The sequence below is a fragment of the Drosophila suzukii genome, unplaced genomic scaffold (assembly GCF_043229965.1).
Source record: "Drosophila suzukii unplaced genomic scaffold, CBGP_Dsuzu_IsoJpt1.0 scf_9, whole genome shotgun sequence".
Classification (NCBI taxonomy): domain Eukaryota; kingdom Metazoa; phylum Arthropoda; class Insecta; order Diptera; family Drosophilidae; genus Drosophila; species Drosophila suzukii.
In genome coordinates, this window is record NW_027255941.1 from 753,246 (window position 1) to 1,041,603 (window position 288,358).

The 288,358-nt window shown below is 40.5% G+C and overlaps 3 protein-coding genes and 5 long non-coding RNA genes across 19 annotated transcripts; 2 read left to right on the plus strand and 6 right to left on the minus strand.

Moving 5' to 3' along the window:
* Positions 1–21,868: 21,868 nt before the first annotated feature.
* LOC139355110 (uncharacterized) lies at positions 21,869–27,698 on the plus strand. Of its 4 annotated transcripts, none has more exons than XR_011605844.1 (3): positions 21,869–21,884; positions 24,531–27,151; positions 27,403–27,694. It is a non-coding gene; the product is annotated as an uncharacterized lncRNA (long non-coding RNA). The 4 variants fall into 4 exon arrangements; XR_011605842.1 differs by lacking the exon at positions 21,869–21,884 and adding an exon at positions 22,929–22,993; XR_011605841.1 differs by lacking the exon at positions 21,869–21,884 and adding an exon at positions 23,330–24,050 and having other exon boundaries at positions 24,135–27,151; positions 27,403–27,698.
* A 16,234-nt stretch (positions 27,699–43,932) lies between these two features.
* LOC139355105 (phosphoribosylformylglycinamidine synthase) lies at positions 43,933–217,031 on the minus strand. Of its 6 annotated transcripts, none has more exons than XM_070999425.1 (5): positions 216,889–217,031; positions 215,483–216,581; positions 205,074–207,344; positions 169,050–169,223; positions 136,409–137,231 (listed from the first exon to the last, which is right to left on the minus strand). In XM_070999425.1, exons 2-5 carry the CDS (start codon positions 216,570–216,572, stop codon positions 136,534–136,536), a joined length of 4,233 nt encoding a protein of 1,410 aa, XP_070855526.1. In that variant the 5' UTR covers positions 216,573–216,581; positions 216,889–217,031; the 3' UTR covers positions 136,409–136,533. The 6 variants fall into 6 exon arrangements, 5 of the variants coding, with proteins under 5 accessions (XP_070855528.1, XP_070855526.1, XP_070855527.1 ...); XR_011605836.1 differs by lacking the exons at positions 136,409–137,231; positions 169,050–169,223 and adding exons at positions 198,840–199,016; positions 199,068–199,315; XM_070999427.1 differs by lacking the exons at positions 136,409–137,231; positions 169,050–169,223 and adding an exon at positions 43,933–44,755.
* LOC139355111 (uncharacterized) lies at positions 69,796–70,943 on the minus strand. Its single transcript, XR_011605845.1, has 4 exons — positions 70,575–70,943; positions 70,168–70,338; positions 70,022–70,101; positions 69,796–69,967 (listed from the first exon to the last, which is right to left on the minus strand). It is a non-coding gene; the product is annotated as an uncharacterized lncRNA (long non-coding RNA).
* On the minus strand, positions 109,904–135,248 carry LOC139355106 (phosphoribosylformylglycinamidine synthase-like). 4 transcript variants are annotated; one of them, XM_070999431.1, is made up of 3 exons: positions 134,695–135,226; positions 133,642–134,214; positions 109,904–110,726 (listed from the first exon to the last, which is right to left on the minus strand). In XM_070999431.1, exons 2-3 carry the CDS (start codon positions 133,727–133,729, stop codon positions 110,038–110,040), a joined length of 777 nt encoding a protein of 258 aa, XP_070855532.1. In that variant the 5' UTR covers positions 133,730–134,214; positions 134,695–135,226; the 3' UTR covers positions 109,904–110,037. The 4 variants fall into 4 exon arrangements, with proteins under 4 accessions (XP_070855532.1, XP_070855531.1, XP_070855533.1 ...); XM_070999430.1 differs by having other exon boundaries at positions 133,642–134,610; XM_070999433.1 differs by adding an exon at positions 117,131–117,218 and having other exon boundaries at positions 110,597–110,726; positions 133,642–135,248.
* Positions 207,395–215,161, minus strand: LOC139355107 (uncharacterized). The gene is made up of 4 exons (XR_011605837.1): positions 212,645–215,161; positions 212,499–212,578; positions 208,493–212,445; positions 207,395–208,433 (listed from the first exon to the last, which is right to left on the minus strand). It is a non-coding gene; the product is annotated as an uncharacterized lncRNA (long non-coding RNA).
* A 9,367-nt stretch (positions 217,032–226,398) lies between the features above and the next one.
* On the plus strand, positions 226,399–227,364 carry LOC139355100 (uncharacterized). The gene has a single exon (XM_070999422.1). It carries the CDS (start codon positions 226,537–226,539, stop codon positions 227,056–227,058), a length of 522 nt encoding a protein of 173 aa, XP_070855523.1. The 5' UTR covers positions 226,399–226,536; the 3' UTR covers positions 227,059–227,364.
* Positions 227,365–243,236: 15,872 nt separating this feature from the next.
* LOC139355153 (uncharacterized) lies at positions 243,237–245,962 on the minus strand. Its single transcript, XR_011605874.1, has 3 exons — positions 245,845–245,962; positions 243,711–243,834; positions 243,237–243,603 (listed from the first exon to the last, which is right to left on the minus strand). It is a non-coding gene; the product is annotated as an uncharacterized lncRNA (long non-coding RNA).
* Positions 245,963–260,440: 14,478 nt separating this feature from the next.
* Positions 260,441–263,158, minus strand: LOC139355152 (uncharacterized). Its single transcript, XR_011605873.1, has 3 exons — positions 263,041–263,158; positions 260,915–261,038; positions 260,441–260,807 (listed from the first exon to the last, which is right to left on the minus strand). It is a non-coding gene; the product is annotated as an uncharacterized lncRNA (long non-coding RNA).
* Positions 263,159–288,358: the final 25,200 nt, after the last annotated feature.

A 288,358-nucleotide genomic window follows, 5' to 3' on the forward strand; every position in this document is an offset into this window, starting at 1 on the left:
AATGATGTACGTTATGATAAAGTCGAGCATTTTCCAATGTTTTTATCACGCGCTGACAAAAAAACCTGTAAGCTTCCTGGTTGTACATCGGAAACTCAAATTGTCTGCCGAAAATGTAATATAAACCTGTGCTTTTCCCAGAAAAAAGACTGTTTCTATGATTTTCATCACAAATAAGTAATGAAATTTTTTGTACCCAATTATTCGAAGCTTTGTGAATTTAAGTAACTTTAGTTTTAATTGTTGTTTTATTTGTTTTTGGAGCCTTTTGTTACGTGGGCATATTAGTGCCCGAGTCCTGACAAGGACTTGGGCCGAGGGAGAGGCGTCCGATGTTCAGGCACCATTTGCCGGCATAAGCTACGTCGTATTTGGGTCGTGGGATCTTGGTAAGCCTCTCTCCTCTCCAACATAACGAGAATAAATATTAAAAGTGCCTGGAAAAATAATAATAGTCATCAAGTCGTCAGTCATCAGTCCACACTGCCCAACAAGCTTAACTGTCGCTTGATCGCAATACGATCGGGCTGTGTTTTGGCCATATTCCCTCCCCTTCACACATTCGTGTGCCAATGGATCGTCGCGGGCCTCGCAATACGATCCCCTATTGTCAAGGTTGTCCGTCGAAAGTTATGTCATTGTTCTTGACCTACTTCACTCCTCGCGTCAGCACACCCCCTTTGTTAGAGTTCTAGCACACCATGGTTTTGAATTCTTTTTCACATTATAAATTTATTAAATAATGTTTATGTCGGCGTGTGCCGGTGTTGAATAACATAATATTGGTTAATTCATATAGGTTTTAAATTAATTGACAATTATTGTATTAGCGGAGGGTATCGATTTGACCACCTGTGAAGGTGCACACATCAGCAAAATGCTGACTATTCACGACTGCAAACGTCGCTCAGAGGGCTCTTGCAATTGTCATACAATTACAAGGCTGATACTGGCCGCTGAAAAATTAACATTTAATTATTATGTATAAAAAAGGTATAAAAAGAAAAAAATATATCTAAATGATTATATATATGAAACAATTATTATATGTGGATATTATATATTATTACATGTATTCCTAACAGATTAATTCTTTGTCTTAACTAGGAAAGTATTAACATTGCCCAAAAACAAATTCTTATCCAGACGGGAGAGAACAATGACCGTTGGAACGGTGGAGATAATGATAGCCTTTTCGGTCTTATTACAGTGGGCAAGTGGAGAAAAATCTAGACGGAAGGTCTCAATATATAAGTATTCCAATTCATTCACTGTTATTGGTAGGGTCGCTTTTGATAACAAGTATAAAATTCTTACGTTAAATTGTGGATCAGTGTCTATTGTTTTTGCTAAAGCTTCTGATGTAATCATGGTGCACGGATATATATATATATATATATGTATGTATGAGAAAAGGAACCGTGTTCCGACAAACTTACCCTCTTTTTAATCCTGGGCGATGAGATCTCGACGCTCCGGATCCTGGGCTTTGGGAGATTTTATAATTGGTTTATATACATATATACGTGCAAGACTTGAAGGCGGTTTACAAAAACAAAACACAAAAATTATGTTACACAAAAAAAATAACACTATCGCTGTATAGATATGTATGTATGTATGCATCGTATGCGAGTTCCACTGAGGCACACGTCAGTTCCAATGCTCGGGCTGGGCTGGTCGGTGCAGCTCCAATTTCTTGTTCAGCGTATGTAATTGGGGGTTCTGTTTACACTTGCATTCATAAATGCATGTACTCGCAAATTGTTTTTGATTGTTTTGGCGATTCACTTTTTTGTTTATAATATTGGAGTGCAATTTATTTATTATTATTTGTATTGTTTCTATTGTCTTTTTGCTGCTTTTATTGTCTTTTTGGTGGTTTCACTTCACTGTATCGGCTCGGCTTATGCTCCAATGTGGGTCACCACTTTCTCCAGGGTGTGATGTTGGTCGCGGCGTCTCTGAACAGAGCGCTTGTACATCCTGACCACTTTAAGGATCACTATAACCAGTAGTAGTCCAGCTATGAGCTTCAGGGTCCTGTTGACATCTTGAATATCGTCCCTGTGGTCAACGATCTCTACGTGATTAATCACATTGGCGGTGCTGTCGGCCACTTTGGAAGTTTCGCCGCCCATCTTGGGGTCTTTAGGCCATTCACTTGGTTCACTAGTTATTTTCGTCCTTCGGGATTTTGCTGGTTGACTTCCTCCAGATTGTGGTCGATCGCAGGACCGGTTATCGGGACTTTCTCCTGGGTGAAGTTGATCCTAGGGAAACGTCAAGACATCTTTCTGGACACCAGCCTTCTTCTAGTCGTGGTCTGTGTTGACGGGAGTTGCACTTCTAGACCACCGTCATGGAGAGATCAGAACAATTTCTGTCTTTCTCCATTTGGCTGGGGTCTTTTATACCGGACTAGAGCTTTCGCTAGCCCCCATATTGGATGAATTAACTAGGTGTTCCCACCTAGGGGTACTGTTTCTCCATTTCCCCTATTTTAGGAGTCAATGGCCGGCTGGTGCACTTTGCCACCTTACTGGATTACGGTTACGAGCAGGTCGATCGTGGTCGTTGTTCTGGCCACGCGACACCCATGAGTTGTCGAATTGTTTTTGCTGTTTTGCTTTTATCAATCGCAGTGTGGTTAGTCATTACGGCCCCTACCCTCAACTAATGGCAGTGGTTTTGCCGGGGTTAATCTTGGTATGGGGAAGGGCGTACGTAACAGGCTCGAAGTGATCGATGCGGCTTCGCATGGAATGACTTCGCAAAAGAAATCCTCGTACGGCCATCTCTTTAGATCTCCTTCTTCTCCTTTTTTCTTTTCTTAGGCGCCCATTTACGTGTGGTTTCGACCCACTACATCAACCCAGTCTCAGATGAGCTAGTCGGGCTTATTACTTTATTGTTTTAATATTGTACTTTATTATTATATATGCTGAAAAAGAAAAGCTTTCCGGCCTCGCACGGAAACATACATACATACATATTTATACCTGTAAATAAAAATATGGCTCATAATAAAATATATAATATAGTTTTAATGAAAAATAATATATAAATATATATATAAAAATCAGATGTGGGTAACAGCTAAAAAGTTGAGAATAAAATTGCTGAGTGTGCCATAACCATGGTTTTTGACCAGGGGCTGCCCAGCTGAAAAGTAAAAACTTGAATAAAAAGGTTTCCCATTTCCCGAAGAAAAATATATTAAAAAGTATAAGAATTGTTTTTTTTTTTTTTTGTATTATTTTTATTTTTATATGCTTAACATTTTATATTAATTACAATGTTTTAATCTAAGTTTAGCGGCTCTTTCAGGATGGCTGCTACTTCTCGCCTCGCCTGGATACCAAGTTGAGGGCTTCGAATGTAAATTCTCCTGACCGCGCGGTTCATGCGCCGTCTCGTTCTCCATGTTTCCCGTTGTATCCGGGCGATGTGTGCTTGTTTCCTTTGTAGTTGCTCCTGGACTCGGAGCAACTGATTCTGGTCCTCTTCCTGATCTCGGCTCCGGTGCCGGATCTCTTGTTCGATTTCGGATGCCAGTTCTTCATCTTCTGACTGGTATCGGCGTATCCAGCATTGCTGGATATGATCCTCGTTCAAGTGGATGGCATGGCAAAGCCCGTTCATCCACTCGACGAGGAGCGCCAGATATGATGCCTGGTCCCCATACCTAGCCTGTAGCCGACGAAGCCGGCGGGCAGCTCGGATGGCTTGGTTATAGCTGTTGGAGGACTGCATCATGTCTGGTGACTGGTCGGTCCCTGGTTGTGGCTTTTATAGCAGAACTGGGGCAGTTCTGATGACTGTTCTACCCATCATGTGATCGGGAGCTTCTATCAAGTAGTGCAATCTCGCAGTTCTGAGTTTGTCGCCTTTTGGAGTCGTCGGATTACGTTCAGAGGTTTAGGCGACATACAGGTCTTTAGCATGGAATACCCCGACACTTTTCCCTACTGCATTGCCCAGCTCATATAGCGCTTTGCCCTTACGCTGGAGTACAACACAGCGAATTCGATTCGGGCCCAGTTTGGCATTATATCCGTCAGCTTTGTTACTCTGCTTGTAGTTTTTCCTATAGACAACTTGTCCTACGGAAAACTCTACGAGCTTGCTACGGGTGTTATATGCCTTTTCTGCGCGTTCATGAGTTCGGTTTAATCCATGGGTCACTTTTTGTCGGATAAGTTCCATTTTGTCTGGGAGACTTATCTGTGGATCTCCTGCTTGTATTCCCCCTAGTTTCCGTAGGATCGGGTAGGCTGTTCCATGGGTAACCATCCGCGTGCCGAACATTGCGTAATATGGTTCCATGCCTATTGATTCGTGTAGGCCATTCCTAAGGGCACACTCTATTCGACTTAGTTGGGTATCCCAATTTCGCTGATCGGTGGCAATTGTCGCTCGCAAAATTTGGAGTACCGATCGGTTTACCCTCTCAGCCGCGTTCGCTTGCGGGGAGTAAAGTCCAGTCTTTACGTGTCGAATACCGTAGCGGGTCATTAGCTCGCCAAAAATTTGAGACACAAACTGTTTGCCGTTGTCTGAGTGTACAAACTCGGGGACTCCAAATTGGTGGAAAATTTTGGTCTCAAGGAATTTGATGACTTCTGCAGCTACTGCATGTCTCATCGGCTGTAGCCAGACAAATTTGGAGAAATGGTCTAGGCATACGAAAATCACCGAGTTCCCAGCTTTGGTCCTCGGGTATGGTCCCATAAAGTCGATGAACAACCTTTGGCCAGCCCGCTCCGTAACCCGCTGTTCTCCCATGGGTGGTCGGTCATTTTTGTTGGCGGTCTTGGTGATCTTACAGACCTCGCATTCCTTCACTACTTTTTGGACGTCTACAGCCATGCCTGGCCAATAGTAAAACTGTCTCAATTTGGCTAGTGATTTGTGCAACCCCCCATGCCCTGCGGTTATGGCATGATGTGCTCTCCAGACTAAATCAGGACGCAGCTCGGCGGGAACCCAGAGCTTCCATGCTCGGGCTTCATCCACAGCGTCGTTTAGGCAGAATCCCATCCGTTTATATACATAGCCTTCTGATGTTTGAAGGTCTGGACTTTTACCTAAATTTTCGTCCACCGCCTGCACTAGGTTGACATAATCCGCTGACTGGAACGCTGTCGATTCGAGGTTGATGTGTATGTCCAGTTCTTCCGCACCGGCCTTCTGTAGCTCGTCCATATGAACTCGTGAGAGAGCATCTGGGACTACATTTAGTGATCCTTTCCTGTGTTCTATGGTGAAGTCGAACGCTTGTAGCTTCAGACTCCATCGCGCAAGCCTGCCTGATAAGTCTTTCTGACTCATCAGCCATTTTAGACTAGCGTGGTCAGTGATCACTTTGAAGGGCATCCCATCTACGTAGGCACGGAATTTGGTAATGCTGAGGATAGCGGCGTAGCACTCCAACTCGGTTATGCTGTAATTCCGCTGTGCTTTGTTCAATTTGGCTGACATATAGGCGATTGGATGTTCTCCGCCCTCGTCATCTGTTTGGAACAAAACTCCCCCCACTCCAGTGGTCGAGGCATCACATTGGATGGTAAATGGTTTCTTAAAATCCGGTGTGACGAGTACCGGTGCTGTTGCCATGCTGGTTTTCAAAAGTTCAAACGCCTTAATTGCCTCTTCTGACAAATCAAATTTCTTTATGCGGTCTTTCTTCAAGCAGTCGTGAAGCGGTGCCGCTGTCTAAGCGTAATTTTGGATGAACCTCCTGTACCAGCCTGTCATTCCCAGGAACCTCCGCATTTGTTTGGCGGAGCTAGGCTGGGGAAATTCCTGTATCGATTGTATTTTCGTGTCATCCGTTCGGATGCATCCTCCCCCAACTACATATCCTAAATATCTTGCCTGGCTGTAGCAAAACTTGCTTTTGTCTACATTTATCGTTAGCTCTGCCCGCTGTAAGCAGGCACTGACCTGGCTCAACATATCCATGTGGGCTTCAAATGTAGGTGAACAGACCAGTAAGTCATCCAGATACACAAATACATTCTCGCGTAGCGCCGCTGGTATAACTTTATCCATTAGTCGGCACATTCGCTGCGCGGCATTGCACAAGTCGAACGGCATGACTGTAAACTGATACAGTGGCCTGCCGGGCACTGTAAACGCGGTTTTCTCTCTGCTTTTGGTTTCGAGAGGTATTTGCCAAAAGGCGTCTTTTAAATCAATTGCGGAAATGTAATACGTTTCCTGTAGTCGACTCAACAGACCCTCGATATGTGGTAGTGGATACGCATCTTTAATCGTCCGGGAATCGTACTTTACGCGCATCGAGGCAGAGGCGATTTTTCGGCCCTTTTTGCACCAGTGTTACCGGTGAACTCCAGCTACTATTGCTTTCTTCGATCACGCCTAGACCTAACATGCGATCTAGCTCGGCGTACACCAGCTTCTGTTTGGCTGGGGATATCGGGTAATGTCGCTGCTTGATTGGTAAGTCCTCGTTGGTTACTTCAATTATATGTTGCTCTAAACTGGTCTTTCCTAATCCTTTTTCTAGACAAGACGGGTATGTGTCTATCACTTGCTGCAGCTTACAATGTTGTTCTGGGGTAAGCTGATGTGGGGTATAGGCGGTCTCGGGCTTGAGCGTATTGTTCATGTCTAGGTCGCCGGTCATAAGGTCGAAATCCGGAGATGTTTCGACGGCGGCAACCTCGCGTCTACCTTTACCGAGGAATGTGAGGCCGAACGTATCCCAAAAATTAATTCCGAAATAGAATCGTTGTGTCAGACCTGGCACTATCAAAAACTCTAGGTCCTTGGTTTCTCCTTCCCATTCCACGGGTAACGTTATGGCTCCGGTTACTTGGGTCTCACCACCGCTTGCTGTGCGTACGCATTCTTCGCTTAACTTCCTTATCGGCCACGTCCGGTTTTCCAAGAAAGCGTGTGCTCCTCTGCCAATACAGTTCGCACTGGCGCCTGTGTCCAGTAATGCGAGTATCTCTTCTCCATCGACCTTCGTTTTAGCAAAGAAACGGTTGTCATTTTGCACGCTCACTACTGTGTCCACCACCTTTTGCTTGAGCCGGCGGTAGTCTGCTCGGGCATCATATAATCTTAGTAGTTTTCGCGTTGTCCGTGTCTTGCTGTCTGCATCTTCCGAGTCATTGAAGATACGTTCACGAGCATGTTCGTACTCCCTCTCTCGTTGTTCTAGGCTCTTATGAGGGGAGATTTGGTTGGGCTTCCGTGTGTTTACCGGAAAGGGTTGGTCCTGGTCCGCCCGGCTGTCCCGGTCTTGCCTGACGGACTCCGCGCAAAAGCCGCTGGGTTAGCATCTGCATCCGTCCCGACTTTCTCGCAGAACCTGCAGGTGGCATCGTGGAATTTGATAGGGCAGGATTCTTCCTTCGAAGGATGCTTCCTGTAGAAGTCTGCTCCTTTGCCACACTTATAACACACCAGCGCGTGTAATGGGCCTCGGCATCCTTGTCCATCCTCGTAACGCCCTCGCGCATCTTTCCGCTGCCGGTTGAATTCTTCCACCGTGACCGCGTCCGGCAAGTCCTCCAGTGTCTGGAATTCCTCTATTTCGTTAATTGCAGCTCGGCTGCGCATGTTCCTTCCTGTGTTTCTCAGCCAGCGATCAACTCTGAGACCCTCTCGTTTGAGCTCCGCTAATGAGGTGATTGGGGATGTTAGTAGTAATCCCCCCATCTGGGAGTTCATGTTATCCTTTAAGAGCTCCACGAATTCATCTTCAGCGATTTTGTGCTTGAGCTTGAAATGCAGGTTATGCATATCCGAGACATAATCGCTAAAGGTTTCGTGTGGCCCTTGCTTACGTTCCATCAATTCTTTGACTTTCATAAGGTCACTTCCGGTAGTGGAAAATGCCCGTCTCATTTCTTGGGTCAATGAGTAGTAGTCAAAGTCGTAATCCTCTGCCTTGTCTTCCATAAGCTGCCAATACCATTTCGTGGCTGCACCTGCCAGCAGAAGATGGAATTCACGAAAGACTTGTTGACGGCTGAGGTCATACAATTCTTGTAGTCGGTCCACGCGGAATAGGAAACTCTCAACTGTCATGCCGCGTCCGCTTCCATCGAACTTTAGGTTCCATCTGTCCAATCTGACATCTTTTGGTCGCGGTCCTTGGAATGATGAGTTCCGATCGATCTCTGGATGAAGTTGGTGACTCGACTCCCTCTCGTTTGTTCTGAACTGCCTGTGTGATGGGGTGTCCATCCGCCTGGGTGTTCTTAGCCGGTGCATCTGGCTATTGAGCATGTCCTGTGTTACCGGTTCCAGAGGCGGGGTCTCTTGGTATCTCAAAAAACTGTCCGTTGGATTCGGGACAGTACGAGGCGGCGAAGGCAGTCCCTTCTGTTCGGGTCTCCTGTCTGTCGGAGACTGCATTTCTGTTATCTGGGCTTTCAGCGCTTCTATCTGGGCACTCATTCCACGCTGCATTTCATTGCTTTGCCTCAAGAGCTCCATCAATCTTTGTTCACGTCGCTCGGCAGCCTCTAAGTTGTCCTCCTCGTGCCTCTGAAATTGAGGAAGCATACTTGATCTTCCTTTCGGTGGTCCTAGGGGTAGATTCTCCCCTCCGGCGGCTCCTTCCATTTCAGAATATTGGTCCAGGTTGTTTTCTTCAGACAGGGTATCTACCTGTCCTGGCTGATTCTGTGCGCGCTCCCACGGCTCTCTTTCAGGTGAATCTCCTAGCCTTGGCGCGCTTGCACTGCGGGGTTGGTGGTTTTCACGGCGCGTTGTTGCCCGGGTCACTCTTCCGGTGCTGGGTTGAAATAAGACCTTCTTCTTGGCCCCCTTCATTTATATGATTGGTATACAAGCTTTACGTGATTCTTTTCAAAATACCCGGTCAGCGACGTAAACGCTGAATAAGTCGACAATAAGAATGTTTATCAACTGGGGGTGCTTCCCTCTGCTTCTCAAGTTTCTCTTCGGTCAAGAACCGTCCGATATTTAAGCCCCAAACAAAAACAAATAAATTTCCCTAACTAGGGGTGTTAGCCGCTTCTACACAACGCGGTTCCGCTAAGCTAACATGCCCTTACTTTCCCTTTTTCTAGACATCCCAAATGTTCCAAACGGAATGGCTGTGTCTAGATAAGGAATCTGTCCAAAAACCCCCTCCCGCCAGTCGTCGGAAAACAAGTTGTTTGACCGATCATTCTCGGGCTCCACAACCGTCTCCTATTTCTCTGGACTCGAACCAAGCAAACGACCTGACCAACTAGCCTAATACGTTGTGGGGCGTCGGCCAGAGAAACTAAAAATCGTCCACCGCCCAAATATGTCAAGGGAAACAGCAAAGACTCGAACCAAGCAAACGACCGGACCAATGCCTAGTACGTTGTAGGGCGTCGGCTTTGCGTTTCCTGTCAGTTCCCCCACCCCCATTCTGTCCTGGATCGACAAACGAACAGTAGACCCGCACCGCAACTGCTAAATGCGTTACCGTAATGCTTGCGCTCCTGCTCTTTCTGGACTCGAACCAATTCAAACGACCGGGCAAATGCGTAGTACGTCGTGTGGCGTCGGCCAGAAAGCACCTATAAATTGTATTTACGTTAATTTTAGCAAGTAGTCGTCGACACTTAGTTGTAGGTATAGTATTATAAAAAGGATAACTCATAGTTCTTGTTTTAAGGAAACTCTGGTAAATTTGTCCATGAACAAAACAGGGAATTTCTAAGGTTACACATCATTTCAAAGTCAGGCCTCTATTCTGCGACAAAGTTCTGATTGAGTGGCCACTCAACACTGACAGTCACAGAAGTTGGGGACTTTACGGTTATTAATTTAAAGACAAAAACAAATAAGTAGGTGCACATTTAAAATTATTTAAGTTCCCTGCTCTATAAAACAGTCAAGTTACTCATGGCAAACAAAGATGAAAGCTTTGCCATCCCTAGGTACATCCACTCCGATACCGCAGGCATCGAGATTGTGGACCCTGGTAAAATTCCTTAAGGAATATGAAATGTCCTAGCGTTGGGCGCCAATTCTGTTACGTGGGCATATTAGTGCCCGAGTCCTGACAAGGACTTGGGCCGAGGGAGAGGCGTCCGATGTTCAGGCACCATTTGCCGGCATAAGCTACGTCGTATTTGGGTCGTGGGATCTTGGTAAGCCTCTCTCCTCTCCAACATAACGAGAATAAATATTAAAAGTGCCTGGAAAAATAATAATAGTCATCAAGTCGTCAGTCATCAGTCCACACTGCCCAACAAGCTTAACTGTCGCTTGATCGCAATACGATCGGGCTGTGTTTTGGCCATATTCCCTCCCCTTCACACATTCGTGTGCCAATGGATCGTCGCGGGCCTCGCAATACGATCCCCTATTGTCAAGGTTGTCCGTCGAAAGTTATGTCATTGTTCTTGACCTACTTCACTCCTCGCGTCAGCACACCCCCTTTGTTAGAGTTCTAGCACACCATGGTTTTGAATTCTTTTTCACATTATAAATTTATTAAATAATGTTTATGTCGGCGTGTGCCGGTGTTGAATAACATAATATTGGTTAATTCATATAGGTATTAAATTAATTGACAATTATTGTATTAGCGGAGGGTATCGATTTGACCACCTGTGAAGGTGCACACATCAGCAAAATGCTGACTATTCACGACTGCAAACGTCGCTCAGAGGGCTCTTGCAATTGTCATACAATTACAAGGCTGATACTGGCCGCTGAAAAATTAACACTTAATTATTATGTATAAAAAAGGTATAAAAAGAAAAAAATATATCTAAATGATTATATATATGAAACAATTATTATATGTGGATATTATATATTATTACATGTATTCCTAACAGATTAATTCTTTGTCTTAACTAGGAAAGTATTAACATTGCCCAAAAGCAAATTCTTATCCAGACGGGAGAGAACAATGACCGTTGGAACGGTGGAGATAATGATAGCCTTTTCGGTCTTATTACAGTGGGCAAGTGGAGAAAAATCTAGACGGAAGGTCTCAATATATAAGTATTCCAATTCATTCACTGTTATTGGTAGGGTCGCTTTTGATAACAAGTATAAAATTCTTACGTTAAATTGTGGATCAGTGTCTATTGTTTTTGCTAAAGCTTCTGATGTAATCATGGTGCACGGATATATATATATATATATGTATGTATGAGAAAAGGAACCGTGTTCCGACAAACTTACCCTCTTTTTAATCCTGGGCGATGAGATCTCGACGCTCCGGATCCTGGGCTTTGGGAGATTTTATAATTGGTTTATATACATATATACGTGCAAGACTTGAAGGCGGTTTACAAAAACAAAACACAAAAATTATGTTACACAAAAAAAATAACACTATCGCTGTATAGATATGTATGTATGTATGCATCGTATGCGAGTTCCACTGAGGCACACGTCAGTTCCAATGCTCGGGCTGGGCTGGTCGGTGCAGCTCCAATTTCTTGTTCAGCGTATGTAATTGGGGGTTCTGTTTACACTTGCATTCATAAATGCATGTACTCGCAAATTGTTTTTGATTGTTTTGGCGATTCACTTTTTTGTTTATAATATTGGAGTGCAATTTATTTATTATTATTTGTATTGTTTCTATTGTCTTTTTGCTGCTTTTATTGTCTTTTTGGTGGTTTCACTTCACTGTATCGGCTCGGCTTATGCTCCAATGTGGGTCACCACTTTCTCCAGGGTGTGATGTTGGTCGCGGCGTCTCTGAACAGAGCGCTTGTACATCCTGACCACTTTAAGGATCACTATAACCAGTAGTAGTCCAGCTATGAGCTTCAGGGTCCTGTTGACATCTTGAATATCGTCCCTGTGGTCAACGATCTCTACGTGATTAATCACATTGGCGGTGCTGTCGGCCACTTTGGAAGTTTCGCCGCCCTTCTTGGGGTCTTTAGGCCATTCACTTGGTTCACTAGTTATTTTCGTCCTTCGGGATTTTGCTGGTTGACTTCCTCCAGATTGTGGTCGATCGCAGGACCGGTTATCGGGACTTTCTCCTGGGTGAAGTTGATCCTAGGGAAACGTCAAGACATCCTTCTGGACACCAGCCTTCTTCTAGTCGTGGTCTGTGTTGACGGGAGTTGCACTTCTAGACCACCGTCATGGAGAGATCAGAACAATTTCTGTCTTTCTCCATTTGGCTGGGGTCTTTTATACCGGACTAGAGCTTTCGCTAGCCCCCATATTGGATGAATTAACTAGGTGTTCCCACCTAGGGGTACTGTTTCTCCATTTCCCCTATTTTAGGAGTCAATGGCCGGCTGGTGCACTTTGTCACCTTACTGGATTACGGTTACGAGCAGGTCGATCGTGGTCGTTGTTCTGGCCACGCGACACCCATGAGTTGTCGAATTGTTTTTGCTGTTTTGCTTTTATCAATCGCAGTGTGGTTAGTCATTACGGCCCCTACCCTCAACTAATGGCAGTTGTTTTGCCGGGGTTAATCTTGGTATGGGGAAGGGCGTACGTAACACTTTCTTTAAGTAACTTATAATAAAACGTGTAAACAAAAGAATTGATTACCTAATTTTTTGTTGGTGTCCTTCCCAAAGCCGCCTCTAGGCGGTCCAAGGATATAGTCCTATAAAACTGGATCCATGCAAAGTAAAAGTTTTTCTAAAACAAACATTCACTTTTGATACATAATGAATTCAAAAATAATTTTTTTTTGGAAAAGAAAATTTGGGCACTAGAGGGTTAAACCTAAATTGAAATTTGTAACAAGAATTTTGTGATCCCTACGTGATCGGCTAGCTCAGGGAAGAGAAAAGGGGGTCGATTACTTCCTAAACAGCACCATCGCAACACAATAAAACTTGTAGACAGAGTTAGGGAGGCTTACGGAATGAGACAGTCAATTCGAATTAACACCGGTTTATTTCAGATGTCCATTATATCGCTCCTTACTTCATGTTAGTTAATGGCAAACTTCATAAAAATTCAAACTTCAAATAAACTCAAACTTCATCGATATGTGTAACGGCGCCTCTAGTGACTAACAAAAAGCTCAGCCTCAAAGTATGCACTGGAAAGCAGCATCATCAGCTGCTTAGTATTTCCGGAAAAATACCGACGCAGTGCAACCCTGAATCAGCTGTTTGACCTACGGCAACCAAAATTAAGGCTGGGTGGCAAGGCTTGGTTCATCACGTTAAACGTAGCATACTTTGAGGCTGAGCGTTCTGTTAGTCACTACAGGCGCCGTTACACAAATTGTAAGTGCGCGTGTACCAGTAATGTATCTGGGTTTCGGATAGCCTGGACCAGCACCTATGGTTGCTTAGCAACAATGTTTTTGCGGATGCTTAGCAACATGTCTCTTAAGAACATCTGGGAGAAACAAGGCAACATGCTGCGCTCCTAGTAGGTCCGGAAAAACTGTGGCTGTGTGGGTTGCTAGGAGAGACTGATCGAGAATAAGGAGAAAAAGATTTTCGCGCCTCTCTGTGGGCAAACGGCGGAGAGGTGGAATCGCGGTTTGGTGGCGTCTTGCAGGGGGTATAAAAGGCGGCCCGCTGGCGTCAGCCGCTCATAGCAAGTGAGACTCTAAGTGCAATTTCAAGTGGGTGAAAGTGAAAAGTTGTGGTTTTTCAAATGCTAATTTGCACCTTTTGCAGCTTAGACACTTCGAACTTAATCCCGTGAGGAGTGATTCAAGCCCCTTGCAACAGCAGTGGCTCAAAGGGTGAGTTAGGCATTTCCTCCCAGTTTGGGGTTAACTTTGACTTTGTGGCGCAGCGGCAAGCGACAGCGACGCGGAAGAGCGATCTCGGAGCACCACGACGAGTATTGCCAAAGAGGGTAGCTCTACCGCGGCGGCGAGCCTGGATTGTGGCAACCACACCCAAGAGTTGGCGCAAGCAAACCACGGCGCTTCTAAGCGCCAATCAACAAAGAGAATTGCACAGGCGCATTTGTTTGTTTAGCGCAAGCGTTTTTTTTTTTGGATCAGCCGCCAGCGGCAAGGCCGTATCGAGGATTTCCCTCGAACGCGGCGTCCCACAGGGCAGCACACTGTGCTTTTCCTTAATGTGATGAAATCACTGAAATCCACCAATTAATATTCCTGACCACCTGAATAAGGTCAACATGATTAGTTAAATGCACTTTGTTTTTATTGTCATTATTTTCATTTAAACCTAAGTCCAATAACTCCAAGAAACACAAAAGAACAGTCGGTCATATAGACGAACAAAACGAACATAAAGATTAGGTAACAACAAAGATTATGCGCGAGGATTGTTAGGAGGGCGATATTTTCCAATATATTTACAGATGCGGCAACCTCTTTGGAAGCGCTTTCATCGGAGGATGCGGCACAACTTTACGTGAGTTAAACTTTCATTTAATTTAAACACCTAAACGCGAACGGCGAAATATTCGCAAAAAAACACCGCAGGGCAAACTAGAGCGCACCGTCGCAAAGAAACGCGAGAAGTAAATGAAAAGAAGATAAGAACGTAGTCGCCCGCTAGCATCCCTCCCTTTCTCCCTTACCGCCACTTGGGCGCACAAGCAGCGGCGTCAGAGCTCGCTAGCAGTCGCGCATGCGCGCCTGGTATCGCATCCCGGCCATTGCCGAGGGATTTTTATGTTTGTAGTTTTGGTTCTATCAGATCCACAAATGCTTTTGTTGTTTTGATTTAATTTGCTTTGATATATTCTGCGTGTAGTTTCTTTTGGCAGCGCTGACTGCAGTCGCTGCGCGACAAATTTTTGAGATTACGATTTGCGAATGCAATCCAGGGCTCAATTAAAGTTTTAAGATATTGTTTAATTAAATGTTATTTTTTTGTATTTTTTTTATTTAACGTCCCGTTTATGTTTTAAGATTTATTTGTTCATCTATGCTAATGTTTATATGTTTAATGTTTCACTTTACAGTTAGGCAATAAATTATAATGATTTTCTAAGAGATTTGTAGTTGAACTCGGGCTGGGGCAGCACCGGTAGGAATGTGGAAGGGGCCGTGGGAAGAGGTCTCCCCAGGATGTAACGGCCATAGGTAGGGTGGGCATTGACCACAACAACATCAGTGGTCATGTTTGAATGTGTGTGTGCATATGAGGTGTCAGTTCGTAGTTTCGTTATCTCCGGTTGTAGTTGTGTCTTACAGTGCATGTCTATGTGTATCTGTGGGGCATATTTTGTCGCAGCACGCTAATTTTAAGATAAGTTGACAACATTAAGGCATTTTTCGGTGCAACACTATACCATCCCCTCAAGCCGACGAGCGCAGCCGAAACATAAGAGCGTGCGTTGCATCGAAAGTTTTTCCAGCTGCCATTGTAAACGTTGTTCATTACAGATGTATAGTTGTTAGCTTATTTTTGGCGCCCAACGTTAAGGCCCTATTTATTAATTAACTTAATAGACGAGACTCACTAACAAAATTACGAACTGTTCTTTCTTCAACCATTTCTTTTTCAAGAGTGATTAAAGACCTATTGGAATTCAGTACATGAAATTCTCGAATTTTGTACTTGACCATAAGCATCTTTAGGTCCAATATTTAAATTGCCTGGAATTTCTGTCGGAGACTCCCGAGCTTTTCACAGTACCTAGCAAATTCAACTGCAAGATATGATTCGTGGAATTTGATCCTATGTTCCAGAACTGGGATTAACCACTAAAATCGGGTAGAGTGCAATGTTTGACGGAAACAGTATCTGTGATAGATGACTGGCCTCAAGCACACAGCTTTACTTGACTACATTTTCCCTTCGTAAATTTGTCACACACATTCAAGACACACATTTTTCCGGTAGCTAAGCTAGGCTACGAGTTCAACTTTATGTTTTTGATTGTCGATTTTAAAAGTTTTTGTGAGATTTCTTATGTTTTATGTTTATTTATCAAATTTAAATCTATTTACCCATTAATTACAATACTATTTGCCCAATTTATACTTTTTATATTATTATCTTTTAAAAACACATATATTTAGAAATTGTCTTCATTAATTTTTTTTTAACCCTTATATATCCATCATATTATAATTATTTAGTATCATTATATTTTCAAAATGGGATTAGAACGGGATGATAACCCACCTCCAGGGCCAGGAAAAGGCAACTGCCCCTTGTGTAATAGTTCTATAAAATCAGAAGAGGAATCCTATAAAACCCCATGCAAACACACTTTTCACAAAAATTGCATTAGAACTCATTTTGCGGCCAATCCCAGATGCCCCATTTGCAACTTTGTCTGCGTCACCAAAGTGCTTCCAAAGACTCCAGGTCAGATGGACGGAAACGGTTTGTCGACAGCAGATAGGGAAACTCCAGGATGCTCAAACGCATCTCAAGCCAGTACAAACCAGCCCACAATTCAAGGTCAGCTGCAAGTCATGCAAAACAACATTCTCTCAGCACTGACTGAAAAACTTAATCAGTTAATTGAGGCCAATGTAGAAAATTGCTTGCGACGCTTTAACTCGGCACCCGCCAGCCACAATTCCAATCCCGACAATAGAGTGAGACAACCCGATACCGAGACATGGCAGGGTAATCATTCCAATAATTCTTCCTTTGAGAGAAATTCAGGAAGTCTATCTTCGGAACTCTCAAGGCGGCCGGATAAGGTTGGTCCGATTATGAACGGTTGCAAATTAAAATTTTCGGGTACGGGTTTGTCAGTAGATAATTTCATTTATCAGGTGGATGCCATGACAAATGAAACCCTAGACGGAAATTTTGAGCTAATGTGCAAGAATGTCTCTTCACTTTTTGAAGGGAAGGCGAAGGATTTCTTTTGGAGACACCACAAAACGGTTAGGCAAATCAATTGGGAATCTTTATGTTCAGCTTTGCGTAAGCAGTATAAGGATGACAGGGATGACGGAGACATTGAAGAGTTAATAAGGCAAAGGAAGCAGGAAAACAATGAATCTTTTGATAGTTTCTTCAATGCCATCAATGTCTTTCTCGATGAAATGGAAAGGCCCTTGTCAAATAGCAAGTTGGTGAGGATTTTGAGGAATAATTTGAGACCAGAAATTCGCCATGAAATCCTAAATGTTGACATGTCCTGTGTATCACACCTGCGTGAAGTATGTCGCAAAAGGGAATCATTTTTAGAAGATGTCAAGCGATCTCATGGATACGCTAAGAGGGTCCCGTTCAAGAAAGATGTGGCAGAATTAGATGAGGATTTTGGCACAGAAGAAGTCAGTGAAGTAGAAATTAATGGAGAAATAGAGGCGCTGAACGTGGTCTGCTGGAATTGCCATAAAGAAGGGCATATTTAAAAAAATTGCTTAGTCGAAAAACAACGACTGTTTTGCTTTGGATGCGGTTTGGCGAACACTCTTAGGCCTAAATGTGCAAGGCGCTTGTCAAAAAAACCGCTCAGGGAGCACGCAGATGCAGCCACACAAACAGAAGCCTTTGCGTGCTCAGCAGCAGCCACCATCCCCAAACCGTCCCCAATCTCCAGCTTAGATTCCGGCGAAAGCGAAAACGTTGGGAGTCCTACAGAGGCGCAATACGATTCTAGCTCAGGACAATCAGATGAGGAATTTGACTCATCTCAGTCCGAAGGCAATGAATTCGAAGAAGATGGATTTGAAAATGATGAAGCAGATTTCGATGAGGCTACAAAAACTAAGTCCCGTAGCGCTCAACGAATGCAAGGCTTTTGGAATGAGATAAGGCAATTGAGAGGGCATATTCGGGAAATAAACTCTATACAAGATTGTTCCCAGGATCCGCGTCCATTTGTGGCAGTGCTGTTACTTCAGCGTCTCGTAAAAGGGCTTTTGGATTCGGGAGCGGCTGTTAGCTGCTTAGGAGGCAGCTTAGCTCAGCAGTTTTTAGAAGAGGGCATACCATTCAAAAAAATACATTCCAAAGTGAGCACTGCTGACGGAAATATGCAAGAAATTGTGGGAAAAGTTTGTCTTCCAGTGGTCTACGACCGAAGGACTGAAGATATAGATATATACATTGTCCCCACGCTAAAACAAGATTTATATTTAGGGATCGATTTTTGGCGCAAATTTGACTTGCTGCCGAATTTACCAAATGTGTCCGAATTAAATGTGAAAGCTATAGAGCATGACTTATCGGAGGCAGAGAAAAAGCAGCTATCAAACGTGGTAAATTTGTTTCCGTCGTTTGCTTACGAAGGGCTGGGTAAGACCAACTTAATTTCCCATTCGATTGATGTAGGTCCGGCTAAACCTGTGAAGCAGAGGCATTATCCTGTGTCTCCCGCGATGGAAAAGTTAATTTATGCGGAAATAGACCGAATGATTGAGTTGGGAGTGATAGAAGAATCTGATAGTTCGTGGTCTTCGCCCTTAGTCATAGTGCAGAAGCCAGGAAAATTTCGTCTCTGTCTGGATAGCAGGAAGGTAAATGCACTTACTGAAAAGGATGCCTATCCACTTCCACAGATTAGCGGGATACTTAGTCGATTGCCGAAAGCCGAATTTATAACCAGCCTCGATTTTAAAGACGCTTATTGGCAGGTTCCCTTGGAGGTAGATTCGAGGGTCAAGACAGCTTTTACGGTGCCAGGACGGTCGCTTTACCATTTTAAAGTTATGCCATTTGGGCTTTTTAACGCCACGCAAACCATGTCCAGACTAATGGACAAAGTCATACCTCCTCAGCTGCGTAACGAAGTATTTGTCTACTTAGATGATTTGCTAATTGTCTCAGACTCTTTGGAAAGGCATCTCGAGGTTTTACGTGAGGTAGCGTTTCACATAAAGCGAGCTGGACTTACGATTAACATCGGAAAAAGCAAGTTTTGCTCCAAAAGGGTGAAATACCTGGGGCATATAGTGGGAGATGGCGGAATCCGAATGGATCCAGAGAAGATAGCCGCCATTACTGAGTTTCCCGTGCCCAAGACTCTCAGGTCTTTGAGGAGCTTCTTAGGACTATGCGGATGGTATCGGAAGTTTATAGGCAACTTTGCGGCATTGACGGCTCCGCTGACGGATCTGCTTACTCCAAAGCGAAAATTCGCATTTACGGAACAAGCTTTAAAGGCGTTTGAGGACTTGAAGACAAGGTTAACCGAAGCCCCTATTCTTAAAAGTGCTGATTTTTCAAAACCTTTTTTTATACATTGCGATGCCAGCAAAACAGGTTCAGCTTTCTGATGAAGGAGATGAATGTCCCATCGCTTTTATTTCCAAGAAATTAAACAAGGCCCAACAAAATTACTCGGTAACGGAACAGGAGTGTTTAGCAGCTATTGTTTGTTTAAAAAATTTTCGGGCATATGTCGAAGGACACGATTTTACCATAATCACGGACCATGCTTCGTTGAAATGGTAAATGTCTCAGGCAGATTTAAGCTCAAGGTTGGCAAGATGGGCGTTGAAGTTGCAGAGCTACTCTTTCAAGATTGAACACAGGCGTGGAAAGTTGAATGTCGTCCCGGATGTCCTTTCTAGGGTACACGAGGAAGAAGTAGACGAGCTAAACTGCTTGGACGAAAGGCTAGTTGATGTGGAGTCTAGGCATTTTAACTCTCCCGAATATTTGGACTTGATTGCACGAATTGAAGACTGCAAGGATCGGCTTCCGGATGTAAAAGTCCAGGATGGTAGGGTCTTTAGACGAGCCGAGCACGCAGTGGGCGAGCCGGTCCACGACAAGTATAATTGGAAGCTGTGGATTCCGAAAGAGGCAGTGGCTGAGATCCTTAAAAAAGAGCATGATGACCCTTTAGCAGCTCATGGGGGAATTCACAAAACTATTGAGCGAATTCGGCAGTTCTATTTCTGGCCAGGTCTAGTTCCGGATGTTAAGAAATATGTGAACTCGTGTGAGACATGTAAGGCTTCTAAAGCACCCAATTATCCGCTACGTCCCCCACTAGCCAAACCGTCAGAATCAGAACGATTTTTCCAGAAGCTCTATATAGATTTTCTGGGACCTTACCCTAGATCTCGAAATGGAAACATTGGCATATTTATAGTCCTTGATCATTTGTCCAAATTTGTGTTTTTGCAACCTGTGAAGAAGATTACTGCGGACGTGGTTGTGAAATATCTGGAGACAGAGTTGTTTCACGTTTTTGGCGTTCCGGAGGTTATAATCTCGGACAATGGCTCTCAGTTTCGGTCACAGACATTCAAGAAACTTTTAGATGAATATAATGTCTCGCACTCTTTTACGGCAGTGCATGCTCCGCAAGGGAATGCTGCAGAACGAGTAAATCGTTCGGTGGTTGCGGCTATTCGCTCGTATGTCAAGGGAGACCAGAAGGATTGGGACAAGTATTTGTCACATATATGCTGCGCTTTGAGATCAGCAGTACATTCCAGTGTAGGGTCCAGTCCGTACTATATGGCGTTTGGTCAGCAAATGATTACCTCGGGAACCTCTTACACGCTTCTACGGAAGTGGAATTTATTAGAAGATCGCTCTTTGAACCTGATTCAAAAGGACTCTCTTGAAGTAGTTCGCAGTCGAGCCGGGGAAATTATGCAACAACAGTACGAGAATAATGAGCGGCAATATAATCTAAGGGCTAGAGTAGTGAACTTTGTCGAAGGTCAAGAAGTTTTCCGCAGGAATTTTAAGCAAATTTTGCCGAGGGCTACAACGCCAAGCTTGCCCCAAGATTTCTAAAAGCCCGAGTAAGGAAAAAGTTGGGAGACACTTACTATGGTCTGGAAGACATGCAGGGAAAATTTTTGGGCAAATATCATGCCAAAGACATACGGCAATAACTGGCTACACGCGGGATCAGTCCTGGTTACTCTGTGATCCCCAGTCTGATTTTGGCAGGGGGTATTTGTAAGTGCGCGTGTACCAGTAATGTATCTGGGTTTCGGATAGCCTGGACCAGCACCTATGGTTGCTTAGCAACAATGTTTTTGCGAATGCTTAGCAACATGTCTCTTAAGAACATCTGGGAGAAACAAGGCAACATGCTGCGCTCCTAGTAGGTCCGGAAAAACTGTGGCTGTGTGGGTTGCTAGGAGAGACTGATCGAGAATAAGGAGAAAAAGATTTTCGCGCCTCTCTGTGGGCAAACGGCGGAGTGGTGGAATCGCGGTTTGGTGGCGTCTTGCAGGGGGTATAAAAGGCGGTCCGCTGGCGTCAGCCGCTCATAGCAAGTGAGACTCTAAGTGCAATTTCAAGTGGGTGAAAGTGAAAAGTTGTGGTTTTTCAAATGCTAATTTGCACCTTTTGCAGCTTAGACACTTCGAACTTAATCCCGTGAGGAGTGATTCAAGCCCCTTGCAACAGCAGTGGCTCAAAGGGTGAGTTAGGCATTTCCTCCCAGTTTGGGTTTAACTTTGACTTTGTGGCGCAGCGGCAAGCGACAGCGACGCGGAAGAGCGATCTCGGAGCACCACGACGAGTATTGCCAAAGAGGGTAGCTCTACCACGGCGGCGAGCCAGGATTGTGGCAACCACACCCAAGAGTTGGCGCAAGCAAACCACGGCGCTTCTAAGCGCCAATCAACAAAGAGAATTGCACAGGCGCATTTGTTTGTTTAGCGCAAGCGTTTTTTTTTTTGGATCAGCCGCCAGCGGCAAGGCCGTATCGAGGATTTCCCTCGATCGCGGCGTCCCACAGGGCAGCACACTGTGCTTTTCCTTAATGTGATGAAAACACTGAAATCCACCAATTAATATTCCTGACCACCTGAAGAAGGTCAACATGATTAGTTAAATGCACTTTGTTTTTATTGTCATTATTTTCATTTAAACCTAAGTCCAATAACTCCAAGAAACACAAAAGAACAGTCGGTCATATAGACGAACAAAACGAACATAAAGATTAGGTAACAACAAAGATTATGCGCGAGGTTTGTTAGGAGGGCGATATTTTCCAATATATTTACAGATGCGGCAACCTCTTTGGAAGCGCTTTCATCGGAGGATGCGGCACAACTTTACGTGAGTTAAACTTTCATTTAATTTAAACACCTAAACGCGAACGGCGAAATATTCGCAAAAAAACCCCGACGGGCAAACTAGAGCGCACCGTCGCAAAGAAACGCGAGAAGTAAATGAAAAGAAGATAAGAACGTAGTCGCCCGCTAGCATCCCTCCCTTTCTCCCTTACCGCCACTTGGGCGCACAAGCAGCGGCGTCAGAGCTCGCTAGCAGTCGCGCATGCGCGCCTGGTATCGCACCCCGGCCATTGCCGAGGGATTTTTATGTTTGTAGTTTTGGTTCTATCAGATCCACAAATGCTTTTGTTGTTTTGATTTAATTTGCTTTGATATATTCTGCGTGTAGTTTCTTTTGGCAGCGCTGACTGCAGTCGCTGCGCGACAAATTTTTGAGATTACGATTTGCGAATGCAATCCAGGGCTCAATTAAAGTTTTAAGATATTGTTTAATTAAATGTTATTTTTTTGTATTTTTTTTATTTAACGTCCCGTTTATGTTTTAAGATTTATTTGTTCATCTATGCTAATGTTTATATGTTTAATGTTTCACTTTACAGTTAGGCAATAAATTATAATGATTTTCTAAGAGATTTGTAGTTGAACTCGGGCTGGGGCAGCACCGGTAGGAATGTGGAAGGGGCCGTGGGAAGAGGTCTCCCCAGGATGTAACGGCCATAGGTAGGGTGGGCATTGACCACAACAACATCAGTGGTCATGTTTGAATGTGTGTGTGCATATGAGGTGTCAGTTCGTAGTTTCGTTATCTCCGGTTGTAGTTGTGTCTTACAGTACATGTCTATGTGTATCTGTGGGGCATATTTTGTCGCAGCACGCTAATTTTAAGATAAGTTGACAACATTAAGGCATTTTTCGGTGCAACACTATACCATCCCCTCAAGCCGACGAGCGCAGCCGAAACATAAGAGCGTGCGTTGCATCGAAAGTTTTTCCAGCTGCCATTGTAAACGTTGTTTATTACAATATCGATGAAGTTTGAGTTTATTTGAAGTTTGAATTTTTATGAAGTTTGCCACACTGCACGTTCTTCTTTGAATAACCTTCGAGTGTTCACTGAATCACTAAGTCGTTCGTGGAATCGTGAGTCAAACAGTAAGACTTTCCCACATCTTCGTCAAACTAGTTTTCGCTCAGCGCTTGAGTCGCGGCAATTTTTCAAAGTTTGGCCCGGCAGCACTTGCCAAAAGGAGCACTTTCAACAGCATCCCGATCGGAGTCGCAGCCACGCTTCACCAAGGATCGCAGCAGTTTCTCGCCATTTTGTTCAACGGCCCGCGGCTCGAGGAGCACCCCACGGCCAGAAGTCCAAAGGCGACTGCCCCGGAGAGCACCCTCGACAGAAGATCAACTCGCACCTCAGTCGTCGCCCCTAGGATCACTCCTCACTGAAATCTTAAGGCTTCTGCCCAAGGAGCATGTATATGTATGTTGAAAATTGTCCGTTGCGTCTGTTCGGAGCAGATCGACAGCTCCTAGTCATGCGCGCATAGGTGTACGACGACACCTGCAGCGCTCTCTGCTTATCTTTGTCGCCTTCTTTCTTATACCACTAAAGCTGTCGCTTATCTATTCAGCAACTACTTTGTAAGCCTGTAAATGTCTATATGAAGTTCTTGGAGCCGAGCTTTTACACAGTCCGTCTGCCGCTCCGAATAACGCTATACATTTTAATATAACCTATTCGTGCGTTATTAATTATAAATATATGGGTGGCATATTTGTTGTCTTCCCCATAAACATTTGGTGACCCCTACGTGATATAGTTTTTATCGGAGTCTGCATCTCGGCCTCGCGATTGTTTAATCGTTATCGTGCATTCGGTCACAAACACACGAACATACATACATGTGTGCATATAAAAGTGCACTGCCGCCCGTTTGATTTTTTGTACATTTTGCCCTTTGTAAAAACACCAAAACTGTGTTGTGCAAATAATTCTTAACAAAGTGAATCGCATTTAATCTTTGTTAATAGCGCATATTACATATATGTATATATGTACATATAGCCATACATATATTCGTTTGCCAATTACATATATCCGCTGTTGCTAGGCAGGAAATTTATCGGCAAGAACAACAACAACGGAGTTAAAGGTTCCGTTGCATCTCGGCGACGCTTGTTAACCTCCACATTTTCGCGGTAAAAGGTATACGGTATTTCGTGCCTCTAACGCGGTCGGACATTTTATTTTCTTTCATTCTTTTTCTCGTGATTGAAAAATGTCTGATAGGGAAAACTCGGTTCGGGCTCAAAATGAATCCACAAGTGACGTCGACTACTACCGAGTCAAAGCCCAATCTATTTTGCGGCAAATGAGCTCGATGAAATGTTATTTAAACGCGGATGCGGTTAATCAGTTTGACGAAGCTGATTTGCTTGCGCGAATGGAATGGATCAATTCCTTAAACCAGGCATTTGATTCTGCGCAGACATCGTTGGAAAGACTGGATTTTGCAGAGATCTCGAGCGACCATCGGATTGAATTTGCCGAGGTTTTCATGGATGTGAAGGCGAAACTAAGCCGAGGCTTGACTGCTCATCGAAAGTCACAATTGCCGGCTTCAACCGCTGCAAATTCAACATCTATTGACATCACTAATAATGCGGATCTTTCTTTTCGATCTAGGAAGCCTCGGTTGCCAAATTTGGAAATTGCTCGTTTTTATGGATCCTACTCTGAGTGGCCGGATTTCCTTGCGACTTTCACTACGGTCATCGGAAATGATGATGAGCTAAGCGACATTGAAAAATTACAATATTTGCGTTCGAGTTTGGGCGGCGTGGCTCTGGAAACCATACGCTCGCTTGAACCCTCGAATGCTAATTATAAAAGGCTATGAATTTGCTGGTTAATCGATTTTATAATAATGTTTTACACTTTCAGGCACACGTTCAGGCAATATTCGGTTTAAAGGGTGTCGAAAAGGGATCTTCGAAGGGTCTTCGGGAGCTGAGTGTTTGCATGAATTCGCATCTGCGAGCAATTCGAACCCTGGCCAATACGCAACAAATTTTGGATGGACTTTTAATTCACATCGTCACTCGGTAACTGGATCAGAGGACGGGGGAAATATGGAAAGAGGATTTGTCAATCACTGAGCTGTCTACCTGATGTGCTATGGAGTCGTTTTTGGAAAAGAGGTGCAGGATGATGGAAAACTTGGATCAAACCTTGGTAACTCAAACACCAGGCCAGCAGGTGGGGAAAAAACTTACACAAATATAACCAAAACACACTTTTTGCTTCTGCTACTAACTCAAATCATTTGATATGTTTATTTTGCGATGCACGGGATCATTATTTGTCAAAGTGTTCTCGATTTTTAAATTTGAGTCCGAATCTTCGAACCATGACCTATCCGCAACATCCACCTCATTTTCATTTCCATCATGCGATCCATTGTAGTATGCACTTATATCGAATATCTACTGTACCAAGAGTACTTGAATCAAACACACTGTAACACTTTGTTGCAGTGTTTATATAAACAAAGGTTCGGTCAAAAACCTAAGTGGCCGAAACATGAGTCGTTCGGTGCGCTCACAGAAAGTGCAAGTGTCACCATTCTGTTGCACACGCCGGCCGCTCAGCCAAACTCAAGTACATACATATACCCTCGCGCTCCAGCTAAAGAGAGCATAGTTAAATACACTAATATACATAAGATATACATAGCCGTCTCTCTGCCGCCCAACTGTAGGCAGCGCAGCTACAAGACTTTGGCTTACTTAGATCCTAAGGCAAATTGTAAAATCAGAAACAACATGACGTTGGAAGCGGCATTAAAGCTGCTCCTAAATACAAATACAAAATACAAAATAAAGCATATTAAAACAAGGAAGATACCTGTTACTCAGATAAGATAAGTTAGCCGCGCACTTTGTTCTCTCTCCCTTGCTCTCATTTCTCGGCTCTGCTTTTGTTTCACCCAGCGCCAAGAATGAGAAAGCAACACATAAAATAGACAAATAACATTTATATTTATGTATGCTTGCTAAACATACACAATTTTAAGGCACATTCTGTACTTCAAAATATTTGGTTGAATAGCTTTGTTTGAAAGAATTCTATTTGCCGCGGATATTAGATTGCAATTTTTTACACCCACACACATGCATGTATACATATGTATGTATGTATGTCGTTTTCTGGCTCTAGTGTCAAGGCTTGTCCTAACTACTTTGGTTTGAGAGCATTGGACTGAAAACGGAAAAGTTTTTTTGGGACAATCTATAGGTATTTATTAAGCTAATACATATTCATTGAAAGAGATAAAAAAAGATGTACAGATCTTTAAAGGTTTTTGCCCGTCAATGGGACAAATGGATAAAGGGTTCATTATTCAATAGAATAAGTTAGCCGCGCACTTTGCTCTCTCTGAGCGCCGGCAGGGCTTTTTTCTTTGCCGCTAAGTTCGGCCGGCAACTACTTACATACACACACATACACGCGTAAAAACATTTCGCATTGTCTGGCTCTGACGTCATAGCTTTTTTCTTGGGAGGTTTGTGGGCGTTAGAGTGGGCGTAGCAAAATCAATAGGTATTGACAAGACTAATACATTTCAGTTAAAATCGATAGGTATTGACAAGACTAATACATTTCAGTTAAAATTTTCTATCTACCATCAAAACTTAGGAGCCACAGTTTTGGGCGGTTTGTGGGCGTTAGAGTGGGCGTGGCACTCTACTGAAACAAATTTTGCGCTGCGTAAGAAGCTCAGGAATCTGCACGCCAAATCTCAATAGCCTAGCTCTTATAGTTTCCGAGATCTCAGCGTTCATCCGAACGGACAGACAGACGGACAGACGGACAGACGGACATGGCTAGATCGACTCGGCTAGTGATCCTGATCAAGAATATATATACTTTATGGGGTCGAAAACGCTTCCTTCTGCCTGTTACATACTTTCCAACGAATCTAGTATACCCTTTTACTCTACAAGTAACGGGTATAACTACCAAAAGATGCGTTCTCACTATATGAATAAAGAATATTAAAACTACCAATACAAGGCGTTTCACACAACATGGCGACCGTGACTTTGGTCCAAAAAAATCTGGACCTGGATCTGGACTTCAAAAAATAAGAAGACAGCAACAAAGGCGACAACAGCAACAAAGGCAACAACAGCAACAACAAAGGCAACAACAGCAACAACAGCAACAACAAAGGCAACAACAGTAACAACAGCAAAAACGGCAACAACAACAGCTTACACTACAAGAACAAGAGAAGAAACGCAGTGAGTAGAGTGTGATGTGTGCCAAAAGAAGTGGCGTGGTAAAAGAATGAAAGCCAGAAAGGCTCAACTACTGAAGCTGCTCAACAGCGGCGAAGCAATAAAGTGGGCCGACTCGGTAAAAATACATGCCGAAGTTGAATACTTAAAAAATTTGCTATCAGTACGTTAGAATCAGACCACAGCCACAGACACATCCACCTACCTTGTAATCCCAAATATTGCCAAAAATAAAAACACATTGCCTCCTCCAGAAAAAGTTGCCATCCCAAAGCTGAAGAAGACGCGCTCGGATGACTGCGAGGGACCACTGTACTCCCCCTTCTGCGAGTACACCTGTGTAGCCAGCACCGGTGACCCACCATGAAGTACACCTGTGCAGCCAGCACCGGTACCAAGGAAGAGTGAACCGACAGCGCTACCAAGAGCGCATAATTTTTTTTTCTTTGCACTGCGTTGCAAAAATTTTTTTAATTGCACTGCGATGCATATTTTTTCATTTATTTTATAAAAACAAATGTAAAAATTGAGCGACATAAAAGTTGCCCGATTAGAGTTTGGCCTGAAAACCATACACAAAATAGGCAGGAAATTATATGTCAAATATAATAATAATTGGTCAAAAACAAAAAAAAAAAAATCAAATCAAAATTAATCATATCAAACTAGTTGTTTATGAATAACATTAACAAGATTTACGAATCAATTCAAAAATCTAAAGTATTTGACAGACCAAGATACACTGCGCGTCATCAGATTAGCGCCCCCCTTTCGTTTTACTTTATTGCATCTATCTCTGTTTCTATTGCACGCAACTTCAAAATTTTTGTTGTTGCTCTTAAAATGCACAAATTGTCGCTCTCTGAGAGAAATACCGTTAGGTGAGAGATTCCGTTATCTATTTTTTCTTTATTTTGTTTTACTTTCGCTGCAAAAGCTTGCACTGATTTTGAGTCATCAGATTAGCGCCTGTAAATTCAAATTTAGTTATCTCGCGTAATTTTTGGCGTACAGTTGTGAAATTTTTTGTGCTGTGACAATTATTCAATTATTGTTTATAAACTGAGAATCAAAATGGGTAAAGGAACTGTCCTATCTTTAGAAGAAAAACCTAAGATCGAAGCCTTTAGTGAAAGTGGCTTATCTTTACAAAAATTGCTGAAAAAATGGGAAGGCATCGAAAAACTATAGCCAATTTTCTTAAAAATAAACAAGGCTATGGTAAAAATATGAAAGGCGGTAACAACAGAGTTCTTTCCGAAGCAGACATTCAGTCTATAGTTAGACATGTGTCTAATTCACACGACTCTTTTACCAAAATTAAAGAAAAAAGCGGTGTGGAAGCTAGCAAGTCCACGGTATTACGAGTCATAAAAAAAGCAGAACACTTGAAAAGACTAAAACTAAAAAAAAACCACAACTAAATAAGTTACGAAAGGAAATGCGCCTAAATTTTGCTCGCTCGCATATGACATGGTCGAAGGAGTGGCGCTTTGTAGTCTTTTCCGATGAAAAAAAATTTAATTTAGAAGGCCCTGACGGCTATAATTATTATTTCCATGACATGCGTAAAGAAGAGCATATTTTAGATCGTTTACATAGCCGGGTAGGTGGCGTAATGGTATGGGGAGCCATATCCTATTATGGCACCTATGAGTTACAATTTCTCACCTCGAAAATGAATAATCTTTTGGAAATCTTAAATGGCGTTTTCAACACGACAACGCTCCAATCCACACTGCCCGATCTGTAAAGTCGTGGATACAGGGCCAAAACGTTGATGTCCTGGAGTGGCCGCCGTACTCTCCGGACTTAAATATAAAAGAGAACGTGTGGGGATGGCTCTCGTGAAAAGTATACGAGTCTGGAAAGCAGTATAGTACAAAATTGGAGTTCATCGACGGGATTAAAGAAGCTTGGTCTTCAATATCATTACAATACATTGAGAAATTGTACGAGTCACTTCCCAGCAGGATCTGTGAGGTCCTGGAAAATGGGGGCGGGACCACCCACTATTAATTTGATTAGAAAATAAGTAAATAATAAGATAAAACATAAAACACTACTAGTTGTTAAGCATTAAGTGAAAATTCATTAAATTTAAGCAGGGGGCGCTAATCTGATGACGCAAAATTAAATTCATATTTTTGGTATACATTTTCTTTTGAAATAAATAAAATATTATTGTTATACTTATCATTATGTACCTTATCTTATTTTGAAGAATATTATTAAAAGTATCGTCAAAAAAATTTTTATGGCTTAAGCCTTGATAGATTGGATAATATTGGACATTATACGAGAATGCTCAGGGGGCGCTAATCTGATGACGCGCAGTGTATATATTAAGAATACCAACCCCAAATATGGGTTTAATAGATACAAAAACAGTGGATTCCACTGCAAATGTTATTAATATGGTAGAGTCAAACACCATTGACTGAAAACTGTTTCTATGAACTTTATAAATTGCATAACAAATGTCTTAAGAAAATATATATGAGCCAGGCAAATGATCTGGACAAAATTTAAAAATTTTGGCACAAACAACATTAATATAAAACAAGGAAGAACGCTATAGTCGAGTACCTCGACTATCAGATACCCGTTACTCAAAGGGAAATGGAGATATGCAAGCAGCAAAGCGAGATTAAAATGCGCCACCTACCGGCGGTAGACAGATTTAAGCGTTAAGGGCGTTAGAGTGGGCGTGGAAAATTTATTTTTGGATCAATCGATAGGTATTGACGACACCAATACATTTCAGTTAAAATTTTTTATCTAGCATGCAAATTGTGGGCGTCACAGGTTTTCGCGGTTTGTGGGCGTTTAAGTGGGCGTGGCAAACTTTTTTTAGGTCAATCTATAGGTATTGATGAGAACAATACATTTCAGTTAAAATTTTATATCTAGCGTCAAAACTGAAGGAGTTACAGTTTTGGGCGGTTTGTGGGCGTTAGAGTGGGCGTGGCAGTCTACTGAAACAAACTTGCGCTGCGTAAGAAGCTCAGGAATCTGTAGGCAAAATCTCAATAGCCTAGCTCTCATAGTTTCCGAGATCTCAGCGTTCATCCGGACAGACAGACGGACAGACGGACAGACGGACATGGCTAGATCGACTCGGCTAGTGATCCTGATCAAGAATATATATACTTTATGGGGTCGGAAACGCTTCCTTCTGCCTGCTACATACTTTCCGACGAATCTAGTATACCCTTTTACTCTACGAGTAACGGGTATAAATATTGCTGTATTGAAATTTTAAAAATTAAAGAAAATGGAATAAAATAAAAATAAATAAATAAAAATAAATTAATTAAAAATGGCTACTCTAAAAGCAATTAGAGACACATATGATAGGGACATTCATTTTAAAGAAAGAATTCTGCAATTAGTTGCACCAACTTCAGTAAGCATTTATGAATTAGAAAATTTATATATTGAAACATTTAATTTAGATGCCTCTCCACTAATTTATTGCACAAGCACCCTACACACACCCTACACCTGCACACATCCTATCCACCATCCCAGGGGTACAGGTTAGATCAGTAGTAGACGAACACCCAATACTAGGTAGAACAATAGTAATGATGGTCTTTAAGAAATAATTCATCTCCACAATATAATGGAATGAAATGAATTATATAAGCAGATAAATAACATAAAAGTTGACTTTGACAAATCATATAATTCACTTACTCAAAACAGGCCAATTCAAAAAAATAAAATTAAAAAACGTGTGGAAATTCTAGTAAAATGCTTTAATGAAGCACGAATACTAATATATGGCCAGAGGGAAAAATTAAATCAAGATCATTGGTCCCAAGTATCAAATTTTTGATCAGACTACGATCTAATTTAATATCAATTAAACAAAAGTTTAAGTTGGACATTTCAGTACCGACTATACTTAACACTTCCCTAGCAGTTGAAACTGGTGATGAATCGGAATCAACAAAACAAACTGACATTGACCAAATAGAATCAGAAGACCTTACAGAAACAAATCCTAAAATAGAAGAGCAAGATTTAAATAATCTTACTATTCCAGCTGTTTTAATGTCAGATCTGGATAATTCTACAGATTCTGAATATAGTTCAAGCATAATAGAAAATAAAATAAAAAACAATATCACAATGGCACAATCTAATATTGATTTCATTAATACAGCATCCAAGCTTATACCAGTTTTCGATGGTAAAGCTGAAAACTTAACAAGTTTTATGGATGCATTAGAAATAATAGAATCAATAAAAGGCGAACACGAACAATTAGCAGTTTCCATTATAAAAACAAAGCTAAAAGGTTTCGCCAGAAATTTAATCGGAAATAAAACAACAATAGCTGAAGTCATTTCCAGATTAAAAAACAACGTCAAAGGCGAAACTGTGGAAGTGTTGTCAGCAAAATGAGCAGATGACGAAATCCTAAGAAGGTGCATTTAAAACAGATGGCTTATCCCTAGAGTTAGCCAGATGTTATTCCACTCGGCATGCAGTGAAAGCAATGACTAAAAATTGCACAATCGATAAGGTAAAAACTATCATGCAAGCTGGTACCTTCAATACAATGAATGAGGCCATATCCAAATTTGTAAACAGTTGCACAGAAGCAACCGGACAGCCAAACACTGTCCTATATTACAAAAATTACCCGCAGCGCGGTGGAAATCGCGGACGAGGTAATAATCGAGGTAATTATAACAATACCAGATATTATCAGAATAACGGATATAATCAAAACAATGGTTATAACAGAAATAACAATAACCAAAATAACAATTATTACAGAAACAACAACCGTGGTGGAAACACCAGCGGTGGAAACAGCCGTGGGGGAAACAACAACAACCACAATAACAATGTTAGAGTAGCACAAACAAATTCGGGAAACTCCCAACCACCTTTAGATACACGACAGTAAACAGCATCAAAATTCACACTCTAAATCTCAGTCAAAATACATTTGTCACTTTAATGAACGTAGCAACAGGAAAAGAATTAGTTCTCTTACTAGACACAGGTGCGGAAATATCCTTATTGAAGGAAAATTCTGATAATTTTCAAAACATTCAAGATAATCACATCATAAACATACAGGGTATAAGTCAGGAAGTTACCAAATCAAAAGGTTTAACTTCTATTGAAATTCAAACTTCTAAGTTCAACATGATTTCCATATCGTAAATATGCAATTCGCTATTCCATGTGATGGAATACTAGGAATCGATTTTATCAAAAGATACAAATGTCAATTAGACTTCAAGCCGTCTGAAGACTGGCTTATAATAAGACCAAATAACCTAAAACATCCAATTTATGTTCCTAATTCTGCCAGCAATATCCCAAGTCGTCCGAAAAATCGAAATAAATTCAGAAGAAGACAGTGTATTAATTCCGAATCAAGAAATTCAGCATGGTATCTATATCGCAAATACCATACCAACAGTCCAAAATGAATATATAAGATTACTAAATACTACAAACACAGATCAAGTAGTCTATATCAAAAACATTCATCATGAACCACTTTCAAACTACGAAATAGTAAAAATGGACTTAGAAGACAGACAAAGAATTGTATTATCCCAACTTGCAAAAAACTTCCCGCCTCAATTCAATGAACAACTTACAGCATTTTGCACCCAGTATAGTGATGTGTTCGGACTAGAAACCGAATCGATCACTACCAATAATTTTTATAAACAAAAGCTGAGATTAATTGATGATGAACCCGTATATATAAAAAATTATAGAAATCCTCATAGTCAACAAGACGAAATTCAAAAATAAGTCCAAAAACTCATCAATGATGAAATAGTGGAACCCTCTGTATCACCTTATAATAGCCCACTTTTGTTAGTACCAAAAAAGTCACTTCCAAATTCGGAAAATAAAAAAATGGCGATTAGTAATTGACTATCGTCAAATTAATAAAAAACTCTTGTCTGATAAATTTCCACTCCCTAGAATCGATGATATTTTAGATCAACTAGGTAGAGCAAAATATTTCTCATGCCTTGACTTAATGTCAGGTTTTCATCAAATTGAACTGGAAAAAAGTTCACGGGATATAACATCTTTTTCAACAAACAATGATTCGTACCGCTTCACGCGATTACCATTCGGTTCAAAAATAGCGCCAAACTCTTTTCAGAGAATGATGACTATAGCTTTCTCTGGATTAGAACCTTCGCAAGCATTTCTATATATGGATGACTTACTAGTCATAGGTTGTTCCGAAAAACATATGATCAAGAACTTAACTGATGTTTTCGAGAAATGTAGGAGACACAACTTGAAGTTACATCCTGAAAAATGTTCATTTTTCATGCATGAAGTCACTTTCTTAGGACATAAATGCACAGATAAAGGAATCTTGCCCGACGACAAAAAATACGACGTAATTCAAAATTATCCAGTCCCACATGATGCGGACAGCGCTAGAAGATTCATTGCATTTTGCAATTCTTACCGACGTTTTATAAAGAATTTGGCTGAATACTCCCGTCACATAACAAGATTATGTAAGAAAGATGTAAAATTCGAATGGACAACACAATGTCAAAACGCCTTCGAACATCTTAAATCAGCATTAATAAATCCCACTCTGTTGCAATACCCAGATTTTAGCAAAGAATTTTGCATAATCACAGATGCTAGCAAATACGCTTGTGGAGCAGTCCTAACTCAAAACAAAAATGGACTACAGATTCCAGTGGCATACGCATCAAGATCCTTTACGAAAGGTGAAAGCAACAAGAGCACTACAGAACAAGAATTAGCATTCATTGGGCAATAACACACTTCAGACCATATATTTATGGTAGACACTTCACTGTCAAAACAGACCATAGAGCACTTACATACTTATTTTCAATGGTAAATCCCAGTTCCAAACTAACACGAATGAGACTTGAATTGGAGGAATATAATTTTACGGTAGAGTATCTAAAGGGTAAAGATAACCGTGTAGCCGATGCGCTCTCTAGAATAACCATCACAAACTTAAAAAATATACAAACAAGCAATACAATTCTGAAAGTCACTACCAGAAACCAAAGTAGACAAAAATCCTGCGCAGGAAAAGATCAAATAGAAGTGCATAAGCAATCTATAGAAAAAGCTTCAAAGCCCAACGTATATGAAGTCATTAATAATGATGAAGTACGTAAAGTAGTGACCGTGCATGTAAATAATAAAATGTGTTTATTTAAGCACGAAAAGAAAACAAGGAAGAACGCTAGAGTCGAGTACCTCGACTATCAGATACCCGTTACTCAAAGGGAAATGGAGATATGCAAGCAGCAAAGCGAAATTAAAATGCGCCACCTACCGGCGGTAGACAGATTTAAGCGTTATGGGCGTTAGAGTGGGCGTGGCAAAATTATTTTTGGATCAATCGATAGGTATTGACGACACCAATACATTTCAGTTAAAATTTTTTATCTAGCATGCAAATTGTGGGCGTCACAGGTTTTCGCGGTTTGTGGGCGTGGCAAACTTTTTTTTAGGTCAATCGATAGGTATTGATGAGAACAATACATTTCAGTTAAAATTTTCTATCTAGCATCAAAACTGTAGGAGTTACAGTTTTGGGCGGTTTGTGGGCGTTAGAGTGGGCGTGGCAGTCTACTGAAACAAACTTGCGCTGCGTAAGAAGCTCAGGAATCTGTACGCCAAATCTCAATAGCCTAGCTCTCATAGTTTCCGAGATCTCAGCGTTCATCCGGACGGACAGACAGACGGACAGACGGACAGACGGTCAGACGGACAGACGGACAGACGGACAGACGGACATGGCTAGATCGACTCGGCTAGTGATCCTGATCAAGAATATATATACTTTATGGGGTCGGAAACGCTTCCTTCTGCCTGTTACATACTTTCCGACGAATCTAGTATACCCTTTTACTCTACGAGTAACGGGTATAATTACAGCAAGATATGATGTTAGCGATTTGTATACTATATACTTTATGGGGTCGGAAACGCTTCCTTCTGCCTGTTACATACTTTCCGACGAATCTAGTATACCCTTTTACTCTACGAGTAACGGGTATAATTACAGCAAGATATGATGTTAGCGATTTGTATACTAATGGAACCATTGACTTAGGTCAATTCTTTTAAAGGCTTGAAAAGCAGGCCGGTATTCACAAAGTCAGCCAACTCAAAGTGGCACCGTGGGAAAATATCTTTGAACATGGTTCAATTGATAATTTTAAAATGATGGGCAATAATATATTGAAATCATTGAGAGTAGCGCTACTCAACCCGGTGACCGTAATCAAAAAAAATAAAGAAAAAGAAGCTATATTGCCTACATTCCATGATGATCCAAAACAAGGTGGTCATAAAGGCATTACAAAACCATTGGCCAAGGTCCAGAGATACTATTACTGGAAAAATATGTCCAAAGACATAAAAGAGTGCATAAAGAAATGTCCTAAATGCCAAAAGTCGAAAACGACTAAACATACTAAGACCCCACTAACTATAACCGAAACTCCACAAAGAGCTTTTGATATAGTAATTGTAGATACTTTTGGGTACTTCCAAAATCTAATAATGGAAACGAATACGCAGTAACACTCATCTGCGATTTAACTAAATACCTAGTAGCTATACCTATACCAAATAAAAGTGCAAATACAGTAGCAAAAGCTAAAGTACTTCTAAAGTACGGTCCAATGAAGACGTTCATTACGGACATGGGAACAGAATATAAAAATTCAATTATTGAAGATCTATGTAAATACTTACATATTAAAACCATAACTTCAACTGCACACCACCACCAGACTGTAGGTACCGTGGAGCGAAGCCACAGAACACTCAATGAGTTCATTCGTTCATACATCTCAGTTGACAAAACAGATTGGGATGTATGGCTACGATACTTCGTCTATTGTTTTAATACAACCCCATCTATGGCACATGACTATTGTCCATATGAGCTAGTTTTCGGTAGAACTTCAAATCTACCAAAACACTTTAATAGCATAGATAAAATAAAACCCCTTTATAATATAGAAGATTATGCTAAGGAATCCAAATTTAGATTAGAACAGGCAATTAAGAGAGCTAGACTAATGCTAGAATCTCATAAGTTAAAACAGAAAATTAGTTACGACAAAACTAGTTTAGATTTCGATTTAAAAATAGGAGATCAGGTTTTATTGAAAAATGAAACAGGACATAAGTTAGATTCGAAATATATAGGTCCTTATAGGGTAGAACAAATAGGAGATAGAGATAACATAACTATAATAAATAACAAAAATAAAAAACAAATAGTACATAAAGATAGATTAAAAACGTTTATTTCTTAATTGCATTTAGCATGGCCATGCTTTAGAAATACTTCTTCTTTTAATACGTATATTATTCCCAATTCCATTCTCTTCGTATCAAAAAAAAAAAAATAAATAAAAAAATTAAAAAAAAAAAAGAAGATTAAAAAAAAAAAAAAATATTCCTTTAAGTAAAATATACTAACAAAATAACTTCATAATATTACGTTATTTTTCAAAAGGAGGGAGATGTAGTATGCACTTATATCGAATATCTACTGTACCAAGAGTACTTGAATCAAACAACACACTGTAACACTTTGTTGCAGTGTTTATATAAACAAAGGCTCGGTCAAAAACCTAAGTGGCCAAAACATGAGTCGATCGGCGCGCTCACAGAAAGTGCAAGTGTCACCATTCTGTTGCACACGCCGGCCGCTCAGCCAAACTCAAGTACATACATATACCCTCGCGCTCCAGCTAAAGAGAGCATCTTTAAATACACTAATATACATAAGATATACATAGCCGTCTCTCTGCCGCCCAACTGTAGGCAGCGCAGCTACAAGACTTTGGCTTACTTAGATCCTAAGGCAAATTGTAAAATCAGAAACAACTTGACGTTGGAAGCGGCATTAACGCTGCTCCTAAATACAAATACAAAATACAAAATAAAGAATATTAAAACTACCAAAAGATGCGTTCTCACTATATGAATAAAGAATATTAAAACTACCAATACAAGGCGTTTCACACAACACCATCCTCGAGCTCTCAGCCATTACCATCTACTTCATCAGCACTAGTATCATGTTCGCATACATCATCGCATCCTGATCATCATTTACTAAGTCTTCCACCTAAAACCTTAAATATTTTGCCGATCGACTACGTGTTGCTTCCAACTGCTATTATCTACGTTAGAATTAGAATTGGAGCATTTATGCCTTGCCGAGCAATTTTAGATTCGGTCTCCCAGCTAAACTCTTAGCTAGCCAACTAAACTTGAATTATAGAAGATCGCAAACCTCGATTTCTGGGATAGGAGAATCTTCCATGATCTCTGATAAGACTGTCGATATTCTTGTGCAATCACGGGATGCAAGCTATAGTGCGGCATTCACAGCGGTTGTGACTCACAGTGTTACTGATTATCAGCCCCATTTCAATATAAATGCAACATCATGGAGGACACCGCAAAACATTTCACTCGTTGACCCTAATTTTAATCAATCACAACGAATTGACCTTTTACTCGGCGCTGGGTTGTTTTTCAAAATAATTTCTATGGGACCAATTCATTTGGATAGGGCCTTGCAACTCTTCAGAACACCAAACTTGGTTGGATAGTCTCTGGAGGGTTATCATCGAACATGCCAACTCATAAATCGGTTTCACAAGCCACCATCAAGGACCCAGCTGATCATTCCGATGACACACTTGCCGCCATAGTAAAGCGATTTTGGGAAATTGAGGTTTTTACTTCGTCTAAACCATCTTTATTGCCGGAAGACTTGCGATGTGAGCAACTTTTCACTGAAAATTGCACTAGACTTGGAAACGGCCTACACTCTGTTCGTCTCTTGTCCACCTCCGGATTCGAATCTCTAGGTGATTCTTATTGCCTAGCTCGTCGTCGTTTCAAGAGTTTGGAAGCTAAACTTGATAGAAACCCAGCCCTGAAAGCTCAGTATTCAGCATTTTTGAGGGAGTATATCGATCTAGGTCACATGTCTCTTGTAACTCAGGAACCGTCAGAAACACAATTCCTTTTGCCCTACCATTGCGTACATAAGCAGGAGAGCACGAGTACGAAGCTTCGTGTCGTTTTTGATGGATCTAAAACAACTTCTGGTAGCTCTCTGACCGACTTACTTCTGGCAGGACCAACAATTCAACAAAAAATCTTCAATATACTGCTTCGCTTTCGATTTTTTAAAGTTGCCCTTTGTGGAGATATCTGCAAGATGTACAGTTGCGTGCGTGTTTTGTACCCGGATGATTTTTTGCAGTGCATCGTTTGAAGAGAGAGCTCTACGGAAGAGTTCAGTGTTTTTAAATTGAGCACGGTGACTTATGGAACCAAGCCAGCTGCCTTCTTGGCTATAAGGGCCATGCATCAACTCTCTTACGATGAGGAGGAATCATTTCCGATTGGAGCAAAAATTTGTTTGTAGAGATTTCTATGTGGATGATTTAATATCTGGTGGGGACTCAGTTGAGGAGGTGAGAGAATTTCGTCGTCAGGTGAAGGAACTACTGTCGCGAGGCCATTTTCCAATCCGCAAATGGTGTTCTAATGAGTCAGCAGCCCTGGAAGGAGAGTCTGAATGCGACAAGGAGCAGCTAATCAAATTTCACGATGGATCGGATGTCGCCAAGCCATTGGGACTAGTCTGGGATCCATCTTCTGATCAACTCCTATTTAATTTTTCTCAACTGCCAACCAATCAACGACCCACTAAGCGGGTTGCATTGTCAACGATTGCCAAATTCTATGATCCACTCGGTTTAATAACTCCAATTATCACAAGATCTAAGTTTTTTCTGCAATCTCTATGGAGTGCGAACGTGGATTGGGATTGGGATGACGCACTGCCACAGCCCATTCTTTCGTCATGGGGGGAGTTGACCTCACAGTTATCGGTCGAACAGAACTTAAAATTTCCACGATTCGTACTGCAACCAAGGGCTTCCGTTGAGTTGCATGGCTTCTGCGATGCTAGCATGTCAGCTTATGGAGCGTGTCTATTCTTGCGATCGGAGACCAATGGAGAATCGAAAGTCCATCTGCTCTGTGCCAAGTCAAGGGTAGCTCCTTTGAAGGCCTTAACAATTCCAAGATTAGAACTTTCCGCAGCGCTTTTATTGGCTGAGCTAATCGTAAACGCCAAGGAAGCCATAGATTTCGATTGCACGTTTCATTGCTGGTCGATTCGTCTATTGTGTTGGCGTGGATTCGGCAACCTCTGAAGGAGTTTAACGTTTTTTAATCAAACAGAATCGCGAAAATTCAGGAGATGACGAAAGACATGACTTGGCATCACGTTCCTACAAACTTGAATCCGGCAGACGTCGTATCGCGAGGATGTACCCCAAGAGAATTGTTGGAACATTTCCTTTGGGCTAACGGGCCTCCATTCCTTCTGCAAAGCTCGTCGAATTGGCCGTCCCTGTTAGACTCAGTAAAGGATCTTCCAGAGCGCCGTTCTGTGGCTCTAATTGGGTCCATTTGCATAGACAGTTCATCAAACTGCAAATTCCTTAACTCTTTCGATAAGTGGAAGTTGAACATTTATCGGTTCATTTCAAATTGCAGAGCCAAATATGCGCCGTTAAAAGGTCGTCTTTCGGTGAAGGAGATCAACTCTGGAACTGTACTTCTTTTGCGGAGCATTCAACAGGTTAACTTGGCGAAGGAGTATGGATCTCTTAGCCAGGGCAAGCCGTTTCCACAGAAAAGCAAGCTGGTTTCGCTTAGGCCTATACTCGGCTCCGATGGGTTACTTCGCGTGGGTGGAAGGCATCAGAACGCACACTTGGACTACCATACGAGGAATCCGATACTGTTACCCAAGGCGATTATCGTTTATTATCATGCGAAATATTTGCATGGAGGATCGCAGGCGCTGCTTGCCGCATTACGGCAAAGGTACTGGCCAGCGTTATCAACAAATGCGTTCGATGCTTCCGAAAGAAGCCTGTCACTTGGGAGCACGTCATGGGTAGCCTGCCAGCAAATAGAGTGCAGCCCAATGCAGCTTTTCATACCACAGGAGGTTCATCCCTCCGCGTGACCCGCACTTCGGTGGTTTATGGGAGGCTGCTGTGAAGTCAGCTAAATTTCATTTCTACAGAGTCGTCGGTGCATACATCTTAGCCATCAATGAATTAAGAACTCTTTCATATGAGGTGCTAACACCGGCGCATTTCCTGAAGGGTTCCAGCTACACTAAGTTTCCTGAACCTGACATTACTCATCTTCCCGAAGATGCGAAGGCCGCCTCAGCAGATGGCAGCGGGTGACCCAGATGCAACAACATTTCTGGAAAAGGTGGAGCACCGAGTATTTGTACATACTTCAAGAGAGCCGTCGCCAAGCTAGCCGTTCTGCCCATCGATTCAATGAAGTGCTAAGAAAAAAAATAGAAGTATCTATTAAGTTGTTAATAAGGTGAAACTCCTAGGATAAATTTAAAATGAAATCAATGAAGTAAAGAAAAGTCCAGTTAATTTTATCGTTTTTGCAAGGCAAAACAGAAGATGAAAGAAAGAAATTTGAGTAAATACCGACAAGTCAAAAGGAAAGATGTAAAGCAATGAAAAGAAAAGTCTTACACTGAGAGAAACAAAAGTTTTAAAGTGAAAAAAAGTTTTAAAGAAAGAAAGTAACCATCGAAGAATAAAAATAATCTACACTGAAAGCGTTAAAGTGCTCTTACAATTCATTTTTTTATAATTACACTTTTGTGGATTTTTTTATTTTACATTTTTATTGTGAATAAAACTGGAGTATATGAGTGCAGTATAGTAAAAGAACATAGAAAAGGAAAAGAAAACAATGAAGTAAAGTTGACCATAACTTAAAAAAGAATGCTCAATAATCCAGATTGTTGTTTTTGTAAAATTAAAGGGTATCCCGCCCCAGTCTCCCCCAGAATGCTGAGTAAGTTGTTATCCCACGTAAGAAATAATATTCGATGTAAATTTTCTATATTATTCGGTCTCTAAAATTCCACGATAGCCAACAAAAAAAAAACAAGAAAGGAAGTTAACTTCGGCAAGCCGAAGTTTGTATACCCTTGCAGTTATAATTATTAAATTTAAAAATTCAAAAAATGATATTCCCAGTAGTATAATATAGTATGTCAAAAAACACCGAAGCTATAATTTGTTTCACATTATTTTCCCACCAATTTTCCGATCGTTCCTATGGCAGCTATATATATATAGTCGTCCGATTATGATAAAACTAAATTCGAAATTCAGAACTAATTAAAAATTGTTATTTCCAAGCGTATAAGGTTATATGTCAAAAACACCGAAGCTATAATTTGTCTCATATTATTTTCCCACCAATTTTTCCTATTGCAGCTATATGATATAGTCGTCCGATTTTGATAAAATTAAATTCGAAATTCAAAACTAATTAATAAATTTCCAAGAGTAGGAGGTTATATGTTAAAAACACCAAAGATATAATTTTTTTTTCCGATTATTCCTATGGGAGCTATAAGACATAGTTGTCCGATCCAGCTGGTTCCGACTTATACACTACCTGCAAAAGATATAAGACTCTTGGGAAAGTTTCAGCCCGAATGCTTTAAAACTGAGAGACTAGTTTGCGTAGAAACGGACGGACAAACGGACAGATTTATAATTATCGCAGTTGCCAGATCGATATAAATACATAAATACACCTTAAATTTAACAAATTATTTTTTAATTCAGTGCCAATAAAGACGTGTTATACCCCATAAAGTATATATATTCTTGATCAGGACCACCAGCCGAGTCGATCTAGCCATGTCCGTCTATCCGTCTGTTCGTCAGTCCGTATGAACGCTGAGATCTCGGAAACTATAAGAGCTACAATACTGGGATTAGGCATGCAGATTCCTGAGATTCTTGCTCAGCGCAAGTTTGTTTCAGAAATGTGCCACACCCACTCTAACGCCCAACGCTAAAATAAAAATTTTAACTGAAATGTATTGGTCTCATCAATACCTATCGATTGACTCAAAAGTTTGCCACGCCCATTTTAACGCCCACAAACCGCCCACAAACTTAAAAAAATCGTACATATGAACGCGAATATCACGGAAACTATCAAGTATAGAGAAATGGGATCTCAGATTTAAATTCCGTAGCCCTGTACGCAGCACAAGTTTGTTACGCAAATATGCCACGCCCAATCTAACGCCCACAAACCGACCAAACCTGTGGCGCCCACAATTTTTATGCTAGATACAAAATTTTAACTGAATTGGTCTCGTCAATCCCTATCGATTGGTCCAAAAAAAAGTTTGCCACGCCAACTCTAACGCACATAACGCTTAAATCGGTCTACCGCCCACATAACCACATATTGAGATCACGGGTAGGTGGCGCATTTCAATCTCGCTTTGCTGCTTGCATATCTTCATTTCCCTTTGGTCCCATTAGCTGAGTAACGGGTATCTGATAGTCGAATAGGTTATATGTATTAAAATGTATAGCGTTATTCGGAGCGGCAGACGGACTGTGTAAAAGCTCGGCTCCAAGAACTTCATATACACATTTACCGGCTTACAAAGTAGTTGCTGAATAGATAAGCGACAGCTTTAGTGGTATAAGAAAGAAGGCGACAAAGATAAGCAGAGAGCGCTGCAGGTGTCGTCGTACACCTATGCGCGCATGACTAGGAGCTGTCGATCTGCTCCGAACAGACGCAATGGAAAATTTTCAACATACATATACTTGCTCCTTGGGCAGAAGCCTTAAGATTTCAGTCAGGAGTGATCCTAGGGGCGACGACTGAGGTGCGAGTTGATCTTCTGTCGAGGGTGCTCTCCGGGGCAGTCGCCTTTGGACTTCTAGCCGCGGGGTGCTCCTCGAGCCGCGGGCCGTTGAACAAAATGGCGAGAAACTGCTGCGATCCTTGGTGAAGCGTGGCTGCGACTCCGATCGGGATGCTGTTGAAAGTGCTCCTTTTGGCAAGTGCTGCCGGGCCAAACTTTGAAAAATTGCCGCAAATTTTGGCGAAGCGTGGCTGCGGATACGGTTGAGAAATGCGACTCAAGCGCTGAGCGAAAACTAGTTTGACGAAGATGTGGGAAAGTCTTACTGTTTGACTCACGATTCCACGAACCACTTAGTGATTCAGTGAACACTCGAAGGTTATTCAAAGAAGAACGTGCAGTGTGGCAAACTTCATAAAAATTCAAACTTCAAATAAACTCAAACTTCATCGATATGTGTAACGGCGCCTGTAGTGACTAACAGAAAGCTCAGCCTCAAAGTATGCTACGTTTAACGTGATGAACCAAGCCTTGCCACCCAGCCTTAATCTTGGTTGCCGTAGGTCAAACAGCTGATTCAGGGTTGCACTGCGTCGGTATTTTTCCGGAAATACTAAGCAGCTGATGATGCAGCTTTCCAGTGCATACTTTGAGGCTGAGCTTTCTGTTAGTCACTAGAGGCGCCGTTACACATATCGATGAAGTTTGAGTTTATTTGAAGTTTGAATTTTTATGAAGTTTGCCATTAACTAACATGAAGTAAGGAGCGATATAATGGACATCTGAAATAAACCTGTGTTAACTCGAATTGACTGTCTCATTCCGTAAGCCTCCCTAACTCTGTCTACAAGTTTTATTGTGTTGAGATGGTGCTGTTTAGGAAGTAATCGACCCCCTTGTCTCTTCCCTAAGCTAGCCGATTTCGTAGGGATCACAAAATTCTTGTTACAAATTTCAATTTATGTTTAAAAACAAGCCGTCGACATTATATGTTTTTATGTACTTTTATTGGGCGTAAAAAGTTTACAGGTGTTAAAGGTATTATGTATAAAATTAGTAGACAAATTCGTGTTCTGTAGAATGTATATCTTTCTTTTACCGGTAGGATTTTTATGAATCCGAATTAACACACCAATTGTATGCGTTGTTAAACATAATCTGCCAAGGACTCTCAGCCTGTTTGGGGGAAACTTCGAAAGAAGGTGGAACATATGGCCACTGGTTCATAGCCGAGCAACGCTCTGGGTGCGGCATTAAACCCAAATGACGTCCATCAGTCGAGCAAAGTCCAGCAATTCCCCTAGGGCTGCCGTTCGGATTAAGTGGATAGAGTTCAGTGGGCTCGCCTGTATCATCAACATATTGCAGTGTCACCAACTCAGCCGACTGCAGTACGCTTATGAGCTTCTCCTCTCGGAATGCAAAACGACCTTCTCCGTGAGCCACCCAACAGCCTAGAATTAGATCTTTCATGCTTCGGAGCATGACAGAGCGATTCGATGGAATTTTCACTATTGCCCAGCGGCACTCGAATCGCTCTGATCGGTTGTGGAGTAGGGCCACATCGGGATCTACACCAACCTCGCTGCCTGGACATCCTACAAATCCAATAAGAGTCATCAGTTGGCAACCATTGCAAATGCCCAACGAGAAAACATCTTCTCTGCGCTTGAAGGCCTGAAATTGTGGTAAAAGGATGGAGTTGTGGAGAATGTTGGCTGCCCAGCCCTTGGCCGATTCTAGAGTGTCCGCATAGCTGAAGCCACCTGGGAAGATCAGTCCCCTATATTGGGACACGCTCGCGGTTCCTGAAACATTTAATTGGTAAATTAGTAAAGCCTTGAAATGCGGTAATTCCTTAACTCATCACTGCTCAAAATCATCATTCAGTCGACTGTGACGCCTGCAGAGCCAACTGCTACATCCGAAGAGTCATCGCTCTCACCAACCCTCTTTCTCGACCTATCTCTCTAAAACAGCACTCCCCCATCGTAACATAGGGACCGTGTTCCAACAAGAAAAATTCTAACCGTCTCTACAGTTCCACCATACAGCACAAGCAGCAAATCATCACAAAGTCGACGGCGAAGTCTTCAGAGCAGCCTGCGACGACGGCAAAGTCAAACGCAACGGCGGCAAAGCCGATTAAAAGATTAAATAAATTCTTCAGTAAGAATAAGAGAATTAGCTTCTATAGATTGTGTGAATCATACTCAACTTAACTAAAGACATTACAATCATATTGGTATTTCTGTTAAATGTTTGTCCCATTTGGTTTGAAGAATTCTCGGCATTAATTTTTTTATTAGTTCAAGTAGAGCAAGAGAAAATGACCAGTCCATTTCGCTTGGGATATGTGAAAATATCGCATGTTTGTGTTAAAAGCATTTGCTTAACAATAATATAAATAGTGAAATAGTGATGTTTTTTTTTTGTTTTGTTTTTTTTTATCAAGAATATTGTATGATAACGGTAAATGCTATTTTTATTTTTGTGTACGAAAAAAAATTCCTGACAGCTATTTAAATATGAGTCTCACATATCCACAATTTTCACTTCCTGGAAAAGTGTTATTTTTTCTGCAACTGCAAAATATATGAATGATATAATCTTTTGACTCGTTATATTTTGAAAACTTATTTGTCTTATATTGGATGCAATTGGTCAGGAGGAGCCCTTGGAGCCTCTGGAAAAGAAGTTGCAGAAGACGATGAGGTGTATAAAAAACCTAACCTGCTTCAAGATAAAGGCAACGCAAACCCCAGATGCTAGTAAGGAAGGAGGTGCCAACAACCCCCATGTATAAACAAATTAAATTAAATATTAAATATATTTTCTCCAAAGCGCAAAAAAACGCCTTATTAGCGCTAAAAAAGGTGTTGTGTTTGCTGCTTAAAAAAGTGCTTAAATACGCGCTTTAAAGGCGGTCAATGGGTTTTTTTTTTTGAGCAGTGATTAATCGTAGGACATTCCTATGTTAAATCCATCACCTTTTTTTATACAAATTGAGCTCTCGGTGATGATCTTCCCACTTTCTAGCTTTTATAGTTTCCGAGATCTCAGCGTTCATTCCAGTTGCTGCTATAACAGGGAAGAGGGCTATGGTCGAGTGCTTTGACTATCAGATACCCTTTACTCAGGTAAAGGAAGCAAAAGGGAGATGGAGATATACAAGCAGCAAAGCGAGATTGTGAAGCGTCGCCTACACGCGTTTTTAATACATGGTAATGTGGGCGGCAGACAGATTTAAGCGTTAAGGGCCTTAGCAAAGACATTATATCTTATACACATACTGCGACAACCAACCAATGTATGTGGACACGTATTCTCAAGCATTGGTGGCATGTAGGCATGTAGTTCTAAGCTAATTTTGGAAGACGATTGGCTTCTATTACTATGTTTATGCTAACGGTTTCATGAGTTATTGAAAGCGTGAAATAAAACTCGGTCCTATTTATGCGACGTGGCCGAAATCATGCATTTTATCAATCTCATCTGACAGAGATGCCGGTTTGGTGGAAAAAGGTGTGAGCGATAATTAAACCGAATATTTTTATAATTCGCGTGAAATAATCTTGCTAATATTAAAGATAAAGTGTGGTATAACATTTTTTCTACCGTCAAAATAAAAGATAAGACAAGGAAGAACGCTATAGTCGATAGTCAGATACCCACCCGTTACTCAGCTAATGGGACCAAAGGGAAATGAAGATATGCGAGCAGCAAAGCGAGATTGAAATGCGCCACATACCCGTGATCTCAATATGTGGTTATGTGGGCGGTAGACCGATTTAAGCGTTATGTGCGTTAGAGTTGGCGTGGCAAACTTTTTTTTGGACCAATCGATAGGGATTGACGAGACCAATTCAGTTACAATTTTGTATCTAGCATGAAAATTGTGGGCGCCACAGGTTTTGTCGGTGTGTGGGCGTTAGATTGGGCGTGGCATATTTGCGTAACAAACTTATGCTGCGTACAGGGCTACGGAATTTAAATCTGAGATCCCATTTCTCTATACTTGATAGTTTCCGTGATATTCGCGTCTATATGTACGATTTTTTTAAGTTTGTGGGCGGTTTGTGGGCGTTAAAATGGGCGTGGCAAACTTTTGAGTCAATCGATAGGTATTGATGAGACCAATACATTTCAGTTAAAATTTTAATTTTAGCACCAAAACTGTAGGAGCCACATTTTTGGTGGTTTGTGGGCGTTACATGGCTAGAACGCCTCGGCTGGTGATCCTGACCAAGAATATACATACTTTATGGGGTCGGAAACGCTTCCTTCTGCCTGTTACATACTTTCCGACCATAACTAGTTTTCATTGGCACTGAATTAAAAAATAATTTGTTAGATTTAAGGTGTATTTATGTATTTATATCGATCTGCAACTCCGATAATTATATAGAGTTACCGGAGTTTGATTCATGATTCATGAAATGAAAGCGTGAAATGGCCATCGCATAAACGCAGTATATGTTGGTTGAATATTTTAAATCAATTTTAATTTATATAAATAGAAACAAAATAATGTATTATTCTTCGCACGGAATTGTGAAAGCAAAAGGAAAGTCGCGTTTTTGCAGAGCTTCCAAAACATTTGCTCAAAAAGTCCATTAAGTTCAGAAACATAAACAAATTCTATCGGACTATAAGCCGCCTGTGGTCTGCGATCATTTAGCGGTCAAATCGTGCGTGTAATCTCCATATGTGTGTATAAAAACACTTAAAACACATTTCATTTGGTCGAAAGTGGAAAGATAAAAGAAAGGAAACATACACACACATATACTGCAGTGCACATTTACACAAATCACTCAAACTCAAAATATACCAAAGCAACAACATAATGAATGCACCAAAGCGACTAAGGTAGCTCGCACGTCAAACACACAGTTGCTGCAACAAATTGATGCAAAATTCACGAGTCAACGGAAGGAAATCAACGTGGAACTGTTGCAGCTGAATTTGCGGAACTAAGGGAGTCACTGGGTAGAGAGTATCGAGAGAGCGAGGCCCGCTTTCTCAACAATCTACATGCAAAATTCGACGCAATGAACACTGAAATACACAACCTTACGAAACGAGTGCGAGAACTGGAAACCGAGGCAAAAGAGGTGAATACACTGAAACAACAAATATTTGAACTGGATGCTCAACTGGCAGCAAAGTGCAATGCACAGGAGGTCGCGGATGTTGCATGCAACCTGCGCTGGCATCAATCGACTATGTTTCTCACTACATCTGACCCCTCCTCCGCGAGTTAGGTCTATTTTTCGAGTCCGACCGCACCAAAAGAACTCACTTGTTGACCCAGTAATAATAATAAAAATGGATCACGTGCGCGAAAAAGCTGCGCTGCTGCGGGCGGTTGGAGTGCACCGACAAACAATCAAATCGCAGCTGAGCTTACAGCTGATCGGTTTTGACTCGCCGGCATTTATATACTTAAACGAACAATTAACTAAAACAAATTACGAAATTTTTAAGCATGCCATGCGACTCAAAAAACAAAAGTGCGTAGCGGCCGTCTTTACTCGCCGTGTTAAGTCTATAGACGGAGGAGAGGCTTTCTACGTGCAAAGCTCTAATGAGCTTTCTGATCTGAGTAGTGATGTGAGCGAAATCAACTCGAGCAGAGATGCCGCTTTATAGAATAATTCATTTCGTAATTAAAATAGTTTCTATCTCTATATTAGGATTTCAAATTCGTTTAATATCTTTAACTCCTGTTAGACATATGTTTAGGATCAGTCGCATTGTTAATTTAGTAGTTTCCCAAATTTATTTATTTTCACAATGGAAGAAAACCTGAATAATTCAACAGCAAATAGTCATGCCCTTCTCTGCATCCTGGCAAAGCAGAGACCTGGTCTCAAGATTTGTCATATAAATGCCCAAGGCCTGCCAAAGAAAATTGAAGAGTTTAGGTACACGTTTGTAAATTCGGAAATTGATGTTATATGAGTGTCTGAAACATGCCCTTCAGTTCCAAAAAAAAAAGTTTCACTTGTGAATAACCTTGTGAATCCCGTGGGACATGTTCTCTTGCACAAGTGAAGAACAAGTGACGCTCCATATAGAAAATTGTATGGGATGTCCGCATTTTCACAAGTGAAAATTCAAATGAAAATTTTTCGAAGTCCCAAGGGATTCCACTTGTTCCTTATACTCATTTTTCGTATGGCCTGTCACGTGCCGGTGACACGTCCCAAGTGAAATCACTTGTGACAATCAGAAGTTTTCCCATGAGCTTTTACTTATAGAATTTAAAGTACATAAATTTGTATTTACTTTTAAATATATTTTAATTAAATAATGTTATTTATGTTTTCTGTTAAAGGGTTGTGTTTCACCCTTTGCAGGATTTTTACTGGCGCAAAACATTTCATCATCCACTTTCGGCTTACGGAACTTATTGAATACCTTAATACTTTAAACTAAGATCAATGCACAACATCTTCAACTTAATGAAACACTTACCTGAATTTATTATTTTCACTTTAAAGAACGAAAGAAGTAAATCTGCTGCGCACAATTTAAATGGCTTGCTTTCCTTTCAATAACTCAAACAGAATGAACCAAGTATTCCTCTCACCCCTTTACATGATTTCTTTTAATTTCTTTTCGCTGTTGGCGCGTGCCACTGCACCTATACCCTTTTTAAAGCGAAAAATATCAGACTACATAATTTTTACTATTTGAGTTAAAAATACAAAATTAATTCTTTAAAAATGGTACTATTAAAATGTTTTAAATATTTAATTAAATTTTAACGAACTAAATTTCTATAACTTAACTAAAAAATTATATTGTAATATTAATGTATAATACGTAAGAATAACATTAAAACTAAATTCAATTTACTTAATTTTACTATAATCAAATAATTTACTTTTATAAAACAATATTAATTGTTTTCTTTCGATAAACAATAATTCTCCTAAAATATTAGGGCATTTACGTGTCGCTGCGCCACGAAAATTTTTCCACCGAAACACTAGTCGCTAGCCGAACATAACGGAGAGATTAAAAAAAAAAACGGACCTGCTTAAATTTGTCTCTGAGAGCGCCGAGTGCAGGCAGATAGTAAGACAAAGAGAGGGAAGCAATCTGCCTCTCTTTGTTGCACGATCGTTTTCGTTGGCAGTCTTCTACGCTACGCCGACTTCTCTGCTGACGTCAACAGCGGCATAGCGTTTTAGGCACAGAAAAAAAAACAAAAAGCTTTTTGCCTTGAGCCATGCCACCGCGTCCCTACTGCAGAACTGAAGGGTGTCCCACCGGATTCACAAGGTGATTCAATTATGAAAAGACTTGAATTTCTCGAAAACTGTGGGTTTGAATTGCCTGAAATTTATTCAGAAATTAGCTTTAATGATGCCCTTTCGAATGCGATACCGTGCAAGTTGGCACAACCTCTGTGAGAGCTGTATGAATTAATTAAAGTTTGCATATATATTTTGATGGTTGATGTCACGGGTCATACGATTTATCGCAGGCCTTGACAGTGTGACCGCGTGGCAAAAGCCATAATTGAAAAGACTTGAATTTCTCGAAAACTGTGGGTTTGAATTGCCTGAAATTTATTCAGAAATTAGCTTTAATGATGCCCCTTCGAATGCGATACCGTGCAAGTTGGCACAACCTCTGTGAGATCTGTATGAATTAATTAAAGTTTGCATATATATTTTGATGGTTGATGTCACGGGTCATACGATTTATCGCAGGCCTTGACAGTGTGACCGCGTGGCAAAAGCCATAATTGAAAAGACTTGAATTTCTCGAAAACTGTGGGTTTGAATTGCCTGAAATTTGTTCAGAAATTAGCTTTAATGATGCCCCTTCGAATGCGATACCGTGCAAGTTGGCACAACCTCTGTGAGAGCTGTATGAATTAATTAAAGTTTGCATATATATTTTGATGGTTGATGTCACGGGTCATACGATTTATCGCAGGCCTTGACAGTGTGACCGCGTGGCAAAAGCCATAATTGAAAAGACTTGAATTTCTCGAAAACTGTGGGTTTGAATTGCCTGAAATTTGTTCAGAAATTAGCTTTAATGATGCCCCTTCGAATGCGATACCGTGCAAGTTGGCACAACCTCTGTGAGAGCTGTATGAATTAATTAAAGTTTGCATATATATTTTGATGGTTGATGTCACGGGTCATACGATTTATCGCAGGCCTTGACAGTGTGACCGCGTGGCAAAAGCCATAATTGAAAAGACTTGAATTTCTCGAAAACTGTGGGTTTGAATTGCCTGAAATTTATTCAGAAATTAGCTTTAATGATGCCCCTTCGAATGCGATACCGTGCAAGTTGGCACAACCTCTGTGAGAGCTGTATGAATTAATTAAAGTTTGCATATATATTTTGATGGTTGATGTCACGGGTCATACGATTTATCGCAGGCCTTGACAGTGTGACCGCGTGGCAAAAGCCATAATTGAAAAGACTTGAATTTCTCGAAAACTGTGGGTTTGAATTGCCTGAAATTTATTCAGAAATTAGCTTTAATGATGCCCCTTCGAATGCGATACCGTGCAAGTTGGCACAACCTCTGTGAGAGCTGTATGAATTAATTAAAGTTTGCATATATATTTTGATGGTTGATGTCACGGGTCATACGATTTATCGCAGGCCTTGACAGTGTGACCGCGTGGCAAAAGCCATAATTGAAAAGACTTGAATTTCTCGAAAACTGTGGGTTTGAATTGCCTGAAATTTATTCAGAAATTAGCTTTAATGATGCCCCTTCGAATGCGATACCGTGCAAGTTGGCACAACCTCTGTGAGAGCTGTATGAATTAATTAAAGTTTGCATATATATTTTGATGGTTGATGTCACGGGTCATACGATTTATCGCAGGCCTTGACAGTGTGACCGCGTGGCAAAAGCCATAATTGAAAAGACTTGAATTTCTCGAAAACTGTGGGTTTGAATTGCCTGTAATTTATTCAGAAATTAGCTATAATGATGCCCCTTCGAATGCGGTACCGTGCAAGTTGGCACAACCTCTGTGAGAGCTGTATAAAGTTATAGAAAGTTAGCGTCGAATGATTGTCATGGCTAAGCTGTTTACATTGTGGTTTATGTCTTAGTATCCAATGGTTCCGTTTCTGGATTAAACGGCCTTTTAATAACCTTTTTAACACCCCCAACTGTTAAGCAATTTTCTTAAAATCTGTGGGTTTGATTTTGATAAAACTTTCACAGAACAGTCCCTAGATTATCCCCTATCTACCCATATACCGTGCATGTTGGCACAACCTCTAGGAGTGGAGCAGTAGGTAATTTCATTTTTGCCCCCATTTTTTGTATGGGGAAAATCCGAGGTTGCGGTACTGTTAGGCTTTTTTCTCAAAAACTGTGGATTTGATTTTGATGAAACTTTCAGACAAGGAGCTTGAATTAACCCTTAATAGCTTGGTTTATCGTGCATATTGGCACAACCTCTGTGAGGGGAGCAGTTAACAAAATTGTGGGCACACGATTTTTCAAATGCATTTTTGAAACACTAATAGGCCTCGTATGTGTCCCAAACCTACCTAGCTCGATAGATCTTTTCTTTCTTAACAATCTAGCATTTTAGATTTTTCGATTTGGTCCCCAAATAGCGAGAAAATTTAAAAATAAAAAGAGCCCCATGTTCCATATTCCACCGTTCCCGTTTTCGTTGCTAACAGGCCGACGCTAATTTGTCGCACATGGTTTGTCCAGAGTCTATGTGATGTGCTAATATCGTGTGATGGATATAATGTGTACCGTTCTGATCGTGTTAGTCATGGGGGAGAAGATGCAATATATGTAAACAATAAATAAAAGCCAAAATTATTTGCCAACACACAATAAACAGTGCAATAGAATATATTTTTATTGAAATACAAAACCCAATTATGGAGAAAAATCTGTTAATTGGCTGCATTTATCGTCCGCATTGCAACCCAAAGAATGATGATCTAATCAATATTCTGACAGACATTACAGTAAACTTCACTGATGTAATCCTTGCAGGCGATTTTAATAGTGATATTCTGAGGGAATCTCACCTTACCAGCAACATGGAATCGCTAGGTCTGAAACCAAAAAAATCTTTCATTTCCAACCCACTTCAGCAGAACACGTAACACATTATTAGATTTGTATAATATCTTATCGTGATTTTAAGAATATTAACTATAAACTGTTGAACGAAGCATTCGACCAGTGTGTATGGAACAATATTTACAGTATTCCAACAGTTGATCGTCAACTTAACTTTCTACAACTTAATATTAGCCACTTATACGATAGTTTTGTTCCAGTTAAAAGTAAAACAATTTGAAAAACCATGGTTTACCAATAATATAAAATTGGCAATTATAAAACGTAATGAAGCATACCAGAAGTGGAAAAGATACAAAACACCGCAACACCACAGTATGTTTGTATCTCTGAGGAAAACGGTTACCAAACTAATCAAGTCTTCGAGCCAAACATGGAAACAGATTAAGGCTCTAGGGATAGGTAAACCAAATAAATCACAGGAACTAGATGTTGACATAGATGAACTCAACCTTAAATTAGCAGAATGTCAAGTTTCTGAGGTCACAACCAACACGTACCTGAATTCAGTACCTGAAAACATCTGTGATACTAGGTTTAGATTTGTGTGTTGACCAATGTGATGTTTTAGATAATATTCTTAAAATTAAGTCTAACGCAATTGGACCTGACGATATTCATCCTAAATTTATAAAAATTCTACTTCCCAAACTTATCCCTTACCTTACACACACATTTAACACGGCTCTTACCACGTCTACGTTCCCGGATTGCTGGAAAACCGCCAAAATGATCTCAATACCTAAATCAAACAAAGAATACCGGCCGATATCTATTCTTCCGTACCTCTCGAAGGTGTTTGAAAAAATTCTCGCATCACAAATAAATAATTTTATATCTGTCAATAGCCTCTTAAATGACCATCAATCTGAGTTTAGATAAAATCGTAGCTGCACTTCAGCCATCTTAAAAATAACTGAAGATATTCGTCAACAGACGGACAACTCGTATGTCACCTTCTTACTATTGCTGGACTACAGCAAAGCGTTCGACACAGTAAATCATGAAATCCTGTGCTCGAAACTCAAAAAATTGTGTTTCTTCCCCAATACTGCCGTCAAACTTTTGTGTTCGTATCTTAATAATCGTCGCCAATATGTTGTATCGTCTAATATTTCTTCATCGTTTGCCTATCTGAAGCGTGGTATACCCCAAGGTTCAGTTTTTGGACCACTATTATTCACAATATATATAAATGATCTTCCGTCTGTGCTGTCGACATGTATGTCCATTTATATGCTGATGATGTTCAAATGTATGTTAGTCGTCCCTTAAACAGAATTAGTGAGTGTTTAGATATTTGTATAATGGAGCTTGCAAAAGTAAATGAATGGGCAAAAAACAACGGTCTTGCCATCAATCCGTTAAAATCAAAGTGCTTAATCATTTTTAAGAAGAAATTATGCAATATTGAACCATCCCCCCTGATGATTAACGAAACACCAATTAAGTACGTGGAAACCGCCAATAATTTGGGTATCACATTTAATAGAACCTTGAACTGGAATGACCACGTAAACAAAGCTGTAGGCAAAACATACGGACTTATAAGATCCTTGGCTCTAGTTAAATCTTCCTTACCTGTTAGTGTGCGTCCTCTAATTGCGAAGTCTTGTATAATACCCACAGTCTTCTATGGTCTAGAGATCTATGCAAATTGTGATGTAGCAAGTCAACATAAGCTGAAAATAGCATACAATAGTATTGCGCGTTTTATATTTAATGTGCATAGATCTGACCATGTAATTCAATTTGCTTACAAGATATTTGATATAAGCTTGGCGATTATATAAAAAGTAGAACCATAATCTTTTTACACAAATTTATATACACCAGAGAGCCATCATACTTATTTGAAAAATTACAATTCTCCAGATCTACAAGAACAAAGAATATTATCTGCATCCGACACAGGTTTCTGCTTTCAAATAGACAATTTTTTTTAAATACGATTAGAACGTGGAACGAGCTTCCCAAGTACATAAAAGAAACACTATTTAAGACAAAACTTCTCTTACACCTAAAAAATAGCAGTTCCAGTCTGATATAAGGTATCATATCCTATCTTAACATTGCGACTTATCCCCAAAACCTTTGACTCAGTTTTTTTTTTTAAATTTCGATTTAACTTTATTAGTCATTCTAAATTTTCAACAGTTAATGTAACAATGTATGTCATTAGATTTAAGAAACAATTTTGTCCAAATTGAAGTATGTTTACCAGTTGTGACTAGCGCAGTAATTTATAAGTTTTATAACTTGTAGCGTTAGGAAGTCTAAACAATAAATAATAACATACCCTTGCAGAGGGTATATTGATTTCAGTCAGAAGTTTGCAACGCACTGAAGGAGACGTTTCCGACCCCATAATGTATATATATTCTTGATCAGCATGACTAGACGAGTCGATCAAGCCATGTCCGTCTGTCCGTCCGTTTCTACGCAAACTAGTCTCTCAGTTTTAAAGCAATCGGGCTGAAACTTTCCCAAACGTCTTATATCTTTTGCAGGTAGTATATAAGTCGGAACCAGCCGGATCGGACAACTATATCTTATAGCTCCCATAGGAATAATCGGAAAAAAAATTATATCTTTGGTGTTTTTAACATATAACCTCCTAATCTTGAAAATAACATTTATTAATTAGTTTTGAATTTCGAATTTAATTTTATCAAAATCGGACGACTATATAATAAAGCTGCCATAGGAACGATCGAAAAATTGGTGGGAAAACAATATGAAACAGATTATAGCTTCGGTGTTTTTTAACATATAACCTTCTACGCTTGGAAATAACATTTTTTAATTAGTTCTGAATTTAATTTTATCATAATCGGACGACTGCCATAGGAACGATCGGAAAATTGTTGGGAAAATAATGTGAATCAAATTATAGCTTCGGTGTTTTTTGACATATTATCTTATACTATTGGGAATATTATTTTTTGTATTTTTAAATTTAATAATTATAACTGCAAGGGTATACAAGCTTCGGCTTGCCGATGTTAACTTCCTTTTTTGTTTTTTTTGTTGGCTATCGTGGAGTTTTAGAGACCGAATAATATAGAAAATTTACATCGAATATTATTTCTTACGTGGGATAACAACTTACTCAGCAATCTCCTTGGCGAAGAGGTCGACCACTTGGCGTAGGTTGGCTGTGAAGGGACTGGGGCGGGATACCCATTGATTTCACAAAAACAACAATCTGGATTATTGAGCATTCTTTTTTTAAGTTATGGTCAACTTTGCTTCATTGTTTTCTTTTCCTTTTCTATGTTTATACCCGTTACTCGTAGAGTAAAAGGGTATACTAGATTCGTCGGAAAGTATGTAACAGGCAGAAGGAAGCGTTTCCGACCCCACAAAGTATATATATTCTTGATCAGGATCACTAGCCGAGTCGATCTAGCCATGTCCGTCTGTCCGTCTGTCTGTCCGTCCGGATGAACGCTGAGATCTCGGAAACTATGGGAGCTAGGCTATTGAGATTTGGCGTGCAGATTCCTGAGCTTTTTACGCAGCGCAAGTTTGTTTCGGCACAGTGCCACGCCCACTCTAACGCCCACAAACCGCCCAAAACTGTGGCTCCTACAGTTTTGATGCTAGAATAAAAATTTTAACTGAAATGTATTGTTCTCATCAATACCTATCGATTGACCCAAAAAAAAGTTTGCCACGCCCACTTTAACGCCCACAAACCGCGAAAACCTGTGACGCCCACAATTTTCATGCTAGATAAAAAATTTGAACTGAAATGTATTCGTCTCGTCGATACCTATCGATTGATCCAAAAACAAATTTGCCACGCCCACTCTAACGCCCATAACGCTTAAATCTGTATACCGCCGGTAGGTGGCGTATTTTAATCTCGCTTTGCTGCTTGCATATCTCCATATAGCTGAGTAACGGGTATCTGATAGTCGAGGTACTCGACTATAGCGTTCTTCCTTGTTTTTTACTATACTGCACTCTTATACATACATAAAAAAATCCACAAAAGTGTAATTATAAAAAAATGAAGTGTAAGAGCACCTTAACGCTTTCAGTGTGGATTATTTTTATTCTTCGATGGTTACTTTCTTTCTTTAAAACTTTTGTTTCTCTCAGTGTAAAACTTTTCTTTTCAGTGCTTTACATCTTTCCTTTTGACTTGTCGGTATTTACTCAAATTTCTTATTCTTTCATCTTCTGTTTGGCACTTGCAAAAAACGATAAAATTAGCTGGACTTTTCTTTACTTCATTGATTTAATTTTAAATTTATCCTAGGAGTTCTATTTTTTTTTCTTAGCACTTCATTAAGTTTTTTTATTTCTCACATTATTTATATTTATATGTGTTTTTTCCACGTAATTCTGTTTTTTATATTTTTATTTGCTGTCCGGTAATTTTTCTCTAAGTATTGTTTTGGCTCCTCTTTATACGTTCCACTTCGTTCCAGCGCGTCTAAAGACGTCTTCGGTGTCTCCCTTTGTTCTCTCCTTTTCTCCCTCTTCTTCCGATAGACGCGATGGACATATACATATATATGAGCTGACTTGACGTCTTCGAGAGTAAGATTATCCAGACACTTCTAATGGGACGCAGGAGCTCTTCTGGGTAGTTTTTAGGGAATCGCTGGCTGCCGGCGCTTCCAGATAGAGGTGTTCCGCGAGGCGTCTGACGATGGCCATGGCGAACTGCTGGCGGGTTGCTCCTTGTGCAGCTGATATTGGGCCTACTGGCAGGTGGTGCTCCGCGAGGCGTCTGACGATGGCCGTGGCGGACTGCTTGCGGGGTGTTCCTTGGGCAGCCGATTTTGGCCTTCTGGCGGGTGGCTCAGCGGTAGAGCTGTAAAAACATCGATAGTAATATCGATAGTATCGATAGTGGCTGGGCTGCGCGATACCTCGATTTTTTTTCCACCATCGATGTATCGCGTTTATTTAACATCACTAATTGCAGAATCGTGGTTCTTCTTCTTCTTTGAAGCCAAAGCATTTAAACACGCTCCTTATGCTTAACAAAAATCAGTGGCTGCTGGATTAAATTTTTTGTGGTACAAAGTCATTAAGAGCAGTTTTCCAAAGAATGGATTATCTAAACTTGATATTTTATTTTTAATCAAACGTTTTCTTTGTTTAATTCGTAATCAACAACAATTCCCGAGGAACGGATGATCTCTCTTTTGTTAATCTCATTATATTCATTATAATCTCAAGTAGTTCTTAACTTTATTTAATTTATAATCAACAATATCAATATCATGTAATTCCCGAGGAACGGATGATCTCTCTTTTGTTATTACACTATAATGATTATTATCTTAACTTGTTCTTAACTTTAACTTATAATCATGTTTTCGCTCATAATTATAACCAATAAAAAAAAGAAAGTTAGCTTCGACAAGCCGAAGCTTATATACCCTTGCAGCTATAATTATTAAATTTAAAAACACAAAAAATGATATTCCCAATAGTATAAGATAATATGTCAAAAAACACCAAAGCTATAATTTGTTTCCTATAATTTTCCTACCAATTTTCCTATCGTTCCTATGGCAGCTATATGATATAGTCGTCCGATTTTGATAAAATTAAATTCGAAATTCAGAACTAATTAAAAAATGATATTTCCAAGCGTAGGAGGTTATATGTTAAAAACACCGAAGCTATAATTTGTTTCATATTATTTTCGTACCAATTTTCCGATCGTTCCTATGGCAGCTATATGATATAGTCGTCCGATTTTGATAAAATTAAATTCAAAATTCAGAACTAATTAAAAAATGTTATTTCCAAGCGTTGGAGGTTATATGTTGAAAAACACCGGAGCTATAATTTGTTTCATATTATTTTTCCACCAATTTTCCGATCGTTCCTATGGCAGCTATATGATATAGTCGTTCGATTTCGATAAAATTTAATTCAAAATTCAAAACTAATTAAAAAATGTTATTTCCAAGCTTAGGAGGTTATATGCTAAAAACACCAAAGATATAATTTTTTTTTATTTTTTTGTCCGATTATTCCTATGGGAGCTATAAGATATAGTTGTCCGATCCGGCTGGTTCCGATTTATATACTACCTGCAAAAGATATAAGACTTTTGGGAAAGTTTCAGCCCGATAGCTTTAAAACTGAGAGACTAGTTTGCGTAGACACGGACGGACAGACGGACATGGCTAGATCGACTCGTCTAGTCATGCTGATCAAGAATATATATACTTTATGGGCTCGGAAACGTCTCCTTCACTGCGTTGCAAACTTCTGACTGAAATCAATATACCCTCTGCAAGGGTATAAAAAAAAATATAAGTAATTATTATAATCAAAATCTTTTAAATTTTTAACCTATTTGCTTTTATGTGTGTTTAATAGTTTAATACATTGTATGGTTTTTGTCGCAGCTGTATTCATACCTCGCAATTAAAAAAATTGAAAGCAAATAGGCTTAAAATACAAAATAAAAAATTAAATAATAATTCGATTGATACTATCGAAAATATCGATGGTTTGGACTATCACTATCGAAAACATCGAGTAAGGGCACTATCGATGTTTTTACAGCTCTACTCAGCGGGGCATCCGATTTTGCAGCTTATGAGCTTCTCCTCTCGGAATGCAAAACGACCTTCTCCGTGAGCCACCCAACAGCCTAGAATTAGATCTTTCATGCTTCCGAGCATCTCTGAAACAGGACTCCCCCATCGTAAGATAGGGACCGTGTTCAAAGAAGAAAAATTCGAACCGTCCCTACAGTTCCACAATTCAGCACAAGCAGCAAATCATCACGAAGTCGACTGCGAATTCTTCAGAGCAACCTGGGACTACAGCAAAGTCGAACGCAACGGCGGCAAAGCCGATTAAAAGATTAAATAAATTCTTCAGTAAGAATAAGAGGATTAACTTTTATAGATTGTGTGAATCATACTCAACTTAACTAAAGACATTACAATCATATTGGTATTTCTGTTAAATGTTTGTCCCATTGGGTTTGAAGAATTCTCGGCATTAATTATACCCGTTACTCGTAGAGTAAAAGGGTATACTAGATTCGTCGGAAAGTATGTAACAGGCAGAAGGAAGCGTTTCCGACACCATAAAGTATATATATTCTTGATCAGGGTCACTAGCCGAGTCGATCTAGCCATGTCCGTCTGTCCGTATGAACGCTGAGATCTCGGAAACTATACAAGCTACAATACTGGGATTAGGCATGCAGATTCCTGAGATTCCTGAAATGTATTGTTCTCGTCAATACCTATCGATTGACCCAAAAAAAGTTTGCCATGCCCACTCTAACGCCCACAACGCTTAAATCTGTCGACCGCCGGTAGGTGGCGCATTTCAATCTCGCTTTGCTGCTTGCTTATCTCAATTTCCCTTTGGTCCCATTAGCTGAGTAACGGGTATCTGATAGTCGAGGTACTCGACTATAGCGTTCTTCCTTGTTTTTTTTATTAGTTCAAGTAGAGCAAGAGAAAAAGACAAGTCCATTTCGTTTGGGATATGTGAAATATAGCATGTTTGTGTTAAAAGCATTTGCTTAACAATAATATCATCTGCAAGGTCTGCTAAAAAGAATTTCCAAAAATCGGCACAGGTAAGCCGTGGTTTTAATATGAGTTTTATTATGATAAAAAAAAATCAGGAATAATCACTATTTATGATTTTTATTTTTTTCACTCAGGAGGAAGCGTTTCCGATCCCATAAAGTATATATATTCTTGATCAGGATCACTAGCCGAGTCGATCTAGCCATGTCCGTCTGTCTGTCCGGATGAACGCTGAGATCTCGGACACTATGAGAGCTAGGCTATTAAGATTTGGCGTACGGATTCCTGAGCTTCTTACGCAGCGCAAGTTTGTTTCAGTAGAATGCCACGCCCACTCTAACGCCCACAAACCGCCCAAAACTGTAACTCCTACAGTTTTCATGCTAGATAGAAAATTTTGACTGAAATGTATTATTCTCATCAATACCTATAGATTGACCTAAAAAAAAGTTTGCCACGCCCACTTAAACGCCCACAAGCCGCGAAAGCCTGTGACGCCCACAATTTGCATGCTAGATAAAAAATTTTAACTGAAATGTATTGGTGTCGTCAATACCTATCGATTGATCCAAAAATAAATTTGCCACGCCCACTCTAACGCCCATAACGCTTAAATCTGTCTACCGCCGGTAGGTGGCGCATTTTAATCTCGCTTTGCTGCTTGCATATCTCCATTTTCCTTTGAGTAACGGGTATCTGATAGTCGAGGTACTCGACTGTAGCGTTCTTCCTTGTTATTTTTGTGTACGAAAACAAATTCCTGACAGCTATTTAAATATGAGTCTCACATATCCACAATTTTCACTTCCTGGAAAAGTGTTATTTTTTTCCGCAACTGCAAAATAAATGAATGATTTAATCTTTTGACTCGTTATATTTTGAAAACATTTTTGTCTTATATTGGATGCAATTGGTCAGGAGGAGCCCTTGGAGCCTCCGGAAAAGAAGTTGCAGAAGACGATGAGGTGTATAAAAAACCTAACCTGCTTTAAGATAAAGGCAACGCAAACTCCAGATGCTAGTAAGGAAGGAGGTGCCAACAACCCCCATGTATAAAAAAAATGAAATTATATATTAAATATATTTGCTGCAAAGCGCAAAAAAACGCCTTATTAGCGCTTAAAAGGTGTTGTGTTTGCTGCTTAAAAAGTGCTTAAATACGCGCTTTAAAGGCGGTCAATATTTTTTTTTTTCTCCTGCTTATGCGACGTGGCCGAAATCATGCATTTTATCAATCTCAGCTGACAGAGATGCCGGACCGGTGGAAAAAGGTGTGAGCGATAATTAAACCGAAAATTTTTTCGATTCGCATGAAATAATCTTGCTAATATTAAAGATAAAGTGTGTGCAAGCCAGTATAACATTTTTTCTACCGTCAAAATAAAAGATAAAACAAGGAAGAACGCTACAGTCGAGTACCTCGACTATCAGATACCCGTTACTCAGCTAATGGGACCAAAGGGAAATGAAGATATGCAAGCAGCAAAGCGAGATTGAAATGCGCCACCTACCCGTGATCTCAATATGTGGTTATGTGGGCGGTAGACCGATTTAAGCGTTATGTGCGTTAGAGTTGGCGTGGCAAACTTTTTTTTGGACCAATCGATAGGGATTGACGAGACCAATTCAGTTAAAATTTTGTATCTAGCATAAAAATTGTGGGCGCCACAGGTTTGGTCGGTTTGTGGGCGTTAGATTGGGCGTGGCATATTTGCGTAACAAACTTGTGCTGCGTACAGGGCTACGGAATTTTAATCTTAGATCCCATTTCTCTATACTTGATAGTTTCCGTGATATTCGCGTTCATATGTACGATTTTTTTAAGTTTGTGGGCGGTTTGTGGGCGTTAAAATGGCCGTGGCAAACTTTTGAGTCAATCGATAGGTATTGACGAGACCAATACATTTCAGTTAAAATTTTTATTTTAGCGTTGGGCGTTAGAGTGGGCGTGGCACATTTCTGAAACAAACTTGCGCTGAGCAAGAATCTCAGGAATCTGCATGCCTAATCCCAGTATTGTAGCTCTTATAGTTTCCAAGATCTCAGCGTTCATACGGACTGACGAACAGACGGATAGACGGACATGGCTAGATCGACTAGGCTGGTGATCCTGATCAAGAATATATATACTTTATGGGGTCGGAAACGCTTCCTTCTGCCTGTTACATACTTTCCGACGAATCTAGTATACACTTTTACTCTACGAGTAACGGGTATAAAACGTCTTTATTGGCACTGAATTAAAAAATAATTTGTTAAATTTAAGGTGTATTTAAGTATTTATATCGATCTGGCAACTCCGATAATTATAAACCTGTCCGTTTGTCCGTCCGTTTCTACGCAAACTAGTCTCTCAGTTTTAAAGCATTCGGGCTGAAACTTTCCCAAGAGTCTTATATCTTTTGCAGGTAGTATATAAGTCGGAATAATCGGAAAAAAAATTATATCTTTGGTGTTTTTAACATATAACCTCCTACTCTTGGAAATTTATTAATTAGTTTTGAATTTCGAATTTAATTTTATCAAAATCGGACGACTATATCATATAGCTGCCATAGGAAAAATTGGTGGGAAAATTATATGAGACAAATTATAGCTTCGGTGTTTTTGACATATAACCTTCTACGCTTGGAAATAACAATTTTTAATTAGTTCTGAATTTCGAATTTAGTTTTATCATAATCGGACGACTATATATATAGCTGCCATAGGAACGATCGGAAAATTGGTAGGAAAATAATGTGAAACAAATTATAGCTTCGGTGTTTTTTGACATACTATATTATACTATTGGGAATATCATTTTTTTAATTTTTAAATTTAATAATTATAACTGCAAGGGTATACAAACTTCGGCTTGCCGAAGTTAACTTCCTTTCTTGTTTTTTTTTGTTGGCTATCGTGGAGTTTTAGAGACCGAATAATATAGAAAATTTACATCGAATATTATTTCTTACGTGGGATAACAACTTACTCAGCATTCTGGGGGAGACTGGGGCGGGATACCCTTTAATTTTACAAAAACAACAATCTGGATTATTGAGCATTCTTTTTTAAGTTATGGTCAACTTTACTTCATTGTTTTCTTTTCCTTTTCTATGTTCTTTTACTATACTGCACTCATATACTCCAGTTTTATTCACAATAAAAATGTAAAATAAAAAAATCCACAAAAGTGTAATTATAAAAAAATGAATTGTAAGAGCACTTTAACGCTTTCAGTGTAGATTATTTTTATTCTTCGATGGTTACTTTCTTTCTTTAAAACTTTTTTTCACTTTAAAACTTTTGTTTCTCTCAGTGTAAGACTTTTCTTTTCATTGCTTTACATCTTTCCTTTTGACTTGTCGGTATTTACTCAAATTTCTTTCTTTCATCTTCTGTTTTGCCTTGCAAAAACGATAAAATTAACTGGACTTTTCTTTACTTCATTGATAATGTTCCAACAATTCTCTTGGGGTACATCCTCGCGATACGACGTCTGCCGGATTCAAGTTTGTAGGAACGTGATGCCAAGTCATGTCTTTCGTCATCTCCTGAATTTTCGCGATTCTGTTTGATTAGAAAACGTTAAACTCCTTCAGAGGTTGCCGAATCCACGCCAACACAATAGACGAATCGACAAGCAATGAAACGTACAATCGAAATCTATGGCTTCCTTGGCGTTTACGATTAGCTCAGCCAATAAAAGCGCTGCGGAAAGTTCTAATCTTGGAATTGTTAAGGCCTTCAAAGGAGCTACCCTTGACTTGGCACAGAGCAGATGGACTTTCGATTCTCCATTGGTCTCCGATCGCAAGAATAGACACGCTCCATAAGCTGACATGCTAGCATCGCAGAAGCCATGCAACTCAACGGAAGCCCTTGGTTGCAGTACGAATCGTGGAAATTTTAAGTTCTGTTCGACCGATAACTGTGAGGTCAACTCCCCCCATGACGAAAGAATGGGCTGTGGCAGTGCGTCATCCCAATCCCAATCCACGTTCGCACTCCATAGAGATTGCAGAAAAAACTTAGATCTTGTGATAATTGGAGTTATTAAACCGAGTGGATCATAGAATTTGGCAATCGTTGACAATGCAACCCGCTTAGTGGGTCGTTGATTGGTTGGCAGTTGAGAAAAATTAAATAGGAGTTGATCAGAAGATGGATCCCAGACTAGTCCCAATGGCTTGGCGACATCCGATCCATCGTGAAATTTGATTAGCTGCTCCTTGTCGCATTCAGACTCTCCTTCCAGGGCTGCTGACTCATTAGAACACCATTTGCGGATTGGAAAATGGCCTCGCGACAGTAGTTCCTTCACCTGACGACGAAATTCTCTCACCTCCTCAACTGAGTCCCCACCAGATATTAAATCATCCACATAGAAATCTCTACAAACAAATTTTTGCTCCAATCGGAAATGATTCCTCCTCATCGTAAGAGAGTTGATGCATGGCCCTTATAGCCAAGAAGGCAGCTGGCTTGGTTCCATAAGTCACCGTGCTCAATTTAAAAACACTGAACTCTTCCGTAGAGCTCTCTCTTCAAACGATGCACTGCAAAAAATCATCCGGGTACAAAACACGCACGCAACTGTACATCTTGCAGATATCTCCACAAAGGGCAACTTTAAAAAATCGAAAGCGAAGCAGTATATTGAAGATTTTTTGTTGAATTGTTGGTCCTGCCAGAAGTAAGTCGGTCAGAGAGCTACCAGAAGTTGTTTTAGATCCATCAAAAACGACACGAAGCTTCGTACTCGTGCTCTCCTGCTTATGTACGCAATGGTAGGGCAAAAGGAATTGTGTTTCTGACGGTTCCTGAGTTACAAGAGACATGTGACCTAGATCGATATACTCCCTCAAAAATGCTGAATACTGAGCTTTCAGGGCTGGGTTTCTATCAAGTTTAGCTTCCAAACTCTTGAAACGACGACGAGCTAGGCAATAAGAATCACCTAGAGATTCGAATCCGGAGGTGGACAAGAGACGAACAGAGTGTAGGCCGTTTCCAAGTCTAGTGCAATTTTCAGTGAAAAGTTGCTCACATCGCAAGTCTTCCGGCAATAAAGATGGTTTAGACGAAGTAAAAACCTCAATTTCCCAAAATCGCTTTACTATGGCGGCAAGTGTGTCATCGGAATGATCAGCTGGGTCCTTGATGGTGGCTTGTAAAACCGATTTATGAGTTGGCATGTTCGATGATAACCCTCCAGAGACTATCCAACCAAGTTTGGTGTTCTGAAGAGTTGCAAGGCCCTATCCAAATGAATTGGTCCCATAGAAATTATTTTGAAAAACAACCCAGCGCCGAGTAAAAGGTCAATTCGTTGTGATTGATTAAAATTAGGGTCAACGAGTGAAATGTTTTGCGGTGTCCTCCATGATGTTGCATTTATATTGAAATGGGGCTGATAATCAGTAACACTGTGAGTCACAACCGCTGTGAATGCCGCTTTATAGCTTGCATCCCGTGATTGCACAAGAATATCGACAGTCTTATCGGAGATCATGGAAGATTCTCCTATCCCAGAAATCGAGGTTTGCGATCTTCTATAATTCAAGTTTAGTTGGCTAGCTAAGAGTTTAGCTGGGAGACCGAATCTAAAATTGCTCGGCAAGGCATAAATGCTCCAATTCTAATTCTAAAGTAGATAATAGCAGTTGGAAGCAACACGTAGTCGATCGGCAAAATATTTAAGGTTTTAGGTGGAAGGCTTAGTAAATGATGATCAGGATGCGATGATGTATGCGAACATGATACTAGTGCTGATGAAGTAGATGGTAATGGCTGAGAGCTCGAGGATGGTGTTGTGTGAAACAAATGTATTGGTAGTTTTAATATTCTTTATTCATATAGTGAGAACGCATCTTTTGGTAGTTTTAATATTCTTTATTTTGTATTTTGTATTTGTATTTAGGAGCAGCGTTAATGCCGTTTCCAACGTCAAGTTGTTTCTGATTTTACAATTTGCCTTAGGATCTAAGTACGCCAAAGTCTTGTAGCTGCGCTGCCTACAGTTGGGCGGCAGAGAGACGGCTATGTATATCTTATGTATATTAGTGTATTTAAAGATGCTCTCTTTAGCTGGAGCGCGAGGGTATATGTATGTACTTGAGTTTCGCTGAGCGGCCGGCGTGAGTAGCTATTAAAAGCGGTTGCGGAGGTTTTTTATGCGGTTTTAAATGTATTTTGTATGAGTTGTTTTTAATTGCAAGCGTATACTCATCCCATAATCAGTGCGTTTGGTATTCCACGGAACCCTCCCGTTTTATTGCATTTCAAATATTGTGACCCCTCGTTATCTTCTGAGAATGAGCAGGAGAAAGTGAACGTGCGTACCCACGAACCCGAATCTCACCCCCTACCCTCGAGTCCTTGCTCATGACTGCTTGTGCGCGAAGGTGTGAAATTTTAATTTTGTGAGTTTTGTTCAAAATGTGCAGTTTTTATTTTAGGAATTATCGGTATCGGAGGTCATCGTCGTTTTTTGCCCTTTTCAGTCGACTGAAAAATGCAAAAAACGACGATGACCTCCGATACCCTAAATAGTATACCCCCTCACTAAAAAAAAAAAAAAAAAAAAATTTGGTATCATTGGAAAGCATTTTTCAAGCCCTTTCCAATGGTATAATTTTCTCTGTTCTAAAATAAAAACTGCACATTTTGAAAAAAACCCACAAAATTAAAATTTCACACCTTCGCGCACAAGCAGTCATGAGCAAGGACTCGAGGGTAGGGGGTGAGATTCGGGTTCGTGGGTACGCACGTTCACTTTCTCCTGCTCATTCTCAGAAGATAACGAGGGGTCACAATATTTGAAATGCAATAAAACGGGAGGGTTCCGTGGAATACCAAACACACTGATTATGGGATGAGTATACGCTTGCAATTAAAAACAACTCATACAAAATACATTTAAAACCGCCTAAAAAACCTCCGCAACCGCTTTTAATAGCTACTCTTAGCTTAAGGCTTAGGAAATTCGAATGGTTGCATCGCGACATCTTATGCCAATGCTGGCCCGACCTTAACTGACCATTTATTCATATCTTGCTTACACAGAGATTGCCTTTCCTTAACCTATGTCGAAGTTGCACACCTTCGATATTTACCTACATCCAGACCCCTCCTACACCACGTTCACCCCCGGTAACTTGTTATCAATCCTTGTGTTCGTTTTCCTTCTAATAACCATTCTACTGGGGTATTGGGCTGCTCCTTATGTTCGAGAACCAATCGGATTGGTTCTAGGAGGACAACATGCCTGTATGCACTCCCTGTAGATGTCAACCTGTTAAGTGAACATTCTGGACTATAAAAATGACACCACTCAAATTGCTCAGGATCAGTTCTTCAAATGCCTCAGTACTGTATTCTAATAAAATAATTAGATCCACATCGGTCCTTGCAATCGCGCCTAACAATTCTAATCATGCTTTTTACCTTTTAAACGAGTTGGTGAAAATTGTTAACAACATTATCGTGCTTTTTACCTTTTTAACGAGTGGGTGAAAATTGTTAACAACATTACAACATATAACAATATATTTTTTGAATAAAAATATTAAAACCAAAACCCTAAAAATGGAGTCATTCGTTGCTTGTGATTTGTGCACCAAAAATGTGGAGATGAGTGAGTTTAAAGCTCATTATGCTCAGTGCTCAAAGCCTCGGAATGCCTTCGAGGTTTTAATGTGTAAATCAAAAATAAGGTGTGACTTATGCTCTACCTTAGTTCATAATTATGAATTTGACGAGCACTATCAAAATTGTAATGGACCTATAAATACATTCAACGTTTTAATGAATGTTGAAAAACGGCAACCACAAAACAGAAGGCAAAATCATCTGGACGATCATCCCACAACATCATCAAATGCTCTCAAACGGATGAGAATGGATGAGGGTAAGGAAGTACCCAAACAAGGAAAAAAAGCTAAGATTAGCGAAAATAAAAATGATTTAAAATTAGAACTTTTATGTCCTACTTGTGGTGATAAATATCTTGCATCAAGGGAACGTCAACACATATTGACCGATAAGCATAAAAATGCATCAGCCAGAGAAGTAAAAAATAATGAAAACATAATTCTTCTTAACTCTCAAACTGTTTTTCCTGTTAGATCATATCGAATCAATAGTACAGTCCAAAACACTATTGATTTAAAAGATTTTTATCAGCATTGCCAAAAAAATATAATTGAAATTATAAAGCATTGCATGATAGAATATAGAGCCATTAAATTCAACCTAAGAGTTTATGGTACCTATATTAAACAAACAGTCGAAGGAGTTACTGTTGAAACAACAAAACATTTTGGGACATCATATAAATCTGTATACCAAAATGAAAGCATTATCGATGAACTTAATATGGCAGTAGATAGCTTACTAGCATCGAGCAGTGAGTTTCAAGAAAAAGACTCTGGTTGGGCAATAAAAAATTTCAATTATTTTGAAATTACTATAATAAAGCTAGAAAACATTCCTGCTAGCGGATACATTCAGGCCCCGAAGAATATAAGAGCCCGAAATGCACTTATTAACGTACAGAATACTGACGTATTTTGTTTCAAATGGTGCATAGTGGCATTCATAGCTAACAAAACTCATCAGAGTGCTACCTTTACAACAGCAAAGCAAAAAAAGTATTCACGAGAGAAAATGACAAAGCCCACAACTTACCACATTAATATTAATAATGAAATAATTGTATATGACGGAATAAGATTGGATTTTTCAGGAATCGAGTTTCCAATAACGAATAAAGGGATCCCTTCAGTTCCAAAAAAAAAGTTTCACTTGTGAATCACCTTGTGAATCCCGTGGGACATGTCCTCTTGCACAAGTGAAGAACAAGTGACGCTCCATATAGAAAATTGTATGGGATGTCCGCATTTTCACAAGTGAAAATTCAAATGAAAATTTTTCGAAGTCCTACGGGATTTCACTTGTTCCTTATACTTATTTTTCGTATGGCCTGTCACGTGCCGGTGACTCGTCCCAAGTGAATCACTTGGGAAAATCAGAATTTTTCCTTGAGTTTTCACTTGTGAAATCACTTGCAAGGGACACGTCCCAAGTGAAACACTTGGGAAAATCAGAATTTTTCCTTGAGTTTTCACTTGTGAAATCACTTGCAAGGGACCCGTCCCAAGTGAATCACTTGTGAAAATCAGAATTTTTCCTTGAGTTTTCAATTAAAAAAATATAGAATTTAATTCATTTTATTTTAATTCATTTTAATTATATGGTACTATTTAGATTTTCAAAAATTGTACAATTATTGTTTCTGTTTTTTTGCTTCGTAAGCTTATTTTTAACGTTAGACATCGCCGTTCTTAAACCTTTGTCCGGGTCCTCTGAATCCTTGGCCAACGCTCCTGAAAAAACATATGTTTAAAAAATGCGTTTTATTTGTTTAATTGTATATTTACCTTTTATAGCTTGTTGCAGAATTTTTATTGGCACAAAACATTTCGTCATCCACTTTCGGCTAACGGAACCCATTGAATACCTTCAAAATTTACGTACTTTAAACTAAGATCAATGCACAACATCTTAAACTTAATGTAGCACTTACCTGTGTTTATTATATTAACTAAACGATTAAAGTAACTCTGCTGCGCACCATTAAAATGGATGCTTCCCTTTCAATCACTCAAACAGAATGCACCAAGTCTTCTCACCCCTTTACTAGATTTCTTTTGTTTTCTCTTCGCTGTTGGCGCGTGCCACTGCACCTATACCCTTTCTAAAGTGAAATATATCCGACTATAAGTTTTTACTTCTTGAGTAAAAAATACAACACGATTTTTTTTTAAATGTTAATACTTAAATGTTTTAAATACTTAAATCAATTTTAACGGACTAAATTTCTATAACTTAACTATAAAATTATATTGTAATAAGAATGTATAATAAGTAAATACAATATAACATTATAAGTAAATTCAATTTTCTAAATTTTACTATAATCAAATAGTTTACTTTTATAAAACAATATTAGTTGTTTTTTTCTATACACAATAATGCTCCTTAAATATTAGGGCATTCACATGTCGCTTCTCCACGAAAATTTTTCCGCCGAAATATTAGTCGCTAGCCGAACATAACGGAGAGACGCAAAAAAAAATAACGGACCAGCCGAAATTTGTCTCTGCGAGCGCGGAGTGCAGCAGATTATAAGACAAGAAAGAGAGGGAAATATCCGAATATCTGCCTCTCTTTGTTGCACGATCGTTTTCGTGGGCAGTCTTCTACGCTGCGCCGACTGCTCTGCTGACGTCAACAGCGGCACAGCGTTTTAGGCACAAAAAAAGCTTTTTGCCTTGAGCCATGTCACCGCGTCCCTACTGCAGAACTGAAGGGATTATCCATTTCGAGAAAAATAATAAAGACTTTAGTATAAATGTTTATGAGATCGATGCTGATGGTGATAAAATTATCGGTCCAACGTTTAGAACCAAATGTATTTAACCTAACCACGTCAATATATTGGGAATAAATAACGTAAACCAAGACAGTATGCATTACGCTTACATTACAAGTGTAAAAAGATTATGCTACTCACAGCATTCCAAGGCCAAATCAGGAGGATATTATTGTGATAACTGTCTACAGTTTTTCACAGTTAATAATACTACACACAACAAACTTGAATGCGGGAAAGTGGCCTCGTTTTACCCTGAACCAAACACTACAACTTCATTCAAGGGCTTTCATAAAAAATTATCTCCTCCGGTGGTGATATATGCCGATATTGAGGCTGTTCTTGAAAACTATAGAACATGCCTAAATTCGTCTTCAACGTCGTCAACAACAAAAGTGCAGAAGCATACTGCATGTGCCGTATCATTTTATATAGCACATAAATATAATCCGGATCTTAACGAATTGTGGACATATGAAGGTATGTAAAAAAAAAAAAATAATTAATTTCTTGGTATTTTAAAAACTAATTCAAATTTTGTATAATTTTATAGGCGCTGACTGCATACAAAAATTCTGCAAATCACTAAAGGAAAAAACTACGAGCTTGTTTTACATGTACTGGTCGACCCCCAAAAACCCGATTGCTAGCACAATCCATGAACAGGAAGGAAATTGCTGTGCCTGTGAAAAGGAAATAAACGCTGACGACCTGGACAAATATTTTGATCAATTTTCTGGAAAATACATGGGTCCCATTCATAAAAATTGTAAGCCAAAGTACAAATTAAGTGATCCCTTCTTTCCTGTAGTATTTCATAACTTATCTAAATATGACATACATTTATTCATTACTGAATTAGAAGGAGACTTAAGCCCCATACCCTGTAATAAAGAGCTTTATATAGCGCTAACGCAGACAATTAAAATAAATGCATCAAATAGATATAAAATAAGATATATCGATTCGATTAGATTTTTAAATTCTAGTTTAGAAAAACTATCGAGCTACATGGAGGACAAAGATTTTAAAATTCTAAGTACTAAATTTCAGGGAGAAAAATTTAAGCAAATGCGTAGGAAGGGTGTTTTCCCTTACGACTATTTAGATACTTTTGAAAAATTTGAGGATACCCAGCTTCCTGACATTGATAGTTTTTACAATTCTCTCAGCGAAGAAAATTGTAGTATAAATGATTACAATTTTGCACAAAAGGTTTGGAAAACTTTCAACTGTAATACTATAAAAGATTATATAAAACTTTATTTAGAAAGTGATGTTTTAATTTTGACCGATGTTTTCGAAAATTTTAGAAAAATTTGTCAGAAAATTTATAAGCTTGACCATATTAACTATGTTACAGCACCGTCAATATCTTGGGATGCTATGCTCAAGTATACTAATGTAAATTTAGAACTTATTAGTGACGGAGACATGTACAACTTTTTAAAAAGAGCGATAAGGGGTGGGTTAACTCAATGTACCCAAAGAATTTCTATAGCTAATAATAAATATATAACTAACTTCGATTCAAGTAAACCAAATAACTACCTCAGCTATATTGATGCAAATAATTTATATGGTTGGGCAATGAGTCAACCCTTACCGCTTTCAGGATCTAAATTTTTAAGTAATGATCAATTAGAATCTTTTGATTACAAAAATATTTCTGCTGAGGGAAATGTAGGATATATATTAGAAGTGGATTTAGAATATCCTACTGATCGGCATGACTCACATAACTACTTACCTTTCTGTCCAGAAAACAAAGTTCCTCCAGGAGGTAAGCAGAAAAAACTTATAGCTGATTTATCGAATAAAAGCGAATACATTATCCACTTAAAACAGCTTCAACTTTGTATACAGCATGGTTTAATTGTAAAAAAAATACATAGGGTTTTGTCTTTTACACAATCATGCTGGTTAAAGCCCTATATTGATTTAAACACTGATCAAAGAAAACTAGCCGAAAATGATTTTGAAAAAAATTTTTTTAAGTTAATGAATAATGCAGTATACGGCAAAACAATGGAAAATGTCGCCAAGCGTAGAAATATAGTATTAGTAAAACATTATAAATCAAGACAAAATTCGCCAGGCTTCAGGCAACGCATAGCTAGACATGACTTCCATAGCGTTGAGATATTTGGGACAGATCTTGCAGCGATTGAATCAACACCATCAAAAATTATGTATGATAAGCCAATATACATAGGAGTTGCTGTTTTAGAATTATCTAAATGGTTAATGTATGAATTTTATTATAATTTTCTATTACTTAAAAGTCCTTCTACGAAACTATAAAAGAAAATCCTGAACGATTCGATACCTCAAATTATAAACTAGAAAACCAATTTAATATAGTTCAAGCTAATAATAGGGAACCTGGAAAAATGAAGGATGAACATGCAGGTAGGGTTATGACTTCTTTTGCTGGACTTAAGGCTAAGGCATACTCTTGTTTAGTTGATAAGGAAGGAAACGAAAAAGAATGTATAAAAAAAATTAAAGGAGTTAAGAAATCAGTTATTAAAAAACTGAATCATGAAGATTATATAGAATGTATAAAATATAAAAAAACATTTTATGGATCCCAGCGAGTTATTCGAAGTAGGTCGCACATCCTCTATACTGAAATTATGAATAAAATAAGTCTTAATTATAAGGATGATAAGAGATATATTTTACCAGATAATTGTAATACATTGGCTCATGGTCATTATAATATTGAACATATATTAAGTAGTAGTCAAAATTAAACCCGTTATTAAATAAATATTTATATGTTTATATTATAAGAATAAAAATTTGTAAACAAATAGATAAAAAATTAAACTTTTTATTGTTGCGTTTTATTACTTTAGCAGGTCATTTACAGATATCCATGAGTTTTGGCTGGAATCGAAACCGCTCCATTTTACAAGCACTTGATTATTTTTCCTTTTTAGTATTTTCTCTACTAGGAAAGCATTTTTGTCTTTCACTTTTTGAAGTTCCTCTTCATAAAATGATCCATTAATAGGGGTACCCATATAATCTTGTATTTCATATGTTACGGGGTATGTAGACTTGACTTTTAAAACTTTAAAAACATCTGTGGTCCAATTAGGTTCGTATCCCTTCATAAATGCTTCCTTGTATTTACTTATTCTAACAAAATCACCTACTAAAAATTTATGTTTTGGAAATATTTTTGTTATATTATATACTGATTTTAAAATAAACTCTTCATTTTTCGTGCAGACATCTATAGGCTTCATTTTAATTGTTCGGTGATATGAATTATTGTATTGATTTACGAGATAATTGATGTTATGAATCCACTTATATTTACCCTGCATACTAAAAATTTTCCACATACGATTTTTTAATGTTCGATTAAAGCGTTCACATATAGAAGCCTTGAGATGCGTATAAGTATGATAATGATTTATATAAAATGTATCCATTAATTTCCTAAAAGTGGAATTAAAAAATTCTTTCCCTTGATCTGACTGAATATTCTTGGGTGTACTTTTACTCTTTTTAAAAACAGATTTCATTGCCTCTGCTACATCCAGGGCAGAGTTTGACTTAACTGCCTCGGCGTATGCATACTTTGAGAACGTGTCAATAACGGTCAGTAAATATCTAAAACCCTTATTTTCTTTCCAAAACGGTATCATTTCAACTAAATCAATTTGCCATGTGTCATTTATCCCTTTTTGAACGAATTTTCGCCGTATAAAGTTTTTTCGCGCTGCCTTATGAATTTCATCGACAACTTGTTGTTTGCTCATCTTAAGGTGTTGATTTATTAGTGTTATTTTTTATTTGATGACGATGGTTGCTTAGTCAATAATGCTTGCTTATAAACAAGAACATCCCTTTTTATTTCTGTACGCATCTTTTTTGAAATTTCAAAACATAATCGTGTTAAATCTATTTGCACATCCTTATCATAGGTACCTTCTAAATCAGATAGTTGAATATCAAATTTTTGTAAAGATACACACTTAGGAATAATATGATTATTGTAAAGATATATTACTTGCTGTCTTAATATGGAGTTCCAACATAAAAATGTAGTAAAAAATATGCCTAATCTTAGTAATGATCTCCAGGACTCAGAATCAAACTCAATTTTGTTACCATACTGATTAATCACAAAAACGTACTGATTATCTGATTTCCTAAATCTAAAGTTACATTTTATGGAGTGCAAGCACGGATGATCAATAATTGTATCAGGCATCAAGAAGTCATACTGGTCCAGTTTCAACTGAATAAATTCCTTATACGTAAGCAGTTGCATCCATTCATCTTTGTCAAATCCAATGAAATTATTTTTACTTTGCTGCATCCAAACCATCGGCAAACATTTTCGAGTAGTTGACAGACCACATTTCAATTTTAAGTTATGAACAACATAATACTCGAATCCAAAAATGACTTCGTGGTCCTGGTTCTTTCGAGAAGTTTTATTTATTTTAGTTACACACATGTCCATCAGGTAAGACTACTTTAAATAAACTGTAAATATGTTCTAGTCTTACCGGTATATAAAGGAGAAAGCCCTAGCAAGCACACCCTCAGTTGATTAAAAAATCTCAACCAATGATGAACACAGTCGATCGTAATTCAAGCATTATAGTAGATTTTCAATATGTACTTGGTAACAACAAACAAGTTTTCGTTAAGGAGCTGGCGTTTATGCCTGCTGGAACTGTTATACCTAATTTTTTCCATTTCAAACCGCCATATAACATAAAAGAATTGGATAATGGAGCTCTTAAGCAGCAGCACCTTAACCAGCAGAACGTAAACGGTCTGGATTGGTCAGCTGGAGATATTCCATACACAAGTCTTGAAGAAATACTCACACCACTCAATAAGTATTACACAGTTCTTGTTCGTGGTGAAATTAAAAAGAATTTTTTAATCAAGTATTTATCAACAAACATAATCGATATAGATATTGGAAGAAGTTTAACTCAACTACCCAATTTTTTTACGAATTGTAGAATACACAAGAAAAAACTTCCACTTCCATTAAATAATTTATTTAAGCTGTTTGTATTCTTAGAAAACACCAATTATGAAATATATAGTAATGGTGACACATGTGTTTAAAATTTAGTAAAAAGAAATTCATGGTCCTATCAGGTTGTCTCTTATTATGGATTCTTTTAAGAGATTTTTTGGAAATGATCCCCGTAAAAATGGATACACGCAACTTATTTATTGTAATTATTGCGGATCTGATACTCATTTCGAGAAGAACTGCACCAAGAAACGCGATCAAGAGAATATTAATAAAACCTAGTATAACTTAAAAACATTATATAAGCAATTAGTAATAATATAATATATTAAAATTCATTCCGAATAAAATAAATTTTTTTAATAAAAAAAATGTTTACACAATTTATACATCCTTTTACAATGCTTATCTGTGGACCCTCAGGATCGGGAAAAAACAACCTTTTTAGAAAATCTAATCACCAAAAAGAATGATCTTTTTAATATTCCAATAGATCGAATTATTTGGTGTTATGCAGAGGAGAGTGCCAAGCCCAATTTCGAAAAGATTGAATATTTTAAAGGAGTCCCTGAAACAGTTGAAAATGAAACGAATGAACCAATTCTTTTAATATTGGATGACTTGATGATGGGAGCCTTTAATAAAAATGTGTGTGAGCTGTTTACAAAAGGATCACACCATAGGAATTTATCAGTAATAGTGGTAACTCAGAACATATTTCATAAATCTTCGCACACCAGAGATATTTCACTAAATTGTAGTATGCACATACATTGAATACCCACTGTACCGAAAGTACTTAAAGGGTAAGCACTGTAACACTTTGTTGCAGTGTTTACATAATTTAAAGTCCCCTAAGTGGCCGAAATATGAACCGATCGCTATGGCTTAGCCCGCACACAGAAAGTGCTAGCGTCGGCACAATTGCAACGAACGGACAGCATATACATACCCCTCGCGACTCCACTCGAGAGCGCATAGCAATATATATAAGTACATTCCTTTATACATAGTATATAGGTACATAGCCGTCTCTCTGCCGCCGCCTGCGAGCAGCGCAGCTACGAGACTTAGCCTTAATCAGACTTAAAGAATATTGTAAAAATCAGAGACTCTTCGATCGTTGGAGCGGCACCATTGCTGCTCCAAATAAACCCAAAAATAAAACTAAATGAAAATACAAATACAAACTACAAACAATCTTATTTCATGGCGACCGTGACTAGTCACAAGGAGCAGCGGATCAGGAAGATAATACATGGAGGATATACTAAAAAAAATAACCCGTCTGAGTGAGTAGAGTGTGCATTATGGTATGTGGAGGTCAGAAGAATAAAATTAACAAAAGAATAGCCCGCCTAAAATGGCTGCTATTTGCTCAACCAACACCGCCCGCATGGAGTACAGCGCAAAAACTTTGCAACGAGCTTGAATTTTTAAAGGAAACCCTCCAAAATAGAGTACCACAAGTTACAACTCACTCAGAAAATCAAATACAAGTTATAAATAAAAAACTAATAACGAAACCAAATATTCCCAAGCCACTGCCGAAACAACCATAAGTCTGCCCGACCGACTGCCCCGGACCTCTCAACTCTGCGGCATGCAATTACGCATGCATGAAGCCGAAGACCAGTGCGAAGACCAGCGCCGGTACCGCCTGAGCCAATAGGCCCAGGACAGCTGCAGCAGTTATCAAGCGTGGGAGGCACGACCGCCACCTGCGCCTTCGAAGGAACGTCAGCGTAGCCAAACTGGCGACGACCAGCTGACCTAGAAGGAAGAAAAAGAATCCAACTAAGCTGAAAACAAATTTTTTTACCCATGCACTGCGTTGCATAATTTTTTTTGATTGCACTACGATGCATATTTTTTTTATATAATATAATATTTTGTAAAATTGAGCGGAACTTTTTCTGCCCGATTAGACGTGTAGCCCGTAAAGCTATGCAAAAAACTAGGTAGGAAGTTTGTTAATTTAAATGCGCAAAAAACTAGGTAGGAAGTTTGTTAATTTAAATGCGCAGTAATGCGATAAGTAAATTTTCAAGAGAAGATCATAATAATTTTAATAAAACACTTTATACACATAAAATACAAGTATATGCAAAACCCACCAAAATGACTTTGGACATAAAAACAGTGGATTCCACTGCCAATGTCATCAATAAGGTAGAATCTAGCAACATCAATCTATATTGGGTACATATACTCTTGATAATCATTGTTGTTATCATGTGCACCACTTTCTTTTAAAAAATTTACAAGATGCATAATAAATGTCTGAGAAAAAGGTATATGAGCCAGGGAAATGACCTGGATAAAATATAAGCAGCAAAACAAATAAATAAAAAAAACAGCACAAACAACAGTGATTACACATAAATGTTAACACCTAAAATCTAAGAAAATGAAAAAAAAAAAAAAAAATATAAAAATATTTCAATATATTCTTCTTACAAAGTATGGCTAAACTAAAGGCATGGAATGGAACAAATTGTACGAAGAATTAGCAAACATTAAAACTAAATTTGACAGATCACACAAGTCACTAACCCAGAATAGACCTATCCAAAAGAACACGGTTAGGACGCATGTTGAAATATTAGTAGAGTGCTTTAATGAAGCGCGAATGCTGATACATGATCACAGGGAAAGATTAACTCAAAATCATTGGTCACAGGTATCGAAACTTTTGATACGACTACGAACTAATTTAATATTTGTTAAACAAAAGTTCAGTTTAGAATTATCGGTACCAACCGTTCTTAACACTCCAATAGAAGTTGACACTGCACCTGACCCGGAATCAACAGAAGCGAACGAATCGGAGTCAGAAGAGCTTCCCGAAGTAAACCTCAAAATAGAAGATGAAGATTTAAATAATCTTACTATTCCGGCGGTATACACTGATCTGGACAATTCAACAGATTCAGATACTTCAAGTGTAATAGAAAACAAAATAAGTAACTCTATCACAATGGCACAATCAAATATTGACTTTATTAATACAGCATCCAAGCTTATACCAGTTTTTGATGGTAAGGCTGAAAATTTAACAAGTTTCATTGATGCTTTACAAATAATAGAATCAATAAAAGGCGAGCACGAAGAATTAGCTGTTTCCATAATTAAAACAAAGCTAAAAGGTGTCGCCAGAAATCTAATCGGTAATGAAACAACAATTACTGAAGTGATTTCCAGACTAAGAGGCAACGTCAAAGGCGAAACTGTTGAAGTATTGTATTATCAGCGAAGCTGATGAACCTACAGCAGCGCAATAAAACTGCTAACCAATACACACAAGAAATTGAGCAGATGACGAAAGCCTTAGAAGGTGCATTTATAACAGATGGTTTATCTTTAGAGCTAGCCAGAAGTTATTCCACGCAGCATGCAGTCAAGGCAATGACTAAAAATTGCACAATCGATAAGGTAAAACTTATCATGCAAGCTGGCACCTTTAGTACTATGAACGATGCCGTTTCCAAATTTGTCAATAGTGTCACTGAAGCAACTGGACAGTCAAACACCGTCCTATATTTCAAGAACTATCCACAGCGCGGCTCAAATCGCGGCCGTGGAAATTATAGAGGTAATTTTCGTGGTAATCACAATAACTATAACAACAATTAACAAAATAACAATGGAGGACGAGGCCAATATAGAGGAAACTCTAGAGGTGGTAGTAACTCGAACCGAGGCCACAATGGCAATAACCAAAGCAATGTCAGAATTACCCAAAATACTAACCAAAACACATCGGAAAACTCCCAAAGCCCTTTAAATACTCAACAATAAAAGAAGTCAGAGTTCACACTATTAATCTCAGCCAAAATATATTCGTTTCATTTTTCAATGTAGCTACTGGAAAAGAACTTATCTTTTTAATAGACACAGGTGCAGACATTTCCGTTTTAAAAGAAACTTCGGATAACTTCCAAAACATCCAAGATGATTACATCATAGACATAAAAGGCATAAGTAACGAAATAACCAAATCCCAAGGTTTAGTTTCTATAGAGATACAGACAACTAAATACATAATCCCACACGATTTTCATATCGTAAATAAACATTTCCCTATTCCATGCGATGGAATATTAGGCATCGACTTTATTAAAAAATACAACTGTCAATTAGACTTCAAGCCATCTGAAGATTGGCTTATAATTAGACCCAATAATTTAAAATTTCCAATTAAAGTACCAATAGCTCATAGTGCTGGCAATAATTCAACACTTCTGCCAGCAAGATCCCAAGTTATTCGGAAAATTGAACTTAATTCAAAAGAAGACAGTGTATTAATTCCAAATCAGGAAATTCAGTATGGTATTTACGTTGCAAATACGATAGCAACATCCAATAATGCCTTCATAATGCTAATAAACACAACAAATACCGACCAAGTAGTCAGTACAGATAACCTAACATATGAACCACTTTCGAACTACGATGTAGTCAACACAAATCCAGACAATAGAAAAAAATCCGTACTATCACAACTTTCAAAAAACTTCCCTATACAGTTCAAGTCACAGCTTTCTAGCTTATGCACCCAGTATAGCGATATATTCGGATTGGAAACCGAATCAATAACCACAAACAATTTTTATAAACAAAGACTGAGATTTAAAGATGATGAACCAGTCTATATAAAGAACTATCGAAGCCCACATAGTCAGGTGAACGAAATACAAAAGCAAGTAGGAAAATTAATCTCTGACGGGATTGTCGAACCGTCAGTATCCGAATATAATAGCCCATTGTTACTTGTTCCTAAGAAATCATCCCCCGGGTCAAATGTAAAGAAATGGCGATTAGTAATTGACTACCGCCAAATTAATAAAAAATTACTTTCTGATAAATTCCCATTACCTAGAATTGATGATATTTTAGATCAACTAGGTCGAGCTAAATACTTTTCATGTCTTGACTTAATGTCAGGATTCCATCAAATTGAACTAGAAAAAGGTTCAAGAGATATAACGTCTTTTTCAACGAGCAACGGCTCATATCGCTTCACGCGATTACCCTTCGGATTAAAAATAGCTCCTAATTCGTTTCAGAGAATGATGACTATTGCGTTCTCTGGTCTAGAACCTTCTCAAGCATTCCTTTATAGGGATGACTTAATTGTAATTGGGTGTTCCGAAAAACATATGCTTAAGAACTTAACAGATGTTTTTGAGAAATGTAGGAAATACAACCTAAAGTTACATCCAGAAAAATGTTTATTTTTTATGCATGAAGTGACTTTTCTAGGTCATAAATGCACTGATAAAGGAATACTTCCAGATGACAAGAAATACGATGTCATTATGAACTACCCAGTTCCGCACGACGCGGACAGTGCTAGACGTTTCGTAGCATTCTGTAACTATTATAGACGTTTTATAAAAAATTTCGACGACTATTCACGGCACATAACAAGATTATGTAAAAAGAATGTTCCTTTTAAATGGACGGATGAGTGTGAAAATGCATTTCAATATTTAAAAACAAAACTTATGGAACCTACATTGCTACAATATCCAGATTTCACTAAAGAATTCGGTATAATAACAGATGCAAGTAAGCAAGCATGTGGAGCGGTTTTAACTCAAAACCACAATGGTCTCCAACTTCCCATTGCATACGCATCAAGAGCATTTACAAAAGGTGAAAGTAACAAATGTACTACTGAGCAGGCATTAGCTGCAATTCATTGGGCGATATTACATCTTAGACCATATATATATGGAAAACATTTCTTAATAAAAACAGACCATAGACCTTTAACATACCTTTTCTCAATGATCAATCCCAGTTCTAAACTGACACGTATGAGGCTCGAACTAGAAGAATACGACTTTACAGTCGAATATTTAAAGGGAAAAGATAATTATGTAGCCGATGCGTTATCAAGGATAACCATCAAAGATCTACAAAATATAACTGGAAATATATTGAAAGTCACTACTAGATATCAAAATAGACAAAAATTCCGCGCGGAAAATCAAGAACAAGAATTGCCTATGCAATCCTTAAATAAAGCTTCTAAGCCCAACGTATACGACGTCATAAACAATGATGAAGTACGTAAAGTAGTGACCTTGCAGATAATGATTATGTTTATTTAAACAAGGCAAAAAAATTACTGCAAGATATGATGTCAGCAATTTATATACTAATGGAGTTATTGACTTAGATCAATTTTTCCAAAGGCTTGAAATGCAAGCCGGTATACATAAAATCAGCCAACTCAAAGTGGCACCGTGGGAAAATATCTTTGAACATACTTCAATAGATAATTTCAAATTAATGGGCAATAAAATCTTGAAAACATTAAGAGTAGCGCTACTCAACCCGGTGACCCAAATAGCAAATTTAAAAGAAAAAGAAGCAATTTTGTCTACATTTCATGACGATCCAATTCAAGGAGGTCATACTGGCATATCAAAAACTTTGGCCAAAGTAAAAAGACACTATTACTGGAAAAATATGTCTAAAGATATAACTGAGTACGTAAGAAAATGTCAAAAATGCCAGAAAGCCAAAATAACTAAACACACAAAGACCCCTTTAACAATTACTGACACACCAATAAATGCTTTCGACAGAGTGATAGTGGACACTATTGGTCCACTACCAAAATCAGAAAATGGCAATGAGTATGCAGTCACTTTAATATGTGACTTAACTAAGTATTTAGTTGCCATACCTGTTCCGAATAAAAATGCTAATACTGTCGCTAAAGCAATATTTGAATCTTTTATCCTGAAGTACGGTCCAATGAAGACGTTCATTACGGACATGGGAACAGAATATAAGAATTCAATTATAGACGATTTGTGCAAATATTTAAATATTGAAAATATTACATCCACAGCACACCACCACCAGACAGTTGGAACAATAGAAAGAAGTCATAGAACTTTCAATGAGTACATTCGATCTTACATATCGGTTGATAAAACTGATTGGGACGTATGGCTTCAATATTTTGTCTTTTGTTTCAACACGACCCCCTCTATGGCACATACTTATTGTCCATATGAGCTAGTATTCAGTAAAACAAGTAATTTACCAAAACATTTTAATAGCATAGATAGTGTAGAAGCACTATATAATATAGATGACTATGCTAAGTAGAGTAAGTATAGATTAGAAGTAGCCTATAAAAGAGCTAGAGTTATGTTAGAAGCAAATAAGAATAGAAATAAACTACTATACGATCATAAAGCAAGGGATATAGATATATCAGTAGTTTTTACCAAGTTTTATTAAAAAACGAGACAGGTCATAAGTTAGATCCTAAATATACAGGTCCGTATATAGTAACGGAAATAGGAGATAGAGATAACATAGTAATAACAAATAATAAACAAAAGAAACAAACAGTTCATAAGGATAGATTAAAAATCTTTATTTCATAAATTGCACTTAGTATGGCCATACAAAGACACACATACATAGATAAATAAATACACATATTCTCTTAATAATTTCATTTTCTTTTAATTCTAATAACAAAATACAAAAAAAATAATAATACAAAAAAAAAAGTGTATTAATTAAAAATGTTTACTATAAAAATAACTTCATTATATTACGTTATTTTTCAAAAGGAGGGAGATGTAGTATGCACATACATTGAATACCCACTGTACCGAAAGTACTTAAAGGGTAAGCACTGTAACACTTTGTTGCAGTGTTTACATAATTTAAAGTCCCCTAAGTGGCCGAAATATGAACCGATCGCTATGGCTTAGCCCGCACACAGAAAGTGCTAGCGTCGGCACAATTGCAACGAACGGACAGCATATACATACCCCTCGCGACTCCACTCGAGAGCGCATAGCAATATATATAAGTACATTCCTTTATACATAAGTATAGAGGTGCAGCTACGAGACTTAGCCTTAATCAGACTTAAAGAATATTGTAAAAATCAGAGACTCTTCGATCGTTGGAGCGGCACCATTGCTGCTCCAAATAAACCCAAAAATAAAACTAAATGAAAATACAAATACAAACTACAAACAATCTTATTTCAAAATACCAAATGCATTGTTGCTTTAAAAAATCCTCGTGATAAGCTTCAATTTCAATGTTTAGCAAGACAAATTTACCCAGAAAACCCCACGGAGCTATTTAGAATATATAAAGAAGTAACGGAGCAACCTCACGGATATTTACTTATTGATCTCACTCAGGGCATTAACGATCTCTTAAGATTTAGATCTGACATTTTTAATTCAGATATTTCTGTGTGCTATTCAAATGAAAATGGTTTACAAAAAGAGCCTAAATCGCTTGAAAGCGAACAAACATTTATTGTATGTGCTCAAAAAGGCCGACAATAGACTACGTAAGGCAATTATAAGCAATAGTAATAGTGACCTGGTAAAAACAATAGTAGAGATTGTATTGAACACATTACCATAAAGTTACTAAATCCCATCTTAATGCTCTAAAAAAGTATAAAAATGCATTGCGCTACCTTTCGTGCCCAAAGCGTACATTCAACTCTAAGAGAAAAGTCCTTATTCAAAAAGGGGGATTTCTACCGATTCTAATAACTTCATTGCTTTCTGGAACTTTTGGAAAACTATTAAAAAATGATTAAGAATAAACATAATTTAAGCAAAGTAATTTTAATGCATCCTAACAGCTATCAGAAATTGATAAACAATGATAGAGGAAATGAATTAATAAATACAAAATTTTTACCAATATTAAATAATAACAAAATAAGTGATTTCGATAAATGGATCAAAATTCGTCAAGAATTAAGTTACTATCAAAATAAAAAACGTAATAAATCATGGAATTTTCAAAATGAACAAAAAGCGAATCCTATTACAACCAAAACAATTGAATCCCAAACCACTGATTGGATTGATATAAAACCCAGCACATCAAAATCAACATCAAAGTACGATCACTCACGTCCGGAAAAATTTGAGTTTCCCGATTTACCACCTGAAAGTGATAATGAGGATTTTAGTTCAAATAAAAAACAAAATGTTGTATCAGATAAACGAAAAGTGAGTGATACCTCTTTTTTAGATAGTGAAACAGATAAAAAGAAAATAGGATTAGAGAAACCAGTGCTCAAAGTGAAGCTTAATGAACGACAACGCAAATTCAAAGCAAAACTACAAAAATTGAAAACGGGAACTTTACCTTATCAAAATTTTAAATATGTAACAGGACGTGAAAGGTTAATGCGATCGGTTAGAACAAAAAATCCAGTACAAACTGGTAAAAATAAATTAAATTGGATTTCGTATCATTAACTTCCATAAAAATCAAATATGGGTTATTTAAATGAGATTTTTATCACATTGTTAAGTAATGATTCAATGAATGTGTTTCCTGACAACGTAAAGTGTGCATTTACAAACATTGTTAACATTCCAGAAGACATGAACGATGATTGGGAAGTCGGTATTTCAGACATATATTTGAATAATTACATTAAATATACACCTAACCAAGATAAAAATGTCGTTGAAGAAACCGAGTTTGTTAGTCTTGTAAATGCTGAAACATTTAGGTATAAAAATGTATCCGTTCAAACGAATTTTCCTGAAAATGGATTGATTTTTATTTACACTGACATAATAAAACCAAGGTCAGTAGGTAGTAAAAGACCGCGATGTCTTCGTGTAATGCATTATAATGGAAAGAAAAAACATATTCAATTTAAAAATATTGAATATTACCTTTGGACATATGGTCACCAAATGAAATCTCAATACTAATTACTGATTCCAATGGATATAAGGTACCATTTGAAACTTCAGCTGTTCCGATTTTCGTTACTCTTCACTTTAGAAGAAGGAGAAGGTCAGGACTATAAATAATGCATACCCAAATATTATTTATTTAGAACCAAAATAGTCATCATGGTGAAATCTTATCAGGATTATTATGTAAATCAGTGTGGTGGGGGCTTAAGCAACATCGGAAGTCTTTACATATCTCCGCATATAGTGCAACAAGGACGAGGAATCGGAAATTTTTTTAGCGGTCTTTTTAATTACATAAAACCACTTTTTCTTTCGGGCATAACTGCTATAAAAAATCAGGCTGCTGAGACTGGTAAGGCTGTAATCAATGAATTTGGGAGAAAGCCTTTAAGAAATATAATTCAAGAACAAAGTAAAATTGCTTTACAAAATCTTTCAAATAAAGCAATTGATAAAATTACCCGTTTTCAAAGTGGAAGTGGAAAAAGAAATAAAAGGCTATGTAATAGGAAAAAACGACTTCATTATACATCTAAACGACAACGTAAACATACCCAAACGCAACATAAAAAAAAAAAATCAACAAGAAAATTAAATATTAAAGATATTTTTTCTAAAGCAAAATGAGTACGCATATCGAATGTATGAAAAGTGAATTAGATTTGTTTGCGGCACACCCCACGCAAAGTTCTATTCTAAGAACGGAAGAAGTCTCATACAATCCAATTGCTTCTTTGGACGGCGCCTCTTCAATCGAATTTGTTTGCTTGGGAAATGGAGAAACGTATCGAGATTTATCAAGTGTTTATTTACGACTTGTTGTGCAACTTAAAAAAAATGATAACAACAGCATTGAAGGAAATGCTTTTGGTGTTGTAAACAATATTCTACATTCAATATTTAGAAGTTCGTCTGTTTATTTAAATAATATACTGGTATCACAAAGTGATAATAATTATCACTATAGAGCGTATTTGCAAACAATTTTAAACTATGGGAGTGACGCCTCTGAAAGTCACTTGGCCTCCCAAGGTTATTTTCCCAATTTTGGAAGAATAACAGCAGGGAAATATGTTTATCCGGACTCGAATGAAACCCTTAAAAATATGTTTCAAAATAGTAACAAGGTTGAGTTATTCGGAAAAGTTCATGGAGATATTTTCAATCAAACCAAACTGCTTGTTAACAATGTTGATTTAAGAATAAATTTCAATATTGAAAAAACAGCGTTTTATTTAATGGAAACTGGTACTGAATCAAATTTAAAGATACTTGAAGCACAACTTTTCATGAACCACATAACAGTTTACCCAAGCATTTTATTGGCTCACCATCATGTTTTACAAACAAAAAATGCTCTGTACCCATTCAGCAAGGTTGAAGTCAAATCATTTACAATATATTCGGGCAACAATACACTGTCGATAGACAACGCAGTTATTGGTCAAATACCAAATTTTCTGGCCTTTTGTATGGTTAAAAACCGCTCATACTCAGGAAACCGAGCCTTAGACCCATTTCAATTTGAACATTTTAAAATTCAACGCTTTAACCTATTGGTTAATGGAGTTCAAGTTCCTTCCGAGGCTCTGGAGTTCGATTACTCGAACGCTGAAAAGGTTCAAAGCTCAAGAGGTTATAATATGCTTTTTAGATCATGTGGAATGAAACATTACGATCGTGGACTACAAATTACCAAGGAAATGTTTGATTCAAACAGTTTTATATTAGCCTTTGACTTAACTGCTGATCAATCAAATTCAACTATATGTTCAAATTTAATCAGTCAAGGTACTATAAGAATCGAAGGAAGATTTTTGGAACCACTTGCTGAAGCAGTTACTTGCTTGGTATACTGTGAATACGATTCAATGATTGATATTGATAAGCATAGAAATATTCGTACGCTCTTTTAAAATGAATACTTTACAAATTGAACATTTTCTTTCTAAGCATTCAAAGACAAAACCTATTTTTAAAGGAGTTTTTCCTTCGGATAGGTTACCAAAAACTATTTTAAAGTATCCCGCTCTAATAATTGCGAATACCGACACTTCAGATCAACCTGGAACTCATTGGATTGCATTTTATTTTGATAGTCATAGGTCGGCAGAATTTTTCGATTCATATGGTCAATATCCCCAGAAAAAAAAATTTTTTAAATTTTTAAAATCTAACGCTTATAAATTTTTTTTTAATAAGCAACAACTGCAGGGATACTTTTGTATGCTTGTATGCTGTACGGTCTTTTTAAAAGTAAAAAGAAAACCCTAAATTGTTTTTTAAAAAAATTCAAGAAAAACGACTATTTATTTAATGATAAATTAATAATAAAAATGTTTAAAAACCATTTTAAGAAATAAAAAACATATATATTTAAGTAAAATTAATTCGTTTTATTTATGGTTTTGGAGCAATACGTTTGTTTAACTTATAATATTTAATCATTAGTCTAAGGGCTTCCTCTTTCAGTGCAGGCAGCATATGACACTGACATGTGTCTGGTCCAGATGAGGCATCATCGTCGCTCCAGGGACAAAGTTTATAATGGAATCCAAACTTCGAATGGATCAACTCTTTTTCCTCTAAATCCTCCAAAGTAGCTTTTAGGAACTCCATCCTTTGTAGGTGTTGCTCGAAAAGCATGCCTTCAAATTACATCAAGAATAGTTCTATCTGTTGAGCGTACATTTTTAAGGAAAACTATTTCTTTTTGAGACCGATTTAAGACTGTTGTTGGATTTAAAAACTCAGCTCTTTATATTGAAGAATCATATTTACTTTACTTATTTACTGATAAAAATTCAATTTGAGCACAACTATATCTGTTCAGATCTTTTCCTTTATATACCATATGAGTTATTCCATTCTCATTTAATTTCCTAAATGGTGTCTTTGTAGAAAATTTGTTCACATAACTTTTAGGTAGAAATATCCAAACATCTTTATCGTCCTTATCAGTTAAATACAGAGCTATTTTAGTTCCATATGGTGTCTTTTTCAGCTTACATCCAGTGATCTTATACTCAAATCCAATACATAGATTTTCAATTTTTGTGTAGCCAATCACAGGCTTCACGTCATTTAAGGTCTCTAAGAAGTCCTATCAAATTCAACAAAATTAGGTGATAATGTATTTACTTTTAATTTATATGCATACCATTTTTGATCAGCGTAAGATTGGATTCGTCGTGCACTAGTACCTAACTGTTGTATACTAATTCTTTAACCAGAAATTACATGGTCTTTTATACTTGTCAAAAACTATACATTTCTATCAATTCATGTGGAGTAAATGAGATAACAATATGTCTTCATTATATGTACCAAAATACTTATTCAAACTATGTAATACTTGAGAATAAAGTCAGAAATACATATCAGTATGTCTATCTCCTTTTATATTTATATAAATCTTTCAATAGCGTTAAATAAAGTTAGTATATATAACGTAAGAATTGTCCCTCAAATGCTATATAAGATACATTTTTTATAGAAAAGTCAGTTTATTTTTAAAAACATCGAAATGGTGAAGTACCATTGCGAGTTGTGTTCAGAAACAAAATCCTTTACTACTCGCAGCGGCCTAAAAGCGCATACCTTAAAAATACACAACTTCGCCTATCAGAAATCTAAATCCTCCTTTTATTATTGTTATTTCTGTCCTAAAGTACGGAAAATTTGGTTGCGATACGACTTTAATATGCATCGTCTATTGGTTCACAACGCAGAGCTAAAAAGTATTTGTAAGGCAAAGAAAAATTGTTCAATAAATAAAAAACAATTATAAGCCCTCAATTTTAAAATAGTTTTTACTTTATTTTTCTTTATGCATGGTGTATTTATAATTAAAAAGTTAAGAATCTACCATCATTCAGCAAAGTTAAATAATGGTTAGTCGGTGGCGGTTGAGGTCCCATAAGTTCTTCAAAGATGTGGTCGTCGTTAGGAAAAACCTCATCTTCTGGCCTGGATAGGTCGTCGTCCAATTGAAATTCCTGTGCACACTGAAATACATCTTCACCTTCTTCGTGTGTGATAAGGGATTCCAAGAAAGCCTGCGTAGTAGTCCCCAATGGAAACTGGCTCCACTCAAGAGACTCCAATCCTGGGTCCCTATTTTGGGTCGACGATGCAGCCGGTTGAAATACGCTTTGTAGAAGGCGATCAACCGAATCTTCTGCTTCGGAAACCTGCACAAGGTCCAGATCCGAGTTTTCGATTATTTCAAGATCAGAATCTTGCGTGGGTGGTAATTCCAGGTTGTCAATCTCAACCTCGTTTTCCGAATCGATAAATTCTACGGTTAGATCCATAGGTATGCAGTACTGAGGCATTTGAAGAACTGATCCTGAGCAATTTGAGTGGTGTCATTTTTATAGTCCAGAATGTTCACTTAACAGGTTGACATCTACAGGGAGTGCATACAGGCATGTTGTACTCCTAGAACCAATCCGATTGGTTCTCGAACATAAGGAGCAGCCCAATACCCCAGTAGAATGGTTATTAGAAGGAAAACGAACACAAGGATTGATAACAAGTTACCGGGGGTGAACGTGGTGTAGGAGGGGTCTGGATGTAGGTAAATATCGAAGGTGTGAAAATTCGACATAGGTTAAGGAAAGGCAATCTCTGTGTAAGCAAGATATGAATAAATGGTCAGTTAAGGTCGGGCCAGCATTGGCATAAGATGTCGCGATGCAACCATTCGAATTTCCTAAGCCTTAAGCTAAGAGTAGCTATTAAAAGCGGTTGCGGAGGTTTTTTAGGCGGTTTTAAATGTATTTTGTATGAGTTGTTTTTAATTGCAAGCGTATACTCATCCCATAATCAGTGTGTTTGGTATTCCACGGAACCCTCCCGTTTTATTGCATTTCAAATATTGTGACCCCTCGTTATCTTCTGAGAATGAGCAGGAGAAAGTGAACGTGCGTACCCACGAACCCGAATCTCACCCCCTACCCTCGAGTCCTTGCTCATGACTGCTTGTGCGCGAAGGTGTGAAATTTTAATTTTGTGGGTTTTTTTCAAAATGTGCAGTTTTTATTTTAGAACAGAGAAAATTATACCATTGGAAAGGGCTTGAAAAATGCTTTCCAATGATACCAAATTTTTTTTTTTTTTTTTAGTGAGGGGGTATACTATTTAGGGTATCGGAGGTCATCGTCGTTTTTCTGCCTTTTTCAGTCGAGTAGTGGGAATATACGAGAGAGGCAGAATTTGAAATTCGGTACAATTTTCCGCTTCAGTGCACCGTTTTAAGAAATTCTTAAACCTAAACTTCTTATCCTACACATAAATATTATTGGGTGGCCTTTAGGTATAAACCCTGAAAAGTGTTCCCAATAAGAAATTTAAAACATAAACCTTAAAGTGATCCCACTAGCTAATTTTTCTATACACACCCGTCTAACTTAATCGTAGACACAAACAATTTCGATATCCTCAGCTAAATTTTCTATACACTAACTTCTAACTTTATCGTAGACACAAACAATTTCGATATCCTTAGCCCTGAAAAGTGATCCTATAAGTATTATACAACTTGAACATTAAAGTGATTCTTCAGCTCATTTTTCCTAGACACACTCCTCAAAAGGAATCGTATAACATATAAGAAAAACTAGAGTATAAGACCGCAGCGGCTGTCATCGCAGCGGCAGTCTCGGCAGCGTCCAAACCTCCGCTGCGAAAACCGCCGCTCCCGTATATTCCCACTACTCGACTGAAAAAGGCAAAAAACGACAATGACCTCCGATACCCTAAATAGTATACCCCCTCACTAAAAAAAAAAAAAAAAAAAAATTGGTATCATTGGAAAGCATTTTTCAAGCCCTTTCCAATGGTATAATTTTCTCTGTTCTAAAATAAAAACTGCACATTTTGAAAAAAACTCACAAAATTAAAATTTCACACCTTCGCGCACAAGCAGTCATGAGCAAGGACTCGAGGGTAGGAGGTGAGATTCGGGTTCGTGGGTACGCACGTTCACTTTCTCCTGCTCATTCTCAGAAGATAACGAGGGGTCACAATATTTGAAATGCAATAAAACGGGAGGGTTCCGTGGAATACCAAACACACTGATTATGGGATGAGTATACGCTTGCAATTAAAAACAACTCATACAAAATACATTTAAAACCGCCTAAAAAACCTCCGCAACCGCTTTTAATAGCTACTGGCGTGTGCAACAGAAAGCTGACACTTGCACTTTCTGTGAGCGCGCCGATCGACTCATGTTTTGGCCACTTAGGTTTTTGACCGAGCCTTTGTTTATATAAACACTGCAAGAAAGTGTTACAGTGTGTTTGATTCAAGTACTCTTGGTACAGTAGATATTCGATATAAGTGCATACTACATCTCCCTCCTTTTGAAAAATAACGTAATATTATGAAGTTATTTTGTTAGTATATTTTACTTAAAGGAATATTTTTTTTTTTTTTGTTTTTAATCTTCTTTTTTTTTAATTTTTTTATTTTTTTTTTTTTGATACGAAGAGAATGGAATTGGAAATGTTGCCGCCATAATTTCAATTTAATTTTTAATTTCTTATGTTATGTATAAGCACTCGATAATTCTCGAGGTACCGATATCAGAAATATCGACCCATTTATCTGTTTAAGAACCATCCCTAGAACCGCCAGAAGCGAAAGAAGAAAAAGAAAAAAGACAAAGTTTTTAAGCGTGCTCCGCAACGCCAAATGTAATACACATTGATTCGGAAGCTAAAATTTAAATAAAGTTTATTTCAAAAACGTAGTTTACCGCTATCCGTCTGTGCCTTCAATTTGGTAGTGTGGGCTGCTGTAAAACCAATTCAGTTTCGCTCTCAACAGGAAATAATATACGTATTAAAAGAAGAAGTATTTCTAAAGCATGGCCATACTAAATGCAATTAAGAAATAAACGTTTTTAATCTATCTTTATGTACTATTTGTTTTTTATTTTTGTTGTTTATTATAGTTATGTTATCTCTATCTCCTATTTGTTCTACCCTATAAGGACCTGTATATTTCGAATCTAACTTATGTTATCTATTTTTAAATCGAAATCTAAACTAGTTTTGTCGTAACTAATTTTCTGTTTTAACTTATGAGATTCTAGCATTAGTCTAGCTCTCTTAATTGCCTGTTCTAATCTAAATTTGGATTCCTTAGCATAATCTTCTATATTATAAAGGAGTTTTATTTTATCTATGCAATTCAAGTGTTTTGGTAGATTTGAAGTTCTACCGAAAACTAGCTCATATGGACAATAGTCATGTGCCATAGATGGGGTTGTATTAAAACAATAGACGAAGTATCGTAGCCATACATTCCAATCTGTTTTGTCAACTGAGATGTATGAACGAATGAACTCATTGAGTGTTCTGTGGCTTCGCTCCACGGTACATACAGTCTGGTGGTGGTGTGCAGTTGAAGTTATGTTTTTAATATGTAAGTATTTACATAGATCTTCAATAATTGAATTTTTATATTCTGTTCCCATGTCCGTAATGAACGTCTTCATTGGACCGTACTTTAGAAGTACTTTAGCTTTTGCTACTGTATTTGCACTTTTATTTGGTATAGGTATAGCTACTAGGTATTTAGTTAAATCGCAGATGAGTGTTACTGCGTATTCGTTTCCATTATTAGATTTTGGAAGTACCCAAAAGTATCTACAATTACTATATCAAAAGCTCTTTGTGGAGTTTCGGTTATAGTTAGTGGGGTCTTAGTATGTTTAGTCGTTTTCGACTTTTGGCATTTAGGACATTTCTTTATGTACTCTTTTATGTCTTTGGACATATTTTTCCAGTAATAGTATCTCTGGACCTTGGCCAATGGTTTTGTAATGCCTTTATGACCACCTTGTTTTGGATCATCATGGAATGTAGGCAATATAGCTTCTTTTTCTTTATTTTTTTTGATTACGGTCACCGGGTTGAGTAGCGCTACTCTCAATGATTTCAATATATTATTGCCCATCATTTTAAAATTATCAATTGAAACATGTTCAAAAATATTTTCCCATGGTGCCACTTTGAGTTGGCTGACTTTGTGAATACCGGCCTGCTTTTCAAGCCTTTGAAAGAATTGACCTAAGTCAATGGTTCCATTAGTATACAAATCGCTAACATCATAACTTGCTGTAATTTTCTTTCCGTGCTTAAATAAACACATTTTATTATTTACATGCAAGGTCACTACTTTACTACTTTACTACTTTATTAATGACTTCATATACGTTGGGCTTTGAAGCTTTTTCTATAGATTGCTTATGCAATTCTATTTGATCTTTTCCTGCGCAGGATTTCTGTCTACTTTGGTTTCTGGTAGTGACTTTCAGAATTTTATTGCTTGTTTGTATATTTGTTAGGTCTGTGATGGTTATTCTAGAGAGCGCATCGGCTACATAGTTATCTTTACCCTTTAGATACTCTACCGTAAAATTATATTCCTCCAATTCAAGTCTCATTCGTGTTAGTTTGGAACTGGGATTTACCATTGAAAATAAGTATGTAAGTGCTCTATGGTCTGTTTTGACAGTGAAGTGTCTACCATAAATATATGGTCTGAAGTGTGTTATTGCCCAATGAATGGATGCTTATTCTTGTTCTGTAGTGCTCTTGTTGCTTTCACCTTTCGTAAATGATCTTGATGCGTATGCCACTGGAAGCTGTAGTCCATTTTTGTTTTGAGTTAGGACTGCTCCACAAGCGTATTTGCTAGCATCTGTGATTATGCAAAATTCTTTGCTAAAATCTGGGTATTGCAACAGAGTGGGATTTATTAATGCTGATTTAAGATGTTCGAAGGCGTTTTGACATCGTGTTGTCCATTCGAATTTTACATCTTTCTTACATAATCTTGTTATGTGACGGGAGTATTCAGCAAAATTCTTTATAAAACGTCGGTAAGAATTGCAAAATGCAATGAATCTTCTAGCGCTGTCCGCATCATGTGGGACTGGATAATTTTGAATTACGTCGTATTTTTTGTCGTCGAGCAAGATTCCTTTATCTGTGCATTTATGTCCTAAGAAAGTGACTTCATGCATGAAAAATGAACATTTTTCAGGATGTAACTTCAAGTTGTGTCTCCTACATTTCTCGAAAACATCAGTTAAGTTCTTGAGCATATGTTTTTCGGAACAACCTATGACTAGTAAGTCATCCATATAAAGAAATGCTTGCGAAGGTTCTAATCTAGACAAAGCTATAGTCATCATTCTCTGAAAAGAGTTTGGCGCTATTTTTGAACCGAATGGTAATCGCGTGAAGCGGTACGAACCATTGTTTGTTGAAAAAGATGTTATATCCCGTGAACTTTTTTCCAGTTCAATTTGATGAAAACCTGACATTAAGTCAAGGCATGAGAAATATTTTGCTCTACCTAGTTGATCTAAAATATCATCGATTCTAGGGAGTGGAAATTTATCAGACAAGAGTTTTTTATTAATTTGACGATAGTCAATTACTAATCGCCATTTTTTATTTTCCGAATTTGGAAGTGACTTTTTTGGTACTAACAAAAGTGGGCTATTATAAGGTGATACAGAGGGTTCCACTATTTCATCATTGATGAGTTTTTGGACTTATTTTTGAATTTCGTCTTGTTGACTATGAGGATTTCTATAATTTTTTATATATACGGGTTCATCATCAATTAATCCCAGCTTTTGTTTATAAAAATTATTGGTAGTGATCGATTCGGTTTCTAGTCCGAACACATCACTATACTGGGTGCATAATGCTGTAAGTTGTTCATTGAATTGAGGCGGGAAGTTTTTTGCAAGTTGGGATAATACATTTTTTTGTCTGTCTTCTAAGTCCATTTTTACTATTTCGTAGTTTGAAAGTGGTTCATGATGAATGTTTTTGATATAGACTACTTGATCTGTGTTTGTAGTATTTAGTAATCTTATATATGCATTTTTGACTGTTGCTATGGTATTTGCGATATAGATACCATGCTGAATTTCTTGATTCGGAATTAATACACTGTCTTCTTCTGAATTTATTTCGATTATTCGGACGACTTGGGATCTTGCTGGCAGAATTAGGGAGTTGTTGCCAGAACTGTATGCTATTGGAACATAAATTGGATGTTTTAGGTTATTTGGTCTTATTATAAGCCAGACTTCAGACGGCTTGAAGTCTAATTGACAGTTGTATCTTTTGATAAAATCGATTCCTAGTATTCCATCACATGGAATAGCGAATTGCATATTTACGATATGGAAATCATGTTGAACTTAGAAGTTTGAATTTCAATAGAAGTTAAACCTTTTGATTTGGTAACTTCCTGACTTATACCCTGTATGTTTATGATGTGATTATCTTGAATGTTTTGAAAATTATCAGAATTTTCCTTCAATAAGGATATTTCCGCACCTGTGTCTAGTAAGAGAACTAATTCTTTTCCTGTTGCTACGTTCATTAAAGTGACAAATGTATTTTGACTGAGATTTAGAGTGTGAATTTTGATGTTGTTTACTGTCGTGTATCTAAAGGTGGTTGGGAGTTTCCCGAATTTGTTTGTGCTACTCTAACATTGTTATTGTGGTTGTTGTTGTTTCCCCCACGGCTGTTTCCGCCGCTGGTGTTTCCACCACGGTTGTTGTTTCTGTAATAATTGTTATTTTGGTTATTGTTATTTCTGTTATAACCATTGTTTTGATTATATCCGTTATTCTGATAATATCTGGTATTGTTATAATTACCTCGATTATTACCTCGTCCGCGATTTCCACCGCGCTGCGGGTAATTTTTGTAATATAGGACAGTTTTTGGCTGTCCGGTTGCTTCTGTGCAACTGTTTACAAATTTGGATATGGCCTCATTCATTGTATTGAAGGTACCAGCTTGCATGATAGTTTTTACCTTATCGATTGTGCAATTTTTAGTCATTGCTTTCACTGCATGCCGAGTGGAATAACATCTGGCTAACTCTAGGGATAAGCCATCTGTTTTAAATGCACCTTCTAAGGATTTCGTCATCTGCTCAACCTCTTGTGTGTACTGGTTGACAGTTTTATTGCGTTTGTTGTAGGCTCATCAGTTTTGCTGACAACACTTCCACAGTTTCGCCTTTGACGTTGTTTTTTAATCTGGAAATGACTTCAGCTATTGTTGTTTTATTTCCGATTAAATTTCTGGCGAAACCTTTTAGCTTTGTTTTTATAATGGAAACTGCTAATTGTTCGTGTTCGCCTTTTATTGATTCTATTATTTCTAATGCATCCATAAAACTTGTTAAGTTTTCAGCTTTACCATCGAAAACTGGTATAAGCTTGGATGCTGTATTAATGAAATCAATATTAGATTGTGCCATTGTGATATTGTTTGTTATTTTATTTTCTATTATGCTTGAACTATATTCAGAATCTGTAGAATTATCCAGATCTGACATTAAAACAGCTGGAATAGTAAGATTATTTAAATCTTGCTCTTCTATTTTAGGATTTGTTTCTGTAAGGTCTTCTGATTCTATTTGGTCAATGTCAGTTTGTTTTGTTGATTCCGATTCATCACCAGTTTCAACTGCTAGGGAAGTGTTAAGTATAGTCGGTACTGATATGTCCAACTTAAACTTTTGTTTAATTGATATTAAATTAGATCGTAGTCTGATCAAAAATTTTGATACTTGGGACCAATGATCTTGTTTTAATTTTTCCCTCTGGCCATATATTAGTATTCGTGCTTCATTAAAGCATTTTACTAGAATTTCCACATGTTTTTTAATTTTATTTTTTTGAATTGGCCTGTTTTGAGTAAGTGACTTATATGATTTGTCAAAGTCAACTTTTATGTCATTTATCTGCTTATATAATTCATTCCAATACGTTATATTGTGGAGATGAATTATTTCTTAAAGACCATCATTACTATTGTTCTACCTAGTATTGGGTGTTCGTCTACTACTGATCTAACCTGTACCCCTGGGATGGTGGACAGGACAATTCCCTTTTGGGTGCTTGTGCAATGAATTAGTGGAGAGGTATCTAAATTAAATGTTTCAATATATAAATTTTCTAATTCATAAATGCTTACTGAAGTTGGTGCAACTAATTGCAGGATTCTTTCTTTAAAATGAATGTCCCTATCATATGTGTCTCTAATTGCTTTTAGAGTAGCCATTTTTAATTAATTTATTTTTATTTATTTATTTTTAATTTATTCCATTTTCTTTAATTTTTAAAATTTCAATACAGCAATATTTATACCCGTTACTCGTAGAGTAAAAGGGTATACTAGATTCGTCGGAAAGTATGTAACAGGCAGAAGGAAGCGTTTCCGACCCCATAAAGTATATATATTCTTGATCAGGATCACTAGCCGAGTCGATCTAGCCATGTCCGTCTGTCCGTCTGTCTGTCCGTCCGGATGAACGCTGAGATCTCGGAAACTATGAGAGCTAGGCTATTGAGATTTGGCGTACAGATTCCTGAGCTTCTTACGCAGCGCAAGTTTGTTTCAGTAGACTGCCACGCCCACTCTAACGCCCACAAACCGCCCAAAACTGTAACTCCTACAGTTTTGATGCTAGATAGAAAATTTTAACTGAAATGTATTGTTCTCATCAATACCTATCGATTGACCTAAAAAAAAGTTTGCCACGCCCACTTAAACGCCCACAAACCGCGAAAACCTGAGACGCCCACAATTTGCATGCTAGATAAAAAATTTTAACTGAAATGTATTGGTGTCGTCAATACCTATCGATTGTGTATATTTTTTGATCAGGATCACTAGCCGAGTCGATCTAGCCATGTCCGTCTGTCCGTCTGACCGTCTGTCCGTCTGTCTGTCCGTCCGGATGAACGCTGAGATCTCGGAAGCTATGAGAGCTAGGCTATTGAGATTTGACGTACAGATTCCTGAGCTTCTTACGCAGCGCAAGTTTGTTTCAGTAGACTGCCACGCCCACTCTAACGCCCACAAACCGCCCAAAACTGTAACTCCTACAGTTTTGATGCTAGATAGAAAATTTTAACTGAAATGTATTGTTCTCATCAAAACCTATCGATTGACCTAAAAAAAAGTTTGCCACGCCCACTTAAACGCCCACAAACCGCGAAAACCTGTGACGCGCACAATTTGCATGCTAGATAAAAAATTTTAACTGAAATGTATTGGTGTCGTCAATACCTATCGATTGATCCGAAAATAATTCTGCCACGCCCACTCTAACGCCCATAACGCTTAAATCTGTCTACCGCCGGTAGGTGGCGCATTTTAATTTCGCTTTGCTGCTTGCATATCTCCATTTCCCTTTGAGTAACGGGTATCTGATAGTCGAGGTACTCGACTATAGCGTTCTTCCTTGTTTTTTGTATCGATTTAGCGTCGCTTGTGACCGGTTGTGTTTATCTTGTGCTCTGTGATTTTTGTCAATTTGTCATTAATATCTGTGTTACTGGTGCCTTGATTTGTGTCTTAGTCCAACATAACCAGCCGTGCTTGTGTTTTAAATCGTCTAATCGTTTAATTGTCTATTTTATTGTAGCAATTTTAACAAAACCTAACTCTGTTTTTAACCTGTGCATTTTGTTATTGTAACTTCTGTAAGCTGCGGTGCATTTGTTTCAATAGCTTTTGTTGTTGTTTCCCATAATCTGTAATCTCTCTCTCTTGTAATCTCTCTCCCGTTTCTTGCAACTGTTGTCGTGTATATTTTGTTTGTGTTTCGCAAGCCACGCTCAGTCGACAGCCACTCTGTCGCGCTCTCTCGCTTTCGCAGTCTCTTCGCGCTCTTATACTTTTGTGTTTTTGTGTGTCTACATTTTTATTGTTTGATCCCAGTGTCAAATTAAGTGAGGTATTTATAATTCTTTTGATACTTTGGTTTTATAAACAACTTTTTTTCTTAAATTTAAATACGTAAAAATGGCTCTTTTTTGTTCCAAGAAAGATTGTGAGTTTGGATCGTCACCTAATGATGTTTTTATTTATTGTCGTCTCTGCAATACAGTCATTCATCCAAAATGTACTGGACTTGTTGGCAGAGTAAAAGATTTTATTGATCTGCGTGTTGGTTTTTCGTGGACTTGTGCCTCTTGCGTTGAAATAGACCGTGATTTGGATGGCTATGTTGCGCTGACCAATGATCGTTTTATGAAACTTTTTGATAAGCTTATGAGCGTAGTTGCTGATTTTAAAGAGTTTAAGGCGGACCTTGATAATAAAAAAATGTCAGTAGGGTCACCTAAACGCAAAAAGACCGCTCTTTCAAAATCTGCTCCCGTAAAGGCATCAGTTCCAAATCCCAACTTAGCTCCAAATATTTGTACCCGATCGGTAACGGCAGCTATGTCGGCATCTACTGGGTCTGGGGGACCTAAAGTTTCTCTGACAGCAGTACCCATAGGTACCAAAAGCTCTGGAGGAGTCCCTGTTTCTGCTAGTCAGACTAAGGGGTCAAACCCTATGCAGCTTTCTGTGCCTACTGGTGAAGTTAGCTCTATAGGAGTCCCTAGTCTTGGTAATCAGACGAACGATGTTCAGATTGCAAATGGTGGAAGAAAGAGCCTCTCGGTTGTTCCATATAGGAAGCAATTATTTGTGTCTCGTTTAACACCTGAAACCACATCTGCAGATGTTTTGGAATTTATACAACAGGAATTCCCATCTCAAAACATCACAGTGGAGGAGTTTAAATTTCCATATGTTCGTATGATATCTTCATTTAAAATATCTGCTCCTCCGGAAGTATTTAATGTACTAAATTCTAAAAGTTTTTGGCTTAATGATGAATTGGTCATTAAAGAATTTGTTCCAAACAGACGGAGAACTAATAATAGGCCTTCCACGACTGTACCTGCGCCAAAAAACTGAGCAGCTTATTTTTGGCCTATCAAAATGTTAGGGGACTCAATATGAAACTACCTAAGCTTTATGCTGACTCCTCTGCCTTTTCTGAAGACATTCTGGCCTTTACTGAGACTTGGCTGAAACCGGAGATATCAGACTCCGAAGTTCTGTCTAAAAATTTTAATACGTATAGAACTGATCGCTCTCCTCGTAGGGGGGGTGGGGTGCTGGTTGCCGTTACCTCTACTTTATCATCGGAGAGAATATACTTTCTTAATCCCAATGACATAGAATTCGTTGGTGTTAAAGTTTCTTTGAAATCTTTTTCTATTTATGTAACTTGTTCTTATATTCCACCTGGATCCGACTTAACAATTTATGAGCAACATTTGTCTGCAATAAAAACTGTTTTATCTCATCTTTCCGAAAGGGATCTTTTAATTGTTTTGGGTGATTTCAATCTCCCTGACATTTCTTGGTCCCTTTCCACTGACTCACTTGTCTCTACCCCTTTATCTGACCATGACTTCGTTGACGGTCTGTTAGAATTATCATTACAGCAAGTTAGCTTTATACGTAATTAACTAAACAGACAATTAGATCTTGTATTTGTTTTAGATCCGTCTAAAGTCACTGTATCTAGAATTGACCCACTAGTTGTGCCTGAAGACCAGTATCATCCCACATTAGAACTTACAATTTGTCTTTCCGGCGTTGATACCCTCTCTCCTTCACTTTCTCCAAATAAATGTAGATGCTTTCGTAAATGTGACTTTAGTAAACTCAACAACTTGATTTCACAATATAACTGGACAAATTTATATAATTGCTTGGATATTGAAAGTGCTACGGAACTATTTTATAGTGTCCTCAACTCTTTTTTCAGTGAATGTGTTCCTGACAGTTTTCCTCCTAAATTAGACAGGCCACCTTGGTTTACCAATCAGTTGCAAAGACTTAGAAACCTAAAAACAAACTTCTATAAAAAGTACAAAAAGTCGGGTAGGCCATCCGATTTTTCAAGATATGTAAAGATATGTAATTTTAATGTACTTAACAGTCATCGCTATTCCATGTATTTGAACCGATGTAAATTTGAATGTTCAAAGGATCCGAGGCAATTTTTTAACTTTGTCAATGCTAAGCGAAAGTCTTCAGCATTGCCATCATCCGTACGATTAAACTCTATTGAGGCATCTACGGATCCCGAAATTGCAGATTTATTTGCTGAGGTCTTCCAATCTACTTATAGTTCTGTTTCTTGGTCTAATTCTAGCTACCCTAATCACTTAAACAGGGCAAATTGTATTTTTTCTATTGTAATCACCGAGAGTTCTCTCTTAAGTGATTTAGAAACTATAACGTAAACCTATTCTCCGGGGCCAGATGGACTCCCTGGGTGTGTTCTTAAGTTTTGTGCCCGAACTATTTGTAAACCCATTCTTAAACTTTTTAATTTGTCTATCTCATCATCTGTTTTGGATTTCAAGTTATTTGAATGGTAGATCTCAGAGGGTTTTATTCAAAAACGCTGTTTCCAAGATGATCAACGTGACATCTGGAGTGCCTCAGGGCAGTCATTTAGGCCCTTTGCTGTTTACTCTGTTTATAAATGATCTTCCTTCTATCTTAAATCACTCTCGTGTACTAATGTATGCTGATGATGTTAAGCTTTGTTTTTCATATAATAATATTGAATCTGGTTTCTGCTTGCAGTCAGACATAAATAGATTCCAGGAATGGTGTCAGTACAACCTTTTGAATTTAAGCTATCTTAAATGCAACGCTATGACTTTATATAGGGGTACGCCAACGTTCATGAGTTACTCTCTTCAGAACATGTCCTTGGACCGAATATACTCAGTAAACTATTTAGGTGTTCTCCTAGATCCTAAACTTAAATTTGACTCCCACATAACCTCTACTGTAAATAAAGCTATGAGTGTTCTTGGGTTTATAAAGCGTTGGTCTAAAGAATTTGATGATCCATACACTACCAAATTATTATTTACCTCACTTGTCCGACCTAATTTAGAATACTGTTCTTCCGTTTGGAGTCCTCAGTATCAAGTGCACATTGACCGTATAGAGTCCGTACAGAAACAATTTCTTCTTTTTGCCTTACGTGGTTTGAACTGGGATCAAAACGTCAGGTTGCCTTCTTACTCGAGTAGATTGCTATTAATTAATTTGCCTACTCTAGTAAGCCGTAGAATTATGCTTGGTACTATTTTTATGAATAATCTTATCAGAGGCGATATTGATTCTGTAGATTTGGTAAGCCGCCTAAGTTTCAATGTTCCTGTTAGACTAATGCGAAACTACCATCCTATTAACTTGCCACGATGTTCATCTAATTTTAGTCAGCATGAGCCCTTTCGCGTTCTTTCTAATAATTATAACAACCTGTATCATTTAATTTGTTCCTCAACTTCTATCCCTGTACTAAAAACTAAAATCTTAGCTCATTTGCTTTAATCTTGTTGATCTATGTTTTGACCTGTCTTTATTTGTTCTATGTACCTTCCTCGCGAACCGTATTTGCCCGAAATAAAAATGGGCCCGCGCGTAACAAGCACGTGCTTGGTGTCGTTTGGGCCACTTGTTTGTACTGCTCTTAGTGCATCAACGTTCAACAATAAATTTATATTAATGTTGTTTGTGCCAAAATTTTTAAATTTTGTCCAGATCATTTGCCTGGCTCATATATTTTTTCTTAAGACATTTATTATGCAATTTATAAAGTTCATAGAAACAGTTTGCGCACATTATAACAACAATTATTATTAGCAATGTATGAATTAATTCTAAGTCAATGGTGTTTGACTCTATCTTATTAATAACATTTGCAGTGGAATCCACTGTTTTTGTATCTATTAAACCCATCTTTGGGGTTGGTATTCTTAATATATACACTGCGCGTCATCAGATTAGCGCCCCCTGAGCATTCTCGTGTAATGTCCAATATTATCCAATCTATCAACGCTTAAGCCATAAAAATTTTTTTGACGATACTTTTAATAATATTCTTCAAAATAAGATAAGGTACATAATGATAAGTACAACAATAATATTTTATTTATTTGAAAAGAAAATGTATACCAAAAATATGAATTTAATTTTGCGTCATCAGATTAGCGCCCCCTGCTTAAATTTAATGAATTTTCACTTAATGCTTAACAACTAGTAGTGTTTTATGTTTTATCTTATTATTTACTTATTTTCTAATCAAATTAATAGTGGGTGGTCCCGCCCCCATTTTCCAGGACCTCACAGATCCTGCTGGGAAGTGACTCGTACAATTTCTCAATGTATTGTAATGATATTGAAGACCAAGCTTCTTTAATCCCGTCGATGAACTCCAATTTTGTACTATACTGCTTTCCAGACTCGTATACTTTTCTCGAGAGCCATCCCCACACGTTCTCTTTTATATTTAAGTCCGGAGAGTACGGCGGCCACTCCAGGACATCAACGTTTTAGCCCTGTATCTACGATTTTACAGATCGGGCAGTGTGGATTGGAGCGTTGTCGTGTTGAAAACGCCATTTAAGATTTCCAAAAGATTATTATACGCCACGGCGTTCATTTTCGGGGTGAGAAATTGTATGTAAGCGATCTAAAATATGCTCTTCTTTACGCATGTCATGGAAATAATAATTATAGCCGTCAGGGCCTTCTAAATTAAATTTTTTTTCATCGGAAAAGACTACAAAGCGCTTCTCCTTCGACCATGTCGTATGCGAGCGAGCAAAATTTAGGCGCATTTCCTTTCGTAACTTATTTAGTTGTGGTTATACCCGTTACTCGTAGAGTAAAAGGGTATACAAGATTCGTCGGAAAGTATGTATCAGGCAGAAGGAAGCGTTTCCGACCCCATAAAGTATATATATTCTTGATCAGGATCACTAGCCGAGTCGATCTAGCCATGTCCGTCTGTCCGTCTGTCCGGATGAACGCTGAGATCTCGGAAACTATGAGAGCTAGGCTATTGAGATTTGGCGTACAGATTCCTGAGCTTCTTACGCAGCGCAAGTTTGTTTCAGTAGACTGCCACGCCCACTCTAACGCCCACAAACCGCCCTAAAATGTAACTCCTACAGTTTTGATGCTAGATAGAAAATTTTAACTGAAATGTATTAGTCTTGTCAATACCTATCGATTGACCAAAAAAAAAATTTTGCTACGCCCACTCTAACGCCCACAAACCTCCAAAGAAAAAAGCTATGACGTCAGAGCCAGACAATGCGAAATGTTTTTACGCGTGTATGTGTGTGTATGTAAATAGTTGCCGGCCGAACTTAGCGGCAAAGAAAAAAGCCCTGCCGGCGCTCAGAGAGAGCAAAGTGCGCCGAGAAATGAGAGCAATGGAGAGAGAACAAAGTGCTCGGCTAACTTATTTTAAAGTTTGTTATCTGAGTAACGGGTATCTGATAGTCGAGGTACTCGACTATAGCGTTCTTCCTTGTTTTTTTTTTAGTTTTAGTCTTTTCAAGTGTTCTGCTTTTTTTATGACTCGTAATACCGTGGACTTGCTAGCTTCCACACCGCTTTTTTCTTTAATTTTGGTAAAAGAGTCGTGTGAATTAGACGCATGTCTAACTATAGACTGAATGTCTGCTTCGGAAAGAACTCTGTTGTTACCGCCTTTCATATTTTTACCATAGCCTTGTTTATTTTTAAGAAAATTGGCTATAGTTTTCGATGCCTTCCCATTTTTTCAGCAATTTTATGTTAAGATAAGCCACTTTCACTAAAGGCTTCGATCTTAGATTTTTCTTCTAAAGATAGGACAGTTCCGTTACCCATTTTTATTCTCAGTTTATAAACAATAATTGAATAATTGTCACAGCACAAAAAATTTCACAACTGTACGCCAAAAATTACGCGAGATAACTAAATTTGAATTTACAGGCGCTAATCTGATGACGCAAAATCAGTGCAAGCTTTTGCAGCGAAAGTAAAACAAAATAAAGAAAAAATAGATAACGGAATCTCTCACCTAACGGTATTTCTCTCAGAGAGCGACAATTTGTGCACTTTAAGAGCAACAACAAAAATTTTGAAGTTGCGTGCAATAGAAACAGAGATAGATGCAATAAAGTAAAACCAAAAGGGGGGCGCTAATCTGATGACGCGCAGTGTATCTTGGTCTGTCAAATACTTTAGATTTTTGAATTTATTCGTAAATGTTGTTAATGTTATTCATAAACAACTAGTTTGATATGATTAATTTTGATTTGATTTTTTTTTTTTTGTTTTTGACCAATTATTATTATATTTGACATATAATTTCCTGCCTATTTTGTGTATGGTTTTCAGGCCATACTCTAATCGGGCCACTTTTATGTCGCTCAATTTTTACATTTGTTTTTATAAAATAAATGAAACAAGGAAGAACGCTATAGTCGAGTACCTCGACTATCAGATACCCGTTACTCAAAGCGAAATGGAGATATGCAAGCAGCAAGGCGAAATTAAAATGCGCTACCTAGATTTAAGCGTTATGGGCGTTAGAGTGGGCGTGGCAAAATTATTTTTGGATCAATCGATAGGTATTGACGACACCAATACATTTCAGTTAAAATTTTTTATCTAGCATGCAAATTGTGGGCGTCACAGGTTTTCGCGGTTTGTGGGCGTTTAAGTGGGCGTGGCAAACTTTTTTTTAGGTCAATCGATAGGTATTGATGAGAACAATACATTTCAGTTAAAATTTTCTATTTAGCATCAAAACTGTAGGAGTTACAGTTTTGGGCGGTTTGTGGGCGTTAGAGTAGGCGTGGCAGTCTACTGAAACAAACTTGCGCTGCGTAAGAAGCTCAGGAATCTGTACGCCAAATCTCAATAGCCTAGCTCTCATAGTTTCCGAGATCTCAGCGTTCATCCGGACGGACAGACAGACGGACAGACGGACAGACGGACATGGCTAGATCGACTCGGCTAGTGATCCTGATCAAGAATATATATACTTTATGGGGTCGGAAACGCTTCCTTCTGCCTGTTACATACTTTCCGACGAATCTAGTATACCCTTTTACTCTACCAGAAAACGACATACATACATACATATGTATACATGCATGTGTGTGGGTGTAAAAAATTACAATCTAATATCCGCGGCAAATAGAATTCTTTCAAACAAAGCTATTCAACCAAATATTTTGAAGTACAGAATGTGCCTTAAAATTGTGTATGTTTAGCAAGCATACATAAATATAAATGTTATTTGTCTATTTTATGTGTTGCTTTCTCATTCTTGGCGCTGGCTGAAACAAAAGCAGAGCCGAGAAATGAGAGCAAGGGAGAGAGAACAAAGTGCGCGGCTAACTTATCTTATCTGAGAAACAGGTATCTGATAGTCGAGGTACTCGACTATAGCGTTCTTCCTTGTTTTAATATTCTTTATTTTGTATTTGGTATTTGTATTTGGGAGCAGCGTTAATGCCGCTTCCAACGTCAAGTTGTTTCTGATTTTACAATTTGCCTTAGGATCTAAGTAAGCCAAAGTCTTGTAGCTGCGCTGCCTACAGTTGGGCGGCAGAGAGACGGCTATGTATATCTTATGTATATTAGTGTATTTAACTATGCTCTCTTTAGCTGGAGCGCGAGGGTATATGTATGTACTTGAGTTTGGCTGAGCGGCCGGCGTATGCAACAGAATGCTGACACTTGCACTTTCTGTGAGCGCACCGATCGACTCATGTTTCGGCCACTTAGGTTTTTGACCGAGCCTTTGTTTATATAAACACTGCAACAAAGTGTTACAGTGTGTTTGATTCAAGTACTCTTGGTACAGTAGATATTCGATATAAGTGCATACTACAATGGATCGCATGATGGAAATGAAAATGAGGTGGATGTTGCGGATAAGTCATGGTTCGAAGATTCGGACTCAAATTTAAAAATCGAGAACACTTTGACAAATAATGATCCCGTGCATCGCAAGATAAACATATCAAATGATTTGAGATAGTAGCAGAAGCAATAAGTGTGTTTTGGTTATATTTGTGTAAGTTTTTTCCCCACCTGCTGGCTTGGTGTTTGAGTTACCAAGGTTTGATACAAGTTTTCCATCATCCTGCACCTCTTTTCCAAAAACGACTCCATAGCACATCAGGTAGACAGCTCAGTGATTGACAAATCCTCTTTCCATATTTCCCCCGTCCTCTGATCCAGTTACCGAGTGACGATGTGAATTAAAAGTCCATCCAAAATTTTTTGCGTATTGGCCAGGGTTCGAATTGCTCGCAGATGCGAATTCATGCAATCACTCAGCTCCCGAAGACCCTTCGAAGATCCCTTCTCGACACCCTTTAAACCGAATATTGCCTGAACGTGTGCCTGAAAGTGTAAAACATTATTATAAAATCGATTACCCAGCAAATTCATAGCCTTTTATAATTAGCATTCGAGGGTTCAAGCGAGCGTATGGTTTCCAGAGCCACGCCGCCCAAACTCGAACGCAAATATTGTAATTTTTCAATGTCGCTTAGCTCATCATCATTTCCGATGACCGTAGTGAAAGTCGCAAGGAAATCCGGCCACTCAGAGTAGGATCCATAAAAACGAGCAATTTCCAAATTTGGCAACCAAGGCTTCCTAGATCGAAAAGAAAGATCCGCATTATTAGTGATGTCAATAGATGTTGAATTTGCAGCGGTTGAAGCCGGCAATTGTGACTTTCGATGAGCAGTCAAGCCTCGGCTTAGTTTCGCCTTCACATCCATGAAAACCTCGGCAAATTCAATCCGATGGTCGCTCGAGATCTCTGCAAAATCCAGTCTTTCCAACGATGTCTGCGCAGAATCAAATGCCTGGTTTAAGGAATTGATCCATTCCATTCGCGCAAGCAAATCAGCTTCGTCAAACTGATTAACCGCATCAGCGTTTAAATAACATTTCATCGAGCTCATTTGCCGCAAAATAGATTGGGCTTTGACTCGGTAGTAGTCGACGTCACTTGTGGATTCATTTTGAGCCCGAACCGAGTTTTCCCTATCAGACATTTTTCAATCACGAGAAAAGGGGAAGACAACAAATATGCCACCCATATATTTATAATTAATAACGCACGAATAGGTTATATTAAAATTTATGGCGTTATTCGGAGCGGCAGACGGACTGTGTAAAAGCTCGGCTCCAAGAACTTCATATAGACATTTACAGGCTTACAAAGTAGTTGCTGAATAGATAAGCGACAGCTTAAGTGTTATAAGAAAGAAGGCGACAAAGATAAGCAGAGAGCGCTGCAGGTGTCGTCGTACACCTATGCGCGCATGACTAGGAGCTGTCGATCTGCTCCGAACAGACGCAATGGAAAATTTTCAACATACATATACATGCTCCTTGGGCAGAAGCCTTAAGATTTCAGTCAGGAGTGATCCTAGGGGCGACGACTAAGGTGCGAGTTGATCTTCTGTCGAGGGTGCTCTCCGGGGCAGTTGCCTTTGGACTTCTGGCCGTGGGGTGCTCCTCGAGCCGCGGGCCGTTGAACAAAATGGCGAGAAACTGCTGCGATCCTTGGTGAAGAGTGGCTGCGGCTCCGATCGGGATGCTGTTGAAAGTGCTCCTTTTGGCAAGTGCTGCCGGGCCAAACTTTGAAAAATTGCCGCGACTCAAGCGCTGAGCAAAAACTAGTTTGACGAAGATGTGGGAAAGTCTTACTGTTTGACTCACGATTCCACGAACCACTTAGTGATTCAGTGAACACTCGAAGGTTATTCAAAGAAGAACGTGCAGTGTGGCAAACTTCATAAAAATTCAAACTTCAAATAAACTCAAACTTCATCGATATGTGTAACGGCGCCTGTAGTGACTAACAGAAAGCTCAGCCTCAAAGTATGCTACGTTTAACGTGATGAACCAAGCCTTGCCACCCAGCCTTAATCTTGGTTGCCGTAGGTCAAACAGCTGATTCAGGGTTGCACTGCGTCGGTATTTTTCCAGAAATACTAAGCAGCTGATGATGCAGCTTTCCAGTGCATATTTTGAGGCTGAGCTTTCTGTTAGTCACTAGAGGCGCCGTTACACATATCGATGAAGTTTGAGTTTATTTGAAGTTTGAATTTTTATGAAGTTTGCCATTAACTAACATGAAGTAAGGAGCGATATAATGGACATCTGAAATAAACCGGTGTTAATTCGAATTGACTGTCTCATTCCGTAAGCCTCCCTAACTCTGTGTACAAGTTTTATTGTGTCGCAATGATGCTGTTTAGGAAGTAATCGACCCCCTTGCATCTTCCCTGAGCTAGCCGATCACGTAGGGATCACAAAATTCTTGTTACAAATTTCAATTTAGGTTTAAAAACAAGCCGTCGACATTATATGTTTTTATGTACTTTTATTGGGCGTAAAAAGTTTACAGGTGTTAAAGGTATTATGTATAAAATTAGTAGACAAATTTGTGTTCTGTAGAATGTATATCTTTCTTTTACCGGTAGGATTTTTATGAATCCTAATTAACACACCAATTGTATGCGTTGTTAAACATAATCTGCCAAGGACTCTCAGCCTGTTTGGGGGAAACTTCGAAAGAAGGTGGAACATATGGCCACTGGTTCATAGCCGAGCAACGCTCTGGGTGCGGCATTAAACCCAAATGACGTCCATCAGTCGAGCAAAGTCCAGCAATTCCCCTAGGGCTGCCGTTCGGATTAAGTGGATAGAGTTCAGTGGGCTCGCCTGTATCATCAACATATTGCAGTGTCACCAACTCAGCCGACTGCAGTACGCTTATGAGCTTCTCCTCTCGGAATGCAAATCGACCTTCTCCGTGAGCCACCCAACAGCCTAGAATTAGATCTTTCATGCATCGGAGCATGACAGAGCGATTCGATGGAATTTTCACTGTTGCCCAGCGGCACTCGAATCGCTCTGATCGGTTGTGGAGTAGGGCCACATCGGGATCTACACCAACCTCGCTGCCTAGACATCCTACAAATCCAATAAGAGTCATCAGTTGGCAACCATTGCAAATGCCCAACGAGAAAACATCTTCTCTGCGCTTGAAGGCCTGAAATTGTGGTAAAAGGATGGAGTTGTGGAGAATGTTGGCTGCCCAGCCCTTGGCCGATCCTAGAGTGTCCGCATAGCTGAAGCCACCCAGGAAGATCAGTCCCCTATATTGGGACACGCTCGCGGTTCCTGAAACATTAAATTGGTAAATTAGTAAAGCCTTGAAATGCGGTAATTCCTTAACTCATCATTGCTCAAAATCATCATTCAGTCGACTGTGACGCCTGCAGAGCCAACTGCAACATCCGAAGAGTCATCGCTCTCACCAACCCTCTTTCTCGACCTATCTCTCTAAAACAGCACTCCCCCATCGTAAGACAGGGACCGTGTTCCAACAAGAAAAATTCTAACCGTCCCTACAGTTCCACAATTCAGCACAAGCAGCAATTCATCACGAAGTCGACTGCGAAGTCTTCAGAGCAGCCTGCGACGACGGCAAAGTCGAACGCAACGGCGGCAAAGCCGATTGAAAGATTAAATAAATTCTTCAGTAAAAATAAGAGGATTAGCTTCTATAGATTATGTGAATCATACTCAACTTAACTAAAGACATTACAATCATATTGGTATTTCTGTTAAATGTTTTTCCCATTTGGTTTGAAGAATTCTCGGCATTAATTTTTTTATTAGTTCAAGTAGAGCAAGAGAAAATGACAAGTCCATTTCGTTTGGGATATGTGAAAATATCGCATGTTTGTGTTAAAATCAGTCTCGATCATGCTTTCGTGGAGTGCAGACGCGTTTTTGCATTGCTGCGAAATTCTTTGTGAAGATTCTATGGACAAGTCCACCTTCGTGGCAAATCAATTTGTTTTTGTAAACCCGGCAGCTAAAGCTGCAGGGACAGTGCTCAGACTCTCCGTTTGCTCTGGTGAATCGCGAAAACAAGTGAAACAGAGACCTAAAGGCAACAGTTGCAATTTGTTGATCTGGCAAATCACCGCTACTTCGAATTCAAATTCGAATTCAAATTATTCATAAACTCAATAAAATAAAATTTAACAAAAATACAGGCATCCGCTCCCGGTGCCTCCCGGCTGCAAGGTGCACACCTTGCCCACTAGGCTACGACTGCTTTCGTGGAACCTACTCTAAGTGGGTTTGTCTACTGGAAGTCGGTAAAGCAGTACAAAGCAGTGCACAGCTTCCAATATGCCTACAATGTCGGACTCCGAATCCGAACTCGACATCCATGCAAAGGTGGTTAAGGCGCAACAGACTATGACTAATTCTCTTAATTCCTCGTTACAAAAATTTAGCAGCATTTATAAAGCCAGTTCTATCAACGCCCAGCCTTTACCATCTAATGACATTGAACCCGAGCTAGAAGCCATAGCCGGCGACGATGAAGACTGGTGGACCCCAAGGAACAACAAACGCCGTCCAGAGTCCAGGTCTCCCAATTCTGCTAATAAAGTGCAGAGAAATTCCACTAGTCCCAAAACCACTGAGTCCGCCAACCGATTTGCTGACCTTTGGGACATGGACACAACCGAAGAATATTTACAATCTTACCAAACGATCAGCCAGTTGGTTAACAACCCTGATTATGCCAGTACCAGCACAGGCTTAAGCCACGGCAGCTCCGGTAACAACAACAACGTCGAACGCAACAGAAGTCAATCCAACAACAACACTATCAACAATGCTACTAGCAAACACCCACCCAATCACAAGCCACCGCCGATTGTAATCAATAACTGCGAGAATCTGAACGGGCTTATTCGATCCATAGATAAAACCGTACACCCGTCTAAATACTCCGTAAAATGTCATTCCAACAATTCTGTTTCGATCCTTTCTGTAGATTCAGACGCGTATAGAGCAATCAGTAAATATTTGATTGCAAAAAAGGTCCCGTTCCACTCCTGGCAGCTTAAAGAGGACAGATCTTATCGCGTGGTTATTCGAGGTGTTCATCACTCCACTCCGGACGAACACATCAAAGAAAGCCTTACCTTGCTTGGCCATAATGTTCGCTTTATCAATAGACCAAAAAGCCGTTTCGACAAATCAAAGTTCGTCAACCTAGTGTTTGTTGAACTAGAGCCATCTCCAACCAACAAGGAAATCCACGAAGTTAAGACCCTATGTCGCCAGCGTGTTCAAGTGGAATTACCGTACAAAAAGGATGATGTCGTACAATGCCATCGTTGACTTCCACCATACAAAAAACAACTGCTTTCTGGATCATAACTGTGTGAGATGTGGTCAGAAACATGCCATAGAGGCCTGCGAACGTGATATTCATCCTGTTAAATGTGTTAATTGTGGTGAAAATCACACAGCAAACTACAAGGGCTGTGTTGTCTACCAGCAGACAGTAAGACGCCGAAAAAATCTTTCATCCCAGGGTAACGCTCTTCCCCAAAAAACCTCTACCAAAAGGACTACTGTTCGATCGGATGTCGTGGGAGCTCTGTCTTACGCAAATGTCACCAATGGTCATTCTCGTCACCAAAACCAACAGGGTGGCCGATCCCAGTTGCAGCAGCCTGCGAACCTGCACCAGAACCAATTCCCTCCACTGGGAACCAGCAATAGGAGACCTAACCAGCAACATAAGCCAAATGACCTCCCTCGGTTACGGACACAAACCATACAGACGACAGACCAACAACAATACCCAGAGACCCGCCATCAGCAGCAGCAGTCCTTCCAGCAACAACATCAACGAAATCACGAGCAATTCCAGAACGATCAGCAATGGAAACGACAAGAACAAATGTATCTACGATCTGAAGAACAACTGTCTGACCTTGTTGCTCGGTTTGACAAAATGCTTCAGATGATGATGTCAATGATGTCCCTTATCACCAACCTTTTACCACAAATAGCGCCAGGATCTGCTCAAGCAGGCGCTGGTCTCCACTCTGCTTTTACAGCCCGACCATGAGTCAAATTGGACTCAAAATCGGTGTGTGGAACGCCGACGGCTTGGCCAACAAGTCACTCGAGATGGAGCTTTTTGTAAAACAACATCATATCGACGTTTTGTTGGTCAGCGAAACTCATTTCTGCTCTAGATCATACTACCAGCTAAGGGGATATGACGTACATCTTTCAAACCATCCTGCTGATCGCCATCGCGGAGGATCCGCAATTATCATCAAATCGTGCCTTAAATACTACCAATTTTTATGTATAGAACACCAAACGGCTCAGTGTGTTGCGATTAAAGTCAGGACTGACCAAGGGGAAATCGTCATTGCATCTATATGTTGTCCTCCAAATTCGCCTCTTACAGCTAACCAATACGAAGAGCTTCTTAGTGAGCTTGGGCCAAATTTTATAATTGCAGGGGACTGGAATGCGCATCATCGTCTCTGGGGATCACGTAACTCTACAATTCGGGGCAGAACTCTAGCGGATATTGTACTCGCATCTCATATGCAGGTTCTTGCTACCGGAGGGCCTACACATTACCCGTACAGCCAACGCATGCCATCAGCCATAGACTTTGCCATTTACAAAGGAATTGGTTCTGATTTTCTAAGCATCTCTGAAATTGTTGAACTAAGTTCGGATCACATCCCACTAATAATACACTACAGAGTTTCCGCCTGTAAGCTTTCCCGCAAGACGTTCGTCCTGCCCCTGAATGCAAATATCCCACAGTTTCAGGAAGCGATTAACGGCTTAGTTAACCTTAACATGCAGCTGAACACTCCTGATGAAATTGACGATGCAACTGAAGTGTTTGTGCGAAATATTCACATCGCTGCCGAATCATCAACCTGCGGCCAAAGACCAAACAGCCCATCTGATCCACCTCATGCCCTTTTAAAACCTGAGGTCCTGGATTTGGTGAGGCTTAAAAGGACGTTGCGCCGCAGATTTATGCGTTCTCGAGACCCTGCTGACAAAAGAGAATATCGTCGTGCTGAGGACGATCTTAAGAAACTTTTGCTGAGAACGAAGAGTGAATACTTTGCTGATATGCTCCGCAATGCTGATCCCACAAAGCCGTATGGTTTCAATCTCTGGAGGGCAACCAGGAATATTAAGCGACAGCCCCCTCGCCGAATTCCAATAAAGCGTGCCGACAACACGTGGTGCAGATCAGACAGCGAAATTTCGATGGCCTTTGCTGAGGAATTGGAAGGACGCTTTCAGCCATTCAATCTTGCTAAGCCTGAAGACGTGGATAATACCCTAGCATTCCTAAATGCCCCCTCCTCGGCGATTGAACCTATCCCACATGTGAGTCCGGAAGAGGTTTGCCTTCAAATTCGCAAGCTGCAACGCAGTAAGGCTCCCGGTTTCGACGGGATCGACAGCAGAATTGCCAAGGCGTTACCTAGGAAGGGTATACTTTTTCTAGTTCTTCTTTTCAACTCCATGCTACGTATCCACCATTTTCCCACACAGTGGAAGTGTGCTGTGATATCGATGATACCCAAGCCAGGAAAACCGGAAAACCTTGTTGCATCCTACCGACCTATAAGTCTACTGCCCACCTTCTCTAAAATATTCGAAAGAATATTCCTTAGTAGAATGATGGCAGTAAGAAGTGTGCAGACGCCATTCCAGACCACCAGTTCGGATTTAGAAGTCGACATGGAACCCCAGAGCAAGCGCATCGGGTAACGCAGCACATCCTTGGAGCGTTCGAGAACAAGCAGTACAGCTCAGCAGTCTTTCTTGACGTCAAAGAAGCTTTTGACCGCGTTTGGCACGATGGCTTGCTGTATAAGTTGAAAACTCTCCTGCCTACTGCCCAATATCTTCTCCTAAAATCGTATCTCTTAGAACGAAATTTTATGGTAGATGTGAGAGGCGAAAGATCGTCCATCAGATGCATTCGAGCTGGCGTACCTCAGGGTAGCGTTCTTGGTCCGGTTCTATACACTCTGTATACCGCTGACCTGCCATACCCTAGGGAACTGTGTACCCACTTGGCTACATATGCTGATGACACAGCCTTTATTGCCAACTCCACGTGTCGAATTGAAGCAACCCAAATCACACAAAACTTTTTGGATTTGTATGGCGAATGGACGAATCGATGGAACATCTCGATAAACGGAAATAAGTCTCAGCACTGCAACTTTACTCTTAGAAGTAAAATTCTCCCCAGAGAGAAATTACATGACACTTTCATACCGCAATCAGCCCAGGCTCAGTACTTGGGCTTGATTTTGGACAAACGTCTTACGTGGAGGCAGCACATAACCAAAATTACAGCAGCATGTCGCTCCAAACTGCGGAAACTAAATTGGATGCTTAAAGGTAAAAGTGAGCTCAGCCTTAGCAACAAGATGTTGCTGTACAGGTCGATAGTGGTTCCTTCATTCACGTATTGCATACAAATATGGGGTACCGCTTCAGACTCAAATGTTATGAGGGTCCAAAGAGTTCAAAACCGGGCGCTACGTACGATTGCGGATGCGCCTTGGTACGTAAGGAACGATGTCCTAGCTTGCGACATTCACATCCCCACGGTGCGAGAGCAGATTAACATGCACTCAAGCCGTTACAACGACCGTCTTCTAGCCCACGCAAACCATCTAGCAGCATCCCTGGCAAACCGAATCACAATGAGAAGAAGACTAAAGCGAAGGCACCCCGGTGATCTCTGGACAAGAGGACGTCAGGTCTCTCGAGTCCTAAAGCAATGAAATTGTTCAATTATTGTAAATATTGATAATCACCTTTTCTGTTATGTTTCCATGTTAATTATTCCTCTTCGTAACAACGTTTTATAGCCATTAAGTTGGCTGATCAACGTTGAATAAATAAATTTGTTATACTACAAAATGTGTTAAAATCATTTGCTTAACAATAATATCATCTGCAAGGTCTACTAAAAAGTATTTCAAAAAATCAGCACAGTTAAGCCGTGGTTTTAAAATGAGTTTTATTATGATAAAAAAAAATCAGGAATAATCACTATTTTTGATTTTTATTTTTTTCACTCAGGAATGATTAGTTTTAATTTTTATTATTTAAGTCAAAAATAGTGATGTTTTTTTTTGTTTTGTTTTTTTTTATCAAGAATATTGTATGATAACGGTAAATGCTATTTTTATTTTTGAGTACGAAAAAAAATTCCTGACAGCTATTTAAATATGAGTCTCACATATCCACAATTTTCACTTCCTGGAAAAGTGTTATTTTTTCTGCAACTGAAAAATGTATGAATGATATAATCTTTTGACTCGTTATATTTTGAAAACTTATTTGTCTTATATTGGATGCAATTGGTCAGGAGGAGCCCTTGGAGCCTCTGAAAAAAAAGTAGTAGAAGACGATGAGGTGTATAAAAAACCTAACCTGCTTCAAGATAAAAGCAACGCAAACCCCAGATGCTAGTAAGGAAGAAGGTGCCAACAACCCCCATGTATAAACAAATTAAATTAAATATTAAATATATTTGCTCCAAAGCGCAAAAAAACGCCTTATTAGCGCTAAAAAAGGTGTTGTGTTTGCTGCTTAAATAAGTGCTTAAATACGCGCTTTAAAGGCGGTCAATGTGTTTTTTTTTTTGAGCAGTGATTAATCGTAGGACATTCCTATGTTAAATCCATCACCTTTTTTTATACAAATTGAGCTCTCGGTGATGATCTTCCCACTTTCTAGCTTTTATAGTTTCCGAGATCTCAGCGTTCATTCCAGTAGCTGCTATAACAGGGAAGAGGGCTATGGTCGAGTGCTTTGACTATCAGATACCCTTTACTCAAGTAAAGGAAGCAAAAGGGAGATGGATATAGCAAAGCAAAGCGAGATTGTGAAGCGTCGCCTACACGCGTTTTTAATACATGGTAGTGTGGGCGGCAGACAGATTTAAGCGTTAAGGGCCTTAGCAAAGACATTATATCTTATACACATACTGCGACAACCAACCAATGTATGTGGACACGTATTCTCAAGCATTGGTGGCATGCAGGCATGTAGTTCTAAGCTAATTTTGGAAGACGATTGGCTTCTATTACTATGTTTATGCTAACGGTTTCATGAGTTATTGAAAGCGTGAAATAAAACTTGGTCCTATTTATGCGACGTGGCCGAAATCACGCATTTTATCAATCTCATCTGACAGAGATGCCGGTTTGGTGGAAAAAGGTGTGAGCGATAATTAAACCGAATATTTTTATAATTCGCGTGAAATAATCTTGCTAATATTAAAAATAAAGTGTGGCAAGCCAGTATAACCTTTTTTCTACCCTCAAAATAAAAGATAAGACAAGGAAGAACGCTATAGTCGATAGTCAGATACCCACCCGTTACTCAGCTAATGGGACCAAAGGGAAATGAAGATATGCAAGCAGCAAAGCGAGATTGAAATGCGCCACCTACCCGTGATCTCAATATGTGGTTATGTGGGCGGTAGACCGATTTAAGCGTTATGTGCGTTAGAGTTGGCGTGGCAAACTTTTTTTTGGACCAATCGATAGGGATTGACGAGACCAATTCAGTTAAAATTTTGTATCTAGCATAAAAATTGTGGGCGCCACAGGTTTGGTCGGTTTGTGGGCGTTAAATTGGGCGTGGCATATTTGCGTAACAAACTTGTGCTGCGTACAGGGCTACGGAATTTAAATCTGAGATCCCATTTCTCTACACTTAATAGTTTCCGTGATATTCGCGTTCATATGTACGATTTTTTTAAGTTTGTGGGCGGTTTGTGGGCGTTAAAATGGGCGTGGCAAACTTTTCAGTCAATCGATAGGTATTGATGAGACCAACACATTTCAGTTAAAATTTTTATTTTAGCACATTTCTGAAACAAACTTGCGCTGAGCAAGAATCTCAGGAATCTGCATGCCTAATCCCAGTATTGTAGCTCTTATAGTTTCCGAGATCTCAGCGTTCATACGGACTGACGAACAGACGGATAGACGGACATGGCTAGATCGACTCGGCTGGTGGTCCTGATCAAGAATATATATACTTTATGGGGTATAACACGTCTTTATTGGCACTGAATTAAAAAATAATTTGTTAAATTTAAGGTGTATTTAAGTATTTATATCGATCTGGCAACTCCGATAATTATAAACCTGTCCGTTTGTCCGTCCGTTTCTACGCAAACTAGTCTCTCAGTTTTAAAGCATTCGGGCTGAAACTTTCCCAAGAGTCTTATATCTTTTGCAGGTAGTATATAAGTCGGAACCAGCCGGATCGGACAACCATGTCTTATAGCTCCCATAGGAATAATCGGAAAAAAAATTATATCTTTGGTGTTTTTAACATATAACCTCCTACTCTTGGAAATTTATTAATTAGTTTTGAATTTCGAATTTAATTTTATCAAAATCGGACGACTATATCATATAGCTGCCATAGGAAAAATTGGTGGGAAAATTATATGAGACAAATTATAGCTTCGGTGTTTTTGACATATAACCTTATACGCTTGGAAATAACAGTTTTTAATTAGTTCTGAATTTCGAATTTAGTTTTATCATAATCGGACGACTATATATATAGCTGCCATAGGAACGATCGGAAAATTGGTAGGAAAATAATGTGAAACAAATTATAGCTTCGGTGTTTTTTGACATACTATATTATACTATTGGGAATATCATTTTTTGAATTTTTAAATTTAATAATTATAACTGCAAGGGTATACAAACTTCGGCTTGCCGAAGTTAACTTCCTTTCTTGTTTTTTTTTTGTTGGCTATCGTGGAATTTTAGAGACCGAATAATATAGAAAATTTACATCGAATATTATTTCTTACGTGGGATAACAGCTTACTCAGCATTCTGGGGGAGACTGGGGCGGGATACCCTTTAATTTTACAAAAACAACAATCTGGATTATTGAGCATTCTTTTTTAAGTTATGGTCAACTTTACTTCATTGTTTTCTTTTCCTTTTCTATGTTCTTTTACTATACTGCACTCATATACTCCAGTTTTATTCACAATAAAAATGTAAAATAAAAAAATCCACAAAAGTGTAATTATAAAAAAATGAATTGTAAGAGCACTTTAACGCTTTCAGTGTAGATTATTTTTATTCTTCGATGGTTCTTTAAAACTTTTTTTCACCTTAAAACTTTTGTTTCTCTCAGTGTAAAACTTTTCTTTTCATTGCTTTACATCTTTCCTTTTGACTTGTCGGTATTTACTCAAATTTATTTCTTTCATCTTCTGTTTTGCCTTGCAAAAACGATAAAATTAACTGGACTTTTCTTTACTTCATTGATTTCATTTTAAATTTATCCTAGGAGTTTCACCTTATTAACAACTTAATAGATACTTCTATTTTTTTTCTTAGCACTTCATTGAATCGATGGACAGAACGGCTAGCTTGGCGACGGCTCTCTTGAAGTAGGTACAAATACTCGGTGCTCCACCTTTTCCAGAAATGTTGTTGCATCTGGGTCACCCGCTGCCATCTGCTGAGGCGGCCTTCGCGATGATGAGAAATGTCAGGTTCAGGAAACTTAGTGTAGCTGGAATCCTTCAGGAAATACGCCGGTGTTAGCACCTCATATGAAAGAGTTCTTAATTCATTGATGGCTAAGATGGATGCACCGACGACTCTGTAGAAATAAAATTTAGCTGACTTCACAGCAGCCTCCCATAAACCACCGAAGTGCGGGTCACGCGGAGGGATCAACCTCCTGTGGTTTGCTGGCAGGCTACCCATGACGTGCTCCCAAGTGACAGGCTTCTTTCGGAAGCATCGAACGCATTTGTTGATAACGCTGGCCAGTACCTTTGCCGTAATGCGGCAAGCAGCGCCTGCGATCCTCCATGCAAATATTTCGCATGATAATAAACGATAATCGCCTTGGTGACTGGATGATCCTTGGGTAACAGTATCGGATTCCTCGTATGGTAGTCCAAGTGTGCGTTCTGATGCCTTCCACCCACGCGAAGTAACCCATCGGAGCCGAGTATAGGCCTAAGCGAAACCAGCTTGCTTTTCTGTGGAAACGGCTTGCCCTGGCTAAGAGATCCATACTCCTTCGCCAAGTTAACCTGTTGAATGCTCCTCAAAAGAAGTACAGTTCCAGAGTTGATCTCCTTCACCGAAAGACGACCTTTTAACGGCGCAGATTTGACTCTGCAATTTGAAATGAACCGATAAATGTTCAACTTCCACTTATCGAAAGAGTTAAGGAATTTGCAGTTTGATGAACTGTCTATGCAAATTGACCCAATTAGAGCCACAGAACGGCGCTCTGGAAGATCCTTTACTGAGTCTAGCAGGGACGGCCAATTCGACGAGCTTTGCAGAAGGAATGGAGGCCCGTTAGCCCAAAGGAAATGTTCCAACAATTCTCTTGGGGTACATCCTCGCGATACGACGTCTGCCGGATTTAAGTTTGTAGGAACGTGATGCCAAGTCATGTCTTTCGTCATCTCCTGAATTTTCGCGATTCTGTTTGATTAGAAAACGTTAAACTCCTTCAGAGGTTGCCGAATCCACGCCAACACAATAGACGAATCGACCAGCAATGAAACGTGCAATCGAAATCTATGGCTTCCTTGGCGTTTACGATTAGCTCAGCCAATAAAAGCGCTGCGGAAAGTTCTAATCTTGGAATTGTTAAGGAGCTACCCTTGACTTGGCACAGAGCAGATGGACTTTCGATTCTCCATTGGTCTCCGATCGCAAGTATAGACACGCTCCATAAGCTGACATGCTAGCATCGCAGAAGCCATGCAACTCAACGGAAGCCCTTGGTTGCAGTACGAATCGTGAAAATTTTAAGTTCTGTTCGACCGATAACTGTGAGGTCAACTTCCCCCATGACGGAAGAATGGGCTCTGGCAGTGCGTCATCCCAATCCACGTTCGCACTCCATAGAGATTGCAGAAAAAACTTAGATCTTGTGATAATTGGAGTTATTAAACCGAGTGGATCATAGAATTTGGCAATCGTTGACAATGCAACCCGCTTAGTGGGTCGTTGATTGGTTGGCAGTTGAGAAAAATTAAATAGGAGTTGATCAGAAGATGGATCCCAGACTAGTCCCAATGGCTTGGCGACATCCGATCCATCGTGAAATTTGATTAGCTGCTCCTTGTCGCATTCAGGCTCTCCTTCCAGGGCTGCTGACTCATTAGAACACCATTTGCGGATTGGAAAATGGCCTCGCGACAGTAGTTCCTTCACCTGACGACGAAATTCTCTCACCTCCTCAACTGAGTCCCCACCAGATATTGAATCATCCACATAGAAATCTCTACAAACAAATTTTTGCTCCAATAGGAAATGATTCCTCCTCATCGTAAGAGAGTTGATGCATGGCCCTTATAGCCAAGAAGGCAGCTGGCTTGGTTCCATAAGTCACCGTGCTCAATTTAAAAACACTGAACTCTTCCGTAGAGCTTTCTCTTCAAACGATGCACTGCAAAAAATCATCCGGGTACAAAACACGCACGCAACTGTACATCTTGCAGATATCTCCACAAAGGGCAACTTTAAAAAATCGAAAGCGAAGCAGTATATTAAAGATTTTTAGTTGAATTGTTGGTCCTGCCAGAAGTAAGTCGGTCAGAGAGCTACCAGAAGTTGTTTTAGATCCATCAAAAACGACACGAAGCTTCGTACTCGTGCTCTCCTGCTTATGTACGCAATGGTAGGGCAAAAGGAATTGTGTTTCTGACGGTTCCTTAGTTACAAGAGACATGTGACCTAGATCGATATACTCCCTCAAAAATGCTGAATACTGAGCTTTCAGGGCTGGGTTTCTATCAAGTTTAGCTTCCAAACTCTTGAAACGACGACGAGCTAGGCAATAAGAATCACCTAGAGATTCGAGTTCGGAAGTGGACAAGAGACGTTTCCAAGTCTAGTGCAATTTTCAGTGAAAAGTTGCTCACATCGCAAGTCTTCCGGCAATAAAGATGGTTTAGACGAAGTAAAAACCTCAATTTCCCAAAATCGCTTAACTATGGCGGCAAGTGTGTTATCGGAATGATCAGCTGGGTCCTTGATGCTGGCTTGTAAAACCGATTTATGAGTTGGCATGTTCGATGATAACCCTCCAGAGACTATCCAACCAAGTTTAGTGTTCTGAAGAGTTGCAAGGCCCTATCCAAATGAATTTGTTAGAAATTATTTTGAAAAACAACCCAGCGCCGAGTAAAAGGTCAATTCGTTGTGATTGATTAAAATTTGGGTCAACGAGTGAAATGTTTTGCGGTGTCCTCCATGATGTTGCATTTATATTGATATGGGGCTGATAATCAGTAATACTGTGAGTCACAACCGCTGTGAATGTCGCACTATAGCTTGCATCCCGTGATTGCACAAGAATATCGACAGTCTTATCAGAGATCATGGTAGATTCTCCTATCCCAGAAATCGAGGTTTGCGATCTTCTATAATTCAAGTTTAGTTGGCTAGCTAAGAGTTTAGCTGGGAGACCGAATCTAAAATTGCTCGGCAAGGCATAATTGCTCCAATTCTAATTCTAAAGTAGATAATAGCAGTTGGAAGCAACACGTAGTCGATCGGCAAAATATTTAAGGTTTTAGGTGGAAGGCTTAGTAAATGATGATCAGGATGCGATGATGTATGCGAACATGATACTAGTGCTGATGAAGTAGATGGTAATGGCTGAGAGCTCGAGGATGGTGTTGTGTGAAACGCCTTGTATTGGTAGTTTTAATATTCTTTATTCATATAGTGAGAACGCATCTTTTGGTAGTTTTAATATTCTTTATTTTGTATTTTGTATTTGTATTTAGGAGCAGCGTTAATGCCGCTTCCAACGTCAAGTTGTTTCTGATTTTACAATTTGCCTTAGGATCTAAGTAAGCCAAAGTCTTGTAGCTGCGCTGCCTACAGTTGGGCGGCAGAGAGACGGCTATGTATATCTTATGTATATTAGTGTATTTAAAGATGCTCTCTTTAGCTGGAGCGCGAGGGTATATGTATGTACTTGAGTTTGGCTGAGCGGCCGGCGTGTGCAACAGAATGCTGACACTTGCACTTTCTGTGAGCGCGCCGATCGACTCATGTTTTGGCCACTTAGGTTTTTGACCGAGCCTTTGTTTATATAAACACTGCAACAAAGTGTTACAGTGTGTTTGATTCAAGTACTCTTGGTACAGTAGATATTCGTTATGAGTGCATACTACATCTCCCTCCTTTTGAAAAATAACGTAATATTATGAAGTTATTTTGTTAGTATATTTAACTTAAAGGAATAAATATTTTTTTTGTTCTTCTTCTTTTTTTTTTTAAATTTTTTTATTTATTTTTTTTTATTTTGATACGATGAGAATGGAATTGGGAATAATATACGTATTAAAAGAAGAAGTATTTCTAAAGCATGGCCATGCTAAATGCAATTAAGAAATAAACGTTTTTTAATCTATCTTTATGTACTTTTTGTTTTTTATTTTTGTTATTTATTATAGTTATGTTATCTCTATCTCCTATTTGTTCTACCCTATAAGGACCTGTATATTTCGAATCTAACTTATGTCCTGTTTCATTTTTCAATAAAACCTGATCTCCTATTTTTAAATCGAAATCTAAACTAGTTTTGTCGTAACTAATTTTCTGTTTTAACTTATGAGATTCTAGCATTAGTCTAGCTCTCTTAATTGCCTGTTCTAATCTAAATTTGGATTCCTTAGCATAATCTTCTATATTATAAAGGGGTTTTATTTTATCTATGCTATTAAAGTGTTTTGGTAGATTTGAAGTTCTACCGAAAACTAGCTCATATGGACAATAGTCATGTGCCATAGATGGGGTTGTATTAAAACAATAGACGAAGTATCGTAGCCATACATCCCAATCTGTTTTGTCAACTGAGATGATTGAACGAATGAACTCATTGAGTGTTCTGTGGCTTCGCTCCACGGTACCTACAGTCTGGTGGTGGTGTGCAGTTGAAGTTATGTTTTTAATATGTAAGTATTTACATAGATCTTCAATAATTGAATTTTTATATTCTGTTCCCATGTCCGTAATGAACGTCTTCATTGGACCGTACTTTAGAAGTACTTTAGCTTTTGCTACTGTATTTGCACTTTTATTTGGTATAGGTATAGCTACTAGGTATTTAGTTAAATCGCAGATGAGTGTTACTGCGTATTCGTTTCCATTATTAGATTTTGGAAGTGGACCAATAGTATCTACAATTACTATATCAAAAGCTCTTTGTGGAGTTTCGGTTATAGTTAGTGGGGTCTTAGTATGTTTAGTCGTTTTCGACTTTTGGCATTTAGGACATTTCTTTATGTACTCTTTATGTCTTTGGACATATTTTTCCAGTAATAGTATCTCTGGACCTTGGCCAATGGTTTTGTAATGCCTTTATGACCACCTTGTATTGGATCATCATGGAATGTAGACAATATAGCTTCTTTTTCTTTATTATTTTTGATTACGGTCACCGGGTTGAGTAGCGCTACTCTCAATGATTTCAATATATTATTGCCCATCATTTTAAAATTATCAATTGAAACATGTTCAAAGATATTTTCCCATGGTGCCACTTTGAGTTGGCTGACTTTGTGAATACCGGCCTGCTTTTCAAGCCTTTGAAAGAATTGACCTAAGTCAATGGTTCCATTAGTATACAAATCGCTAACATCATAACTTGCTGTAATTTTCTTTCCGTGCTTAAATAAACACATTTTATTATTTACATGCAAGGTCACTACTTTACTACTTTACTACTTTATTAATGACTTCATATACGTTGGGCTTTGAAGCTTTTTCTATAGATTGCTTATGCAATTCTATTTGATCTTTTCCTGCGCAGGATTTCTGTCTACTTTGGTTTCTGGTAGTGACTTTCAGAATTTTATTGCTTGTTTGTATATTTGTTAGATCTGTGATGGTTATTCTAGAGAGCGCAAAAATTAATTCCTCCAATTCAAGTCTCATTCGTGTTAGTTTGGAACTGGGATTTACCATTGAAAATAAGTATGTAAGTGCTCTATGGTCTGTTTTGACAGTGAAGTGTCTACCATAAATATATGGTCTGAAGTGTGTTATTGCCCAATGAATGGATGCTTATTCTTGTTCTGTAGTGCTCTTGTTGCTTTCACCTTTCGTAAATGATCTTGATGCGTATGCCACTGGAAGCTGTAGTCCATTTTTGTTTTGAGTTAGGACTGCTCCATAAGCGTATTTGCTAGCATCTGTCATTATGCAAAATTCTTTGCTAAAATCTGGGTATTGCAACAGAGTGGGATTTATTAATGCTGATTTAAGATGTTCGAAGGCGTTTTGACATTGTGTTGTCCATTCGAATTTTACATCTTTCTTTACATAATCTTGTTATGTGACGGGAGTATTCAGCAAAATTCTTTATAAAACGTCGGTAAGAATTGCAAAATGCAATGAATCTTCTAGCGCTGTCCGCATCATGTGGGACTGGATAATTTTGAACTACGTCGTATTTTTTGTCGTCGGGCAAGATTCCTTTATCTGTGCATTTATGTCCTAAGAAAGTGACTTCATGCATGAAAAATTAACATTTTTCAGGATGTAACTTCAAGTTTTTCGGAACAACCTATGACTAGTAAGTCATCCATATAAAGAAATGCTTGCGAAGGTTCTAATCTAGAGAAAGCTATAGTCATCATTCTCTGAAAAGAGTTTGGCGCTATTTTTGAACCGAATTTTAATCGCGTGAAGCGGTACGAACCATTGTTTGTTGAAAAAGATGTTATATCCCGTGAACTTTTTTCCAGTTCAATTTGATGAAAACCTGACATTAAGTCAAGGCATGAGAAATATTTTGCTCTACCTAGTTGATCTAAAATATCATCGATTCTAGGGAGTGGAAATTTATCAGACAAGAGTTTTTTATTAATTTGACGATAGTCAATTACTAATCGCCATTTTTTATTTTCCGAATTTGGAAGTGACTTTTTTGGTACTAACAAAAGTGGGCTATTATAAGGTGATACAGAGGGTTCCACTATTTCATCATTGATGAGTTTTTGGACTTATTTTTGAATTTCGTCTTGTTGACTATGAGGATTTCTATAATTTTTTATATATACGGGTTCATCATCAATTAATCTCAGCTTTTGTTTATAAAAATTATTGGTAGTAATCGATTCGGTTTCTAGTCCAAACACATCACTATACTGGGTGCATAATGCTGTAAGTTGTTCATTGAATTGAGGCGGGAAGTTTTTTGCAAGTTGGGATAATACAATTTTTTGTCTGTCTTCTAAGTCCATTTTTAATATTTCGTAGTTTGAAAGTGGTTCATGATGAATGTTTTTGATATAGACTACTTGATCTGTGTTTGTAGTATTTAGTAATCTTATATATGCATTTTTGACTGTTGCTACGGTATTTGCGATATAGATACCAAGCTAAATTTCTTGATTCGGAATTAATACACTGTCTTCTTCTGAATTTATTTCGATTTTTCGGACGACTTGGGATCTTGCTGGCAGAATTAGGGAGTTGTTGCCAGAACTGTATGCTATTGGAACATAAATTGGATGTTTTAGGTTGTTTGGTCTTATTATAAGCCAGTCTTCAGACGGCTTGAAGTCTAATTGACAGTTGTATCTTTTGATAAAATCGATTCCTAGTATTCCATCACATGGAATAGCGAATTGCATATTTACGATATGGAAATCATGTTGAACTTAGAAGTTTGAATTTCAATAGAAGTTAAACCTTTTGATTTGGTAACTTCCTGACTTATACCCTGTATGTTTATGATGTGATTATCTTGAATGTTTTGAAAATTATCAGAATTTTCCTTCAATAAGGATATTTCCGCACCTGTGTCTAGTAAGAGAACTAATTCTTTTCCTGTTGCTACGTTCATTAAAGTGACAAATGTATTTTGACTGAGATTTAGAGTGTGAATTTTGATGTTGTTTACTGTCGTGTATCTAAAGGTGGTTGGGAGTTTCCCGAATTTGTTTGTGCTACTCTAACATTGTTATTGTGGTTGTTGTTGTTTCCCCCACGGCTGTTTCCACCGCTGGTGTTTCCACCACGGTTGTTGTTTCTGTAATAATTGTTATTTTGGTTATTGTTATTTCTGTTATAACCATTGTTTTGATTATATCCGTTATTCTGATAATATCTGGTATTGTTATAATTACCTCGATTATTACCTCGTCCGCGATTTCCACCGCGCTGCGGGTAATTTTTGTAATATAGGACAGTGTTTGGCTGTCCGGTTGCTTCTGTGCAACTGTTTACAAATTTGGATATGGCCTCATTCATTGTATTGAAGGTACCAGCTTGCATGATAGTTTTCACCTTATCGATTGTGCAATTTTTAGTCATTGCTTTCGCTGCATGCCGAGTGGGATAACATCTGGCTAACTCTAGGGATAAGCCATCTGTTATAAATGCACCTTCTAAGGATTTCGTAATCTGCTCAACCTCTTGTGTGTACTGGTTGGCAGTTTTATTGCGTTTGTTGTAGGCTCATCAGTTTTGCTGACAACACTTCCACAGTTTAGCCTTTGACGTTGTTTTTTAATCTGGAAATGACTTCAGCTATTGTTGTTTTATTTCCGATTAAATTTCTGGCGACACCTTTAGCTTTGTTTTTATAATGGAAACTGCTAATTGTTCGTGTTCGCCTTTTATTGATTCTATTATTTCTAATGCATCCATAAAACTTGTTAAGTTTTCAGCTTTACCATCGAAAACTGGTATAAGCTTGGATGCTGTATTAATGAAATCAATATTATATTGTGCCATTGTGATATTGTTTGTTATTTTAATTTCTATTATGCTTGAACTATCATCAGAATCTGTAGAATTATCCAAATCTGACATTAAAACAGCTGGAATAGTAAGATTATTTAAATCTTGCTCTTCTATTTTAGGATTTGTTTCTGTAAGGTCTTCTGATTCTATTTGGTCAATGTCAGTTTGTTTTGTTGATTCCGATTCATCACCAGTTTCAACTGCTAGGGAAGTGTTAAGTATAGTCGGTACTGATATGTCCAACTTAAACTTTTGTTTAATTGATATTAAATTAGATCGTAGTCTGATCAAAAATTTGATACTTGGGACCAATGATCTTGATTTAATTTTTCCCTCTGGCCATATATTAGTATTCGTGCTTCATTAAAGCATTTTACTACCTGTTTTGAGTAAGTGACTTATATGATTTGTCAAAGTCAACTTTTATGTCATTTATCTGCTTATATAATTCATTCCAATACATTATATTGTGGAGATGAATTATTTCTTAAAGACCATCATTACTATTGTTCTACCTAGTATTGGGTGTTCGTCTACTACTGATCTAACCTGTACCCCTGGGATGGTGGATAGGACAATTCCCTTTTGGATGCTTGTGCAATGAATTAGTGGAGAGCCATCTAAATTAAATGTTTCAATATATAAATTTTCTAATTCATAAATGCTTACTGAAGTTGGTGCAACTAATTGCAGAATTCTTTCTTTAAAATGAATGTCCCTATCATATGTGTCTCTAATTGCTTTTAGAGTATCCATTTTTAATTAATTTATTTTTATTTATTTATTTTTATTTTATTCCATTTTCTTTAATTTTTAAAATTTTAATACAGCAATATGTTTATATTAATGTTGTTTGTGCCAAAATTTTTAAATTTTGTCCAGATCATTTGCCTGGCTCATATATTTTTTCTTAAGACATTTATTATGCAATTTATAAAGTTCATAGAAACAGTTTGCGCACATTATAACAACAATTATTATTAGCAATGTATGAATTAATTCTAAGTCAATGGTGTTTGACTCTACCTTATTAATAACATTTGCAGTGGAATCCACTGTTTTTGTATCTATTAAACCCATCTTTGGGGTTGGTATTCTTAATATATACACTACGCGTCATCAGATTAGCGCCCCCTGAGCATTCTCGTGTAATGTTCAATATTATCCAATCTATCAAGGCTTAAGCCATAAAAATTTTTTTTGACGATACTTTTAATAATATTCTTCAAAATAAGATAAGGTACATAATGATAAGTACAACAATAATATTTTATTTATTAAAAACGAAAATGTATACCAAAAATATGAATTTAATTTTGCGTCATCAGATTAGCGCCCCCTGCTTAAATTTAATGAATTTTCACTTAATGCTTAACAACTAGTAGTGTTTTATGTTTTATCTTATTATTTACTTATTTTCTAATCAAATTAATAGTGGGTGGTCCCGCCCCCATTTTCCAGGACCTCACAGATCCTGCTGGGAAGTGACTCGTACAATTTCTCAATGTATTGTAATGATATTGAGGACCAAGCTTCTTTAATCCCGTCGATGAACTCCAATTTTGTACTATACTGCTTTCCAGACTCGTATACTTTTCTCGAGAGCCATCCCCACACGTTCTCTTTTATATTTAAGTCCGGAGAGTACGGCGGCCACTCCAGGACATCAACGTTTTGGCCCTGTATCCACGATTTTACAGATCGGGCAGTGTGGATTGGAGCGTTGTCGTGTTGAAAACGCCATTTAAGATTTCCAAAAGATTATTATACGCCACGGCGTTCATTTTCGGGGTGAGAAATTGTAACTCATAGGTGCCATAATAGGATATGGCTCCCCATACCATTACGCCACCTACCCGGCTATGTAAACGATCTAAAATATGCTCTTCTTTACGCATGTCATGGAAATAATAATTATAGCCGTCAGGGCCTTCTAAATTAAATTTTTTTTCATCGGAAAAGACTACAAAGCGCCACTCCTTCGACCATGTCATATGCGAGCGAGCAAAATTTAGGCGCATTTCCTTTCGTAACTTATTTAGTTGTGGTTTTTTTTTAGTTTTAGTCTTTTCAAGTGTTCTGCTTTTTTTATGACTCGTAGCTAGCTTCCACACCGCTTTTTTCTTTAATTTTGGTAAAAGAGTCGTGTGAATTAGACGCATGTCTAACTATAGACTGAATGTCTGCTTCGGAAAGAACTCTGTTGTTACCGCCTTTCATATTTTTACCATAGCCTTGTTTATTTTTAAGAAAATTGGCTATAGTTTTCGATGCCTTCCCATTTTTTCAGCAATTTTATGTTAAGATAAGCCACTTTCACTAAAGGCTTCGATCTTAAATTTTTCTTCTAAAGATAGGACAGTTCCGTTACCCATTTTTATTCTCAGTTTATAAACAATAATTGAATAATTGTCACAGCACAAAAAATTTCACAACTGTACGCCAAAAATTACGCGAGATAACTAAATTTGAATTTACAGGCGCTAATCTGATGACGCAAAATCAGTGCAAGCTTTTGCAGCGAAAGTAAAACAAAATAAAGAAAAAATAGATAACGGAATCTCTCACCTAACGGTATTTCTCTCAGAGAGCGACAATTTGTGCACTTTAAGAGCAACAACAAAAATTTTGAAGTTGCGTGCAATAGAAACAGAGATAGATGCAATAAAGTAAAACCAAAAGGGGGGCGCTAATCTGATGACGCGCAGTGTATCTTGGTCTGTCAAATACTTTAGATTTTTGAATTGATTCGTAAATGTTGTTAATGTTATTCATAAACAACTAGTTTGATATGATTAATTTTGATTTGATTTTTTTTTTGTTTTTGACCAATTATTATTATATTTGACATATAATTTTCTGCCTATTTTGTGTATGGTTTTCAGGCCATACTCTCGGGCCACTTTTATGTCGCTCAATTTTTAAATTTGTTTTTATAAAATAAATAAAAAAATATGTATCGCAGTGCAATTAAAAAAATTTTTGCAACGCAGTGCAAAGAAAAAAAAATTATGCGCTCTTGGTAGCGCTGTCGGTTCACTCTTCCTTGGTACCGGTGCTGGCTGCACAGGTGTACTTCATGGTGGGGCACCGGTGCTGGCTACACAGGTGTACTCGCAGAAGGGGGAGTACAGTGGTCCCTCGCAGTCATCCGGGCACGTCTTCTTCAGCTTTGGGATGGCAACTTTTTCTGGAGGAGGCAATGTGTTTTTATTTTTGGCAATATTTGGGATTACAAGGTAGGTGGATGTGTCTGTGGCTGTGGTCTGATTCTTACGTACTGATAGCAAATTTTTTAAGTATTCAACTTCGGCATGTATTTTTACCGAGTCGGTCCACTTTATTGCTTCGTCTTTCTGGCTTTCAATCTTTTTACCACGCCACTTCTTTTGGCACACATCACACTCTACTCACTGCGTTTCTTCTCTTGTTCTTGTAGTGTAAGCTGTTGTTGTTGCCGTTTTTGCTGTTGTTACTGTTGTTGCCTTTGTTGTTGCTGTTGTTGCCTTTGTTGTTGCTGTTGTTGCCTTTGTTGCTGTTGTCGCCTTTGTTGCTGTCTTCTTATTTTTTGAAGTCCAGATCCAGGTCCAGATCCTTTTGGACCAAAGTCACAGTCGCCATGTTGTGTGAAACGCCTTGTATTGGTAGTTTTAATATTCTTTATTCATATAGTGAGAACGCATCTTTTGGTAGTTATACCCGTTACTTGTAGAGTAAAAGGGTATACTAGATTCGTTGGAAAGTATGTAACAGGCAGAAGGAAGCGTTTCCGACCCCATAAAGTATATATATTCGTGATCAGGATCACTAGCCGAGTCGATCTAGCAATGTCCGTCTGTCTGTCCGTTCGGATAAACGCTGAGATCTCGGAAACTATAAGAGCTAGGCTATTGAGATTTGGCGTGCAGATTCCTGAGCTTCTTACGCAGCGCAAATTTTTCAGTAGAGTGCCACGCCCACTCTAACGCCCACAAACCGCCCAAAACTGTGGCTCCTACAGTTTTGATGGTAGATAGAAAATTTTAACTGAAATGTATTAGTCTTGTCAATACCTATCGATTGAACAATTTTGCTACGCCCACTCTAACGCCCACAAACCTCCCAGACAATGCGAAATGTTTTTACGCGTGTATGTGTGTGTATGTAAGTAGTTGCCGGCCGAACTTAGCGGCAAAGAAAAAAGCCCTGCCGGCGCTCAGAGAGAGCAAAGTGCGCGGCTAACTTATTCTATTGAATAATGAACCCTTTATCCATTTGTCCCATTGACGGGCAAAAACCTTTAAAGATCTGTACATCTTTTTTTTATCTCTTTCAATGAATATGTATTAGCTTAAAAAATACCTATAGATTGTCCCAAAAAAACTTTTCCGTTTTCAGTCCAATGCTCTCAAACCAAAGTAGTTAGGACAAGCCTTGACACTAGAGCCAGAAAACGACATACATACATACATATGTATACATGCATGTGTGTGGGTGTAAAAAATTACAATCTAATATCCGCGGCAAATAGAATTCTTTCAAACAAAGCTATTCAACCAAATATTTTGAAGTACAGAATGTGCCTTAAAATTGTGTATGTTTAGCAAGCATACATAAATATAAATGTTATTTGTCTATTTTATGTGTTGCTTTCTCATTCTTGGCGCTGGCTGAAACAAAAGCAGAGCCGAGAAATGAGGGCAAGGGAGAGAGAACAAAGTGCGCGGCTAACTTATCTTATCTGAGAAACAGGTATCTGATAGTCGAGGTACTCGACTATAGCGTTCTTCCTTGTTTTAATATTCTTTATTTTGTATTTGGTATTTGTATTTAGGAGCAGCGTTAATGCCGCTTCCAACGTCAAGTTGTTTCTGATTTTACAATTTGCCTTAGGATCTAAGTAAGCCAAAGTCTTGTAGCTGCGCTGCCTACAGTTGGGCGGCAGAGAGACGGCTATGTATATCTTATGTATATTAGTGTATTTAACTATGCTCTCTTTAGCTGGAGCGCGAGGGTATATGTATGTACTTGAGTTTGGCTGAGCGGCCGGCGTATGCAACAGAATGGTGACACTTGCACTTTCTGTGAGCGCACCGATCGACTCATGTTTCGGCCACTTAGGTTTTTGACCGAGCCTTTGTTTATATAAACACTGCAACAAGTGTTACAGTGTGTTTGATTCAAGTACTCTTGGTACAGTAGATATTCGATATAAGTGCATACTACAATGGATCGCATGATGGAAATGAAAATGAGGTGGATGTTGCGGATAGGTCATGGTTCGAAGATTCGGACTCAAATTTAAAAATCGAGAACACTTTGACAAATAATGATCCCGTGCATCGCAAAATAAACATATCAAATGATTTGAGTTAGTAGCAGAAGCAAAAAGTGTGTTTTGGTTATATTTGTGTAAGTTTTTTCCCCACCTGCTGGCCTGGTGTTTGAGTTACCAAGGTTTGATCCAAGTTTTCCATCATCCTGCACCTCTTTTCCAAAAACGACTCCATAGCACATCAGGTAGACAGCTCAGTGATTGACAAATCCTCTTTCCATTTTTCCCCCGTCCTCTGATCCAGTTACCGAGTGACGATGTGAATTAAAAGTCCATCCAAAATTTGTTGCGTATTGGCCAGGGTTCGAATTGCTCGCAGATGCGAATTCATGCAAACACTCAGCTCCCGAAGACCCTTCGAAGATCCCTTTTCGACACCCTTTAAACCGAATATTGCCTGAACGTGTGCCTGAAAGTGTAAAACATTATTATAAAATCGATTAACCAGCAAATTCATAGCCTTTTATAATTAGCATTCGAGGGTTCAAGCGAGCGTATGGTTTCCAGAGCCACGCCGCCCAAACTCGAACGCAAATATTGTAATTTTTCAATGTCGCTTAGCTCATCATCATTTCCGATGACCGTAGTGAAAGTCGCAAGGAAATCCGGCCACTCAGAGTAGGATCCATAAAAACGAGCAATTTCCAAATTTGGCAACCAAGGCTTCCTAGATCGAAAAGAAAGATCCGCATTATTAGTGATGGCAATAGATGTTGAATTTGCAGCGGTTGAAGCCGGCAATTGTGACTTTCGATGAGCAGTCAAGCCTCGGCTTAGTTTCGCCTTCACATCCATGAAAACCTCGGCAAATTCAATCCGATGGTCGCTCGAGATCTCTGCAAAATCCAGTCTTTCCAACGATGTCTGCGCAGAATCAAATGCCTGGTTTAAGGAATTGATCCATTCCATTCGCGCAAGCAAATCAGCTTTGTCAAACTGATTAACCGCATCAGCGTTTAAATAACATTTCATCGAGCTCATTTGCCGCAAAATAGATTGGGCTTTGACTCGGTAGTAGTCGACGTCACTTGTAGATTCATTTTGAGCCCGAACCGAGTTTTCCCTATCAGACATTTTTCAATCACGAGAAAAAGAATGAAAGAAAATAAAATGTCCGACCGCGTTAGAGGCACGAAACACCGTATACCTTTTACCGCGAAAATGTGGAGGTTAACAAGCGTCGCCGAGATGCAAAGGAACCTTTAACTCCGTTGTTGTTGTTCTTGCCGATACATTTCCTGCCTAGCAACAGCGGATATATGTAATTGGCAAACGAATATATGTATGGCTATATGTACATATATACATATATGTTATGCGCTATTAACAAAGATTAAATGCGATTCACTTTGTTAAGAATTATTTGCACAACACAGTTTTGGTGTTTTTACAAAGCGCAAAATGTACAAAAAATCAAACGGCCGGCAGTGCACTTTTATATGCACATATGTATGTATGTTCGTGTGTTTGTGACCGAATGCACGATAACGACAGCGTAACAAAGCGTTTGTTTAAACTTGTTAAACAATCGCGAGGCCGAGATGCAGACTCCGATAAAAACTATATTACGTAGCGGTCACCAAATGTTTATGGGGAAGACATCAAATATGCCACCCATATATTTATATATATAATATATTAAAATGTATAGCGTTATTCGGAGCGGCAGACGGACTGTGTAAACTTCAAGAACTTCATATAGACATTTACAGGCTTACAAAGTAGTTGCTGAATAGATAAGCGACAGCTTTAGTGGTATAAGAAAAAAGGCGACAAAGATAAGCAGAGAGCGCTGCAGGTGTCGTCGTACACCTATGCGCGCATGACTAGGAGCTGTCGATCTGCTCCGAACAGACGCAATGGAAAATTTTCAACATACATATACATGCTCCTTGGGCAGAAGCCTTAAGATTTCAGTCAGGAGTGATCCTAGGGGCGACGACTGAGGTGCGAGTTGATCTTCTGTCGAGGGTGCTCTCCGGGGCAGTCGCCTTTGGACTTCTGGCCGTGGGGTGCTCCTCGAGCCGCGGGCCGTTGAACAAAATGGCGAGAAACTGCTGCGATCCTTGGTGAAGAGTGGCTGCGGCTCCGATCGGGATGCTGTTGAAAGTGCTCCTTTTGGCAAGTGCTGCCGGGCCAAACTTTGAAAAATTGCCGCGACTCAAGCGCTGAGCGAAAACTAGTTTGACGAAGATGTGGGAAAGTCTTACTGTTTGACTCACGATTCCACGAACCACTTAGTGATTCAGTGAACACTCGAAGGTTATTCAAAGAAGAACGTGCAGTGTGGCAAACTTCATAAAAATTCAAACTTCAAATAAACTCAAACTTCATCGATATGTGTAACGCCGCCTGTAGTGACTAACAGAAAGCTCAGCCTCAAAGTATGCTACGTTTAACGTGATGAACCAAGCCTTGCCACCCAGCCTTAATCTTGGTTGCCGTAGGTCAAACAGCTGATTCAGGGTTGCACTGCGTCGGTATTTTTCCGGAAATACTAAGCAGCTGATGATGCAGCTTTCCAGTGCATACTTTGAGGCTGAGCTTTCTGTTAGTAACTAGAGGCGCCGTTACACATATCGATGAAGTTTGAGTTTATTTGAAGTTTGAATTTTTATGAAGTTTGCCATTAACTAACATGAAGTAAGGAGCGATATAATGAAATAAACCGGTGTTAATTCGAATTGACTGTCTCATTCCGTAAGCCTCCCTAACTCTGTCTACAAGTTTTATTGTGTTGAGATGGTGCTGTTTAGGAAGTAATCGACCCCCTTGCATCTTCCCTGAGCTAGCCGATTACGTAGGGATCACAAAATTCTTGTTACAAATTTCAATTTATGTTTAAAAACAAGCCGTCGACATTATATGTTTTTATGTACTTTTATTGGGCGTAAAAAGTTTACAGGTGTTAAAGGTATTATGTATAAAATTAGTAGACAAATTCGTGTTCTGTAGAATGTATATCTTTCTTTTACCGGTAGGATTTTTATGAATCCGAATTAACACACCAATTGTATGCGTTGTTAAACATAATCTGCCAAGGACTCTCAGCCTGTTTGGGGGAAACTTCGAAAGAAGGTGGAACATATGGCCACTGGTTCATAGCCGAGCAACGCTCTGGGTGCGGCATTAAACCCAAATGACGTCCATCAGTCGAGCAAAGTCCAGCAATTCCCCTAGGGCTGCCGTTCGGATTAAGTGGATAAAGTTCAGTGGGCTCGCCTGTATCATCAACATATTGCAGTGTCACCAACTCAGCCGACTGCAGTACGCTTATGAGCTTCTCCTCTCGGAATGCAAAACGACCTTCTCCGTGAGCCACCCAACAGCCTAGAATTAGATCTTTCATGCTTCGGAGCATGACAGAGCGATTCGATGGAATTTTCACTGTTGCCCAGCGGCACTCGAATCGCTCTGATCGGTTGTGGAGTAGGGCCACATCGGGATCTACACCAACCTCGCTGCCTGGACATCCTACAAATCCAATAAGAGTCATCAGTTGGCAACCATTGCAAATGCCCAACGAGAAAACATCTTCTCTGCGCTTGAAGGCCTGAAATTGTGGTAAAAGGATGGAGTTGTGGAGAATGTTGGCTGCCCAGCCCTTGGCCGATCCTAGAGTGTCCGCATAGCTGAAGCCACCCGGGAAGATCAGTCCCCTATATTGGGACACGCTCGCGGTTCCTGAAACATTTAATTGGTAAATTAGTAAAGCCTTGAAATGCGGTAATTCATCACTGCTCAAAATCATCATTCAGTCGACTGTGACGCCTGCAGAGCCAACTGCAACATCCGAAGAGTCATCGCTCTCACCAACCCTCTTTCTCGACCTATCTCTCTAAAACAGCACTCCCCCATCGTAAGACAGGGACCGTGTTCCAACAAGAAAAATTCTAACCGTCCCTACAGTTCCACAATTCAGCACAAGCAGCAATTCATCACGAAGTCGACTGCGAAGTCTTCAGAGCAGCCTGTGACGACGGCAAAGTCGAACGCAACGGCGGCAAAGCCGATTGAAAGATTAAATAAATTCTTCAGTAAAAATAAGAGGATTAGCTTCTATAGATTATGTGAATCATACTCAACTTAACTAAAGACATTACAATCACATTGGTATTTCTGTTAAATGTTTGTCCCATTTGGTTTGAAGAATTCTCGGCATTGATTTTTTTATTAGTTCAAGTAGAGCAAGAGAAAATGGCAAGTCCATTTCGTTTGGGATATGTGAAAATATCGCATGTTTGTGTTAAAATCATTTGTTTAACAATAATATCATCTGCAAGGTCTACTAAAAAGTATTTCCAAAAATCAGCACAGTTAAGCCGTGGTTTTAAAATGAGTTTTATTATGATAAAAAAAAATCAGGAATAATCACTATTTTTGATTTTTATTTTTTTTACTCAGGAATGATTAGTTTTAATTTTTATTATTTAAGTCAAAAATAGTGATGTTTTTTTTTGTTTTGTTTTTTTTTTATCAAGAATATTGTATGATTACGGTAAATGCTATTTTTATTTTTGTGTACGAAAAAAAATTCCTGACAGCTATTTAAATATGAGTCTCACATATCCACAATTTTCACTTCCTGGAAAAGTGTTATTTTTTTCCGCAACTGCAAAATAAATGAATGATTTAATCTTTTGACTCGTTAAATTTTGAAAACTTTTTTGTCTTATATTGGATGCAATTGGTCAGGAGGAGCCCTTGGAGCCTCCGCAAAAGAAGTTGCAGAAGACGATGAGGTGTATAAAAAACGCAACGCAAATCCCAGATACTAGTAAAAACAAGGAAGTACGCTATAGTCGAGTACCTCGACTATCAGATACCCGTTACTCAAAGGGAAATGGAAATGGAAATCAGATATGCAAGCAGCAAAGCGAAATTAAAATGCGCCACCTACCGGCGGTAGACAGATTTAAGCGTTATGAGCGTTAGAGTGGGCGTGGCAAATTTATTTTTGGATCAATCGATAGGTATTGACGACACCAATACATTTCAGTTAAAATTTTTCATCTAGCATCCAAATTGTGGGCGTCACAAGTTTTCGCGGTTTGTGGGCGTTTAAGTGGGCGTGGCAAACTTTTTTTTAGGTCAATCGATAGGTATTGATGAGAACAATACATTTCAGTTAAAATTTTCTATCTAGCATCAAAACTGTAGGAGTTTCAGTTTTGGGCGGTTTGTGGGCGTTAGAGTGGGCGTGGCAGTCTACTGAAACAAACTTGCGCTGCGTAAGAAGCTCAGGAATCTGTACGCCAAATCTCAATAGCCTAACTCTCATAGTTTCCGAGATCTCAGCGTTCATCCGGACAGACAGACGGACAGACGGACAGACGGTCAGACGGACAGACGGACAGACGGACAGACGGACATGGCTAGATCGACTCGGCTAGTGATCCTGATCAAGAATATATATACTTTATGGGGTCGGAAACGCTTCCTTCTGCCTGTTACATACTTTCCGACGAATCTAGTATACCCTTTTACTCTACGAGTAACGGGTATAAAAATTAAATTAAATATATTTGCTTCAAAGCGCTAAAAAACGCCTTATTAGCGCTTAAAAGGTGTTGTGTTTGCTGCTTAAAAAAGTGCTTTAATACGCGCTTTAAAGGTGGTCAATGTGTTATTTTTTTTAAGCAGTGATTAATTGTAGGACATTCCTATGTTAAATCCATCACCTTTTTTTATACAAATTGAGCTCTCGGTGATGATCTTCCCACTTTCTAGCTTTTATAGTTTCCGAGATCTCAGCGTTCATACCAGTAGCTGCTATAACAGGGAAAAGGGCTATGGGCGAGTGCTTTGACTATCAGGAACCCGTTACTCAGGTAAAGGAAGCAAAAGGAAGATGGAGATATACAAGCTGCAAAGCGAGATTGTAAAGCGTCGCCTACACGCGTTTTCAATACATGGTAATGTGGGCGGCAGACAGATTTAAGCGTTAAGGGCCCTAGTAAAGACATTATAATAAGCGTTCTAGAGCCAGCCGCTATCTTATACACATACTGCGACAACCAACCAATGCATGTGGACACATATTCTCAAGCATTGGTGGCATGCAGGCATGTAGTTCTAAGCTAATTTTGGAAGACGATTGGCTTCTATTACTATGTTTATGCTAACGGTTTCATGAGTTGCTCCTGTTTATGCGACGTGGCCGAAATCATGCATTTTATCAATCTCAGCTGACAGAGATGCCGGACCGGTTGAAAAAGGTGTGAGCGATAATTAAACCGAATATTTTTTCAATTCGCATGAAATAATCTTGCTAATACTAGAGATAATGTGTGGCAAGCCAGTATAACATTTTTTCTACCCTCAAAATAAAAGATAAAACAAGGAAGAACGCTATAGTCGAGTACGTCGACTATCAGATACCCGTTACTCAAAGGGAAATGGCGATATGCAAGCAGCAAAGCGAGATTAAAATGCGCCACCTACAGGCGGTAGACAGATTTAAGCGTTATGGGCGTTAGAGTGGGCGTGGCAAATTTGTTTTTGGATCAATCGATAGGTATTGACGACACCAACACATTTCAGTTAAAATTTGTTATCTAGCATGCAAATTGTGGGCGTCACAGGTTTTCGCGGTTTGTGGGCGTTTAAGTGGGCGTGGCAAACTTTTTTTTAGGTCAATCGATAGGTATTGATGAGAACAATACATTTCAGTTAAAAAGCTGTAGGAGTTACAGTTTTGGGCGGTTTGTGGGCGTTAGAGTGGGCGTGGCAGTCTACTGAAACAAACTTGCGCTGCGTAAGAAGCTCAGGAATCTGTACGCCAAATCTCAATAGCCTAGCTCTCATAGTTTCCGAGATCACAGCGTTCATCCGGACAGACAGACGGACATGGATAGATCGACTCGGCTAGTGATCCTGATCAAGAATATATATACTTTATGGGGTCGGAAACGCTTCCTTCTGCCTGTTACATACTTTCCGACGAATCTAGTATACCCATTTACTCTACGAGTAACGGGTATAACAAGGAAGAACGCTATAGTCGAGTGCCTCGACTATCAGATACCCGTTACTCAGCTAGTGGGACCAAATGGAAATTAAGATATGCAAGCAGCAAAGCGAGATTGAAATGCGCCACCTACCCGTGATCTCAATATGTGGTTATGTGGGCGGTAGCCTGATTTAAGCGTTATGTGCGTTAGAGTTGGCGTGGCAAACTTTCTTTTTGGACCAATCGATAGGGATTGACGAGACCAATTCAGTTAAAATTTTGTATCTAGCATGAAATTTGTGGGCGCTACAGGTTTTGTCGGTTAGGCGTTAGATTGGGCGTGGCATATTTGTGTAACAAACTTGTGCTGCGTACAGGGCTACGGAATTTAAATCTGAGATCCCATTTCTCTATACTTGATAGTTTCCGTGATATTCGCGTTCATATGCACGATTTTTTTAAGTTTGTGGGCGGTTTGTGGGCGTTAAAATGGGCGTGGCAAACTTTTGAGTCAATCGATAGGTATTGATGAGACCAATACATTTCAGTTAAAATTTTTATTTTAGCACCAAAACTGTAGGAGCCTTAGTTTTGGTGGTTTGTGGGCGTTAGAGTAGGCGTGGCACATTTCTGAAACAAACTTGCGCTGAGCAGGAATCTCAGGAATCTGCATGCCTAGTCCCAGTATTGTAGCTCTTATAGTTTCCGAGATCTCGGCGTTCATACGGACAGACGGATAGACGGACATGGCTAGATCGACTCGGCTGGTGATCCTGATCAAGAATATATATACTTTATGGGGTCGAAAACGCTTCCTTCTGCCTGTTACATACTTTCCGACGAATCTAGTATACCCTTTTACTCTACGAGTAACGGGTATAACTAGTTTTCATTGGCACTGAATTAAAAAATAATTTGTTAAATTTAAGGTGTATTTATGTGGGATGCGGTACTGGAGAGACAAGGACCACTAGAAGCGGTCTCACCTACTGATCTAATATCTTTCCCTTTCTGTACTCGATATTCCTAAGAAACACTCGATATTCTTAAGTAATATTCGATACCCAGTTGCAACGTGAGTGCAAAGTGGCAACGCACCGCCATACTCACTCGCTGCCAGAATCTCGAAGAGTACAGTTTAATAGCACACGTATATTTTGTAAAACCTAAGTTAACAAGTCGAATGTGAATAAAGCATATCATCATACTATTTAAGTCAGCGTCATCTTTTCTAAAAGAGGACCCTGCAATTTTTGGGGGCTCAACCGGGATATAGCCTACCATTCGACAGAACTTTCACCTTGGCAAAAAACACGTGAAGTGCGTATGCAGAGAGCTGGTGAAATTGAGCAAATCGGCTAGACATCTTCAAATCGTCATAAGCAATTTGGCTGGAGTGTGACAAAGAAGGCTGGCGCAGAAAGCAGACACAGTTGGTGGCTTTTGCAAAGGCAAGAACTTGGAGAACTAGCGGACGAAGTGCTGGAAGGATTAAGAGGCAGCGGATCGTGGCTGGAGATCTAGGAGAAGCAGCAGACACAGGCTGGAAGCAGTGGAGATACAGCGAGCAAGACATTGGATCTGGTGTGGTCATCGGAGCGTGCGTGCAGGATTGTGCAAGCGGAAGGCTGGTGCACAGATCTTGGCAGCAGACGAAAGCATCCAGAAAGTTCCAGTTGAGTTTGGAAGTCTTCATTGTATGTGTGACGCTACAAAAGCGGGAAGCAGGGCAAAGAAATACGACGACGACCAAAAGCGACATCATTGAGCGAGTGGCTGAACTTTTGGAGGAGTGTTGCCGGAAAGTTTATTTCAAGTCGTTTGTAAAGTAGTGGGGTAACATTGAAATCAAGCAGTTCCAGAGACAGGGTGGTTAATCTATTTACAATTTGCTTTTGATACTAAATTTAAGAAAACATTGTTTAATCTTAATAATCTACAGGACCAAGTTGTAAAATGGAGAAAAACGAGATCTTGGCACTGCGAGTTGAAGAGTTGCGTCGGAAGTTGTCGGAGTTGCAATTGGGTACGACTGGATTGAAAGCGGAATTGCAAGAGAGGTTGTTGACCTTCTATGGTCTAAACAATGACGGTGAGTCGGAAACGGAGGATAATGGTGAAGATGGTCTATCAGTAACGTCCGCAGAAACCACTATAAATCGGCCAAACGCAGCAGGTTGGCATCAAGGACTAGGAAACGAAAGGCAGGGTAGATCATGGTTCACGTTGAAAGATGTAGAGGGCAGTGTTTCGCAGTTTTCTGGGTCGAGTTCCCCAGATATAAACCAATGGATAGGAGAGTTGGAGGATTGTGCAGCTACAGTTGAGTGGAACCCTTTACAGTTGTTTGTGTATGCAAAACAGTTGCTTAGTGGAGCAGCAAAGATGTTTGTCCGTAGCCAGAGGAATATCAAAGACTGGGCAAGCTTGAAATCGGCTTTGTTGGAGGAGTTTGGAATCAAGTTATCCTCAGCAGAAGTTCATCGCAGGTTGGGAAAACGACAGCAGCATAAGGGTGAATCCTTGCACGAGTTCCTTTACGCACTTATGGAAATTGCAAAGCCCATTTGTTTGGAGGAAGAAAGTTTGATCGAGTATTTCGTTGAAGGTATCCCAGATGCTAGATCAAATAAGGCAATGCTATACCAGGCCAGAAACCTTAAGGATCTTAAGTTACAAATCGACGCGTATCAAAAATCCCGTGGATCATCCAAACCAGTTAACAAGTATGGTTTACAGGGTAGCAAGGCTGTGCACGACACAAAACAAGATGCGGTAGGTGGATCAGTTAGGAAATGTTTTCGGTGCGGAGATTCGTCGCACATGAAGAAAGACTGTCCTGTGAAGGAGAAATGTTTTAAATGCGATCAACCAGGACACCGAGCAGCGCAATGCAAAGCAGATGTACAGGTCAAAACAGAGAGAGCAACCAATGTCGTCCAGGACGATAAAGTCGTTTCACAACCATCGCGTGAGTCCTTTTCTTCGAGCTTGGAATTGAAATCTGTGATTTGCAGGAATTCAGAATTCAAAGGACTTGTGGACACAGGTGCTGAACTGTGTTTGATGCGTAGGCGTGTGTTCTTGAAGCTTGGCGTTGGAGTAGGCAGTCTGATGGGTCGTCAGAGAGTTTTGACAGGTATCGGTGAAAGTCAGGTGCTAACATTCGGAAGCTTCTTTACAAAGGTTGTAATCGATGGAATCGACATGTCGGTCGAGTTTCATGTCATACCAGATGACGATATGAAGTTTGACGCAATCCTAGGCACAACAATCTTAAACAGCATAGACATGATGGTAACCAAGTCTGGCACTATATTTTCGCCAAGAGTTCAAAGTGTTCAGCAAAGACCAACGACAGGATCAGACGATAACCAGGCAGGGCAGAGTACTTGTATGCAGCTAATTAGTGAATTCGAAAGTCTGTGCATGATCAGCACGAAAGACTCTAAGACAGTTTCAGCAGTAGATTTAGAGCACTTGAGTCAGGAAGTAGCTTCTGAAGTGGAGTCATTGATCGAAAATTACAAGCCAAAAAGAAATCTCACTTCACCAGTCGAGATGAAGATCTTGTTGACAGACGAGTTGCCTGTTTTCCAACATCCGAGACGATTAACTTATTGCGATCAGAAAATTGTCGATGACCAGGTTCAAGAATGGCTAGAGGAAGGGATAATCAAGCCTAGTACATCCGAGTTTGCTTCGCCAGTGGTGCTTGTAGATAAGAAGAACGGGAAGAAGCGCTTGTGTTGCGATTATAGAAAGTTAAATGAAAAGATCGTCCAAGATAACTTCCCAACAGCTCAAATGGACTGTGTGATCGAAAAGCTACAAGGTGGACAAGTTTTTACAACTCTAGATTTGACTAATGGTTTCTTTCACGTTCCTGTTTCGCCAGAATCCCAAAAGTATACATCGTTCGTAACTCAGAGTGGTCAGTATGAGTTCCTGTTTGTACCCTTCGGTATAACAAACTCTCCAGCAGTGTTTACCAGGTTTATCATGGCAGTTATGCGTGATTCGATTAAGAACGAGGACGCAGTTGTATACATGGACGATGTGATCATTTCGAGCAAGAGTATCGATGAGGGCGTGCAGAAGTTGAAGCGAGTTTTGGAAGTGGCACAAGGAAATGGCTTGCGCATAAATTGGAGTAAATGTCAGGTGTTGAAGCGCAAAGTTCACTTCTTAGGCTACGTCGTTGAAAACGGTACCATCAAGCCAGGTAATGAGAAAACTCAAGCAGTTGCTGATTTTCCGATTCCGCGCGACAAGAAAGGAGTGCAAAGATTCTTAGGATTGACGTCATACTTCCGTAGGTTTGTGGAAGGATACGCCGTAATTGCCAAGCCGTTGTCCGATATGTTGCGCAAGGAGGTGAGGTTCGAGTTTCAAGACCAGCAATTAGCAGCATTCAAAAAGCTTAAGGAAGCGTTGATCAGTGGACCAGTTCTGAAGCTCTATAATCATTCGCTTGACACAGAAATTCATACCGATGCATCCAAGTTCGGATTTGGAGCCGTTTTGCTTCAACGAGATCCCTGTGATAACTTGTGGCATCCAGTTTTCTACATGAGCCGTAAAACCAAGCCATGTGAGGAAAAGTATCATTCCTATGAACTGGAAGTACTTGCAGTTATCGGAGCCTTGGTAAAGTGGCGGGTGTACGTTCTAGGGAAGAAGTTTAAAATTATTACGGACTGTAACGCCTTTACCATGACCATGAAGAAGAAAGAGATTCCGCTCAGAGTGTCTAGATGGGCGTTGTATCTACAAGATTTCGACTACGAAATAGAACACAGGTCAGGTTCGAAGATGAGACATGTCGATGCGTTGAGTAGGGTGTCATGTTATACGTTGAATGACAGTTTGTTTCATCGTTTGCGGGAAGCACAGCTGTTAGATGAGTGGACGAAGGTGCTCAAAAGTGTCGTTAAGACCAAAGGCTATGAAGACTTCTACATCGTGAACGAAGTTCTGTTCAAGGATCCTAACAAAGAGTTGCTAGTAGTACCTTCACTCATGGAAACCGAAATCATCCAAAACAGTCACAAGCAGGGACATTTCTCATCCAAGAAAACTCAGGATTTGATTGAGAAGTCGTATTACATTCCGAAGCTGAAAGATAAAGTAGCGCGAGTGGTCGATAGCTGCGTAGAGTGCATCCTTGTGAATGCGAAGGCTGGTAGGCAAGAAGGGTTTCTTACACCGATAGACAAAGGAGACAAGCCGCTCGTCACATACCATGTCGATCATGTTGGTCCGATGGAGTTAACCAAAAAACGATATAATCACATCTTCGTGATTGTAGATGCCTTTTCCAAGTACGTATGGTTGTATCCTACACGAAGCACAGGGGTTGAAGAAGTAGTGATTTGTTTGGAGCGCCAGGCTGTTTGTTTCGGAAATCCGTATAGGATAGTGTCAGATCGTGGAGCTGCATTCACATCCCACCTGTTCAAAGAGTACTGCGATAGGGAGAAGATCCAACATTTGCTGATAGCAACAGGCGTACCGAGGGGAAACGGACAAGTAGAACGCATGCATAAAATAGTTGTTCCGATGCTCTCCAAACTAAGCCTTGAAAGCCCAGGGTGCTGGTATAAGCATGTAGGTAAGGTACAGCAGATCATAAACAACACTGAGCCAAGGAGTACCAAAGTTTCACCATTCAAACTGCTAACAGGACTAGATATGCGTATCTCAGGAGATGTCCAGCTCAAGTCGTTGATACAGGATTGTTTGATTGCAGAGTTAGATGATAAACGCGACAAACTAAGGAAGGAAGCAAGGGAGAACATTCAAAGTATCCAAGCGGAGAACAAGAAAGCTTTTGATGCAAAAAGAAAGGTCGAGAAGAAATTCCAGTTAAACGATTTGGTAGCCATTAAACGCACCCAGTATGGTACTGGTTTGAAATTGAAAGGAAAGTACCTAGGGCCGTATAAAGTAGTTAAAGTAGGAAACCATGGAAGATACGAAGTTGAAAGGGTAGGAGAAGGGGATGGGCCGTATAAGACATCAACAGTCGCAGAGTACCTGAAGGCATTCGGGACGAATCCTGCGTCAGGAGGGCCGATTGTGGGATGCGGTACTGGAGAGACAAGGACCACTAGAAGCGGTCTCACCTACTGATCTAATATCTTTCCCTTTCTGTACTCGATATTCCTAGGAAACACTCGATATTCTTAAGTAATATTCGATACCCAGTTGCAACGTGAGTGCAAAGTGGCAACGCACCGCCATACTCACTCGCTGCCAGAATCTCGAAGAGTACAGTTTAATAGCACACGTATATTTTGTAAAACCTAAGTTAACAAGTCGAATGTGAATAAAGCATATCATCATACTATTTAAGTCAGCGTCATCTTTTCTAAAAGAGGACCCTGCATTTATGTATTTATGTCGATAATTAAATAGAGTTACCGGAGTTTGATTCATGATTCATGAAATGAAAGAGTGAAATGGCCATCGCATAAACGCAGTATATGTTGGTTGAATATTTTAAATCAATTTTAATTTATATATATAAAAACAAACAAATGTATTATTTTTATACCCTTGCAGAGGGTATATTGAATTCAGTCAGAAGTTTGCAACGCAGTGAAGAAGACGTTTCCGACCCCATAAAGTATATATATTCTTGATCAGCATGACTAGACGAGTCGATCTAGCCATGTCCGTCTGTCCGTCCGTTTCGACGCAAACTAGTCTCTCAGTTTTAAAGCAATCGGGCTGAAATTTCCCAAAAGCCTTATATCTTTTGCAGGTAGTATCGGACAATTTTGTCTTATAGCTCCCATAGGAATAATCGGAAAAAAAATTATATCTTTGGTGTTTTTAACATATAACCTCCTACTCTTGGAAATTTATTAATTAGTTTTGAATTTCGAATTTAATTTTATCAAAATCGGACGACTATATCATATAGCTGCCATAGGAAAAATTGGTGGGAAAATAATATGAGACAAATTATAGCTTCGGTGTTTTTGACATATAACCTTCTACGCTTGGAAATAACAATTTTTAATTAGTTCTGAATTTCGAATTTAGTTTTATCATAATCGGACGACTATATATATATAGCTGCCATAGGAACGATCGGAAAATTGGTGGGAAAATAATGTGAAACAAATTATAGCTTCGGTGTTTTTTAACATACAACCTCCTACGCTTGGAAATATCATTTTTTAATTAGTTTTGAATTTCGAATTTAATTTTACCAAAATCGGACGACTATATCATATAGCTGCCATAGGAACGATCGGAAAATTGGTGGGAAAATAATATGAAACCAATTATAGCTTCGGTGTTTTCTGACGTATATACTATTGGGAATACCTTTTTTTGTATTTTTAAATTTAATAAATATAACTGCAAGGGTATTCAAGCTTCGGCTTGCCGAAGTTATTTCCTTTCTTGTTATAACATAAAATTTATTATTTATTTGTTTGTATATTAACTTTTTAAATATTTACTATTTTTAATAACTTCAATAGTTAATATACAAATAGATATTTAAATATTTCATGCGTACATTTCTTGTAAATTACCCATTTGATGTTTTTGATATGAAAATAAAACTTCGTTAAGTGATTTTCATCATTTACATTTGATTTGATTATAATTTAAAAAGAGCGCGCTTCTGGGTGGGAAGAAAAACCCATTTAAGGTTTTTGATGTGAAAATAAAACTTCGTTAAGTGATTTTCGTCATTTACATTTGATTTGATTATAATTTAAAAAGTGCGCGCTTCTGGGTGGGAAGAAAAACGCGCTAACTTTTTTTCCCCCTTTGAGTTTCTCTTCTTGCGTTCGCTTAAGGCAAAAAATTACATAGAGCTCCCCGATTTTTACGATATTTAAAGATTTTAAATATTTAAACGTTTTTCTATCGACTAAAAGTAAGTCCGCTACATCAGTAACATATAAAAGTAAAAGTGCGTCTATTAATTGTGCTAAATAGTGCAAAAATAAAAAAATTACAACTGCTTACGTCGTTCTGTAATTTAGCAAATTCGATCTGCGATTATAAGTAATAAAGGGTAGCCCAGGAAAGATTTGCGTTTTAAAATCGCTATAAAAAAACAACGAGTTTATATTTAAAAAAAAAAAATTTTATTGGATAGTCTCAACATTGCGGTTTATGTATGAAACAACACTTCGTTCATATGGTTGCCTCGGCTGACTTTACAGGAGCCCATTCGGTCGACCCAATTTTTAAACCCATTTACGATGGTATGGCCCTCAACGGCCCTCATGGCGACTTCAATCTCGTGCTTTAGGTCGTCATTCGTCTTTGGGTGGTTGGCGTAACACTTATTCTTTACGGCACCCCACAAAAAATAGTCCAACGGGGTCAAATCGCAGCTGCGAGGGGGCCAGTTGACATCGCCTCTTCGGCTTATTATGCGATTTTCCAACGTGTCGAGCAAAAGATCGATTGGGACGTTGGCTGTGTGGCACGTAGCGCCGTCCTGCTGGAACCATATGTCGTCTATGTCTTTCTCTTCCATTCGGGGAAAGAAGTCTTCCAACATGCCGCGATTGCGGACACCATTAACGGTTACGGCGTTTTCAAAGAAAACCGGTCCAATGATGCCATCCGACCACATACATACAAGACGACGTGTGGATTTACTGAACCCCAAATGCGATAGTTTTGCTTATTAACATAACCACCGAGGTGGAAATGGGCCTCATCAAAAAACACGATTTTTCGGTAAAAATGGTCATCTTCGAAGAAGCGCTCCTGAGCACATTCCGCGAACCGAAAAGGCATAGGATGGTCATGCGGCTTAAGCCAACTGATTTTTTCCGAATTTTGACCGAAATTTTCTTGCAGTTTCGATTGAAGACGGCTCCACTTTGAAAGAAAGTTTTAAATATTTCCCAATTTTCTTCGAGCGTAAACTTAACCATTTCGTAAACCGCAAACCTTCTACTAAATATCTGACACATTGACAGTGACATTCGAAATGTCAAGGTCAAAATTATCGATAGTTCAAAAAGCAATCGCTAGATGGGCCACCCTGTATATATTATGAAAACTTGTTTAAAATAATGGTAACAGACACCAATTAGTTAAGAATATTTACTGGGTAAAACAAATTTTTACGTATTCTTAAATACCAATTTACTCTCAGACGAAGGCCACAGGAGCTATGAATGGTACTTATTCTGTAAGTTAGTTTTATAATTAGGCACACAATATACACTGGTCGGCATAAGTATTTTGACGAAACAAAAGTTAAATATAGTCATAATTTGAACTTACTTCTTGTAAACTTTGGCATCAATGGAAAGGTAATTTAAATGTCGTTTGAATAATACAATACCTTTCTTAACCCATTCAATACTTTTTGAAAAGGACGTATTTGTGTGAATTTGTCTACTTTTTAAACTTTTTTCCTCGTCTTGAAAACATAAATTTTTTGGTGCAAAAAGTTTCTTCAAACAAAAATAATAGTAGGTTAGGTTAGGTTAGGGCGGCTGTCGGACTATAGTCCGACACACTTAGACCTCTATGGGTCCATTGTGATACCGCATGATCTCGTTTTTCCTTCTCTAGGGTCCCGTTTCTAGTAGTTTCAACCTGTGTTAAGCTGATCAGCATGTCTTCCACCCGGAAGATTTAATAAAGGCACTTATGTTTTTGAGATTAATCTCCGATATTTCGGTAAGATCGTCGATAAAGGGACTTCTTAAGTGTTTCAGTCTGAGTCTGCATAGGGCTGGTCAGAAGCAGAGAAGTGTTCTACCGTTTCCACTTTTTCCTCATCCCTACAGCTTCTGCAGAAATCATTTTGCGGGGCCTTTAGCCTGCCGGCATGTGCGCTAACAAGCCAGTGCCCTGTAAGAGCTCGAATCAACATGCCACACTCTGTGTTTGAGTAGATCCGAGGTTTTTTTTGTTTATCACAGGCCATGTCTGGTGAGAGATACGACACTGTGGTGCGTTTTGCCAGTGGGTGTTGGCTAGTGTGTTGAAGTAGTTTTTTATATTTAGCTTGCAAGTAGCCATGGGCATACCGACATTCTCCTCTCCTGGGAGGAGAGGCTTGGTGGTGCCCTGCCTGGCTAATTCGTCCGCTATGCAGTTGCCTACGATGTCCCGGTGACCCGGAACCCATATTAGGCTGATAGTAAACTGATTTGCCATCTCGTGGAGATATCTGCGACAGTCTGCTATTGTACGGGAGTTGGTGTTTGTGGAGTAGATCGATTTAATAGCCGCTTGGCTGTCACTATATATGTTTAGGTGTCCTCTTTGGAGGCTAAAGTTCCCTAAGCAGGTTAGTGCTTCTTTTATAGCGTGGACCTCCGCCTGAAAGACGCTGCAGTGGTCCGGGAGCCTTAATGACTTCCTTCTAATTGTTCGGAGTATACACCTCCACCAACGTGTCCTTCTAATTTTGAGCCATCTGTATAGAAACAGATTGCGTCGTGCCCGGTCGGCCCCGCTCCCACTCCTCTCTATCTGGAATCAGGGCCTCAAAGGGTGTGTGACTATATTCAATGGATTTGCATAGATCCGTGATCTTCGGAATCGATTTATCATGCTGGAGAATTTTAGCATGGCCATAAAATTGGGCTGCCCTGTGTCCCTCAGTCGAATAGCTGCCGATTTGGCCCTTTCCATGCCTGCAAAGTCCAGGCTAGGGAGGTTCAAGATCGCATTCAGAGCTTCATTCGGGGTGGTTCGAAAGGCTCCACTTATACACAAAGCCGCCATTCGCTGTACTTTGTTTAGAGGAGTCAGTATGCATTGTTTTTGCAGGGCGGTCCACCACAGAGCCACTCCGTACAGTAGGAACGGCTTGACTACCGCTGTGTTTTTCCAGTTGACTATTCTAGGGGACATGCCCCATCTTAGCCCAATTGCTTTTTTACAGGAGTAAAGTGCAATGGTCGCTTTCTTGGTTCTCTCTTGGTTGTTAAAGCCTCATTTGAGGCACTTATCTAGTACTAACCCCAAGTACCTGGCGTGATCGCTAAAAGAGAGATTACAATTGTTTAGAATGGGTGGGTTAAGTTGTGGAATTTTGTATCTATTTGTAAATAGAACAAGTTCCGTTTTCATGGGATTTACCCCGAGTCCGTTCGCTGTCGTCCATTCCGATAGTATTCTAAGTTTAGCGGTCATAAGATCGCAAAGTGTTTGTGGGTATTTTCCATTAAAGATGATGGCGACGTCGTCTGCGTATGCCACAACCTTACAACCTCCTCCTTCCAGAATCCGCAGTAGTTTATTTACTGCGATATTCCACAAGAGGGGTGATAGTACACCTCCTTTCGGGGTTCCTCTGTTCACTAGTCTAATAATAGTAACTGCAAAAAGAATTTTTCAAAAATCATTTTGCTTATATATTTCATATTTTGTTCAATTTAAACCCAGAACTGAAGTATACTTTTTTAAAGTATACAGTTAAATTTGTATTCCGTACATTTTCAATTTTTCTTAAAGAAAAAATAAATAATGTTCACACCTGCATAGAGTTTTAATGTGTATTTAACAGTTCGTCACCTTACCGTACAACTTTTAAAAGTGAAAAAATATTGGTTTACCGAAAGAGCTACAGTATTTAAACCCGCTGGATGTTTACTATCGAACTTTACCAGGAATATGCTCAATAGATGTCAGCAACTTTCTGCTTCTAAGCCTTTTAAAAATATTAATTTTTGTTAAGGTGACATTACACAAACAAATTGTCTGTCACTATAGTACTCCCCTAGATATGCACAATGTACATACACAAAAGCGAAGTACAAATTAAACAATACATACATATGTTAACATATTTAAAGTGCACGCCGAAATATAAATACACATTTTTGATGATCAAATCTGTGAGAATAAGAAATAAGAGAAATTGTTGATTTACATTTGTTCTAAGCGTGCTCTTAAAAACATGACTCGTTTTATTTCAACATAGATACTACATATGTTTCTATTTAATTAAATTTAATTTCTATTTTATTATTTCATATAGGCAATTATATCAAATCACGTACTTATTTTTAAATTGTTTAGATTTGCGTTTGGCTAATAGTTTTGTGTTTTCTTTTCTCAATCTTTTTTCTGATTATTGTTTCGTATTTAAATAGGGCGGACTTAAGACGAAATTCTGCATTTAAAAATTTCAGTAACATTAGTAAATTTTAAATAAATTGATAATAAGCGAATTAACTATTGACCAAACCTAATAATATTAAATAGGATTTATACCTTGAAGAATCGCAAGGCGAAGGGTACACCCTCTTGGACTACATGAAAGACGTTTGCTTTTGTGCGACAAGTGAACAAAATGCACATAGGGAAGTGCGGACAAAAAAAAAGGAAGAGAGAGAGATCAGATTGAAACTATTAGTGTTCTTAAATATAATTTAAAAAACAAGAGAAAGCGCTATAGTCGAGCCTCGACTATTAGATACCCGTTATTCAGCTAAAGGGGTCGGAAACGCTTTCTTCTGCCTGATACATACTTTCCGACGAGTCTAGTATACCCTTTTACTCTACGAGTAACGGGTATAACTAGTTTTCATTGGCACTGAATTAAAAAATAATTTGTAAAATTTAAGGTGCATTTATGTATTTATATTGATCTGGAAACTCCGATAATTATATAGAGTTACCGGAGATTTATTCATGATTCATGAAATGAAAGCGTGAAATGGCCATCGCAAAAACGCAGTATGTGTTGGTTGAATATTTTAAATCAATTTTAATTTATATATATAAAAACAAAAAAATGTATTATTTTTATACCCTTGCAGAGGGTATATTGATTTCAGTCAGAAGTTTGCAAATGATTAAATGATTTTCGTCATTTACAATTGATTTGAAGAAAAACGCGCTAACTTTTTTTTCCCCCTTTGAGTTTTTCTTCTTGCGTACATAGAGCTCCCAGATTGCTACGATATTAAAGATATTAAAGATTTTAAATATTTAAACGTTTTTCTATCGACTAAAAGTAAGTCCGCTACATCAGTGACATATAAAAGTAAAAGTGCGTCCATTAATTGTGCTAAATAGTGCAAAATTAAGAAAATTTCAACTGCTTACGTCGTTCTGTAATTTAGCAAATTCGATCTGCGATTTTAAGTAATAAAGGGTGGCCCAGGAAAGATTTGCTTTTTAAAATCGCTATAAAAAAAAAACAAAGAGTTTATATTTTCAAAACAAATTTTTTATTGGATAGTCTTAACATCTCCAAGACGACGTGTGGATTTTCTGAACCTGAAATGCGATAGTTTTGCTTATTAACATAACCACCGAGGTGGAAATGGGCCTCATCAGAAAAGACGATTTTTCGGTAAAAATGGTCATCTTCGAAAAAGCGCTCCTGAGCCCATTCCGCGAACCGAAAAGGCATTGGATGGTCATGCGGCTTAGGGTGCTGAGCCAACTGATTTTTTCCGAATTTTGACCGCAATTTTCTTGCAGTTTCGATTGAAGACGGCTCCACTTTGGAAGAAAGTTTTAAATATTTCCCAACTTTCTTCGAGCGTAAACTTAACCATTTCGTAAACCGCAAACCTTCTACTAAATATCTGACACATTGACAGTGACATTCGAAATGTCAAAGTCAAAATTATCGATAGTTCAAAAAGCAATCGCTAGATGGGCCACCCTGTATATATTATGAAAACTTGTTTAAAATAATAACAACAGACACCAATTAGTTAAGAATATTTACTGGGTAAAACAAATTTTTACGTATTCTTAAATACCAATTTACTCTCAGACGAAGGCCACAGGAGCTATGAATGGTACTTATTTATATTGTTGAACGTTGATGCACTAAGAGCAGTACAAACAAGTGGCCCAAACGACACCAAGCACGTGCTTGTTACGCGCGGGCCCATTTTTATTTCGGGCAAATACGGTTCGCGAGGAAGGTACATAGAACAAATAAAGACAGGACAAAACATAGATCAACAAGATTAAAGCAAATGAGCTAAGATTTTAGTTTTTAGTACAGGGATAGAAGTTGAGGAACAAATAATGATATAGGTTGTTATAATTATTAGAAAGAACGCGAAAGAGCTCATGCTGACTAAAATTAGATGAACATCGTGGCAAGTTGATAGGATGGTAGTTTCGCATTAGTCTAACAGGAACATTGAAACATAGGCGGCTTACCAAATCCACAGAATCAATATCGCCTCTGATAAGATTATTTATAAAAATAGTACCAAGCATAATTCTACGGCTTACTAGAGTAGGCAAATTAATTAATAGCAATCTACTCGAGTAAGAAGGCAACCTGACGTTTTGATCCCAGCTCAAACCACGTAAGGCAAAAAGAAGAAATTGTTTCTGTACGGACTCTATACGGTCAATGTGCACTTGATACTGAGGACTCCAAACGGAAGAACAGTATTCTAAATTAGGTCGGACAAGTGAGGTAAATAATAATTTGGTAGTGTATGGATCATCAAATTCTTTAGACCAACGCTTTATAAACCCAAGAACACTCATAGCTTTATTTACAGTAGAGGTTATGTGGGAGTCAAATTTAAGTTTAGGATCTAGGAGAACACCTAAATAGTTTACTGAGTATATTCGGTCCAAGGACATGTTCTGAAGAGAGTAACTCATGAACGTTGGCGTACCCCTATATAAAGTCATAGCGTTGCATTTAAGATAGCTTAAATTCAAAAGGTTGTACTGACACCATTCCTGGAATCTATTTATGTCTGACTGCAAGCAGAAACCAGATTCAATATTATTATATGAAAAACAAAGCTTAACATCATCAGCATACATTAGTACACGAGAGTGATTTAAGATAGAAGGAAGATCATTTATAAACAGAGTAAACAGCAAAGGGCCTAAATGACTGCCCTGAGGCACTCCAGATGTCACGTTGATCATCTTGGAAACAGTGTTTTTGAATAAAACCCTCTGAGATCTACCATTCAAATAACTTGAAATCCAAAACAGATGATGAGATAGACAAATTAAAAAGTTTAAGAATGGGTTTACAAATAGTTCGGGCACAAAACTTAAGAACACACCCAGGGAGTCCATCTGGCCCCGGAGAATAGGTTTACGTTATAGTTTCTAAATCACTTAAGAGAGAACTCTCGGTGATTACAATAGAAAAAATACAATTTGCCCTGTTTAAGTGATTAGGGTAGCTAGAATTAGACCAAGAAACAGAACTATAAGTAGATTGGAAGACCTCAGCAAATAAATCTGCAATTTCGGGATCCGTAGATGCCTCAATAGAGTTTAATCGTACGGATGATGGCAATGCTGAAGACTTTCGCTTAGCATTGACAAAGTTAAAAAATTGCCTCGGATCCTTTGAACATTCAAATTTACATCGGTTCAAATACATGGAATAGCGATGACTGTTAAGTACATTAAAATTACATATCTTTACATATCTTGAAAAATCGGATGGCACCCGACTTTTTGTACTTTTTATAGAAGTTTGTTTTTAGGTTTCTAAGTCTTTGCAACTGATTGGTAAACCAAGGTGGCCTGTCTAATTTAGGAGGAAAACTGTCAGGAACACATTCACTGAAAAAAGAGTTGAGGACACTATAAAATAGTTCCGTAGCACTTTCAATATCCAAGCAATTATATAAATTTGTCCAGTTATATTGTGAAATCAAGTTGTTGAGTTTACTAAAGTCACATTTACGAAAGCATCTACATTTATTTGGAGAAAGTGAAGGAGAGAGGGTATCAACGCCGGAAAGACAAATTGTAAGTTCTAATGTGGGATGATACTGGTCTTCAGGCACAACTAGTGGGTCAATTCTAGATACAGTGACTTTAGACGGATCTAAAACAAATACAAGATCTAATTGTCTGTTTAGTTAATTACGTATAAAGCTAACTTGCTGTAATGATAATTCTAACAGACCGTCAACGAAGTCATGGTCAGATAAAGGGGTAGAGACAAGTGAGTCAGTGGAAAGGGACCAAGAAATGTCAGGGAGATTGAAATCACCCAAAACAATTAAAAGATCCCTTTCGGAAAGATGAGATAAAACAGTTTTTATTGCAGACAAATGTTGCTCATAAATTGTTAAGTCGGATCCAGGTGGAATATAAGAACAAGTTACATAAATAGAAAAAGATTTCAAAGAAACTTTAACACCAACGAATTCTATGTCATTGGGATTAAGAAAGAATATTCTCTCCGATGATAAAGTAGAGGTAACGGCAACCAGCACCCCACCCCCCCTACGAGGAGAGCGATCAGTTCTATACGTATTAAAATTTTTGGACAGAACTTCGGAGTCTGATATCTCCGGTTTCAGCCAAGTCTCAGTAAGGGCCAGAATGTCTTCAGAAAAGGCAGAGGAGTCAGCATAAAGCTTAGGTAGCTTCATATTGAGTCCCCTAACATTTTGATAGGCCAAAAATAAACTGCTCAGTTTTTTGGCGCAGGTACAGTCGTGGAAGGCCTATTATTAGTTCTCCGTCTGTTTGGAACAAATTCTTTAATGACCAATTCATCATTAAGCCAAAAACGTTTAGAATTTAGTACATTAAATACTTCCGGAGGAGCAGATATTTTAAATGAAGATATCATACGAACATATGGAAATTTAAACTCCTCCACTGTGATGTTTTGAGATGGGAATTCCTGTTGTATAAATTCCAAAACATCTGCAGATGTGGTTTCAGGTGTTAAACGAGACATAAATAATTGCTTCCTACATGGAACAACCGAGAGGCTCTTTCTTCCACCATTAGCAATCTGAACATCGTTCGTGTGATTATCAAGACTAGGGACTCCTATAGAGCTAACTTCACCAGTAGGCACAGAAAGCTGCATAGGGTTTGACCCCTTAGGCTGACTAGCAGAAACAGGGACTCCTCCAGAGCTTTTGGTACCTATGGGTACTGCGGTCAAAAAAACTTTAGGTCCCCCAGACCCAGTAGATGCCGACATAGCTGCCGTTACCGATCGGATAAAAATATTTGGAGCTAAGTTGGGATTTGGAACTGATGCCTTTACGGGAGCAGATTTTGAAGGAGCGGTCTTTTTGCGTTTAGGTGACCCTACTGACATTTTTTTATTATCAAGGTCCGCCTTAAACTCTTTAAAATCAGCAATTACGCTCATAAGCTTATCAAAAAGTTTCATAAAACGATCATTGGTCAGCGCAACATAGCCATCCAAATCACGGTCTATTTCAACGCAAGAGGCACAAGTCCACGAGAAACCAACACGCAGATCAATAAAATCTTTTACTCTGCCAACAAGTCCAGTACATTTTGGATGAATGACTGTATTGCAGAGACGACAGTAAATAAAAACATCATTAGGTGACGATCCAAACTGACAATCTTTCTTGGAACAAAAAAGAGCCATTTTTAAGTATTTAAATTTAAAAAAAAAAGTTGTTTATAAAACCAAAGAATCAAAAGAATTATAAATGCCTCACTTAATTTGACACTGGGATCAAACAATAAAAATGTAGACACACAAAAACACAAAAGTATAAGAGCGCGAAGAGACTGCGAAAGCGAGAGAGCGCGACAGAGTGGCTGTCGACTGAGCGTGGCTTGCGAAACACAAACAAAATATACACGACAACAGTTGCGACGACAAGAAACGGGAGAGAGATTACAAGAGAGAGAGAAATTACAGAATATGGGAAACAACAACAAAAGCTATTGAAACAAATGCACCGCAGCGTACAGAAGTTACAATAACAAAATGCACAGGTTAAAAACAGAGTTAGGTTTTGTTAAAATTGCTACAATAAAATAGACAATTAAACATAAACAGACGATTTAAAACCTAAGCACGGCTGGTTATGTTGGACTAAGACACAAAGCAAGGCACCAGTAACACAGATATTAATGACAAATTGACAAAAATCACAGAGCACAAGATAAACACAACCGGTCTCAAGCGACGCTAAATCTATTGATTCTGTAAGTTAGTTTTATAATTAGGCAAACAATATACACCTGTCCGTCACTTTGCGTCGTTTCGTTTTGCGTTTTTGCGAAGTTGCGTCGCTTCTTAATTAGAACTAATTTTCATTGTGCGGCGTTAGATTTTCGATGTTGCGTTGTTTTGGGATGAAGCGTTAATATAATTAAAAAACAAAAATGTTCAGCAAACATTGGACCAATTTGTTTTAAAGAAAGCCGGCCTACGACAACAGGCACTAAAGACTCGTCAGAGAGTGATTAATTCTAATTTTTTTTCTAATTTATTTTGTTTTAAATGAATTAGTATCTTTCTGTTTGTATATGTTATATGTAATAAATTGAAATGTTATTTTGGTTTTTTTTTTAATGATCACTTTGCTCCATTTTCTTTTTAAAGTAGTATTTTTGTAACCCTGGAACAGATCTTCGAACTTTACATGGTTTGCTATAGAAAATCTTAATCCACTTAGCGTCGTTTCAATTTGCGTCGTATTTTTTTGAAACGTATCCCCGACGCAAAGCGAGGGATAGGTGTACACTGGTCGGCATAAGTATTTTGACGAAACAAAAGTTAAATATAGTCCTAATTTTAACTTTCTTCTTGTAAACTTTGGCATCAATGGAAAGGTAATTTAAATGCCGTTTGAATAAAACAATACCTTTCTTAAAAAATTCAATACTTTTTGAAAAGGACGAATTTGTGTGAATTTGTCTACTTTTTAAACTCGATAAAGGGACTTCTTAAGTGTTTCAGTCTGAGTCTGCATAGGGCTGGGCAGAAGCAGAGAAAGTGTTCTACCGTTTCCACTTTTTCCTCATCCCTACAGCTTCTGCAGAAATCATTTTGCGGGGCTTTTAGCCTGCCGGCATGTGCGCTAACAAGCCAGTGCCCTGTAAGAGCTCGAATCAACATGCCGCACTCTGTGCGGCTGAGTTTGAGTAACTCCGAGGTTTTTATTGTTGTCTATCACAGTCCATGTCTGGTGAGAGATGCGACACTGTGGTGCGTTTTGCCAGTGGGTGTTGGCTAGTGTGTTAAAGTAGTTTTTTATATTTAGCTTGCAAGTAGCCATGGGCATACCGACATTCTCCTCTCCTGGGAGGAGAGGCTTGGTGGTGCCCTGCCTGGCTAATTCGTCCGCTATGCAGTTGCCTACGATGTCCCGGTGACCCGGAACCCATATTAGGCTGATAGTAAACTGATTTGCCATCTCGTGGATATATCTGCGACAGTCTGCTATTGTACGGGAGTTGGTGTTTGTGGAGTAGATCGATTTAATAGCCGCTTGGCTGTCACTATATATGTTTAGGTGTCCTCTTTGGAGGCTAAAGTTCCCTAAGCAGGTTAGTGCTTCTTTTATAGCGTGGACCTCCGCCTGAAAGACGCTGCAGTGGTCCGGGAGCCTTAATGACTTCCTTCTAATTGTTCGGAGTATACACCTCCACCAACGTGTCCTTCTAATTTTGAGCCATCTGTATAGAAACAGATTGCGTCGTGCCCGGTCGGCCCCGCTCCCACTCCTCTCTATCTGGAATCAGGGCCTCAAAGGGTGTGTGACTATATTCAATGGATTTGCATAGATCCGTGATCTTCGGAATCGATTTATCATGCTGGAGAATTTTAGCATGGCCATAAAATTGGGCTGCCCTGTGTCCCTCAGTCGAATAGCTGCCGATTTGGCCCTTTCCATGCCTGCAAAGTCCAGGCTAGGGAGGTTCAAGATCGCATTCAGAGCTTCATTCGGGGTGGTTCGAAAGGCTCCACTTATACACAAAGCCGCCATTCGCTGTACTTTGTTTAGAGGAGTCAGTATGCATTGTTTTTGCAGGGCGGTCCACCACAGAGCCACTCCGTACAGTAGGAACGGCTTGACTACCGCTGTGTTTTTCCAGTTGACTATTCTAGGGGACATGCCCCATCTTAGCCCAATTGCTTTTTTACAGGAGTAAAGTGCAATGGTCGCTTTCTTGGTTCTCTCTTGGTTGTTAAAGCCTCATTTGAGGCACTTATCTAGTACTAACCCCAAGTACCTGGCGTGATCGCTAAAAGAGAGATTACAATTGTTTAGAATGGGTGGGTTAAGTTGTGGAATTTTGTATCTATTTGTAAATAGAACAAGTTCCGTTTTCATGGGATTTACCCCGAGTCCGTTCGCTGTCGTCCATTCCGATAGTATTCTAAGTTTAGCGGTCATAAGATCGCAAAGTGTTTGTGGGTATTTTCCATTAAAGATGATGGCGACGTCGTCTGCGTATGCCACAACCTTACAACCTCCTCCTTCCAGAATCCGCAGTAGTTTATTTACTGCGATATTCCACAAGAGGGGTGATAGTACACCTCCTTTCGGGGTTCCTCGTCTAATAATAGTAACTGCAAAAAGAATTTTTCAAAAATCATTTTGCTTATATATTTCATATTTTGTTCAATTTAAACCCAGAACTGAAGTATACTTTTTAAAAGTATACAGTTAAATTTGTATTCCGTACATTTTCAATTTTTCTTAAAGAAAAAAATAAATAATGTTCACACCTGCATAGAGTTTTAATGTGTATTTAACAGTTCGTCACCTTACCCTACAACTTTTAAAAGTGAAATAATATAGGTTTACCGAAAGAGCTATAGTATTTAAACCAGCTGGATGTTTACTATCGAACTTTACCAGGAATATGCTCAAAAGATGTCAGAAACTTTCTGCTTCTAAGCCTTTTAAAAATATTAATTTGCGTTTGGCTAATAGTTTTATCTATTTTCTTTTCTCAGTCTTTTTTCTGATTATTGTTTCGTTTTTAAATAGGGCGGACTTAAAACGAATTGCTGCATTGAAGAATTTCAGTAACATTAGTAAATTTTAAATAAACCTAATAATATTAAATAGGATTTATACCTTGCAGAATCGCAAGGCGAAGGGTACACCCTCTTGGACTACATGAAAGACGTTTGCTTTTGTGCGACAAATGAACAAAATTAACTTTTTTTGGGACAATCTATTTGTATTGACGAGATTAATACATTTCAGTTTATATTTTTTTCTCTCATGAAAAATGTGGGCGCCACCGATTTGGGCGGTTTGTGGGTGCTAGAGTGGGAGTGTCATGTTCGCGTAACAAACTTGTGCTGCGTACAAAGCTGTAATCCCAATTCTCTATATTTCATAGTTTCCGAGGTATCCGCGTTCATATTTATGATTTTTTGAATTTTTTGGTCAGTTTGTGGGCGTTAAAGTGGGCGAGGAAATTTTTTTTGGGTCAATCGATAGGTATTTATGAGAACAATAAAATGCAAATTTGGGCGTGGGCGTATCGAGTCTGCATGCTTAATCCAAGTATTGCAGCTTTTATAGTTTTTGAGATCACAGCGTTCATACGGACAGACGGACATGGATATATCGACTCGGCTAGTGATCCTGATAAAGAATACATATGCCTTACATATATTTATGAATATCGATAGTTTTGACATTTTTTGTTATTTATATCATTGAATCCTCTGACTCCAATAATTTGCTACCACATAACAACAGATTTCAATTTCATTCCACTTCGACAAATGTATTCCTAAAAAGTTTCGTTTTTCTTATTTTTTCGTCTTATGTAGGTATCGATTGTATCAATCATTGCATCACTATCTCATATTGCTAGCCTTACACCCATAACCACAGTTATTAGGTACAATTCAAGGTCTAAGAAAAAACCAAAATATGAGACATACGCCAAATACTGTTATCAAATGTCATTAAAAAGCTCAAGAACTGAAAGAAGTACAATGGGTTTAGTAATACATTTTTCACATATATTTTAAATATCATTATATCTCACCTGTTGCTACCCATAACATAATCCCAAAGTCAAGGCTGTCAGAGTTAAAATAAAAACAAAGCGTTTAGCAATAAATTTGTCACCAGCAAGCCTATAATTTAAAACTCCTTCTGTCTGAGGGTCAAATGTCGGTCACGGTAACAAAATAGATTTAGGGATACAAGTAGTATGAATGTGTCGGTTCTGGAAATGTATGGAACCATTTTTTGTATGGGGGGAAAAAATGTGATTTCCATACGATGGCGAGTTTTTTAATCTTTTTTTTCGCTCAGTGTAAATTTTATTGAATGCAAGAATTTTTTGTAAGGAGGTAAAAAAAAGTGACTTCCATACATTTGGGAATTATGGAAGGCAAAAAGGTGATTTCTATACTAATCTCTCACAGAACTAGGGGTTGAGCCGCCAATGGTGAGACTAATCCATAAATTGCTGATAAGCAGAATGGTCACAGCCACACTAGGGACCTCAACCCAGACTAGACTAGTGAACAGAGGCACCCCGCAAGGAGGTGTACTATCACCCCTCTTGTGGAATATCGCAGTAAATAAACTACTGCGGATTCTGGAGGGAGGAGGTTGTAAGGTCGTGTCATACGCAGACGACGTCGCCATCATCTTTAATGGAAAATATCCACAAACACTTTGTGATCTTATGACCGCTAAACTTAAAATGCTATCGGAATGGACGATAGCGAAAGGACTCGGGGTAAATCCCTCGAAAACAGAACTTGTTCTATTTACGAATAGGTACAAAATTCCTCAACTTAACCCACCCATTTTAAACAATTGTAATCTCTCCTTTAGCTATCACGCCAGGTACTTGGGGTTAGTACTAGATAAACGCCTCAAATGGGGCTTAAACAACCAAGAGAGAACCAAGAAAGCGACCATTGCACTTTACTCCTGTAAAAAAGCAATTGGGCTAAGATGGGCATGTCCCCTAGAATAGTCAACTGGATAAACACAGCGGTAGTCAAGCCGTTCTTACTGTACGGAGTGGCTCTGTGGTGGACCGCCCTGCAAAAACAATGCATACTGACTCCTCTAAACAAAGTACAGCGAATGGCGGCTTTGTGTATAAGTGGAGCCCTTCGAACCACCCCGAATGAAGCGCTGAATGCGATCTTGAACCTCCCTAGCCTGGACTTAGCAGGCATGGAAAGGGCCAAATCGGCAGCTATTCAACTGAGGGACACAGGGCAGCCCAATTTTATGGCCATGCTAAAATTCTCCAGCATGATAAATCGACTCCGAAGATCACGGATCTATGCAAATCCATTGAATATAGTCACACACCCTTTGAGGCCCTGATTCCAGGTAGAGAGGAGTGGGTGCAGGGCCGACCGGGCACGACGCAATCTGTTTCTATACAGATGGCTCAAAATTAGAAGGACACGTTGGTGGAGGTGTATACTCCGAACAATTAGAAGGAAGTCATTAAGGCTCCCGGACCACTGCAGCGTCTTTCAGGCGGAGGTCCACGCTATAAAAGAAGCACTAACCTGCTTAGGGAACTTTAGCCTCCAAAGAGGACACCTAAACATATATAGTGACAGCCAAGCGGCTATTAAATCGATCTACTCCACAAACACCAACTCCCGTACAATAGCAGACTGTCGCAGATATATCCACGAGATGGCAAATCAGTTTACTATCAGCCTAATATGGGTTCCGGGTCACCGGGACATCGTAGGCAACTGCATAGCGGACGAATTAGCCAGGCAGGGCACCACCAAGCCTCTCCTACCAGGAGAGGAAAATATCGGTATGCCCATGGCTACTTGCAAGCTAAACATAAAAAACCACTTCAACACACTAGCCAACACCCATTGGCAAAACGCACCACAGTGTCGCATCTCTCACCAGACATGGCATGTGATAGACAACAAGAAAACCTCGGAGTTACTCAAGCTCAGCCGCACAGAGTGTGGCATGTTGATCCGATCTCTTACAGGCCACTGGCTTGTTGGCGCGCATGCCGGCAGGCTAAAAGCCCCGCAAAATGATTTCTGCAGAAGCTGTAGGGATGAGGAAGAAGTGGAAACGGTAGAACACCTTCTCTGCTTCTGCCCAGCCCTATGCAGACTCAGACTGAAACACTTAGGAAGCCCCTTCATCGACGATCTTACCGAAATATCGGAGATTAATCTCAAAAGCATAAGTGCCTTTATTAAATCTTCCGGGTGGAAGACATGCTGATCAGCTTAACACACGCTGAAACTACTAGAAACGGGACCCTAGAGAAGGAAGTTATTGTGTAAGTTTTCGAGCACGAAAAAAAATTTTTTTTAGTGTATTACAATGCATTGAAATACAAACCAATTAGATATGAAAAAGTTTATTTTCATATGATTGTAAAATTATTTATCTACCATTCATGCTTTTCAGTGTAGAATTGTAAAGGAACATAAAGCAAGAAGCAAACAAAGAAAGCTCGTTCCTATATTACAATAAAGATCTACAATAAAGCTTTAAGCTAAAGAAATACAACATTTTTTTTTTTAATTAAATATTTTTTTAAGTTTCCTTATGTGGCAACATGGAATATTTGTTAAATTTCCATTTTTTCCCTAAATATAGAGCGTTTGTACCCAAGGTGCCATGACCAGCACCCAGCAAAATAAGCAGTAGCCAAGTTCGGAACAGTACCAGGCGCCCAGTTGCACCGACTACAGATGAGAATTGGTGAACAGCATATTATATGACATAAATCCACGACTCACTAACACACCATACCAAGGGGTGAACACATTCTGTAGTGTCAGCCGAACCTATTACGGAAACTTCTAGCATAATCAAAATCCACTGACCTAATCTGGAATACAATTTACCTCACTATTCATTATACTAAACTACCGTGTTATCCAAGTAGTATATAAGCATGTATCTATTTAAGAATAAATCAGTTATCAACGCTACTTATAACTCCACGGTTCTACTTTCTACCTACGGGAAGAGAGCTCCGTCATACGACACTATCTCAACTAGCAGCCAACCTACGTTAGCTCAACCAGCGATGTTCCCGCATCGCCTGTGGTCCGGCATAGCAGTAACCATCGTTGCCGCGACGCGATTGTCCTGCCATCAAAGCGTCCCCGTGCCAGCGACAAGTGCTCACTACCACCTTGTCCCCCGGCGTGACCCAGAAGTGTCTATTTCGGTTAGGCTCCCACGGCCACACCTCCCGCCCAACCGACCGAGGAGCGCTGCAGTGCGTCGTACGGCACGAATTTGCGAGATGATAGACGCATAGAAAAATAAAGATAACATTTTAAGAAAAAAGGCAGGATCTAATTCTGTACTACAAAATTTTAAATGTAATGTTAATATTAATGGTTTTTAAATAGGATTGTTCGGAGCAGATCGCCAGCGCCTAGTCATGCGCGCATAGGTGTACGACGGCACCTGCAGCGCTCTTTGCTTATCTTTGTCGCCTTCTTTCTTATACCACTAAAGCCGTCGCTTATCTATTTAGCAACTACTTTATAAGCCTGCATATGTCTATATGAAGATCTTGGAGCCGAGCTTTTTCACAGTCCGTCTACCGCTTTGACACTATACATTTAATATAACCTATTCGCATATTTGTTGTCTTCTCCACAAACATTTGGTGACCCCGACGTGATATAGTTTTTATCGAAGTCTGCATCTCGTTCTCGCGATTTTTTAATATAGTTTAAAGAAACGCTTTGTTTCGCTGTCGTTATCGTGCATTCGGTCACAAACACACGAACATACATACATATGTGCATATAAAAGTGCACAGCCGGCCGTTTGAATTTTTGTACATTTTGCGCTGTGAAAAAACACCAAAACTGTGTTGTGCAAATAATTTTTAACAAATTGAATCGCATTTAATCTTTGTTAATAGCGCATATTACATATATATATATATGTACATATAGCCATACATACATTCGTTTGCCAATTACATATATCCGCTGTTGCTAGGCAGGAAATTTATCGCCAAGAACAACAACAACCAAGTTAAAGGTTCCGTTGCATTGGCGACGCTTGTTAACCTCCACATTTTCGCCGTAAAAGGTATACGGTGTTTCGTGCCTCTAACGCGGTCGGACATTTTATTTTCTTTCATTTTTTTCTCGTGATTGAAAAATGTCTGATACGGAAAACTGGGTTCGGGCTCAAAATGAATCCACAAGTGACGTCGACTACCACCGAGTCAAAGCCCAATCTATTTTGCGGCAAATGAGCTCGATGAAATGTTATTAAAACGCTGATGCGGTTAATCAGTTTGTCGGAGCTGATTTGCTGGCGCGAATGGAATGGATCAATTCCTTAAACCAGGCATTTGATTCTGCGCAGACATCGTTGGAAAGACTGGATTTTGCAGAGATCTCGAGCGACCATCGGATTGAATTTGCCGAGGTTTTCATGGATGTGAAGGCGAAACTAAGCCGAGGCTTGGCTGCTCATCGAAAGTCACAATTGCCGGCTTCAACCGCTGCAAATTCAAGATCTATTGACATCACTAATAATGCGGATCTTTCTTTTCGATCTAGGAAGCCTCGGTTGCCAAATTTGGAAATTGCTCGTATTTATGGATCCTACTCTGAGTGGCCGGATTTCCTTGTGACTTTTACTACGGTCATCGGAAATGGTGATGAGCTAAGCGACATTGAAAAATTACAATATTTGCGTTCGAGTTTGGGCGGCGTGGCTCTGGAAACCATACGCTCGCTTGAACCCTCGAATCCTAATTATAAAAAGGCTATGAATTCGCTGGTTAATCGATTTGATAATAAAGTTTTACACTTTCAGGCACACGTTCAGGCAATATTCGGTTTAAAAGGTGTCGAGAAGGGATCTTCGAAGGGTCTTCGGGAGCTGAGTGATTGCATGAATTCGCATCTGCGAGCAATTCGAACCCTGGCCAATACGCAACAAATTTTGGATGGACTTTTAATTCACATCGTCACTCGGAAACTGGATCAGAGGACGGGGGAAAAATGGGAAGAGGATTTGTCAATCACTGAGCTGTCTACCTGGTGTGTATGGAGTCGTTTTTGTAAAAGAGGTGCAGGATGATGGAAAACTTGGATTAAGCCTTGGTAACTCAAACACCAGGCCAGCAGGTGGGAAAAAACTTGCACAAATATAACCAAAATACACTTATTGCTTCTGCTACTAACTCAAATCATTTGATATGTTTATTTTGCGATGCACGGGATCATTATTTGCCAAAGTGTTCTCGATTTTTAAATTTGAGTCCGAATCTTCGATATAGAGAAGCAAAGAAGTTGCACCTTTGCATCAACTGTTTGCGGAAGGGGCACAGTTTGCAGCAATGCAAGTCGACTCACTGCCAATATTGTCGCATGAAGCACCATTCATTATTACACATGAACCATGACCCATCCCCAACAACCACCTCATTTTCATCTCCATCATGCGATCCATCCTCGAGCTCTCAGCCATTACCATCTACTTCATCAGCATTAATATCATGTTCGCATACATCATCGCATCCTGATCATCACTTACTAAGCCCTCCACCCAAAACCTTAACTATTTTGCCGATCGACTACGTGTTGCTTCCAACTGCTATTACCTACGTTAGAAATAGAATTCGACCATTTATGCTTTGCCGAGCAATTTTAGATTCGGCCTTCCAGCTAAACTTCATAACCTCTCGCTTAGCTAGCCAACTAAACTTGAATCATAGAAGATCGAAAACCTCGACTTCTGGGATAGGAGAATCTTCCTGATTATCCGCCCCTTCGCCGTCTTCGTTTCAAAAGTCTGGAAGCTAAACTTGATAGAAACCCAGCCCTGAAAGCTCAGTCTTCAGCATTTTTGAGGGAGTATATCGATCTAGGTCACATGTCTCTTGTAACTAAGGAACCGTCAGAAACACAATTCCTTTTGCCCCAACATTGCGAACATAAGCAGGAGAGCACGAGTACGAAGCTTCGTGTCGTTTTAGATGGATCTGCTAAAACAACTTCTGGTAGCTCTCTGACCGACTTACTTCTGGCAAGACCAACAATTCAACAAAAAATCTTCAATATACTGCTTCGCTTTCGATTTTTTAAAGTTGCCCTTTGTGGAGATATCTGCAAGATGTACAGTTGCGTGCGTGTTTTTTACCCGGATGATTTTTTGCAGTGCATCGTTTGAAGAGAGAGCTCTACGGAAAAGTTCAGTGTTTTTAAATTGAGCAGCTGCCTTCTTGGCTATAAGGGCCATGCATCAACTCTCTTACGATGAGGTGGAATCATTTCCTATTGGAGCAAAAATTTTTTTGTAGAGATTTCTATGTGGATGATTTAATATCTGGTGGGGACTCAGTTGAGGAGGTGAGAGAAATTCGTCGTCAGGTGAAGGAACTACTGTCGCGAGGCCATTTTCCAATCCGCAAATGGTTTTCTAATGAGTCAGCAGCCCTGGAAGGAGAGTCTGAATGCGACAAGGAGCAGCTAATCAAATTTCAGGATGGATCCGATGTCGCCAAGGCATTGGGACTAGTCTGGGATCCATCTTCTGATCAACTCCTATTTAGTTTTTCTCAACTGCCAACCAATCCACGACCCACTAATTCTATGATCCACTCGGTTTAATAACTCCTATTATCACAAAATCTAAGATTTTTCTGCAATCTCTATGGAGTGCGAACGTGGATTGGGATGACGCACTGCCAGAGTCCATTCTTTCGTCATGTGGGGAGTTGACAGTCACAGTTATCGGTCGTACAGAACATAAAATTACCACGATTCGTTCTGCAACCAAGGGCTTCCGTTGAGTTGCATGGATTCTGCGATCCTAGCATGTCAGCTTATGGAGCGTGTCTATACTTACGATCGGAGATTAATGAAGAATCGAAAGTCCATCTGCTCTGTGCCAAGTCAAGGGTAGCTCCATTGAAGGCCTTAACAATTCCAAGATTATAACTTTTCGCCATATATTGTCCATGAGTGTAGTTAACTTGAGACAAAGATATGTCAAGCAAACCGCCTGTGAAGTCATGATGAGCTAGTGGAAGTAAGAAATTCGTTTTTCATCTGTGGACCACAAAGTTCCAGGTATATTTAAATCTCTTAGAGCCACAAGTTGATGTCATTGGACAGCTTACTTGAGACTGAATACAAAGAAAATAATATGAGATGCAAAAGAAAAACTGTCCGAATACAATTTAGTTAGCTTTTAGTTTTTTGAAGCTTTAGTTTTTTTTCTTCAAAGACGAAGTGTCCCTAGCATAGGTAAAAGTTTTCCACGGTAATATTTTTGGATTTTGTTTTATGTTGTCCAACACCTGGGAGGCCGTTTGGTCAGGGTAAGCCGAGAACAAATAATTTTTTTTTGTCAAATCCACTGATAGGGATTTTGTTACGGCAGAGGGTGTTTCTGCAAAACCAACTTGTGCCGGTAGAATCGTTTCAGTTTTCACTAAAGTGGCAGGTTTTTGATCTCATCCTAACAACATTTGATGATTTGTTGTGGTCGACCGCTGCTCCGTGATGGTCCTCTGATCATTACTTACCGGGGGTTGCGGGGTGTTTTACGCTTTTGAGACTGATCTAATAGCTTGAGGCTATTGAACTGGGAATCCAGGGCTGAGAGTAACTCACCTGCTCGGCGAAAACTATCTCTAGCTATGCCCAAGCTATTAATTTCACCCTTTAAGCCACCTTTAGTTTGGCGCATAAACGATCTTATTTCGTGGGCAACCTCAAGACAAGGGTCACAACAATATAGTAAGTTATGAACCTTAGCAAGGTCATCACTAGTTCGACCGATATACCCAGCACACTTGGTATGAGCCATTTTTTCACAAAGCCAACACGTCTGTTTTGACTGGTCAGCTCTGTTTAGTTGATGTTATTTTTTATCGGAGCAGAAAAAAGTATCCATAATTTTTTGAATTCAGAACACTGATCGAAGGGGAATGTTAAGCTTAGAAAATTTGCAAGCGAGCAGTTAAAAGTGCGGGAAGGGCAAAAACTCTGCACGCTTAAGCTTTCGAATGAGGAATTAAAAAAAATTAACGGAGAATGTGAGAGTGCGGGAGAGCGGAAGCGTAATGATGTTAACGCGCATGCAAAAACAACAACACAAAACAGCACTAAAGCTTCGGCGGTCAAGGCACAAAAGAAAACTACAGCAATTACAATTTTTTTCGACAAATCGCTCGTTTAGTGAACGGTTGTGTTTTTGTCTAGCGCTCCGAATTTTTGTTCTTTTTGTCCATAAACCATCGGAGTTTAATTCATGTTTTCCTACATTTATATAACTTTTAATGTCCCTAACAACATCCGTTCGCTTCGCGAGTGCATAGTTATTGTTTTGTGTTTAAATTAACAAAATTAGTTTGCACGACTAATCTCTGTGCAGTGTTTGTTGTTATTGTTTTTTCAAATTGCCTTCTTCTTTTCTTCCAAACGCTGTTTGGAGCGGTAAGTTACCCGCTCTCCCGCACTCCCGCATAAAACTTTGTTTTTGGAACATCAAAAACTTACGCTCCCCCAGCTTACTCACTCCCGCTCATTCTCTCCCGCTCGCTAACTCTCTCTTTTACTAGTGAAGCTTTATTCTCTTGGCACTGTGGTTCGGTTTATCACGATAATGGCTGTCTGCAATTTAAAGAAATGCAAGTCGTTAATTTCGGCTGGACAACAGAGCATTCCGTGCCATTCGTGTGAGAATATTTTTCATGCAAAATGCCTTGGTCATTCGGGCCTGGTACGCGATGCAATCGACATGAGAAGTGGCTTGCGCTACTATTGTGATGAATGCATTGCTTATAAAACCCAGGTACTCTCTATACGGAATTAATCCGGAACAGCCGTAGAAATACGGATCTGCTTGTGGCGCTTGAGTCGCAGCTCACTAGCCGTATGCTATCTGAGCCCGATTCTCCTAAGCGTAAAAAGATCGCGGTCGATAGACAACCCACGGTAGCCGCTAGTGTAACTCTCTCTGGCGATTCGGGGTCTGCAGCACAGCAGTCGATCTCAGCCGCCGCACAAATGGTACTGAGATCGAAAGCTAAAAAAGATTCGGTTTCCGAATGCAAAGGACGCGAGATTTTCCCGCATGGGACGCGTGGTACCTAAAACAGTCACCTGTGTACCGAAGCGGAAACAAATTTTTGTTTCTCGGCTGAATCCTGACCTTTCATCCCTGGACTTTACGGCCTATATCCGTAACAAAGTTCAGATTGATGATCTAAAGGTCGAACGATTTAATTTTCCATATGCTAGGGAAGTATCATCATTTAAGATCGGTGTTCCCTGTGTTCATTTTGCAACTATGTGCTCAGCCAATTTTTGGCCTGTTGGCATTTTTGTTAAAGAGTACGAAGCTAAAAAAAAAAGAAAATTCGTTCAAAGAAAGTTGGAAATCCCTTTTAAGAGCCGTCCACATCTACATCCTCATCTATCTCAAAAAACTAGATTCTTTTCTTCAGCTTTCCTATCAGAATACAAGAGGTTTACAAAGTAAGTTGACCAAATTGTATACTGATAGTTTTTCCTTGTCTTCCCATCTTATTGTGTTGACAGAAACCTGGTTAAAACCGAAAATTCTAAGTTCCGAAGTTTTTCCAAGTAAGTACACAACTTACAGGCTTGATCGTACGTTCCGACGTGGAGGTGGAGTTTTAATTGCAGTTGACTCAGAATTAACGTCGGAAATAATAAAGTCCGACGAAACAAAGGAAATTGAATTTCTGTGTATAAAACTACTCCTTCCGGGTATTTCTATATACATAACATGTTCATATATTCCGCCGTCACCTGAATTCCCAATATATGCGAATCATCTGTCCGCTATCCAGTTTATTTCAAGTAAACTATCAGATAGGAATCAGTTAATAGTTTTAGGTGACTTTAACATACCTAGGTCCACCGTCGAAACCTCAAATATATTGTTACCTTCAACGCAGCATGACTTTCTTGACGGATTGCTTGATGTTTCTGGATATTACTGGATCTATGCTTTGTTTCCAGCCCAGATTATGTCTGCATAGCTAGAACCTCAGCAATTACTTTACCAGAAGACCCATATCACCCAACGCTAGAGCCCACTATTGACACGGGTACAAAAGTGTAGGAACTATCTAAAAATTCAGCTAAACGTATCCTAAAATTTCAAACCAACCTCCGTGGCTTAACAAAGAGCTGGCACGACTTAAAAATGTAAAGTCTAGACTCTACAAAAAGTTTCGAGCTTCCGGTTCACAAGCCGCCTTTTCCCGATACTTAAGTGCTCGGTCTGATTTTACCGTGCTTAACGTCCAGTGTTATAAAAACTATTTAGCTCGATGCAAGACCCAGTTTACACTGGATCCAAAAAAGTTTTTTAGTTTTGTTAACACGAAGCGTAAATCTTCAAGTTACCTATCATCACTTAAATTTGAAAATTCGGCTGCAAACACTGATCAGGCCATAGCCAATCTTTTTGCATAGTTTTTCAAACCACCTATTCAACATCAAGTCCTCCAGATCAGTCTTACCCATATAATATTCAGCTCACTTCTTTTAGATTTGCAAAGCGTCAAACGTAGGTCAACGACAACCAACCTTTTGAAGTTTATTTCATTTGTTATAAGTGGTTTTAGAAAAAATCGTCAGACTGATGTGGTTAACACTGATTTCACAGTAAAGCGTTTGATTCTGTAAATCACCCGATTCTAGTCCGGAAATTTCACCTTTTAGGGTTTCCAGGTGATTTTCTCAGATGGATCTTAAGTTATTTGAATGACAGGATTCAAAGGGTCATTTTTAAAAACGCTTTTTCATCCCTAATCCGAGTTACGTCCGGTGTACCACAAGGAAGTCATCTTGGTCCGCTCCTGTTTAAACTATTTATAAATGACCTTCCATTAGTCTTAACGAAGTCACGTGTACTTATGTACGCAGATGACGTTAAGATGTGCCTGCAATATAATGACCTGTATTTTTAATTGTCTATTGTTATAGTCTTTTTCTTTGTCCGCGATTTTGTTTACTCGCCGGTGAAGGGCTCCGCTCGTAACAAGCATTGCTTGGTGTTGTAGGGCCACTTGTTTGTACTGATCTTAGTGCATCAACGTCCAAGTAAAAACAAAAAAAGGAAAACCGCTATAGTCGAGTACCTCGACTATCAGATACCCATTACTCAGCTAAAAGGACCAAATGGAAATGGAAATATGAAAGTGGCAAAGCGAAATTGAAATGCGCTCCCTACCCGTGATCTCAACATATGGTTATGGTAGACAGACTTAAGCGTTATGCGCGTTAATCGATAGGTATTTACGAGCCTAATAGATGGACACGGCTAGTGATCGTGATCAAGAATATATATACTTTATGGGGTCGGAAACGCTTCCCTCTGCCTGTTACATACTTTCCGAGGAATCTAGTATACCCTTTTACTCAACGAGTAACGAGTATAATTAAGAGAGAGAATGCAAATATGCGGGGGAGCTGGAGCGTAGTGCTGTTAATGTGTATGCAGAAACAACAACACAAGACAGCACAATAAAGGACCGAATATTAAAAGTTTTAATTTAATCCGTCTTAGGCAAACATAGAAATTCTGAACGCAGGAAAAACACGACCGTTTATTTTGAAAGTCTGACTTAACATGACAGGGTTACTTTAAAATGTAAAATTTAGTAGTTAACAAAATAAAAATTAAAAATGTTAATAACGTTTGTGTAGGGTATCAAAATATAAAATATGTACATTAGGGCGGGTATGGGGTCGAACGTAATCTTTAATGGATTCTAAACAATATTACCGAACCAACTTATGGTCTTAAATGGCGATTTTGGCAAAAATATCATAGTAGTCGACTCAGACATATTACTGAATTTCTTTGTTAAAAGGTCACTTTTGCATGTTTGTTTATTCATGAACCGTTAGGTTCTCCTGATCTCCTCCTGATTTGGTTTGGATCATAATGATGTTTGCTCTAATATTATATTTTATTAAAGGCCTGATCACATATTCATTTGTAGAAGGTAAAATAAGGAACACCGGCGACAGTTTAGTTTATATATTATATTTTTTACAATTCCGCAACCGCTTTTGTCGAACGTATACCATAGAGTGCCGACACAATTCTCCCTTGTCCTTCTCCTCGCTCATCTGTGTGAACGAGGTAGGTATACGTATCTGCGATCTCTTATGCTGCAGTAATCGGTAGAAAGAGATGATATATAACGTACAGTGCGCCATGTCAGTATATGTCCTACTACAACTCGGGCATCCTGACTGTACATCACTGATCACTGTGTACGTCAATCAAAGTTTATTTATTTACAAAATGTGTTGCAGTTCTTATTAATTTTCCTCTTAAGTTTTTTTTTAATATTATAGCCGACCCCATTAATGAAAGCTTCTAACAGCACTGCATTATAATCCGATGTTTTTATTAGTTAAATCAAATTACAAAACAAGGAAAAACGCTATAGTCGAGTACCTCGACTATCAGATACCCGTTACTCAGCTAATGGAGATATGCAAGCAGAAAATCGAGGTTAAAATGCGCCACCTACCGGCGGTAGACAGATTTAAGCTCTATGGGCGTTAGAGTGGGCGTGGCAATTTTTTTTTAATCAATCGATAGGTATTGACGAGGCCAATACATTTCAGTTAAAATTTTTTATCTAGCATTAAAATTGTGGGCGTCACAGGTTTCGGCGGTTTGTGGGCGTTAGAGTGGGCGTGGCAATTTTTTTTTAGGTCAATCGATAGGTATCAAAACTGTAGAAGCCACAGTTTTGGGCGGCTTGTGGGCGTTGGAGTGGGCGTGGCACTCTGCTGAAACAAACTTGCGCTGCGTAAGAAGCTCAAGAATCTGCACGCCAAGTCTCAATAGCCTAGCTCTTATATTTTCCGAGATCTCAGCGTTCATCCGGACAGACAGACGGACATGGCTAGAATATATATACTTTATGGGGTCGGAAACGCTTCCTTCTGCCTGTTACATACTTTCCGATGAATCTAGTATACCCTTTTACTCTTCGAGTAACGGGTATAAAAAATGAAGATAAAATCAAGAGCTTTAAAAAATCTTCCTCTCCTATTGAGGATCGCACTGTAACTGTATGGTTGCTCGGTGTCGGATCCAACCGATGAATTTATGTAAATTAATCGACGTTTCAAAATGTACTTGGGCGGTAACATTCCCCCCCACGTAAACAGCTATGGGGTGCTTACATTTACTTAAAAGCAACGTCCAGTACAGCTATTTTGGTTGGTGGCCGTACCACAATACCGCGCTGAGTCTTAATAGTAGTAGATCGAACTTGGCCATCTTTGGCTGTAACGACCTCTGCAATTCGTCCTTTGGGCTAAAGGTTCCTGGGTAGATTTTCGTTCACTACGATTACGACGTCGCCAACTGCCAGAGGATGTCGTTTGGGAAACCATTTAGTTCGCTTGGTGATTATTGGCATGTATTCCTTCACCCACCTCCTCCAGAAAAGATCGGCTAGTTCGTTTGCCTGGCGCCAACGTTGTCTTGGGCTTGACTCGCTTGTCAGTGGAGGCTTGAAGCCGTCTGCGGATCCTAGCAATGGTTGGGAGTAATTGCGTTATCGTCTTCTGCCTCCAAGGAAACGAACAAGAGCATTTTTGAGACTTTCGACGTTGTAATTGGCGTTCGGGGAAATGGATTTGAGTACCATTTTAATCGATCGAATTAAACGTTCCCATGCCCCGCCCATGTGTGGTGCGGCTGGTGGATTGAAGCGCCATTTAATTTTGTCATATTTTAAAACGAGCTTGTCAAGCTCAACATTTTTTAGCTCCTCTTTGACAATCTTTTCAGTTGCTTTGAAGTTTGTTCCATTGTCAGAAAATATTTGCTTGGGCGTCCCGCGTCGCGACATAAAGTTTGCCAGGCACATTACGCAAGAGCTAGTATCAAGGCTGTGGGCTATCTCTATATGAACTGCGCGCAGAGTGAGGCGTGTAAAAATAACACCCCAAAGTTTTTCTTTGTGTCGGCCTACGTTAACGAAAATTGGACCGAAGAAATCCATTCCAGTGTATGTAAAGGGTCTCACGAAGCTAGCGACTCTAGCTGGCGGGAGTGGTGCCATCTGAGGTGGTTCCGGGATCGCCGTATTATTTTTGCATCTTTGGCACGCTTTCCGTACGGTTGTTTACAACACGTAACTGGGGAATAAAATATACGCTGCGGATCAGATTTATTGTTCCCTCGTGAAGCATGTGATGGTTTGTTTCGTGAAATTCCTTTATTATAAGTTGAGTGATGTGGTGGCGCTTTGGCAAGACAATTTGGTCTCGGCTTTGATTTATGGTGTCTGAACGGCCTTGAGTACGCATTGTTCCATCAATACGCTAGGCTTACTTATGAATCCGTTTGATTGAAGAGTCTCGAGTTCCGATTTGAAATTGTCTTGTTGTGCTTTCTTGAAGAGTAGGTTTATGGTGGACGTCAGTTGTGCGAGCGTAAGAATTTTTTGGATTTTCTCAGTTTTGCATTTAGCTCGAGGAATGTCCAAGTATAACAGAAAAGTTGCCGTTGCCCGGTATAAGCGGTTCCAATCAGAAAAGCGCTCAACGTATAATGTACCACTACTTTGCTTTCCTTTCTGATTATCAAGACCGTTTTTCAAATCTCATCTTGGTCGACTTTGTTAGAAGGGCACAAAGTGGACTGTTTTGGCCACTGGTCCTTTGACTGTTGAAGAAATGATGAGCCGTTAATCCATTCCTGTGAGTTTGGTTTGCTGATAAACTTTGTCGCCATGTCCGCTACGTTAAGCTTTGTTGGTACCCAATGCCACTGACCAGCGCTTGTGGTCTCCAGAATTTCTCCTACGCGATGCATTGCGAAAGCGTACAAATTACGAGGGTCCATCGTCAGCCAGGAAAGTACTGTCCTTGAAACGGTCCAATAAGTGTGTTGATCGACGCTTATGTTGCAAGTGCACCGCACTTTGTAGGATAGACGTGCACCGATTACAGCAGCAAGTAGTTCCATGCGGGGTATGGAAAGTGGCTTGAGGGGAGCCACTTTACTTTTTGCTGCGATCAGTGAGTCAGTGATATCATCCCCTTTTCCTATCCGAAAGCGGCATATCCGCACTCCGTACTCACTGGCGTCCACGAAAGAATGTAGTTCAATGTTATACGAAGTAAGGGCGAGTATTGACGCGGTCCTTGAATAGTTGTAGCTTGGGGTAGCAAGTCTTTCCATTTCGTTCAAAAAATCAGCTGAGGTCATGGTAAGGTGTCGTCCCAGCCTACGCCTAAGTGCCAAATTTACTGAAGAAGCATTTTGAGGCCATTAGTACAAGAATCCCGATGGATCAAATATGGACATCAACGCTTGCAGTACCTCGCGTTTGGTGGGCAAGGCTTCTTCCGAAAGGACGTTTCTTTTCATTAGTGCAAATCTGAAAATCTGGTTCCCAAAACATACCGAGGACTTTTTCTGGATCTCCGAGTTCCTTTGGCGATTGTAGAAGCCCAGTCCCTTATATTGAATCCTCCAGCCGCGTGTATGTCTCGGACCTTTAGGGTAACCTCGATTGCTTCAGTTTCGTCGCCTAGGCTATCTACGAGTATATAGTCGTCGACATAGTGTGCCTTGGTAATGGCCTCGAACGCACGCGGGCTTTGCAGCTTGTATTCTTCCGCGTTCTTGTCGCGAACATAATGAGCGATGCATGGCGCACAGGATATTCCGAATGTCATAGATCTTATTACAAAGGTTCTGATTGCCTGCGTTGCCTTGTTAGCAGCCACATCCCAGACGAGACGGACCTTTTAAGGTTTATTTGGATTGTGGGTTATAAATATTGGAAGGTACCACACGCGTTCAGGCTGTTCAACAAGTTCGGCACTGGACAGCTCGGATGCATACCCTTTTTCGAGTAGATTATTGCCAGTTCTCGGTTTATCTTAGCCTTTAGACAGTTTAGCCGTTTCATTGCGTTGTTGTAGCTTCCCGGAAGAGTTGTCTTATTCTCGCGCCAAAGAAATCCTACTTTATAATGTCCTTCACTCTTTGAACAAGTTTTATCCAATATTTCCAGGGCCTTCTCGTCATCCACGGAACAAAACGTCTTTGGAGTAACAGTTTCAACGCAAAAACTCTCTTTAATGCTCTTTTCAATCTCGTCTCAGTTGCACTGGCAGTGGTGCATGGAAAATTCAGTTTTGGAGCTTGTGGAGCCTTGCAGTGTCCAGCCTAGAATACACTTAGACGCAATGGGATCATTCCATTTCTCTTTTCTGATCCTTCGTGATACAGCGAGCTTCCAGTTGTTGGTTCCGATAAGAATCATTGGTTCGTCATTCGAATAAGATTGTAAGGGTATTCCACGTTGACCGTCTGTTTTGGCAAGCCTAGGTTTTTCACAGTGTGGACATTATTTAGCCAATATGATTTAGTGGCGCCTGCCCCGGCGACTCGAATATTGCAGCGTACGGAATTGCCCTCTATTTTGGTGGTTTGATTGGTCCACTGCATACAGATCGGTTCGGGGGGGCCACTTATGTTTAAACGCTTAAAGAAGGATTCGTCTATTAGTGTGACCGAAGAGCCTTCGTCCAGGAAAGCAAAGGTGTCAACTTCAATATTGTCACCTTGGATTTGTATTGCCACGATACGAAAATATTGTTCAACTTCTGCTAATTTGACTTGGTGAGACGTGACAACGTTGATACTGGGCTTGCCTTTGTGAAGTAAGGGATGATGCCTTGATTCACGTCCTCCAACACCGCATGCATTTGTAAAAGAGCAGTTACGGCCATGAACTTTCAGGCACTTAAAACAGAGCCTGTTGTCGCGAACAACTTGTTGCCTTCCTTCGAAAGTGAGATTTTTGAAATGTTCACATTGAGCGACTTTATGCTGTGCGCTTTGGCATACGAAGCAAGGTGAGTTCTCGGATAGCTAGGAATTGTGTGGGTGCTCCTCCGTTTCCGCATGTTGCGGCTGTACATCATTGTAAATGGTATGAGTATGTACATTATTCGTCCTTGAGTATGAGGTTGAAACGACTGTGGAGGCTGCTTCTGCGATTTTATACAACCAATCGCTAAATGCTTTTACATTTGCTATGGATCCATCTTTTGGATGCAATGCCCAGTTCATCTTATATTGATTTGGAAGTTTGTCAACCATCTCACGAACAAGCATAGGGTTGTTCAGATGTGCATCTAGTTGGCAGGCCTCCATAGTAGCACAGATGTTGCGAACAGCAAGGGCGTAGTCGATAAGTGAATCCAGCCTTTCCTTGTTTACCGAAATTCTTTTAGCTTTCTCAATTAGGCGATCCAGAATTTGATCTGGACGACCAAATAATGTTTTTAATGTGCTTATAACCTCGGGAACCATGGTTGGCAACAAATGCAATGCCTTTAAGACATTTTTGAAGTGGAAGCATATTTTCAACATTTGAAAAGCCGGCACCAGAAGTGCCGTTTTCAAAGGCGATTACAAAGGTGGGCCACTCGTCTGGGTTTCCGTTAAACGTAGGCAAATCAGCTGGTAGTATTTGTCGAGCTGATAATTGAGCGCTGCTGGGGCCAATTCTCGTGGGTGTCCATGTCATGTTGGAATCATGTTGGCGCGACTAAATATTATATTTTTGTTCAATATATCTCTGCTCAGCTTCTCGTTTTTCCTCTAGCATCTGTAACATAAGTACCGGGTGTTTCTTGTAAACTTATTTTCGGCTCATTTTGCAATCCCTGCGCGGCGGAGCCTTGATGTGCAGTTGGATTGGTCTTCACGATGTCGGTATCACCCTTCTGCTTGGAGGGCAGGCCCAGCCTTTAAGGTTATTTGCGCTTTCTTTACGCACACAAGAGAAATGGTACCAGGTTTTTCAATTATCACATTGCACCCATATTATGTCTTGCCCGGGTCTTTTTTGCAAGCACCGCATACCAAAGTATCATCTCCCCGTGGAAGCATTTTTACGTGATCGCGAAATTGATTTCGGTTGTGAGCTTCTCTGCCTTTTGGGGGAAAATTTATTTGCTTTCGCAAGCTATGCCCCTACTCACAGCCTTAGTTGGCAGAAAGGCAATCCGTGGAATCAGATTATAGTTTTGATCTTTTTGGTTATTTTTACCACGAAACACTAACACCAATACGCGGAGTGTCTTCGCAAGAATCAACTGGTCAGATTCTGTCTTGGCTTGGTGTGTATACACTGATTATAAATGTCGCAGTTAATTTAAAGTTCGTGTCACGATTACGGCTAATGTACGGGACTGCGGAACTTTATTGTTCTTAAGACGCAGTCGAGCACCAATTAATAGTTAACCCGCGATTGGAACTAGACTATGTTTATTATTGTTACTACGGAACTTTATTGTTTAGACGCAGCAACTTGTGGTGATTTGTTGTTTCTTTGTACTCTCTTATATTAAGATTTTTTAAAGAAGGTTACAGCCGACCCCTTAATGAAAGCTTTTAACAGCACTGCTTTATAATCCGATGTTTTTATTAGTAAAATCAAATTACAAAATGAAGATAAAATCAAGAGCTTTAAAAATCTTCCTCTCCTATTGAGGATCGCACTGTAACTGTATGGTCGCTCGATTGACGGCGATATGTCTTGATTGGTGTCGGATCCAACCGATGAACTTATGTAAATTAATCGAATTTCAAAATGTACTGGGGCGGTAACAGTATGCTCGTGCTTTTTCTTCACTTTTTCTGCTTTGATTCTTACGTTTTTCAGGTCTCTGTCTTCAGGTGCATTATGTAATTCTTCAAGCTTTTCATTTAATTCGTCTACTACTTTTCCTCTTTGCTTTGAACCGAATAACGTTTAGCTTGGACTTTGTTTAATACTACGATGCTGAGTGTTATTTAGCACATGCTCTACTTTATCTATTACTAGGTCCCAGTATATACCCTTCTCTGGCTCTTCCAGTTTGGCTATCATTGGTCCAAGACTCCTGTTTATTCTTTCTACCTCTTCATTTGCTTGCGGTGATCCTGTAGCTAATTTCATATGCTTAATATCAAAATCTAACATAAAATCGTCAGACTCTTTGGAAGTGAAATAGCTTTCTCTAATGCACTTGGGCTTGCTGTATGCCCTAAAACAGTCCTTAAGGGCTGTGATAACTTCTCGGGTATTTGTTGTCTTTGTGGTATATAAACGTACAAACTTAATAAAACCGTCAACGACGACAAATAATTGTTTCTTTGATCTTCCCGAATCGACTGGACCATAATGGTCAATGTGGATAAGTTCAAAGGTCTTACTACCCTTTGGAATTAAACGTAAATATCCTTCTTTACCTGTATTGGGGAAAATGCTACACATGTTAGGCAATTATTTATATTGCGTACACACTTATCCTTGGCGTTTGGAAACCAATAACGCATTGCAACGCAATAATAACTAACATTTTGTCTTTCCCTATGTGACAGATTTCAATGTGGTATTTCAAGAGTATCAATAGGTACGAACAATTACAATCTGTCATCGTTACGTTACTCTTTCTATGAACTATTCCGTTTCTCATTTCAAATAATTTATGCTCATGTTCCTTTAACTGTTTCTTAATCTTCTGAACTTTTGGGTTTTTGGCTTGGCAACAACCAGATTGTCTTCAATTGAATTTGTTTCTACTACTAAAATGTTTGTACACCTGCTAAGGGCGTCAACGTGTTGCATTCTGTTTCCTTCCCTATGTATTAGATCGTAATCATAATTTTTGTAGCTATATTCTAGCTATACTCCGCGTACAGTTCAGTTCGATTTTATTAAGTGTTAACGTGAGAGAGTTACAGTCAGTTATAATCTTGAAATGTCAACCAAATAAAATAATGGGCATGGTTTCAAGCTCAAAACTATGGTATTTCGATTCAGCAATGCTTGTGCGTTTGGAAAAATAAAAAATGGCGTGCAATTTTCCATCTTCTTTTATTTGGAGTAGTACGGCTCCAAAACCAAGAGAGCTGGCATCTGGCAATGTAGCTATACTTCGTCTTTGTGGTTATATAACACTGGTGCTTCAACTAACTTATTTTTAAACATCATAAAGCAGCTCATTTCCTTTTCTGCAAAATGGAATTTCTCGTCTTTTCTCAAGAGATCATATAAAGGTTTGGCTAGAGTCTAGAAATCGCAAATAAGAACATAAGCCCAAAACTCTTTGAACATGTTGTGTTTTGTCCGGTATCGGAAAATTTTTAATTGCCTATATTCCTTTATCATCAGCTTTAATGCCCCCCGCCTTTTAAAATGAAACCCAAATATTTAATACTTTGTGGTAGGAACTCATATTTATCCATACGCAGTTTAGCAGTTTTTAGCTAGTCTGAGAAACATCTCCTTTAAAATCTGAAAATGTTCATCAACATCTTTGCTGACGATCAAATTGTCGTCCTTGTACACAATTACTTGATTCTATCTAATCAGGTCATCGAAAATTTAATTTATAAACCTTTGAAAAACTGCTAAAGCCGTTTTCAGACCCATTGGCATTCTAAGGAATTCAAATTGTCCTAACGGTGTTACAGAAGAAGTATACTTAATTGATTCTTTATTGACAAAAACGTGAGAGTAACCGTTTTTTAGATCAAGTTTTGAAAATAATTTTTTATTTGCTAGCTTGTCTAACAGGTCATCGATAAGCGGTATAGGGTAATTGTCTTTAATTAAAACCTTGTTAAGTTTTCTAAAGTCTATGCAAAGACGCATGTGTCCGGTTTTTTTCTTTACTAAAACTATAGGAGAAGCACATTCAGACTGGCTAGGTTAAATGATCCCGTTTTCGAAATAATCGTCCAAAAGTTTTTGCCATATTTCTTTTTCCGCATAGGCAAGCTGCCACGGAGCACAACTAAACGGTTTTCAGTTTTTTAAATTAAGTTTTATCTCACTTTTAAGAACCGGCACCTTTGGTTTCTCTACCCTAATATAATTATGTTAAATTATCTCTTTTACAAATAGCCTCAAACTGGTTGAAAAAAAAATCTTCCAATCCATCCTGGCGGTAGGAGAACTACCAACAGCATGGCAAGAAACAAAGGTGGTTTTCATTCCCAAGGCAGGGAAGGCCACTCACACCACAGCAAAGGATTTTAGGCCAATAAGCCTAACATCATTCCTGCTTAAGAGCTTTGAAAGAATGATAAGCCTACACATAAGGGCCACCGTAGACCCGACCCAAATATCAGAAGCACAGCACGCTTACACCAAAGGAAAGTCAACCGAATCGGCGCTACACTTGGTGGTAAGCAGCATCGAGAAATCACTCAACATCAAGGAATACACACTGATCGCCTTCCTGGATATAGAGGGAGCCTTCAATAACGTGCTCCCCACACCTTGCGATCTTATGACCGCTAAACTTAAAATACTATCGGAATGGACGATAGCGAAGGGACTCGGGGTAAATCCCTTGAAAACAGAACTTGTTCTATTTACCCATTCACCCATTTTAAACCATTGTAATCTCTCTTTTAGCGATCACGCCAGGTACTTAGAGTAAGTGCTAGATAAGCGCCTCAAATGGGGCTTTAGCAACCAAGAGAGAACCAAGAAAGCGACCATTGCACTTTACTCCTGTAAAAAAGCAATTGGGCTAAGATGGGGCATGTCCCCAAGAATAGTTAGCTGGATTGTATATCCAGCGGTAGTCAAGCCAATCCTACTGTACGGAGTGGCTCTGTGGTGGACCGCCTTGCACAAACAATGCATACTGACTCCTCTAAACAAAGTACAGCGAATGGCGGCTTTGTGTATTAGTGGAGCCCTTCGAACCACCCCGAATGAAGCGCTGAATGCGATCTTGAACCTCCCTAGCCTGGACTTAGCAGGCATGGAAAGGGCCAAATCGGCAGATATTCGACTGAGGGACACAGGGCAGCCCAATTTTATGGCCATGCTAGAATTCTCCAGCATGATAAATCGATTCCGAAGATCACGGATCTATGCAAATCCATTGAATATAGTCACACACCCTTTGAGGCCCTGATTCGAGATAGAGAGGAGTGGGAGCAGGGCCGACCGGGCACGACGCAATCTGTTTCTATACAGATGGCTCCAAATTAGAAGGACACGTTGGCGGAGGTGTATACTCCGAACAATTAGAAGGAAGTCTTTAAGGCTCCTGGACCACTGTAGCGACTTTCAGGCGGAGGTCCACGCTATAAAAGAAGCACTAACCTGTTTAGGGAACTTTAACCTCCAAAGAGGACACCTAAACATATATAGTGACAGCCAAGCGGCTATTAAATCGATCTACTCCACAAACACCAACTCCCGTACAATAGCAGACTGTCGCAGATATCTCCACGAGATGGCAAATCAGTTTACTATCAGCCTAATATGGGTTCCGGGTCACCGGGACATCGTAGGCAACTGCATAGCGGACGAATTAGCCAGGCAGGGCACCACCAAGCCTCTCCTACCAGGAGTGGAAAATATCGGTATGCCCATGGCTACTTGCAAGCTAAACATAAAAAACCACTTCAACACACTAGCCAACACCCACTGGCAAAACGCACCACAGTGTCGCATCTCTCACCAGACATGGACTGTGATAGACAACAACAAAAACCTCGGAGTTACTCAAACTCAGCCGCACAGAGTGTGGCATGTTGATTCGAGCTCTTACAGGCCACTGGCTTGTTGGCGCACATGCCGGCAGGCTAAAAGCCCCGCAAATTGATTTCTGCAGAAGCTGTAGGGATGAGGAAGAAGTGGAAACGGTAGAACACCTTCTCTGCTTCTGCCCAGCCCTATGCACTCAGACTGAAACACTTAAGAAGCCCCTTCATCGACGATCTTACCGAAATATCGGAGATTAATCTCAAAAACATAAGTGCCTATATTAAATCTTCCGGGTGGAAGACATGCTGATCAGCTTAACACAGGCTGAAACTAGAAACTAGAAACGGGACCCTAGAGAAGGAAAAACGAGATCATGCGGTATCACAATGGACCCCTAAGTGTGTCGGACTATAGTCCGACAGCCGCCCTAACCTAACCTAACCTAATCTCTTTTAATTAACGTAAAAAATCTTGATTATCATTTGTAACGCATACGATGGTTGCCTTACTTACTATAGGGTTGTGTGTATCCCCGACCGAACCACTTATTGTTCCACAATCTTTAAAACTAACTGTTTCTGTTATACAATTTGTTGTATAACTGTATGATATGCTGCTTCGCTAAATGAATCATTAATTGAAATACTAATTGTTTCTGTAACTGTATCATTAACTGAATCCTTTACGGATTTCACTAACTGTATCACTAACTGTATCAATTTTTAGAGGGTATAACAGCTGTTTTGGCGAATGATATTGGGCTGCCAGTGTCTATGAGGCACGCCGCAATTAATGGGGTTTTAGGACTGTTGTAAAAAAATATTTGTATGTACATAACGTATTTATTTGCACATGCGCTTTTACGCTCAGGGCACTGTCCGACAAAGTGTCCAAATTTACCACACGCGTAGCACGATCCCGGCTCCCGTTTCGGTTTAGAGCAGTCCTTGGTGTAGTGGCCCCTTGAAATCCTTTGTGTCTGCAATCTTTCCGGAGAAGCGCTGCGAAGAATTGATTTCCTGCTTTCGTTCAGGTATACGGATCCCAGAGAAGGCTTTCAAAATCTGCACAGGTTCGGCGAAACATTGTATGCGAGCTTGGTCGCGCAGCCCTAGTGCTGGAATTCCTTCGATGATGTTTTCGAGGAGCTCTTTGTTGTCGAAGTTTATATCGTTGGCCAGCATAATTTTCTACTCGAAATCAGAAGCGAACTTTTCTCCTGAACGCCACTGACGACTTCGGAACGCGTTCCTCAGCTCCCCCTTTGACATTTTAGTTGCAAATGCTAGGATCAGCTGCTCACAAAGGCGGTCGGTTGGATTGCGATTGCGTGTTGCGTTTGCGTGCAGCCGAATTTGGGTATTTCCCTTTAGTTTGACAATAAGGAGCATACGAACACCAAACGAGCCCAAGTTGTACACCTGCGCAATGTTTTGCAGTTGTGTGACCCACTTACGAGCACACGAGTTGCCGTCCTAGTCCATTGTTACTTCCTTTGCCAGTGCGAGTGTTGTTGCTAGAGATTTTAAAAATTTGTTTACATTGGTAAACTGGCATTGATCAGCACTGTTTGTGGCGTGCTTTCCAACACTAGATTCATTGATATCGCAGTTGTCCCTGGCGCTGACAGCGTCGATACAAGCGAAACTGTTATCGTTGCCAGAGTTTTCGAAGTTGCTTTCGATGACGTCATGGACTTGCTGAGCATGATTTGGTTTGTCCCTGGTGACGTGAGCGATCTCCGCCTGAAGATGTTGCAATTCGGCCTTGTTCGCGTCGATTATGTCGAGAATTTTCTGCAACTTCACCGTTTTGACATCTACCAGAGAAACGTTCTCCGTGCGTATACCGTCCACTACCTGAGAGTCGAGCAGAGCTTCCTGTGCGTCTTCCAAATGTTGTTGCAGTGGTAATGATGCGGCTCCATCCATTTCGGTTTCTAGCGGGGTTTCGGGGTTTGCAGCCCGAGCATATTTAACTAGTTTTTTAACTGAACGACCGTGAATTGATTTAGATCTTATCAGGCATTTTGAGTAAGAACCATTGCTGATATTGTAGAAGGTAAAATAACGAACACCGGCGACAGTTTAAGTTTATAAATTTTAATTTTTTTCAATTCCGCAACCGCTTTCCTCGAACGTATACCACAGGGTCCCGACACAATTCTCCCTTGTCCTTCTTCCCGCTCATCTGTGTGAGCGAGATAGGTATACGTATCTGCGATCTCTTATGCTGCAGTACTCGGTAGAAAGGGATGACAATATAACGCTTACAGTTAACTTAAACTAGGCTTTCCGCTTATTGTATCGTACAGTGGGCCATTCCAGTATTAATACACTACATCATATGGCGTACAGTGGGCCATGTCAGTATTAATATATAACATCATATCTCGTACAGTGGGCCAGGCCATGTCTGTATATGTCCTACTACACATTTTTGATTATCAAATAGCAAATTGCCCTGTTGTGGCTACAAGATGACGCTGTATATTACTTTCTTCCTTAAAACTTTCTTAAGGCGTGTCATGCCCACTATTTTTCAATAAATATAACATGTTACTGTTGCAAAAACTATTGTTACTTGTTGAAGTAGAACTCTATAAATCTGAAGAGCTTTACATTTACATTACTCAAACTTCTAATAGATATTAGCCAATTTAGCACGATGCAAATAACAGAAGCCAAGTATCTTGCTTGGCCAGAAAAAGTGGTCAAGTGGTAGAAGGCAAACGTATTTTTCGACCATTCCATAATGAAAGAACCGGTTCCGGAGTGCAGTCATTTCCGACTGGGATATCATTAGGCAAAAACACTCTGCCGCTGTCGACGTCAGCAGAGAAGTCGACGTCAGCAGAGAAGTCGACGCAGCGTCGAAGACTGTTGACGAAAACGGTCGGGCAGGAGAAAGAAACAGATATTGAAAGATTTCCCTTTTTTTTTCTTTGTTTTATAACAATAATTTACAGGAAAAGTGCCCCAAGAAGGATGGTGGTAGTTCCTGGTAGGGTTGAACCCCTAGATCACGAAAAAGTAATTTTTTTAAGGCAATGTTGATCAATACTAAAATTCAAATTTTAAGCATAGTACTCAAATCGGATACGAGTTTCACTAGTTGAAAAATCTTATGCTGATGCTTCGCCATCTTTCACGCGCCATCTGTAGTCCAGCTCTAAATCCCAAAAGGCATATTGGACCTTGAGGAAGTGAAAGTCGGATTGGGAACGGTGTTGTTCTTCCTGATGTTGCATGTAGTCGCCCAGCATCCTGGCAATGGCTGGTTATGGCTCCTCCAGCTGGGCCTTAGCAGCCGACATCGTTTCCTCCTCCTTATAGAAGCCGGTGCGTCCTCCATCTCCACTTTAGCTGCCAAGTAGCTGGTGGAGGTGGAGTCCAGTGGTTCCTCAATGGAGAGCTCGTCGGAGATCGAGCGAAATCCCACTTGGCATATTCCTTCCCACTGGGATTCTCTAGTGGATCTCATCTCCTCCAGCACTGCAACTATTCTGCGGATTTGCTTTGTTGTGGCATTGCTTCCTGTACGTGAAACCTCACAATAATGCCCAACAGCTTGGATTAGGCGTCCTTTTTTATCTGCACAGAACTCCTGTAGGCGTTTTCCTTCCATTTTTAATTTTTAAATTCCACACCTGTTTTGCACGAACACCGCCAAAGATTAAATTTCTTATTCTGTGGGCCGCGGCTAACGGCGTTCATCGAAATTCACTCGCTAAATCTGGTATTTTTTCTGGTATTTCCTTACCTCTTCTAAGTACCGAGCTGAAAAACAGATCCAACGAAAAGCGTTAGCCGCGTATTTCCCTCTCGCTCACTCCTATGGTAAGCTCGCGGTTTTCGTCGATGTGAGTACTAGGCTTTAGGCGCAATTCTGTTACCGTCCTAACAATGGCCGCGTTCAACAGAACAATATTCATCAGTAATCAGTGATCAAGTTTGTTCGATAAAATAGTAAAAAAAAATGTCCTGAAAAACTCCAGTATTTGCTATTCCATTGTTTTTTTTATTGTTCCTAGAGTGAGGTTTTGACAATCAACTGTAGCATTACGCACAGCAATCATGGATATGTAAAAATCAAAAAGGCCTGAACAGTTGTAAAGAATATAACTTACTTTATGGTTTTTTTATACCCTTGCAGAGGGTATATTAAATTCAGTCAGAAGTTTGCATCGCAGTGAAGGAGACGTTTCCGACCCCATAAATAAGTATATATATTCTTGATCAGCATGACTAGACAAGTCGATCTAGCCATGTCCGTCTGTCCATCCGTTTCTACGCAAACTAGTCTCTCAGTTTTAAAGCAATCGGGCTAAAACTTTCTCAAAAGTCTTATATCTTTTGCAGGTAGTATATAAGTCGGAACCAGCCGGATCGGACAACTATACCTTATAGCTCCCATAGGAATAATCGGAAAAAAATTAAATCTTTGGTGTTTTTTAACATATAATCTCCTAAGCTTGGAAATAACATTTATTAATTAGTTTTGAATTTCGAATTAAATTTTATCAAAATCGGACGACTATATCATATAGCTGCCATAGGAACGATCGGAAAATTGGTGGGAAAATAATATGAAACAAATTATAGCTTCGGTGTTTTTTAACATATAACCTCCTTAGCTTGGAAAAACCATTTTTTATTTAGTTTTGAATTTCGTATTTAATTTTATCAAAATCGGACGACTTTATCATATAGCTGCCATAGGAACGATCGAAAAATTGGTGGGAAAATAATATGAAACAAATTATAGCTTCGGTGTTTTCTGACACACAGTTGCAATATTGCAATATTTTTTGCAATATTTTTATTCTGTGTGTAAGGGTAAGTAGGGTTACATATCCTTTAACTAAAATAAAAGTGGTTGTGGGCGTAATACGGATGGTTTTTAAAACTTCGATACATTTATGAAGAAAGTAGCATAAAAAATAGCACTATTAACAGTTTTTGGGTATAAACCTTCATTTGCTCAGATTTGTTGGCTGCTTTTCGTTTTGTTGTATTAAGAATAAGTACTACTAAGTGAACTGGTAAAATAATGAATAAAATAGTGTTCCCAATGGGTCATTTAGCGCGCTGTAATTATACATATAGAAGTACATTTAAAAAGCTAATTTATAAAGGCAATGCAAAAGATAAGTTAAGTTGAATCGTAGAATTCCCTAAAATAATGATTAGTAGTTACCTAAAACGAGAACACAAAAGAATAGCACGCATTACGAAAGCCGCAATGACCCCATAACTGTTAAAAAGTCATGTGCATGAATGCAAGTAGGTCCCGTTTTAGGCGCCTATCAAGTTGCTTATTTTTTTTTAATATTTGTAAGTACATAAAAAGTTGGATATAATGTACATAAACAAAAATTATGCGCTTGACGTCCAAAAAAAAAATCTCCCTAGACTGCAGAGCAAGGGGGAATTTGAAGGACTAGTCTTAAATAAGGCATACAATAAAAGGGAAACTCTTATATGGACTGGCGGCTGAAAATTGCTCATGTTTAGATGAAAAGGACTTTAAATTCACATCAGATAACCTACATATCCAAAATTGAGTCCCCAATTCACATTTGCAAAGAATAATAATGGTGAAGCAAGTATCATGGTATGGGCATATTCTCATACTATAATGTTGGTACCATATCATAATGTAAACCCATACAGGATCAACATGTTCGCCTTGATACCTCAGAAATTGTGATGCAATTTTATTCGTAATATAAGACTAATTTATTTTGGAAGCTTTTCCACGGTTATAAACCAAAAAAAATCAGATAGAATGACGTCCAAAGTTTTAAAACCCTTAGGCTAAATGGTATAATGGGGACCTTACAAGCCCCAGAACTAAAGCACATCGAAAATCTTTGCAGAAATGTTAAAAAACTGTTTTTAATGCAAAACCAAAGAAAAAAAACTGCCCGTGAGCTATTTTGAAAGAGCCAGACAACAATTTTGCCAAGGGAAAATTCTGGTGTCTAGTGACGTCAAGGTCGGTCGTTGTTGTTGTTGCAGCCCAAGCTTTAGAACAATATTTTTTTACCTTAAGATGTATGAAATCATACATTTCAATCAAAAAAAATTTTCAAATATCGTTATTTTTTAGTTTTTTAAGCCTTTTCTTTAAGTGGTGCTATTTTTGTTGCCGCATAAATTTGCTACTTTTTTGATAAATGTATTAAAATTTTAAAAACCATCCGCATTGTGGGCGTAACCACTTTTATTTTAGTTAATAGATATGTAACCCTACTTACCCTTACAAACAGAATAAAAATATTGCAAAAAATGACCATTTTGTAGCACAAAGAAGAATTGCCTACACACTGGTGCTATTTTTGTTGCCGCAGCTGTATATACTGGGAATACCATTTTTTGTATTTTTAAATTTAATAAATATAACTGCAAGGGTATACAAGCTTCGGCTTGCCGAAGTTAGCTTCCTTTTTAGTTAATAATAATTTTGTTATTTCTTATTGACATTTCACACATCGATACAAGCCACGAAAAGGTAGTGTACTATTTTTACGTTCCTTTTTTACTAGTCATGATGCAAGAATTTTTGCATCATGATTAGTAATCATGTACGTTCAGCAGAACTATCGTAAGAATTCCATCAGTGATCAGGCATCATGTTGTTCTGCTGAACGCGGCCTATGCAAAGCTATTACAAATAAAATTTAATCTATTTTACCATGGATTAACTTTAAAATTATGCATGTCTCTGTTTTTGTGGAATTTTTGTCGAGTTTTTACGATATCAACAGACCCTTACACTCACTAAATTCTTTATAATATCGACACTTTCAAAGTTTGCCGAGTTGTAGCTCACAATATACTCAACGTAGCCTATTAATTTATTAATAAAAAATAAATTGTAACATTATAGTTGTAAACTGGGCTCAAACTCACCTCAGTTGGTTGAGCGCAACTTAAAATATAATATAATATAAAAAATATATATAATATAATATAATATAATATAATATATATGTATATATATAATATCCCTTCAGTTCTGCAGTAGGGACGCGGTGACATCCCTTCAGTTCTGCAGTAGGTGACATGGCTGAAGGCAAAAAGCTTTTTTGTTTTTTTTTTGTGCCTAAAACGCTGTGCCGCTGTTGACGTCAGCAGAGATGTCGGCGCAGCGTAGAAGACTGCCTACGAAAACGATCGTGCAACAAAGAGAGGCAGATATTCGGAGCTTCCCTCTCTTTCTTTGTCTTATAATATGCCTGCACTCGGCGCTCTCAGAGACAAATTCCGGCAGGTCCGTTATTTCTTTTAAGTCTCTCCGTTATGTTCGGAAAAATTTTCGTGGCGCAGCGACATGTGAATGCCCTAATATTTTAGGAGCATTATTGTATATCGAAAAAAACAACAAATATTGTTTTATAAAACTAAACTGAATTTACTTTTAATGTTATGCATACGAATTATACATTAATATTACAATATAATTTTTTAGGTTAAGTTTTAGAAATTTAGTTCGTTAAAATTTATTTAAATATTTAAAACATTTTAATAGTACCATTTTTAAAGAATTCATTTTGTATTTTTTACTCAAAAAAGTAAAAATTATGTAGTCGGATATTTTACGCTTTAGAAAGGGTGTAGGTGCAGTGGCACGCGCCAACAGCGAAGAGAAATTAAAAGAAATCAAGTAAAGGGGTAAGAGGAATTCTTGGTTCATTCTGTTTGAGTTATTGAAAGGAAAGCAAGCCATTTAAATTGTGCGCAGCAGATTTACTTCTTTCGTTCTTTAAAGTGAAAATAATAAATTCAGGTAAGTGTTACATTAAGTTGAAGATGTTGTGCATTGATCTTAGTTCAAAGTATTAAGGTATTCAATGGGTTCTGTAAGCCGAAAGTGGATGATGAAATGTTTTGCGCCAATAAAAATCCTGCAAAGGGTGAAACACAGCTCTAAAAGGTAAATATGCAAATAAACAAATAAAACGCCTTTTTTTAACATATGCCCATGAATTTTTTCAGGGGCGTTGGCCAAGGATTCGGAGGACCCGGACAAAGGTTTAAGAAAAGCGATGACCAATGTGAAAAACAAATTAACGTAACATTAAACTAGGCTTACTAACAATAATTGTCCTTTAACAGAAAACCCAAATAATAATATTTTTTTAAACTGAATTTAAAAGTAAATAAAAATGTATGTATTTTAAATTCTTTTTCATAAGTGAAAACTCATTGAAAAATTCTGTCACCGGCACGTGACAGGCCATACGAAAAATGAGTATAAGGAACAAGTGAAATCCCGTGGGACTTCGAAAAATTTTCATTTGAATTTTCACTTGTGAAAATGCGGAAATCCCATACAATTTTCTATATGGAGCGTCACTTGTTCTTCACTTGTGCAAGAGGACATGTCCCACCGGATTCACAAGGTGATTCACAACTGAAACTTTTTTTTTGGAACTGAAGGGATAATATAACATAACATATATGTATATATATAATATAATATATATATATATAATATATATATATATATATAATATAACATAATATAAAATATAATATAATATAAAACAAGGAAGAACGCTATAGTCGAGTACCTCGACTATCCAGATACCCGTTACTCAGCTAAATGGAGATATGCAAGCAGCAAAGCGAGATTAAAATGCGCCACCTACCGGCGGTAGACGGATTTAAGCGTTATGGGCGTTAGAGTGGGCGTGGCAATTTTTTTTTGGATCAATCGATAGGTATTGATGAGAACAATACATTTCAGTTAAAATTTTTATTCTAGCATCAAAACTGTAGAAGCCACAGTTTTGGGCGGCTAGTGGGCGTTAGAGTGGGCGTGGCACTCTGCTGAAACAAACTTGCACTGCGTAAGAAGCTCAGGAATCTGCACGCCAAATCTCAATAGCCTAGCTCGAGATCTCAGCGTTTATCCGGACAGACAGACGGACATGGCTAGATCGACTCGGCTAGTGATCCTGATCAAGAATATATATACTTTTTTTGGTCGGAAACGCTTCCTTCTGCTTGTTACATACTTTCCGACGAATCTAGTATATCCTTTTACTCTACGAGTAACGGGTATAAATATCACTTCAAATGTACGAGAGATGGTAGCGACGTTGGGTAGTGATGGCAATACGTTACGACTATCAGCGTCTACCGATATCGAATAATCGATTGCAATAAAAACATTTCAGTAATATTAATTTTGTTTTTTTATATTTATATATAATTAGGTACTTATAAATTTATTTTAAATGTTTAAGCACCAATAAAATCCGCTTGTTATTGAATGGAAGAAAACTTTTTGCTGCTGAACCACCGCTGTTGTAAATATTGCTGCAGCTAAATCGTCCATTATTAAGTATAAATAAAATAAATAAATTTCTATCTTTTAATTTTTTATTTCATCTTATTATAAATGTTTGTATTTAATTTTAATTGTATTATTTTAACTTTTATTTTATATGAAAAAAATTTGTTTTTTTTTATAAACAAAATAAAGTTATATTCGTTTTAAAAATAATTATATACTTGTCAAAAATTTCATTTTATATTTCAAATAGAAGTGTATACCCTCCTATAACTCTTTTGCACTTTTAAAAAATACACAACCTTAAGGGACCACTCGGTGGTTGATTCCTTTTCTAGCCCTTTGCACCTAGGTCATGCAAAAGTTACGTTTAGTTTTGTTCCGCACCCGTGTAAATAGAATGGAAAGACTCATCACTATCGGCACAGGTTTTAGGTGCCATTTTATAATGAAAGAAAAAAGTGTTGGTGCAGGGGAGAGTGGGGTAAGGATAGTTAAGGGGCAAGGATAATTTGTGGCCTTAAGCCTAGTACTCACATCGACGAAAACCGCGAGCTAACCATAGGAGTGAGCGAGAGGCAACCAGGAGGCTAACGCTTTTCGTCAGGTCTGTTTTTCAGCGCAGTACTCAGATGAGCTGAGGAAATACCAGATTCAGCGAGTGAATTTCGATGAACGCCGTTATCCGCGGCCCAAAGAAACGATGTGGAAACTAAAAATTAAAAATGGAAGGAAAAACCCAAACTCGAGGACGCCTAATCCAAGCTGTTGGCCATTATTGTCAGATTTCACGTACAGGAAGCAATACCACAACAGGGCAAATCCGCAGAGTAGTTGCAGTGCTGGAGGAGATGAGATCCACTAAAAAATCCCAGTGGGAAGGAACATGCCGAGTGTCCTCGCAAAGAAAGTAAGATCTGGCCTAAAGAATTTGGTTTCGTTGTACTAATAGAAGCATATATTTAGCAGAACCACCAGGAATCGATCCCCTACGGCCTCTCCATTAGGACTGCGGATACCACCACCACCAGCTACTTGGTAACTTAAGCGGAGCTGGAGGACGCGCTGGCTTCTATAGGGAGAAGGAAAACAGGGCGCCCGCTAAGGAAGAGTTGGAGAAGCCATAGCCAGCCACTACCAGGATGCTGGGCGACTTACTACAGCATCAGCGGATCAACTCCGTTTCCAATCCGGCTCCTACTTCCTCAAGGTCTAATATGCCTATTGGGACTCAGTGGTGAACTGCGGCGTCGCGAAAAAGACGGCGAAGCAAAGAAATTTTTTTTTTAATCTTTTAAAAAACGGATCTATAAAAAATATTTTTGTGTTGTTTTTCGTGATTTGGGGGTCAAACTCTACAAGGGACCGGCATCATCCTTCTTGGGACATTTTAGAATATTTTTTTGTAAACTAGTGTTCTTTTGCTTTTATCGGCGCAGCACTCGGTGGTTTAAAAAAGCAAAACAAAAAGTTCGTAAAGGAGTACGAAAAGTGGCTTGCCTTCGCTCATTCTATCGGCGTTTATCGGCGGAAAAAAAGATTTTTTAATATGTGCCACGACTGATTTAAGTTTACAAATTAGTTAATAAGATTAAGTTTGCTAAAACAAATTATTACAAGCAATTCAGTTATTTAAATTGCTTATTTACAATTTTTTATTGTTTCACCCTTCCCGCAGTCCTGAAATGCTTTATTCTGTGAAACACATGTAATATTTAACTAAAATAACTAACAATAACTGTATAATAATAATAATGACAAATAATTTCGCATGATAATCCAATACATTACAAATATATATGTTTAAAAAAATTGTATGTACAGAGGTTTCCGATTTCTAGACAACTAAAAACTAATTACAGAAATTGTAGGATAATGTTCCATTTAAATTTACTACCGAAAATGAAATAGCACGGTTTATCTTTTATTTTGACATTAATTATCTGATCGTTCCCATTGCAGCTATAATATAAAAAGATAGATTTTTTAAAATTTTATTTAAAAATCTGAAATATTAAAAGAATGATAGAATATAGGTGAACGATCCGGCACGTTCCGACTTATATACTACCTGCAATAGAAATAAGACTTTTGGAAAGGTTTCATCTCGATAGCTTAAAAACTGAGAGAATAGTTGGCGTATAAACGGACAGTCAAGGACCTGTCACGAGGTGATCTCCCATACGCCTAATTATTATAAGACATGCGTAAAATCACGAGTGACTTCAAAAAATGTCCTACGAAGCTGTCATGATGTGAAGAATCGGAAATCCCGAGCAAATATCTATAAGGAGTGTCACGCGTGTCGTTTTTATGCCTATATGTACACATTGCCGTAGTGTCGGTGTGAATATATGCAAGTGAATTTCTGCGAACTGACAAGCAAGGGATCCAGTGTTGCGCAACGACTTCGCAGACGAGAGATCGTCAAACAGCCATACTGAGAAAATTCTATCTAATATCCGTACAGCATTTGACCAAAGACGGTTGTGAATCGAGGCACAGCTATCCGCCAGGGCAATCAAAAAACCTCCAACGTGTCAACTTCTCTAGAGTTTAGACTTTGACCAGCTCGTTAGATATTGCTTATGAACAACAGCAATTGTCGGCATTGAGAGCATACAGTACGAGCATAATTACCACAAAGTTGATTCACAATGCCAGTTATCATGATTCAAATTTTAACAAAAAAATTGACGGACGCCACACACCATATCGTTATTGTTTTTCGTTGCTAATTTCCAGTGATTGGTCGCTGTTTAAGCAACTTTTTGAAGATTCCACTGAACTGTTCCACTGCGACAACGGACAAACCCGTATCCGATTGCGCAAGTGCTAAATTGGTGAAGCCAAAGAGACATTGTCGCCGATGACGATCTACACATTTGCTAAGTTCGATGAAGGAATTGCTATAACCCTATTCGAACTGGAAACCGCTTATAAACTGGATTTAAATGGATCTTAATATTCACTTACTCTGCAATGATACGACAATTAGAAGAATATCGAAGCTTAAAAGAAAGTTCGCCTTAAAATAAGTGGCATCAGCAATTATTGGGTGGGCAAGAAAGTCATGTCGTTTTTTTTAGTAATCGTTTTTAATCTAATTTATTTACGACTAATCGAGCACCAGGGTCACACTTTTTAGTATCGTTTTAAAGCTTATTGTCTTAGGTACTATCGACGAAAATTTGGTAATTATTCGATAACATTTGTGGAAGCTATAGCAAATTAAACATGGAGGACCAAAGTGAGCATTTTCGGCATATTTTGCTTTTTTACTTCCGAAAAGGAAAAAAAGCGGTCGAAGCTCGCGAAAAATTGTGCGAAGTGTATGGTAAAGATGCCATGAGTGATCGCCAATGTCAGCGCTGGTTTGCCAAATTCAGGCTTGGAGATTTTGGAGTTAAAAACGCCCCACGTTCTGGTCGACCATCGGCCGTTTTTGACGAACAAATTCAGGCTTTGCTGGATGAAAACCGGCGCTATTCAACGCGGGAGATGTCAGAGAAGCTCAGTGTGTCGCATACAACGGTTGAAAACCATTTGAAGAAACTTGGCTACGTAAGCAAGCTCGATGTTTGGGTTCCGCATAACTTAAAGGAAATTCACCTAACTAAGCGTATCAACATCTGCTATTCTCTGCTGCAACGGATTAAAAACGATCCTTTTTTGAAGCGGATCATTACTGGCGACGAAAAGTGGGTTGTTTACAATAATGTCCAACGAAAAAGATCATGGAGCAAGAAAGATGAGCCAGCCCAAGCCACATCAAAGGCCGATATCCATCAGAGGAAAGTTATGCTGTCTGTTTGGTGGAATTGGAAGGGTGTAGTGCACTTTGAGCTGCTGGGACGGAATGAAACCATCAATTCAGATGTGTTCTGTCGCCAGCTATCCAATTTGGCGGAAAAAATTAAAGAAAAGGAGCCGGCACTAGCTAATCGCAAGGGTATAGTCTTTCACCATGACAACGCTAGGCCCCACACATCTTTGGTCACTCGGCAAAAATTAACGGAGCTGAATTGGGAAGTGCTACCACATCCACCTTATAGTCCGGACTTAGCACCTTCAGATTACCATTTGTTTCGCTCTCTTCAAAACTCTTTGAATGGTAAAAACTTTGATTCAGATGAGGCTGTCGAAAACCACTTGTCTCGATTCTTTGCTGGAAAAGACCAAAAGTTCTTCGAGCGCGGAATTATGCAGCTGCCCGAGAGATGGTCATTAGTGGTCGAACAAAACGGCCAATACATAATTGATTAATTATAAGTCCTGATATAAATAAATCATCTTTGAAAATATTGAAAAAAAACGACATGACTTTCTTGCCAACCCAATATATCTCTACAAAATTTGCCAGTCTCCAACTATGTGATTGCCAAGCAAAGTCATCTTAATCGGTTTTGATAACCTTCACTTCGGACTTTCAAAAACAATTATTGAACTACCAGTGGCAATAGAAACAATGTTAAGACATATGACTCAAAAATGTTCCATATATATCATAGTTTGCATACGCTCGTTAAAAACAACATTCCCGCAGATGGTTACGCAGTTACGGAATTATCACTTCTAAATTTTCTCGGTAATGTTAGAGCAAAACCAATACTTCAAAGTATAAGAACTAAAATCGAAGGAATACAAATTTTAATTCATTTTAGGTGAAAGCTCTGTAATGGCAGAGACAATATTGTTAGGAATAGAAAAAAAGTTTATCAGAAATAAAGACTTTACAGAGCTACAGTGGTGCTCATAGACTTAAGCCACAAGACTTCAACCAAAAATTTAAACGAAAATTAAGAAAAGTTTTTATTTCACATCTCCAATTTTTTGTGTAACATTAGTTCTACATATCAGTGTTCTAATAGAAGAATAACCAAGTTATAAAAATATATTTTCAACGAAAAACTTTAAAAATCTGTGACCATCTCCAAAATGTCCTGTTCGCATACTTAAGCCGCCTGGAAAAAAAATGGTTGAAAAAGTTAAAATTTGCCTATTATTCCTTATACTTTTTTTGGCATTGAATCCACAAGACGTGCGCACTGTTGAGGGGTGATTTTCTTCCACTCTTCTGGCGAAATTCGCCAAATCGTTTTTATTTGCTGGTTTTTTTTTGGCCAACGACTTTTTTGAGAATTGCCCACAAGTTCTCTATAGGCTTCAAGTCGGGGCTCTGCGGTGGCCAATGCAAAACATTGATTGCCTCTAAGTTAAGCCACGACTTGACTATCTTGCTGGTGTGTTTGAGGTCGTTCTCCTGTTGAAATATCCACGAAAGTGGCAAAATATCGGAATATTCTCCAGATTAATTGTTAATAAGGATAAGGATAAGGATAAGGATGTCCCCGTACATTGTTTTGGGAAACGTATTCAATATTTTAGTTTAGAAAATAACTAGCAAAACTTTCCCGGAAAAAACAAACAAGTTTGACGATTTTAGCTCAAGGTGGCTTAAGTATATGAGCAGAGCGCAATACTCCTTTTTGACATTTAGTAAATTTTTTGCGAACCTCCGAATACCTACTTGTCATTTTTTACTGTGATCAGCTGCTTAAGTAACAGTGTTGCAAAATGTAAACATTTTTGGCAGAAATAAATATGTTCAAACAAAGTTATTAAGAAAACAGTTTATGGTAGTGGCAGTGGCTTAAGTCTATGAGCACCACTGTATATATACAAGAAATGCTATAGTACATATATCGACAAAGGATATGCCAAGAGACACCTGGAAGACGAAATATGGAGTAACAACGCATTTGGTATCTACCGCATTTTGCAGTACACATTGTACACAAACCTGTGAAAATACGAATCGTTTTTGATACAGCACCCACCACTGAACCAATTTCAATAACTTGTTGTCTTCTCAAAGGCCCTGATGACTTTAAGTCCCTTTTACCCATACTGATGCCATTTCGAATAAGCAAAACAGGAGTAGCTGCTGACATCAGAGATAAAGTCGAGTACTATTAAGTTCAAACCCTTTGTAAGACACCGCATTGTTGAAATCTTTGCCACTACTAAAGCAACACCGTCCATCTATAATACTGCCGACACTTCAATTCGAAAATCGCCTGAACCAAAAATCTCAAGCAACAGCCTTTGGTTAAATGGACCGGCCTTTTCGCCGACAGCAAAGGAAACCTATCCTTTTCTAACGCACTTTAAGAATTTAGAATTTTGCAGTTACCATAAATCAATGTCGTCAAAAGTTTTGGATACCGAACATCAAGAAATTGTGTAAAAGGGACTCCACATCAGTCGGAAAGCGTCATACGGCCTAAAAATCCATAGAGAATCTCACAAGCCTTAAAGGAAACTCTAGGTATCTAAGTACCTCCCACAGTTACTTTTTTTGACCTCGTTTTAGATCCTGATTTGGCCTGAGTTCTTGGAATAAGGGATGAATTAAAAAGTAAAGCCCGGCTAAGACGGGAAAGTTTGATATGTTGACGTTAAGACAGCAGCTACTACTTTCCTCAGCCCCGTCCCACTACGTGTTGAAAGTGAACGCCATACCGATTCACAGGAAGGGGGTGTAATATTTTCTAAATTAATTTAAGCATAATAATAACAGTTGCATTTTAACGGAAAAATGTATTTTCTAATTTCACCCATGAAAGGATGTATTGTGGTGAAATTGTTTATGGGATGTTAAAGTGACACGTTGGATTTCTTTTTTAATGTTTTTCACGATGCTTTGACTTCAATTTTTAACAGGGACTGTAAATAATGATTATTAATCTGGTTTTTGAATCACAAATCACCCCCTTAGGATCGAACACGCGGAAAAGGAAAATACTCTTTGGTTCGCCTATCCATTTTCATCATGATTTTAAAATTTGTGATTTTTAAAATATTCCTAAAAAATAATGATTATTTAAAAAAATAAAACTAATTTTGAAACCACGGCTTCCCTCTGCCGACCTAAACCTACAAAAGAAAAGCAAAGGTGCCTCCTGAAAAACAAAATTGTTATATTAGCCATCTGCATCCTTGCAGATAATATTTTTGCTTCAGGCATTCTTCAAAGCAAATGGGATCAACATTTAACAAACATACCAATATTATTCAATGTCTTTTATTAAGTTAAGTTGATCCACACAATCTGTAGAAACTAATCCTCTACGTCTTGAGAAGTCCCGGTTACTGAAGAATTGATTTAAATACCAAACCACCAACTTACCCAGTGATCCACACAATTTAAAGATTAGGAAGTTATTTATTTATATTCTGGTTTTGAGACAATTGCAAATTGCCACCAACCACTTACTCTACCTATAGCTACTGGGCCTTGAGCTAGATGACGATGAGGGGGTTAATTATCTTCTTTAATATCCGCTAATTCTTAAGAAGAAAAGGAAGTTAATTCTCTTCTTAAGAATTAGCGAATATTAAAGTATTTATTTTAAAATCAAGCCAATTATTAAAATAGTAATATAATTTAGTTGCTTAAAATTCATTATAAAAAGGTAAGATTTTACTAATTTTATTAGAAACGCGTTTCAGAATTAGGTTATCATTTGTTAGCATTATCATTAGCGTTTCAGCATTAGGCAAGCATTTGGAAGCCAAGCAGAGAATGGATTAAGAAGACGATGTCGGAAGCAATAACAGCCAGGTAGAAGAAAAAGTTTTCTGTCAAAATGGGACTTAAGGAAGCATTTTTGTGCATCGAATTAGTAACTGCGGAAAAACTTTCATTGGCTATTTTCGATTCCACTGGGTTTGGAACGTTTACATGCCAAATATTTCGGGATTATTACGGGATTTATTGAGGAGAAACGCGAATCCATAAAAATGATTATAAACGCGTTAAAAGATCGGTTTGTGTGCCTCAAAATGGATACTGCTACGAGGTTCAATCACGGAGTCAATGCCCAGTTTATCGAAGATGAAAAGTTTTTCATTAACACATTGGTCCTTATAGAGCTATAGAAATCGCATACGTCACACAATCTCTGCACCGAAATTCAGTCTTTATTAGATGAATTTAATATAAGAAAGGGAGAGATTTACAGTACTGATAATAGCCGAAACATGATAAAAGCCGTAGATTTGCTTAATGAGTTTGAAACCGATAATGGCGAAATCCCTCACGACGAGTTGGAAGAAGAGCTCACACAACACTTACAACTTTATTTATATGTTATTTAAAATAGTTACATTTTATATTATTAATTTCTTAAATAAAAGCTAATTGGGTTATCAGTTTTGCGAGCGACACTTAAAATCCCCTGTGAAGTTATGTGCAAAAGAGTGTGTCGAATTAAAAAGCCTCACCAAAACTTTGGAGCCAGCCTACTTAGCCTTTGAAAAATTGCAAAGCAGCCAAATATTCCTGGGCGATATTATAGGCTTTGGTTAGAGCTTGGGCTAACAGTCGCTGCAAGCCAGAAAAATTACAACGGAGTTTTATCCAAACAAGGGAAGAAAGCATAATAGAGAACAAATTGATTGTATGTAGCATCTACTTGGATCCGCGCATTCGCAGAGCATTACTGAAAAATCCGACCAGTCATATGCTTGCCAGAGCAACCCTGAAACAGCCTTTGATTCAAATAGTCAATTTTAAAAACGGTGTAGGTAAATAAATTTTGAAGCACCGAAAAGCTTTTAAATTATATTGTTTTGCAAACTAATTTGAAGTCTGAGGCATCGATCTCATCCCTATTGACCTCATCCTTTGCATAGACCTCATCCCTGGCATCGCCTTCATCCTCATTATTGGCTTCGACATCGTCCTTGACTTCGACAACATCCAATAATAAATTAGCTAATAGTAATAGTTCGTCCTTGCTCTTAAGCGAGTTTTTAAACCAAATCGAAGAAGTTTCAACTGAAGAAGGAGATGGATTTTTCCAAATGGAATAAAAGGAAGGAAAGGAAAAAGGATTTTTGGTAATCGACAGCTATTGCCCGAAATCAGCCAACCTTAGTGAAAACGTAATGCAGTACTGGAAAGAACATAAATTGGAATGCCTATTTTTCAGAGCTCGCAAATAAATGTCGACCGTTTCTCGTTTTCTGCAAAAAAGTGTCTTTTCCTGACTCTTTACCATAGAGTAATAAACTATATAGAGGCGCCAATTGCTCTGCCGCTCTCTTTAGACAATGAGGCTATGATGCCACCTAGGCGAAAAATGCTTATTTCCCCTCTTTTTGACAAGTTTGATCGAACTTGTAATTCCTTTCCACCTCATTCTGCACCGCTCTTGCTCACTGTTTTGTTTTTGTTTTTAATCGAAATCCCTATTGCTGTTGCTTCGCACCTAAGTTAGCTTCAAACTTGGCCTTGAATTGGCTCTTAGCAGAGGTTGGGCAGAGGTTCGGGCAGAGCAATTGAAACCTCTATATAGATTCTTACTCTATGTCTTTACGAAAAGACTCAGAGAGCAACCGATTTATAGGTTCTTAAATAAGCTCGCTCGCGCTCAGAGCAAAAACGTTTTTTTCTATTCTGTTTTGTTCTGGTTGTTCCAAGACCGTTTTGTCGTGTTCAGTGAAGCAAAACGTCTTTTGCGTATGTATTGGTATCGCTTTTTGATAGCATTTTGTTATATGGTATATGGAATCAAAATGGAACTTGTTAGCAAAAATATTTGAAAATAAATTTAAATTGTTCTATTAAACAAATTATATTATTTCTTTTTCACAACAACGAAAACAAATGTGAAGACCGTTTGCGTTGAGTTTTTGGGTCTTTTGGTCTTTTGCTGACTATCATTGGCGAACGTTTCTCGTTCCGCTCTTTACGCACTGCTCATTGAAAGAGCGACATACAAAGAGCTCAACGAAAAGCGCTCAACAGAAAACATAAATGAGACAGCAAGAGTCTCTTGCTTAGAGCGAGAGCGAGAGAGTATGATCTTTTTCGGTTGTGCTCGCAACGAGAGCGCAAGAAGCAAAACGGTCAACAGTTATTTCCGAGCTATGCTATATTTACACAAGCTGTGCATTCTGCCCGGGACACAGGTTTACGTCGGGAGAACATTTTCACACTAAACATTTTGTTGACGGACCTTAGATGTAACCTCTCCAGCTCGTCCTTATCAGTTACTTTTTGTAAAACTCAATGAAAGTTAAAATATTATTGTATATACATATTATATATCTTACGATTGTGTGGATGACTGGGTAACGGGGTTGGTTTGATATCAAAAGAAACTCTCAATAGGCGCCAATTCTTAAGATTTGTGGATTACTGGGAAACGGGTGCTTAGATATTGTGTGTGTGCTAAATGTTTGTCCCATTTGTTTTGAAGATTGTGTAAAGCAAAAATATCATCTGCAAGGATGCAGAAGGCCAATATAACCATTTTGTTTTCCAGGAGACACCTTTGCATCCCTTTTGTAGGTTTATTCAAAAAAAATTCAACAACAGGAAAGATGTGGTTTCAATTTGATCAAGAAAATAAAAATCAGAAATATTCATTATTTTTGTTTTTTTTTTTTTGCTCAGGAATTATTTTTATTTTTTTGATTTTTATTTAAAACTTAAAAATTATGATTAATTCTGAGTTTTATTTTTTTTTACCAAAGTAATGATTTTTTTTTAATTTTAAAATTAAACTCATAATGATTACGGTCCCTGATTTTTAACATACATCATCGGACTTGTCCTTCGCGTTGCACAAATTCGCAATGGCTGAAAAAAGTTAATTGAGGCACACGGTGTGCGGCTTGTGCTTCTTTATAAAGGCGAAGCGCGCTAACTAGTCGTCATAATTTCTTTCGTCCGTAGTGAGGAATGCTTTCCTTCAGTTCCCACCACAGACGTAAAATATTTTGAGTGTTCACAGTGGCTGGGTCAAGAAAATGAATTGAAAGACAGACTCTGAGATGCTGGAAATCGGAGTCGTCTAGGCAGTCATATGCTCTCCAGCAATCCGAGACGACGAAAGAAAAGCTTTCTTTTTTCATTAATAATTACATATAAATAATTTATATTTACTGATTTGGTTAAAAGAAATATTTGCAGTTCCCGGATTGTGTAAAAAAATAAGCCAGCTTACCTTGCAATAAATCCGACATGGTGACATCGTGCACCTCGAAGTTTGCCTTTAGCAGGCAGGCCATCATCTCACGCTCACTGTTGACGCCCTCCTCTCGAAGCACAGCCACTCGAACTGGGGCGCAGGATCGCTTGAGAGATAGCTCAGCCTGCAGGTTCAAGGGACCCCTGTACTGCGGCGCTTGGCGATATTTAAGGCTGTTATACTCGGCCTCAGCGCACTCCGGATTGGTTTGCAGCTTCTCCAGCTCGTAACTGGTACGCTCCCACTTTTGGTATACCAGACGGAGTGGCTGATTCAGCAGCTCCGACGCACCGTGCTTAACAACTACTCGGGAATCAAGTCCGAATCCGTCGGTGATACCCAAATAGTAGTTTGGCACTCCGGCGTCATTGTAGATGGATCGAACGCGCTCAAGGTCTGCATCTAATATTTCCACTACCCATCCACACTCCTCCGCAAAAAGAAGAGCTAGTTCGGGACGATCCAGTTTCTCAACAGCCGCATCGTAGCTCTTTAGAGACTTCAAGGGCTCCGACAGTTCTACTCTTAGGCCACTCAGCCCACCTATAGCCATCTCCAATAGGCAAACGATCAATCCTCCGTCGCTGACATCGTGTCCTGCCTTAAGAAGGCCATCTACCAACAACGATTGAGTGATTTTAAATGCCTTGCCAAGCAGATCACTTCTCGTTAAGTTAGGCGTCTCATTGCCCTGCTGAGCGTATGCCTGTGCCAGAGCTGAACCACCCAAGCGAAGGCTGCTTTCCAGATTTATCCAGAGCAGCGCAGACTTAAAGTCCGAGCTGGGTCCCTTAAGATCAGGTGTAACCCTAAGCTGCACATCCGGACATGGAGCGTATGTGGAGATGACAAGAGTACCTGGGGACTTTATTGTGTCGTCCCCAACCTTGGCAGCCATGGACAGAGAGTCTTTTCCCCCGTCGATAGCAATTTGCAGCTCCTCAAGAATGTGGCAGAGCTCCTTGCAGGCGTCAAACATCCTGGCGCCCTCCCCGGGCAGCTTTGCAGCCCACATCCAATTACCTGAGCACTTGACGTCTGCCAGTTGACTTATCTTTACAAATACGAGGTTACTCAGCGCTTCAGCGACACACATCCTAGCCATTGCGGCAGGATCAAGCAGTCCCTTGAGTGGCTGGGTACCAATTGAGGTGGCGATGCCGGCATTGCTAAAATGGGAGACAGTTGCTAAGGCGTAGTCCGCAAGTGGAGCCTGAAGCGGGCCCACACACTGTTGCTGCACGATCAATCCTCCGACACAGCGATCAACCTTGTTAGTGAGGAAGCGCTTACTACCAACAGCCACTAAGCTAAGAACTCTCTCCAAAGCCTCGTCCAGCCGCAAGTCTTTTGGTAGACACAGTTCTCTTAGCTGCCTCAGTTCGCGTTTCAAGTCGTATGTTCTCTTTGGCATATCGCCCAAAACATACTTGAGCTCCAAATCGAAAGGGTATGCTGTGCTGCAATTAAATTCGTTCAGAGCCTGTTCAAAATCCTTGGGGGCAGAACTCTCTAGCAGTGTCACACGCCCATCCCCAGTCACCACTCCCACGAAGCTTATAGGGCAGCGTTCGCGCCGGCAAATCTTCTCCAGCAGATCACGATGATCTGCCTTGCAGAGAATGGCGTTGTTCTCCTGGTACTCAGCGCCCCACAGTTCAAGGGCGGTAATTGTGGGATCGCCTAGCTGGAATTCCTTGGAAAATATAATGGCTCCGGCAAACCCTGGTTCAACCAGTTCTTTGAGGACGTTACCATTGCCGCCAGCCCCCTGGTCATGAATGGCCAGTATAGGATTTTGGTCGCCCAGTTCTAGACAGGCGCGGACTACCCGATTTAACTTGTTTTCCATTTCGGCGTCTCCCCGCTGCACGGCGTTGAAGTCCAGTTCTGCATCTCCGGATCCTTGTATTTCTAGGGAGCTTGCAGCGCCGCCCCCCACTCCTATCCTGTACACAGGACCTCCAATCTTGGCTAGCAACTGACCACGAGTCGGTGGCAGCTTCTCGCGCATTGATGCCGGCATGGTGCCTAGGCCACCGCTGAACATAATCGGTTTTACGTACTCATTCCGCGTATCATCTGCACTATTTAACCCATAGGAAATGGCAAAACCGGAAATCACTGGCTCTCCAAACTTGTTTCCGTAGTCCGAGGCTCCGTTGCTTGCCTGTATGAGAACATGAAGTGGCGGCGCAAACGTCGCAGGATATTTGTAGTGCGGGGGCTCGTACGGCTGTTCGTAGCCTGCGTGAAATAAAAGAAAAATTAAAAACGTTACGCACACACAGAAAGTAAATGGTAAATGTGCTTATATCTGCAAAAAAACATATATAACTTGTAGGATCACAGTCAATCGTATGACCAAAGTAGCACCTCTTACTCAACCCGAAGATCCATAGCGTATTGCTTTCGAGGTCTACATCGACACTGGTGCTGTGTTAGTAAAAAAAATCACAAGTCAACTAAGCGATTGCATTGTTTTTTTGGCAAGGCTGACTTTCAGATGCTAAACTTTAATATCAGGCTTTGATTGGTCCGATCTCTACTCATCCCAAAATATGGATGATGCTATAAATATTATCTATAGTACCGTAAATTGGTTTTTTAATTCTTATGTATCCGTCAGTCTCCAACAAGCCACCTTGGTTCAGTTAAGAGCTGGCACAGAAATAATAAGAAATAAGAATTCCAGATAAAAAATACCCGATCTCAATCTATTTTTACTAGATACTTAAGTGCTCGGAATAGTTTTACCATGCTAAACTCTCTGTGCTACAAAAACTATTTAAATCGTTGTAAAGTTCAATTATCTCAGAATCCGAAAGTTTTATAATTTTGTTAGCACTAATCGAAAATCCACCAATTATCCTTCCTCGCTATCTTTTGAAAATATTACCGCAACAACTGATCAGCCAAAAGCCGATCTATTTGCCACGTTTTTTCAAACGACATATTCTGTATCCAAGTCGAATTAAATATTCTATTGGTCTTCAACGTGTTAGGCCCGTCTATTCGCCTGGTTCCGTTGGTACTTCTTGGTGCGTGCTTAGATATTGCCCGGAGGACTTGTGCAAGCCCCATCACAAATTGTTTACCTTATCTTTAAAATCTTCACAATTTTCCCGTAAGTGAAAGGAATGGTTTGTAATTCCATAAGGGCAGCAAAGTTATTACTCCACATTGGCAGCACCTCTGTAGGTCAGTTATATCTCCATGTCAACACGGGTTTATGAAACGTAGATCATTAAGTAAAGCATTTGACTTTGTAAATCAAGTTCTTCTGGTTAGAAAACACGATTTATTAGGGTTCCCTGTTGATCCTTTAAGATGGATCTGAAATTATCTGAATTGCAGAACACAAAGATTACTTTTTAAAAATTCTCTCTTATTACCTCCGCTGTCCCACAAGAGATTCACCCGGGGCCGCTGGTTTTTACTTTATTTCTAAATGTCCTTCCCTCAGTTATAACTCATTCTCGTTTACCAATGTACGCAGACGGTGTTAAATTATGCCTGCAGTACAAGGATACTTCTTGCCAGTCCGCCGTGTCGTGTCAATCCTCAATAAAAGACATACGCGCTGAGTGACGGCTAATTAGATAAAATAACTCTAGTATACGATCTTGGTGTTTTGTTTGGACCCAATTTGCTGACCACATTTCGTACATGGTGCATAAAGCTAAGGGTGCTCTTGGCTTTATAAAAACTTGGTCAAAGGAATTTGATGATCCTTGTATTACTATACTTGAGTATGGATCTCGCATCTGGAGTCCCCAATACGGAACTCATGTTGATCGTGTAGAATCTGTACAGAAGTTTTTTTGCTATTTGCTTTAAGGCGCCTAAACAGGGAAGCAAACCTCATTTCACCTCCTTATTCTAGCCAACCGCAGAACGATGCTTGGAACAGTCTTTATTTACGACTTGGTTAGCCAGCTAAACTTTGCTAAACATGCAAATAAACAAGAATTTACATTCCCTTTATTTGCAAAAAGTTTCTTCAAACAAAAATAATAGTAACTGCAAAAAGAAGTTTTCAAAAATCATTTTGCTTATATTTTTTATGATTTTTTGAAAATGTTTAGAAAAATGAATTTGAGCCATATTTCTCTTCTTTTCATTAAAATTTTTTCCGACATTGTCACCTTTAAAAAATCATAAAAATATAAGTAAAATGATTTTTAAAAAATTCTTTTTGCAGTTACTATTATTTTTGTTTGAAGAAACTTTTTGCATCAAAAAATGTAAGTTTTCAAGACGAGGAAAAAAAGTTTAAAAAGTAGATTTTCACACAAATTCGTCCTTTGCAATAAGTTCTGAATGGGTTAAGAAAAGTATTGTATCATTCAAACGGCATTTAAATTACCTTTCCATTGATGCCAAAGTTAACAAGAAGTAAGTTCAAATTATGAGCATATTTAACTTTTGTTTTGTGAAAATTCTTTTGACCACCCCTGTATAATAGACTTTTCTTACTAAAAATCGATTAATGTTATTATTAAATATAACATTTCCTAGTACAGAATTAGATCCTTCTTTTTTTCCTCGTACTATATCTTAATTTTTCTATGCGTCTGTCATCGAATTCGTGCCGCACGACACACCGCAGCGCCCCTCGGTCGATTGGGCGGGAGGTGTGGCTATCGGATCCCGACCGAAAAAAAGTAGAAATTGAGATTCGTTTGAATATAAATTCTTTATACCCACACCCAGGGAAAATCAAGTATTAAAGTAGTAAATCATTTCATGCTTTCCATTTTAAAACCGTTTTTACTGAAACAGGCCTTACATCAAGCACATTTTGAATTTAAATACCTGTGAACTCTAAAATCGAACTTTTGACACTGAAAATACTTGATTCAAGTACAAAATGCATTTTTTTGATATTCTTTTGAAAAAAAATGTATTTTGCAAAAATTTAACAGCTTTAACACATTTCCTTCAAAGGGCAAAACTAATTTGAAATTACAAACTAATTTTGTTATTCTCAAATTGAAATTGCATTCCTATTTTTAAACAAATAAATTAAAAATGTTTAAGCAAATATATAAACAGCTTTTCCTCACAGCTTTCCTTAACTAATCAATATAAGGGAAGAAGCTCCTGAAGCAAATAAAAAAAAAATGTTAATAAAAAAAATCTTAAAAAATAACAGCAATTCGGATATAATTTATAAAATGTGCTGTTTATAATCTTAAATAGGCAGCCTGCCTAATCAAGCCCAATTTTTTCCAATTTCCATGGCCTTCACATCTTGCTGTCTCGCTTTCTGGCATATGGAAATAGCCAAACCTTTAAGAGAGACCGCATTCTATCAAAATACAACATTTTCTATTTAAAATGCGTTTAAATGAAGAAGAAAATGGGCGAATTAATCTGATGCATGTGGACAACTAATGAAAAAAAAAGAATACTGAAAACAAGATATGCGTGCGTCTGTGTGTGTGTGTGTGTGTATATACATTTTTAGCTGACGGGGGAATGAGATTTGTAAAAAAACGCAATTCTTTATAATGCCCACTGATGTCCTTTTGTATAAAACTAAAAACTATTTCAATTGCAAATCATATAAAGATTTAACACAATTTTTTCAAAGTGCAAAATTAATTCGAAATTAGAAACTGATTTTGGCAATCATTATTTAGGACAATCAATACCCTTCAGTTCAAAAAAAAAGTTTCACTTCCCTTCAGTTCTGCAGTAGGGACGCGGTGACATGGCTCAAGGCAAAAAGCTTTTTTTGTGCCTAAAACGCTGTGCCGCTGTTGACGTCAGCAGAGCAGTCGGCGCAGCGTAGAAGACTGCCCACGAAAACGATCGTGCAACAAAGAGAGGCAGATATTCGGATATTTCCCTCTCTTTCTTGTCTTATAATCTGCCTGCACTCCGCGCTCGCAGAGACAAATTTCGGCTGGTCCGTTATTTTTTTTTGCGTCTCTCCGTTATGTTCGGCTAGCGACTAATATTTCGGCGGAAAAATTTTCGTGGAGAAGCGACATGTGAATGCCCTAATATTTTAGGAGCATTATTGTGTATCGAAAAAAACAACTAATATTGTTTTATAAAAGTAAACTATTTGATTATAGTAAAATTTAGTAAATTGAATTTACTTATAATGTTATATTTACTTATTATACATTCTTATTACAATATAATTTTATAGTTAAGTTACAGAAATTTAGTCCGTTAAAATTGATTTAAGTATTTAAAACATTTAAGTATTAACATTTAAAAAAAAATCGTATTGTATTTTTTACTCAAGAAGTAAAAACTATATAGTCGGATATATTTTCCTTTAGAAAGGGTATAGGTGCAGTGGCACGCGCCAACAGCGAAGAGAAAACAAAAGAAATCTAGTAAAGGGGTGAGAAGACTTGGTGCATTCTGTTTGAGTGATTGAAAGGGAAGCATCCATTTTAATGGTGCGTAGCAGAGTTACTTTAATCGTTTAGTTAATATAATAAAGCCAGGTAAGTGCTACATTAAGTTTAAGATGTTGTGCATTGATCTTAGTTTAAAGTACGTAAATTTTGAAGGTATTCAATGGGTTCCGTTAGCCGAAAGTGGATGACGAAATGTTTTGTGCCAATAAAAATTCTGCAACAAGCTATAAAAGGTAAATATACATTAAACAAATAAAACGCATTTTTTAAACATATGTTTTTTCAGGAGCGTTGGCCAAGGATTTAGAGGACCCGGACAAAGGTTTAAGAACGGCGATGTCTAACGTTAAAAATAAGCTTACGAAGCAAAAAAACAGAAACAATAATTGTACAATTTTTGAAAATCTAAATAGTACCATATAATTAAAATGAATTAAAATGAAATAAATTAAATTCTATATTTTTTTAATTGAAAACTCAAGGGAAAATTCTGATTTTCACAAGTGATTCACTTGGGACGTGTCCCTTGCAAGTGATTTCACAAGTGAAAACTCAAGGAAAAATTCTGATTTTCCCAAGTGATTCACTTGGGACGAGTCACCGGCACGTGACAGGCCATACGAAAAATGAGTATAAGGAACAAGTGAAATCCCGTAGGACTTCGAAAAATTTTCATTTGAATTTTCACTTGTGAAAATGCGGACATCCCATACAATTTTCTATATGGAGCGTCACTTGTTCTTCACTTGTGCAAGAGGACATGGATTCACAAGGTGATTCACAAGTGAAACTTTTTTTTTGAACTGAAGGGTTGTGAATCACCTTGTGAATCCCGTGGGACATGTCCTCTTCGTAAGCTTATTATTATTGCTTATTATTTTGCTTCGTAAGCTTATTTTTAACGTTAGACATCGCCGTTCTTAAACCTTTGTCCGGGTCCTCTAAATCCTTGGCCAACGCTCCTGAAAAAACATATGTTTAAAAAATGCGTTTTATTTGTTTAATGTATATTTACCTTTTATAGCTTGTTGCAGAATTTTTATTGGCACAAAACATTTCGTCATCCACTTTCGGCTAACGGAACCCATTGAATACCTTCAAAATTTACGTACTTTAAACTAAGATCAATGCACAACATCTTAAACTTAATGTAGCACTTACCTGGCTTTGTTATATTAACTAAACGATTAAAGTAACTCTGCTACGCACCATTAAAATGGATGCTTCCCTTTCAATCACTCAAACAGAATGCACCAAGTCTTCTCACCCCTTCACTAGATTTCTTTTGTTTTCTCTTCGCTGTTGGCGCGTGCCACTGCACCTATACCCTTTCTAAAGGAAAATATATCCGACTATATAGTTTTTACTTCTTGAGTAAAAAATACAATACGATTTTTTTTTAAATGTTAATACTTAAATGTTTTAAATACTTAAATCAATTTTAACGGACTAAATTTCTGTAACTTAACTATAAAATTATATTGTAATAAGAATGTATAATAAGTAAATATAACATTATAAGTAAATTCAATTTACTAAATTTTACTATAATCAAATAGTTTACTTTTATAAAACAATATTAGTTGTTTTTTTCGATACACAATAATGCTCCTAAAATATTAGGGCATTCACATGTCGCTTCTCCACGAAAATTTTTCCGCCGAAATATTAGTCGCTAGCCGAACATAACGGAGAGACGCAAAAAAAAATAACGGACCAGCCGAAATTTGTCTCTGCGAGCGCGGAGTGCAGGCAGATTATAAGACAAGAAAGAGAGGGAAATATCCGAATATCTGCCTCTCTTTGTTGCACGATCGTTTTCGTGGGCAGTCTTCTACGCTGCGCCGACTGCTCTGCTGACGTCAACAGCGGCACAGCGTTTTAGGCACAAAAAAAGCTTTTTGCCTTGAGCCATGTCACCGCGTCCCTACTGCAGAACTGAAGGGTAGTTATTGACAAGACAAATACATTTTACTTAAATATTTATTTTCGCGTAACGAAAATAAGGATTTCTAACACTTATAGTTTCCTTTTGGGACATTGGAGGTACTTCGCCCTGAGAACACCGGAGCTAGCCGATGCTGTCCCAGTGAAAAAAGGATATACCAGTTCCATAAAAAGAAAATAACAATGGGGTGGTCAAAAACATTTTCACAAAACAAAAGTTAAATATACTCATAATTTGAACTTACTTCTTGTTAACTTTGGCATCAATGGAAAGGTAATTTGAATGCCGTTTGAATGATACAATACTTTTCTTAACCCATTCAGTACTTATTGAAAAGGACGAATTTGAGTAAGAATCTACTTTTTTAACTTTTTTACTCGACTTGAAAACTTAAATTTTTTGATGCAAAAAGTTTCTTCAAACAAAAATAATAATATCTGCAAAAAGAATTTTTCAAAAATCATTTTGCTTATATTTTTTTGGATTTTTTGAAGGTGACAATGTCGGAAAAAAATAAAAATATGGCTCAAATTCATGTTTCTAAACATTTTCAAAAATAGGTATTGATAATAAGAACAAAATATCATTAAAATTTTAGCACAGTATTAAAAAATTTGGGGGCTAGGCGGGCTTTAGCGCTATGGGCGATTGAGGGCGTTAGTGTATGCGTGGCACTCTGCTTACAAAAACCAACGCTGCGCAGCAAGCCTATTCTTGGGCCAAACATGCCAAACCCCAACATTCTAGCTCTTATAGTTTCCGAGATCTCAGCGTTCATACGGACAAACGGACGGAAGGACGGATGGACAGACGGGTAAGGCTAGATCAACTCGGTTAGTGATCCTGATCAAGAATATATATATACTTGTTGGGTTTGGAAACGCTTCTTTCTACCTGTTACATACCTTCCGACGAATCTAGTATACCCTTTTATTCTACGACTAACGGGTATAAAAAGTTAAGAAAAATTTGTTTAGACGGTGCGCAATGGCTTTTAGATTACCAGTCCAGGACATAGGAATGGAAAAATTAGTCTGAATTGAGCTCTAGGAAAAGATTTTACTAAATTAAGGTCCAAAAGACTTCTAGGTCCTTAAAGATCGCCACATTTTGGTTTGAAAATCGAAATACTCTACCAAAAGTTTAAACCCCAGATGATGAGCTCCAACCTCCAACGTATGTCCTTCCTAGCAAGACCTGGTACCTTTTGCACCAAAACGTACATCATTTACCTAAAGCACAAGCCAATCGAAGGCACATGCACCTCCCAGAATTGTTGCTTAAAAATGGATTTAATAGAACAGTATGCGAGGAAGGTGTAATAAATTCTTAAAAATTTTCATGGCGTCACTGGTGACCCACAATAGTTCCTATTAATTTCACTACGCTTGCCTGAACGAAAATCTCATCCATAAAATAACAATTTGATGCTGAAAACATTCCACATGTTAGCGTTCAAATTGTATTTAGTTTTGCATTGTTTCGCCTTTTTTCGGAGCATCTGAAATTGCCAATCCTCTCCCTTCGGATCCGGTTTGCTTATGCTGTCGCTTCAGCGATTCCATATGTGAACAGGAATCCGTTTAAGATTGCAACAGCGATTTAAAGAGGCCTTTGCTTAGTGTATTAGGCAGTGTTGTGAAACTTTTGTTTACGTTTTTGGAAATATCGATCAAAACTATTTAAGCAAATAGTTATAACTGTAAGTTAGCTTTCTATAAATAAATAGTTAAGCAAATAAACATATAAGAATTATAAATAATCATTTTTACACCATTTTCGGAACATTATTATTAATTTAATTCTTATGTTTATATGTTTATAAAAAAAACAAGAAAAAGTACTTGTTTTTGGGCCAAAAAGGACGCATTTTTGACTTTAAAAGTCAATACTTAAAGTTAAAAGATTCTTCAATTATAAATTGACATCACTTCTAAACTACTTTTTAGAAATTGACATCACTGCAAAACCACTTTTAATATTTAATCATAAATCATTAATAAAATAAATACTAAGTTAGTGTTGTGTTGAGATTTAACTCTTTTTCTCACCTGGAATGTGAAGAGCTCCTACACAGTACCCAGCGGTGCCAGCAATAGGAATGCCTCCTCTCCCCACGGCCTGAACATCACGTAGTCGTCCGCCCGTGCCGGTAGTTGCTCCGCTGAATGGGGACACTGCCGTGGGCATATTGTGGGTTTCCGCTGTAAAAATCAAGTCGGACTGGTCATTCTGCAGATGCACTGGTCCAGGAGCCACTACGGATAACGGTACTATGACTTTGTGCCCAAATCCCACTATGGCGCTGCTGTTGTCGCTGAATTTAATGGTGTTGTTGGGGTTCGTGTGAGCCTGCGTATCCATTATCATGCGGATCAACGACTTTGGTTGTTCCACACCATCAATCACCATGCGTCCGCTGAAAAACCAGTGGCGCGAGTGCTCGCTGTTGCTCTGAGCGCAGTCGAATAGCTCCACTGTAGTGGGATTGCGTCTCAATTCCTTGGAGAACAAATTGTGGTAGTAATTCAGATCGAAGTCGTTGAAGGCTAGGCCTAGTTCATGATTTATCCGTTCCAGCGCCGTCCGTCCCTCCTGCAATACGGGCACAAAATGCCAGTCGGCCTGTTGTTCTGGGAGCTGCTCATCAAAGGTTGTTTTGGGGGTGTTATCCTCAGTGTACAGGCAATGGGTCATGCGGTCCCCCAGCAGTGAAACGAATCTGGTCGCCTCCGGAACATCTGAGCCCTCGCCAAAGGTCAGCAGGTAGCGAGTGGAAGTTTCCATCCGTCGCACCTCGGTATATCCAAGGTTGTGGAATATGTTTACGCAGTTTGTGGAGTAGGGCGTGGAGAAGTTGAAGCGCGGCCCGATCTCCAGAAGCAGCTGCATCCTGTCCTCCGCCTGGAGAGCAGACTGTTTGACCAAGCTCTGGTCACTAATTAGGGGTTGCTTCACCAACCAGAGCAACAGTTCATCAAGGGCCAGAGGGTGATCTGCCTGGGCGCTGTACTCGAGATGGTAGCAACGCTCCGTACGCACGGACAACACTCCTACGCCTTCCTCTTGCAGTCGCCGCAGGACACTCTGCTCCTCGGCTGGTGAGTGTGCCTGCACATCATAGAAGCGAAGGATGACCATGTCGCTGGGCTGAAAAAAACAAAACGCTGATTGAGTATAGCGCTTTCCTTGCTTGTCGAATAAAGATTGATCTTGGGAAGCCGTTGACGACCAGTGAGCCGTGCCCACGCTGGGGGTTATCAACTGGCGACACCTATACCGCAGCCGCGGATCAGGTTACAGCCGATCGAATGAAATCGCGTGCAGTTATCGTATCGATGCACTGCCGCCACGACTTGTTTTTGCCAGGCTGGGAGTCTGTTGATAAGCTATAGCCAATATTTTCCATCATAGCTAAATGAAGCAAAATTTAAGGAGATCACATAACAACAAGTACCCCAAAACGAAGTACAATAACACTGATAGGAGCACACGTGCGTTGAAGCTGTAAGCAGCGATCGTTCTGGACTTATTCTACGGCTCAATCTCACCAAACCACAAAGTGCCGAGAATTCCAGTGTTAGATAACTCCGGATCCAAAGAATTCAGTTTAACACACTAATAAACTTATACCCTCTGCTCACAGTCGTTTAAAATCGCAATTGCAAATAAATGATCGGCATAACAACCCAAAACAGAAGAGGGCGGACTTGAAAATGAAGTCTACCTAAAAATTAAATTGATTACAACGCAAAACTAAATACGATAGCATGTGGAGTATTTTCATTGCTATTTGCAAGCGAGTCAAGGACGAGACTTTCATTCATTGAACATTTTATAGGAACTCTTGTGTGCCAACGGTGGCGCCACGAAAATTTTCAAAAATTATAATCCTAGGACTCTGTAGGTAGTTTTAACACCATCCTTGCATACGATTCTTTGACAAATAGCTTTTTTTAAGAAAAATTGTTGGCCAATATTGGGAGATGGATGGTCTATCAAATTGCTTGTTTTTTAGATATCTAATATATTATATGTCGGTGCAACAGTTGCCAGGTCTTGCCTAGAAGGACATAAGTTGGAAGTTAGTCATTTCCTTTGTTTAAAAAAAAAAATAAATAAATGCTTATAACAATAAGATCTATCGAACTAGATGGGGGATAAGCTCTAATTCTAGGTCAACAAGTGGATAAAAATCCACTTGAAAAATCGGGTTACTGGTTACTCCCCTCACAGATATTGTAACAGTATGCACGGAAAATCTGGCTCTAACCCAGTCGTAAGTTGGGGAACGTGTTTTAAAAAAAATAGTTCTGGGTCGTATCTTTTTTACGCAAAACAAATTTACCCAGCAAAATGTGCGTGCTGGGGGCAGTCTTTTGGGTGCCATCTGGGTGTATTTCAATATAGTGCATCCAGGTGTATTTTAGTGGGAATGTAAAAAAACCAAACTCAAACCCGAAGGTTGCCGATGCCCATTTTTTTACAATCGGTTTTTTTCGGAACTGTTCTCTTGACAAACAAATAATAAAGACAAAAGGGAACATGCAAGGAAGCGAGCGGTTTTTCTTGTCTCTTGCATTTATCGTCAGTTGCATTTTTAGTTCTGAAAAGTGAAGTTCGTGCCTCGTGTTTTGAAAAAGTGTGTTGCTTTCTGCCACCAATTTTACATCAATATTTTCACAGGTAAGTAAAGTGTAGATGAACACAATAAAATAACACAGTACATGTACACTGAACATTCAAACTAAAAACATATTAAACAAATAAAATAATAACTATTTGTTTGTAAATTGTACATACAAAATAAAAATAATGTATATTTGTAATGTATATTTGTAATGTATATACACATATTTCAAAATATATTATATTCAATTTGCTTTATATTTTTCAGAATCGCAAAAAATGAATGGGCACACCAAGGACTGAACTGCGTAATTGACAAAAGTACATAAACAAGAAGGAAGCACCAAAGCACCGTACAGAAGGGGAGTTACTCCGATCAAAAATTAGTTGCGTTCTTGAATATTGAAAAAAAAATTAATATGAAATTGAAATCCAGTTGTATGTATTCCTGGGGAAAACTTCCAGATATTTGGTTTTTGAATGCTTCTAGGTGCATTCCTGGGTACATGTTACAGGTGCATTAAAAAAGAATACACCCAGAATGTGTTTAGTATGTTGCTTACAGGTGCATTAAAAAAGAATACACCCAGAATGTGTTTAGTATGTTGCTTCCAGGTGCATTAAAAAAGAATACACCCAGAAGGTGTTTAGTATGTTGCTTCCAGGTGCATTCAAAAAGAGTAGACCCAGAATGTGTTTAGTTTGTTACTTCCAGGTGCATTCCAGATATATGCTTCCAGAAGCATGCAACGGGTGAATTCTTTTTTGTCCCGCACCCGTGTAAAAAGAATGGACAGACTCTTCACTTCCGGAACACCTTTTTGATGGCATTTCATAATGAAAGAACGCATGCTGGAATGCTGTCATTTACGACTGGGAAGGCGTTTTTAAAGTCTCTTGTCTTGTCTTGTTGAGTTTAATTGAGCTCAAGCCGTCAGTTCTTAAGAAAATTGCTTAAGCCTTGTACTCAGATCGTTTAAGAGTTTCACATGGCGAAGAATCGTATTCTTTGCAGTGTGACCGACGCTTTTAAAGTTCACCCCCAAAGCATGTACCATGTTCTTACTGTCAAGCAGCTGTCAAATGGGAAACAAATCAATTGAGGCAATTAAAAAAGACTTGTCTGCTGGTGCACATAGAAATTAAAATAAAATAAATGGAATATTCTCGTCCTTCGCCATCTTCTCAATGTAGGGTGCAACTCGGCATATTCATTGAGAAATGAGCTTCACCATTGCATTACCTCCAGCACTTCCTGTGGGACAAGTCCCACAATACTAGGCGACCTTCCACCGCTTGGATTAGGCATACTTTTTCGTCTGCACTTGAGTGCGAATTTTTGTTTTTCCTTCTATTTTTAAATTTTTGTTTCCACACCGCTTCTGCACGAACACACCAAAAGTTAATATTCATAAGAATTCACTAGTACTACTACTAGGCTTAAACCAAAGATAATGTACACTATTAATTAGTCTTTTCCTTAACAGTCTTACTCTGATTTCTTACATAGAAAATTAGGGCGAACAATTAAATTGCGGGGCAGGCACGGTATACGGGCAGGTAGGCGAAGACATGAACCTCTATGTAAAAGGCCTACCCTTGTCATTAACCCTATATGATTCTGATATAATTTTAAAATAATTGATTACAACTTTCACAGATATTGTACCAATATTCAATAAACTACCGTGCAAGTTGGTACAATATCTGTAAAAGTTGAAAAATACATTTTTAAAAATCACGGAAGCGTTAAGATAATATTCTATTTCAATTTACTCAATTCAATTTAAATTTATTCAATTTAACCGAAACCGAAATATAAAGGATTTTGTATTATTTTGACGTTTATTTTTCGTCCCGTTCCATGGCACCTATATGATATAGTAGTCCGATTTTTACCAAATTTCGTATATACCGAAGTAAAAGAAAATATGATCAAAAATAAAGTATTTATTATATAATATATATAATTATTGTCCCATTAATTTTCCGATCGCTCGTATGGCAGCTAAGATAAGGTCGTCCATTCGAAATTCTAAAATATTAAATAAATTATATTCCGTATACCCTCTTCCTGCAGGGATACATTGACCATTTACCATCCGTTGAACGGATGGTCCATAAGGTTTTCCCGTTCAGAAAATTTACCAGATAGTTCCCCCTTCAAAGTTGAAGGACTTTAACGCACACTTTTTACGTGCAACTCTGAGTTTATCTTCTTGCCAGTGAAAATTGAAATAAATACTACGAAAACGTTAACAATAATGACAGGGATAATTTGAAAATGGACAGCGCAGAAGCAACAGGTTTGGTCAGATCAGCTGTTATCGGATGTTAGATTGTAAATGTGCTCTGTGGGAATCGGAGTTTTTCATTTGAAAATGAAAGGCGCAGAAGCAACAGGTCTTCATATCATCTGTTATCGGAATCGCAGGTTCACTTATGTTAAAAGTTATAACCCTTTCGAACGGGCACTATGGGAAGAGGGTATAAGCTAAGACTTTAAAATACCCAGATGCGTAACCAGGAGTAAAAAAATGTACATAGGCGGTGTCATTTTTACAAAACAAGACTCACACATAAGAATCTATTTTTAGAGTGCCATTACTTTACTTTTCTCTCTCTCCCTTGCTCTTTCGCTCCCGACTCTCCGTGCCGCCAAAGAGTAAACAATATGTTCTCATTTGTCGATTCTTGAGCATAAAAGGCATATTGCGCCTGCTAGATCCAAACGGGCTATGGCGCACTGCGTAAGATGGTGGGCAGCGGATAATGCATTCGAGGTTGGAATCCACTCTGAGCTAATGACATTATTTATATTAAAACTATGTCCTATAGCTGCCATAATTGCTGAAAACCAGAGTTGTCGCTGCTCTCGACTTAAAGTTAGAGGGTAACTCTGGTCACTTGTAAACATGGAGGAAATGCAATCGTATAAAATAAGCAAGTAAAGGATATCTGATAGGATGCTGCCTGTTAGCATTTCTAATAGTTAATTTTTTTGCTTATTCTCGGCATTTTCCTTAATTTTAAACATAATCTTTGGTTAACACAGCCTGGCAATTTGACAATCTGACAAACAGCAGACATCTTAAAATTGAAAACTGAACTGGGAACTTTTAGGGTCGTTCCCTTAATTGCTGAAATTTTCTGTTGAATTTTCAACAATTCAGCAATTCAACAGTTTAGGGAATACCCTGATTATCTTAAAATTGATATAATTAGTTTTAAGTTTTCCAAAAATCGGAAACCTCTGTACATACAATGCTGCCACGGGAACGACCTTCAAGGGTATAGAAACTTCGGCATGCCGAAGCTTCTTTTCTTGCTTAACTTTGAATTTAATTTTATTTTTAGACCAATAAATTAAAAAGTTGACCGAAGTTATATATTTTAATTGTCAGTTAACTTTTTCTAAATAGGTTTAGTTTTATTTATTTATTAAAAAAGTTTATTTTTATTGAAGTTTACAATTTAAATGAAGTCCAGGACCAAAAATAATGATAAATAATTTATTATTATAATATACTTAGAAAAAATGATTTATTCCAAAATCATTAATTTTGCTCAATCTGGGAATTCCCGTTAAGATTTTAAAATATGATTTTAAACTTTTTGTTAACATTTTAATTCAGAGCAAAATTGTTGGGGCGGGGTGGCTTGATCGATGAGATAGATGAAGTCCCAAAAACGAAGGGTATGCATAAAACACGGGGGTACTTTGGGGTTTTTTACGCGACGTGCATAAATGTTTATTGGTACACTTGGAAATAAGAACTAGTTAAGCCTAACTTAGCTTAAGCGCTCCAGAGCGGAGCGGTGTTTAGACGAGTGATGGGGAGGGAGAGCGGAGGGCAGAACGAGCGCGCGAGATGTAGACATATGAATAAAACTGCCGCTCGACACTGCCTCCTGAAATTAAACACCCTTATGACGTAAAGAAATATAAAATTCAATGCAACAGAGACTAATTGAGTGAATAATTTTAAAAGGGAAAGAGTATAGTGGCAAGCAAGCTAAAAAAAACGATTGTACATTAAAAAAAGAAGTTGTCTCCAGTCCGAGCTTGAACTCCGTCCGACAAGTTCTGCAGTAAAGAAACTAGACCACAGAGCCTTATTCTAGCATTTCAATCAGATGCAGCATTGAGCATTTTTGCACTAGCCCAGTCGTAACCATGTAGTTTGACGGGACTGGTCCCGAACTAGCGTACTAGGGGTATAAAATGGGACCACCTATCGGTCCCTTTTGTGGCGAAAAGGGGTATGAAATGGGGTTGGTGTTTTTAATACCAAAATAGGTGAGTGCTATGAATTTCCCAAAGAAAATACTTTTTGTTGTTAAATTTATTCATTTTATTATAGGTCAACATTTTTTTTATTTTTTTTAATTATAATTTATTGAACAGCTTCCTCAGTTAAATTTTCTGTTCACACGTTTTTATTAATTTGATCATTGTTATTATCATTTGATTTTAAAAAATCGTTGATTTTGCAATTGAATTGCCTTGGGAATCAATATTTCTGCATTGCCGAATTCTGAAACAACATCAAAAAAAATTCGATTTTGAAGTTTTAAAATAAAACAAGAAGGGAAGTTAACTTCTGCAAGCCGAAGCTTTTATACCCTTGCAGTTATAATTATTAAATTTAATTCGAAATCCTTGAAACTAAAAATAATGATATTTTCAATAGTATAAGATAATATGTCAAAACACACCGATTCTATAATTTGTTTCATATTATTTTCCCACCAATTTTCGATCGTTCCTATGGCAGCTATATGATATAGTCGTCCGATTTTGATAAAATTTAATTTGAAATTCAAAACTAATTAATAAATGTTATTTCCAAGATTAGGAGGTTATATGTTAAAAAACACCAAAGATATATTTTTTTCCCGATTATTCCTATGGGAGCTATAAGATATAGTTGTCCGACTGGTTCCGACTTATATACTACCTGCAAAAGATATAAGGCTTTTGGGAAATTTTGAGCCCGATAGCTTTAGTTTGCGTAGAAACGCACGGACAGCCAGCCAGACGGACATGGCTAGATCTAGTGATGCTGATCAAAAATATACACACTTTATGGGGTCGGAAACGTCTCCTTCACTGCGTTGCAAACTTCTGACTGAAATCATTATACAAGGGTAATTATTATGCAAGGGTATAACGGGAATAGAAACTAACTTCGGCAAGCCACCCCAAAACGAATTTACATGAAGAAATAAAGGCGAGGTCTGCCATGATTCACTTGTAATCGAATTTCAAAGTAACGAGTTTTGCTATAAGAATAAAGAAGCCTTTTCTTTGATTTTGAGTGTACTGCTATAGAAAACATATGCGATTTGTATCCCTTGTCAAAATAATAAGCATTCTAAATAATGTGACAAAAATGTGTAATTGTTTTTGTAGCAGGCCAGGCCCCACTTTAACACCCACAAACCACCCAAGCCTGTGGCCCCACAATTTTCATGCTAGATAAAAAATTTTAACTGAAATGTATTGGTCTCGTCAATACCTATCGACTTATCCAAAAAAAATTGCCACGCCCACTCTAACGCCCATAACGCTTAAATCTGTCTACCGCCGGTAGGTGGCGCAATTCAATCTCGCTTTGCTGCTTGCATATCTCAATTTCCCTTTGGTCCCTTAAGCTGAGTAACGGGTATCTGATAGTCGAGGTGTTCGACTATAGCGTTCTTTTTTGTCTTTTTTTTAATGCTGTTTTCATCGCCTAGAGTAAATCGCACTAAACTTTGTTGTTTCGAGTACGTCGACTATCAGATACCCGTTACTCAGCTATACGTACCAAAGGGAAATTAAGATATGCAAGCATCAAAGCGATAAGATATACAATGCGCCATTTACCCGCGATCTCAATAATGGTTATGTGGGCGGCAGACAGACTTAATCGTTGTGGGCGTAGCAAACTTTTGTTGGGTTAATCGATAGGTATTGACGAGACTAATACATTTTAGTTAAAACTATTTTTGACATACAATCTGTGAGCCCCACAGTTTTGAGCGCTTTGTGGGAGTTAAAGTGGGCGTGGCATATTTTTTTTTATTATTAACTTTGCATTTATTTATTGAATCTTTTCTTAATTTTGAGTTTAACAATAAGTTTACGAATATTAACATTAAAATTTAACTACAGTATACTAAGACTGCATTCTGGTTGCGCGCCTTTCAAGTCTGTCGCTGTGTGGGTAAGTCATTGTGACGGAGAAGTGATTGGTTGCTCAACCTTGTTAGACCTCTCTCCAGGTGGTTAGGGTGCAAATATAGCTTGGTAAAGTACTTTTCCTTCTGTCCTGCGTATGTTTTCGTTACGGTGCCACGGTGATTGTTCAATATTGCTATAGCTGGCATTCCCCCATAACTGGGAGCCACGCTCAGTGGGCGTGGCCTATTCGCGTAACAAACTTGCGCTGCGTACAAGGCTACGGAATCTACGACTTAGATTTTAAGTATGAAATCCCAATTCTCTATCTTTGATAGTTTCCGAGATACCGGCGTTCATATTTATGATTTTTTGAAGTTTGCGGGCGGTTTGTGAGCGTGGCCGTTAGAGTGGGTCGTGTGGTCGTTAGAGTGGGCGTGACACGCTGCTGAAACAAGCTTGCGCTGCGCAGGAAGCCCACATATCTTCAAACCAAATTCCAACATTCTAGCTCTTATAGTTTTCGAGATCTTAGCGTTCATACGGACCGACGGGCACGACTAGATCGACTTGGCTTTATATACTATACTTTATGGGGTTATAAACGCTTTCTTTTACCTGTAACATACTGTCCGACGAATCTAGTATACCCTTTTATTCTGCAAGTAACGGTTATATTTCTATTAAAAAATATTGACAAATAGGACGTATTTCTCAATTTTTCCCAATTAATTAATTCATTTTAAAATTATTTTCGGACCACGCTAAAATATTTCCGGTTAAAATTTTACCTAAAAATTGAGATCCCGTTTCGTTAAACCTTCTCCAAACACATTTTTTCTTATCTATTTTTGTGACTTATAATTCGTACTTCTAAAATTCGTATTTAAATTGATTTGTTCGTGTCTATTAATAAATTTAAAATTTCTGTTCGTAATGGCATCATAAGCAAAATCCGGCCTAAACTAATTGACTGCCAGAGAAAAACGGAACAAAACACGTTTGAAATTGAAGAGGCAATGTTTCAAACATCAAACATAAATTGCTACGCATTTATATCAACATGATACAAAATCATATCAATTAAAAATGTTGATATGAATCAACCTATTGATATGAATTCGTATCATATTAATATGAACTCGTAACCTCTTAATTAGGACTCCGGACACCACCAGCTACTTGGCCACCTTAAGCGGAGCTGGAGGACCCGCTGGCTTCTAAAAGGAGGAGGAAAATAGGGCGCCCGCTAAGGAACAGTTGGAGAAGACATAGCCAGCCACTTCCAGGATGCTGAGTTACTTCCTGCAGCATCAGCGGATCAACCCCGTACCCAATCCGGCTCCCACTTCCTGAAGGTTCAATATGGCTATTGGAACTCGAAGAAAAATGGCGAACCATCAGTGGGACGAGAAGTTAGCTTTAAATTACTTATTTACATAAATAAAAACATTCGTTGAACATTCCATTTATTATATTATGTTTTTATTTTAAATTCTTTGCGTACCAGCAGACTCCTCCTTTTTACATTTCTCCAATTGATTTGTTTTTCGTTTGGCAACAAACCCAGCTGCTTGACAGTAAGACCGTGCTACATGCATTGCGGGTGAACTTCGGTCACACTACAAAGAATACGATTTTTCGACTAGTCAAACTATTAGCCGATCTGAGTACTATGCTTAAGCTGCTAAACGTCTCGTGTAAAATGCGCCCCACTTTTAATAAACTTAATTAATTAACAAATTTGCGGCAAAAAGCAATTTGATACCATAAAAAAAGATTTTAAATAAAAAATCACAAGATCTTTTCCATTTTTTAAAAAATGATTGGTGTCCAAAAAGTCCAATCCAATTAAAAAATATTTTTTAAACCGGATACCCTGTATATGGTATATTGTACATGGAAGTACATTAATAACTATTTTAACACAAGAACATCTAAAAAGTATTTCGACATTTTGCAACAATTCCATGACTTTTTATTTATAGCTGCTATGTCCAACCAATCTTTTCTTACTATCCTTACCCCACGACACTCCTCTAGTAATGCCAGTCACGAATTTATGTACTTACATACTTGATGGTGTCGGAAACGTTTCTTTCAAACCATCTTCTTTGAAACTATGAAATCATTATACCCTCTGCAAAGTTAAAAAGCACCACGTTCCGAATTCCACCATTCCACTTTTGTAGCTAATTCATCGACGCTTATTTAACGAAGATCAATTTTTGGGAGGAATTTGTTTTGCTATCGCCAATTGTTCTTTTGCTTTGCGCTCAGTATTAAGCCATTTTCATTGAATCCCGCTAAATGTCGTATTTACTCACGGAAATAGCACTGGAGATGCTGGGCTACAAGTTCTACGACACCAACGGTACCTTCCATCTTACAAACTTTCAAAACAACTCGACGCATTGCGAACCGCATACCGACGAACCCTCGCTGACGGATTTTATCGAGCAGATTGAATTATTGCACGAAAAGCCGAATGTGCAAGTAGAGCGGAAACCGGAGGAGGCTGATCTGGGCGCCAACCATGTCCCAGATTCCCGTAATCCACGACGCACGCCGGCCAAGGCTCTGGCCAAAATAATGGACTACGAAAGCGAGAAGATTATTAACCAAATCAGCACACGTCTGGAACGGTCGGTAAGTCGGCGGACGGCTGCTGACAGTGATGTCCTGCTGGGCGAGATTACAGACGAGGAGAATAACCTAATCAGGGCCGACGCCAACGTAATGCGCAAGTTCCGCGAATTCCTGCAGGCGCGCTTGCAACGGCTGGACAAACGGCCCTACGAAAAGTATGTGCGGACCTTCGGCCCGGAGTAGGATGGCTAAGAGAATAAGTAACATAAAGAACTAGTCCAAAAATGGTTTATAAACATTAATAAATAAGTTGGCTGAATGCGGTATTTTTTGTTTGTTTTAAAATTTTTAAGAAACATCGATTTTTTTCAAATTACCAATTTTAGAGAGACGGTGCGTAAGGTATGTAAGCGAAAACTGTGTTTATAAATTTTGTTATTTACTGTATTAACAAATTTTAGATATTCTACGAAATATTTTCCTAACTATGCTAAATGTAATACTAAAACATATTATATAGATACTATAAATAAATACTGTATAATAAGATTGCCACACGCACTTTAACGGCCACAAGCCGCCCACAAACTTTAAAAAATCCTATGTATGAACGCGGATACCTCTGAAACTATAAAGGATATAAATTTGGGTTTTTTAGATTTAGATTTGTAGCCTTGTACGCAGCGCAAGTTTTGTATGCGAATATGCCTCGCACACTCTAACGCCCACAAACCGCCCAAACTGAAATGTATTGGTCTCGTCAATACCTATAGATTGATCCAACAAAAAGTTTGCCACGCCCACTCTAACGCCTATAACTCTTCAATCTGTCTACCGCCCACATAACCATATATTGAGATCACTGGTAGGTGGCCCATTTCAATCTCGCTTTGCTGCTTGCATATCTCCATTTCTCTTTGCTCCCTTTAGCAGTGTAAAGGGTATCTGATAGTCGAGGTACTCGACTATATCGTTCTTCCTTGTTTTTAAGCATTTTCCTGAAAAATGCTCCACATCACTTGATTTTTATACCTTGCCATCAATTACCGTTAAATACAGGTTAATCTTTATATAAACAAACTTCTCACTTTTTAAGATAATTTAGCAAGGCATCAATTTAGATATTCTTCCCTTAAAAAGCAGTCCATGCTTTCTTCGACAAACTTTAATGGCCTACAAAATCGAATTGCGGTTATTCCGTAATACATTTTTCGAAGCATCTATAAGCCGAAAAGGTGTGACTGTTGTAGCAAATATATTTTAGCCGAAGTATTTCTGATTGTAATTGGAATTCCCAAAGCTTTTATCAAAGCCGTAGCTTAAAATCAGTCCGATAAGAGCTCAGTACCTTGATCTTGCATAATGTTCTCGACCACGTCAACTTGCAAATCAACGAGCCGTTTTGCTGCGTGGACTATAAGACTCCGCAACGGTACTTCAACTTTGTTATTACTAACTGAAAAATAAACAGGTCGGCACATTTTTGTGGTCAGCTACCGTCTTGTATAATGGATAATATGGAATAGAAAAGTATTGCTCATTTGTAAAATTGTGGTCCAGAAGACGAGCTAATGCCTCATTAAAGGACAAAGCTTCGGTCTTTTTGATCGCTTTTGCTGCATAAATAAGCATACTAACATTTTGTGATTTTATAATGCAGTGTTGGCCGACCTACTGGCTTCTTGGTTCCCAGTAATGTGATAACAGTTCCTTCCTGTGCAACTGCCTTAAATTACCTTAAGAACCCTCCCACATTTTCGTCAAGCGGTACAACATTTTTTTACTTGCTTGGTCTACAATATCGCTGTGCTGTTTAAACTCCACTTCTGATAAGGCAGCATTCATAAAATTAAGCACAACATTCTCCTTTGCAACTTTTTCCGTTGCTTCCTAAAAATTTGCAAGGCTACTTACATTTTTGCTCTATTAAGGCTACACAATGAGATTTTTCTCAAGGAAACGTTTTCAAACACTACCAGATACGGCTACCAGATACGTAGCGAATTAGCGCGTAGTAATGGCATAGCGTAGAGGGTTTGGAGTGAAAAGTAGGAAGATGAGAGTTTGGAGAAAAAGAGAATGAAGAACGAGAGTTTGGAGAACGAGAAGTTGGAGAAAAAGAGTTTTGAACACGCGTGCCTCATGCCACAAGAGGATCAGCGTGACAGCGCCAAGACATAAGACTCCAGATGGAAGACGTTGTTCGAGGACAAAGGGGTCAAACAGGATACATGGACTCAGCGATCACCAAGACAACGCGTCGACGAGTCAAAACATGCGTCATCATCAGCAGTGCGTCACGACACCGAGACCAACTTAGCCACCTACCCGCTGTAATAAGTTAATTCAGAATAAATTCACGTTAAGCCTTTGAATTCTGCGTTTTCTCATACATAATCTTACTTACAAAATAAGTTCGTTGCAATGGATATATTTGGATTGCGCCTGTATGCACCAACTAAACACATTCTGGTACGCATTTATGCACCAAATAAATGCATTCTGTATCCAGAATGCGCCTGTTTGCTCTACCCAGGAATGCACCAAAAAATACATTCTGTACGCATTTATTTAAAATGCACCTGTAAGCTGTACCCAGCCCAAAAAATGTAAGGATTCTTTGGGAATACATTAAACAGGATTCCAATTTCATAATTTTGTTACTTTTTTATATTTGGGAACACAATAAGCTTACATCTGAATCGCTCTCCTGCAGTACGGTTCCTGGTTCGTTGTTTGACGTTTTTTTGTGCGCAAGTCAAACGTCGTTCACGTGGTGTACTCTTTCCTTTTTGGGATTCTGCAAGATGCTAAGCATATTTAAAATTATTATTTTTGGCCAATAATCTATTCCCTTATGAGCAATTTTTTTTTAAATTTTTACTTATGTTTCTGAAATGTTTTAATGCAGCAATTTAATTTAACATTTTAAAAGCATGATTGTAGTAGCTTGTGAGGAGTTGTATAACTCCCCAAAAATCTGAGCAACAGCAGCAACAGATGATAACAGATAGTAACGGCGCGGCGAGGAGCGGTTTGAGAAGAAGAAGAGAGTTTGCAGACCAATGTGGGAGAATTAGAGAGTTTGGAGACCAAGGATGGAGTATGAGAGAGCTTAGAGACCAAGGAGCGGAAAATGAGAGAGTGGAGACTTGGCGGGCAGAGCAAGAGTGCCGTGTGCAAAAGGGGATAACGGAACTCCACCGGTCTTTGGACTCTGCCGTGAAGTTTGGACCGGGAGTAGAAGTGCCACGTCTCGGCAGCGGAGCGGCACACAGGCGTGCCACATGCATCACGGGAACCAGCGGACGGCAGCAGTGGGCAGCACCTCGGTTGGAAGCTGTGCGTAAAGGACAAGTGGGTCAAACTGGATTCACGGACTTTGGACCCAGAGTGGAGAGATTCAGCGGGCCGTGCGAAAAAGGGAAATAAGGCGAGTCATCGGAAGCCTACAAGGAGCAAGATCGCCACGTCGAGACGTTCGGGGCTCGGACATCAGGAATCTCCAAACTGAGACGCAAGTGGCTGAGGTCCGGAAGGCATCACAAGGCTAAGTCGAGGCGTTTGGTTTCCAACTTTGTCACGACCACACACTGGCGAATCGCCCGGCGGGTCTGTCAGAGTCAAGTGAAAGAGGCCTGCGACGAGGAACTGAGTTTGGGGAGGAAAGTTGTCTAAGACCCAGCGTACCTTGCCCGACCAAGCAGGATCTGGCGTGAAGGACGAGCGGTGGATCGATTTGTGTTTTCAAGAGGCGTTGGCCTGCAGAGCCCTGCGATTACCGACGAAGTTCTCGAGCAGCACTGCCCAAAACCCCGAGTGCCAGTCAGGAAGGGCGAGCGATCGACCCGTTGAGGCATTAAAGAGGCGTTGTCCTGGAGAAGCCCAGGGGTTCGGAAAGTCCCGAAACGGCGGTTGCCCAAGGACACGCAAGACAGGAAACAGCGCAGAGGACATCGGCAGCGACGCCAGCAGACATCACCGGCAGCCACGTCACCATCGTCGCGCGGAGCTCATTGGGGAGCGCAGGAACGTCGCGGACTTCAATCATTAGGGTGAAGCCGGGTGGAATGTTCGTCTGCGCTAGGCGTAATGCAAAGTGAACTGCTAGACAGCTTCCTGGCGAAAGCCTATACTGTCAGCTCGATCTGAGCAAGAACCTAGCGGGACCATCCGGGACAGAGAAAGGAACAGGTATTGCCTCGAAAGGCGTTGCCCTGGAGAGCAAGGCTTGTTTACCCTAGTCTGAAAACGGTGACGCTTCCGTAAGCCGGCAAGGCAGAACTCTCTGCGAGTCCAAGGCGCGACAAGCGACCCCGAGGCAGCGCGTCGGCAAGCGAGCAGAGCCGCCCACTACGAGCATCCCGAGACACAGGAGCCAGCGGTCGTCAAGTCAACGCGTCGACAAGCCAGGACGAGGAACATCGGCAGCCAGTAGAACCAGAGCGAGGAGATACCGAGGTCAGCCCAGCCACACATCCGCTGCATTAATAACACTAGAATAAAACGAACTGTTACCATTCGAACCTCATTGTTTTTACACCCATCTACGGGGCAGTCACGTCATATAAATTTGGTGGGACGAACACACAATATTCTGAGCTAGCCGCAGACCAACAAAATCAGTTAATTACATCTGGCACCCAACGTGATTGTCACAACAGTGAGAGCAACACAATAAAAATGGGAAAGAAGTGGATTTACCGCCTTACGAAGGAGAATGTCGCCCTGGAGGGCAGGCTAGACGACATGAGGAAGGCACTGATCAGGTAGAATGGTTCGCCACACATACGTCTTGGATTTAGATATGATCCCCCTAGCGATGACGGAATTGCTTAAGGGAAGAGCCTTACGGTGGTTCATCAACATGAACCTTTCGCACAGGAGAACAAGTTCTCGAAGACCAAGTCGGCATCACCAACGCAGGTCACATGCGAAGAGACTGAAAACCATTGGACACCACCCCCAGCAACAGAGACAGCCAAACAATACATTGTGGAAGGTCGCCAAGCAACACACAGAGGCCACAAGATGCCACCCATATCACAGACCCGCAGGAGGCCGCAGGAGGACACTGGGCTAGAGGGTGTCGAAACCAAAGGCTGTTATTCTGCTGGATATGCGGCAAGGTGGGTGTCAGGAGCGTCGATTGATGCCAACGATCGGAAAATGGCCTGCGATGTCAGCCGCAGAGAGGAGAGCGGGGATCGCACAATGATACCTCTCCAAACTAACGGGCAAGCTAATCGATGAGGAGCAGCAGTTGTCCACAGCTGGGATGATTGGTGGGAACAGCTACAAAGCCGCAATCGACACCGGAGCAACGGCAAGCTTTGTAAGCGAAGAAATGGCGGACAATATTGCTGCTCTAGGAAGGATTACAAGGACGAGACGGCAAGTTAGGTTGGCAGACGGAAGATGCGGCGGAATTAATGCGCAGCTCGAGGTGGAGGTCAAATTCGGCAACAAACAAGTGACTATGAGCCTGTTGATTTTACCCGGAGTAGTGGATTTGTTGGTGGAACCTCCTGAAACAAGTCGGAACCGAGATAAGGTGTGCTTGACACGAGATACAATGGATGGCACGAGGTAAAGCTTTTTGGAAGATACTACAGCGTTTCTGGAAACAGATCTGGCAGACTTCAGCACAATGACGGGAACATCGAATATGGCAGAGCACCAGAACAAAATGAAGGATGACAATCCAATCAAGCAGAGATACTACCCCAAGAACCCAAAAATTCAAGGGGAAATCAACGCAAAGGTGGATGAGCTTGTCCAAATGGGGTTCATAGAGCATTCAAAGAGCCCATACAGCTCCCCCATCGGCAGGCAAATGGAGACTGTGTGTCGACTTCAGACAGATCAACGCGAAGTCAGTGAAGGATGCCTACCCAATGCCCCGCATAAACTACATCCTGGATCAACTAAGGGAAGCGCGGTACATCAGCAGTTTGTATTTGAAGGAAAGATACTGTCAGATCCCACTGGAAGAAAACAGCAGGCAATACACGGCGTTCACGGTACCAGGCAAAGGTCTATTTCAGTGGAGGGTAATGCCGTTCGGACTCCACTCGGCGTCGGCAACGCTTCAGCGGGTTTTGGACCAAGTAATTGGCCCCGTGATGTCACCTCACGCATTCGCTTACCAGGATGACATAATAGTGATCGGTCGCACGCTAGAAGAACACATGAGAAACCTTAGAGAAGTGTTCTGTCATCTGAGGGAAGCGAACCTGATGCTGAATCCAGAAAAATGCCAATTCTTTAAGAAGGAACTGCTGTACCTGGGACATCGAGTGACCAGCGAGGGAATAGGAACAGATCCGGAAAAAGTAGCCGCCATCGCTGAACTGGAACCGCCATCGACCGTCAAAGAGCTCCGGCAAAACCTAGGAGTAGCGTCGTGGTACCGCCGGCTTGTACCACATTTTTTCAGAATCGTGAAACCCCTGAATGACCTGCTGCGCCAAGGCAGCAAGTGGGAGTGGACACCAGAGGTGCTAGTATGCCCGGACTTCAGTAGAATGTTCACCCTGCAAACAGATGCCAGTGACTACGGCATCGCAGCAATACTGACCCAGGACACCAAAAAAGGACGAAAGAGTAAACTCCTATTCGAGCCGAACACTGAACGGCGCGAAAAAAACTATTTAACAACGGAAAAGGAGTGCTTGGCGATAGTCTGGGCGATCCGAAAACTCATGCCATATCTGAAGGGGTACCACTTTAAGGTAGTAACCGACCACATGGCCCTGAAGTGGCTCAACAGAAAGGATCACCAAATGGTCCCTGGAGCTACAATAGTACGACTTTGAGAAAGCGTACAGAGAGGGTCAGCTAAACGTGGTGGCCGACGCATTATCAAGAGACGCTACGAGGATTAAAAGAGGCATCGGCGACAATAGTTTCAGGAGGGTTGTTACGTGGGCATATTAGTGTCCGAGTCCTGACAAGGACTTGGGCCGAGCGAGAGGCGTCCGATATTCAGGCACCATCTGCCGGCATAAGCTACATCGTATTCGGGTCGTGGGATCTTGGTAAGCCTCTCTCCTCTCCAAAATAACGAGAATAAATATTAAAACTGCCTGGAAAATAATATTAGTGATAAAATTCGTCAGTCATCAGTCCACACTGCCCAACAAGCTTAGCTGTCGCTTGATCGCAAAACGATCGGGTTGTGTTTTGGTCATATTCCCTCTCCTTTACACATTCGTGTGCCAATGGATCGTCGCGGGCCGCGCAATACGATCTCATATTGTCAAAGTTGTCCGTCAAAAGTTATGTCATTGTTCTTGACCTACTCCACTCCTCGCGTCAGCACACCCCCTTTGTTAGAGTTCTAGCACACCATGGTTTCCAATTCTTTTTCACATTATAAATTTGTTAGGTAATATATATCTGCGTCCGTTGATTAATTTAATTTAATTGACAATTATTCTGTTAGCGGAGAGTATCGAATTTATCACCTGTGAAGGTGCACACATCAGCAAAATACTGATTATTCACGACTACAAACGTCGCTCAGAGGGCTCTTGCAATTGCCATATAATTACAAGGCTGATACTCGCCGATGAAAATGTTTATAGTAGTCTATAAAACTGTAGGATACTGCACGATTATTTATATATGTATGTTTATAAGAAAGGAACCGTGTCCCGACAAACTTACCCCCTCTGTAAATCCTGGGCGATGAGATCTCGACGCTCCGGATCCTGGGCTTTGGGAAAATATTATATTGGATGTATTTAAATATATATAAATATACGTGCACCAAAATACGGCTGTTCTTAAGTATACCAATTCACTTAAACACAACATATATATATATTATGCCAGAGGCATGCGACATCTTCAGCGGCTGGTGGAGAGATTGTTTATCATGATTCGCACTTTGTCTATTGATTCGGTTGGTTTAAATATATTTCAATGCATGGTTGAATGCTTCCAATGTTTTTTTTTTGATTTTCACTTGTTATCCAATTGTATTATTTGAGGATATTGGTTTTTGGTTATGCATAAGTTCACTTTAGCTTTGGTTGGCTCGACAAACGCATTTACATTGCATCACTTCTTTTTCCGACGTATGCTATTGGTCGATACGCCTCTGAACGGATGGTTCCTACAGCTGAACAACTTTCAGGTGCACGGAGATCACGGATACTGCGTCCACAAACATCGCAGTATGTCAGATGTCGTCCTTATTGTTAATCCTCTCCACGTTCTTTGATGATGGCGCTGCCCAATCAAATGCATGCGGTCGGGAAGATGTTGACCGAAGTGCCGGAGGAACCATGGGCCACGGTATGTTCAGACTTCGTTGGAGCCCTACCAAGATCTAAGCACGGCAACCAAATGCTGGTCATGATAGACAGATTTTCGAAATGGACGGAACTGACAGCAGAGTTCCGTCCGACAGCAGAGTCGCTCAAGAAGGCGTTTAGGGAGCGCATAATCGCAAGGTACGGGGTCCCGAAGGTGGTCATAACGGACAACGCAGTACAGTTTGCAAGCCGTATCTTCAAAAGTTTCCTGGCTGAGATGGGTATCAGACAACAATTCACCGCACCATACACACCCCAAGAGAATCCGACCGAAAGAGCAAACAGAACAGTCAAGACCATGATTGCGCAATTCGCAGGGCAGGACCAGAAAAAATAGGACGAGAAGTGGCCGCTAGTAATAAATGCTAGTAATAAACACGAGCACATCAGAATCCACCGGCCATACACCGGCGTTTCTTCCCCAGCAGCCTATATGATAAGGAAACCCTAGGCACTGGACAAGCTACGGAGACCCCGGAGGAAAACGCCAGCAAGCTGAAGGAGGTTTTTGAGATCGTACGGCGAAACATAGAAAAGGCATCCCAGGACCAAGGCAGACACTATAATCTGAGAAGGAGGCAATGGTCTCCAGCGGTGGGCGACATAGTGTGGGCCAAGGAACATCACCTGTCCAAAGCGGCTGAAGGATTCGCTGCGAAACTAGCCCCGAGGTACGATGGCCCTTTCCAGGTTGTAGGTTTCGTCTCTCCGGCGATCTGCGAGCTCAAGCAACAACAAAACGAGCAGTCGGCAGATACATCAGATGGCTAACAAGAGGTCACAAGGACATGGATAAGGATTTCACATTGATCCAGACTGCGAGGCCACAGGATTATGCGTCTTGCCTAAGCGAGAGTCATCCTCACGCCACGCAGAAAGGACAATCATAAGGATAGGTCATAAGGACATGAATAAGGATTTCACATTGATCCAGACTGCGAGGCCACAAGATTATGCGTCAGGCCTAAGCGAGAGTCATCCACACGCCACGCAGAAAGGACAATCATTAGGATAGGTCACAGGGACGTGGATAAGGATGGTTGGTGATCCCGACCGAGAGGCAACAGGTTTCAGCGCCGGGCGCGAGTCAGAGTCAACCGATCACGCCACGGAGATACGGTATCCGGAGATACTATACGGAATGCGCCGGACGAGATCGTCTAGTTGTTACGCTAGGAAAGGGTGAAGAATCAGATCTACACCGTATCCGACTGGTCACAAAAGACAGAAACACGCATCGCACCAACAGTTAACAGAAAAAAAGACAGGGGCAAGCCCTGGAATGAAAGAGAAGTAAATGCCGGTTCAACCAAAAGTGCAACCCACCACGGGCAGAAAAGCCCTGCTGCAAACGAAGGCAAAACGCTATTCAAAACCGCTGGGGCCATTGTGCTTTGGATCAAGAACAACGAACGACATAGGCTGGTTGGAGCTGAGAAAAACTGGAAAAGAAAGACAAATCAACCAAAAGCTGTGCGGGCAGATCGGAAGTTGCAAAATCACCATGAGCCAGGGAAGGGGGCGCCTCGATAGGCGATCGATTGGCACTGGACGATAGTGTGATCGATGAGCACACGCAAAATGGAAATATCGGCAAAAGGTGAACATATAACAACAGGCAGGTGGCAACGCTTCACAGTCGGTATCGGTAGTCGATGAAACATCGATCACGCTCGGATAGTATGACCAAAAAGCGGAACCATGGAAATGATTAGGAAGCAGCAATGAGCAGCGAGATGGGGATCGATAGCCCATGAGTATCGATGTCCCAGTGGAAACATGTGAAATATCGGCGCGGAAGATTTGAAGTTGCTACGAGGAGGATGACCAGCGCTGTAGAAACTCAATGGAGTTAGAAGCGTCGACGGAGCATCGAATGAGTAACGAGGGAGCGCCGCGGGAATCGGCAGGAGCATCCAAGGTCTCGAAGGCTAGGATACGCAAGGAAACGCCGGAGAGTAGGAACAAGCTTTTAAATTTTTCCCGAAGTAAAGGGGGAATGTGAGGAGTTGATTAACCCCCCACAAATCTGCGAAAAAGGGAAATAACGGTTCCCGGAGGCCCTATATATCACGAGGAGTCAAAGACTGAAAGGAGCAGAGGCGCCCACTTAGAGCATGCCGACACACAGGAGCCAGCGGTCGTCAAGTCAACGCGTCGACAAGCTAGGACGAGGAACATCAGTAGCCATTAGAACCAGAGCGAGGAGATACCGAGGCCAGCCCAGCCACACATCCGCTGCATTAATAACACGAGAATAAAACCAACTGTTACCATTCGAACCCTATGTTTTCTCACCGATCTACGGGGCAGTCACGTCATATAAATTTGGTGGGACGAACACACAATCTTCTGAGCTAGCCGCACGAATCTCGTAGCGAGCAGACCAACAAATCAGTTCATTACATCTGGCGCCCAACGTGATTGTCCCAACAGTGAGAGCAACACAATAAAAATGGGAAAGGAGTAGATTTACCGCCTTAAGAAGGAGAAAGTCACCCTGGAGGGCAGGCTAGACGACATGAGGAAGGCACTGTCGGAATACTACTCAGACACGGAGAACGACCCACAACTCGTCGACATCTGGGCGGAGCTGGAACCAACAAACCACGACAGACCCGGACCAAGCATCACGTTAACGAACGCTGAAGGGGAGAACCTAGTGGCATACCTGAGCATGGACAACTTGCAAAAAGAGGCCCGCAGGAGACCCAGCCAGTCGGACTATGCAAAGGTAGAAAGGTTAGCCACACGTACGACTTGAATTTAGATATGATCCCCAGAGCGATGCCGGAATTGCTTAAGGGAAGGGCTTTACAGTGGTTTATCGCCAGCAACAAGCAATGGAGAACCTGGGCGGAATTCATAGAAAGCTTCCGCACCTATTTTCTGCGGAGATATATCTTCACCAGGCTGGCAGACCAGGTCCGGCAACCGAAGCAGGGCTTCAGCGAGTCCTTCAAGGACTACATGATCGACATGCAGACGATGGTAAGGCCACTTAGCTATTCTACGAAAGAGACATTAACGATCATTAAAGAGAACTGCACTCCAAGTCTTCGGATCTTCCTAAGAGCGTACAATGTGTCGGACCTGGATACGCTAATGATCCTAGCCGATGAGTACGAAGAACTTAAAAAAGAACATGAAGCTTTCGCACAGGAGAACAAGTTCTCGAAGACCAAGTAGGCATCACCAACGTAGGTCACATGCAGAAGATGCGAAGAGACAGACAACCAGGAGACACGGGGAAATGACCAATGGTCACCACCACACCCAGCCAGACGGCAGCAACAGACGCACCTCGCGGAGGCCAATGGACAATTTAATTTAATTGACAATTATTCTGTTAGCGGAGAGTATCGAATTTATCACCTGTGAAGGTGCACACATCAGCAAAATACTGATTATTCACGACTACAAACGTCGCTCAGAGGGCTCTTGCAATTGTCATATAATTACAAGGCTGATACTCGCCGATGAAAATGTTTATAGTAGTCTATAAAACTCTAGGATACTACACGAATATTTATATATGTAAGTTAACACCGGCCAAACGCCCCCTTCCCTTCACCCCCTCTCGGCCACCCAGCAACACCAAAACATTCGAGTGGCTGCAGCCGCTAAGTTATAGTACCAGCAGCGATGGAGCAGCAGCGGGCTGACCGGCCGGCTTCCCCTTCCCCCCGCCGCGATGCCGACTCAGCGCGGCAACATGCGCCGGCCGGCCGCTGACCTACCTGCCCCCCGCACCCCGTGCGGAGTCAGCACAACGACATCCGCTGGCCTGGCTCGGGAACGCTGACCGCTTACCGTGCAAGTGGAGCACGGTGAGAACTGCAAGGTCGGCAAAACTTCAGCCGGCCGCTGACGCTGACGCCGACGTCGACGCCGGGACTGCACTCACCGGGCTCTGGCAGGTGTCGACGCAGAAGACTGGGGCAGAGCCAATTGGACCGGCAAACCGAGACGACTTATCAACTTAGATTTATTAAATAAAGAATTATTATAACGAACTCTAAAGGCCGACGCTATTCATTGGGAGGAGCACTAACACACATAAAGGGCAACTCTACCGATCGTGAAGAACGAGCTACGCTTGGGACTGCACGAGCACTCAGGAATGTCTAGGTATTGAGTCGGTCCTTCCCGGGGACATGCGAGGCCCCTCGGGAAGGACTTAACTTGTATGTTTATAAGAAAGGAACCGTGTCCCTCGACGCTCCGGATCCTGGGCTTTGGGAAAATATTATGTTGGATATATATATATAAATATACGTGCACCAAAATACGGCTGTTATTAAGTATACCAATTCACTTAAACACAAAACATATATATATTATGCCAGAGGCATGCGACTTCTTCAGCGGCTGGTGGAGAGATTGTTCATCATGATTCGCACTTTGTCTATTGATTCGGTTGGTTTAAATATATTTCAATGCATGGTTGAATGCTTCCAATGCTTTTTTTTTTTTGATTTTCACTTGTTATCCAATTGTATTATTTGAGGATATTGGTTTTTGGTTATGCATGAGTTCACTTTAGCTTTGGTTGGCTCGACAAACGCATTTATATTGAATCACTTCTTTTTCCGACGTATGCTATTGGTCGATACGCCTCTGAACGGATGGTTCCTACAGCTGAACAACTTTCAGGTGCACGGAGATCACGGATACTGCGTCCACAAACATCGCAGTATGTCAGATGTCGTCCTTATTGTTAATCCTCTCCACGTTCTTTGATGATGGCGCTGGTTCGACACATATGCTTCCTTCAAGCTGCAATTGTGTTCTCCTCAAGGACTGTTGGATATGGTGGCTGGTCCTGGTGACAGAAGACTCTGTGGACGGCTGTCCCAGGGAAAGTCGCCTTCCCTCGAAGCTGTCGCCTTTCGTCAGCAAGACACCCAAATGGATTCTCTCCCTTTCTCATTTGTCTAAGGTCTTTTATACCAGACTAGATCTTTTACTTGGCTGCGGGTATGGATCGGATAAACTAGGTGTTCCCACCTAGGATTACTGTTTCTTGATATCTGCTATCTTGGGAGTCAACGGCCGGCTGTTGCCCTTTGCCAGCTACCGGAGTATGTTTACCAATAGGTCGATAGTAGCCGTTGTTTTGGCCACGCGACACCCGAGAATTGCCAAATTGCTTTTTCTTCTGCCTTTACCAGTATGAGTCTGGTTAGTCACGTGCACCCCACCCCCTGGCTAAGGATTCGTCGTTGTTTCTCTATGTGAATCTTTGTATGTAGAGGGCGTACGTAACAGGGTGCAGCTGGATGAAGAACATGGGCGAAAAGATAAGGACCCAACCGCAGAAGTACCCGGACTATGTTATGGATGGTGAGACACTGTACAGAAACATACCACACCGAGCAGGCAGTAAAGACGTCGCATCATGGAAGATGTGTGGCAGCCCGGTACTACTGGCCAGTCATGCATACAGATGCCCGAGCCCACGTAAGAAAATGCGAGATTTGAATGCGGCTTAAGCCCAATCAAATGCAGGCGGTCGGGAAGATGTTGACCGAAGTGCCGGAGGAACCATGGGCCACGGTATGTTCAGACTTCGTTGGAGCCCTACCAAGATCTAAGCACGGCAACCAAATGCTGGTCATGAACTGATGCCTCAGCGCAGTGCGACAGCAGAGTCGCTCAAGAAGGCGTTTAGGGAGCGCAAAATCGCAAGGTACGGGGTCCCGAAGGTGGTCATAAAGGACAACGCAGTTTGCAAGCCGTATCTTCAAAAGATTCCTGGCTGAGATGGGTATCAGACAACAATTCACCACACCATACACACCCCAAGAGAATCCGACCGAACAGAACAAACAAACAGAACAGTCAAGACCATGATTGCGCAATTCGCAGGGCGGGACCAGAGAAAATGGGACGAGAAGTGGCCGGAGATTATGCTAGTAATAAACACGAGCACATCAGAATCCACCGGCCAAACACCGGCGTTTCTTCCCCAGCAGCCTATATGATAAGGAAACCCTAGGCACTGGACGAGCTACGGAGACCCCGGAGGAAAACGCCAGCAAGCTGAAGGAGGTTTTTGAGATCGTATGGCGAAACATAGAAAAGGACCAAGGAAGACACTATAATCTGAGAAGGAGGCAATGGTCTCCAGCGGTGGGCGACATAGTGTGGGCCAAGGAACATCACCTGTCCAAAGCGGCTGACGGATTCGCTGCGAAACTAGCCCCGAGGTACGATGGCCCTTTCCAGGTTGTAGATTTCGTCTCTCCGGCGATCTGCGAGCTCAAGCAACAACAAAACGAGCAGTCGGCAGATACATCAGATGGCTAACAAGAGGTCACAAGGACATGAATAAGGATTTCACATTGATCCAGACTGCGAGGCCACAGGATTATGCGTCTTGCCTAAGCGAGAGTCATCCTCACGCCACGCAGAAAGGACAATCATAAGGATAGGTCATAAGGACATGAATAAGGATTTCACATTGATCCAGACTGCGAGGCCACAAGATTATGCGTCAGGCCTAAGCGAGAGTCATCCACACGCCACGCAGAAAGGACAATCATAAGGATAGGTCACAGGGACGTGGATAAGGATGGTTGGTGATCCCGACCGAGAGGCAACAGGTTTCAGCGCCGGGCGCGAGTCAGAGTCAACCGATCACGCCACGGAGATACGGTATCCGGAGATACTATACGGAATGCGCCGGACGAGCTCGTCTAGTTGATACCCTAGGAAAGGGGGGGACGGTGCAGAATCAGATCTACACCGTATCCGACTGGTCACAAAAGACAGAAACACGCATCGCACCAACAGTTAACAGAAAAAAAAACAGGGGCAAACTCTGGAATGAAAGAGAAGTAAATTCCGGTTTAACCAAAAGTGCAACTCACCACGGGCAGAAACGCCCTGCTGTAAACGAAGGCAAAACGCTATTCAAAAACGCTGGGGCCATTGTGCTTTGGATCAAGAACAACGAACGGCATAGGCTGGTAGGAGCTGAGAAAAACTGGAAAAGAAAGACAAATCAACCAAAAGCTGTGCGGGCAGATCGGAAGTTGCAAAATCACCATGAGCCAGGGAAGGGGGCGCCTCGATAGGCGATCGATTGGCACTGGACGATAGTGCGATCGATGAGCACACGCAAAATGGAAATATCGGCAAAAGGTAAAAATATCACAACGGGCAGGTGGCAACGCTTCACAGTCGGTATCGGTAGTCGATGAAACATCGATCACGCATGGATAGTGTGACCAAAAAGCGGAACCATGGAAATGATTAGGACGCAGCAATGAGCAGCGAGCTGGGGATCGATAGCCCATGAGTATCGATGTCCCAGTGGAAACATGTGAAATATCGGCGCGGAAGATTTGAAGTTGCTACGAGGAGGATGACCAGCGCTGTAGAAACTCAATGGAGTTAGAAGCGTCGACGGAGCATCGTATGAGTAACGAGGGAGCGCCGCGGGAATCGGCAGGAGCATCCAAGGTCTCGAAGGCTAGGATACGCAAGGAAACGCCGGAGAGTAGGAACAAGCTTTTAAATTTTTCCCGAAGTACACTGGTAGAAAAAACATCGTAAATGTCTCTATTTCGCCAACGTTTCAACTATTTTTCCCAGCGGTTTAGAACCTAACATGAAAATCGTAAAAACGAAAACGTTAAATAGTTAATTATTTTTTTAATAATCTCGTAGTAAGTTCAACGATTTTTTAATTTCGATCAAATATGTTAAAATAGTACAAAATAATTAAATTTAATATGTTCCATAGTAAAAAGTATTATATTTTTATATTTCTTTTAAATATTTTCATATTTAGTTCCAGTAAATAGAATATTTCATTTGAATGGTTTTTATAGTTAAAATAATTATAGCCCGCCCTCAAACTTTTCCTAATTTTTTTTGGATTAAATAATTCTCATATTTAAATCAGACTGGGATGAACTTTAATATAAATACAAATTTTATTTAAATTAAATATAATCCCCGTTAAAAGAACTGTACTTTATGTTTGATTTAAATGTATTATGTAAACCATACTGTTATGGTGCATATTCAATTTAAACCAATCTGTAGTTTAAAACAAGCGTGATTTATATTTAATAAAGACCCAAATATGTATGTGTTTTTATTGAAAATAAACGTAAACATATAATCAAACAATTGTTCTGCTTAAACTCTATTTTTTACCATGCTAACACGTTATCATTACTTTTGTTTTAAATACATTTGTACTTAACGTAACTCTTAGAATTTATATGATATATATATACATATACATGTTATACATTATTATACATATTTTTTATAATCACACATTTTTTTGTTTTGCCACATTCGTACGCCTGCATGTGCGTACAAAACTTTCCTGCGAGTCATAGTAGTGATAATTTCTTTCGCTTGTTGGTTCCTTTAATGACGGTCCACGAATTATTCAAGATGACAGATGTGAGCAATACGGTGTAAATGTAGTCCTTGTAATCTGTGAATAAGAATATGTTATTAGATTTTTGGTAATGGCATAATTTAGAAAAAGTCAAGCTTATCAAAAAAAGATAAAATTTATAAATTAAAAAAATTATACATTACCAAGTGATACAGTTTTCTAAACTGTCTTTAATAGTTTAAGTCGCTCTTTGTTTTGCATTTGCTCTTCGTAAAAGCAAAAAACCTTTTCCTTAAATCGGTCCCATATATAAAATTTCTATAGTTGCTATAAAGAAAAAGTTAAGTAGTTTTATAATAAGTTTCGAGTAGGTTTTTTTATATAAAGGGATTTAAATAAGACCAAAATATTGTTTAAATTTATTTCATTTTTATTTATTAAAAATTTAAATAAATAAAAATCACGTGAAAGAGCAAAAAAATATTATAAAGAAATAGGTGAAACGACTGCGACGCCTCAGAGCCGAATGCAACGGCAGCAAAGCGTCTTTTTTGCGCCTTTTTAGTGTTTTCCTTCTCGTGCATTCTACTCCTTTTATCTAGTTTGCGCGGGTTTTCACTTAATTTCCTTTAATATTCTTCATTTCTTTCGCATATTTTTTATCCACTTCATGTTTATTACCCAATCGTATATATTTTATTGTTTCTAAATGTAATTATACCCGTTACTCGTAGAGTAAAAGGGTATACTAGATTCGTCGGAAAGTATGTAACAGGCAGAAGGAAGCGTTTCCGACCCCATAAAGTATATATATTCTTGATCAGGATCACTAGCCGAGTCGATCTAGCCATGTCCGTCTGTCCGTCTGTCCGTCTGTCCGTCTGTCCGTCTGTCCGTCTGACCGTCTGTCCGTCTGTCCGTCTGTCCGTCTGTCTGTCCGGATGAACGCTGAGATCTCGGAAACTATGAGAGTTAGGCTATTGAGATTTGGCGTACAGATTCCTGAGCTTCTTACGCAGCGCAAGTTTATTTCAGTAGACTGCCACGCCCACTCTAACGCCCACAAACCGCCCAAAACTGAAACTCCTACAGTTTTGATGCTAGATAGAAAATTTTAACTGAAATGTATTGTTCTCATCAATACCTATCGATTGACCTAAAAAAAAGTTTGCCACGCCCACTTTAACGCCCACAAACCGCGAAAACCTGTGACGCCCACAATTTGGATGCTAGATGAAAAATTTTAACTGAAATGTATTGGTGTCGTCAATACCTATCGATTGATCCAAAAATAAATTTGCCACGCCCACTCTAACGCCCATAACGCTTAAATCTGTCTACCGTCGGTAGGTGGCGCTTTTTAATTTCGCTTTGCTGCTTGCATATCTCCATTTCCCTTTGAGTAACGGGTATCTGATAGTCGAGGTACTCGACTATAGCGTTCTTCCTTGTTTTCTTTTGAGCTTTGCTTATTTCGTTAAATGTATTATCTAAATTTTTACGAAATAATAATGAGCACAACAAAGAAGAAACACAAAAAGGAAAAATGCGACAAAAAGAACGTGGACATGCACATTAGAGGTTTACGCCGATGGTTTCAGCAGCGGCGGCGGCGTAGAGTTCTAAATTACCCAGCGGCGGCGGCGTAGCCGTTAGAAAGAACCGGCGGCGGCGGCGGGTACGCCGCCGGTGAAATTGTCGGCGGCTGGCGGCGTAAGCATTTAATAAACTGATTTTTTTTCCTTTTATTAATAAGTGAGTCAAGCAAAATAACAAATTAAACTAAAACTAAATAAGAGCCTTTTCTTGACTTGATAATTAATAAGTAAGTTAAGCGAAATAACAAATTAAACTGAAATTATTGACTTCATAATTAATAAGTAAGTAAAGCGAAATAACAACTTAAACTAAAATTAAAACAAAATAACAGTCTCTTCTTGATTTGACAGTTTTGAGATTCATTGTCTTTTCTTGACTTGACAGTTTTGAGATTTATTGAAATTGATTGAAATTGAAATTCATTGTCTTCATTATTAAACTATTAAAAAAAATTCTTAAGAAAAACTTTCCTTACATTTAATCGATAACTGAAAGCGATTATTGTCGAAATTTTTTTTAGGATATATTAATAATAACCTTTTTTATTTATAAAATGAATAAAAATTTGTATGACGCCGAACGCCGCCGCCGCCGCCGCCGCGCCGGTTTTTACGTGACTCGGCGGCGGCGCGTCAAAAAAGCAAAAAATCGGCGGCGGCGGCGGCGTGGCTCGGCGGCGTATATGTCTAATGCACATGCCTTAATATTAAGTAATTATTGTATTTTTATTTGACTCACCTTTTTTCTGTACTCTTCACTTTTTTATTACACTTAAATGAACACTTCTCTATCGAGCTCTATTAATCACTTTTACATCCGATCAGGAGAACCGCTTGCTTCGAAGTGATCGCGGGATTCGCTACAAAGCGGAGTGTCAAAATATTTCGTATATATGTACATACATACATGTGCATGTGTGCAAAAAGGACGGACAAAATCTGTCGCGTGCCGTTACTTAACAATAGAGGTCAAAGTAATGGGGAAGAAAATAAGAAAATATGTACAAATAAGTCCTTAAGTTTAATAACTTGTATATGTCAATTTAGTAATATTTATTTTATTTTATTTTTATTTATGTATGTATTATGAGAACATATCTTATTGTCAAAACATCGGTACACAAGAAATATTTATGCTCTTATGCACATACATATTTTCTTGACCGCCAATGTACAAATGCGAATGGAAGAAGAAGACGCGCTTGCGTTTGCCGTTTTGCTTGTTCATATTTGTCTCTAATTTGTCTGAATGTATGTAAGTATGCGTATGCACATTGTGCCGTTGGTTTTAGTTTTTGGTTACGGCCCAGCGTTTACAATTCACGCACATTTTTTCTTTGGCTAAGCATGTTTTTGTACTTTTAATAGTAAATTACAAAGCCAAACCTTTGATAATTGTCATGGAAATTGAAAGAGGCTGCCGGTGGTTGGGCAGCCGTAACTAAAACCCTTTTCTTTAAATATTATTTAGTAATTTATTTTTATATTATATTATATATTATTTTGTATTTTATTTATATATATTGTTCTTTTGAAAATTACTAATAATTTGAATTATGTTGTGTATATGGGTCACAAACTTAATACATAAACATACGTTGATTTATAATTTACAATTATTTGGTCAAATACAAATTTTGAAAACGTTCTATATTCAAAATAAAAGAGTAAACATTCCGAACAAATTGAAAAAGTATTTACTTGAAATATAAAAAACTATCAAATATACTATGAATTTAACTACTTTTTATAATAGTTAAAACCAAGATGGCAACATTGTGTTTAAATGTGACTAACTTGTTTTTAAATAAAAATCACTTTGATTTGAATGTTTACATATTTGACATAAGGCTTAAATATGTTTTTTATTTAAATGAAAGGTTTTTATATTTAGTATGGCTATGCAGGGAAGTAAAAAAAATCAAATAAAAATATATTTGATTTCACTACGCGTTTTTTCTACCAGTGTAAAGGGGGAATGTGAGGAGTTTAATAACCCCCCACTAATCTGAGCAGCAGCGGCAACAGATGGCCGGCCGCTTACCAGATACGCGGCGAATTCGCGTAGTAACGGCGCGGCGAGAAGCGGTTGGAGAAGAAGAAAGTTTGGCGACCAATGTGGAAGAATAAGAGAGTTTGGAGACCAATGTGGAAGAATAAGTGAGTTTGGAGACCAAGGATGGAGAATAAAAGAGTTTAGAGACCAGGGATGGAGTATGAGAGAGTTTGGAGACCAAGGAGCGGAGAATAAGACAGTGGAGACTTGGCGGGCAGCGCAAGAGTGCCGTGTGCAAAAGGGGATATCGGAACTCCACCGGTCTTTGGACTCTGCCGTGAAGCTTGGACCGGGAGTAGAAGTGCCAAGTCTGTGCAGCGGAGCGGCACACAGGCGTGCCACATGCATCACGGGAACCAGCGGACGGCAGCAGTGGGCAGAACCTCGGTTGGAAGCTGTGCGTAAAGGACAAGTGGGTCAAACTGGATTCACGGACTTTGGACCCAGAGTGGAGAGATTCAGCGGGCCGTGCGAAAAAGGGAAATAACGGTTCCCGGAGGCCCTATATATCACGAGGAGTCAAAGACTGAAAGGAGCAGAGGCGCCCACTTAGAGCATGCAAAGACACAGGTGCCAGCGGTCGTCAAGTCAACGCGTCGACAAGCCAGGACGAGGAATATCAGCAGCCATTAGAACCAGAGCGAGGAGATACCGAGGCCAGCCCAGCCACATATCCGCTGCATTAATAACACGAGAATAATACAAACTGTTACCATTCGAACCCTATGTTTTCTCACCGATCTACGGGGCAGTCACGTCATATAAATTTGGTGGGACGAACGCACGAATCTCGTAGCGAGCAGACCAACAAAATCAGTTCATTACATCTGGCGCCCAACGTGATTGTCCCAACAGTGAGAGCAACACAATAAAAATGGGAAAGAAGTAGATTTACCGCCTTAAGAAGGAGAATGTCGCCCTGGAGGGCAGGCTAGACGACATGAGGAAGGCACTGTCGGAATACTACTCAGACACGGAGAACGACCCACAACTCGTCGATATCTGGGCGGAGCTGGAACCAACAAACCACGACAGACCCGGACCAAGCATCACGTTAACGAACGCTGAAGGGGAGAACCTAGTGGCATACCTGAGCATGGACAACTTGCAAAAAGAGGCCTGCAGGAGATCCAGCCAGTCGGACTATGCAAAGGTCGCTAAACAGGTCCGAGAATGGTCGTTCAGATTCGACGGGGCGGTAAAACCATTTGAGTTCCTGGATCAGGTAGAAAGGTTAGCCACACGTACGACTTGGATTTAGATATAATCCCCCGAGCGATGCCGGAATTGCTTAAGGGAAGGGTATTACAGTGGTTCATCGCCAACAACAAGCAATGGAGAACCTGGGCGGAATTCATAGAAAGCTTCCACACCTATTTTCTGCCGAGAGATTTCTTCACCAGGCTGGCAGACTAGGTCCGGCAACGGAAGCAGGGCTTCAGCGTGCCGTTCAAGGACTACATGATCGACATGCAGACGATGGTGAGGCCACTTAGCTATTCTACAAAAGACACATTAACGATCATTAAAGAGAACTGCACTCCAAGTCATCGGATCTTCCTTAGAGCGTACAAAGTGTCGGACCTGGATACGCTAATGATCCTAGCCGATGAGTACGAAGAACTTAAAAAAGAACATGAAGCTTTCGCACAGGAGAACAAGTTCTCGAAGACCATGTCGGCATCACCAACGCATGCAGAAGATGCGAAGAGACAGACAACCAGGAGACACGGGGAAATGACCAATGGTCACCACCACACCAAGCCAGACGGCAGCAGGCAACAGACGCACCTCGCGGAGGCCAATGGACACCACCTCCCCCAGCAACAGAGACAGCCAAACAATACATTGTGGAGGCCGCCAAGCAACACACAGAGGCCACAAGATGCCACCCATATCACAGACCCGCAGGAGGCCTGTCGAAAATGTGATGGGAACGGACACTGGGCTAGAGGGTGTCGAAACCAACGGCTGTTATTCTGCTGGATATGCGGCAAGGTGGGTGTCAGGAGCGTCGATTGATGCCAACGATCGGAAAATGACCTGCGATGTCAGCCGCAGAGAGGAGAGCGGGGATCGCACAATGATACCTCTCCAAACTAACGGGCAAGCTAATCGAGGAGGAGCAGCAGTTGTCCGCAGCTGTGATGATTGGTGGGAACAGCTACAAAGCCGCAATCGACACCGGAGCAACGGCAAGCTTCGTTGGCGAAGAAATGGCGGACAATATTGCTGCTCTAGGAAGGATTACAAGGACGAGACGGCAAGTTAGGTTGGCAGACGGAAGATGCGGCGGAATTAATGCGCAGTTCGCGGTGGAGGTCAAATTCGGCAACAAACAAGTGACTATGAGCCTGTTGATTTTACCCGGAGTAGTGGATTTGTTGGTGGAACCTCCTGAAACAAGTCGGAACCGAGATAAGGTGTGCTTGACACGAGATAATAATACCAACCAAGTGCCGACACAATGGATGGCACGAGGTAAAGCTTTTTGGAAGATACTACAGCGTTCCTGGAAACAGATCTGGCAGACTTCAGCACAATGACGGGAACATCGAATATGGCAGAGCACCAGAAAAAAATGAAGGATGACAATCCAATCAAGCAGAGATACTACCCCAAGAAAAATTCAAGGGGAAATCAACGCAAAGGTGGACGAGCTTCTCCAAATGGGGATCATAGAGCATTCAAAGAGCCCATACAGCTCCCCCATCGTGATGGTGAAAAAGAAGACAAGCAAGTGGAGACTGTGTGTCGACTTCAGACAGATCAACGCGAAGTCAGTGAAGGATGCCTACCCAATGCCCCGCATAAACTACATCCTGGATCAACTAAGGGAAGCGCGGTACATCAGCAGTTTGTATTTGAAGGAAAGATACTGTCAGATCCCACTGGAAGAAAACAGCAGGCAATACACGGCGTTCACGGTACCAGGCAAAGGTCTATTTCAGTGGAGGGTAATGCCGTTCGGACTCCACTCGGCGTCGGCAACGCTTCAGCGGGTTTTGGACCAAGTAATTGGCCCCGTGATGTCACCTCACGCATTCGCTTACCAGGATGACATAATAGTGATCGGTCGCACGCTAGAAGAACACATGAGAAACCTTAGAGAAGTGTTCTGTCATCTGAGGGAAGCGAACCTGATGCTGAATCCAGAAAAATGCCAATTCTTTAAGAAGGAACTGCTGTACCTGGGACATCGAGTGACCAGCGAGGGAATAGGAACAGATCCGGAAAAAGTAGCCGCCATCGCTGAACTGGAACCGCCATCGACCGTCAAAGAGCTCCGGCAAAACCTAGGAGTAGCGTCGTGGTACCGCCGGCTTGTACCACATTTTTTCAGAATCGTGAAACCCCTGAATGACCTGCTGCGCCAAGGCAGCAAGTGGGAGTGGACACCAGAGGTGCTAGTATGCCCGGACTTCAGTAGAATGTTCACCCTGCAAACAGATGCCAGTGACTACGGCATCGCAGCAATACTGACCCAGGACACCAAAAAAGGACGAAAGAGTAAACTCCTATTCGAGCCGAACACTGAACGGCGCGAAAAAAACTATTTAACAACGGAAAAGGAGTGCTTGGCGATAGTCTGGGCGATCCGAAAACTCATGCCATATCTGAAGGGGTACCACTTTAAGGTAGTAACCGACCACATGGCCCTGAAGTGGCTCAACAGAAAGGATCACCAAATGGTCCCTGGAGCTACAATAGTACGACTTTGAGAAAGCGTACAGAGAGGGTCAGCTAAACGTGGTGGCCGACGCATTATCAAGACAACCTCTGCTAGAGACGCTACGAGGATTAAAAGAGGCATCGGCGACAATAGTTTCAGGAGGGTTGTTACGTGGGCATATTAGTGTCCGAGTCCTGACAAGGACTTGGGCCGAGCGAGAGGCGTCCGATATTCAGGCACCATCTGCCGGCATAAGCTACATCGTATTCGGGTCGTGGGATCTTGGTAAGCCTCTCTCCTCTCCAAAATAACGAGAATAAATATTAAAACTGCCTGGAAAATAATATTAGTGATAAAATTCGTCAGTCATCAGTCCACACTGCCCAACAAGCTTAGCTGTCGCTTGATCGCAAAACGATCGGGTTGTGTTTTGGTCATATTCCCTCTCCTTTACACATTCGTGTGCCAATGGATCGTCGCGGGCCGCGCAATACGATCTCATATTGTCAAAGTTGTCCGTCAAAAGTTATGTCATTGTTCTTGACCTACTCCACTCCTCGCGTCAGCACACCCCCTTTGTTAGAGTTCTAGCACACCATGGTTTCCAATTCTTTTTCACATTATAAATTTGTTAGGTAATATATATCTGCGTCCGTTGATTAATTTAATTTAATTGACAATTATTCTGTTAGCGGAGAGTATCGAATTTATCACCTGTGAAGGTGCACACATCAGCAAAATACTGATTATTCACGACTACAAACGTCGCTCAGAGGGCTCTTGCAATTGCCATATAATTACAAGGCTGATACTCGCCGATGAAAATGTTTATAGTAGTCTATAAAACTGTAGGATACTGCACGATTATTTATATATGTATGTTTATAAGAAAGGAACCGTGTCCCGACAAACTTACCCCCTCTGTAAATCCTGGGCGATGAGATCTCGACGCTCCGGATCCTGGGCTTTGGGAAAATATTATATTGGATGTATTTATATATATATAAATATACGTGCACCAAAATACGGCTGTTCTTAAGTATACCAATTCACTTAAACACAACATATATATATATTATGCCAGAGGCATGCGACATCTTCAGCGGCTGGTGGAGAGATTGTTTATCATGATTCGCACTTTGTCTATTGATTCGGTTGGTTTAAATATATTTCAATGCATGGTTGAATGCTTCCAATGTTTTTTTTTTGATTTTCACTTGTTATCCAATTGTATTATTTGAGGATATTGGTTTTTGGTTATGCATAAGTTCACTTTAGCTTTGGTTGGCTCGACAAACGCATTTACATTGCATCACTTCTTTTTCCGACGTATGCTATTGGTCGATACGCCTCTGAACGGATGGTTCCTACAGCTGAACAACTTTCAGGTGCACGGAGATCACGGATACTGCGTCCACAAACATCGCAGTATGTCAGATGTCGTCCTTATTGTTAATCCTCTCCACGTTCTTTGATGATGGCGCTGCCCAATCAAATGCATGCGGTCGGGAAGATGTTGACCGAAGTGCCGGAGGAACCATGGGCCACGGTATGTTCAGACTTCGTTGGAGCCCTACCAAGATCTAAGCACGGCAACCAAATGCTGGTCATGATAGACAGATTTTCGAAATGGACGGAACTGATGCTTCAGTGCGACAGCAGAGTCGCTCAAGAAGGCGTTTAGGGAGCGCATAATCGCAAGGTACGGGGTCCCGAAGGTGGTCATAACGGACAACGCAGTACAGTTTGCAAGCCGTATCTTCAAAAGTTTCCTGGCTGAGATGGGTATCAGACAACAATTCACCGCACCATACACACCCCAAGAGAATCCGACCGAAAGAGCAAACAGAACAGTCAAGACCATGATTGCGCAATTCGCAGGGCAGGACCAGAAAAAATAGGACGAGAAGTGGCCGGAGATTATGCTAGTAATAAACACGAGCACATCAGAATCCACCGGCCATACACCGGCGTTTCTTCCCCAGCAGCCTATATGATAAGGAAACCCTAGGCACTGGACAAGCTACGGAGACCCCGGAGGAAAACGCCAGCAAGCTGAAGGAGGTTTTTGAGATCGTACGGCGAAACATAGAAAAGGCATCCCAGGACCAAGGCAGACACTATAATCTGAGAAGGAGGCAATGGTCTCCAGCGGTGGGCGACATAGTGTGGGCCAAGGAACATCACCTGTCCAAAGCGGCTGAAGGATTCGCTGCGAAACTAGCCCCGAGGTACGATGGCCCTTTCCAGGTTGTAGGTTTCGTCTCTCCGGCGATCTGCGAGCTCAAGCAACAACAAAACGAGCAGTCGGCAGATACATCAGATGGCTAACAAGAGGTCACAAGGACATGGATAAGGATTTCACATTGATCCAGACTGCGAGGCCACAGGATTATGCGTCTTGCCTAAGCGAGAGTCATCCTCACGCCACGCAGAAAGGACAATCATAAGGATAGGTCATAAGGACATGAATAAGGATTTCACATTGATCCAGACTGCGAGGCCACAAGATTATGCGTCAGGCCTAAGCGAGAGTCATCCACACGCCACGCAGAAAGGACAATCATTAGGATAGGTCACAGGGACGTGGATAAGGATGGTTGGTGATCCCGACCGAGAGGCAACAGGTTTCAGCGCCGGGCGCGAGTCAGAGTCAACCGATCACGCCACGGAGATACGGTATCCGGAGATACTATACGGAATGCGCCGGACGAGATCGTCTAGTTGTTACGCTAGGAAAGGGTGAAGAATCAGATCTACACCGTATCCGACTGGTCACAAAAGACAGAAACACGCATCGCACCAACAGTTAACAGAAAAAAAGACAGGGGCAAGCCCTGGAATGAAAGAGAAGTAAATGCCGGTTCAACCAAAAGTGCAACCCACCACGGGCAGAAAAGCCCTGCTGCAAACGAAGGCAAAACGCTATTCAAAACCGCTGGGGCCATTGTGCTTTGGATCAAGAACAACGAACGACATAGGCTGGTTGGAGCTGAGAAAAACTGGAAAAGAAAGACAAATCAACCAAAAGCTGTGCGGGCAGATCGGAAGTTGCAAAATCACCATGAGCCAGGGAAGGGGGCGCCTCGATAGGCGATCGATTGCCACTGGACGATAGTGTGATCGATGAGCACACGCAAAATGGAAATATCGGCAAAAGGTGAACATATAACAACAGGCAGGTGGCAACGCTTCACAGTCGGTATCGGTAGTCGATGAAACATCGATCACGCTCGGATAGTATGACCAAAAAGCGGAACCATGGAAATGATTAGGAAGCAGCAATGAGCAGCGAGATGGGGATCGATAGCCCATGAGTATCGATGTCCCAGTGGAAACATGTGAAATATCGGCGCGGAAGATTTGAAGTTGCTACGAGGAGGATGACCAGCGCTGTAGAAACTCAATGGAGTTAGAAGCGTCGACGGAGCATCGAATGAGTAACGAGGGAGCGCCGCGGGAATCGGCAGGAGCATCCAAGGTCTCGAAGGCTAGGATACGCAAGGAAACGCCGGAGAGTAGGAACAAGCTTTTAAATTTTTCCCGAAGTAAAGGGGGAATGTGAGGAGTTGATTAACCCCCCACAAATCTGCGAAAAAGGGAAATAACGGTTCCCGGAGGCCCTATATATCACGAGGAGTCAAAGACTGAAAGGAGCAGAGGCGCCCACTTAGAGCATGCCGACACACAGGAGCCAGCGGTCGTCAAGTCAACGCGTCGACAAGCTAGGACGAGGAACATCAGTAGCCATTAGAACCAGAGCGAGGAGATACCGAGGCCAGCCCAGCCACACATCCGCTGCATTAATAACACGAGAATAAAACCAACTGTTACCATTCGAACCCTATGTTTTCTCACCGATCTACGGGGCAGTCGCGTCATATAAATTTGGTGGGACGAACACACAATCTTCTGAGCTAGCCGCACGAATCTCGTAGCGAGCAGACCAACAAATCAGTTCATTACATCTGGCGCCCAACGTGATTGTCCCAACAGTGAGAGCAACACAATAAAAATGGGAAAGGAGTAGATTTACCGCCTTAAGAAGGAGAAAGTCACCCTGGAGGGCAGGCTAGACGACATGAGGAAGGCACTGTCGGAATACTACTCAGACACGGAGAACGACCCACAACTCGTCGACATCTGGGCGGAGCTGGAACCAACAAACCACGACAGACCCGGACCAAGCATCACGTTAACGAACGCTGAAGGGGAGAACCTAGTGGCATACCTGAGCATGGACAACTTGCAAAAAGAGGCCCGCAGGAGACCCAGCCAGTCGGACTATGCAAAGGTAGAAAGGTTAGCCACACGTACGACTTGAATTTAGATATGATCCCCAGAGCGATGCCGGAATTGCTTAAGGGAAGGGCTTTACAGTGGTTTATCGCCAGCAACAAGCAATGGAGAACCTGGGCGGAATTCATAGAAAGCTTCCGCACCTATTTTCTGCGGAGATATATCTTCACCAGGCTGGCAGACCAGGTCCGGCAACCGAAGCAGGGCTTCAGCGAGTCCTTCAAGGACTACATGATCGACATGCAGACGATGGTAAGGCCACTTAGCTATTCTACGAAAGAGACATTAACGATCATTAAAGAGAACTGCACTCCAAGTCTTCGGATCTTCCTAAGAGCGTACAATGTGTCGGACCTGGATACGCTAATGATCCTAGCCGATGAGTACGAAGAACTTAAAAAAGAACATGAAGCTTTCGCACAGGAGAACAAGTTCTCGAAGACCAAGTAGGCATCACCAACGTAGGTCACATGCAGAAGATGCGAAGAGACAGACAACCAGGAGACACGGGGAAATGACCAATGGTCACCACCACACCCAGCCAGACGGCAGCAACAGACGCACCTCGCGGAGGCCAATGGACAATTTAATTTAATTGACAATTATTCTGTTAGCGGAGAGTATCGAATTTATCACCTGTGAAGGTGCACACATCAGCAAAATACTGATTATTCACGACTACAAACGTCGCTCAGAGGGCTCTTGCAATTGTCATATAATTACAAGGCTGATACTCGCCGATGAAAATGTTTATAGTAGTCTATAAAACTCTAGGATACTACACGAATATTTATATATGTAAGTTAACACCGGCCAAACGCCCCCTTCCCTTCACCCCCTCTCGGCCACCCAGCAACACCAAAACATTCGAGTGGCTGCAGCCGCTAAGTTATAGTACCAGCAGCGATGGAGCAGCAGCGGGCTGACCGGCCGGCTTCCCCTTCCCCCCGCCGCGATGCCGACTCAGCGCGGCAACATGCGCCGGCCGGCCGCTGACCTACCTGCCCCCCGCACCCCGTGCGGAGTCAGCACAACGACATCCGCTGGCCTGGCTCGGGAACGCTGACCGCTTACCGTGCAAGTGGAGCACGGTGAGAACTGCAAGGTCGGCAAAACTTCAGCCGGCCGCTGACGCTGACGCTGACGCCGACGTCGACGCCGGGACTGCACTCACCGGGCTCTGGCAGGTGTCGACGCAGAAGACTGGGGCAGAGCCAATTGGACCGGCAAACCGAGACGACTTATCAACTTAGATTTATTAAATAAAGAATTATTATAACGAACTCTAAAGGCCGACGCTATTCATTGGGAGGAGCACTAACACACATAAAGGGAAACTCTACCGATCGTGAAGAACGAGCTACGCTTGGGACTGCACGAGCACTCAGGAATGTCTAGGTATTGAGTCGGTCCTTCCCGGGGACATGCGAGGCCCCTCGGGAAGGACTTAACTTGTATGTTTATAAGAAAGGAACCGTGTCCCTCGACGCTCCGGATCCTGGGCTTTGGGAAAATATTATGTTGGATATATATATATAAATATACGTGCACCAAAATACGGCTGTTCTTAAGTATACCAATTCACTTAAACACAAAACATATATATATTATGCCAGAGGCATGCGACTTCTTCAGCGGCTGGTGGAGAGATTGTTCATCATGATTCGCACTTTGTCTATTGATTCGGTTGGTTTAAATATATTTCAATGCATGGTTGAATGCTTCCAATGCTTTTTTTTTTTTGATTTTCACTTGTTATCCAATTGTATTATTTGAGGATATTGGTTTTTGGTTATGCATGAGTTCACTTTAGCTTTGGTTGGCTCGACAAACGCATTTATATTGAATCACTTCTTTTTCCGACGTATGCTATTGGTCGATACGCCTCTGAACGGATGGTTCCTACAGCTGAACAACTTTCAGGTGCACGGAGATCACGGATACTGCGTCCACAAACATCGCAGTATGTCAGATGTCGTCCTTATTGTTAATCCTCTCCACGTTCTTTGATGATGGCGCTGGTTCGACACATATGCTTCCTTCAAGCTGCAATTGTGTTCTCCTCAAGGACTGTTGGATATGGTGGCTGGTCCTGGTGACAGAAGACTCTGTGGACGGCTGTCCCAGGGAAAGTCGCCTTCCCTCGAAGCTGTCGCCTTTCGTCAGCAAGACACCCAAATGGATTCTCTCCCTTTCTCATTTGTCTAAGGTCTTTTATACCAGACTAGATCTTTTACTTGGCTGCGGGTATGGATCGGATAAACTAGGTGTTCCCACCTAGGATTACTGTTTCTTGATATCTGCTATCTTGGGAGTCAACGGCCGGCTGTTGCCCTTTGCCAGCTACCGGAGTATGGTTACCAATAGGTCGATAGTAGCCGTTGTTTTGGCCACGCGACACCCGAGAATTGCCAAATTGCTTTTTCTTCTGCCTTTACCAGTATGAGTCTGGTTAGTCACGTGCACCCCACCCCCTGGCTAAGGATTCGTCGTTGTTTCTCTATGTGAATCTTTGTATGTAGAGGGCGTACGTAACAGGGTGCAGCTGGATGAAGAACATGGGCGAAAAGATAAGGACCCAACCGCAGAAGTACCCGGACTATGTTATGGATGGTGAGACACTGTACAGAAACATACCACACCGAGCAGGCAGTAAAGACGTCGCATCATGGAAGATGTGTGGCAGCCCGGTACTACTGGCCAGTCATGCATACAGATGCCCGAGCCCACGTAAGAAAATGCGAGATTTGAATGCGGCTTAAGCCCAATCAAATGCAGGCGGTCGGGAAGATGTTGACCGAAGTGCCGGAGGAACCATGGGCCACGGTATGTTCAGACTTCGTTGGAGCCCTACCAAGATCTAAGCACGGCAACCAAATGCTGGTCATGAACTGATGCTTCAGCGCAGTGCGACAGCAGAGTCGCTCAAGAAGGCGTTTAGGGAGCGCAAAATCGCAAGGTACGGGGTCCCGAAGGTGGTCATAAAGGACAACGCAGTTTGCAAGCCGTATCTTCAAAAGATTCCTGGCTGAGATGGGTATCAGACAACAATTCACCACACCATACACACCCCAAGAGAATCCGACCGAACAGAACAAACAAACAGAACAGTCAAGACCATGATTGCGCAATTCGCAGGGCGGGACCAGAGAAAATGGGACGAGAAGTGGCCGGAGATTATGCTAGTAATAAACACGAGCACATCAGAATCCACCGGCCAAACACCGGCGTTTCTTCCCCAGCAGCCTATATGATAAGGAAACCCTAGGCACTGGACGAGCTACGGAGACCCCGGAGGAAAACGCCAGCAAGCTGAAGGAGGTTTTTGAGATCGTATGGCGAAACATAGAAAAGGACCAAGGAAGACACTATAATCTGAGAAGGAGGCAATGGTCTCCAGCGGTGGGCGACATAGTGTGGGCCAAGGAACATCACCTGTCCAAAGCGGCTGACGGATTCGCTGCGAAACTAGCCCCGAGGTACGATGGCCCTTTCCAGGTTGTAGATTTCGTCTCTCCGGCGATCTGCGAGCTCAAGCAACAACAAAACGAGCAGTCGGCAGATACATCAGATGGCTAACAAGAGGTCACAAGGACATGAATAAGGATTTCACATTGATCCAGACTGCGAGGCCACAGGATTATGCGTCTTGCCTAAGCGAGAGTCATCCTCACGCCACGCAGAAAGGACAATCATAAGGATAGGTCATAAGGACATGAATAAGGATTTCACATTGATCCAGACTGCGAGGCCACAAGATTATGCGTCAGGCCTAAGCGAGAGTCATCCACACGCCACGCAGAAAGGACAATCATAAGGACAGGTCACAGGGACGTGGATAAGGATGGTTGGTGATCCCGACCGAGAGGCAACAGGTTTCAGCGCCGGGCGCGAGTCAGAGTCAACCGATCACGCCACGGAGATACGGTATCCGGAGATACTATACGGAATGCGCCGGACGAGCTCGTCTAGTTGATACCCTAGGAAAGGGGGGGACGGTGCAGAATCAGATCTACACCGTAAACAGGGGCAAACTCTGGAATGAAAGAGAAGTAAATTCCGGTTTAACCAAAAGTGCAACTCACCACGGGCAGAAACGCCCTGCTGTAAACGAAGGCAAAACGCTATTCAAAAACGCTGGGGCCATTGTGCTTTGGATCAAGAACAACGAACGGCATAGGCTGGTAGGAGCTGAGAAAAACTGGAAAAGAAAGACAAATCAACCAAAAGCTGTGCGGGCAGATCGGAAGTTGCAAAATCACCATGAGCCAGGGAAGGGGGCGCCTCGATAGGCGATCGATTGGCACTGGACGATAGTGCGATCGATGAGCACACGCAAAATGGAAATATCGGCAAAAGGTAAAAATATCACAACGGGCAGGTGGCAACGCTTCACAGTCGGTATCGGTAGTCGATGAAACATCGATCACGCATGGATAGTGTGACCAAAAAGCGGAACCATGGAAATGATTAGGACGCAGCAATGAGCAGCGAGCTGGGGATCGATAGCCCATGAGTATCGATGTCCCAGTGGAAACATGTGAAATATCGGCGCGGAAGATTTGAAGTTGCTACGAGGAGGATGACCAGCGCTGTAGAAACTCAATGGAGTTAGAAGCGTCGACGGAGCATCGTATGAGTAACGAGGGAGCGCCGCGGGAATCGGCAGGAGCATCCAAGGTCTCGAAGGCTAGGATACGCAAGGAAACGCCGGAGAGTAGGAACAAGCTTTTAAATTTTTCCCGAAGTACACTGGTAGAAAAAACATCGTAAATGTCTCTATTTCGCCAACGTTTCAACTATTTTTCCCAGCGGTTTAGAACCTAACATGAAAATCGTAAAAACGAAAACGTTAAATAGTTAATTATTTTTTTAATAATCTCGTAGTAAGTTCAACGATTTTTTAATTTCGATCAAATATGTTAAAATAGTACAAAATAATTAAATTAAATATGTTCCATAGTAAAAAGTATTATATTTTTATATTTCTTTTAAATATTTTCATATTTAGTTCCAGTAAATAGAATATTTCATTTGAATGGTTTTTATAGTTAAAATAATTATAGCCCGCCCTCAAACTTTTCCTAATTTTTTTTGGATTAAATAATTCTCATATTTAAATCAGACTGGGATGAACTTTAATATAAATACAAATTTTATTTAAATTAAATATAATCCCCGTTAAAAGAACTGTACTTTATGTTTGATTTAAATGTATTATGTAAACCATACTGTTATGGTGCATATTCAATTTAAACCAATCTGTAGTTTAAAACAAGCGTGATTTATATTTAATAAAGACCCAAATATGTATGTGTTTTTATTGAAAATAAACGTAAACATATAATCAAACAATTGTTCTGCTTAAACTCTATTTTTTACCATGCTAACACGTTATCATTACTTTTGTTTTAAATACATTTGTACTTAACGTAACTCTTAGAATTTATATGATATATATATACATATACATGTTATACATTATTATACATATTTTTTATAATCACACATTTTTTTGTTTTGCCACATTCGTACGCCTGCATGTGCGTACAAAACTTTCCTGCGAGTCATAGTAGTGATAATTTCTTTCGCTTGTTGGTTCCTTTAATGACGGTCCACGAATTATTCAAGATGACAGATGTGAGCAATACGGTGTAAATGTAGTCCTTGTAATCTGTGAATAAGAATATGTTATTAGATTTTTGGTAATGGCATAATTTAGAAAAAGTCAAGCTTATCAAAAAAAGATAAAATTTATAAATTAAAAAAATTATACATTACCAAGTGATACAGTTTTCTAAACTGTCTTTAATAGTTTAAGTCGCTCTTTGTTTTGCATTTGCTCTTCGTAAAAGCAAAAAACCTTTTCCTTAAATCGGTCCCATATATAAAATTTCTATAGTTGCTATAAAGAAAAAGTTAAGTAGTTTTATAATAAGTTTCGAGTAGGTTTTTTTATATAAAGGGATTTAAATAAGACCAAAATATTGTTTAAATTTATTTCATTTTTATTTATTAAAAATTTAAATAAATAAAAATCACGTGAAAGAGCAAAAAAATATTATAAAGAAATAGGTGAAACGACTGCGACGCCTCAGAGCCGAATGCAACGGCAGCAAAGCGTCTTTTTTGCGCCTTTTTAGTGTTTTCCTTCTCGTGCATTCTACTCCTTTTATCTAGTTTGCGCGGGTTTTCACTTAATTTCCTTTAATATTCTTCATTTCTTTCGCATATTTTTTATCCACTTCATGTTTATTACCCAATCGTATATATTTTATTGTTTCTAAATGTAATTATACCCGTTACTCGTAGAGTAAAAGGGTATACTAGATTCGTCGGAAAGTATGTAACAGGCAGAAGGAAGCGTTTCCGACCCCATAAAGTATATATATTCTTGATCAGGATCACTAGCCGAGTCGATCTAGCCATGTCCGTCTGTCCGTCTGTCCGTCTGTCCGTCTGTCCGTCTGACCGTCTGTCCGTCTGTCCGTCTGTCCGTCTGTCTGTCCGGATGAACGCTGAGATCTCGGAAACTATGAGAGTTAGGCTATTGAGATTTGGCGTACAGATTCCTGAGCTTCTTACGCAGCGCAAGTTTGTTTCAGTAGACTGCCACGCCCACTCTAACGCCCACAAACCGCCCAAAACTGAAACTCCTACAGTTTTGATGCTAGATAGAAAATTTTAACTGAAATGTATTGTTCTCATCAATACCTATCGATTGACCTAAAAAAAAGTTTGCCACGCCCACTTTAACGCCCACAAACCGCGAAAACCTGTGACGCCCACAATTTGGATGCTAGATGAAAAATTTTAACTGAAATGTATTGGTGTCGTCAATACCTATCGATTGATCCAAAAATAAATTTGCCACGCCCACTCTAACGCCCATAACGCTTAAATCTGTCTACCGTCGGTAGGTGGCGCATTTTAATTTCGCTTTGCTGCTTGCATATCTCCATTTCCCTTTGAGTAACGGGTATCTGATAGTCGAGGTACTCGACTATAGCGTTCTTCCTTGTTTTCTTTTGAGCTTTGCTTATTTCGTTAAATGTATTATCTAAATTTTTACGAAATAATAATGAGCACAACAAAGAAGAAACACAAAAAGGAAAAATGCGACAAAAAGAACGTGGACATGCACATTAGAGGTTTACGCCGATGGTTTCAGCAGCGGCGGCGGCGTAGAGTTCTAAATTACCCAGCGGCGGCGGCGTAGCCGTTAGAAAGAACCGGCGGCGGCGGCGGGTACGCCGCCGGTGAAATTGTCGGCGGCTGGCGGCGTAAGCATTTAATAAACTGATTTTTTTTCCTTTTATTAATAAGTGAGTCAAGCAAAATAACAAATTAAACTAAAACTAAATAAGAGCCTTTTCTTGACTTGATAATTAATAAGTAAGTTAAGCGAAATAACAAATTAAACTGAAATTATTGACTTCATAATTAATAAGTAAGTAAAGCGAAATAACAACTTAAACTAAAATTAAAACAAAATAACAGTCTCTTCTTGATTTGACAGTTTTGAGATTCATTGTCTTTTCTTGACTTGACAGTTTTGAGATTTATTGAAATTGATTGAAATTGAAATTCATTGTCTTCATTATTAAACTATTAAAAAAAATTCTTAAGAAAAACTTTCCTTACATTTAATCGATAACTGAAAGCGATTATTGTCGAAATTTTTTTTAGGATATATTAATAATAACCTTTTTTATTTATAAAATGAATAAAAATTTGTATGACGCCGAACGCCGCCGCCGCCGCCGCCGCGCCGGTTTTTACGTGACTCGGCGGCGGCGCGTCAAAAAAGCAAAAAATCGGCGGCGGCGGCGGCGTGGCTCGGCGGCGTATATGTCTAATGCACATGCCTTAATATTAAGTAATTATTGTATTTTTATTTGACTCACCTTTTTTCTGTACTCTTCACTTTTTTATTACACTTAAATGAACACTTCTCTATCGAGCTCTATTAATCACTTTTACATCCGATCAGGAGAACCGCTTGCTTCGAAGTGATCGCGGGATTCGCTACAAAGCGGAGTGTCAAAATATTTCGTATATATGTACATACATACATGTGCATGTGTACAAAAAGGACGGACAAAATCTGTCGCGTGCCGTTACTTAACAATAGAGGTCAAAGTAATGGGGAAGAAAATAAGAAAATATGTACAAATAAGTCCTTAAGTTTAATAACTTGTATATGTCAATTTAGTAATATTTATTTTATTTTATTTTTATTTATGTATGTATTATGAGAACATATCTTATTGTCAAAACATCGGTACACAAGAAATATTTATGCTCTTATGCACATACATATTTTCTTGACCGCCAATGTACAAATGCGAATGGAAGAAGAAGACGCGCTTGCGTTTGCCGTTTTGCTTGTTCATATTTGTCTCTAATTTGTCTGAATGTATGTAAGTATGCGTATGCACATTGTGCCGTTGGTTTTAGTTTTTGGTTACGGCCCAGCGTTTACAATTCACGCACATTTTTTCTTTGGCTAAGCATGTTTTTGTACTTTTAATAGTAAATTACAAAGCCAAACCTTTGATAATTGTCATGGAAATTGAAAGAGGCTGCCGGTGGTTGGGCAGCCGTAACTAAAACCCTTTTCTTTAAATATTATTTAGTAATTTATTTTTATATTATATTATATATTATTTTGTATTTTATTTATATATATTGTTCTTTTGAAAATTACTAATAATTTGAATTATGTTGTGTATATGGGTCACAAACTTAATACATAAACATACGTTGATTTATAATTTACAATTATTTGGTCAAATACAAATTTTGAAAACGTTCTATATTCAAAATAAAAGAGTAAACATTCCGAACAAATTGAAAAAGTATTTACTTGAAATATAAAAAACTATCAAATATACTATGAATTTAACTACTTTTTATAATAGTTAAAACCAAGATGGCAACATTGTGTTTAAATGTGACTAACTTGTTTTTAAATAAAAATCACTTTGATTTGAATGTTTACATATTTGACATAAGGCTTAAATATGTTTTTTATTTAAATGAAAGGTTTTTATATTTAGTATGGCTATGCAGGGAAGTAAAAAAAATCAAATAAAAATATATTTGATTTCACTACGCGTTTTTTCTACCAGTGTAAAGGGGGAATGTGAGGAGTTTAATAACCCCCCACTAATCTGAGCAGCAGCGGCAACAGATGGCCGGCCGCTTACCAGATACGCGGCGAATTCGCGTAGTAACGGCGCGGCGAGAAGCGGTTGGAGAAGAAGAAAGTTTGGCGACCAATGTGGAAGAATAAGAGAGTTTGGAGACCAATGTGGAAGAATAAGTGAGTTTGGAGACCAAGGATGGAGAATAAAAGAGTTTAGAGACCAGGGATGGAGTATGAGAGAGTTTGGAGACCAAGGAGCGGAGAATAAGACAGTGGAGACTTGGCGGGCAGCGCAAGAGTGCCGTGTGCAAAAGGGGATATCGGAACTCCACCGGTCTTTGGACTCTGCCGTGAAGCTTGGACCGGGAGTAGAAGTGCCAAGTCTGTGCAGCGGAGCGGCACACAGGCGTGCCACATGCATCACGGGAACCAGCGGACGGCAGCAGTGGGCAGAACCTCGGTTGGAAGCTGTGCGTAAAGGACAAGTGGGTCAAACTGGATTCACGGACTTTGGACCCAGAGTGGAGAGATTCAGCGGGCCGTGCGAAAAAGGGAAATAACGGTTCCCGGAGGCCCTATATATCACGAGGAGTCAAAGACTGAAAGGAGCAGAGGCGCCCACTTAGAGCATGCAAAGACACAGGTGCCAGCGGTCGTCAAGTCAACGCGTCGACAAGCCAGGACGAGGAATATCAGCAGCCATTAGAACCAGAGCGAGGAGATACCGAGGCCAGCCCAGCCACATATCCGCTGCATTAATAACACGAGAATAATACAAACTGTTACCATTCGAACCCTATGTTTTCTCACCGATCTACGGGGCAGTCACGTCATATAAATTTGGTGGGACGAACGCACGAATCTCGTAGCGAGCAGACCAACAAAATCAGTTCATTACATCTGGCGCCCAACGTGATTGTCCCAACAGTGAGAGCAACACAATAAAAATGGGAAAGAAGTAGATTTACCGCCTTAAGAAGGAGAATGTCGCCCTGGAGGGCAGGCTAGACGACATGAGGAAGGCACTGTCGGAATACTACTCAGACACGGAGAACGACCCACAACTCGTCGATATCTGGGCGGAGCTGGAACCAACAAACCACGACAGACCCGGACCAAGCATCACGTTAACGAACGCTGAAGGGGAGAACCTAGTGGCATACCTGAGCATGGACAACTTGCAAAAAGAGGCCTGCAGGAGATCCAGCCAGTCGGACTATGCAAAGGTCGCTAAACAGGTCCGAGAATGGTCGTTCAGATTCGACGGGGCGGTAAAACCATTTGAGTTCCTGGATCAGGTAGAAAGGTTAGCCACACGTACGACTTGGATTTAGATATAATCCCCCGAGCGATGCCGGAATTGCTTAAGGGAAGGGTATTACAGTGGTTCATCGCCAACAACAAGCAATGGAGAACCTGGGCGGAATTCATAGAAAGCTTCCACACCTATTTTCTGCCGAGAGATTTCTTCACCAGGCTGGCAGACTAGGTCCGGCAACGGAAGCAGGGCTTCAGCGTGCCGTTCAAGGACTACATGATCGACATGCAGACGATGGTGAGGCCACTTAGCTATTCTACAAAAGACACATTAACGATCATTAAAGAGAACTGCACTCCAAGTCATCGGATCTTCCTTAGAGCGTACAAAGTGTCGGACCTGGATACGCTAATGATCCTAGCCGATGAGTACGAAGAACTTAAAAAAGAACATGAAGCTTTCGCACAGGAGAACAAGTTCTCGAAGACCATGTCGGCATCACCAACGCATGCAGAAGATGCGAAGAGACAGACAACCAGGAGACACGGGGAAATGACCAATGGTCACCACCACACCAAGCCAGACGGCAGCAGGCAACAGACGCACCTCGCGGAGGCCAATGGACACCACCTCCCCCAGCAACAGAGACAGCCAAACAATACATTGTGGAGGCCGCCAAGCAACACACAGAGGCCACAAGATGCCACCCATATCACAGACCCGCAGGAGGCCTGTCGAAAATGTGATGGGAACGGACACTGGGCTAGAGGGTGTCGAAACCAACGGCTGTTATTCTGCTGGATATGCGGCAAGGTGGGTGTCAGGAGCGTCGATTGATGCCAACGATCGGAAAATGACCTGCGATGTCAGCCGCAGAGAGGAGAGCGGGGATCGCACAATGATACCTCTCCAAACTAACGGGCAAGCTAATCGAGGAGGAGCAGCAGTTGTCCGCAGCTGTGATGATTGGTGGGAACAGCTACAAAGCCGCAATCGACACCGGAGCAACGGCAAGCTTCGTTGGCGAAGAAATGGCGGACAATATTGCTGCTCTAGGAAGGATTACAAGGACGAGACGGCAAGTTAGGTTGGCAGACGGAAGATGCGGCGGAATTAATGCGCAGCTCGCGGTGGAGGTCAAATTCGGCAACAAACAAGTGACTATGAGCCTGTTGATTTTACCCGGAGTAGTGGATTTGTTGGTGGAACCTCCTGAAACAAGTCGGAACCGAGATAAGGTGTGCTTGACACGAGATAATAATACCAACCAAGTGCCGACACAATGGATGGCACGAGGTAAAGCTTTTTGGAAGATACTACAGCGTTCCTGGAAACAGATCTGGCAGACTTCAGCACAATGACGGGAACATCGAATATGGCAGAGCACTAGAAAAAAATGAAGGATGACAATCCAATCAAGCAGAGATACTACCCCAAGAAAAATTCAAGGGGAAATCAACGCAAAGGTGGACGAGCTTCTCCAAATGGGGATCATAGAGCATTCAAAGAGCCCATACAGCTCCCCCATCGTGATGGTGAAAAAGAAGACAAGCAAGTGGAGACTGTGTGTCGACTTCAGACAGATCAACGCGAAGTCAGTGAAGGATGCCTACCCAATGCCCCGCATAAACTACATCCTGGATCAACTAAGGGAAGCGCGGTACATCAGCAGTTTGTAACTGAAGGATAGATACTGGCAGATCCCACTGGAAGAAAACAGCAAGCAATACACGGCGTTCACGGTACCAGGCAAAGGTCTATTTCAGTGGAGGGTAATGCCGTTCGGACTCCACTCGGCGTCGGCAACGCTTCAGCGGGTTTTGGACCAAGTAATTGGCCCCGTGATGTCACCTCACGCATTCGCATACCAGGATGACATAATAGTGATCTGTCGCACGCTAGAAGAACACAGGAGAAACCTTAGAGAAGTGTTCCGTCATCTGAGGGAAGCGAACCTGAGGCTGAATCCAGAATAATGCCAATTCTTTAAGAAGGAACTGCTGTACCTGGGACATCGAGTGACCAGCGAGGGAATAGGAAGTGATCCGGAAAAAGTAGCCGCCATCGCTGAACTGGAACCGCCATCGACCGTCAAAGAGCTCCGGCAAAACCTAGGAGTAGCGTCAGGGTACCGCCGGCGTGTACCAGATTTTTCCAGAATCGTCAAACCCCTATATGACCTGTTGCGGCAAGGCAGCAAGTGGGAGTGGACACCAGAGCACCAGAGGGCGTTTGAGGAAGTAGAGGCAAGACTCGTTGCAGACCCGGTGCTAGTATGCCCGGACTTTATTAGAACGTTCACAAACAGATGCCAGTGACTGCGGCATCGCAGCAATACTGACCCAGGACACCGAAAAGGGCGAAAGAGTAAACTCCTGTTTGAGCCGAACACTGAACGTCGCGAAAAAAACTATTCAACAACGGAGAAGGAGTGCTTGGCGATCGTCTGGGCGATCCGAAAACTCAGGCCATATCTGGAAGGGTACCACTTTAAGGTAGTAACCGACCACATGGCCCTGAAGTGGCTCAACAGCATCGAAAGCCCTTCAGGAAGGATCACCAAATGATCCCTGGAGCTACTACAGTACGACTTTAAGATAGCGTACAGAGAAGGTCAGCTAAACGTGGTGTCCGACGCGTTATCAAGACAACCACTACCAGAGACGCTACGAGGATTAAAAGAGGCATCGGCGACAATAGTTTCAGGGGGGTGCAGCTGGATCAAGGACTTGGGCGAAAAGATAAGGACACAACCGCAGAAGTATGGTTATGGATGGTGAGACACTGTACAGAAACATACCACACCGAGCAGGCAGTAAAGTCGCTACGGGAAACAGTGGTGAGGGAAAACCACGACGCACCATCGGGACACGTAGGAAGCCGGAGGACAATTGCATGGTTGGCAGCCCGATACTACTGGCCAGGCATGCATAAAGATGCCCGAGCCCACGTAAGAAAATGCGAGATTTGAATGCGGTTTAGGCCCAATCAAATGCAGGCGGCCGGGAAGATTTTGACCCAAGTGCCGGAGGAACCATGGGCCACGGTATGTGCAGACTTCGTTGGAGCCCTACCAAGATCTAAGCACGGCAACCAAATGCTGGTCATAATAGACAGATTTTCGAAATGGACGGAACTGGTGCCCCAGCGCAGTGCGACAGCAGAGTCGCTCAAGAAGGCGTTTAGGAAGCGCATAATCGCAAGGTACGGGGTCCCGAAGGTGGTCATAACGGACAACGCAGTACAGTTTGCAAGCCGTATCTTCCAAAGTTTCCTGGCTGAGATGGGTATCAGACAAAAATTCAATTACAATACACACCCCAAGAGAATCCGACCGAACGAGCCAACAGAACAGTCAAGACCATGATTGCGCAATTCGCAGGGCAGGACCAGAGAAACTGGGACGAGAAGTGGCCGGAGATTATGCTAGCAATAAACACGAGCACATCAGAATCCACCGGCCATACACCGGCGTTTCTTCCCCTATATGATAAGGAAACCCTAGGCACTGGACGAGCTACGGAGACCACGGAGGAAAACGCCAGCAAGCTGAAGGAGGTTTTTGAGATCGTACGGCGAAATATAGAAAAGGCATCCCAGGACCAATCCAGACACTATAATCTGAGAAGGAGGCAATGGTCTCCAGCGGTGGGCGACATTGTGTGGGCCAAGGAACATCACATGTCCAAAGCGGCTGAAGGATTCGCTGCGAAACTAGCCCCGAGGTACGATGGCCCTTTCCAGGTTGTAGATTTCGTCTCTCTGGCGATCTGCGAGCTCAAGCAACAACAAAACGAGCAGTCGGCAAATACATCAGATGGCTAACAAGAGGTCACAAGGAAATGAATAAGGATTTCACATTGATCCATACTGCGAGGCCACAGGATTATGCGTCTTGCCTAAGCGAGAGTCATCCTCACGCCACGCAGAAAGGACAATCATAAGGATAGGTCATAAGGACATGAATAAGGATTTCACATTGATCCAGACTGCGAGGCCACAAGATTATGCGTCAGGCCTAGGCGAGAGTCATCCACACGCCACGCAGAAAGGACAATCATAAGGATAGGTCACAGGGACGTGGATAAGGATGGTTGGTGATCCCGACCGAGAGGCAACAGGTGTCAGCGCCGGGCGCGAGTCAGAGTCAACCGATCACGCCACGGAGATACGGTATCCGGAGATACTATACGGAATGCGCCGGACGAGCTCGTCTAGTTGTTACGCTAGGAAAGGGTGCAGAATCAGATCTACACCGTATCCGACTGGTCACAAAAGACAGAAACACGCATCGCACCAACAGTTAACAGAAAAAAAACAGGTGCAAACCCTGGAATGAAAGAGAAGTAAATGCCGGTTCAACCAAAAGTGCAACTCACCACGGGCAGAAACGCCCTGCTGTAAACGAAGGCAAAACGCTATTCAAAACCGCACAACGGGCAGGTGGCAACGCTTCACAGTCGGTATCGGTAGTCGATGAAACATCGATCACGCACGGATGGTGTGACCAAAAAGCGGAACCATGGAAAGGATTAGGACGCAGCAATGAGCAATGTGAAATATCGGCGCGGAAGATTTGAAGTTGCTACGAGGAGGATGACCAGCGCTGTAGAAACTCAATGGAGTTAAAAGCGTCGACGGAGCATCGAATGAGTCTCGAAGGCTAGGATATGCAAGGAAACGCCGGAGAGTAGGAACAAGCTTTTAAATTTTTCCCGAAGTAAAGGGGGAATGTGAGGAGTTGAATAACCCCCCACAAATCTGAGCAGCAGCGGCAACAGATGGCCGGCCGCTTACTAGATACGCGGCGAATTCGCGTAGTAACGGAGCGGCGAGAAGCGGTTGGAGAAGAAGAAAGTTTGGCGACCAATGTTGAAGAATAAGAGAGTTTGGAGACCAATGTGGGAGAATAAGTGAGTTTGGAGACCAAGGATGGAGAATAAAAGAGTTTGGAGACCAGGGATGGAGTATGAGAGAGTTTGGAGACCAAGGAGCGGAGAATAAGACAGTGGAGACTTGGCGGGCAGAGCAACAGTGCCGTGTGCAAAAGGGGATAACGGAACTCCACCGGTCTTTGGACTCTGCCGTGAAGTTTGGACCGGGAGTAGAAGTGCCAAGTCTCGGAGCATCACGGGAACCAGCGGACGGCAGCAGTGGGCAGAACCTCGGTTGGAAGCTGTGCGTAAAGGACAAGTGGGTCAAACTGGATTCACGGAATTTGGACCCAGAGTGGAGAGATTCAGCGGGCCGTGCGAAAAAGGGAAATAACGGTTCCCGGAGGCCCTATATATCAAGAGGAGTCAAAGACTGAAAGGAGCAGAGGCGCCCACTTAGAGCATGCAAAGACACAGGTGCCAGCGGTCGTCAAGTCAACGCGTCGACAAGCCAGGACGAGGAACATCAGCAGCCATTAGAACCAGAGCGAGGAGATACCGAGGCCAGCCCAGCCACATATCCGCTGCATTAATAACACGAGAATAAAACAAACTGTTACCATTCGAACCCTATGTTTTCTCACCGATCTACGGGGCAGTCACGTCATATAAATTTGGTGGGACGAACACACAATCTTCTGAGCTAGCCGCACGAATCTCGTAGCGAGCAGACCAACAAAATCAGTTCATTACATCTGGCGCCCAACGTGATTGTCCCAACAGTGAGAGCAACACAATAAAAATGGGAAAGAAGTAGATTTACCGCCTTAAGAAGGAGAATGTCGCCCTGGAGGGCAGGCTAGACGACATGAGGAAGGCACTGTCGGAATACTACTCAGACACGGATAACGACCCACAACTCGTCGATATCTGGGCGGAGCTGGAACCAACAAACCACGACAGACCCGGACCAAGCATCACGTTAACGAACGCTGAAGGGGAGAACCTAGTGGCATACCTGAGCATGGACAACTTGCAAAAAGTGGCCCGCAGGAGACCCAGCCAGTCGGACTATGCAAAGGTCGCTAAACAGGTCCGAGAATGGTCGTTTAGGTTCGACGGGGCGGTAAAATCATTTGAGTTCCTGGATCAGGTAGAAAGGTTAGCCACACGTACGACTTGGATTTAGATATGATCCCCCGAGCGATGCCGGAATTGCTTAAGGGAAGGGTATTACAGTGGTTCATCGCCAACAACAAGCAATGGAGAACCTGGGCGGAATTCATAGAAAGCTTCCACACCTATTTTCTGCCGAGAGATTTCTACACCAGGCTGGCAGACTAGGAAGCAGGGCTTCAGCGAGTCGTTCAAGGACTACATGATCGACATGCAGACGATGGTGAGGCCACTTAGCTATTCTACGAAAGAGACATTAACGATCATTAAAGAGAACTGCACTCCAAGTCTTCGGATCTTCCTTAGAGCGTACAAAGTGTCGGACCTGGATACGCTAATGATCCTAGCCGATGAGTACGAAGAACTTAAAAAAGAACATGAAGCTTTCGCACAGGAGAACAAGTTCTCGAAGACCATGTCGGCATCACCAACGCATGCAGAAGATGCGAAGAGACAGACAACCAGGAGACACGGGGAAATGACCAATGGTCACCACCACACCAAGCCAGACGGCAGCAGGCAACAGACGCACCTCGCGGAGGCCAATGGACACCACCTCCCCCAGCAACAGAGACAGCCAAACAATACATTGTGGAGGCCGCCAAGCAACACACAGAGGCCACAAGATGCCACCCATATCACAGACCCGCAGGAGGCCTGTCGAAAATGTGATGGGAACGGACACTGGGCTAGAGGGTGTCGAAACCAACGGCTGTTATTCTGCTGGATATGCGGCAAGGTGGGTGTCAGGAGCGTCGATTGATGCCAACGATCGGAAAATGACCTGCGATGTCAGCCGCAGAGAGGAGAGCGGGGATCGCACAATGATACCTCTCCAAACTAACGGCAAGCTAATCGAGGAGGAGCAGCAGTTGTCCGCAGCTGTGATGATTGGTGGGAACAGCTACAAAGCCGCAATCGACACCGGAGCAACGGCAAGCTTCGTTGGCGAAGAAATGGCGGACAATATTGCTGCTCTAGGAAGGATTACAAGGACGAGATGGCAAGTTAGGTTGGCAGACGGAAGATGCGGCGGAATTAATGCGCAGCTCGCGGTGGAGGTCAAATTCGGCAACAAACAAGTGACTATGAGCCTGTTGATTTTTCCCGGAGTAGTGGATTTGTTGGTGGAACCTCCTGAAACAAGTCGGAACCGAGATAAGGTGTGCTTGACACGAGATAATAATACCAACCAAGTGCCGACACAATGGATGGCACGAGGTAAAGCTTTTTGGAAGATACTACAGCGTTCCTGGAAACAGATCTGGCAGACTTCAGCACAATGACGGGAACATCGAATATGGCAGAGCACCAGAAAAAAATGAAGGATGACAATCCAATTAAGCAGAGATACTACCCCAAGAAAAATTCAAGGGGAAATCAACGCAAAGGTGGACGAGCTTCTCCAAATGGGGATCATAGAGCATTCAAAGAGCCCATACAGCTCCCCCATCGTGATGGTGAAAAAGAAGACAAGCAAGTGGAGACTGTGTGTCGACTTCAGACAGATCAACGCGAAGTCAGTGAAGGATGCCTACCCAATGCCCCGCATAAACTACATCCTGGATCAACTAAGGGAAGCGCGGTACATCAGCAGTTTGTACCTGAAGGATAGATACTGGCAGATCCCACTGGAAGAAAACAGCAGGCAATACACGGCGTTCACGGTACCAGGCAAAGGTCTATTTCAGTGGAGGGTTATGCCGTTCGGACTCCACTCGGCGTCGGCAACGCTTCAGCGGGTTTTGGACCAAGTAATTGGCCCCGTGATGTCACCTCACGCATTCGCATACCAGGATGACATAATAGTGATCTGTCGCACGCTTGAAGAACACAGGAGAAACCTTAGAGAAGTGTTGCGTCATCTGAGGAAAGCGAACCTGAGGCTGAATCCAGAATAATGCCAATTCTTTAAGAAGGAACTGCTGTACCTGGGACATCGAGTGACCAGCGAGGGAATAGGAAGTGATCCGGAAAAAGTAGCCGCCATCGCTGAACTGGAACCGCCATCGACCGTCAAAGAGCTCCGGCAAAATCTAGGAGTAGCGTCGGGGTACCGCCGGCTTGTACCAGATTTTTCCAGAATAGTCAAACCCCTATATGTCCTGCTGCGGCAAGGCAGCAAGTGGGAGTGGACACCAGAGCACCAGAGGGCGTTTGAGGAAGTAGAGGTAAGACTCGTTGCAGACCCGGTGCTAGTATGCCCGGACTTTATTAGAACGTTCACAAACAGATGCCAGTGACTGCGGCATCGCAGCAATACTGACCCAGGACACCGAAAAGGGCGAAAGAGTAAACTCCTGTTCGAGCCGAACACTGAACGGCGCGAAAAAAACTATTCAACAACGGAGAAGGAGTGCTTGGCGATCGTCTGGGCGATCCGAAAACTCAGGCCATATCTGGAAGGGTACCACTTTAAGGTAGTAACCGACCACATGGCCCTGAAGTGGCTCAACAGCATCGAAAGCCCTTCAGGAAGGATCACCAAATGATCCCTGGAGCTACTACAGTACGACTTTAAGATAGCGTACAGAGAAAGTCAGCTAAACGTGGTGTCCGACGCGTTATCAAGACAACCACTACCAGAGACGCTACGAGGATTAAAAGAGGCATCGGCGACAATAGTTTCAGGAGGGTGCAGCTGGATCAAGGACTTGGGCGAAAAGATAAGGACACAACCGCAGAAGTATGGTTATGGATGGTGAGACACTGTACAGAAACATACCACACCGAGCAGGCAGTAAAGTCGCTACGGGAAACAGTGGTGAGGGAAAACCACGACGCACCATCGGCGGGACACGTAGGAAGCCGGAGGACAATTGCATGGTTGGCAGCCCGATACTACTGGCCAGGCATGCATTGAGATGCCCGAGCCCACGTAAGAAAATGCGAGATTTGAATGCGGTTTAGGCCCAATCAAATGCAGGCGGCCGGGAAGATTTTGACCCAAGTGCCGGAGGAACCATGGGCCACGGTATGTGCAGACTTCGTTGGAGCCCTACCAAGATCTAAGCACGGCAACCAAATGCTGGTCATAATAGACAGATTTTCGAAATGGACGGAACTGGTGCCCCAGCGCAGTGCGACAGCAGAGTCGCTCAAGAGGGCGTTTAGGGAGCGCATAATCGAAAGGTACGGGGTCCCGAAGGTGGTCATAACGGACAAAGCAGTACAGTTTGCAAGCCGTATCTTCAAAAGTTTCCTGGCTGAGATGGGTATCAGACAAAAATTCAATTCCGCACCATACACACCCCAAGAGAATCCGACCGAACGAGCAAACAGAACAGTCAAGACCATGATTGCGCAATTCGCAGGGCAGGACCAGAGAAACTGGGACGAGAAGTGGCCGGAGATTATGCTAGCAATAAACACGAGCACATCAGAATCCACCGGCCATACACCGGCGTTTCTTCCCCAGCAGCCTATATGATAAGGAAACCCTAGGCACTGGACGAGCTACGGAGACCACGGAGGAAAACGCCAGCAAGCTGAAGGAGGTTTTTGAGATCGTACGGCGAAATATAGAAAAGGCATCCCAGGACCAAGCCAGACACTATAATCTGAGAAGGAGGCAATGGTCTCCAGCGGTGGGCGACATTGTGTGGGCCAAGGAACATCACATGTCCAAAGCGGCTGAAGGATTCGCTGCGAAACTAGCCCCGAGGTACGATGGCCCTTTCCAGGTTGTAGATTTCGTATCTCTGACGATCTGCGAGCTCAAGCAACAACAAAACGAGCAGTCGGCAGATACATCAGATGGCTAACAAGAGGTCACAAGGACATGAATAAGGATTTCACATTGATACAGACTGCGAGGCCACAGGATTATGCGTCTTGCCTAAGCGAGAGTCATCCTCACGCCTCGCAGAAAGGACAATCATAAGGATAGGTCATAAGGACATGAATAAGGATTTCACATTGATCCAGACTGCAAGGCCACAAGATTATGCGTCAGGCCTAAGCGAGAGTCATCCACACGCCACGCAGAAAGGACAATCATAAGGATAGGTCACAGGGACGTGGATAAGGATGGTTGGTGATCCCGACCGAGAGGCAACAGGTTTCAGCGCCGGGCGCGAGTCAGAGTCAACCGATCACGCCACGGAGCTCGTCTAGTTGTTACGCTAGGAAAGGGTGCAGAATCAGATCTACACCGTATCCGACTGGTCACAAAAGACAGAAACACGCATCGCACCAATAGTTAACAGAAAAAAAACAGGTGCAAACCCTGGAATGAAAGAGAAGTAAAAGCCGGTTCAACCAAAAGTGCAACTCACCACGGGCAGAAACGCCCTGCTGTAAACGAAGGCAAAACGCTATTCAAAACCGCACAACGGGCAGGTGGCAACGCTTCACAGTTGGTATCGGTAGTCGATGAAACATCGATCACGCACGGATGGTGTGACCAAAAAGCGGAAAGGCTTAGGACGCAGCAATGAGCAATGTGAAATATCGGCGCGGAAGATTTGAAGTTGCTACGAGGAGGATGACCAGCGCTGTAGAAACTCAATGGAGTTAAAAGCGTCGACGGAGCATCGAATGAGTCTCGAAGGCTAGGATATGCAAGGAAACGCCGGAGAGTAGGAACAAGCTTTTAAATTTTTCCCGAAGTAAAGGGGGAATGTGAGGAGTTGCAGCAGCGGCAACAGATGGCCGGCCGCTTACCACATACGCGGCGAATTCGCGTAGTAACGGCGCGGCGAGAAGCGGTTGGAGAAGAAGAAAGTTTGGCGACCAATGTTGAAGAATAAGAGAGTTTGGAGACCAATGTGGGAGAATAAGTGAGTTTGGAGACCAAGGATGGAGAATAAAAGAGTTTGGAGACCAGGGATGGAGTATGAGAGAGTTTGGAGACCAAGGAGCGGAGAATAAGACAGTGGAGGGGATAACGGAACTCCACCGGTCTTTGGACTCTGCCGTGAAGTTTGGACCGGGAGTAGAAGTGCCAAGTCTCGGAGCATCACGGGAACCAGCGGACGGCAGCAGTGAACAGAACCTCGGTTGGAAGCTGTGCGTAAAAGACAAGTGGGTCAAACTGGATTCACGGAATTTGGACCCAGAGTGGAGAGATTCAGCGGGCCGTGCGAAAAAGGGAAATAACGGTTCCCGGAGGCCCTATATATCACGAGGAGTCAAAGACTGAAAGGAGCAGAGGCGCCCACTTAGAGCATGCCGAGACACAGGAGCCAGCGGTCGTCAAGTCAACGCGTCGACAAGCTAGGACGAGGAACATCAGTAGCCATTAGAACCAGAGCGAGGAGATACCGAGGCCAGCCCAGCCACACATCCGCTGCATTAATAACACGAGAATAAAACCAACTGTTACCATTCGAACCCTATGTTTTCTCACCGATCTACGGGGCAGTCACGTCATATAAATTTGGTGGGACGAACACACAATCTTCTGAGCTAGCCGCACGAATCTCGTAGCGAGCAGACCAACAAATCAGTTCATTACATCTGGCGCCCAACGTGATTGTCCCAACAGTGAGAGCAACACAATAAAAATGGGAAAGGAGTAGATTTACCGCCTTAAGAAGGAGAAAGTCGCCCTGGAGGGCAGGCTAGACGACATGAGGAAGGCACTGTCGGAATACTACTCAGACACGGAGAACGACCCACAACTCGTCGACATCTCGGCGGAGCTGGAACCAACAAACCACGACAGACCCGGACCAAGCATCACGTTAACGAACGCTGAAGGGGAGAACCTAGTGGCATACCTGAGCATGGACAACTTGCAAAAAGGGGCCCGCAGGAGACCCAGCCAGTCGGACTGTGCAAAGGTCGCTAAACAAGTCCGAGAATGGTCGTTTAGGTTCGACGGGGCGGTAAAATCATTTGAGTTCCTGGATCAGGTAGAAAGGTTAGCCACACGTACGACTTGGATTTAGATATAATCCCCCGAGCGATGCCGGAATTGCTTAAGGGAAGGGTATTACAGTGGTTCATCGCCAACAACAACCTGGGCGGAATTCATAGAAAGCTTCCACATATATTTTTTACCGAGAGATTTCTTCACCAGGCTGGCAGACTAGGTCCGGCAACGGAAGCAGGGCTTCAGCGAGTCGTTCAAGGACTACATGATCGACATGCAGACGATGGTGAGGCCACTTAGCTATTCTACGAAAGAGTCATTAACGATCATTAAAGAGAACTGCACTCCAAGTCTTCGGATCTTCCTAAGAGCGTACACAGTGTCGGACTTGGATACGCTAATGATCCTAGCCGATGAGTACAAAGAACTTAAAAAAAGAACATGAAGCTTTCGCACAGGAGAACAAGTTCTCGAATACCAAGTCGGCATCATTAACGCAGGTCACATGCAGAAGATGCGAAGAGACAGACAACCAGGAGACACGGGGAAATGACCAATGGTCACCCAAAAAACACTAAGCCAGACGGCAGCAGGCAACAGACGCACCTCGCGGAGGGCAATGGATACCATCCCCCCCCAGCAACAGAGACAGCCAAACAATACATTGTGGAGGCCGCCAAGCAACACACAGAGGCCACAAGATGCCACCCATATCACAGACCCGCAGGAGGCCTGTCGAAAATGTGATGGGAACGGACACTGGGCTAGAGGGTGTCGAAACCAAAGGCTGTTATTCTGCTGGGTATGCGGCAAGGTGGGTGTCAGGAGCGTCGATTAATGCCAACGATCGTTAAATGACCTGCGATGTCAGCCGCAGAGAGGAGAGCGGGGATCGCACAATGATACCTCTCCAAACTAACGGGCAAGCTAATCGAGGAGGAGCAGCAGTTGTCCGCAGCTGTGATGATTGGTGGGAACAGCTACAAAGCCGCAATCGACACCGGAGCAACGGCAAGCTTCGTTGGCGAAGAAATGGCGGACAATATTGCTGCTCTAGGAAGGATTACAAAGACGAGACGGCAAGTTAGGTTGGCAGACGGAAGATGCGGCGGAATTAATGCGCAGCTCGAGGTGGAGGTCAAATTCGGCAACAAACAAGGTACTATGAGCCTGTTGATTTTACCCGGAGTAGTGGATTTGTTGGTCGGAACCGAGATAAGGTGTGCTTGACACGAGATAATAATACCAACCAAGTGCCGACACAATGGATGGCACGAGATAAAGCTTTTTGGAAGATACTTCAGCGTTCCTGTAAACAGATCTGGCCGACTTCAGCACAATGACGGGAACATCGAATATGGCAGAGCACCAGAACAAAATGAAGGATGACAATCCAATCAAGCAGAGATACTACCCCAAGAACCCAAAAATTCAAGGGGAAATCAATGCAAAGGTGGACGAGCTTCTCCAAATGGGGTTCATAGAGCTTTCAAAGAGCCCATACAGCTCCCCCATCGTGATGGTGAAAAAGAAGACAGGCAAGTGGAGACTGTGTGTCGACTTCAGACAGATCAACGCGAAGTCAGTGAAGGATGCCTACCCAATGCCCCGCATAAACTACATCCTGGATCAACTAAGGGAAGCGCGGTACATCAGCAGTTTGTACCTGAAGGATAGATACTGGCAGATCCCACTGGAAGAAAACAGCAGGCAATACACGGCGTTCACGGTACCAGGCAAAGGTCTATTTCAGTGGAGGGTTATGCCGTTCGGACTCCACTCGGCGTCGGCAACGCTTCAGCGGGTTTTGGACCAAGTAATTGGCCCCGTGATGTCACCTCACGCATTCGCATACCAGGATGACATAATAGTGATCTGTCGCACGCTTGAAGAACACAGGAGAAACCTTAGAGAAGTGTTCTGTCATCTGAGGGAAGCGAACCTGATGCTGAATCCAGAATAATGCCAATTCTTTAAGAAGGAACTGCTGTACCTGGGACATCGAGTGACCAGCGAGGGAATAGGAAGTGATCCGGAAAAAGTAGCCGCCATCGCTGAACTGGAACCGCCATCGACCGTCAAAGAGCTCCGGCAAAATCTAGGAGTAGCGTCGGGGTACCGCCGGCTTGTACCAGATTTTTCCAGAATAGTCAAACCCCTATATGACCTGCTGCGGCAAGGCAGCAAGTGGGAGTGGACACCAGAGCACCAGAGGGCGTTTGAGGAAGTAGAGGCAAGACTCGTTGCAGACCCGGTGCTAGTATGCCCGGACTTTATTAGAACGTTCACAAACAGATGCCAGTGACTGCGGCATCGCAGCAATACTGACCCAGGACACCGAAAAGGGCGAAAGAGTAAACTCCTGTTCGAGCCGAACACTGAACGGCGCGAAAAAAACTATTCAACAACGGAGAAGGAGTGCTTGGCGATCGTCTGGGCGATCCGAAAACTCAGGCCGTATCTGGAAGGGTACCACTTTAAGGTAGTAACCGACCACATTGCCTTGAAGCGGCTCAACAGCATCGAAAGCCCTTCAGGAAGGATCACCAAATGATCCCTGAAGCTACTACAGTACGACTTTAAGATAGCGTACAGAGAGGGTCAGCTAAACGTGGTGGCCGATGCATTATCAAGACAACCACTACCAGAGACGCTACGAGGATTAAAAGAGGCATCGGCGACAATAGTTTCAGGAGGGTGCAGCTGGATCAAGGACTTGGGCGAAAAGATAAGGACACAACCGCAGAAGTACCCGGACTATGTTTATTTATTTATTTGTTTCCATTTCGCCAACGGAATTCCTTTACTGGCTACTTGAACATTTCAACAACTTATCTTACGTACTAAAATTTACAAAATAATTGACTAACCTATGCTTTAGAATTGATTTACTTGAAAAGTAGTCCAACTGCATATCAATTGGAAGTGCTTTAGACTCATATAAGGCCCTATAGAGGGGCTCGTTTTTGGAATAAATTGTCCGCCGCAGCTCGAGGAAAAAGGGATCAAAATTCCGCCTAGGCGGGGCGTGAAAACCAACTTTCGATAGCAGTTCTGGACAGTCGATACTACCATCCAACAAATCAGAGATGAAGCAAATGGCGAGGATAGTTCTACGATGCTCAAGGGATGGTAGGTGAACAAGCCTACATTGCTCGTGGTATGAAGGGGTAGGGTCTAAAAACCTTAGCGGCAACAACGCGAATTTCAAAAACTGTTTCTGTAGACGTTCTATTCTTTTTCCATGAGTGGTAGTAAAGGGATTCCAAATAAGAGACGCATATTCTTGCTTAGATCGGACAAATGCAAAATAAAGCGCAAGTCTGGTGTAGGGATCCGTGAATAGCCATGCGTTCCGTTTCACAAATCCAAACATAGCATAGGCCCTGGGCATGATGTAATCGAAGAGTGCTGCAAACTTAAATTTTGAGTCAAACAACACTCCTAGATCCAAGGATTCCTGCCGCAGTTGTAGAGGTTGACCATTGATATTATAAGATGTGACGATATTGTATGCGGATCTACTGTAAGTGACATAGAAGCACTTGCTTATGTTAAGAGGAAGCGAGTTTCGGCTACACCAAGAGCTCAAGGAAACTAAGTCATGTTGAACCAATTGTGAGTCCGTCGCTAATTTAATAGACTTAAAAATTTTTAAATCATCTGCATACAGGAGACACTCTGAAGAAAGACAGAACCTCACATCATTAATGAAAATGATGAAAAGCAGAGGTCCCATAGCACTCCACTGAGGGAGGCCAGAGGTTGCCAAATAGGAATCCGAGAATTTTCCATTAATATTAACTCTATAAAGTCGATGGTGTAAATATGATCTTATCCAATTTAGTAGTGCCGAATGTATACCCAAGCGGGCCAGTTTTGCCAGTAGGGCACTGTGGCTAACTTTGTCAAAGGCTTTCGCAAAATCAGTGTAAATAGCATCAACCTGATATCGCATACTTATATATGTTTTTACAAGAAATGTTAATTTATGGGCAACAATGCGTTCGAAGAGTTTAGCGATATTACTGATCTTTGCTATAGGCCTGTAGTTGGCAATGTTATTCTTCGGCCCTGATTTTAAAATTGGAGTCACGGATGCGACCTTCCATCTATCCGCAAAGTGTCCACTAGAGAGTGATTAATCAAACAGAATTTTTAGTGGAACGCATAGCACCTCTATACAATGTTTCAGAAAGTAGGCCGGAATCCCATCACAGTCCGGAGTGTACGATTCATCCACGTCTTCCACAGCCCTATGAATATTCTCTTCTAGCACGGTTAAACTACCTAAATTCAATAGAGGAGTGATTGCATTTAAGGTTTGAGAATCATTCCAGGCTGCTGTTGGCTCAAAATTAGTTTTAAAATAAGAAGCAAAGAGATTTGCAGTTTTTGTATTTGAATGGGAAGATAAATTCCCTAGGAACATAGCAGATGGAACTGAAGAAGCACTTTTCTTTGAATTGATGAATCGCCAAAAAGAGAGTTCAAATTCTCGTTTGTGCTGCAAGTGTCTATTCCAATCACCAGGATCCTGTGTAACTAAAAACCTTTTATAGAATTTATTTCGAAGATTTTTAAGCTTTCTCAAACCTTTCGTATACCATGGCAACTTTAACGAATTGTGGACCCTTTCTCGTGCATTGTTCTTAATGATGTTTAAAATAACAACTAAAAATGTGTCATAACACGACTCCAAACTGACATGTGATAAAACTGACTCCCAGTTAATGGCAGAGATCTCATTTCTGATGGCACAAAGGCTGGTTTCATTGAAAATAAATCTAGGTGAATATTCAGCTGAAGGCGCAAAACTGTAAAAGTTTATACCTAGTAGCAATGGTCTATGATGGATATCACAATTGCTTATAGGTGAACTACATTGGACTAAAGAAAAGTTAATATCAGCGCTAAGGAATACTAAGTCTAAAATTTTATGTAAGTTATTGAATATATTATTGACTTGTATTAAGCCCATACTGAAAATATCATCGATGAAAAGAATCTCGTGTGGTTGATGTATGTTGCTTGGCAGTGAAGAGTGATGCTCCGGATCCTGAGACCAAACGAGGAATGATAGATTAAAGTCTCCAATCACACAGATATGTTGATGGTCCTGCAGATAATTGTAGTTGTCGGTAATGTTTTCCAGATGAGCCTTGTAAAGTTTATATGAACCATTCGGTGGTATGTATGACACCACAATTTGCAGCGATTCCGATTCTCCAATTATCGACACCGCAACTTGATCAAGAAGGGTATCTTCAATGAGAAGTCCAATTGACAAGCAACGCAAATTGCAGCGAACAGCAACAATTACACCACCCCCTCTAGCACAGTGGGTTTTCGTGCTATCTCTGTCTTTGCGGAACACATGGTACAAATTGGAGTCGAAGAATTCATTTGAGTAAAAGTTTATGTTGAGCCAAGTTTCAACTAAAACTATAACATCAAACTCACATTGGGATGTGGCAAGGTATACGTGCTCCGCTTGTCCGCATTCCGGAGATGTTTTGAAAATAAATTTTTAGTGGGGCCGTACTCACAATAGCACGATCAACAATTTCCGGATTCGCATTTAAGGCATCATAGTCCAATGCCCTAGGAAGTATTTGTTCATGCGTTCCCAATGTTGGAGGCCCGCAAATCGCCTTCAGTAATGTAGTGTTTTTAATACGAATTTTTTCATGCAGACTAGGATCGATGCATTCCCTAAGTTTGCTAGATACTTTTAGTAGAGAGCAAACAGTTCTTAAGAGCGATGGCAATGTCGCCGTTAACAGAGCATATCTATCCAAGTTGGGGAGAGATGGAAAAGTTGTTGTTGATGCTGCCATCGGGAAGAGCCACACAAAGCAGTCGATGAGAAATTCAAGCAATTTCGTAGCGTCAGAGAGGAGCGCGGTAATAAGGAAATGATACTGTGATTACGAGTATCACTCAGAGCAAATTTTGAAAGCTCCAGCCGTTGGGTTTTTGTGAGCATTAGACGAACGTAACACAATTCAGACAACGACAACTCCAGCTGACGTTGTTGTTGGTTCAATTGTGATAAGCGCACAACTCCGACGAGCGCGCTTAGAGAAGGAATCTTGATGAAGTATGATGAGAGCGGCTCTCCAAAGTTACAGCTGATGTTGTTGTTGCTTTGATAGTGATCCATGCACATCCCCAGAGAGCGCGCTTAGAGGGAGATGAGTGATTGAATATGATGAGAGCGCCTCATCGATCAACGTTTGACGAAAGTCGCGCAAAACAGACAACGACAACTCCAGCTGACGTTGTTGTTTGTTTGACGGTGATGAGCGCACAACTCCGAAGAGCGCGCTTAGAGCGGGAATCTTGATGAAATATGATGAGAGCAGCTCTCCAGAGAGCGTTTGACAAACGTCTCGCGAAATAGACAACGACAAATCCAGCTGATGCCGATGTTGCTTTGATTGTGATGAGTGCACATCTCCGAAGAGAGCGCTTAGAGCGGGAATCTGAACGGAATCTGGTGACAACGCCTCTCCAGTGAGCGTTTGATGAACGTTAGACAGAACAAGAAAGGAAAAATCCAGCTGATAATGTTTTTGATTTGTGAGTGACGGGCGCCCAATACTTAAGAGTGCACTGGGAGCGGCGTATGAGAGAGTAATGGTAGCAGTTAGCGATATCGAAACCAGCGGACGATATCGAAACCAGAGGATCATAAAAATTTGCCGTAGTCAAATCGACACCAGAGGCGCCGATTATTGGGGGTTTTTTGATTCCGATGTATGATGATTGTGCAAATCCAGAACGTTCCCATCAACAATCGGCCTATCCCTGTGGATGAATCGACTGATCTTGATTGGATTGGGCCAGAACGCATCACTAAACACAGTCTGAAAGTGCTGCACAGGTATTCCTAATTTAAAATTGACGAATTCCAGTGTAGCAACATCTACACCATTTTTGACTAAAGGCTTGCAAATTATGGTGGCGGTATCCACACCTAGCTTATTTGCAACATATTCACACACAGAATCAGATTTTACGTGCGCTCTGAATCTACCAATATGAAGGAATTTATTGCTCGGCACAACTTCGAGAAGTTCACAATTAGGAGCTTGACCAACTATTTGCCTCTTGTTCCTGTTATTCTTTGCACGGTTCCTGGCGGCAGTAGAAACTGGTGCGGGGGGTATCAGATCTGCATGGTTGGCTTGACGACCAATTGAAGAAGGTGGAGCCAATGGTTTCACCACTTTTTTACGCTAACTGACATTGCTATTGTCAGTGGTAGAATTGGGAAAAGCCTTCAGAAACTTTGAATTTAAATCCATGTATAGACTCTTTAGGTCATGAAGTTCTTCCATTACTTCATCGATTTTGGAGTATGAATCATTACTCACAACACAGCGATCACACTGCCAGAGTAGATTCGGCATATTTGTTAATAATCTAATAGCATCCTCCGGGAGATCAACACATGCAGTGTGAAAAGTACGACGACAAAGCGATGAGCAACGAACCGCCTCAAAACCGCGAAGCTGCGCTGCTGTAACTTCAGCATTGCACTCGGAGCACGAAAAAGAATTCATAGCGGAAAGAAAACACGTCTGACTACAACGAATGCTAATCAGAGACTTTGTTATGGATGGTGAGACACTGTACAGAAACATACCACACCGAGCAGGCAGTAAAGTCGCTACGGGAAACAGTGGTGAGGGAAAACCACGACGCACCATCGGCGGGACACGTAGGAAGCCGGAGGACAATTGCACGGTTTGCAGCCCGATACTACTGGCCAGGCATGCATAGAGATGCCCGAGCCCACGTAAGAAAATGCGAGATTTGAATGCGGTTTAAGCCCAATCAAATGCAGGCGGCCGGGAAGATGTTGACCCAAGTGCCGGAGGAACCATGGGCCACGGTATGTGCAGACTTCGTTGGAGCCCTACCAAGATCTAAGCAAGGCAACCAAATGCTGGTCATAATAGACAGATTTTCGAAATGGACGGAACTGGTGCCCCAGCGCAGTGCGACAGCAGAGTCGCTCAAGAGGGCGTTTAGGGAGCGCATAATCGCAAGGTACGGGGTCCCGAAGGTGGTCATAACGGACAACGCAGTACAGTTTGCAAGCCGTATCTTCAAAAGTTTCCTGGCTGAGATGGGTATCAGACAACAATTCACCGCACCATACACACCCCAAGAGAATCTGACCGAACGAGCAAACAGAACAGTCAAGACCATGATTGCGCAATTCGCAGGGCAGGACCAGAGAACGTGGGACGAGAAGTGGCCGGAGATTATGCTAGCAATAAACACGAGCACATCAGAATCCACCGGCCATACACTGGCGTTTCTTTCCCAGCAGCCTATATGATAAGGAAACCCTAGGCGTTGGACGAGCTACGGAGACCCCGGAGAAAAACGCCAGCAAGCTGAAGGAGGTTTTTGAGATCGTACGGCGAAATATAGAAAAGGCATCCCAGGACCAAGCCAGACACTATAATCTGAGAAGGAGGCAATGGTCTCCAGCGGTGGGCGACATTGTGTGGGCCAAGGAACATCACCTGTCCAAAGCGGCTGAAGGATTCGCTGCGAAACTAGCCCCGAGGTACGATGGCCCTTTGCAGGTTGTAGATTTCGTCTCTCCGGCGATCTGCGAGCTCAAGCAACAACAAAACGAGCAGACGGCAGATACATTAGATGACTAACAATAGGTCGCAAGGACATGGATAAGGATTTCACATTGATCCAGACTGCGAGGCCACAGGATTATGCGTCTTGCCTAAGCGAGAGTCATCCTCACGCCACGGAGAAAGGACAATCATAAGGATAGGTCATAAGGACATGGATAAGGATTTCACATTGATCGAGACTGCGAGGCCACAGGATTATTCGTCAGGCCTAAGCGAGAGTCATCCACACGCCACGCAGAAAGGACAATCATAAGGATAGGTCACAGGGACGTGGATAAGGATGGTTGGTGATCCCGACCGAGAGGCAACAGGATTCAGCGTCGGGCAGTTGCAAAAGTCATCTGTGATTACGCCAGGCGGAAAGGACACTTACGAGGACGACACAAAGACACGCGTAACTATAAGGGATTCACCCGCAAGGCAACAGGTTTCAGCGCCGGGCGCTAGTCAGAGTCAACCGATCACGCCACGTAGAAGGGAGTATACGCGGAGGGAGACAAGCAACACAAGTCGCGCAGTCCAAACACACACCGTAGCATCCGAAGATACTATACGGAATTCGCCGGACGATCTCGTCTAGTTGTTACCCTAGGAAAGGGGGGGGACAGTGCAGAATCAGATCTACACCGTATCCCACTGGTCACAAAAGACAGAAACACGCATCGCACCAACAGTTAACAGAAAACAAATCAGGGGCAATCCCTGGAATGAAAGAGATGTAAATGCCGGTTCAACCAAAAGTGCAACTCACCACGGGCAGCAACGCCCTGCTGTAAACGAAGGCAAAACGCTATTCAATACCGCTGGGGCCATTGTGCTTTGGATCAAGGACAACGAACGGCATAGGCTGGTAGGAGCTGAGAAAAACTGGGAAAGAAAGACAAATCAACAAAATGCTGTGCGGGCAGATCGGAAGTTGCAAAGTCATCATGAGCCAGGGAAGGGGGCGCCTCGATAGGCGATCGATTGGCACTGGACGATAGTGCGATCGATAAGCACACGCAAAATGTAAATATCGGCAAAAGGTGAAAATATAACAACGGGCAGGTGGCAACGCTTCACAGTCGATGAAACATCGATCACGCACGGATAGTGTGACCAAAAGCGGAACCATGAAAAGGATTAGGACGCAGCAATGAGCAGCGAGCTGGGGATCGATAGCCCATGAGTATCGATGTCCCAGTGGAAACATGTGAAATATCGGCGCGGAAGATTTGAAGTTGCTACGAGGAGGATGACCAGCGCTGTAGAAACTCAATGGAGTTAAAAGCGTCGACGGAGCATCGATTGAGTAACGAGGGAGCGCCGCGGGAATCGGCAGGAGCATTCAAGGTCTCGAAGGCTAGGATATGCAAGGAAACGCCGGAGAGTAGGAACAAGCTTTTAAATATTTCCCGAAGTAAAGGGGGAATGTGAGGAGTTGAATAACCCCCACAAATCTGAGCAGCAGCAGCAACAGATGGCCGGCCGCTTACCAGATACGCGGCGAATTCGCGTAGTAACGGTGCGGCGAGAAGCGGTTGGAGAAGAAAGTTTGGCGACCAATATGGAAGAGCGGCACACAGGCGTGCCACATGCATCACGGCAGAACCTCGGTTGGAAGCTGTGCGTAAAGGACAAGTGGGTCAAACTGGATTCACGGACTTTGGACCCAGAGTGGAGAGATTCAGCGGTCCGTGCGAAAAAGGGAAATAACGGATCCCGGAGGCCCTATATAAAGCCGCAGGGCGCTGGCAGCGAATGATCAGTCGATCACGAGAAGTCAAAGACTGAAAGGAGCAGAGGCTCCCACTTAGAGCATGCCGAGACACAGGAGCCAGCGGTCGTCAAGTCAACGCGTCGACAAGCCAGGACGGGGAACATCAGCAGCCATTAGAACCAGAGCGAGGAGATACCGAGGCCAGTCCAGCCACACATCCGCTGCATTAATAACACGAGAATAAAACCAACTGTTACCATTCGAATCCTATGTTTTCTCACCGATCTACGGGGCAGTCACGTCATATAAATTTGGTGGGACGAACACACAATCTTCTGAGCTAGCCGCACGAATCTCGTAGCCAGCAGACCAACAAAATCAGTTCATTACATCTGGCGCCCAACGTGATTGTCCCAACAGTGAGAGCAACACAATACAAATGGGAAGGAAGTGGATTTACCGCCTTAAGGAGGAGAACATCGCCCATGTCGCGCAGAGGCATAATGTCGCCCTGGAGGGCAGGCTAACGACATGAGGAAGGTACTGTCGGAATACTACTCAGACACGGAGAACG

What these genes read in the sequence shown, in the direction of transcription:
- LOC139355100 (XM_070999422.1), top strand. Translation starts at nt 226,537, where the DNA reads ATGTCGTATTTACTCACGGAAATAGCACTGGAGATGCTGGGCTACAAG.
- LOC139355106 (XM_070999431.1), bottom strand. Translation starts at nt 133,729, where the DNA reads ATGTGCTATGGAGTCGTTTTTGGAAAAGAGGTGCAGGATGATGGAAAA. An exon ending in CTCAAACACCAGGCCAGCAG is followed by an intron (nt 110,727 to 133,641) that starts GTGGGGAAAAAA and finishes TTAATGTTTCAG; the next exon opens with GAACCGCGAGCGTGTCCCAA.
- LOC139355105 (XM_070999425.1), bottom strand. Translation starts at nt 216,572, where the DNA reads ATGGTCATCCTTCGCTTCTATGATGTGCAGGCACACTCACCAGCCGAG. An exon ending in AGGAGCTCTTCACATTCCAG is followed by an intron (nt 207,345 to 215,482) that starts GTGAGAAAAAGA and finishes TATTTCACGCAG; the next exon opens with GCTACGAACAGCCGTACGAG. An exon ending in TTCTTCATTAATCTCCGATC is followed by an intron (nt 137,232 to 169,049) that starts GTAAGTATAGAC and finishes TAAATGTTTCAG; the next exon opens with GAACCGCGAGCGTGTCCCAA.